This window comes from Cupressus sempervirens, chromosome 7 (assembly GCF_028749045.1).
Source record: "Cupressus sempervirens isolate cs-2001-9-10 chromosome 7, ASM2874904v1, whole genome shotgun sequence".
Taxonomy (NCBI): domain Eukaryota; kingdom Viridiplantae; phylum Streptophyta; class Pinopsida; order Cupressales; family Cupressaceae; genus Cupressus; species Cupressus sempervirens.
The window spans coordinates 811028982-811317339 of record NC_143124.1 but is presented as its reverse complement, the minus strand read 5'-3'; the positions used below and the strand labels follow the sequence as shown (position 1 = coordinate 811317339).

The window sequence follows — 288358 nt, the reverse complement described above, 5'->3', positions numbered from 1 at the left end:
ATAGTTACTGTATTTTTGGCTCGACACTTGTATATAATACACTCAACATATGTACTAGCTCGGCATGAGCTTAGTAAATAGATTAAGTTTGTTGACACTCGATAGTCAAAATTAATCTGAGATCTACAAATTACACATTACAACAAAAAGATATAATGCAAACATTAGAAACTACTTCTAATAAAATAGGTATAACTTCTCTACAACATTGAATCATACTTAGTCCTTTAAACCACATCATCAAGACAAGCTCATGAACATATCTTCCACTGCACATCATCTAAATCTTCCTCAATGACAAATACAATCATGAATGCAACATATCAATACTCTACAATGCTTAGGATACTCCCCCAATGTAGTATCAGCAACATTCATGCTAACACTGTCAACTCTTCAATTTTGAAGGTAGATGCATCTTTACTTTGTTTAATGTCTATGACCACTGGATCAAACTTTGGAGGAAGAGATCTCAAAATCATCTCTACAAATTTTTTCTCTGTGATAGTCTCCCTTTGAGTTTTAAGATGATTGATAATAGTTTGAGCCCTCATAATTAATTCATGAGTGGACTCAGCTTCTCTCATCCTTAAATTCTCATTGAAGGGTTTGAAGTCTCACCAATCTTACCTTGTCAGATCCTTGGTATGTAGTTTGAAGTGCCTCACATGCATTCTTTGACTTTGTCATACCAGCTACACAAGGAGAAAATAGACATATCCAATGCAATTTGAATGATGAAAAGAGCTTGATTATGCTTCTTCTTGTCTTCTTTCAATTAATTTTGTTTAACTTGTGTTAATGCATTTAACACATTCTAGTGTATAGGCTTGCTACATTCTCCTTCTACTAATTCCCAAAGATCTTGAAATTATAGTAGGGTCTTCATCTTGATACTCCAACATATTCGTAGTTGTCTCCAGAAAACAATGGAAGCTAGAATTGAAAGTTGCCACCATTTGCCATTCTAAAAGATCTTGGAGAGAAGTATTTCCCTACCTGCAAAAGAACAAATTCCACAACTTTCTATAATACCAATTGAAGATTTAAAATAAAATATCTTATGCTATATTGTTAATCAAAAAAAATAAAAATAAAGCATAAACAATGAGCAACCAAAATCAGAATAAAATGTTTTTATTGAATGTGTGTTTCTGAAATTTAAGAGTTCGTTATAAAGAAAAACTAGAAGTCTCAACCTTATACTGCATGATGAAAGAAATAAGAATTAACTACAATAAAAATCCTAATCAACAACATGCAAAGAGATTGCTTGATAATGATAGTTTTACATACTATGCAAATTAATTACAAACTAATTAAAAACGATGCCTACGAAACTAATTGCAGCATGCATTTTTAGAATTAATCATTGTGAATGCATTGAAATGCATCATGGTGCATGTGAGCATTGCATACCTTCAGTTTTCATCCTCTTAAAGGATGTTTCTTTCTTTTCATATAAGGGAAGCATCGAGTGACCTTTGGGTAGTGACATAGTCTAACAATATTGACTCTTTACTATGCAGGTCAGAAACATGATCATGCCGATTGAATTATTTTGAGATAACTTGGAGTTTTCCAAGATGGCTCATCCATTGTTCTTGAATAGCTCCTTAAGAATTACAACTCACTCTCATGTGGGTGCGTTGTGGTCAGGCACGATTTGGGAGAAAAGCCCATGATTAAAATCCTTGACCATTGTCGAAATAGTCATAAGATCATTTTGCTAATGTTCCTTTAAATGTCCATCCATATACAATCCAACAAGCCAAATACAATCTATGTATGGAGATTCTAGTTCAAACCATATTCCAAAGTAATGGTCATTAATGAAGATGCTCGACAATGTTGGAGTAGCTCATATTATGGTTTTCCCAATCCATTTCCTATACATTTTTTCATATGCACATGGTTTAGTTCACAATTTTAGAATGATGCCTAATACGAATAAAATATGATAGACACTTATCATCATTGAATTCCATCATTTTTACAATACCCAACCTGGATGACTCAATTCACAGTCCGCTTTGCACTTATTGAGTCACCTTCATATCCTTTGAATTGAACCTCGATCTCTGACTAAACTCATGATTCAAATCATCTCTGATTTTTAAAGGTACAGGCTAATCTCCATCAAAAAAAAGTACCAAAGATAAAACAAAGTCAAACCTTTTTTGTTCAGATTTATGAAAATGTAGTTATTTTTTTCCACTTTTTTGATTGTTTTGGACTACAAACTATGTAGATCATGAAGATCAAATGCTGAAATTTTCAAAAACATTCATAATGTTTTCAATCTTTTGAAAATTGGTCAATTGTACATTTTTTATGGAGTATATCCGGCCCCATTTTTAAATTTGAATCATCTTTGATTTTTAAATTTGAATTTGTACTAACCTGCATTTCTAATCATTAAATCTGAACCTTGAATCTTAGAAGTTGCACTTGGTACTCCTATATTGAACCTATTGTTTTGAACTATACCATACTTCTTAGCCCTTGATTTTGGATTTTGAACTCTCAAACGTTGAATGTCAAACTTGGATTTTGTTCCATACTTCCAAACTTTGTGCACTTTGAACCTTGAGCCTTGAAATTGTCAGTTTGAGGTTCAAGTTTGAAGCTTACCTCAAATCTTTTCTTCACAAAACATAAACTTTAAAGCACATCATTAATATAATTAATATAAGATGTTGAGGAAATTTAGAATATTTCTCTATAAGACCTCAAGTTAAAAATTTTAAAACTTGGGAGTTGAAAGTAATTGGAAAGTATTCATCATGTTTTTGTTTTAAGTATCTTATTTATTTACCCAATTGTCATAATCATAGATCTTCTATTTTATTTGACCCATTTTCTTAATCATTTATCTTCTATGTTGCCAATTCCTAGTTTTTCTCCTATTTTGAAAGTGTGGGTTCTTCAAATTTTTGGTCATTGTAATCCATTTGTTACATGGAACTAATTTTAGATTGTTCACTATATTGATTTGTCAATTTGTTATATGAAACTTTTTTAGTCAAGAAAATGAGATGGTTTGAAATTGATTTTAGTCGAAAAAATAAAATAGTCAATTACAATAGAAAATTTGTCATGCCTTGTTCTTAATATCAATAAGTTTTGATTTACAGATTTGTGTGGTGCATATCAAACAAGCTTGCTTATTTCAACAAATCTCTATAAATCAAAATTTTACTGTACAAACTTGTTTGACATTTCCAACATAAACATATATCAAGTTTGCATCTTATACAAAAATACATTCTAGATGAAGAGAAAGATGCATGGAAATCAATATTGATAACTTAAGCTTTGTAGTACACCTTGCACTTTCCGCATATCGATGTACACATACTTTGAGGGTTCGACCACCTTCCAGCTGAAAACCACAAATTGACTAAGAGGTATTCCTCATCCACTTCAAAATGCAAATTGTGATACAAGTATGCATCATATTACATGAACAAGATTATACATTATGTTGTTAGGCCTTTTTTTAAAGATAGATTTTCTCCAAAAGAAATTCCTATGAGATACTAATGAAGGCTCCAAAACATCCACCAGAGTATAGAAAATTTAAAACATGTATAATATTTTTCTTGTCTCTTTTCTGGTCTAGTCTCGAATGAGCTTTCTTTTCTTCCTATTTATCTTTTTTAAACATCTTGGACCTATACTCAAAAGAAAAATTATCAATTATGAGAGCATACTCAAAATAGAATAGATTTCAAGTAGCCAAAATTAAGCAATAGGTACTTTAACTTGCCTAGACCCTTTGCATTGGATGTCTTCTAATCCTTAGTCTTTTGACAATGTTAAAAAACATCTAGAAAATTATAATAGAGATTCCATGTATTAGAAAATCATTCTTAACCATAAACACTAAACTATTAGCATCCCTTTCAAACATCTTGAGAATATATAGAAAATAAGTCATTAGTTCCTAGAATGTCCTATCCATAGTCATACATGCATAAATGCTACTAAATATAAACAAATATTTATGAAAAATATTATTTGATTTATTTTTGTTTCAAAAGACAATGATAATTTTTTTTTTATGAAACATGGGCAACATCATGAATGAATGGAGAAGCAAATCTAGAGTAAAATTAATTTCACAGTTCACTTTGAGAAGTATTCTACTCATTGGAATAAGTTTTTAGGAGGTTAGAGTTCAATAATTCACAACTTACCTTAATGGCACATCACCAACAAGAATCCAATCTCTTTCCTTATCTTCATAAGCCAATACAAGAACTATCCAAGAAGCTTGGATGATTAGATTTAATGGTCAAATTGTGTGCTTTTTGTATAGGAAAATGACTAGAATTTTAGACTAAAAATGAGAAATTAAAACTAGGATGCACAACAAAACAAAAGCATAAAAAACATAAAAATATTGAAACTACTGAATTCAAATTAAATATAGGTATACTAGATATGAATAAGAATGCACCATTACACTGGAGGGAACCATGCACATTTTGGGTATTCCTAGACAAAAAGCATAGAAATCATTATTCCATACAATCTATAACATGAAAATATGAATCAAGATTAGGGTAAGCGCAAGAAACATAAGTAAAATATATTGAAAACCAGACTAAATGAAATAGACATATACTGAATTTTACCATTTGTAGGTCATTCAAACATGTCCACCAATGCTAAATCAAGACTCTCATAACCATCATGGGCATTGAGATCTACTTTTCTACAAGTGGAGATACCATCCAGGTTAACCTTGACATACAATGAACTCCCCTTGATTGAAATTACCAATAGTCAAGTTTTGAATAAACAAAAGAAAGAGGCTATAATGTCTCATTGAGATGAGAAAATGACAAGCAAGTGGATAGGTCTAGAATTAACCCCCTTTATAGGAACATGTTGAAAACTTCAAAAAGAAAATGAGAGGAATTCCAATGGTAACCACCCAAGGAGGGATGGTTTAAAATTAATTTTGATGGAGATTCAAGAGGTGGTCTAGGTAAAGAATGCATTGGATGTAGTATCCATAACTCAGAAGGCATGGAGATAGTAAATTTACCAAGATACCTAGGAATAGAAACTAATAATTGGAAAAACTTAACGAATTTAGTTGAAGGACTAGGGCTGTGTAAAACTCTTGGTTACAAGAATGTAGAGATTGAAGGAGATTCTACAATTATAATAAATGCTATAAGGAAAAGATCTCTCATTGATTAGAGACTCGACTCAATTTTATCTAGAGTCCTCTCACTATGTCAGATGTTTTATCTATATATATACATACATATACACAAATACATACATATATACATATATGTGTGTGTGTATATATGTATGTGTATATATGTAAACACACATATATATAGCATACGTGTTTCTAATAATATTCATGATGCGTAACATTTTTTACTACTCATTTGAGATTACCTCAAAGAAATGGTTGGATTTCATACTTTTCTTTTCAAGGGACAAAGAAAAAAAAAAATTCTTAGTTATAAGTTTTTGTAGGGTTGTAATATGATTTCATTGTTTATAGTAACTTTTAGCTTGAACTACACAATGTGTTTATTAACTTAGACAAGTTTAGTTGAAAATGTTCTTTCCAAAAAATTGAGGTTATTTGAAAAGAAACGTTGGAAATTTTATAGTCTTTGTCTTCAATAACTAAGGTACCTATACACCAAAAAAAAGAGTCCTTCTAATTTTATGTTGGTCTAGGGTTGTGATAAGATTTCATTCTAAATATGAGGTTCTAGTATAAACTTCAATGTTACATTTTTAGCTTGTAGAAGTTTACATCAAGCGGTTCATAAGATGTACAAAAGGAATGATCGATGTTCACAACCTTATTCTTCAAGTAATAAAGACATGTGAACCCCAAAACAACTGCATTTTTAATTTCTCATTGTTGTAGGATTATGATACACCTTTATTTTAAATAAATTTGATGCAAGAGCATCTTGGGGTGAAAGCAATCTTGCATCAACCAAAAAATATTATGTCCATTTAAAAAAATAATAATTCTATTGATCGTTTCAGAGATCCTTGTTTTATTTGAGTTAGAACTTATGACATTCAAAGTATGATCTAGATATAGTCTAGTTATTATTTGTGGGAGTGTAGCCTATTTGGCTCTCTATTGCTTGAGTTGTGATTTGTACCTTCACAAGTAGTGTGTTCTTGCTAAGTTTCATGATCATTAGTGGATTTCAAACTTGTGATAGAAATATACAATCATGGATATTTGGTGGCACATTATCTATGTTATTAGATCATGTGAGGACCTAAACTTGGAGGTACGAGCTTACAAACATGTTATATCACTCATTCCTTATGATTTTAGAAGGAAGCTATTTGGTGTAATACATTTTCTAAACTAGAAAGTGGTTTGGATCTTGAGGCCAACTTTTGTTTCACAATTCCTATATATTATGCTTTTAGCATCAAGATTAAGTTACCTATATTGGATCTAATGTCTCTTACCAAATATTATAAGTGTTGGTGTAAATAAGTATTTACTATTTACACTTACTTAAGTTTACTTAGGTTAATGCATTATTTTATTATTTTATTTTGTGAGACACTTAGGAGTTTGCGCACCTTTATGAGTTGTCATGTTGACAACATAGGAGTACACAACTCTATTTCAGCACATGGTTTCTACAACACTATTTTACGTGGCATACCCTTGTAGGCTTATCCTCTCATCATTGCAAATACTTTTGTACTTAATGGAGGATGACACATATCTGGTGGACATGTGCCTAGTTGTATGACATATCATGATGCTGATTTCGAGGCATTCTAGATGTATCTCAGAGGCCTTTATATACAAGCACTCCTAGTGTACTTTCACAAGGCATATTGAATGAATATATCATCGTTCTGATCATACTCTCTCTTTCTAGTCTACAGTTGTGCTTGTGTTTGACTTCTTAGTTCCTGGATGAATTTTTCCCTTAGGAAAATTCTTACATGGTATTAGAGATTGGAGATTTTCTCATCACATAGCCATTCGAGATCACCATTGCTTCAACACTTCAACCTGAATCCAGAGTACTACAAAATTGGGAGCATCTAGAGCCAGATCTGACCTGGCCATTGTGTTCGAAATGCTAAATTGGTGAAGATCAACTATAAACTTAGTTATCTTGGCCCAAATTTGACTGTGAGGCAAATTTTTTTTGCAAATCAAAACCCGGAGGCCCCGATTTGCAGTTTGGGTATGGTCATTTTTTGTAGATTTAATTAATTTTTTCAAATTTGCATATTTTTCTCTTCTTTTTTTACTACAAATTTTTGAAATTTTTTTTTCCCTCCGAGCATTCGGCAAAGAATTTTTTTTTAACAAGAACTAGGCTCTACAGTGTGAGTTTATTTTATTTTAATTGCAAGTCTTCAACACAATTTTTCAACACACATATCCATTTATTCAGATCTGCATATTTTTCTCTGCTTTTTTTACTGCAAGTTTTTGAAACTTTTTTTGCCCTCTCAACATTCGGCAAATAATATTTTATTTTAATTGCAAGTCTTCAACACAATTTTTCAACACACATATCCATTTATTCAGATCTGCATATTTTTCTCTGCTTTTTTTACTGCAAGTTTTTGAAACTTTTTTTGCCCTCTCGACATTCGACAAATAATATTTTATTTTAATTGCAAGTCTTCAACACAATTTTTCAACACACATATCCATTTATTCAGATCTGCATATTTTTCTCTGCTTTTTTTACTGCAAGTTTTTGAAACTTTTTTTGCCCTCTCGACATTTGGAAAATAATTTTTTTTAATAGAACTAGGCTCTATAGTGTGGGTTTATTTTATTTTAATCACAGGTCTTCTACACAATTTTTGACACACATATCCACGACCTTACCATCAAATATTTGTAGTGGGCATCACTAAATTTTTGGCAACTAAATTCCCCAATCGACTAGATTACACTATCCACCAGCAGCTACATTTACCCACTGCAGCCAAGTCCCTAACCTGTGGGCTTCACATTTGCTTCAACAATAGGAGCCCTTGTTTATAAAAATTTTGTAAACCCACTTTGGCATCGATGTGGGACAAACAATTTTAAATTCTGGCAACAACTCTCTATTTCCTGGCTGAGTTTTGCACTTTTAGGCGCGTGTACAACAAATGAGTTCTCGACGATCACACTGTTGAAAATTGACGATCACACTATTACAACTAGAAACCATGTTTTGTCTTCTCCAACTAGGCAAGTCTTTTTTTGACATCATTTAATTTTCTTGCCTGCAGTTTGTTGTTTCTAGCGATTGTTTTTCACTCTACGAGCATTCAGTTTCTAGTGAACGATGTTGAGACTCTACAGTACATAGAAAAAGTCTGGCATCATTTTTTTGAAATTGTTTTGGTAATTCTTTGTTACTCCTTCAGCATCATGTTCTAATTCTTAGTGATCCTATGACATTCAAATTTTTTGGCCCCACCCACAACATTTTTTGGCCTTTGCAAGTTGCATTCCCAGTGAGCGATGGTGTTCATAGTGTTTAAAAATCCTCGCATGAGATTTCAAATCTCATAGATAGTGTACAAAATCCCACCACGTCGATGTCCTACACAAGCCATGTGGAGAAATAATATTTTTCCACGAGGATAGTCTTTGTGAGCAACTGTCGACTGCCACATTGGCATCCCTTATTGCCAAGTTAGTGACCCTTGCCACATGTTTTGACACATAGGCAACCACGTGTACCACCACATCATCCATCTATACACTAATGCAGGCATTCTGTATATTCCAACTCAACCTACCGCATGTCTATCCATACAGTATGGTACAACATGTCACCTACCACATCACCCAGCTAGTTTTTTTCTCATGTCAGCTTTTCACTAGGTTAAATTTGGCAGTTGTTTGATTGTCAAACCTACTCATTTTACAACTATAGCGATGACTATTAGACCATCAAATTTGAGATCATAGTTTTCTTGCCAGACCCCTCTCTAGACTGCTTTTTGATTTGGTAGTCTAACTTTTCGAGCCCATAACATGGACATTCAAACTCTGATTTATGTGTAATTTTTTTTGAAATTGGGTAGAATTTCTTGAAGTTTTTAGTGGTGGTGTTGGTTTCTGGTTTTGGTGCATAGATTTTACAAAAATTACATTTTTTTGGCAACTATACCTGCATAATCCTACATTCTGCAACTTCAAATGCTCCATACAGGCACATCTGGTCACTTTCTTAGGTTCTTTTTTTTTGAAAGTGCATATTTTTTTATCTACTTTCTAGATCTAAAGTTAGATTCTAGGGTTGTATGGACCAAAATCTCACTTTCAGAAGTAGGTCTTTTTCTGCATTGTAAAGCTTTGATTCTTTTTCAAAATTGCTGTAAATTTGAGCTACAGTGCTTAGTGATAGATTTGGGCCTTATAAGGTAGTTCTGAAAGAAAAATTAGAAAGTCTACTTTGTTCATTTTGACAAGTGGCCTATTATAAATGCACTTATAAAGTGCAAAAAACATGTTTTTTGGGGGGGTCTTTTGATTGAGCAAAAAGGGGGGGGGGGGGGGGGGTGTACTATGTTTTGTGTCTCTCTATTGTGCTCTTTTCATTTTTTGCATCACGGGTTTTAAATGTTCTCTTCTAACTTCACGCAACTATTCTACATAGAGTAGATTAATGGAAAAATGATATAGTCTTTATGTTGATGATAAAATTCCTAAACCTACTAATGCTAAAGAACTCATATAATGGAAAAGACAAGACCAACAAGCTTTAGGAGCTATTAGGATTTTTTTACATAACAATTTCCTCTTTCACATTACCAATTGTTCAAAATCTAAAGAAGTTCAGGATAAACTTAAACAATTGTATGGTAAGGTGGATGAAGAAAAGGGATTTTAGATTGAGGATCCAAAGAACTTTGACACAATTCAGGATTACATCATCAAAGCTAATGAGTATAGGGAACTTCTAAAAGATTTTGGAAATACCATGAAGGATGAAAATTTGATTCATCACATCCTGAAGAGGCTACCTTCTGAGTATGCTTTATTTGTTTCAAGTTTTAATACTCATAGGTTGACCATGGGATTTTCTTACCAAAATTCTACATTTGATGCATTTGTAGAGATGTTGATTGTTGAGAAATCTCACTTAATGGATTTATGACTTATCAAGTCATCAAAGGCCAAAGCCTTGGTGGCTAGTGATGAGCACCAATCAAGTCAAGGAGGGAAAAAAAACAAGAGGAAGAAGTAGTGGAAGTAGAAAACACAATTTGAGACACAACAATCCTCCTCACAGCAAGGCAATTCTTCTTCCAATAAGAAGGGAAATAATGAAAAGAAGGACAAACTCTTTTGTGCATATTGCAGAAAGCCAAATCATGATGAGCATCATTGCAAGACAAAAATAATTGATGAGTTGGAAAACCTAGTCAGGAAGAACAAGATTCAAGTGCCAGGTACATCCAAGGATTCAACTCCAACCTTTTCGAAGGGTAAAGGGCAAGCACTTATGGAAAACACAAGTTCTTCTTCAGAATGGATACTTGACTCTGATGCCTCTTACCACATGGGTTCTTCAAAGGGAGACTTTTCTTCATTGAAGTAGTAAAAGATACCACACATCTTAATGGGAGATGATACTAAAATGGAAGTTGAAGGGAAAGGACATGTGGAAATGGAAAATTGGGAATTCAAAGATGTTCTCTACGTTCCAAACCTTAGCTCTAATCTCCTATCAGTTTACTAAGTCACTCACCTTGGAGATGGTCACAAAGCTGAGTTCCTTCTAGATTTAGTGATGGTACAAAGTCTAAAAGATGATTCATTGGTTACAGTGGGGAAAGTCAATGATGACAAGAGGCTTTATTCCTTCTCCCACTTTGTGCCTAAGTCTCCTTCTCAAGACTTGTTGACTCACTCTACTTCACACATCAACTTATGGCATGAGCAGTTTGGTCACCTTGAGTTTTGCTCTCTTCAACAACTTTGCTAAAAATATATTGTCAAAGATCTACCTAATATCAACTTTTCTAAGGGAGAATGTTCATCATGTTTAGTGGATATGAATCTCAAGGATAATTATGATAGAAGGAAGTCTTCTAGAGCTCCAGTTGTTCTTAAATTAGTTCACATGGTTTTAGTAGGACCCTTTACAGTGACTTCATTCAGCCAAGGTTGCTACATCCTCACATTTGTTGATGACTTTTCAAGATTCACTTGGGTGTACTTCCTTCATCAAAAGAATGAAGTGATTCATAAGCTTCAAGACTTTAAGCCTCATGTTGAACACAAGTCAAGGAAAGCCATCAAGATTCTAAGGGTGGACAATGAGAACATATGAGTAAATAGAAGACTTAGAGATTTTTGTAGAATTGAGGGGATTGATCTTTAGAACCCACCAGCATTCAGTCCACATAAAAAAAATATTGTAGCTATGAGGATTAGGGCTCTCAAAACCATGGCAAGCTGCATGATAAAATCCAAGTCTCTTGATCCTACACTTGAAGTTGAAGCCATTAGAAATGTTACTCACATACTAAATAGGTCTCCTCATAATGCCTTAGATGGGAAGACTCCTTTTGAGGCATGGTGCAATAGAAAACTAGTTGTGAGTCACCTTAGAGTCTTTGGTTGTCCAACTTGGGCTAACCTATCTTTGACAGATTGCAAGGCACTGACATCTAGGCCTTGTGCTTTCACTGGATATGAAGACAATGCAAAGGCTTATAGACTTATGGATCCAGAGACTCATCAGATCTTTGTGGAGAAGGATGTTCACTTTGAGGAAAGTTCACCTAGCTTATCCTCTACTCCTCTTCACACATCATACACATTGGAAACTGATAGTAACACCAACAATAGTTCTTCAATAGGTTCAGATACATGGGGTTCTACCAATAGTTGCAGTGATAGGTCACATCATCAGCTCTGTCCACATGCTTATATTGCCACAGTTAAAGGTCCAACATAGCAGGGTACATGCCATCTTCTAGCTCCAACTCTAGTTGACTTGGGAGACAAACTTGAGAACTTACATCTTCTCATTGATAATGATGATCCTTTTACAATTGTTTTGAGGGTTCACTCTGACCCTCATGTCCATTCTCTACATGATCAATCTTCATAGGTTGGTGTGATTGTGGATCCTTATGTACAACAATTGGAGGAGGTCTATTTGTCAATTGAGGAGATATATGTTCAGTGGAATAGCTTCAACAAACATCCTTGCCAGATCTACATTCCTTCTATTCAGCATAGTTGGAAGGGGCAAGCATTAGCATCAGCAAAGAAATATTTGAGTAGGTTTCAGGACCACCATACATCTTTGGGATTGTACCTTTTCCTTTGTTTCTTCCAAAGGGGAGGAACATTGTTCAACATTCTTGGACCAACTTCTTCCTTAAAGTGGCTTTCACTACCTAGCATTCTTCTTTGGGGATGGAAGCCTATTTTCTCTCTCTTCCTTCTCTCATTCTTCACTTTTGTATATACGAGATGTATGTCATAATGGAGGGGTGTCTTGATTACTCCATCCATCCACACATCATTTCATCTCTCTTTTTGAGGGAGGGTTTTTCCCATGAGGTTTTCTCTCTTTCTTTGATTTATGAGAGATTGCATCTTCATTATGTAAATGGGTACCTAACATGGCTTAGTAGTTGGTACCCATTATGCATCTTCATCCTAGGTTTCGGTAAGCTTAAGGGTATTCCCCTAAGTTGCACTTAAGGGGAGGTGTTGGTGTAAATAAGTGTTTACTATTTACACTTAATTAAGTTTACTTAGGTTAATGCATTATTTTATTATTTTATTTTGTGAGACACTTAGGAATTTGTGCACCTTTATGAGTTGTCATGTTGACAACATAGGATTACTCAACTCTATTTTAGCACATGGTGTCTACAACACTATTTTTCATGTCACACCCTTGTAGGCTTATCCTCTCATCATCACACATACTTCGTGCTTAATGGAAGATAACCCATATCTGGTGGACATGCACCTAGTTGTATGACATATCATGATGCTAATTTTGGGGCATTCTAGATGTATCTCAAAGGCCTTTATATATAGGCACTCCTAGTGTACTTTCACAAGGCATATTGAATGAATATATCATCATTCTGATCATACTCTCTCTTTCTGGTCTACAATTGTGCTTGTGTTTGAGTTCTTAGTTCTTGGGTGAATTTTACCCTTTGGAAAATTCTTACAATAAGAAAAAAAGACATGTAAAAAGGCCTATAGTTGAACCTTTTGCATCTTATTTTTTATTAATAAATATTGATCTTTCTTGGTTCTCTATGTATACTTATTTTCTCCATTGTATTTACTTTTTCCACGTGGTTAGACTTATTTCTTTAAAGTCTCTCCAATCAAGGACCTTTTTAAGTGGTATTAGAGAAAAGGTTGTACTCCTAGTGAACTTACGTTGAGAATCTAAAGTTGTGAAACCCTAATTGAGTTTAGTTGTAGGATGGAAGTGTTGAGATATGAACTATAATTAGAGACGCTCTCTAGGATGATTCAAGGAAGGAGGGATGCAAATCCAATAGTAATGGATATATTGATGTTGAATGGATATTGGTTAGAATTGAAGTAGTAAAATTACCCAAAGAACATGAAGACCTATTGATGATGTGAATGAGGAGGAAAGTGAAGAAACTATTGGAAGAAATGAACCTACACTATAAAAATGGAATTGGGGATTTCTAAGAGGTCTAACTAGAGTTAATGCAAGACCACATTTAAATTTAGCATGTTATGATGGTGAGAATGATTCAAATAACTTGATGATTGGATTGCTAAGATGGAAATGTATCTTGAATATGAAAGTATGAATATATAAAAAAAGATGAAAGTTGCTAGTACTGAATTGAAGGATATGCATCATTATGGTGGGGACATTTTTCGATTGATAGGAAAAGGAGAGAGAGAAAAAAAGAAAGTCTTGCTTGATAATAAGCTGAATAAGTTGAAGGATATATTCTTACTTGGTGATTATGAAGTTAGTCTATTCAAGAAGATTAAAAATTTAAAGAAAAAAAAGCTTCTTTGAAGGCTTATATAAAAGAATTATATAAGTATTTTGACATATTGATGATGAGGTGGAAACAATTTCAAGGTATCTTTATGACTTGAGAACATCTCTTCAAGATGATCTTACCTTCTTAAAGATGTATCATATTGAGAAATCTTATCAAATTTTCCTAAAGGTTGAGGATTTAAATTAAACAAAAGATAGCAAAATAGACAAAGAGGAAGAGGTGGTATATATCGGTTTGTTCAAAGGTACTTGTTTCAAATATGGAGAATGACATAGAGCCTTTGAGTACACACATTTATTTTCAAGCAAGATCTTTGAATCAATAGGAAGATGAAGAAGCCCTAATTATTTAAAGAGCACTATGTAATAAGGAATTATATTTTTTAAAACTAGATGTAAAGTTTTAGTAAAATATTACAAGGTTATCATTAACAATGAAAGTTAATATAATCAAGCATCAGAGGTACTAGTTATCAAGTTACAATTACAAAGATTTCATAGTGTGAAAGGTAAAATGTGAAGAAATCATAAAAGAGTTCAATTACTCCATATTTCAACTAACCTTGTACATCAAAGGGAAGTTAAGATAATTTCAATTCAATATCTAAGGTAATTAGACCTACAAAGATAAGTACAATCCAAATGGTGAAGGCACACTAATGCGAATAGTGATCTAATGGTTATAGAATTAGAGAAAAAAGGCAAGATACTTAAAACCCTAGTGTAGAAATAAATATGAAGTACAATTAGGATTATTGATAAAGAAAGTAGATGCTCTAAAATAAAGAAACAATTAATGACTTACCTTGAAAATGAGGAGGAATATTGGATCTAATTTTTTGATGTTTGTGCAACTTTGATGAGTGGGAAAATCTAGTTCTAAACCTAAAATAGTGGGACCTCTAAAACCTAGAAATCTTTTAGTTGTCTAGTAGAGTCAACCAAAGGAAGCAAGGTCAACCTAAGGCAACAAGGTTGACTTGACAAGGCCACAATTTATCCCTACTCAATAGTGTTCTATCACAAAATAGTTTCTAGATTTTCAAAGTTCTATGAAAAGGGTATTTGAATTTGTAATCTATTTGTTCCTCTAGGATCTATAACCTATAAGAAAAATGGTCTTGTTTTGTTGACAGGGGGTTTACATTAGTCAAAACCCATTTTAGGAATTAACATTGTAATTGAAATAATTGACATGCTAGAAAGGTAACTTGAAAAAACATGAATTCACCTTACAAAAGCAATATTTCTCAAATTGATGAGATGAGCTCAATTTATCAACTGATTAGATCAAGTAGAAGAAGATTGAATGTAGAACGGATGATGAAGAACCCAAATGAACTCCTTGGAGCTCCTTGAATTCACTTTTATTGTAAGAGATTTACTCTCCAATGGCTTGCAAAAGGATCTCCTTTAATGTACTTGAAAATTTCTTGAATGCTTGAATACTTGAAGACTTGAGTGCTTGAGTGCTAGAGTGTTAGTTTCTAATGATGGAAAGATATGAGATGATGCCCAAACAAATAAAAAATTGATGAGCTTATATAGTAATTAGAATAAAATTTCTCCCATCAACTAATTGGGTATCAAAATTAACACCCTAGATCAACCCCAAAACAAGACCCGAGAAGGGGACCCAAAATGGGGCCCAAGAAGGGACACATTGCATCCCTGATTAGCCATGCAGGGAAGCACTATATCCTTGATTGAGCAAGGACACACTACTTCCCTGCTAACCATGTCTATAAATCCCTAGGAATCCCTCAGGGTCCCAAAATAGGTACTTGATTTTGGAAATCAGGTGTAGATTATTAGAAAACTTAGTTTTAGTGCGAAAAAGAGATTTTGAGTGATAGCATAGAGGAATGGAAAGAGCTGAATGGATAGATCCTACCTTGAGATTTGCATTGTGAAATAGGAATACCAAGGAGGATCATTAAATCCTACCTTGATTCCATCTAGGAGAAATAAAAAGAGATAGGGAGAAAGAGGAAAATCTAAATTCAATGCAAGAATCTCATTAAATAGGTGCTAGATCACTCTGATTAAGAAAAAAAATAGGCAGAATGGAAAATAAATACATTTTTCGTGGAAAAGGTGGCTTAACATCATGTAATGGTAACTATATATAGACTAGTAAAATACATCAAGAGTTAGACACATGTCATTATCACCTTCATTATTTTAGCAAGGAAAAACATTTGATGGTAGCTTGGTCATATCTCCTATTAGTGGTTCTCTTCAATTCTCTCATTCATAGTCCTTGAACATTTTTTTCATAGCTTCATCAAAGGATTGTGGTTACCAAAAAATAAATTCCCTTAACCATCATACTAAACACTTATACAATAAGGTGTTTTGTGGTACAAATTTCAACCCCTTAAAATTTCAAGATAGAATACTTTAACCCATTATGAAATGCTCTAGTAACATGTTTATCATGCCCATGGAACTTCTCCATGAAATTAGGTAGGTTAAATCACATTGCTTTCTCCACCCATATTAACACTAAAATTTAGAAAGAGAGAGGAGATGAAACACTAGAAATAATCAAAATGCCATGACAAACCATTCTATAAATATTGTAGGAAAAGGATTTACCTTTACTCAATATAACAGGGAAAGAAAAACACTTCAAATTCAATTCAAATGACCTTAGACTGAAGAGCCATTATTTTGAAGAATATCATGAAATTAAAATAGTTTTAGTCATCATTGATCAATATTGTTATCTCCATATGGTAATCGCACAAAGATGGGGGACTAAAAAAATTCTAGCCATTATTTTGGTCCCCGAAAAAGCATGTGGTGTGTGCCCTATATGGTATACACCAAATGATTTAGCATGTTGGTCATTATGCTCATGTACACCAAGCCTATATTAAGTGGACCCTATATAGCTCACACCATATGGTTTGGTATGTTACATAACATGATTGAGAACAACAAGCATATATGGCATGTACTAAATTGTGCATTGATAACATGTATTTCCTTTTTATCTTTTTCTTTCACTTTGATCAAGCTCTTCAAACTCAAGTCAAATGCAATATCAAAGAAATAATATACACATGAAATGTAACATAAATGTTTTTTATTTCTTACATTTTAAGTTATATTTCATATATATATTGTCAATATTTTTAAAAATGCTTTTAGATCTATAGGTGTTATTTTACTTTCTCTCTTTATTTCCCCAAACTCTAGAGATATCTACCTCCCTACTCTCTATCCTCTCTAGATCTCTCCAACCCACTCCCCGTCTCTCTTCAAGTATTATTTAAATTTTGTACAAAGGTGGAATAATATTTTTCAAAAAATATGAAAATTCTCCTAGAAATCATTTTTCAATTCATTCTCATGCCAAATAATCAGGATTTATTGATGTCAAAATTTGAGGCATTTAGACCTTGAATATAAAAATACTTCAGTACTAAAAATTGTAGTGCTTGAAGTCTACTTTTTGAATATGTAATTTATTTGTATACCCATAAGATAAATATATTTTTTGGTATGGATATTTAAAAACACTTTTTCAAAATGGTCGATTTAGGACCATACCACACTCGTGTATGAACACCACAATTTGACACTAAAAAATGAATTTTTGTAAACCCTTTTAAAGGAAGTTACCTAACAATCCAAAGATTTGATGATAATATTTTTACTTAATTTTATTAGTGAATAATTATTTTATTATTAATTTTGAATTGGCTATAAAGTTAAATTTTAAAACCTCTCATGTATAGACACCATAATTTGATCAAAATTTCACCTTTTCCAAATTTTTTCAACTTCAAAACAATTGTATGAAGATTGATGAGATAATTTAGTTTAAGAAAAACCATAAAATAAAAAAATTATACAAGTTTTAGTGAACCTCACTATTTTACATCTAGGTATCGTCTTTGATTGAAAATAATGCAAAAATAGTAAATAAAATCATAAAACTATAAAATTTACAATTTTGAAATCAGGATAATGAGAACTCTAATGGGTTTTCATTTGGTCAAAAAATTTGATCGAGAAGGCCCTCTAAAAATTATGGCAAGGCCGAAATTTGTCAGTTCAATGCCTTAGCCAAATCTTGAGAAGTCAAGGCAGAGGCTTGGTCTCATCAAGTCTATCCCAAACCAAAACCCTAGGTAGGAGAAAAAATTCCTACTCCATGTTGTAAGAAATGGATGCCCATTATTTAAAATTCAAAAAATGGGCATTTGTATTTAAAACTCAAATCAAAGTTTAAAAACACCTTTTACATCTAAAATTAAAAAAAAAAAAATTGAAAATGGGCATTTGTTTAAAAAATATAAATCATGGGCATCCATTTTTTAAATATAAAATCAAGCACCAAATTTTTGAAAAATTGGTGCATGTTTTTTATTTTCTAAAAGTGGGTGCCAATTTTACAAAAATTTAAATTTTTTAGTTTTAAAAAAATAGACACCTGTTTATGGAAAATTAAATATGGGCACTTGATTTTTTAAGAAATGGGAAACCATTTTTTGAAATTTGCATCAGGCAACTTAGCCTAGTATGAGTGCTTATTTTTTATAAATGAGCACCCATTTCAAAAAGGGTGTAATCTCAATCCACTAACTTCCATGGTTTTTGAGACCCAACTTGTTTCTAGCCTAAATAGTCCACAAAATTTTAATCCTCGACATAACCTTTTTAGTTCCATGAAACATATAGTAATCCTTAATAGCATAAAGTTAAGAATATGAAAGCACAAAACTCACCAAACACATAGAACACTATATTTTCATGGAAAACCTTGTTAAGGGAAAAACTAGAGAGGAGATTATTCTTAAATATATGAGCACTACCAAAGGACTCAATGTCTAAATTGAGATAACTCATTGTTGGAGAAGAAAGAAAAAATAAAATAAATCCAATAGTGATAAACAACACCAACTCATCTATTCATTTTCACTATAATTATGGATAACACACAAATATCCACACTATACATAAAACCTTTTCTTTGTAGCTCAAACAATCAGGAAGACCAATCCTCTTTCATATGTCATCTATGCATAAGTATGCACTTATACAAAACCTTATCCAAGTACACAAATTCCACTATCTACATTTAAATTCATAATGATTTATCCCTGAAGTATCTCAATGTTAGCCAAACAAAAGACCAAGATCAATTTGAAAATAGCCCAACACTAATCATTTTCATAGTGGGAAGAAATGAGAATTGAACCAAAACACACCATATTAGGGACTATAAATGTTATTATACACATTACATTCCATATTGCGTTAACCAAGACCAATAATAAAGTGTAAATACTCGAGGTTGACAAAACCCAGAGTAGAAAAAATAATGAACTTTGAAAGTGTCTTTGAAATAAAATATCTTGTAATCTTAAATGAATGAAGATAAGGATATTAATAGATTCTCATTTCTAAGAGTGCACCATCAAAGAATCTCATCAAGAGAAATATGAAGTATATTCTTCTTGTAGAACCACTATCAATCATAGTAATATATACAAATAAATGTCAAATCCATTGTATCTCATTCTAAACCACTAAATCTTGAAATAGATATCCCCAAAGGGTAATAAAAAAATGTGCTAAAATATGATCACATATGTTTGAGAATACAGAGTATATAGAACAATACACTTAAGAAAAATTATAGAAAACAATTAAGAATGATAGAAACAAAAAGTTGACATCAATGATGGTCATACCAACATTATCATAGTCTATCCTTAATCCATCATATTTGCCCATTCTACAATACCATTGACTATTTAGTTCATTTATAAAAGTAACAAATTCTACTTTACAAGATCTTCATAAATATAAAGTTGAAGAAATACCATGTCATAAATGACCTATTTAAATGATCCATTGAATTATTTTGGGTTGGAATTTGTTATCATCGATTAGTTTTTAACATAAATTATTGGAATGAGGATCATAGATCTAGATAAACATACCTATAAGTTACTTAAATATTGAAACTAGAGTATACCGATGATACAATCTATTTAGATAGATTTTTTCCATGCAAAATATGACCTTTGGTTCTTTTGCAATGTTTTTAATACCTAAATGTGATTCATGTAAGGAAAATAGAGGGTTTAAAATTATTCTTGCAATTCTATTATTAAAGTATGGATCTTCCTAGTGTTGGAACACTTAGAAAAAGGCATGAAGGGAGTCTATAATGGAATAGAACTCATTCATAAGTAAATTCAATTACATTTTCATTTTTAATGTCATTTTGAGTCAATAGGAACCACTATGTAAGGCTAAAAGATCCTATTGTAATGAGTTGTCCTAATATGATCTTGAATTAGTTATTTGGTGAAATTTGCATAAAATACCTATGAAGGTATAAAATGATGATAAAATAAATTAATATTCCATTCTAATATGTTTAGAATATTCTTTTCAAGTTGTAAAGTAATTTGAGTCAAATATTATAAAAGTTGTAAAATGCAACTTTTCAATTTAAGTTGTAAAAAGAAAAAAGGGGGAAGTTGGTGTTGATCTTAGACTAGTTTCAATAATTGAGTGTCAACACACTTAAGACATTTACTTAGTTCATGTCAAACTTGTAATACATGCTGAGTATAATATGTAAATATTCGACCATGCCAAGTTGCAATGAGTGCCAAGCCACTCATGTGCCGAGTCACTCAAGTGCCGAGTAGATAGACCATGCCGAGTGATTCAAGTGCCAAGTGAATAGTAGATGCTGACCAATTTAGGTGCCAAATTAGGATAGAATTATAGTATATGCCAGGCATTAGTCACTTCATATGCCGAGTGACATAGATTGGACATATTTGTTTCTAATTGCACAAACAAGTATGTAAACTATTTCCAAGCTGACCTAAGGATAGATTGCAATCTTTTGGAGATAAGGAAGAATCTATATGGAGATTCCCTATGAAATTACATCCAGCCAATTAGAAAATGGGAAGGTTTAAGCAGAAATGTGGGTGAATCTCAACCATAGATTCATACCTAACCCTAAGTCTTCTAGTCTTTTAAAAAAAGATAAAAAACCCTAAATTTCATATATGTGTGTGGAAGGATTGAAGGAAGAGAATAAAGAAATTTTCATGCACAAATAGAGCATTCATGGAGACTTAGAAGTTATAGAGAGTGAATTGCAGAATCAGTTTGTGAAGAATAGAGGATAGAGGATACAACATTGGTACATCTAATCGTAAAGGATTAAGAAGAACTTTGTGCAACTTTGATCTATTATCAAAAAAGTTAGTGCCAATTAAAAGATCTATGTTGAGAGATTTTGATAGGTGATTTTAGTTAAATCTCCTAAGCAAAGTACTCCTAATAGGATTTTGTAAATCCTTTAACAAGGTGGCATTCTAAGTGAATGACTAGAAGTCCTTTAACCAGGAACACTTCTAACAGTGTGTTGAAATCCTCTAACAAGGTGGGACTTAATAGTTCTTGTAAGCCTTTAACAGGGTAGGAATTTTATAGTGTAGATTATGATTAATGGTCAAACCATTGTAACTTTAATTGGATACACTTTACATCTGTAGTAGTGAAGATTTTTGGGTGTCATCCCTACCCCAGTTTTACTTTCTCATTGGAGAGTTTTTGGGTAATCATATTTCATGTCAAAGTGTGTGTGTTTAGATGTTTACATGATTTAGATGTATGTTATTTACATGTTATTTAATTTTACCTATTGAATGCATGAGATGGATGTGTGGTGATGGTTTTATGGGTTCATATTTTAACTACTAATTCACACCCCCCCCCCCCCCCCCCCTCTAAAGTTTACTTCTTTCTCACTTGTAATTCCAATAGTTGGATGGTCATAAGAGGAAGTTGAGTAGTTGTAACTTTCACATGAAGGTCTAAAGGCTCTAAAAACCTCTATAATGGTCATTCATAGGCATGGTGTATAGTTGGAGAAGGATTGAAAAGCATTGGAAATATTTTGGTATCATATTTTCATTGTTTCAATCTATTGTTTTGTTATTTTGAAAGTTTGTTCTCTTGTTTTCAGGCCTTGTACACCCATGTACAACTTGGAAAAAAGTGTATTAGTATTATGCTAGTTTAGTACATTGAATAAGCTTTCCATTTCTTTTGGTTTGATATGATTTCATCCAATATTGAGAAAGTTAACAAAGTTTTGGCCCAAAACTCTAATTCATGGCGACCAATTTTGGGAAAATAATCATAACTTTTTATTGCACCATTGGATCTTTCTATAAATTGGAGAAATGATTTATATTTATCCATTCTACAATATAAATGATCTTATTTGCATGGTTACCAATATTTTAAGAGTTATGGATGATTGTTTATGACAATATCTTCATGACCAGAATAAAGTTTATTTCACATTTGGTAATGTCTCTATCATGTTAAAGAAATTGTGTTGATAATTGAACTCTATGGTTGATTTAGGGTTCTTTATTGGATTTAAATTATTCTCTACATCACTTCCTTAACACTAAGTCAACCATGTAGTTTGACTACACAATAATGAGACACGTACAAGTAGTCATGAAAATTTCTTATTTGTTGATAATGTTAAAGATAGTTGAATGCAAATATATTATGTAAGCTGATACTAGCGAAAGTTGTGATACATAGGTACTTATGTGAGATGAACTAATGAATGCCAAATGCTTATTATTGATGTTTCAAACCAATTGATTCCATAATTTTGTGAGAGGATTTGTGCAATTTGACTAGGGTTCAATTATTTTAAATATGTACTCTTAGATTGTCATGTTACAAATTATGGTGTTGATATTAGTGATTAACAATCTCATTATGAACCTTGGAAGGTGGAAATTTAGATTTTATAACTCTACAATGTCATTCAAGGTTATATGTATGCTACATTTCAAGAAGTGCAAGCTATTGAGGATTAAATCAAGTGTTTTTTTGTGATAGGTGGCATAATATCATAGAGTGAGGGAAGAGTTAGAGTTAAAGAGTGTAAACTAAAAACAAATTGTATGCAATAATCATATATATATAAACACCCATACAAAATAACTCAAAATAAGGAGATGAAAAATGGACATATTTCTTTCTTCTATGTTAGATTCTATGGAGTGTAGATTACAAAAAACATTTACAAAAGTCCTTTAATATTAGATGAGAAATGAAAATAATAAAATAGAGATATAAATATTCAAGTACTTAACATATAAACAATAAGAATAAAAAAGATTGATTAAATATTTGTGAATAAAAATCTGTCTCATGATAATTTAAATAAAATTTATTTCATTTAAACTCATTTTTATTTACATATTTAATTCTTAATATCTAATTTCATAAAATATCCTCGAAGTTTTGCTTTTCATTTGCTTCAGATTCTTCATAAATTACTAACACACAATTTCTAAAAACTTGCAATCATAATGCCTCATACAAAGTCATATCACTTAATATACACCTAACTACTAGCTACACACTTAAACTTCATTAATCCAAAGGATATGTTACACACTGAATGGGTCACCCTTAAACATCACACACTAAGGAAGAAATTAAGCTTGGAAAAATTAAGTCAACTTTGACTAATTAGTACTTTTAGTCTAGGAATCAAGCTTAGTGTGTGATGTTTAAGCATCTGCACTTGACATCATGTGACCACCTAGTATAATAGAAGACAAAATGTCTATTTGACTTGACATAATTCAAAGAGACAAAATACGTAGACCCCTCTTAACCCTAAAAGAATAAGTCCTCCCATAAGGGATAGAAACAACAATGGCTTTGAACAATGAACCGTGATAAATTGAGACCATAAAACTTTCTACCACATTTTGCAGTAAGCATTTATGGATTCAGCAACCTCATCAATAGGATCATGCCTAGGCATTTCTATGAATTAGAGAGATCAGATTTCCACAATTAATTAAAATTATTAGTAATTGCTTCCATATTAGATTGTGTTGAAATTTTTACCATGAGCATTTTGAATCACACTATGTGATGCATCATCAAGATGAGAGAGAAAGAGCTCCAAAAAATAAAAGTGATTCAGAACATTGATGGTAAAAATTTCAACACAATCTTATCAAGAAGCAATTACTAACAATTTATGTGGATGTTATCATAGAATTCCAAAGTTGTGCAATCTCATTGTCACTCCCAAGCTTGGTGGTGATGATCTCCTCTCGTCTCAAGATACCCATGTCCCCATTATTGTTAATCAAATCATTCATTAGAATGGCATATCTCGTAATGGGTTTCACTTCATCTTGGGAGAAAATCTTAAGACCAACCAAGTTTCTGAGTATAACTTGTTATCTCTCATTTACTTTGAACTTTTGAAGATATAGTATGAAATCACTCTTTTCAAACTTAATGTGACTAATCCCTAATTTATCACCCTGTAATTACTTGAATCTAATGTTGGAATACTTTAGAATAATTGAGGTGGAGGGTGAATTAGTTATCCAAGTTGTAGATGTATAAATAAAAATGTTCATAGCTTAGTGAACCCATAAAACATTTATCATTATGCATGCATCCATAAGATTATACAATCACTTAAAAGTTGTAGGTTATTGTCAAATTTATTTGCAAAAATGTAAACATGAAACATAAAAGATTCAACAACACACTTGACATAATGATTTATACAAAAACCCAATTTTGAAAAAACCACTAGTAACATGCTACTCTTTTTCACTCTTCTAAAGTGATGCCTTGTGATAGGACAACCCTATTAAAGTTTATAATACACACTGTTAAATGTGACCTAGTTAAAGGATTTCAATCAGCCTGTTAGGAGTGAGCCTTGTTAGAGGACTTTAGACCATTCACTTGGAATGTCATCTGGTTAAAGGATTTACAAATGATTGTTAGGTCAACCTTAATCCAAAGGATTTACCCTAGACTAATACAATTATTAAAGAGTAATACTAAGGCTTGATCTAATAACAACTTACAACTCCATTTGAAGATTACAGATCTTTGTTTGAGCTCTCTATTCTACTTGTCTTTCACACATTTATGCTCTGATAGCTTGTTCAACCTTCAAGCATCCATACCCTTAAGCCTTCTTTCTTAACATGCCAATGCAGACTCTCAATTAGGTCATTGAATGAAGCAATACCCTCGACTTCTTGTCTTCCATAGGTTCTTACACTTGACAACCTTTGCTTATGACCAGCCATTCCTTTAAATAGGAAATTAAGATATTTTTTTATTCATTCTCCATTGTCCAATTTAGGATTAGGACATATTAAGTAGGATTCAATGAATCTACCCCTCATTTCATATCACTTCTAGAAAATTCTCCTTCAATCCTCTTTGAATTCGCCTCAAAATGGTTTACCATGAATTTTGTGCCACCATATCATCAATCTTATCTTGCACCTCATTTACAGAATCCAAGAAAACAAACTTGTCAACTCAAATCCATTGAATTCATGATCTTTCAAATAATGTTAACACTTCGCATTAACTTGCTTCTGATGCTTAGCACATACTGTGTTGCTCGACATCCTCTGTAAAGTCACTCAACACAAACTAAAGTTTACTAGTGCTTGAAATCAACTAAATTTTACTTGACATTCACTATTTTTCTCGACATATACAAAAATAGACTTTTAATCAGCTCCAACTGATTTTCTGCTCAGCTTGCACTGACTTTTCTCAACACCTACTATACACTTAATCAAGCTTTGTAGACAAATTTTTTTTAACTTGTTCTTCTGAACTTGCTAGTGTAACCAACCTTTGAAAACTTAAGTAGATTATCAATGCACTATGATATTATTTTCTTGGACTCCTTTTTATATCATAACTCAACCTTTCCTCTAGGTGCTATTGTTACATCTTTTGATCAAATCCTCTTCAACAATTGAATAAGTGATAGTACTTAAATCATATAAGTAGTTGTTTGACAAGTAAAATAGCAGGTTTGACATCAGTGACAACATAATGATTGAAACACATTTATCATACTTGTATCAATCTGTTCAACAATCTCCTTCAACAATCTCCCTCTTTGGCTTTAATGGCAAACCAAACTGATCAACCAAACTGACTAGGTCAAAATAGGACCAAAAAAATACTGAAAAGAAAATAATTCCTTGTGTTGAAATCTCTCCCTCTATCAACAACTTATATCTTCTAAATATGTTACAAAACTCTATTATGTCATCCTTATGACTCCCTCTAAATTACTTCTTATATCTCCCTTCTACAATATCTTCAAAATTTCTCCCTCATACTATGAGTAAGGATTTCTCCATCTTTTTCAACAATGAAAATCTCTTGTATTTCTCCCTTTAGGATCAACTTAACTTGTATTTCTCCCTCTTTGACAACAATGCCAAAGACTTGTCATCTTAATATGTAGATATGAAATTCTTTAGTTTCTCCCTTTGTCTCCTTGCTTGTGATTGATTTGTAATTCCAACTATGTGATTACTTTAGGTAGCTCCTAAAGTAAGATCCACTGCATCAATTTGTAACATATGCCAATCAACTTTTCTAATGCAGGACACTCCTTTTGTTACTTAGATAGCCTTGGATAGGGGTATCACCCCTAGTTTACCTCTTAGGTACTCATGAGCATCCTTAGGAAATTCTTTTGTGAAGATATCAACAATTTTCTCTTCTATGTTAACACATTCCATCTTCACCTCTTTATCTTGAACTAATTCTCTCAAGTAATGATACTTGATTGTAATGTGCTTAGTCTTTGTGTGCATCAGAGGATTCTTTGATATATTTATAGCACTTGTATTATGATAATAAAGTATCTCTAGTTCACTAATATCTTTCTTCATACCTGTGAGTAGCTGTTTGATCTATACAATATTTGTACAATTTATAGTAGGAGCAACATATTCATCTTCAACAATAGATTGTGAAGTGTAGTTTTGTTTCTTGCTAGTCCATGTAACTAGCCTCTTTCCTAAGAAAAATGCTCCTCCACTAGTTCTTTTTCTATCATCAATGTTTCTAGCCCAATCAATATTTGTATAGACTCTTAATTCAAATATATCATTTTTCTTATAGTATAGACCATATTCCTCTGTTCCTTTCAGATATCTCATTATTCTTCATATAGCCATCAAATGATTCTCTCTGGGATTAGTAGAGAACCTTGCAACTATTCCTATAGATAAATAAATATAAGGTCTACTATGTACTACATATTGTAATTTACTAATCATAGACCTATATAATGTTTGATTCACCTCAGCTGAATCATCATTCTTTGACAATTTATGTCCTATCACCATAGGTGTACTTACTAGTTTGGAATACTCCAATCCAAAAAAATTTAGTATCTCCTTGACATACTTTGACTAACTGATGTATATACCATATTTTATTTGATGTAATTTCAAACCCACAAAGAACTTTATTTCTCCAAACATAGACATGTCAAATTCTTGCTTCATTTCATTTGCAAAAGCCTTACATAAAGAATCTTGACCTCCAAATATGACATCAAAAACACAAATTTTAGATTAAAAATACCTTTTCCTTTCTTGGTCTTCATTTATAGATTATTGTTATCATCATTCCTTTCAAATATAATCTTCACAAGATAATTATGAAGTCTCTCACACCATGCTCTTGGTGCTTGTTTCAAACCATATAAAGCTTTGTGTAATCTACATACCATTTTCTTATTGTTAACATCAATAAATCCTTCTGGTTGTTCTATGTAAACTTCTTGCACTAGTATATCATTCAAAAATGTAGATTGAACATCCATTTGATCAACTTTGAAGCCTTTGTATGCAAAATAAGGAAGTAGAGTTCTCACTCCTTTAAATCTAGCAATAGGAGAAAATGTTTCTCCATAGTCAATTCCTTCTTCTTGGGCATATCCTTTGTAGACTAATCTTTCCTTATTCCTTATGACTTCACCATTTTCATCTATCTTATTTCTATATACCCACTTGGTGCCAATCACATTTTTGTCTTCCAATCTAGGAACTAGATTCCATGTCTTATTTTTCTCAATCTGTTCAATTTCTTCTTCCATGGATTTACTTTGGTCCACATCTTCTAAGGCATATTTCACTATTTTAGGTTCTTTCATGGTCAGAAAGCATGTATCATTTCTCAACCTATTTATTTTCATTGGTCTAGCATCTTTATCTCCAATGATTTGTGTAATAGGATGATGTCTCTTGACATATTTGAACAATCTGGTTCAGCTCTGGTTTCTTCATTTGGTCTATCTACTTCAGAGTCGCTATGTACATCTCTGTCAGGTAGTTCAACATCTCTCTCATGTACACTAATCTTAGAATTAGAATGTGCCTCAACTTCATTTTGTAGCTTGGCATTTGAATGTAGCTCAGTTCTTAAATGCAACTCGACATTCATAGTATGTGACTTGATAGTCACTAAAACTTACTGTTGGTTTGTAGCTTGATTTGCAGCATCTTTCTCAGCAATCATCCCTTCATATAAATATATAAATGATTTGTATTGTTCTGGTTCTTTCATAGGTTTAGCCTCATATATTTTTGTATATTCATCAAATTTTACATTTGCACTTTCCACAACTTTGTTAGTGTGAGTATTTAAACACTTATAACCTTTACTTCTTGTGGAATAACCTAAGAATATACATTCTTCACTTTTTACATTTAGTTTATAGGTAAAAGCACAAACCTATGTCACCCTTTTACAAAGGAAAAGGCTAAGAAAAGTATAATTGTTCACCTTCAATGACATAAAAATGGTATTATTATTTAGAATTTGAAAATGAAGTAAACTAATAAAATGTGTATAAATGGATGAAGTTTAGGATTATAATTCTTAATAATTAATTTGAATAAGAAATGATATATTTTCCTATTTTTTAAAGATAACTTTTTAGTTCCTGAAAAACATTAGAAATTAGGGGTCTAGTTCCCACCACAAAATGACATTGAAATAAACTTATTTTCCTATGATCTTAGATTATGTTATAGATAACATATTGATGTAGGAGCATCTAGAGGTGTAAGGGCAATCCTGTGTCAACCAAAAAAATGTACTTAGACTTAGTTTTTGTTTCATGTGTTTTCATTTCTGGATGCCCATTTGGGTCAAATAAAGGTTCCAACTCTTACAGTTCCACTATCAGTGTTCTAGGATAGAGTATTTGAACACCTTGGGATACGTGTAAATGCAAAAAAAAAGGAGTATGTAATTTAGCCATCATTTTGGTGAACTAGAAGGTGTAAATTGGCTAGATGAATGTAATTGTAATTTAGAGCATTCCAAAAAAAAATCAGGTAAAAAGGCCCCACGGTTTGAAAGTTATTGCAGTTTTTTGATTTTTGGAGACCTCTTAAGAATGCTTCAAAGTCAAGTTAGGGGCATTAAATGACCTCAAATTGGGCTAAAAAATGGGGGATGAGTGAAGCTATTCCATAGGGCTATAGAGCACTTCGAGAGCTTTCTAGAAATGTAAACAGTTTGTCAATTGGAGCTACAGTTCAAAAGTTATGCCTCCCAGAAGTTTGGTTACCATTTTTGGATTCTTCTAGATTTGTACCAACTTCTTACGCGGCTTCTAGAGCCTTCTACTTGGTCAGTGGATGCCTAATAGAATTTTTTAGAATGTATTCCTAATCCTTAACCCTTCGGGGTCTATTTAAGGACATTTCTAGCATTGTAAAAGGCAGTTCGGAGTGGAGTTGAGAGGAGGTATTGAAAGGAGAAATTATCTCTAGATTTATGCTATTGTAAGCCCATAGGGCATGTTTTGAAGTCTATTTTCTTTGTAATGAATGTATTAGCTTATTTACAAAGTTAATAAAATTTTCTTTTCCTGTTGTGTCCATTCTATGCTTGGGTTGTGTCCCCATCAAGTGGTATCAGAGCTGTTTTTCCTGAGTGTGTAGACAGAGTGTCGACTGTGAGGTAGTTCGCACTAGGACTATGTGGATGTGTGTTTAAGTTCAGAAGATGCCTCCATGAAGAGAGCATGGTGGAAGAGCCAGAGCTATTAATCCTAAGGAGGTTAGAGGCCTCTAGAGGCAGGTAGAAGCATTGCAGGAGGAGCTCTGTAGAGGAACAAATGTTACTGCAACTGATGAAAGTGAGGATGACAATGAAGAAGAAGAAATTGGACCAGAAAGGGAATTTTATAGGAAAGTTATGAATCAGCTAGAGGAAAGGCTTTTTAGGGCCATTACTAAGTTTGGGAAAAGACCTACAATTGATGTGGGTGTATTTTCAGGAAATTTGAAATGAGATGAGTTGATCGACTAGATTAATGAACTGGAAGAATACTTTGAGTATAAGTATATCAAGGATCTAGATAGGGTTAAGTTTGCAAAGGCCAAATTGAAAGGCCATGCCAAAATATGGTGGCAAGAGGTTCAATTAGAAGGAAATAGAAGAGGAAATGAGAAGATCATAAGGTGGGATCGTATGGTGGACAAATTGAAGAAGCAGTTCATTCCTGTTGATTATGAGCTTGATTTGTTTAAGAATATGCATGGGTTAAAGCAAGCAGGAAGATCAGTCCAAGAATATATAGAGGAGTTTTACCGACTCTTGATTAGAGAAGGGCATGCAGAAGAAAATAAGGAGAAGGTTGCTCATTATATTAGTGGGTTGCAACCTAGCATCCAGGAGGAATTAAGTCTAGTAAGAATGACCAGTTTTGAAGAGGCATACCAGTTTGCCCTATGAGTTGAAGAGAAGCTAAATAAAAGGTTTGAAGGAAGACAAAGAGGGCATGGTAAAGGAGGAAGGGGTAGTGATAGGTCATTTGGAGGCCGCAATGAAACCCAAAAGAAGAATGGAGATGTGAGTACTAGCAGGAACTAGAGGAATGAGGGTTTCAACCACTCTCGAGATCAAGACTTTAGAAATCAGAGAGGAAGAGGTAGAGGATGTGGACAAGGAAGAGGAGGCTTTCGTTGTACCTATTTCCATTGCAATGAAGAATTTTATCGTGCCTTTGAATGTCCTCAATGATAAGGAAGGACAGATAGGAGAGCTGAGGGTCAAGCTAGGGTTGCTCATGTGGATGAGGATGCACAATCATCAAATTTAGAGGATGTAGAAAGAGGAGAGATTTTAGTAAATGAAAGGGTCCTACTAAGTGGTGAGATTTAACTAGGACAAAGGAGGTGTTTATTCCATACCAGGTGCAAATGTGAGGATAAATGTTGTGATGTGATCATTGATGGTGGTAGCACTAATAACTTGGTATTAGAAGAGATGGTCTCTAAGCTAAATCTCAAGAGGGACAAACACCCCCAGCCCTATCAGATTGCTTGGGTGAAAGATGATCATAAGGTCCTCGTAAGTGAACAATTTTTGGTGAAGTTCAAAATTGGGAGTTACCATGATGAGTTTCTCTGTGATGTTATTCCAATGAATGTTTGCCATCTATTGTTGGGTAGACAATGGCAGTTTGATAGGCATGTAGTACATGATGGTCATGCAAACACATACTCTCTAACAAAGAATGGAGTTCGCCACAAATTGTAGCCCATGAAAAAGGAAAGTTAAAAGGTATGTAGCAGTGCTAGGATTTTTCCTGTTGATGGAAGGAAGTTTTTAGATGGCATGAAACATCAACATATGTTCTATGCTTTGATTCCTAGGAAAGATAAAGAAGGTAGTAGTGAAATACCACTTGAAGTTTTAAATATACTAGGTGAGTTTGGAGATATCATCTCTGATAATGTTTCAGAAGGATTGCCATCAGTAAGGCAAATTAGTCATCAGATAGATTTAATCCCAAGAGCTAGTTTACCTAACAAGGCTGCTCATAGGATGACTCCTACTGAAACTAAGGAGCTAAATAGACAGGTTCAGGAGCTATTGAGGAAGGGCTTGATTTGGGAGAGCCTGAGTTCATGTGCAGTGCCTATAGTACTGGCACCAAATAAGGATGGAGAGTGGAGGATGTGTACAAACTCTCAAGTTTTAAATAGGATAACCATCAAGTATCAGTTTCCTTTGCCAAGAATGGATGATCTTATGGACTGCTTGAGTGGAGCTCAGTACTTCAGAAAGACAGATCTTAAGAGTGGCCATCATCAAATACATATACAAGAAGGAGATGAGCATAAGACAACCTTCAAGACCAAGGAGGGTCTTTATGAGTGGTTAGTCATGCCCTTTGGATTGACGAAAGCCCCAAGCACCTTCATGCGGCTTATGAATGAGGTACTTAAGAAGTTCTTGGGAAAATTTGTTATTGTTTATTTGGATGATATTTTAATTTTCAGCAAGACTTTGGAAGAACATTTATTGTATATTCATAGTGTTCTTGAGAGGTTGAGGGAAGAGAAATTGTTAATTAATCTAAAGAAGTGTATCTTTGTAAAAAGGGAGTTTGTCTACTTGGGGTTTGTTATATCACCTGAAGGTCTCAAAATGGACCAGAGAAGGTAAAAGCCATCCTAGAATGGCCTACTCCAAGGTCTATTACTGAGGTAAGATCATTTCATGGTCTGGTTAGTTTTTACAAGAAATTCATTAAGAATTTTAGTGGCATATGTATACCCTTGACTGACACAATAAGAGGGGATAGAAAAGAGTTCAAATGGACTATGGCAGTTGCGAGAAGTTTTGAAATGCTGAAGAAGAAGGTAACAGAACAACTTATGTTGGCACTTCCAGATTTTAGAAAGGTGTTCCATATGGATTGTGATGCTAGTGGCAGTGCTATTGGGGTTGTATTAAGCCAAGAAGGTAAGCCTATTGCATATTTTAGTGAAAAATTGAATGATGCGAAGAAGAAGTATTCTGTTTATGATCAAGAGTTCTATGCAATAGTTCAGGCCTTAAAGAAATAGAGGCATTATTTATTGCCAAAGGAATTTTTTTCATTATAGTACCTAAATCGCAAAGGTAAATTGAATCAGAGGCATATGAAGTGGGTAGAGTTCTTGCAGAGCTATACATTTGTGTTGAAACATAGAAGTGAAAAATCTAACAAGGTTGTAGATGCATATATAGGATATAGTTGTTGCTAACAGTAATGTAGGTTGAAGTAATTCGGTTTGATTAACTCAAGAATCTATACCCTAAGGATCCTTATTTTGCTGAAGCATGGAAAGCTTTTAAAGAACCTATTGCTATAGATAGAACTAAGTGGTTAGACTATCTGATTCAAGATGGTATGTTATTCAAGGGCAGTGAATTGAGCATTCCAAAGAGTTCCATGAGGGAAAATCTGATTAAGGAGAAACACAGTGGAGGGATGGTAGCACATTTTGGTCAAGATAAGACCATTTCCATTCTTAAATAAAATTATTTTTGGCCTCAAATTTGACAGGATGTGAAGAATTTTGTATAGAGTTGTCAGATTTATCAAGTTGCCAAGGGATTTAGTCACAATACTAGACTATATCAGCCATTGTCTGTTCCATCAAAGCTATGGGAGGACATAAGTATGGACTTTGTTCTTGGATTTCTGAGGACATAAAGGGGTAATGACTCAGTATTTGTGGTGGTTGATAGGTTCTCCAAAATGGCACATTTCATTCCATGCCACAAAACTCATGATGATGTCCATATTGCAGACTTGTTTTTCAGAGAGGTGGTGAGACTACATGGTCTCCCAAGGAGTATAGTTTCTGATAGAGATACTAATTTTTTGGGGCATTTCTGGAGAACATTGTGGAAAAAGTTGAGAACAGACTTGAAATTCAGTTCCACACATCACCCGCAGACTGATGGCCAAACAGAAGTGGTAAAAAAAAGTTTGGGCAATTTGCTGAGATGTTTAGTTGGGGATAAGCCCAAGGGGTGGGATTTGATTCTACCACAAGCCGAGTTTGCTTACAATAACTTTTTAAATAGGAGTATTGGTAGATCTCCATTCCAAATTGTATATGGAAGTAGCCCAAGGACTACACCAGAATTGAGGAAGATAGAAGCAAGCGGAGAGGACAAGTGTTGAAGCTGAAGAATTTACTGAACATATCAAGTGTCTACATGAGGATGTTCAGGCACACATTACCAAGATGAATCAAGAGTATAAAGCTAGGGATGATCAAAGGAGAAGACATAATAAATTCCAAGTAGGGGATCTAGTCATGGTACACTTGCAAAAAGAAAGATTTCCAACCAGTACTTACAACAAGCTGAAAATGAAGAAAGTTGGCCCCTGCAAAATTTTAAAGAAACATGACTCAAGAAATACAAATGAGGTGGAGTTACTAGATGGAATTCACATTTCTCCTATTTTCAACATTGCAGACTTGACAGAGTATCATGATGATGGTGCAGATGAGGAGCTGATGTCAGAGCCATGTCCAATTCCTACTTCTAAGAAGGAGGAGATAGAAGACATTCTAGATCATCATGTGGGTAGGAGTACTAGAAATAGGTAATATGAAGAGTATTTGGTCAAGTGGAAAGGATGGTTGATAGAGGACTCAACTTGGATTTCAGCAGCTGAGGTTTCCCATTTGCGATTTCCTTGACCATTCATAAAGTGACAGGGTCACTTTTCAATCTACCTTGGGTGTCTAATGCAGGAGCAATTAAAGGTGTAATGGCAATCCCGTGTCAACCAAAAAAATGTACTTAGACTTAGTTTCTATTTCATGTGTTTTCATTTCTGGATACCCATTTGGGTCAAATAAAAGTTCCAACTCTCATAGTTCCACTATTAGTGTTCTAGGATAGAGTATTTGAACACCTTGGGATACATGTAAATGCCAAAAAAATAGGAGTATGTAATTGATCCATCATTTTGGTGAACTAGAAGGTGTAAATTGGTTGGATGAATATAATTGTAATTTAGAGCATTCCAGAAAAAGAATCAGGTACAAAAGCCCCACAATTTGAAAGTTATTACAGTTTTTCAATTTTTGGAGACCTCCTAAGAATGCTTCAAAGTTAAATTAGGGGCATTAAATGACCTCAAACAGGACCAAAAAATGGGGTACAAGAAAAGCTAGTCCATAGGGATATAGAACGCTTCGAGAGCTTTCCAGAAATGTAAACGGTTCATCAATCGAAGCTACGATTCAAAAGTTATGCCTCGAGAAAGTTTGGTTACCATTTTTGGATTCTTCTAGATTTGCACCAACTTCTAACGTGGCTTCTAGAGCCTTCTACTTGTTCGGTGGATGCCTACTAGCACTTTCTAGAATGTATTCCTAATCCTTAACGCTCCAGGGTCTATTTAAGGACATTTCTGGCATTGTAAAAGGCAGTTTGGAGTGGAGTTTGAGAGGAGGTACTGAAAGGAGAAATTATCTCCAGATTTATGGTATTGTAAGCACATACGACATGTTTTGAAGTCTATTTTCTCTGTACTGAATGTATTAGCTTATTTACAAAGTTAATAAAATTTCCCTTTCCTATTGTGTACATTCTGTGCTTGGGTTGTGTCCCCATCACATATGTAGCTAGAACAATCAAAAAAAAAATTTGGCTTTAGACATATATTTTCCCGTTTATAATGATTCAAATTTCAACTTATTCAAATCGATGGTTTTTGCCTCCCACCACATTTTTCAAAATAAATCTCTTGCAACCAAAATAAAAATTATAGATTCTAGAAGAGGACTCTTTCCTCTAGAACATGATATAATTTTTATGTTTTTTTGGTATGATTTAATATTTTGTTCTTTCTCAAAATCAACATCTTCTAGAGTGTTAAAATACGTACTTGTAATTTTTTAAAATTACAATATAATATATTTTATTAAAACACTATGAACTTTGTACAAGAATATTCATGACTTTGAGCTCTATAAAATAGTGTTTATATGTTATTAGAAAAATGTCATAAAAAATAGTAAGATTTATTGAAATGACTCTTTTCTAAAATAATTTTATTTCCTTAGTAATTGGATACTAACTAGTATATAACATCCATTTAATAGACCTTTCCAATTGGAAAAGTGTGAGACCATATATGACTTAGCTAGAATAAATTTATCAGGATCATATGTTTGAACAAAATTGATATTTTGTTAGAAATACTCAAATTCTTTCATTCTGATAAGTTAGCTTGAAAGGTGACACAAATTTGTACTTTTACCCTTACCATTCCTAAAGTCTTTGAGAATATAGTATTTCCTTCCAAATACTTTAAAATATTTTACCTTGGGTGAGTATCCATACCAAAGTTCAAAAGGTGTTGAATGAATACCTTTCTTAACTTGTACATGGTTCAAGATATAGACAACTATACTTACAACCTCTCTCTAGTATTTCAAAGAAACATTTTTCTTTACCATGAGTGTCTTAGCATAGTCAATTATAGACCTATTGCTCCTTTAAAAAATTCCATTTTGTGGAGGGGTTCTAGGAGCAGCTGTCTATCTTTTGATTCCTCTATCATTACAGAACATATCAAAGTCATTGGATGTAAATTCTCCTCCTTCATTAGATCTCAAACATTTTAAACTTTTACCTATTTCCTTCTCAACTCTTGCTAAGTACCACTTAAACATTTGGAAAGCATCATATTTCTATTTCAAAAACATAACTGTCATCATTCTAGAATAATCATCAACAAGTAGCATAATGTACTTATCTCTTTTGTAGCTTTGCACTTCAATTGGTTCACATAAGTTAGTATGAACAATCTTTAGTATTCCTATAGAGGTATGAGTTTTACTCTTAAAACTTGAGTTTGTCATTTTGCCTAACTAAAACTATTTGCACATTATATTGTTAGACTTCTTCAACTTAGGAAAACCTCAAACATTTCTCATGTATTGATACTAACCAAGTTATCAAAATTAACATGACATAAAATTTTGTGCCATAGCCACACATCATTAAACTTTACAATTAGACAAGTAGCATCATCTATATCAAGATAGAATATATTACTCCTAGTTTGATCACCCTTTCCAATCAGTTTTCGATCAGTATCATATATCTTAGCAATCCTTTTTTCAAACTCAACCTTACACCCTAAATTATTCAGTTTTGATACACTCAATAGATCGTAGTTAAGTCCTTCAACATAGTATGCATTGTCATATAAAATCTTTTCTGTGAGTTTGATAGAACCTTTTCCATTTATCAAACATTGTGCATCATTACAAAATATTACACTATTTCCATCATAACAATTGAAGGTAGTGGACTTACTTTTATCTCTAGTCATGTGATGTGAACACCTACTGTCAATGATCCATCTATCATTCTTGTTCACATAAGACACAAGTGTAGTTGTCTCATTTTCATCAAATCTATTCTTCATTGCAACATACACCACTTTATCATCATGTTCATCATATTCATCTTTTTTTTCCTCTTCAACAATATAGCAAGACTTATTTCCTTTTGTCTTTGTAATCCTTGCTATCTTCATCTCTTCTACTTTTGTACTTATCACCACCTCTATAGTTCTTCTTCTCTAGACATCTAGCAACAATATGACCAACCTCATTGCAATTGAAATAAATGATAGGTAATTACCTTTAAACTTGCCTTTACCTCTGTGAAATCTTCTTGCTTTTAGTGCTTCAATTTGATCTACATCCTCCTCATTTGTATCATTGTCACTGGATACATACTTTGTCATTTTCCTCTTCTCCTTCTCATTAGGTTCCTTTAATGACAACTTAGCTTTGAAAGAAAATTCAATATTTTTAGGTTTTTAATTATCAAAGTTAGATAGCTCAAAACTAGTGAGCCTACCTACCAAACCTTCAAGAGTTAGATCATTTCCTCGTACACATCTTAGTTCTTGTATTGTAGAAAATCTAATAGCATAGATGGGTAGCAATGTTCTCAAAACTTCTCTTAGTACAATATCATCATCTATTTTACCAATAGCTCCCATTATTGCATTAAAAAAATCTTTTATCCTAGAGTAGTATTAAGCAATATTCTCACCTTCTTACATTCTCATATCATCAAATTTACCTCTGAGACTTTCAGCTTTGGCTCTTAGAACATTCTTGTCTCCTCCATAGATGGTGTGTAGAGCAACCCACATTTTCTTTGCACTACCAAGAATTTTGACATCATCAAATTCAACATAGCTTAGGGTAGAGGCAATCTCTAGCATTGCCTGGTTGTGTTCTTTCTTCTTTTTTAGATCCTCACTAGTTAGTGCTCCAATAGGATCAACATGCTCAGTAGTAATGGTATATTTTTCATGATCTCCAAGTCCTCCAAGATGTAGCTTCAAAAAAAATTCTATGTAGGAAATTTATCTCTATTAACCTTGGGTACTTCTCTTTTTGACATTTTGATCTTTGTGCTTCTAGTACCTGCAAACTAGTCCTCTTCAGTAGATGACTCTGATACCAATTGTTGGAATACTTTAGAATAACTAGAGGGGGGTGGGGGGGGCAGGAGGGGAGGGATGAATGATTTATCCAAGGTCGAGATGTATAAATAAAACTTTTCACAGCTTAGTGAACCCATAAAACATGTATCATTATGCATGCATCCATAAGATTATGCAATCACTTAAAACTTGTAGGTTACTATTAAATCAATTTCCAAAAATGTAAACATGTGTTAGTAAACAGTTTTGTCCTTCCAAAATTAAATACAAAGAATGACTCAAGATGCCCAAATAGAAGAACAATTGCCACTAACAATTGGAAATACTATCATGAGATTGATAGCTTTCCTTTGAATTGAGAGGTATAGCTCCCTCTTAGAAAGATATTCAGAGAATTTAAATAACTGGTTAACATAAAGGTTTTCTAGCATTTACCCATCACTATGGGATAAATACAATTATAAGATTTAAGTTGTACAATGAAGAAAGAAAATGAACAAATAGCCACATGACTACCTATCCAGTTTCTCATATCACAAGGAAAGTACAAAGAAGCATTATTTTATTTTACTGAATATGAATGATAATGCAAAACTACACCTAAAACATGAAAGAAATGACTATAAAATAATTTTCAATCCAAGAAAACCATATTCAAACTTCAGAATCTGATGTATGAAACTCTCTTTTATTTCGGATGCATAACAAAACAATAACAATATTATTTTATCTCTGTCATTACAGTCAAGTTGTAGAAAAATAGAAATAACACTGCTATTCCCCTCCCTATTACAATCACTGCACATAAAAATGTATTCTCCCTCTACTATAGTTGTAGAACTGTTAGTGAAGAGAAGAACCCCTACTACATCTGAATCTTGCAATAAATAACATTTTGGGTTGTCTTTTGGTTTCCATAACCATTTCTTGAAAAATCAGTTTAATCATTCTCATGACTCCTCTTCTTCTTTACCCCCTTGGAATTTTAATAGCTGGGCCACTTTAAAGTTTCATAAATTATAAAAAATCTTTTTACCAAATTAAAAATGAATCCCTTGTGCATTCTTGGACAGATGGCATGTGCTGGTAACAGATTGCAATCATAATCTTATAACTATCATTAATATATTGCTGCACTTAAATATTCATAACTTTTGATCTGTAAAGAATATTTCAAAAAATCTCAAAAATAATTTAGATAATTAGGTTTCCTCAAATATATCTGAAATTCAGCTCAATCCAATGGTCAGATTAAAAGTTGTGGGCCTTGCAATATGACTATTTTTTTGACTGTAGAATATTTGCATTGGCTGGTATGTTGATAGACCTGCATACAGTCCTTTATGACTTTTTACCTTGATCAAATTTTGAAGATCGCTTTGGTGAAGATTTAGAAAACTTGATTTTGGGAAACATATCCAAAATTCAATTAGATCCAACAATGGAGCTAAAAGTTATTCCCCCACATTGTTACTGTTATTTTAGTGCTGTCAGAAATCTGTGGTTTCAGGCTATATTAAAACTTATAATAGTATATACACCAATACCTACACATAAATCACATGTTGGAATTTAATTGTAAGAGCCTGCTAATGCTAAGATGCCCATGCATGACACAACTTCAATTGCATCTTTTATTAGCTGAATAATCTCCAGTGCCACCTCTCTTATTGTCAAGTTTGGAGTGTCTTCAAGCTCATGCAAAGATCTATGACCTCATAGTCACTAGCATATACAGATTCGTGTTAGCCTGCCTATTATGTCTCCACCATAAATTCCCATATTCATTTATGAATTTATCAAGTGCCTACAAAGCCAAAACATATTACTTATAATGAAATAAGGCCCAATTTTGAATTCATATCCTCCATTATCATCAATGCATCTTTCATGGAAAATAATAATGATTTCCTTTTACTTCCATCTCATCTCATTATCCACCATCCTCTTCTGGCCTTGGGTCTTAGACTTGGAACCTTGAAATAGGATCTGAGCTTGATTTTGAATTTGATCCACAAATTCCAACTATTGAATCGGGGCCATTGATTTGTGAACTGCATACATGAAACTTTTCATGAGCTTTGAACTTAAGAATGGTGGATTCTTTTTAGGCTTCACCATTTCAAATACAATTTTGAAGCTACCAATCTTGATTGAATCATAATGATTCTCAAACTTTTGATTGCTAGGGCTGAAACTGAAACTTTGAACTAAACACTGCATTTTGCACTAATTCCAACATGAACTTGAAGTTGAAGTTGAACTGACCTGAAACTTCAACTTCAACATCAACCTTCCCATATGTGAATAGGAATTTTGACAAATAAGAGAATGACTAGCCTGCTTTTAACATTTTGTGCTAATGACAGAAGTTGAAGTTGAACTTGAATTGGCTACAAGATTCGACTTCGACTTCGACACTCGAAAGTATATTATGAAATCACTAAACTTGAAGTTGAAATGACTCGAAGGTTCAACTTCAACTTCAACTTGGGCACTCCCATGACTTAAATGTTTGACTTTAAGGCTGAAGAAAAATATAAGTGTAACAACATGAAACAAAACAAATTCAACAACATAGTTGACACAATGATTTATGTGAAAACCCAATTTGAGAAAAACCACCAGTAGCATGCTACTCTTTTTAACTCTTCTGAAGTGATGCCCTATGAAAGGCCAACCTTGTTAAAGGTTGCAATACAAACTTATTAAATGTGACCTAGTTAAAGGATTTCAATCACCCTCTTAGGAGTAAGCCTTATTAGAGGACTTTAGACCATTCATTTGAAATGCCACTCAATTAAAGGATTTACAAATGACTATTAGGTCAACCTTAATCCAAAGAATCTACCCTAAACAAATACAATTATTAGAGAGTAATAGTAAGGCTTGACTTGATAACAACTTACAACTCCATTTTGAGATTGCAGATCTCTATTTTAGTCCTCCATTATTCTTGGCTTTCACACATTTCAGCTCTGATAGCTTGCTCACCCTTTAAGCATCCATACCCTTAAGCCTTCTTTCTTAACATGCTAATGTAGATTCTCAATTAGGTCATTGAATGAAGCAATACCCTTGACTATTTTCCTTCCTTAGGTTCTCACACATGAAAGTCTTTTCTTTTGAACAACCATTCCTTTAAATAGCAAATTAAGATCTTTTACCAAGTTCATTCTCCATTGTCCAATTTAGGGTTAGGATAGATTAGGTAGGATTCAATGAATCTACCTCTCATTTCATATCACTTCTAGAAACTTCTCCTTCAATCCTCTTTGAATTTTCCTCAAAATAGTTTACCATGAATTTTGTGCCACCAGCTCATCAATCTTATCTTCCACCTAGTTCACACAATCCATGAAAACAAACTTGTTGACTTAGATCCATCAAATTAACGATCTTTCAAATAATGTTGACACTTGACATTAACTTGCTTCTAATGCTTGACATATACCATATTGCTCGACATCAACTAAACTTTACTCAACATCTACTATTTTTCTTGGCATAAACTAAAATACACTTTTACTCAACTCTAGCTAATCTTTTGCTTGACTTGCATTAACTTTTGCAAGAAAATTTTTTTTAACTTGTTCTTTTGAACTTGCTTAGTGTAACCAACCTTTGCAACCTTAAGAAGATTATCAATGCACTATCATATCATTGTCTTAACTGATTCTTGTACTCCTTGTTATATCATAACTCAACCTTTCCACTAGGTGCTATTGTTGCATCTTTTGATCAACTCCTCTTCATCAATCAAATAAGTGGTAGTACTTAAATCATATAAGCAGTTGTCTTACCAAAAAAATAGCGGGTTTGACATCAGTGACAAAACAATGATTGAAACACATTTATCATACTTGTATCAATCTGTTCAACAATCTCCTTCTTCAACATCTAACTCCCATTTTATTTAGTTACTCTACTGTTGGAACATGTTTTTCTATCTCCTTCTCAAAATAAGACCATCAAGGGATTCATTTGATCTCTCTCCCTTGTGTAATTCTTTTCTTCTCTGCCTAGACTCTTAATAATCAACACTTCCTTGCTTTTGGATTTACTTGTTTGTGGAAGATAGTCATGGGCTCGCTAGATTACATATTATCTATCTCTGGTACGGGTGTTCTTTAAAAGAAGATAGACTAAAGCTACAAAATTTCCTGTCTAGAAATGTTGGATGGGATGGTGTCCATGCACTCCAAGTTCAATGGAATGAACCTATACACTACATGGTTGGAAATTTGTATCGATGGCATATCTCACATCAATAAAACAATGTATGTATTTATTTATTAATAAAGTAATGAAATAATAATATACTAAGAGGCAGTCAAATTATTATTTGATTTATAGTATGTCCTCATGTTCAAGGTCTTATTTGCCTTTTTGTTTTAAAAGGGTGTTCAACGTTTCTCATTAGTAGTTCTAGTTATTCTTCACATAAAATGATATCACTTGATAAACATAAAATAACGTAATTTAATATGCTTTTGTATAATTTTTTTGTATCTTTATATCATTGTGGACACTAAATATGAAGATCAAATTAGTAAATTATCCATAAAAATCTATTGTGATATGTAAATATGACTTTTTGTACGATGTATACAAAGTTGGTTTTTTGTAGAGAATAGTCACATCCAACATAAGGTTTCCAACAAAGAATTTTCACCAAGATCTTTAATTTATTTATTATTTGATACTTCAATTTACATATCTCTAAATGAAGAAAAATAGGACCGTGAATGTTTAATGGTGGAAGGGCTTAGTAGCTGGCCATATTCTAATGATTGTTCACTCCTTGCTCTCTCAACCTCCCAATCACTAATTCTAAAGAAATAAAAAAGATCATAACTAAAAGCTTATTAATAAATTTCACATATTCCAATAGCTGCCCCCTTACATACCCTTAGTAGAATTAAAATTTGTAGACATTAATTGGAAGAGTTGAACAATTATATTGGTACACATAGTGGATAAGTATGGCAAGAGTTGTACATAAGTAATGATAAATCTTGAGGTAGTTGTATTGCATAATAATTGTGGAATGTTTAAGTAGATGTCACACACTACTATGAAATGATGACTATTTGATCCTTGAACACATAATGTATTGCACAACATGTAGCATTACTACCCACAACATGAATTTGTGCACTTATTCTTGAGGTGGTTGTATTGCACAATTACTTGGACATATTTAAACAAATATCAAACACCATTTTGAAATGGCCACTTTTTGACCCTTGAATGCATAATGTATCCCACAACATAATTTTTCTAGTTGATCCAAATATTTTTTAGGGTTATTACATGTCTACATATGCATCTATATACTTCAAAGTGTCATCACATATAGCTCTATTTGGTTTTGGAGGATATTGTTAAGAGTTCAGGATGATTTTCATCTATAATATTGTTTCTATAAATTTTTGTTGTTGAGGTTGCCTTTTCTAACAAAATTAATGTCTATAATAGATTTTATTGAGTTAACTAGAGATCCTTGTAGCCTTTAAAGTTTACTTCAACCTCACATTTATTACTAAATGTACCCTCCCATTTATTGTAAGAACCTATAACTACATGCTTAGTTAGGCCCCATTTGAGCATGTATGGGCTCTCAAAATTATTTATGATGCTCCAACATTAATTTTCATTTTCATTTTGATATCCCTTCATAGCTTGAGTCCATTGGGGGGAAACTTATTTAATTATTGGGGGTAGGGAATAGGCTGATGTGGTTAGCCTATTCCTAGGGATAGGTTAACCTAGTCAACATATTCAACAATTTCACCTCTAAAATTTGAACTAGAGGATAGTCTTAATCATTTTTTTAGGAATCAAAATTCTTACTTTCCCTCTTCAAGTTTTTTTCTTCAATTTTTTTTTGAGGGTTATACAAGAAACCTACTTCTTTTGATGATCTATAATTAAGAGGCTCACAAAAATAAATTGTACTTATGCCAAATTATAGTTTTTTCCCAATTACAATAGGGCATGGCTATATTCATTCACCATTGAAATTACAAAGTTAAGCTCAGTAAATCCTTAACACAATTTAGTGACTTTCAATAATGACATAAATGTCATAATTAGAACTCAAAAGGAATAAAATATTAAAAGGAATTAAGGAAAATTATAAGAAAAATAAGGAGAGATGTCACTAGCTTGATAATAAAGTTTAGTCAACATGAGCTATGTCTCTTGGTCCACTTCTCAATGTTAAACCACCCTTTTAATGACACCAATATTTTTGACATAACTTTTTATATCATCTAGTCATCAAACTTGCATTATGATTCCTCTCATAGTCTCTCTCAATACCAAAGACTCTTCTACATTTTCCTTTACATGAATCCAATATACAAGCTTAGCATTCCTTTCAATCCAAATTACACTTAAGGAATTACAAAATAAAAACTCTTTATCCATACATCAACCTCCAAAATTCCTTATTTCGTTAACATACCCAATTTTCGTTCAAAAGAAAATAGAAACTGCCTTTATAAGAAAAAATAATCCCCATTATATATGCTTTTACATTATATATAATGGTTTAATAATAAAATATTCAAGAGTGCCATCTAGGGTTTTGATATGAAGGTATCTTTCTCCCCTTAGTGTGGTGTTTATCATGTTTTTTGGGTCTATGATGTTGGTCCCACTATTTTATTTGTAGCTATTGGGTATGGTTTCCCTCTTCTAGCTATTGTTGGTGCTTTATTTGTAGTGTAAATAGCCACATTACACATTTTTTACGATTTCATAAATATGAGGAGAGAAGTGCGTAAATAATAATTGTTTAAAATATTTTGAAAATTGTAGTGATGGTCATTCAAGAGCTATTTGTTGAACTAATATTTAACATTTTCACTTAAAATTGTTCTGTGAGTCTAATGACTCTATCAAACATTGATAGGGAATGATTCTATAAGTCTAAGAAATGAGATAGGTGTGGTATTGAAGTATATGAAGAGACTATTAGTTTTTTATCTTTTAGTCTAGTCTTTCTCTTTTACCAATTTGGCTCAATTTCTTGTAGATTGTATTGAAAATATAAGCCTTCTTCATTAGAGAGATTGTTTATATTTTCAAAAAGATTTCTATTTATTATTGTTTACTTTAGTAAACAGGTTTTTTGATTCTCAAAATCATAGAAAAAAATATACCAAGTTCTTTTCATTTTTTAAAATTTAATAGTTAAACTTGATAATAGCTATGGTGTAGACTCTCATCTTTTTGGTGAAAGTTCCTATATAAATTTTTTAAAGATTTATTCTATACTATCAACAAAAGAGACCATTCAAAATCTCTTTTGATAGGAGGAAAAATAATTTTGGTCTCACACATGTTGATAATTTTTTTTTCTCATTTGTCACTTTGATAGGTTGAATATATTGAATTCTACAATATTTTTTTTTCTTATCCATGTTTATGCATTTTAAATTTTTATCTTTTAGACTGTTTGAGCTATTCTACTATTAAGTTGAAGTGTGAAATAATTAAATAATTATATTTTATTTTAGCTTCATTTCAATTATGTTGACTTTAAATTGTATATAATGTATGGCTAGTGTATTTATATTTCTAAAATTGATATATCTTTTAGCTTAGTTTAGTCTTATCTTTCTATGTTTATATGGATCTATGATGCGTCACAAAATTCAACTTGGTTCAATTTAACTATGAGAAATTGATCATTGCATTTTTTAAAGTCAAACTATAAATTGGGCTATATTCTTACTTTATATCCAATTGTTATATTTTCAAATGGATTTAAAAGAAAAAAATTCTATTCAAGGATGCTATACAAAATAACAAAGCAATAAATCATTTCAACATCAATATAATAAAAAATCTACTTAGTTCGCATTCTTCTTGTTATAACTTTCAACGATTACTTAAGCATTTAGTATCACATCCATAAATACAAACATAGGCATAGACAAATGTTTTGGATGTTTTTGTGTTCTTGTTAGTTTTTGTTCAAAAGATTAAATCAATCCAATTAAGGGCTCAACCAAGGGGAATAAATTTTACTTGTAAAATCTCAAGCAATGTCTATGTACACTAGTTTCCCTTGAAAATTTAGTTTTAGAAAGCATGAAGAACTAATTTTTCACTATTATAATGTCCCTTAGATAATTTATATTAAACGAATATTTATGTCATGCACTTATGTTAGATTTGTGCTACACTTTTGACATAAAGTATTGTTGAACCACAATTTTAATCTTATTCAAAGAAAAGTTTGATTTATCAACTATTATACTACGATGAAACTAGATTTGATATCATAAAATCATTTTTGATCATATAATAATAATTTGTAGTCTAATCTCATCAAGTCATACATGGATCTAAACAACCTTAACCCATCATTGCGATTTCAAAAAATCATATATACGAACACCCATACAAAATAACTCAAAAAAAAAATTGTATGCAAGAATTATATATACAAACATCCATACAAAATAACTAAAAAATAAGGAGATGAACAATAAATTTATTGCTTTCTTCTATGTTAGATTCTACAACAATAGATTATTAGAACACTTGCACAAGTCATATAGATAATTATATGCAAGAACCATATATACAAACAGCCAACAAAATAACTAAAAAACAAGGAGATGAAAAATAAATGTATTTCTTTCTTCTATGTTAGATTCTACAACTATAGATTAATAAAACTCTTACAAAAGTCCTTTGATATTAGATAAGAAAGGAAAATCCTAAAATAGAGATATAAATATTCAACCACTTAACATATAAACATTAACAATAAAAAATATTGATCGAATATTTGTGAATAAAAAAAGTCTCATAATAATTTAAATAAAAAATATTTAATTTAAAATCATTTTTATTTACATATTTAATTGTTAATATCTAATTTTATAAAATCTCCTTAAAGTTTTGTTTTTTGTTTGATTCAAATTCTACATAAATTACTAACACACGAATAATAAAAACTTGGAGATAATAATACCTCATACAAAGCTAGATGATTGAATATCCACCTACCTCATGCTTCAACTTCATTAATCCAAGGGAAATGTTAAAAGTGTTAATTAGTCAAACTGACTTATTTTTTCAAGCTTAATTTCTTCCTTAATTTTGATGGAGGTGGATGGATAATATCCACAACAATAATCAAATAGAAAATACATATTACAGGCACTTATATAAATTATAAAATCAGTCCATTGCTTGGTCATAAAAAATATTACATTGCACCTCTTTTATAAAGGTCTTTGATTATTTCTCGAAACATCTAAATTATCAAACAAATAGACATTTCTAGAACTATCTAAACTTAAATGACTTCTGGAACTATACCTAGCCCTAGTCGTCAATCTAGGAATTTCTATAATCCTCTATTATGCTTGTACATTTAATTTGAGTGGGAAATTACACAGTCCAACACTCCCCCTCAATTTCAACCTTAGATGTTGCTACATACAAATTCCAATGTGCCATGATTATTATTTATTTTTATTTTCTTATATCTCATGTCCACATCCAAGCTGTAGACATTGAAACCTTTTGCCTATTTGATGCCTTTCTCTAATCTCTTTCCCAATGTTGCCGCATTCATTCTTACACTTGAACATTTGTACCTGAATAAACGTCTGATCATTCCTGCAATTTCTAGATAATTTGATCCATAACTCCATCCACAATCCATTTTTATACATGCCATTGATTCGCTCTTTGATTCTCTATTCCAATTTTTTTTTACATAATTACTCTTCTACAAATACTACATGGATTTAAATCCCAACATCTATCCTTTATATGCCCTTTCCTATTACAGTGTGAACATTGCACAATCTTTATTACTTCAATTAATTTCTTCAACCTTTATTCATCTTTCCATTATCTGTAGCATATCCAAGACCTTCATATTTTGTCCTAACTATAGGCTCAATCAGATTCCTTATTCCTTGCTCATGCTTTCCTAGACCTTTACCTTTGAAACCCATTCTTTTCATAATTTTCAAATCAACACTATTATTATCATAACAAACAAAATCTACAAACTTCTTGTCATTTTCTTTCTTACACTTTTCATCACAAACACTTTTAGCTTCAACAAAATCACATTTCTCATATTGCATAATCACTCAAATCATTTGTGTCACATGATACATCACATACAAATGGTTTCACATTCAAACATTCTTTCTCTTGTTTCAGAGTAGAAAATTCCTTCTTTAACACACTAGTTTCTTCTTCCAATTTCTTCACATTTTCTTCTAAAACTTTGTTTTTTTTCTTAGCATCATCAAACAAATTTAACTTTTCTTCTAATTGTTTAATTTTCTCTCTAAGCTTGCATGTTTCCTTCACCTACAAATTATGTTCTTCTTTCACAAATTTTAACCTATTTTCTAGCTCTTCAATTGCCTCTATATAGACACTAATTTCATTAAAAAGTTTACACTTTTCTTCTCCCATTTCATTTCTTATGTTTTCCAATTCTTTTTGCAAAATATCTTTTTCACACAATAATCTTGCATTTTATTTCTTCACCATCACTAATTCTTCTTCTAACTTATTTGTCTTCTCTTTCTAAGCTCTACCATCTTTTCCCCTTGAAATCAATAATTTAACACACATTACTCTTTCTTTTAGAAAATTCTAAATGTCTTTTTTTCACTATGTTCTTTTTTTTTTTAATGGCAATAGAAAAATTTCCCGAATGTCATTAAATAATTATAAGAATTCACACCATACCTTTTTTTCTTTCCTCTGTCCTTTCTTTCATGCTTTACAAACACTTTGTTCCCTTCATAATCTTCATGAAAAGTCTTCTTTACATTGCTTATGTTATTCTCAATAATGTGCTTTCTTGCCAACTTGTCATCTTTCCCTCTTTAAATAGCTTCTCAACACTTCCTATGTGGTCTTCTTCAAAAAACTATCTTTTTCATAACACAAAACAATCCTCCACAATTTGGTAGCACCAAAATTATGCTTGCTCATTTATCGAAAACAACAATTCTGTCCAATTGGCTCTGATACCACTTGTAGAAACCCATGATAGCTCTAATACAACTTGTGGAAGGTGGATGGACAAAATAAACTAAAACTGAAAAATACTCAATGTTTTGTGGCACTAATATATTTTATTAACCATTTTTTCCATATCAATTACATTATAAGATGCCTCTATTTATAGAGGTCTTTAATTTTTTTAGAAAACATCTAAATTAGCTAACATAGGACAAATAGACTTTTCTAGAACTATCTAAACATTAATGACATCTAGAATGTTACCTAACCCTATTCATCAATCCAAGAATTTCTAGAATTCTCTATTATGCTTTTACATTTCAATTGAGGGGGAAATTACACATTCCAACAAATTTGTGATGTGTAAGGATGACCAAACCTAATAGAATAGAAGACAAAATGTTTATTTCACTTGGCATGATTCAAAGAGGAAAAATACTTGAACACCTATTAGCCCTAAAAGAGCAAGTCCTCCCATAAGGGATAGAAACAACCATGGCTTTGAACAATGAACCATGATAAATTGAGCCCACAGAACTTTCCACCACTTTTTGTGGTAAGCATTTATGGATTCAACAACCTCATCAATAGGATCATACCTAAGCATTTTTTTGGATGTTATCATAGAATTCCAAAGCTGTGCAATCTCATCGCCACTCTAAAGCTTGCTGGTGATGATTTCCTCTCATCTCAAAATACCCACATCCCCACTAGTGTTAATCAAATCATTCATTAGAATGGTGTATCTTGTAATGGGTTTTTCTTCATCTTGAGAGTAGATTTCCAAAGAAACCAGGTTTCTGAGTATAACTTATGATCTCTTAGCTACTTTGAACTTTCATAAATATAGTATGGAATCACTCTTTTCAAACTTAATGTGACTAATTCCTAATTTATCACCATATAATTTCTTGAATCTAAATCCCATTGTTTTTAGCTTCTATATAGTTGGAACATGTTTCCCTATCTCCTTCTCAGAAGGGGATATGTAGATTCTAATACAGTGCCAAATGAAAAACATAACAGACTAAGAACATAAATAATAGGACTATGGCATATAATAGTGTAAATAGCCACATCAGACATTTTTCAGGATTTCATAAACATGAGGATAGAAGCATGTAAATAATAACTTTTCTAACCATTTTCAAAAATGTTGTGATGGTCATCCAATGTCTACCTAGCTATTTATTGGGGCAGGGGATGAGTGGCTTAACAATAATGTAGTCATGAAGCAACTGCAAGATATGAGAATCTCCGTTATAAATCTGATCCCTTCATTTTACCACTTTGATGGGTGATAATTTTTTTAGTATAGACTCAACCTAAACATAATCTTTGATGCTGACTCGAAAAAATCATCATTTGATGGCACAATATCATGTCCGATTTCCTTCAATACCCATATAGGTAGCTGATTTTCCATCTTGAGCATATCTTTCATAATTTCTATCAAAATAAAATGATGTCATTTCCTACTAGGAGTAATATATTTGATGTATGATTGAAATAAGTGGGAAATACAATAGACAAAAAGTATTATATGTACATCTATTCTTGTGAAGAATTGAATTGTATACTTGCATGTTAGGGAAGTGGGCTCTTCTTGCATACATTGTATTTGATCCACCAACTCCTAAGGGTTAAGGCTTCTAACAAGGACTTGAGACACTATATGTACTTCATAGACCCCTAACATGGTCAATATCCTTAATAGGATCCTATTGTTTAATGAATCATCTAGTGGGTATCATCCCCACCTAGGTTTTCCCTTGGCTAGGGTTTCCCTAGTTAACAAATAATGGTGTTATGAGTTCTCTATGTCCATGGTTATATTTACTATTCAATTTTGTTGGTTTAATTTCATATGCAAGTTACAAAGTAATTAACAATATTCAGTTGTGGAAAAAACTTTGTAGAATATTGATTCACTCCCCACTCTCTGTATTATCTATTTAGATAACAATTGGTATTAGATTCTAGTTAATTAGAGGAAGTTTAATAGCTTGAGTAAGATACCTATAGATATGGAATAGTTGAAGAAAAACCATGAAGAAGACCTTGAGTAGATTGACCTTCTTATAGAAGAAAGAGATAACCTAAAAGATGGATATGGAGATGCAAAAGTTTTCATTGGTAAAATAAAAGACAAGATTGATGATTTGAAATATGGCAAGGAATCAATTTTTCATACTAGTGACAATGATGAAGTAGGAAATCTTTAGAAAGAAAATGAGATTTTGAAACATGAACTGAAAATCAATGAACTTAAGTTGAGTCTTAGGAAAAATGGTGGCAAGAATGAACCTCAACTGAAAACTAAGAAGGTAGACCTTAGATCCTAGTTAAGTCAAGTTACATATGAATTAGATACTATCAAGATTGAACATGTAAAATTAGAAAAATAAAATATCATTGTGAAAGGAGAATTGACACAAGCTAAGAAATAGTTAGAGAAACTTTATTCTAGTAGTGAGAAGATAGATCAACAAATATTTCACTAGAGACCTTCTTATGAAAAGACATGACTTGGATATCTAATTGGAGAGAAATCAACCAAGAAATTTGAAATCATAAGAGAGCCAAATCCATTTATTGAATCCCTTAAGGAATCTTATTTGAGTAAGATTGAACCAAGCACATCTATTCAAGTATTAAAGGAAGTAGAATTAATTGATTTATTAGGAAAAAATGATGAACCTAAGAAAATAGAGAAAGTTGATAAACCCAAGCAAGATGAACCACCCAAGGAAGTAAGATGTGAGTTTAGAGGTAGATGTTTTATATGTCATGAAGTTGGACACATGAAAAGAGATTTCATAGGTAAGTCTTTTAAACGCATTACCAATTTCTATTCTTATAATTGTCATGGTTATGGACATAAAGTAGTAGAATGTAAGAAACCTAAGTTTGATGGTACTAATGCAAATAGTATAATGTTTAGGAAAACTAACCTTGCATGTAATGAAAGAGGAAGGTCATAGAACATATACAATGATGGAGAGAAATATAATGGGGAGAAGAACCAGTTCATGTGTTACAAGTGTAACAATCCTAGACACATTGCAAGGAATTGCAGAGCACTTGAGAATCAGAATGGAACTAATTAGAGAAGAAATGCACCTGTATGTTAGTTATGTAATAACTTTAGACACACTAAGAGATATTATAGAAAGGATAGAAGAAAATTTAACAAGAATCCTAATAATAGAAGGAAAAACAACATAAATGACAGAACGAATGATAATGGTAGTGACAATATTCAAAAGGAAGCAATTAAGCAACATGTTGATGAATTGAAAGAAGCATTTGTGATAGCTAAGGATCCAAAAATCTCTTATACGGTTTTGGAGGAATAATATTTCGATGCACTAGATAAGACATTGAAGTCACAGATTGTTTGTGACTCATCCTACCTAAATTAAGCAGTTTTAGAAGAGGCGATGCATCAGATGGCCAAAACTAATGTTAGAGAGAAAGTTGGAACTTGCTCAGTTAACACAAGGTTAAGGACATCAAGAAAAAGCTATGGTCAAGTGCACAAGTCTAGATATGATCCTAATGAGTAGGAATCCAAAAAAAAAGTTTATTGGTAAATAAAGATAGTATTTGAATTTGTGGTAGATACACATTTAACACACAGTGTGATTTGAAATGATTTAAGGATCACGAGCAAGATTGTGTGTACCATTTTTTCATGTGAAGTGTCTTGAACAAATTGAAGAGTGATTCGATGAAGAATTGAAGTGAGAAGAGAAGATTATGAAGCATAAAGTTGCAGTAAATGTGATTTTAAGGTGTTTTACAAAATTAAAGATAAGCTTTTTCAGTGAATATAGTAGAATTGCAATGGCTAGTCAAAATATCTATGATGTAAGTGATAGAACATGATATGTACTCAAGAACCATTCATTTTTATTGCTTTTGGATGACCTATTGGGTGCATTTTTGCAAGTTTTGGAGAATGTGCTTCATATTGATGATATCAAAAGTTATATCCACTATAAGATTGAGAGTATATGAGATGAAGATATTCATAAAGATTTGTGAACCATGTATAATAGTGACCTATCCTTGAAATTTGATTATGTGCACCTAAGCAAGTTGAATCTAGTGAAGTCTATATTTTATATGAAGTTTGATAATCATGATTAGACCTGAATTATTCTGAGTAGAGTACAAAATGATTTGTTATGGCTAGGTGATGCATAGATAGTTATTGATAATGAGCTAATTCATAAGGTCATAGGATTAAGTAATGAGGGATGTAACCCTATAAATGAGAAGAATGTAAGAGAGATGGTTGAGACAAACCCAAATACTAGGTTTGATGGAAGAAACATGAAGGTAGACTTTATTCAATATAAAGGAGTAAAGCTATTAAGCAAGATATTAGGGTAAAAGTTCAACCATAGATCAAGGGTTAACTTAATACCAGCTAGATTTTTACATGTAGCTTATGTGATAATAGTTCAAGGGAGAAAAGTTAATCTATGTGAGATTATCAGACTACAATTGTTGGACAACATTGCCAAATTGAAGAAAAAAAAGAGCATAGTTTTTAGATTTGAGTCCCTACTAACTCATTTGTTTTTTTATGATACAAGGAAGTTTCCTAGAGTAACGAATTAGGATAGAAATGAGTGAGGAATGAAGATGGTGAATCAATGCTACAGATCAAAGTTGGATAATGTTAGAGATGATGAAATTGACAAAACGATGAAATTTTTTTTATCAGAGATTAAATAAAGGTATATCATACCTCCCTCTATGGTAGAGAAATATAAGGATGAGATATGTTTCATGGTGGAGATAGATAACACATGTATGGAAGCTGTGGTACCAAGGGTTAAGTTCATTGAACCCATGGGATTTGGGATGAGCATTGAGCTCATAGAAGGCTATGTGTAGATCATACTTCAGTCTAAGAAGGACATAGAGTGCCCTAGAAGGGGAATCTATGAGGAGAAAATGAGAATAGTTCATCCTGAACTACACAGCAAGGAAAACAAGAAGAAAGTGGAAAAGGTGATAGATAACATCCTGAAGGAATCAGGCATGACCATAGAGGAATTCAATGAGGTCAAAGGCATTGCAATGGAAATGAAAGCAAGAAGACAATCTAAAGTGATTGTAGCAACTCCAATTATTGTAGTAGGACCTTCAAAAGGTGTAATAGTAGTGCAACCATGTGCCCATGCCCCCATTACACCTTATGTAGTAGTTGTTTAAGTGCAACCTATGAGAACAAGAAGTGATCAGCCAAGGAGGCAACAAGATATGGAAGTACCTACAATGAAGAGGAAATCTGAGAGACATTGGTAAAGGTGAAGCAAGAACATGCACCTTCACCAAAGAAAAGGGTCAAGCAAAACACTAGAGTACTAGGAAAGAGAAGAAAAGCAATGCAAGTTAATGAATTTGATAGTTTTAAGGATGAAGCTAGAGATAGACCAGTAGTGCAAGATGCATAGGAAGACAATATAGTAGATGGAAAGAAGACATGGAAACAAAAGGTAGAGAACCTAAACATGAAAGTCATTAATGATGACAATTTTTTATATTTAAATAAGAATTATAATCTATATAGTAATTGGATAGAAGATAGCTATAAAATGCCATTGTAAGAAACATGATTTTAAGGAATAATAAGTTTGAGTTCACATTCAAAATAAGATACCTAAAGACCTATTTAATAGGCTAATTAACAAGAAGAAGAGAGTATTAGAAGAAGATATGAATTTGAGGATCACTATGATAAATAAACTCTATGAAGTTGACTCTAAGGATGACTTAATTTTTTTTTGGAAGGGTATTGAGCCCTTGCAGAGGAATAAAAGAAGAACAATTCTTTTGATGCAAGGCAATTATGAGGATATTAGGAAGGAGACAAAAGAGACAATTGTCAAATTCATGACTATAGTGAGCGCATAGTCAAAGCCTGATAGTCGAGCATATGTGGAGGCATACACACCATCCAATGATGAGGGAGAAGAAGCAGAAAAAAACATCTACCCTCACCACCACATATTGTTATGGGTACTAAATCCATGCAAGTGGACAATACACACATAACTATAGATATAAAGAAGAATCCTTTTGTAGGATATGGAACAAATATTGTTGGAAATATCAACAATATAATAGCTTACTCTAGCTCTAATGAAGATGAAGAAGACAAGATGAAAGAAATACAGAGGTTACCAAAGGTAAAGAGGCTAAAAATAGATGATAAGAAAAAGAAAGAGGAGAGGAAAAAGAAAGCTAAAGAAGATGCAAGAAAATAAGTGGTAAGATTGGTAGAAGAGAAGAAGAAAATCGAGGAAGAAAAGAAGGTAGAACTAAAAGTGGGCACACCTATTCCTACATTAACTCCAATCATAGCAAAAAAAGAAGAAATATCAGTGCCATTAGATGATGATGATGATCATAAAGGTTCAATGAGCTCACTAACCAAGTTGTTTGAAAAGAACAAATCCATAAAGTCTTTAGAGAAGACACTGACTGAATTCTTAGATAAAAAGCATAAGATAGTTACTACAACTATAGCCAATCCAAACTTTTAGGTAATGGCCAAGGAGTTGGTAAAGTTCTTTGATGAAGATTTCACAACTCTAGCAAAAGTAGCTTCAATGCAAGCACAGGCGAAGCATGATGCATCATTGTTTGATACGGTATGCACCAATGTGACAAATGACTTGAAGGCACTTGATTGAAGCATCAAGGAACACCAAAAACACATTAATTAAAGGAAGAGATTGTATGGAAAGGGTGATCTCACAATAGTGGGTGCCACTTTTGTGGCATGAAGAAATTCGCTAAATATTGCAAAAAATGCAATTATCAAATTCCCTATGTTTACTTGAACAAATTTAGTATGTTTGCGTGAACATATATGATAGATATGTTCATGTGAACATATCTCAACAAAAAAGGTTGTGTTGGCATGATCATAACCTTAATATATGTTTGTGTGAACGTATGTTGATGGTGATTTATGATTTATATTCCCCATTTTCCATTTTTACTGTTCATTTTTATGATGTGGACGTATTTGACTACTGAGCAAGTTGTGTCATGTTCCTTCAAATTTTGGTCATTGTGCTATTTCGAGTATGTTTATATGTGATTATTTGAATGCTTTTATGTTTTTAATGTTTTCAAAGAATATTTTGTTGTTAATTTAATGTTTTTATTGCTTATTAATGTTTGTTAATTATATATTAGTGTTATTAGAAAATATTAGAAAAATGTTATAAGAAACATTAGAAAAACATTACAAAATATTAAAAATTATTAAAAAAACATTAGTCTTGAATATTTGCAAAATATTAATTTAACATTAGTAAACAAATTTAGAGAAAAATTAGTGTTAAATTAGATAGATATTAAAAAATACATTATAAAACATTAGAAAACATTAAAAAAAATAGAAAAACATTAGAAAATATTTAAAAACATTAATCTAGAATATTAGAAAAATATTAGAAAATATTTAAAAATCATTAATCTAGAATATTATAAAAATATTAGTATGACATTACGAAACAAATTTAGAACAAAACATTAGTCTTATTAGAAAAATATTAGAAAAAACATTACAAAATACTAGAAAAACATTACAAAATATTAGAAAATATTAGAAAATTGAATAAAAATTATTATAGAATATTAGAAAATTGAATAAACATTATTATAGAATATTAGAAAATATTAAAAAAAATTAATCACCAATATTAGAAAAATATTAGTAAAAAATTATGAAAAACAATTATAAAAATATTAGTGTTATTAGAAAAATATTAGAAAAAATACTAGAAAAAAAAATAGAAAATATTTTAAAAATATTAGTCTAGAATATTAAAAAATATTAATTTAACATTAGGAAACAAATTTAGGAAAAAACTAGTATTTAACATTAGAAAACACAAAATAATAAGTTAAAAGGTCTAACCCTAACTCTAGCTTAAACCCACTCCAACTTGAACCCTAATTATAACTCTAATTACATAACATTAACCCTAAGTTTCCAACCAAAACTTTAACTATACACCTATTGTTAACTGTGGAACTCTAATTCTAATTCTTAACCCTAACCCTAAGCCAAACTCTAACTCTAACTAGCTCTAACTCAAACTCAAACCTTAATCTAACCCTAGCCCTAATCCTAATCCTAACTCTATCTCTAACCCTAACCCTAACTCTAATCCCACCCCTAACCCTAACCCTAACAGGCTATATATAACCCTAGTTTTGTAACCCTAACTATAATCTTAATTTTATAACTCTAGCTATAAATAGATAGCTTGAACCCTAACTAGCTCTAACTCTAACTCAAACCCTAATTATATAACTCTAATTGTAACCCTAACTATGTGCTAACCCAAAATTTAACTATACCCGTATTGTTAAACCTAGAATTATAATTATAATTCTTAACCCTAACCCTAACCCAAAACCTCACTCTAACTCTACCTCTAGAACTCTAACTCTAACTCTAACTCAAACCCTAATGTAAACCTAACCCTAACCCTAATCCTAAATCTATCTCCAACCCTAACCCTCACTCTAATCCTAATCCTAACCCTGACCCTAATGGGCTATATATAACCCTAGTTCGGTAACCCTAATTATAATCCTTATTTTATAACTCTAACTCTGACTAGATAGCTTGAACCCTAACTAGTTGTAGATCTAACTCGAACCCTAATTATATAACTCTAATTGTAACCCTAACTATAATGTTAACCCAAATTTTAACTATACCCTTATTGTTAACCCTAGAACTATAATTCTAATTCTTAACCCTAATCCTAAGACAAACCCTAACTCTAACTCTAGTTTTAAAACTCAAACTCAAACCCTAACTCTAACCCTCATCTAATTCTAACCCTAATCCTAATCCTAACTTTATCTCTAACCCTAACCCTAACTTTAATTCTATCCCTAACCCTTATCCTAACGGGCTATATATAACCCTAGTTTTGTAACCCTAACTCTAATCTTAATTTTATAACTCTAACTTTAACTAGGTAGCTTGAACCCTAACTAGCTCTAACTCTAACTCTAACCCTAATTATGTAACTCTAACTATAACCCTAACTATAATGCTAACCCAAAGTTTAACTATAGGTACCCTTATTGTTAACCCTAGAACTCTAACTCTAATTTTTAACCGTAAACTTGAGCCAAACCCTAACTCTAACTCTAGCTCTAGCTCTAGAACTCAAACTCAAACCCTAATCCAACCCTAACCCGAACTCCAATCCTAACTCTATCTCTAACCCTAATCCCAACTCTAATTTCACCCTTAACCCTAACCCTAATGGGCTATATATAGCCCTAGTTCTATAACACTAACTATAATCTCAATTTTATAACTCTAACTAGATAGTTGAACCCTAACTAGCTCTAACTCTAACTTGAAACCTAGTTATATAACTCTAATTATAACCCTAGCTGTAATGCTAACCCAACCTATAAGTATACCACTATTGTTAATCCTAGAACTATAATTCAAATGCTTAACCCTAACCCTAAGCCAATCCCTAACTCTAACTCTAGCTCTGGAACTCAAACTCAAACCCTAAATCTAACCTTAATCTAATCCTAACCTTAACCCTAACTCTAATTCCACCCATAACCCTAACCCTAATAGGCTATATACAACCCTTGTTTTGTAACCCTTACTATAATCTTAATTTTATAACTCTAACTCTAACTAGATAGCTTGAACCCTAACTAGCTCTAACTTTAACTCAAACCCTAATTATATAACTATAATTGTAACCCTAACTATAATGCTAACCCAAACTTTAACTATATGCCTATTGTTAACCCTAGAACTATAATTCTAATTAGATTGACCCTAACTCTAAGCCAAACCCTAACTCTAACTCTAGCTCTAGAACTCAAACTCAAACCCTAACTCTATCTCTAACTCTAACCCTAACTCTAGCTCTAATTCTAACTTGAACCCTAACTCTAACTTGAAACCTAACTCTCTCTCTATCTCTAACCCTAACTCTAACCCTAACTCTAATCATAACCCTAATCATAATCCTATCTCTAATTCCACCCCTAACTCTAGCCCTAACTCTAACTCTAGCTCTAGAACTCAAAATCAAACCCTAACTCTAACCCTAACTCTAACCCTAATCTAATGGTAACTCAAACTCAAACTCAAACCCTAACCCTAACAAGCTTTCTTTCTCATTTATGACATATTGATGTGTAGATTAGATGATGTACAATTTGTATATTTTAAATATAAATTTTTGTATTAGACTACATGTATGTAAATGTGTATTTATAAGATATATTAGCTGGATCATTGTAGATATGACTTAACATGATCAGCTTGGTCATCAACCTAAGGGTGATGAGGCTCATGTCGTGAATCCTACCAGTGTGGCTCCTATTGTGGCTATGGCTTGTGGTGCAGTTCATGGTGCTACTCATGGTGGAGCTTGTAGTGGGGCTCATGCTATGGCTCCTGGTCTAGCTCCTAATGCAGCTCCTAGTGTAGGTCCTAGTGTCAATCCTCATGCAAGTCCTGGTGTGGTTCCTACTACGACACCTCCACACATTGATATTGATGCACTATTTTCATTTGTAGAGTAGGAGGTTATTAGATTAGAGTATTCTATACTCTCTTCCAATGATGGTGTATATAGAGACATCTGTGCGACCATATGTAGGAGCTTATAAGATCTTAATACTAGATTAAGAGCACATCATTCTTTTACCCCTAATTTATTAGCTGATATATTTAGGGAGTTTAGAGCTAAGATTTTTGGAGATGCATCTTTTGATAACATTAATAGGGTGGCCCCAAAAGATGTCATCAAATGATATTTGTTTCCATCATATGACGGTACCTAGGTTCGGGTGAGGGATAATCAAGTGACACATTGCATAGATCTTGTTGTTGCTAGTATGATTTATCCTCATTTCTTAGCCATGCATGGTCATTATCCTACGTTGAGTTCTATGTAGGGCTCAACATCAACTACTTAGATATTCCAAATTATTGTAGACATGGGTGTGGTCAGATCACTAATCATGACCAATCCAAAGATATGATTATAATAATTAGAAATCACTAGAATATCATCAAAATTTTCACATTTATCAAATGTATTGGTAACATCAAGTGGTACCAAAGTCCATGCACCTATATATCCACGTGTTTGATTGATGAATTCTCTTGTCTTCAATGTCCAATTGTGATTATCTATACTCACGATTGAATGTAAGGAGTGTGTCTTTTCTATCCTCTTGCAACTATGCATTTTTTTTATTAAAGCCTAAAAGTTCATTACAAAATTATGAACAAATTAAATTTAAACTTCAATGAATCTAGATAAAAATTAAAAATGAAATTCTAAAACTTAATTGCATAACAATTAAACAAATGTACACATCCATACCTATTATCTCCTAAAAGACTCTATATGGTACCTGCCGACTTGTTCTTGATGATGTCCCAACCTTGTTTGATGCAAAATGTGTCTTACACCATTCAACAAAATCATGTGCATTATTTATATGAACTCCTTATAATTCATTTGATGCTTTCATAGAGCACATTTCATGCAAGCTCCAACACCATCATGTTCACCTTTTCCATGCCCACTCTATAAGAAACTCCATATGTGTTTTATATTCTCATTACGATGATATCTATACAATGCATAAAATGGTCTAGATGATTTGAACTATGTGGCACATCCATCATAACAAATATAATATTTAACAAGATTTATGTATTTCTTTCAAATAAGAAAAAAACATACTGAAGCAATGTCCTACATAGTGAATGTCATGTTCTTTATCACCACTTATATAAAAGTGATATTCCTTTTTAATGACAAGTGCTTCAAGTGTACTCTGAACACCATCCAAATCTAAGTGTGCATGTCTATAATAAACACGTACCATAATAGTGACTTGCTTAGAAAAAAAATAATTTGATTGAATTTCTTTCTGATGAACAAAGGAATAGTTCTCTGCAAAATCAACGACTGATACAATCATTCCAAGCAGGAAATTATCTCTCAAAGTTTGAAACTATTGTGCTTGCCACTTTCCAAAAAATGCATAACAAATATAATGTTGAATCAAATTCTTAAATCTATCCATAAATGTTACTATAGACACCCAAAAATAGGCAAAGACCTAACACAACATAATTTCAATCAAACAATGCAAAATTAATGAAAAAATTGGAGGAAAACAATAGACTTTAAATCAATGGTAACATTAGGTCATTAATCAATCAAATCACCTATCAAATTAAAAAGGACCTAAGTCAAAAAATACTTCACAAAATCATAAAATGAAATAAAAAAGGAAAAAGTAAAAGATAAAAATTGAAAATAAATGGAACATTTATTAAATCAATAAAGCCATTTATCCTCACAAAAGTGAATATCCTCCTTTTCACATTTAAAGAATTGGAAAATCCTTTTTTATGCTCACAAAATAAGTCTGTTGGACTTTTTCTCTTGGTGCCTTATGAATATTTATAATTTCAGGATTACCCTCTAGTCAAAAGTTAAATCCTAAACATTACCCCAACCCATTCTGAAATCCTATAAATAGGAGAGCAATTAAAGGACAAATAGACCCAAGTTTTAGGCATCTACACTATAGGCACATTTAGAGTTATCATATTAACATATTAGCATTGTTATTATAGCAAATTCATGTCTTTCTAGTATCTTTTTAGCATTGTTATATTGTTCATTTGATATCATTTAGCACTTGCTTAGCCTATTGCATGCATATATAATAGCATTCTAGGGTTATTATACTCAAATAATCTAGATTCTCACATAGATCTTGCATATACATTTGTAGATCTACATTCATAACATTCTCCCATTCTAGAACTATCACTAAGATGTTGGTCTAAGAGAAATCTTAGTGGTTGTAGTTAGGGAAACATGGGATGTTCGTAGAGTTTCTACTTGACAATGATTTCTTGGGTCTAAATTAGTTCATTGACATTTTATTTGCACTCTTCTCTAATGTCTCATGAATAAAAAAATCCATTGTGAACAAATAGGTGCCCACTATGAGGCTTCATCTTAAAGCCTCATTGTTCTTTAAGTTTTCTTGATAATCTTCCATTTTTATTATAGATCTGCATTTTTCTTTGGTTTCTTGTGTAGATCTAGCTGGTTGGAAGTTTTACAACATTTGGGAAGCTTCATAGTAGGAAAAAAAACTTTTAAAGACATTCCTTAGCTCATGAAGACCAGATCTATGATTTTCCTGATCCTGCAGCACTTTTAAACATTGTTTTAATGCTTCTGCACAGTCTTTTAGTGAATTTGAAGTGTTTTGTAATGCATATGAAGTTTTTAGTTGCACATTTGATATATTATTTAGTGCATTTGCTAGATTCTGTAGTGCATTTGCATTCTTAAATAGCACATTTGACTAATCTTGTAGTGCATTTGCACTTTTTTGTAATGCATATGTTGTTTTTTATAGAAGGGTATGTGTAGGATCATGGTCAACAGAACTATGGGCTTACGTGGAAATGAAAAAGCAACAAAGCAGGGTTATGTCAACTTGACATGTAATTTTAAAGTAGTTCTAGACTTTATATCAAAAATGTGTAAGAAAAGAATCTATAGGAAATTGAATATAGTTTCCAAACTACTAGGTCTTATCTAGAGAAAAAATTATTTGATTGGTCAAAATTTTGGATTTTAATGCAATACTACAAAATTTTTAGGGCAAAAATAAAAAGTAGGTGTATGTCTAACCACCTTAATCAAAATCAAATGATAATATCTTTTGATATAATTATAGATATAAAAAGTAGATTCATGCCTAGATGTGATGCATATTTTTGGGTATTTTTATTCCAAATAACTAATTAATTATGATTTTTTTACTATACTATTCTTAGAATTGAAAAACTCCCATGTCTGACCACCTTAACTAATTCAAGAAAAATTAAAATTAGATTTATTTTTCCTTATAGTAGTTGAAGCATAGAACATGATGCATCTTTTGGATTTCAAAAATCTTATACGGTTTGAAAGTTATAGCTTTTTTCCAATCAATATGTCAATCAACATTTTGTAGCTAACTTCATTAGAAAATAAGTAATAATTACTTACTAAACTCATACTTTGGTAGACATTATATTAATGGAAAGATGAGAACATTCTCAAGAAACCATTTTCATTTCATCAAATTTGGATGAAAGAAAGGTTGTTAGCTACATTGTTGAAGTCAAAAACACACAACAGTGGGCCAAAAATACATTTTTGGTGTTGACCATGGAGGGTTAGCATCCAAATCAAAACCAAGCCGATTCAAGTATTCAATAATATTGGGTACCTGTTCTCAAATCAGATACCCATTCTCAAATTGGATACCCCTTTTTAGGATCCTTAATATGATTTTAAAAGGCTTTAGGGCCCTTAACCATACATATAATGGCTCTAAAGGTCAAAAGGGGTCATAGGGTACCCTTTGACACTCTTTGACCAATTCAATCACAATATATGTTCTTATGGATCTTAGGACCTGTAACCACATAAATGATGTGATCTAATGGCTAAAAATAGGCCTTAGAATACCCTACGATCCCTTTTGACCCATTCAATGACATTAAGTGTGCTTAGGTGTCATACGATTCTCTATTAACCTTTTGACTCATTTAATGTATCAAAAGGTGTCATAGGATACTAGATCAATTCAGACACATTTTATATGTCACTAGGGGTCCTAGTACCCCTAGGAATATATGTTGACATATAATGCATCAAAATGGGACATAGGGTATTCTATGACACCTTTCAACTCATTTAAACACATTATATATGTTAGGTGTTCTAAGAGCCCTTAGAATGTATGATATCATTTAATGGGTCAAAAGGGGTCATATAGCACCCTATGACCACATTAAACCCATTCAAAGACATGATGTATCTCCTTAGGGGTCCTAGGATCCCATAGAGAATATGTTCTCATATAATGGGTTGAAAGAGGTCACAATGCACCCTATGACCCATTTTTATCCATTCAAACACATGATTTATGTCCTTAAAGGTTTAGCACATATAGGAACATACGTTGTTATATAATGGATCGAAAGGGATCATAGGGTACCTTACAACCCCTTTGAATCCATTCAAACACATGATGTATGTCCCTAGGGGTCCTAGTACACCTATGAACATATTTTGTCATATAAAAGATTGAAAGGGGTCCTAGGTTAACCTATGGCTCCTTTTGACCAATTCAAACTAATCAAATAGGTCCATTGGGGTACTAAGACCCCTAGGGACATTTGTTATCATTAAATATGTTGAAAGGGGTCATAGGTTAACCTATGACACTTTTTGACCCATTCAAATAAACAAAATAGGCCCCTAGAGGTCCTAGGACTCCCACAAATATATATTATCATAAAATGCATTGAAAGGGGTCATAGGTTAAGCTATGATCTGTTTTGACCATTCAAAAAAATGAAATAGGTCCCTAGGGGTCCTAGGACCCCTAGGGACATATGTTGTCATGAAATACATCAAAAGGTGTCATAGGTTATTGTACGATCCCTTTCGACCCATTCAAACAAATCAAATAGGTCCCTAGGGGTCCTAGGGGCCCTAGAGACATGTTGTCATGAAATGCATCGAAAGGCGTCATAGGTTAACCTATGAAACCTTTTGATCCATTCAAACAAATCAAATAGGTCCCTAGAGGTCCTAAGACACCTAGGGACATATATTATCATGAAATATGTAAAAAAACCCACTCGAACAAATCAAATAGGTCCCTAGGGATCCTCGAACCCCCAGGTACATATGTTATTATGAAATGCATCAAAAGGGGTCATAGGTTAACCTATGACCCCTTTCGACACATTCAAACAAATGAAATAGGTCCCTAGGGGTCCTAAGATCCCCAAGGACATATGTTGTGATGAAATCCATCTAAAGGGGTCATAGGTTAAACTATGACCCCTTTCAAACTATTTGAACAAATGAAATAGCTCCCTAGAGCTCCTAGGACACCTTGGGATAGATGTTTTGATGAAATACATCAAAAGGGATCATAGGTCATCCTATGACCCCTTTCCACCCATTCAAACAAGTAAAATAGGTCCCAACGGGTACTAGGACCCCTAGGGACCTATCAAATAGGTTCCTAAGGTTTCAAGGACCTGTAGGGACATATGTTGTGATGAAATGCATCAAAAGGAGTCATAGGTTATACTATAACCCCTTTCAACCCATTCAAACAAATCAAATAGTCCTTGGGGTCTTAGGACCCCTAGACACATATGTTGTCATGAAATGCATCAAAAGGGGTCAAAGGTTACCTTATGACACCTTTCTATCTATTCAAACAAATCAAATAGGTTCCTAGAGGTCCTAGGACACCTAAAGACATATGTTATCATGAAATATGTCAAAAAACCCACTTGAACAAATCAAATAGGTCCCTAGGGGTCCTTAGACCCCCATGGACATATGTTATTATGAAATACATCAAAAGGGGTCATAGGTTAACCTATGACCCCTTTCGACACATTTGAACAAATGAAATAGGTCCTAGGACCCCCAGGGACATATGTTGTGATGAAATCTATCTAAAGGGGTCATAGGTTAATCTATGACCCCTTTAAAACTATTTGAACAAATTAAATGGGTCCCTTGAGCTCCTAGGACACCTAAGAACATATGTTGTGACGAAATATATTGAAAGGGGTCATAAGTTATCCTATGACCCCTTTTGACCCATTCAAACAAATGAAAGAGGTCCCAAGGGTTCCTAGGATCCCTAAGGACCTATCAAATAGGTCCTTAAGGGTTCAAGGACCCCTAGGGGCATATGTTGTGGTGAAATGAGATGAAATGGGTTATAGATTATGCTTTGACCCCTTTCAACCCATTCAAACAAATCAAATAGATCCCTACAGGTCTTGGAACCCTTAAGGACATACGTTGTCATGAGATGCATTGAAATGGGTCATAGGTTAACCTATGACCCCTTTCGACCTATTTGAACAAATGAAATAGGTCCCTAGGGGTCCTAGGACCCCAAGGGATATATGCTCCAATGAAATGCATCTGAAGGGGTAATAGGGTAAACTATGACCCCTTTTGACCCATCTGAACAAACAAAATAGGTCTGTAAAGGTCCTACGACCCCTAGGGACATATGTTGTGATGAAATGCATCGAAAGGGGTCATAGGTTTTCCTATGACCCCTTTTAACCCATTCAAAAAATTCAAATAGGTCTCTAGGGGTCCTAAGACTTATAGGGACATATTTTGTCATGAAATAGGTCAAAAGGGGTCATAGGTTATTTTATAACCCATTTTGACCTATTTGAACAATCAAATAGGTCCTTAGGGGTTCCAGGATCTCTAGGAACATATGTTGTGATAAAATGTGTCAAAAAGGGTCATAAGTTAGCCTATGACCCCTTTCGACCCATTCAAACAAAAAAAACAAGTCCCTCAAGGTCGAAGGACCCCCAAGGGCATATGTTGTCATGAAATGCATCAAAAGGGGTTGTAGGTTATCCTATGCCCCTTTCCACTCTTTCAAACAAATCAAATATGTCCCTAGGGATACTAAGACCCTTAGGGATCCTATGACCCCTAGGAACATATGTTGTCATGAAATGTATCGAAATGGGTCATGGGTTAGCTGATGGCCCCTTTTGACCCATTCAAACAAATAAAATACGTCTTTAGAAATTCTAGGACCCTTAGGGACATATGTTGTCAAAATGGGTAATAGGTTATCCTATTACCTCTTTCAACCCATTCAAACAAATCAAATCGGTCCCTACGGGGTCTAGGACCCCTAAGGACATATATTATCATGAAATACATGAAAAGGGATCATAGGTTATCCTATGACCCCTTTCGACCCATTTGAACAAATCAAATAGGTCCCTAGGATACTTAGGGAGATATGTTGTCATGAAATATGTCAAAAAGGGTCCTAGGTTATCCTATGACCCCTTTTGACCCTTTAAAACAAATAAAATAGGTTACTAGGGGACCTAGGACCCCTAGGGACATATGTTGTCATGAAATGCATTGAAAGGGATCATAGGTTATCCTATGACACCTTTCGACCTATTTGAAAAAATCAAAGAGGTCCCTAACGAACCTAGGACCCCTAGGGACATATGTTGTCATGAAATATGTTAAAAGGTGTCATAGGTTATCCTATGAAACCTTTTGACCCATTTAAACAAACCAAATAGGTCCCTAGGGGTCCAAGGAACCCTAATGCATTAAAAGGGGTCATAGGTTAACCTATGACCCCTTTCAACACATTAGACCAAATGAAATAGGTCCCTATGGGTCCTATGGTTTCTAGGGACATATTTTGTCATGAAATATGTCAAAAGGGGTCATAGGTTACCTTATGACCTCTTTTGACCCATTTGAATAAATCAAATATGTTCTAGGGGTCCTAGACCCCTACGGACATATGTTGCAATGAAATGTGTCGAAAGGGGTCATAGGTTATCCTATGACCCCTTTCAACCCCTTCAAACAAATTAATTAGGTCCTTTAGGATCATAGGACCCCCAGGGACATATGTTGTCATGAAATACGTTCTTATGACCCATTTCAACCCATTCAAATAAATCAAATAGGTCCCTAGGGGGCCTATGACCCCTATGGACATATGTTGTCATGAAATGTGTCGAAAAGTGTCATAGGTTAACCTATGACCCTTTTTGACCCATTTGGAGAAATAAAATTGGCCCCTAGCAGTCCTAGGACCCCGAGAGACATATGTTTTCATGAAATGTGTCGAAAGGGGTTATAGGTTATCTTATGACTTCGTTTGATGCATTCAAACAAATGAATTAAGTCCCTAGTGGTCCCAGGTCCCATAAGAACATATGTTATCATGAAATATGTCAAAAGCAACCATAGGTTATCCTATGATCCCTTTCGATCCATTTGAACAAATTTAATAGGTCCTTAGGGGACCTAGGACCTCTAGGGACATATTTTAGAATGAAATGCAACAAAAGCGGTTATATGTTATCCAATGATCTCTCTCAATGCATTCAAACAAATGGAATATGTCATTGAGATTCCTAGCCTCCCTAAGGACATATATTGCCATGAAATGAGTTGAAAGGGGTCATAGATTATCCTATGATCCCTTTCGACACATTCAAACAAATAAAATAGGCCCCTAGGGGTCCTAGAATCCTAAAAGACATATGGTGTCATGAAATATGTCAAAAAGGGTGATAGGGTAGTCTATGAAACCTTTTGACTCATTCAAATACATGATATATGTTCCTAGTGGTCCTAGGACCCTTAGGAACATATATTATCATGTAATGGGTCAAAATAGGTCATAGGTTACCCTATGGTCCCTTTTAACCAATTTAAACACATAATTTATGTCCCTAGATGTCCTAGGACCCCTAAGAACATGTATTATGATATAATGTATTGAAAGGGGTCATGGGGTAATCTATGACCCCTTTTAACTCATTTGAACACATGCTATATTTTTCTAGGGGTTTTGGGACCCCTATGAACATATGTTATTGTTTAATAGGTCAAAAAGGGTCATAGAAAACCCTACAACCCCTTTCGGCCCATTCAAACACATGATGTATGTTCCTAGGGGACCTAGGACCCCTAGGGACATAGATGATCTATTGTAATGGGTTAAAAGTGGTCATAGGGCATGCCATGACACATTTCAAACTATTACATGATAAAATGCATTCATAGGGTTTGTAGAACCCCTAGGGACATAGATGTTGTGTTCCAATGGGTCGAATGAGGTTAAAGGATATCCTATGACCCCTTTCAAACCATTACATGATAAAATATGTTCTTGTGGGTCTTAGGACCCTTAAGGACAAACATGTTGTGTTTAAATGGGTTGAAAGGGGTCATAGGAAAACCTATGACACATTTCAATCAAACACATGACAACTTATGTTCCTAGGGATCCTAGGTCCCCTATGGACATATATGTTGTGTTCCAATGGATAGAAATGGGTCATAGGGCATATTATGACCCCTAGGGACATACCTCTTATATTCCAATGGGTAGAAAGTGGTCATACGGTATTCTATGACCCCTTTTGAAACATTACACAGGAACATATATTCCTAGGGGTCCTGGGACCCTTATCATCATGTCTTTTGTGCTCCAATGGATCGAATTTCAACCCATTACATGTTAACATATGTTCCTAGGGATCTTAAGACACTAGGGCCATACATGTTGTGTTCCAATGTGTCAAAAGGGGTCATTAGAGACCCTATGACCCCTTTCGGCCCATTTCATGACAACATATGTTAGGAATGTATGTTGTCATGTAATGGGTCGAAAGGGTCATCGGGTATCCTATGACCCCTTTTGACCCATTGGAACATATGTTATCATGTAATAGGTTAAAAGGGGTCATAAGACTCTCTATAACCCCTTTCTACCCATTGAAACACAATACGTATGTCCCTAAGCACCCTTTGACCCTTAGGAAGATATGTCGTCATAGAATGGGTCAAAAGGGGACATAGGTTATCCCATGACCCATTTGGACTCATTGGAACACATGTATGTCCCTAGGTGGACCCCTAGGAACATACATCATCATATAGTTTATTAACTTAGGTTACTAATATATATATATATATATATATATATATATATATATATATAATTATATAATAATATATAATAAGTAATAACTATATATAAAATAATTATATAATAAATATTAATAATAATTTAATACTATATAATAAATTTTAGTAACTATATATAATAATTATCCCCCCCCCCCTCCTCCCCACCCTCACCACAATTATGCTATAACTATATTATAATAGAACTTGATATAACTTAAAAATTGGTCCCCCCTTTGAGTCTAGCAAATAAAAATGAATACTTATCTAAATAATTGGTCCCGACTCCCTTTAAACTTGAATTTAGTGCCATGATTTGGGAACATAGATTGGGTACATGTTGTCAAATCAAATACATGTTCTCAAATCGGATACCCATTCTCAAATCGGATATTCATTCTCAAATCGGATACCCAATCAGGAAAGGTATTACTTTTTTGGTTTGGAATTATGATGGGTGGGAAAAAAGTCAAAGTGCATTTTGAAATTCTTTTAGACATTTCAAAACTACATATTTTTCACATCATGACTTTTTGGCACACCATGATCCTGCACATACCCATGACATCTGATCTATGTTATCAATCATCACATCTAACTTGCAAATCTAATTGACGATTGTTTACAGATCCCTCCTAGACTGACAAGAACTCTCAAGCTACTAAAATCAAAAGGTAGGAATGAAGTCCCTCAAAAATGCGCCTAGCCTTTACTAGTGTCGAATTAGGTAAGTAGACCTAGACCCTCATCAATTAGATTGTAGCATTTCTAAATCCATAATCTAGTTTAAGTAGGAGGTTTGATCTTGCTAATCTGATTGGAAGTAGGCCCATGCTCTCAACTCACAAGAGTTGATAAGAATGCCAAACCTACTGTAAACTTTAGTAACAATCAAATAGGGAAAGAACAAATATGTAGCTTACTTAGGAGCCTCTTTGTCTTCTATAGTTAAGGGCTCAAAATTGAACAATCCTTGTTTATCATGTTTGGGAGAACGAAGTAGTAGGGATATGCTCTTAGTCTCTTTGAGTGATCAAAATCCCAAACCTTCTTTCAATTTCTACCTTTCCTTCTTTTTACTTATTCAGCCGTAGAAGGGCCACCTCCTGAGATTTTACTTAGTAGAGCCAATGAGAGGGAATGTCTTCCAAATCTTGCATTCTTAATTGAATGCAAGCAAAATGTGTTTGAAATATAGCCTTCCTCTAGTAGTCTCCCAAGAGATTGTGCGAAACCTCCCTGGCATTGGTGGGAAGCTATCTATCATAGAGCGGTAAATTTGAACATCGTTGGTCAAACACTAAAACTTGGTAGTCACTAGCTTTTGACAACCTTGTAGCGAAGCCATTTCTTTCATTTTCTAGGTGTGTGTGGGTTTATTTCTTTTTTATTTCTACTTAATTGTGTTTGGATATGTCTACTTTAAATATGCAATAATCACAATCCTACCAAGAAGATGTAATGCAATTGTAAACCAATACAAGATAGATCTCAAAAATTATTGAATAACCTAAATAAATGCATCCAGTCCTTAAACAATGCATGTGACCATTTATGTAATGCATCTGCATCCTAAAACCATGCATATGACTGAAACAACAATGCATTTGAATAATTAAATAACACTTATGCCATGCAAAACAACATCTAGTGAACTATGAAATAGTACATATAATCATTGGAATAGCCAATTCAAGACTTTCTATAGTGTATTTGAGGAAAATCCTAAAACAAAGGCTACCTATGTACAATTTTCACAAAAAAACAATAGATTTTGATACCTTTTTCCTTGTCAACATTTGGCAAAAATTGAGAGACGCTGAAATTGACTGTCACCATTTTCTTAAAACAAGTAATGTTCTAACTCCAATAGAGATTCTTGTTACTTTAGTGCTACATATCAAGTCAAAAATGAATTGGAAACACACATCTATTCCCTACCTAACTTCACGAGATTGAATTTTATTGTTATCGACATTGTCAAACATCCTTTTCAAACATAATGTGTTTCTTAACCAACTATGTTCTAAAAGAAGCCCTCATATTGTCAAAATGAAAAAGAACTAAAGGAATCCCATCTTCATCTCTTGCCACTACATAAAACTAGTGTAGTTGCAAAACCAAAACAATCACCTATGAGGGTAAGTGCACAAATAGCCAAGAAAACCATTAAATACACACAATCTTTGAACCTTAGTGAGCTTTTTACACCTACCAACTATTCACCAAATACAACTACCCATGAATCACCCTTGTTCAACTAGAACTCATAACCATTTTTGAAAATGGGTTCATCCAACATGTGGGATGAGAAGAGTATTGAAACCAAAATTGAAGATTTTCAGAAAAATCTTGAGCTTGTTGATATCATGGACAAGATACTTGAATGACACAAAGAATGATACTTACTATCATTAGCACAAAATTTTTTGAAACTTCCATCGAAATGAAGAAGAATCACCATTGGATGTTGTTACACAAAAATTACAAGACTTACAACTAGAAATGGAAAGGATGAAAAGAGGGAAGATCCAACCTACAGAATTCAGCCTCAAGAAGGTGTGTCCTCTCCCATTCAAGAAAAGTACCACCTTCACACTTTTCCCATACAACATGCAACTATTAAAATATGATAAGTATTTTGGTACATCCGATCCTAAAGATCACCTTAGACAATTCTATACTCTAAGTATGGAATTCGTTCATGACAAAACTTACCTAATGTGGTTGTTTCCTAGAAGCCTAGGAGGGCAAGCCATGTAGTGGTTCTCCAAGATAACCTCCAACATTAAGTCCTTTGATCAACTAACCTCAGTCTTCATAACACAATATTAATATAATATCAAAAGGGAAGTTACCATGATTGATCTGTGCAATACCAAAAAACTCCCTAGAGAGTCATTCAAAGTCTTCTTGCAAAGGCGGAGACATAATTTTGCTAGGTACCATAGAGTCGTCCTAGACAAGGATAATACAAACATCTTCATCAATAGTCTTTTGAAACCAATATATTACTTGGATGCAAATTCAAGGACCTAAGGACATTAAAACTACATTAGAAAATTCAGCCAAAGTAGAAGAGACCCTGATAAACAACATTATCATCAAGCTATCAAAAGATGGTGAGGGTTTCTCAAACAAATCCTCACAAACTTACAATACATCTAATTGGTCTACCAATAAAAAAAATTGTGGTGGAGAAATAAAAACAAAAACATAGTCAATGAGGTGGTGGTTGAAGCTAATCATGTTAAACCACAAACTCAAAGTCATCCGAACCAGTAGTATCCTATCATCAATAATACCAATGTGAATATTGGACAAAACCCACCCAGACAAGATAATGTTCATCCATTTTACAAATGCAAGATGACTAATCCTTCAATGTCCAATCAAAAAGCAGCCTATAATCAAGCTCCTCCCTAGAGAGGATACCAATATTCTGATATACCTATTGGGGTGTCTTACAAGAGTACATTACAAACACTCTTAGCTAATGAACTCTTTATACTCCCTAAGACCAAGTCCTATGAACCATAAGTTAAACCAAAGTGGTGGAGTGACAAGAACTTTTGTGCCTACCACCGAAATGGGGGGCACTTAACCAATAAGTATTACTCCCTTAAAGGGGCTATACAAAAATTGATCAGCAATGGAACTATTGAAGTGAATAACCTTCACAACAACGAAGATCGCACTACCTTCAAAAACCCCTTCATGAGTCATGAGAAGGGTGAATCCTCCAAAGAAAACACAAAAGCTTCTTACCATGATAAAGTTAATTATGCCCATCACTATGATAACACTATTAATATGATATTTAGATTTCACGATGTCATAAATGTCATCATAATTAAATACAAACACAAGATATAATCGTCAAATGTTGTTACTCAAGGTCAAGCCTCTAAAGTCATTCTACCAAGGTTTGTAACTGATTTTGATCATGGAAGCAAAAGTTTTGTTGCACCCAAATACAACCTAGTTAACCAATTATTGAAAACTTCCACCCACATTTCCATATTCAAACTGCTAAAAATATTGCCTGAATGTAAGGAGATCCTTACTAAATCCTTAGTGCCAAATGACCTAGATGTTAATAGACTCCAAAACATGGAATGTAACCTTGTCTCCCCCCATTGTGTATCATTTTTAGCCCAAGATGACATGTCTGTCATTCATTCATAAAATTCTTTATTGCACATTGAAGTCTTTATTCATAGAAATAGAGTCAAAAGAGCCTTGTTTGATGGTGGGGTAGGCCTAAATATTTACATGTTGAATTTGGTAAGAGCCTTAGGATATACAAAAGATGTGGTTGATCCAAAGAAGAAAATCACTATAAAGGCTTATGACGATGAGGAGAGATCGTCCAAGGACATTGTCATTTTGCCAATCAGGGTAGGCCTAGTTGTAAAAGAAACTATTTGTCAAGTATTGGACTTCAAATTAACTTACAATATCCTATTAGGAAGGCTATGGATATATGATATGAAAATTGTTCCTTCCACTTACCATCAATGTCTCAAATTTCCATACATGGGTCAAGAGGTGACCATACCTGGGGATCAAAACCTTACCCAATATTGTAACTCCCATGTTGCTCATGAAAAGGAAGAAACATACATCTCAACAAATGACATCAATCATTCCACATTAATAGATAGTTCATGTTCCACCAACCGAGATAAAAACCACTTATCTACAATGACTAAGGGAAAAGAGAAAGTAGGTTGTTTCAGTTCTTCCATTCCTTCACCATCATCATCAAAATACCCCAAACAATCACATTATAAGGAAATGGACCACTTAATGAAATAATTTGATTAGAAGTGAAAATTTCAATGCAAAGGGGTAAGAGAGTATTCAGTCTCATTATTTGATCCCCCACTATCTTTGAGATCTCATGGAAAACCATCTTCAACTGCTATGCCTTACCATGCACATTTTGTGAAAGAAAGTGGTGTACCTTCAAGTTCCATAGAGGAAATAAGTGAAAAAATAAAAAATATTGACATTTCCCCTCACCTCTATGGAAAAAGTTTTGATTTTAATGAAAAATATGGGATACATAGGCAATGGCCCTTTAGGGAAAGGAAGAGGCATCTTTGAACCCCTAGCAGCACAATTCAGGTCTAATAGATCAAAAATAGGGGTATAGTACTTTGAACAAGACAATGCACAGACCACTTCTAGGTTCCATTCCAAGCACAATGATTCCTTCTCTTCCACCTTGGTATGGGTACCCAAAGAAAGATATGTCAACAACCATAAAACAATTGATACCAAGAAAGAAAAATCTGTCCTTCCCAAATTTAGGTCATATAAGATAATCGTTCATGGACATCCCTAATAATGAAGACGATAATGATTCCACCAAGTGGGAATTCAAATTTTTATCTTCAGAGTCCATTAATGATATTTATGTAAAAAAATTTACATTCCAGCATCCAAAGCACAAGGATCCACCTCTCGTTCAAGCTTTACTACACCTAGAGTCAACACATGCCATAACAACTTAGAAGAGGACACTAAGATGAAATGTGATATCACATCACAAGAGGATGGCGAAACTAATGATAGGTTCTAGTTTCAGACTTTGTTTCCAAAGTTCTTTCTAGAAGAAATTGAAGATGAATATTACAAGCGACTCAAAGGCTCTACTTTACCTGACACTTTAGAAGAGGCACATGTTATATACCTAACTAATACAACATATGAACCATCAAAAAAATTCATGTCTTTAAATCCTGTTGAATCCCATCCATATTATGAATAACCCTTCTTAGTCCATCTTGAGCTTATCAGCTGTGATTCAATTGAACCTCACAACTTCCCACAATTTGACAATGACCAAGATATTTTTGTATACCTTAATGTAGTCGAACCATCTCGTTCACAAAGAATAGGAGAAATGTTTGCTGATGGATCTAATATTAGTCATCTCAGTCATATGAGAGCACATCCAAGAACCAATGACCAAAACCACATTGTGCCTGGTCTTGATAAAAAGAACTGAAACAAATAGAAGTGAGGCATCTAATGGTAAAAACCCAACTCTGGCACCCATAGATGAGATGATTGATACCTTACCCAAAAATTTAGAGGAAAGGTTGTTTATTTTGATTGAGCCTATAGAAAAGGTCAACATTTTAACAAAGCAAGAACCCAAGATAATTCATATACCATAGTCCTTAACTATGGAGGAAAGAAGTAAATTCATTGACTTCTTCAAGGAAAGAAAAATAAATTTTACATGGTCTTATGCTAACATGTTAGATCTAGATCCAAATCTAATCCTCCATCACCTCAAGATTTCTCCAGATGCCAAGCTAATTAAACAAAAACTAAGGAAAATGCATCCCAACATAGTGTTACTCGTCAAAAAAAATTGGAGAAATTTCTTAGTACCAACTTCATCTGACCATTAACCTATGCATCATGGATATCAAATATTGTACCTATCTCAAAGAAAGATTGCATCATATGGATTGTTGGCCAAATTCGCCTTCCCACCAAAATTTCAATAGTTGAATTCAAATGTAGTAACGTTCACATAATTGAAATTAAAATAAATGGAGCATGAAATACTTTATATTAAACCCTTATGTTATATTGTTTCGCTGCATTTTTTAATCTTATGGGCTCATATTCTATCCATCGTTAGCTCAAAGATGATATATGATGGGCACTCTCCCATAATATGGAGATGAACAAATTTTATTGAATGTGGGGAAGTGACCTTCCATGCGTCCTAGGTGGGGCTTCACTTCTTTTTTGTGGGTTGTCTTTTTGACCAGTGGACATGTCAAGCATATTGTACATATGGATGTATTTTGATTGGCCCACACCTTATCGCATTCCAATTTTTTTATGCTTTCCCACATTCCATATTTTTTTAGAGTTTTTAAAAATGTGTGGAAGTGACATCATTTCATGTGGATTACTGGAGTGAGTTTTTATTGTGTGGGCCACCAAGGTTGAATTGGAAGTGCTAGATAACTTCCAAATAAGTGCTAAGGTGGATACTAAGTGGTCTGTGGGCCTGAAAGATAAAAGGATACGTGCAATAATAGTGCAGATTTTCATTGATCATCAATCTTCTATAGATCAACAATCAGCACTTTCCTGCATCATGGAATTGTTAGAAATTTAGACATTGCAGGGAAGTGCCCAATCATGACATGTCCTCATGGACTTAGTTTGAAAGAAAGGTAGTCACAGTTAAGGCTAATTGTTATGTGACATCATGATTAAGTTGGACGTTGGCACAGTTAGTAGGTTACATGGTCAAATGCATGAAGACCTCATGAGGTGGTAGAAAGATAAAATAATATTGGTCCACATGGTGTTTTCTAGTTGTAGAACTCGGTTGGCCTACTAACCTTGCTGACACATGAGCTAGAAAACTAGGGGAAGAAATGTTTTCTTGCACGATCTGATCTTCATGATTGATTCAAACCACTTTCCAATGAATGCCATGCTTGGTAAACAATGGAAACATTCCAGCATCTCTAGTTTTATCCATCTACTTGGTCAGAGTGATTTAATGGTGTCATTCTATCTTCTCAAGTCTCTATTTTGGAAAATTGCTAGATTTCTTTGTATTTGAATATGTGCCAAGATCAAATTTTCTCCATATCTATATGATTTTCTTTGCAATCTTAAATGGTAGTGGTTGAGTTTGGTTTAGGATAGAAAATATCTCAGTTAAGCATGAGCTATAAAGGAAATTTTTGAAAATTTTATTAGGGTTGACTCCTCTCTATTTTCTTGATATTACTCTACAAATTCACTATAAATTCCCTTTGCCTTTGAAACTATATGACATTCTACTTTATCTCCTTTAGACATTGATGTATTGTGTAAGACCTATTTTCCTCTCATTATTGTATTGTGGATATCTACAATCTTGCATGATTGTATCTCCTTTTGGCATATGAATGATATATAAGTGAATCCTCTTCTTCCTTGTGTCATTTAGTTGGGTTTTTTGATTGGCATGTGATTGTTAGATTAAAATAAGTCTAGATGTGTATATTTTTTGGTGAAATGATGGTTCAAGTGTGCATGTATGGGTGGAGATTGGTTTGAACACTCTATTTTGGTGCATCACCCCCTTAGGTTAGAGTGGGTATATTTTCTTCATGCATTCCTTCTCCATTTTTCTCTCTAAGAGAAGTTAGGTGCACCCTGATAGCAAAGGAAGTTGGCCTTCTCTAGAGACTTAACCTCATAGTTCAAGTCCTATAGCTTTGAGGTTTTTTCTATGTTTCACAAGGTTGTCCTTAGGTAAAAAATTTGGACGAGGGTGCAAACTTTTGTGAGAATAGTTTTTGGCGCACCCAGTGGGACAATATTCTAGAAGATTCTAAGTCTAATAGTGTCAAAAGAGAAAAAATTTCAAGTTGATGATAAGGAAATAGTGCTACTCTCATATTCCAGGTCTTCAAGAGGCTCATTTCTACAAAGCACTTAGTGACTCTACACCCTTAATATCTAGTTTCTAGACCAAAGTTGTAGTGATTCATGCCCAAAGATGAAACAAGGGCATCTTCTAGAGGTAAATTTAGTACCAAGAGCTATCATTTTCAAATCCTAGAAGGAAGAAGACTAGATTGTCTTTATCACCAGTTAGGGGTATAGAGGAAACACATACCCCTGCAAGATCCATTTTTATTCCTCCTATTATTAGATCCCAATCTAGAATACCATCAACTCATATCAATTAATCACTTGCTTATATGGCATATCTTAGAGCTCATGCTTTTTCCACCTTTAATGGTCGGAGCCCTCTTTTATTGGCCCAAAGACATGGCGTACCAGTAGCTAGACTTAAAATTATACCTAAATTTATTGGTGAAACTTATATCTCTCTCTCTTAGAACACATTCGAGAGATTGAAAATGTCTGCAATATCCATGGTGTTACAGAAGATGATGAGGCCATTAGAATCCTAGCTCCATATTTTAAAGGTAAAGCCTTAAAATGGTATAGGGGTCTATCACATGGTTCTATAATAGATTGGGATGGGTTAGGAGCAGGACTATGTAAACATGTTAAGGACAAAAGTGACTATTTGTCACTCTTGGAATAGCTAACTAGCATAAAAAGAGCCCCCCATGAATGTATGACTAATTTCAACTATAGATTTCAAAAGACATGGGATAGAATACCCACTTCATTGAAGCCTACCCCTGCTAATGCCTTCTTGTACTACCTTAGAACTTTTAATAGTGACATTGCCACTACAATTCAAACTACGAGAGGAGATACCATACTTGATGGTTATGAGATAGCAATAAAGGCATAAAACATATTGACACAAGGAGGAAAGTTTGTTTCAAGGCCTCCTATGCCTTTCTTCTCTAATACTCCAAATCATCAACCAATGATAGCCCCTATTTCCACAACTTCCATACCACAACCCCTTTATTTAGCCCCTCAAGCTTCTACATCATCTAGTGAGCTAGGAGAGTTGAAGGTATTAATGCAAGTTATTGGATAGAAGTTGCGAATTCAAAAGAAGAAATTGGAAGATAGCCTCTCCATGATGTAGAAGGTGGGCAAAAAAGTGGTGACTTTGGAAAGGCAACAAGCTCAGGGTAATAAGGCTCATCAATTGCAATATCAAACTTTAAATAATGGTAGACATCCAAATCATAATTATGGGAATAATTCTTTTGATCAGATTAGACAGAATAGTCATACTTCTACCTCAAATGCAAATCAAAGTAGTGTTATAGTCCCTCAGAACAATATTGCTTAGGATCAAGATTTTTCCCCACTTGCAACTACTCCTATGCCTATTGTATGTGTCAAAAGGTTGAATCTTATTTGGCCTTGACCACTCAAGAGCCTACAGTAGGACAATCATATAATGAAAGCCAACCCAAGGATTCCTTGGATGTGCAAAGAGGTGACTATTCCTTCATGAATCATCAACTAGAGGAACATTGTAATGTAAACCATGACTTTTTTGCTCACAACACTAGGAGAAAAATGAGAGATATTGAGGATGCTACCCCTCCTCCTCCTCAAACTTAAACATAAAATATAGTGCCTCATATATAAGCAGAAAGTGCTTAACCCAATGCCCCTCAGCAAGAAAGATAGAATAATAGTAGAGGAGATGTGAATTACCCCCAAGTTATTCCAACTCAACCTCCTACACATGTAGCTCCCAAGGCTTCTACTAGAGAACCTAACACCTCATTCAGTGTGGTAGAGCAGATGAAGGAGATAAATGTGAATATTTCCATGTGGGATTTTGTTGCCACTATACCCATGAAAAAGAGGTCCTTGCAGCAAGAATTGGAAACTATTGAACCAAAGGATTAGCTGGCCCTGACCACCATTTTTCATGACATGATGCACACTTTTATGAGGGATCATATTGATGACCTCCTTGCTAAATGCCATACCTGAGAAAATCATCTTCCTATCTTGGACAAGATATCCACATGCTTATAAACATTCAAATTTAGGCTAAAACCTAAGAAATTCACTTTTGGCGTGAACTCCAAAAAAATCCTAAGGTATATTGTCCTTGCTAAAGGAATTGAGGTTGATCCCGAAAAGGCACAAGCCATTATCAACATGCAACCTCCAAAGAACTTGAGTTAGTTACATTCTCTCCAAGAAAGATCTCAATCTATTTGTGGCTTCATATCTCAATTAGTAGAAAAGTGTGTGCCTTTCACTCATCTCCTCCATAAGGACATAGTTTTCAAATGGGATAGTCAGTGTCAAATGGCCTTCGATCTTCTCAAAAACTACTTGATGAATCCACCTATGTTGGTAACTTTGACAACACACAAACCATTTTTTCTCTATATGTCCCTAATACATAAATCAATTGGAGCCCTCTTGGCACAAGAAAATGATCAAGGCAAACAAAGAGCTATTTATTATATCAGTCACATCTTGGTCAATTATGAGCTAAATTACACTTTTATTGAGAAGGCATGCTTAGCTATAGTTTTTTCTTCACAAAAACTATGTCACTATCTTTTGACACAAAAAGTTAACCTCATCTCAAAAATTGACCTTGTTAAATATCTACTCAGAAAGACATCATTAACGGGCATATTGGCCAAATGGGTAATGATCCTAAGTGAGTTAGACATTGAGAACATTGATATGAATGCTATAAAAGGACAAGCCATTGCTGATCAATTGATAGATGCACCCATAGAGAGCTCAAATCCTATCCTATTTGACTTTCTCAACATGTATATCCATAAGACTAAACCTATAACATGAAAGTGTTTACTTTGATGATTCCTACACCCACCATGGTTTAGGTGCTGATATTTTGTTCATCACGCCCCTAGATGTCACTATTCCCTAGTCTTACAAACAACTCTTCCCATGTACAAAAAATATGGTAGAATATGAAGCATTAGTTTTGGGTTTCAAGCTGGCCTTAGAATGAAAATTAACACCCGTTGAAGTCTATTGGGATTCTCAGTTGATCATCAATCATGTCATAGACACGTATCAAACTAAAGATGAGAAATTGTTAATATGGTTGATAGACTTAAGAAATGTCAACACCTTTCTTTGTGATAACATCATTCCCTCTGACCTCTCATGAAACTAAAAGTGTAACTTCATCCAACAGACCTCGTGCTACACTTTGGTGGCTGATACGCTATATAGGAAAGGTCTCGACGGTACTTTATTTAGATCTCTTAAAAAGGATGAGTCTAGGGTCACTCTATAAGAAGTCTATGCAGGCATCTATGGGTCACATTTTAGTGGGTTTACATTAGAAAAGATCATTCGTAGAATGGGATATTTCTAGCCAAGCATGGAAAAGGATTCTATCAACTACATAAAAACTTGTAAAAAAATGCCAAATCCATGGAAACCTAATTTATGCACTAGCACAAGAACTCAACCCCTTGGTCACACCATGGCCTTTTTATTAGTGGGTCTTTGATTTGATTGGAGCCATCCACCCACCTTCTTCTGATAGACATAAATGGATCATCCCCACAACTGAATATTTCACCAAGTGGGTCGAAGTAGTAGCACTTGTAGAATCTACTGGAAAAAAAATATCTACATTCACACTAAACCATATCATTTTTCAGTTTGGCATACCTCATGTCATCCTTATAGATAATGTCTTATATTTTAAAAATGCTCTTTTATTCTCACAAATTAAGTCTGATGGACTTTTCCTCTTGGTGCCTCATGAGATATTTATAGTTTCACCATCACCCTCCAATCAAAAGTTAAATCCTGATCTTTACCCCAACCCCTTACAAAATCTTATAAATAGAAGGGAAATTCAAGGGAAAAAGGACCCAAGGTTTAGGTATCTGTACTATAGGCACATATAGAGTTATCATATTAGCATGTTAGCATTTTTACTACAGAAAATTCATGTCTTTCTAGTATCTTTTTAGCATTGTTAAGTTGTTCATTTGATATCATTTAGCACTTTTTTATCTTATTGCATGCATATATCATAGCATTCTATGGTTATTATACTCAAATAATCTACATTCTCACATAGATATTTCATAGACATTTTAAGATCTACATTCATAGCATTCTCCCATTCTAGAACTGTCACTAAGATGCTGGTTTGAGATGATGTTATTGAGAAGGCATGCTTAGCCATAGTTTTTGCTTCACAAAAACTTTTTCACTATCTTCTAACACACAAAGTTAAACTCATCTCAAGACTTGACCCTCTCAAATATCTACTCACCAACACAACATTAATAGGAAAATTTTCCAAATGGGTAATGATTTTGAGTGAGTTTGACATTAAGTACATTGATAAGAAGGCTATAAAAGGACAAGCTATTGTTGATCAATTAGAAGATGCACCCATAGAGAGATCCTATCCTATCCTACTTGACTTTCCTAACATGCATATCCTCTAGATTTAACAGTCACATGTAAGTTTTAATTTGAAGATTCCTACACCCACCTGTTGAAAATATTCAAGATATAACAAGTTATTGAGAGGGGAGGGGTGAATCAGTAACAATACAACTTTTAAGTTAATTCAGTATAAACTGGAAAATCATTCATTCACCTACTCTGATGCATGCAAGAGACAAATAAATATTCCTAACACATATGCACAGAGATTTGGTGACCCAGAAACCTTCCAAAATAGAAAGTAAAACTGGGGTGGGGATGGAACCCACAAAGCTTCTTTTTTGCAATAGGAAGTTAGCCAGTTAAGGCATACAATGATCACTTCTGGTGATCTACCTTGTTAGGAGCAAAGAGGATTGCTAGATCCACCTTGTTAAAGGATTTAAAACATACATTTCAAGTATGCACTTTTTTAGGAGATTTATACAAAGACTGTTAAGTCTACCTTGTTAGAGGATTTTAGATGATTCACCTATTAGGATGAACCAATCAGATCTACATATACCTTGATTAGATCTTTTGCAATAATCACCTCTTGTGATTGATGAAATCTTTACAGCACCTTATGAAACTTGCTAATATACTGCTCTGTTGTTGAATTTGCATCTGTCTCTTGTATCACAATATGTATACATTCATACATGTCACTTATCCATTACAACAATTACAACTCTGTATTATATACCATTTTAGTAATTATAGATGCAAGGTCGGCTGAACACAAGTAAACAAAATATAACTGAGTCAGCCAAATAGTAAAATAAACTCAGGTTCTTCAAACAGACTTGATGACCTTCTGATACACGACATCCACTACTTTACACGGCATCATCATGCACTTGGTAGAGGTAGGGACTCGGTTCATACTAGTCATACAACATTTCCTGGAACTTGGTAACCATTGGTGACTCGGTAGATATAGTGTCACTCGGTAAAAACTAATTTCTTTGTTAACTGACTGAGCTTAGTTAACACTGAGTCCTTCTTCACTCGGTCAATACTGAGTCCATCTTTACTCGGTTAACACTAAGTACATCTACACTCAGTTAACACTACATCCATCTTTACTCAGTTAATACTGCTTCTATCTTTACTCGGTTACCACTAAGTGCAACTTTACTCGATTTGAACTGTGTCTTTGATGCTCATTTTGAACTGTGTCTTTGACGCTCGGTTTGAACTGTGTCTTCGATGCTTGGTTTGAACTGTGTCTTTGATGCTCGGTTTGAACTGTGTATTTGACGCTCGGTTTGAACTGTGTAATGAGTGTTGTCACTAATGGAAAATACCTTTATGCCAACAATCTCCCCCTTTGGCATTAGTGACGAAAAAAATTATGAATCAAAGTTTATGTGCAAAATAAAACTGATTTACAGTTCAAAATTGATCTTTTTGCAAATCTTGCAACATATATCCCTTTATTTACATATATCTCCCCTACACAATATGTACAGTTAGCTCTTGAAGTCTATCTCCCCCTTTTTGACAATAATGCCAAACAGTATATATTTACACGAAGATTCCAAAATGAGAGAGAAATTCTGAATGTACCTTGAGAATAAGAGCCAAAGACTTATCCCAATTTTCTTGCAAAATTTTGCTGGTGGAGAGTGCAATTTGAACTTCTGCAGAGAGTTTAATCATGTGATCTGCAATAGAGAAGTTGTTGTCATGGATCAATGTTTTAGAGTGAGTAATATGCTTCTGCATTGTGTCCATGACAGGAAGGATCATATTCTGGATGTCAATCAGAGTAGACTTGATCCTTGCTTCCTCTCTTAGTAATTTTGCATGTTTCTATGATAAAAACCTTATTCTCAGATGATGGGATGAACTTGCACTGTGGTCAGATTGCAGCATTTGAGCTCTGACCTTCATATCTGCATCAATTTTATTCAACTTTTCTTGTATTTCCTCAGTAAACTTAGTAACATCATAGAGTTTTCCAAAAAAGTGAAGTTACATTATTAAAAGAATGTTCAAAATTACTCAAACTTGTAGACAATTCTACCTGTTTTACTGCAATATGCTGAGCAATGTGCTCAAGCACCTTATTGTCAAATTTCTTCTCTGCCTTTTCAACCAATTTCTCTTGGCTGGAGCTATCCTCATTAAATTTATATACAATCTCTTCTAACTGAATCAAAATGTGTTGAGTAGAATCTACTTCAACACCTATAGCATCTGTTATGATATTCTTAGCATTCTCAATGATGCTATATTCCTGGTCTCTCTCATGCCCCAGCTATTTTTGCCTAGCTTTCTGCTCTATTAGCTGACTGATCATTCTCATTTCATCAACTGATGCAGTATCTAGATCTATCTTAGGAATGACAATGTCCTTATCCAGATCTATTTCCTCATCCACTGCCTTACTAGAAAATATGTATCCTTTTGGTTTTTCTATAGTGATTGCATCTTTGCCCTTTGAAATTGAAACAATAGTTGATGATGCTAGACTAGCTAACAAAATTGGAATAGGACTAACTAGAGAAAGACTGAGAGAAGTGCTAATAGTATCAAAAATTAATGAGGATGGAGTGGGAGAACTAACAGTTGCCAAAATTGGAGCAAGAGAAGTCAAAATTGTAGTACCTGTAGGTACACTTACTGTACACTCTGCAGTTGATATACTTGAAAAACTTGCTGTTGTGACTAAGGATACCTCAGTCAAAGAAGGTGGCTGTAGCTTGGTTAATGAAGTGGTAGACTCTTGCATAGATGGTACCCGGAGCTGAGAGGAGACAGGTGAAGATTGATCAATTGATAAGGCTATTGAGCTCACAATTTCACCAGTAGAAGTTATCTCCACAGTTGATGTTCCTGTTTTAGGTGAAGAGTGAGGAAGAGATGCAATGACTTTGGCTGCAATTATTAGTGGATCTTCTTCCTCCTTAGCTTGTTCTGCTTCTTCCTACATTTCTCTTTCAGCTTCTTCATCAACTTCTAACATTAATGATTGCAGGTCTTCTGGAATGTCTTCAATGGCATCACCATCATCATCATCATCACTATCATCACTGTTGTCACTGTCTTTGATTTCAATAGTATCATCACTAGGTTTGTGTAGATGATAGATATTTTTCCACATGTTTTTTGCATCATTTAATGCATGCTTAATGTCTTTGACAAGTATCAAAAAGGTGTGGAATCTAATCATCATGTTACCTTCGTGGTCTTTCAGTGATTTCTTCACTTCAGCATTAGTGAGACTCGGCAGGAGATTCCTCAGGGTCTTCTCATAAATGTCTTTGATAGTCTTGGTTGCAGCTTCACATCTTGTTGCAACCTCTCCAATAGCTCTTTGGAGATCTGAGAGGCTATCTAGTTTGGGGAGTATTTCCATTTATCCATTTTGTTTAGTACCAGTTCCTCAATCTACATTTTCTCCTATTCTGTTCTAGTTTCAAACTTCAATGCTTTGAAGTTTGTGAAGCTAGCTCCTGCATCTAATTGCTTCAGTCTTGCCTCAAGGGTGAGTGGAGGCTTAACAAGTATAGGTTCCTTCTTTCCCTGTCTTGTTCTCCTGGAGAACACTACAGTAGTTTGCTTTGTAGGTTTGGTGATAGTCACCTTACCTTTCTTTCGTTGAGGCTTTTCTTCTTTTTTAGACTCAGTTTCCTCCTCTTTTTCATCTTCTCATCTCCCTTCTGTTATCATGAGAGGGCGAACATCTATTTTCAGTTTGGCTATGCTCCTCTTTCCTTTGCTAATGGCCTGAGGGATTTTAACTTGAAGCTCAATTCTAGCCTTAGCTTCATCATATGTTCCAAAAATTGGTTGCCTTGGGTCTACAGGTTCATTTACCAGTGCTTCTATGATGTCCCTGGTTTCATCAATATTTACCTCACAAGGAAGAGGTTTCACCCATGCTACCCGAGGCCTGACTGCCTGTATGTATACCTTGTCACAGTCTACCATGAAACATACATCTTCCTTGTACTCTTCAACAAGTCTTAGAGGAATTCAAAACCTATTGTTCATTCTTTCCTTAAATTCTTCAAAATAACTATCCAAAACACTATCAAAATTTTCACCTAATTCGGCGATGAATTCATTAATTTGATAAAGAATTGGGATATCCTTTTTCCATACTATTGATCCTTTAGATGGAAAGGACTTTAGAATATAGAAAAACAAACAAATCAAAAGTGAACCAAATTTACAGGAGTTGTTCTTGGAAGTCCTTATGCTTTCCATATTTTTATTGAATTGGGACAAAAGCAATTCCGATAAATCAAACTCTACATTCTTCTTTACTATTTTATATGCCAAATCCATAGCTTCACAGGATACACTGTTTGGATGGCTTGAATTGTAGATTTTATGAGCAATGACGTGAATGCCAAATCTCAATTCAACAACAGTTACTGTACTGAGCTTAAGTCCTCTGCCATCCCATTCTGCTTGAGTTAGTCTCTGCAATTCTTCCCGACCTAGGGTTTTGGTAGTCTTGGCTTTGCTCAACATGGGGAGTCCAGTAATTTTGCTAATCATTTTCTTAGTGATAAGTACTGGTTTCTCTAACCACAATTGGCCATTGTGAACCTAAGTGAGTACATACCTAACCCATTTTACTTGAAATTTCCTTGGCAAATGTGAAATATGGGTTAACCCTTTTGTTTGAAGATGTTTATGTTCAGGTTTCAAGGTTCCATCTACACTCATTTCACCTAGGGCATTATCAATTTCTAGGTTTCAAAGTTCTTGAATGGAACACTTGAAATGAGAGTGAATGTCATTAATAAGAAGTACCTTTGGAGGGATTTGTGACTGAGCACCGTTAGGGTCCAATGATTCTGTAATTTCCGGTGCCAATTTGAAGTTCAGGGTCTTCCATTCCTCTCCTCTAACCAGAATTGCTGAGCCTTTCTTTGTCTTGGAGCTGCCACTTCCAGATGCCATTGCTACATGGTAGGTATAGAAAAATTCTGAACAGGTTCTTTGTCCTTTTGAAAAAAAAAAAATTGCTCGAAAAAGCTTTAAGCTTGCTCTGGAATCACAGAAGATAACTTAGCTCTTTGTTTGCAGTGAAAAATGAGATCAATTTTTGCCCCTTTTGACAAAAAATTTTCCATAAATGTTTTGGTACGATGGTAGATCAAATGATAGGTTGTCATCCACTAGCTCAGTAGATATTATCAACTCGATGATCAAATGAAAACATTGAAGTATCGACCTAACACGATTAGGTCATGAACCGACCTTCCTCGGTTGACAGAACTCGATCAATGAAAATTTTGTTGTGCCCGACCGAACTTGGTAAAGTCTCTTACCAACCTAACTCGGTAACTGCTACTCAGTTAATGAAGCTTTGCTGCACCTGACTGAACTCGGTAAAGTCTTGAACCATCCTAAAGTCAAAGTGTATCCGAAATATTGATTTGATCATCCTTCTTCCTTTGGAGCTACTTAGGATAAATCTTGGAGGATGCAGTTCCAATCTTTCTTTTATGAATATTAATTGGAAATGGTGGAATCACTCATTACTTGAGTGACATTTCTATTATTTGATTTATTTTGCTCGGTAGATTTTGGAATCCACTATTGCTTCATTTTCTTCTGAATGTTGTCTACTTTGATTTTCTTCTCATCTTCAATTCTTTTGATAGTCATGCAATTTTTAGCTATATGACCAAGTTTTGTACATGTATAGCATCTTACTGTAGTTTCCTTTTTCCTTAGGTGATGTCTAGCACAATTTATGCCAGAATGTCCATATTCTCCACAATAGTGACATCTGCACCAGGTGTTGTAGTCCCATCCAAATATGGCTTTGAAAATTTGTTTAGTTGGATTGAATGATTTATTTTTGCATTGGAATGCTTTGTGACCATGCTTTTTGCATTTGTAACAGTTGCCCTCAAATTTTGGTTTTTCTTTACACTAATTTGCCTTATGACCATGCTGATTGCAATTGAAGCATTTGCCACTAAATTTTACTTTCCCATTGCTCCAGCATTTGTTTGATGTATATCCTAACCTGCCACAATGATTACAAGTGGGTCTTTTATTCCTTTGTTCACCTTGTTTGGAGGATTCACCTTCTTCCTTGTATCCAAGACCAGCTTTACCCTTTTGTCTATGAAGGTTTTTCTCATTTTGTTGATTTAATTGATTTATATCTTTTTGGGATTTCATCATTCTTTCATTGACTTTCCTTTTAGAGATTAGGTCATTTTCCAAGCTTTCATTGATTTTTCTCTCAGTTCTTAAGTCACTCTGTAGACTTTCATTGATTTTCTTTTTAGTGTTTAAATCATTCCTTATTCTTTCATTTTGTGCTCTGAGAATCCTGATTTCTTCATTTGCATTAGAGAGTTGGTTTATAAGATCTTCATGCTGATGGGATTGATTATGAATTTCATGACTTCTATCTTCCAATTCTTCTTGTGCTTTGTTTCTTTGTTCCAAAACTTCACATGGCCTGATTGACTGTATTTCTTGCTCTCTTTTAAGGTTTCTTACCTCTTCTTGCAGAGATCCATTCTTTTCTAGAAGTTCTTTGATTGCTTTGTCAACTTCTTCTGAATTACTTGATGGTAAAAAATCTTAAATCCTTTCTTCAACATAAAATGATCATTCATTTTTCTTGCAAGTTCATTTTCTTCTTTTAAGGGATTGAGAAAGATGTTCCTTTGCTTCTTTGAGTTGAACCATGGCCATTTCTAGATCTAACTTTTCATTTTCTATAACTTTCTCCAGTCTGAATATCTCCATTGACTTTGATCTTTGCTCAAGCTGTCAAGCTTTGTCCTAAGAACCAAATAGCTCTGATACCAATTGTTGAAAATATTCAAGATATAACAAGTTACTGAGAGGGGAGGGGTGAATCAGTAACAATAAAACTTTTAAGTTAATTCAGTATAAATTGGAAAATCATTCATTCACCTAATCTGATGCATGCAAGAGACAAATAAATATTCATAACACATATGCACAGAGATTTGGTGACCCAGAAACCTTCCAAAATAGAAAGTAAAACTGGGGTGGGGATGGAACCCACAAAGCTTCTTTTTTGCAATAGGAAGTTAGCCGGTTAAGGCATACAATGATCACTTCTGGTGATCTGCCCTGTTAGGAGCAAAGAGGATTGCTAGATCCACCTTGTTAAAGGATTTAAAACATACATTTCAAGTATGCACTTTTTTAGGAGATTTATACAAAGACTGTTAAGTCTACCTTGTTAGAGGATTTTAGATGATTCACCTGTTAGGATGAACCAATCAGATCTACATATACCTTGATTAGATCTTTTGCAATAATCACCTCTTGTGATTGATGAAATCTTTACAACACCTTGTGAACCTTGCTAATATACTTCTCTGTTGTTGAATTCGCATCTGTCTCTTGTATCACAATATGTATACATTCATACATGTCACTTATCCATTACAACAATTACAACTCTGTATTATATACCATTTCAGTAATTATAGATGTAAGGTCAGCTAAACACAAGTAAAAAAAATATAACTGAGTTAGCCAAATAGTAAAATAAACTCAGGTTCTTCAAACACACTTGATGACCTTCTGATACACGGCATCCACTACTTTACACGGCATCATCATGCACTCGGTAGAGGTAGGGGCTCGATTCATACTAGTCATACAACATTGCCTGGAACTCAGTAACCATTGGTGACTCGGTAGATATAGTTTCACTCAGTAAAAACTAATTTCTTTGTTTACCAACTGAGCTCAATTAACATTGAGTCCTTCTTCACTCAGTCAATACTGAGTCCATCTTTACTCGGTTAACACTAAGTGCAACTTTACTCGGTTTGAACTGTGTCTTTGACGCTCGATTTGAACTGTGTCTTCGACGCTCGGTTTGAACTGTGTCTTCAACACTTAGTTTGAACTGTGTCTTCGACGCTCGGTTTGAACTGTGTAATGAGTTTTGTCACTAATGAAAAATACCTTTATGCCAACACCACCATGGTTCAGGTGTTGGTATTTTTTTCATCACACTCCTAGGCATCATTATTCCCATGTCTTAGAAATTTCTCTTCCCATGTTAAAACAATATGGAGGAATATGAAGCATTATTTTTGGGTCTTAAGATCGCATTAGAATGGAAATTAATAGCCCTTGAATTCTACGAGGATTCTTAGTTAATGATCAATGAAGTCATAGGCATGTATCAAACAAAAGATGAGAAATTGTTACCTTACAAGCATATGGTTGATACAGTTGAGGCATGTTTTGTTCACATTAATTTTGGAAAAATTGCTAGAGACAAGAATAGGGAATCAAATTCCATGGCCACCCTAGCCTCCTTGCTTTAGTTACCAAATCAACATGAGTGATATGAGTTCTTATTGGAAGAGGTGGTTCAACCTGCGTTTACTCAACCTGAATCCCTCATTATTTTCCACCTTGACAACCCTGATTCCCATTGGTATGGATCCATCATCACATTTCTCTATGATAACACCATTCCCTCTAACCTCTCATCAAACAAAAAACATAACTTCATCCAATAGACCTTGTGCTACACTTTCATGGTTGATACGATGTATAGGAAAGGTCTCGATGATACTTTATTTAGATGTCACAAAAAGGATGAGTCTAGGGTCACACTGCAAGAAGTCCATGCAAGCATCTATGGGTCACATTCCAGTGGGTTTACATTAGCAAAGAAAATTCTTAGAATGCACTATTTCTAGACAACCATGGAAAAGGATTCTATCGACTACATAAAAACTTGTAAAAGGTGCCCAATCCATAGCAACCTTATTGATGCACCAGCACAAGAACTCAATCCTCTAGCCACACCATGGCCTTTTTATCAGTGGGGCTTTGATTTGATTGGAGTCATTCACCCACCTTCCTTCAATGGACATAAATGGATCATCACCACAACTGAATATTTCACTAAGTGGGTCGAAGTGGCACCACTTGCAAACTCTACTAGAAAAAAAATATCTTCATTCATACTAAACCATATCATTTTTCAGTTTGGCATACCTCATCCCATCCTTACGGATTATGCCTTATATTTTAAAAATTAAATAGCTGACGAGTTATGTGAGAAATTTCACATTCTACACCATTCATCACTAATCTATTATCCCCAAGGCAATGGCCAATTAGAGGCAACCAACAAGAAAATTATCAACATTCTTAAAAGAACCATCAATGATATTGGTAGGGATTGGTATTTACAACTGAACCCTACCCTTTGGGTCTATAGGACTAGTGTTTGAATGCCTATAGGTGCCACACCCTTCTCCTTGGTTTATGTTTGTGAAGCCATTCTTTTGTTAGAGGTTGAGATCCCATCTTTGAGAGTTACCCTTCGTGATATCCTATTACATGAATATTATAGAGTAGCCCATCTAGAGAAACTAGAGCTATTAGAAGAACATCAACATACAATTCATGAGAATCTCAAAGTGTATATGAATAGATTGTCTAGACACTACAACAAAAAAGGTCAAACCTCATTTTTTCAAATTGGAGACCTAGTTCTTTGGGAAAACCCTAAGAATTAGGTAATGAGAGAGAAGAAAGGAAAATTGGAGGCCAATTGGATTGGCCCTTACATTATCATAGAATCCTTCGACACTAGTACTTACTGACTATTAGATTATGATGGAGAGGAACTAGTAGAGCCCATCAACAACATCCATCTCAAAAGTTTTTATGTTTAAAGCTTTGAGGAAGCACCTCATCACTGAAAATACCAAAAAAAAAACACTAGAAAACATTCAAAAAAAAAATCTAGTACAAAAGAAATGAGAATTATCACATTTTGTTTAAAAGAAATAAGAGATAATACCTTTGGACTTCCCTAAATAACATGAGTCCTTCAATGTGATAGAACAACAAGACATGGCCCAAACAACCCTCTCTGAGACAAATTTTGTTTGTTTGTGGCATTTTCACTTCATATTACCACCTTGGTCTAACATAGTTGAGTTAGTTTCACACATACCTAATTGAGAAACACTTTTGGGTTACAATTTAGTGGTTTTTCGGCATCAAACACAGTTCATAGCAGTGGAGACAACCAAAAAAACAACAACAAATGAAAGTCGGGCAACTCAGAGGCAACATGGAGTCTGATTATGTTCTAAGATATCATAGACATGAATTACAAGAAAATTAGTGCACACCCCAAATATCTATCACAACCAATAGTTCCCAACATTCATTTTACCCTTCATAAAATCCATTTGAAGTCCCTAAAATCCTTTTTTGTCTCTGTTGTCCCAAAAGTAGCTCTCCAAGTTCATATTTAGCCATTTTAGCCCACTTTTGGCCTCTTTGACTCTTTATGTGTTCTAACAGGTCCCGATTATCTACATATTCCAACAAATCTCCCTTACATCGTCCTTCCACTCCCACCAATTCCAAAAATTGTCAAAAATATTCAAAAATTGATAAAAATGACCAAAAACATTAAAAAATAGTAAAAAACATTGAAAAATTGTTAAGAATTGCCAAAAACATTAAAAAATTATCGAAAATAGTAAAAATAAATAAATAATAAATCTCAAAAATATCACAAACACCCCAAAACTCAAGTCAAACAACAACAAACTCATCTCAAACAGGCTATTTAATTTTGCATAAATTATTTTGTATTTTTCAAAGTAATGATCCATTGATTTCATGTCAAGCTTGTGTCCATCTATAATTGCTGCTCATCTAGGATACGCTTGTGTACTTGACTAGTTTTATATGAAATCAATGGTGAGGCCCACTATTTGAAAAATATTTAAATATTTTATGTCATAATTTATTACCCTATTACCTTTGAAAAAAACAATAAACAAGAGAATCAATTGTCTTGAAACATCTCATTGGGCTTTGGAAAATATGGCACAACACAAATAGAAGAAAGAGGTTCCATAAAATTCCCTTTTCTTTCCTCCTATCAAGAACAACAACTCCTGACAAATTGCCAAGTTTTATTTATGTTGGAGAGACCACAAGTAATCCAACAACCTTTCAACAAATATACAAATGCTATCTCGAAAAGCCTAGATTTGTACTCTTTCACCATCAGCTAACAAGGGCTCATAATAAGTAAGTGTATGTTTGAGAGATTGCAAGACCCTCAAATGAATTTTCCAAACCCTAGCACCTTTCCAAGCCCCCATAAAACCCTTTTAGGCCTCACCACCTTTTTAAGTCCCCATTAGCACCTTTTAAGGCCCCCAATAGACCTTTTTAGGCTCAAACGCCATTTTCAAGGCCCCATAGCACCCTTTTAGGTCCAAACACCTTTTTAAGGCATCGTTAGCACCCTTTTAGGAACCAACGCCTTTTTTAAGGCCATGTTCTAACTTTTCAAGCCCAAACACCTTTTTCCTTTCCCTATCTCACCTTTTTAGGCCCAAATGCCTTTTCACGGGCACCATGAGCATCCATCTCAGCATGCACCTAGAGAAAATTTGAACTTTGGCTTTTAGCTTGTCTACAAAGGCTATTGATATAAAAAAAAATTGCGCCTTGCAATTTATGGTTTAGTACTTCCTACTTTTTCCACCTTGGGTACTGCAACTCTCAAAATATCACACAAGTTTATACTCATCATTTATTGAGAGCCCACATCAACATTCGGTTCCCACACATAAGTGAATGTAAATCTTCCTCTAATTATCCCATTGTTCTCACTTTTATGAAGATTGGCAATCTTCCAAATATTTGCAAACAACTTCAAAGACATTCAAATATTCCCAATAATTTCAAAAAAATCCACATATTCCAAAAAAGGCCAAAAGCACCCAAAATATACTGACAAAATATTAAAAAAATAGAATGACAAGGCTTATCTAACATTTTCAATTTTAACAGGAGTCATAGTTACCCCTTTTTTCTTGTAGAAAAAAAAAATACACTTTTTTATTCTATTACGATGACAATGACTATATTACATTCAAATAACATCTAATAGATCATTTATTCTGGCTTCCCTTATGGAGGTGGCAGGACAAAGTGTCTAATCAGGGGGATTTCTATAGACCCAGCTCTAGAGGATGAGGCCCTTGGAGTCAATCCTCCTTGCACCCAGACAACATTCATGAGAATTGGAAATCTCCCACCATGCATTTGGGTAAATTCCCTATCGAAAAATTGAGTCTCTTGTCACTTCTCATTGGGGAGAGACTAGTGATAAAGCCCCATATAATAGGTAGCTTCTCATTGCAGCTTCACATTTTGTTCCATATCCAAAAACACATTCTCCACTAGCTTTTTTATCCTTGGTACAATGATCACTCATTGGGCCACATCCCACTCCTATTGTATCTAGTTAGTTGCCATCCTCCAACACTCCCCATTCACTTTTGCTTCACTTAATTACTACTATAACTACCTCATGTTTGACTCACTCAACACTAATTTCTCCTATAACTACAATGATATGGTGTTTGATTTTGTAATTGCCTCCCTAAAATACTGAGACTGCACTTGCAATAACACCAGTTCATTATGCACACTTTCCAAACTCACTTGTGTCATTCTTAGTGACTCCTATAGTCTTTGCACTCAAGATCACTCTGCCCACAAGCCCACATCATTTTCCTTTGATCATGACTACTCCACTCATATATCTACTTCCAAGATGGATTTTACCTTCTCTGGATCCATTTTGAGACCTTCAGGTAATATAACAAACCCCAAGTAGACTAATTCCTTTTTAGTATAGGTACACTTCTTTAGATTAATTAATAGTTTCTCTTCCCTTAACCTTTCAAGGACACTATGAATATGCAATAAATGTTCTTCCAAAGTCTTGCTGAAAATTAAAATATGATCCAAATTAATAATAGCAAATTTTCCCAAGAACTTCTTAAGTACCTCATTCATAAGCCACATGAAGGTGCTTGGGGTGTTCATCAATCCAAAGGGCAAGACTAACCACTCATAAAGACCCTCCTTGGTCTTGAAGGCAATTTTAACTCATCTCCTTCTCGTATCCCTATCTGGTGACAGCCACTCTTGAGATCTATCTTTGTGACATACTGAGCTCCACTCAAGTAGTCCATAAGATCATCCATTCTTGGCAAAGGAAACTGATACTTGATGGTTATCCTATTTATAGCTCAAGATTTTGTACACATCCTCCACTCTCCATCCTTCTTTGGTGCTAGTACTGTAGGTACTACACATGGACTCAGGCTCTCCTAGATCAACCCCTTCCTTAGTAGCTCCTAAACCTATCTATTTAGCTCATCAGTTTCAGTAGGAGTCATCCTGTGTGTAGCCTTGTTAGGAAAACTAGCTCCTAGGATTAAATCTATCTGATGACTAATTTGCCTTGCTAGTGGCAATCCTTCTAGAACATTATCAGAGATGATATCTCAAAAATCACCTAGTAAATCTAAAACTTCAAGTGGTATTTCACTACTACCTTCTTTATCTTTCCTAGGAATCAAAGCATAGCACATGCGTTGATGTTTCATGCCATCTAAAAAATTCCTTCCATCAACAAGAAAAATCCTAGCACTGCTACATACCTTTTTGCCTTCCTTTTTCAAGGGCTTCAGTTTGTGGTGAACTCCATCCTTTTTTAAAGAGTATGTGTTTGCATGACCATCATGTACTACATGCCTATCAAACTACCATAGTCTACCCAACAATAGATGACAAACATCCATTGGAATAACATTACAAAGAAATTCATCATGGTAACTCTGAATTTTGAACTTCACTAAACATTGTTCACTTACTAGGACCTTATGATCATCTTTCACCCAAGCAATCTGATAGGGCTGGGGGTGTTTCTCCCTTCTTAGCTTTAGCTTAGAGACCATCTCCTCTGATACCAAGTTATCAGTGCTACCACCATCAATGATCACATCACAAAATATATCCTCACACTTGCACCTAGTATAGAATAAAATCCTCCTTTGTCCTGGTTCAATCTCACCACTTAGTAGGACCCTTTCATTTATTAAAGTTTCTCCTCTTTTTGCATCCCCTAAATGTGATGATTGTGCATCCTCATCCACATGAGCAACCCTTGCTTGACCCTTAGCTCTCCTATTTGTCCTTCCTTGTCATTGAGGGTATTCAAAGGCACAATGAACTTCTTCATTACAATGAAAATAGGTACCATGAAAGCCTCCTCTTCGTTGTTCTCATAATCTACCTCTTCCTCTTTGATTTCCAAAGTCTTGATCACAGAAGTGGTTGAAACCCTCGTTCATCTAGTTCCTGCTAGTACCCACATCTTCATTTTTCTTTTGCATTTAATTTTGGCCTCTAGATGACTTTCCACTACCCCTTCCTCCTTGAACATGCACTCTTTGTCTCCCTTCAAACCTTTTATTTAGCTTCTCTTCAACTCGTAGGGCAAATTGGTATGCCTCCTCAACGCTGGTCATTCTTACCAGACTTAATTCTTCCTGGATGCTAGGTCACAACCCACTGATATAACGAGCAACCTTCTCCTTATTTTCCTCTGCATGCCCTACTCTAATCAGAAGTTGATAAAACTCCCCTATATATTCCTAGACTAATTTTCTTGTTTTCTTTAACCTATGCATCTTCTTAAACAAATCAAGCTCGTAGTCAACAGGAATGAACTGCTTCTTTAGTTTGTCCACCGTATGATCCCACCTTGTGATCTTCTCCTTTCCTCTTCTATTTCTTTCCAATTGAACCTCTTGCCACTAGATTTTGGCATGTCCTTTCAGTTTGGCCTTTGCAAAGTTAACCCTATCTGGATTGTTGATATTCTCATACTCAAAGTACTCTTATAGTTCATTGATCTAGTCGATCAACTCATCTGGTTTTACATTTCCTTAAAATACACCCACATCAATTGTAGGTCTTTTTCTAAACTTAGTAATGTCCCTAAAAAGCCTCTCCTATGCCTGATTCAGAACTTCCTTGTCAACTTCCCCTTCTAGTCCAATTTCTTCTTCTTTATTTTTGTCTTCACTTTCGACACCTATAGTAACATTTGTTCCTTTACAAGGCTCCTCCTGCAACGCTTGTACCTGCCTTTGGAGGGCTCTAACCTCCTCAAGATTAATAGCTCTAGCCCTTCCACCATGCTCTCTTCATGGAGGCATCTTCTTAATTCAAATCCTTAACCACACAGTCCTGGTGCAAATTGCCTCATAGTCAGTGCTCTATCTACACACTCAAGAAAACCCTCGCTCTGATACCACTTGATGGGGACACAACCTAAGCACAGAATGGACACAACAAGAAAGGGGAAAATTTTATTAACTATGTAAATATGCTAATACATTCAGTATAGAGAAAATAGGCTTCAAAACATGCCCTAAGGGCTTACAATAGTATAAATCTGGAGATAATTTCTCTTTATAGTACCTCCTCTCAAACTGCACTCCGAACTGCCTTTTACAATGCTAGAAATGTTCTTAAATAGACCCCAAAGGGTTAAGGATTAGGAATACATTTGAAAAAGTGCTAGTTGGCATCCACTAACCAAATAGAAGGCTCTTGAATTCACATTAGAAGTCGGCACAAAATTAGAAGAATCCAGAAACGGTAATTGAACTTTCGGGAGGCATAACTTTTGAACCGTAGCTCTGATTGACGAACCATTTACATTTTCAGAAAGCTCTCAAAGTGCTCTATAGCCCTATGGAAAATCTTTTCTATCCCCCATTTTTTGCCCCTATTAAGGGTCATTTAATACTCCTAACTTGACTTTGAAGCATTCTCAGGATGTCTCCAAAAATTGAAAAACTGTAATAACTTTCAAACTGTGCGGCCTTTTGACCTAATTCTTTTTCTAGAATGCTCTAAATTAAAATGAAAATCATCCAAAAAATTTACCCCTTCTAGTTCACCAAAATGATGGCTCAATTACATACTCCTATTTTTTTGACATTTACACCTATCCCAAGGTGATTAAAAACTGTAACCCAGAACACTAATAATGGAATTGTGAGAGTTGGAACCTTTATTTGACTCAAATGGGTATCCAAAAATGAAAACACATGAAATAGAAACTAAGTCTAAGTACATTTTTTTGGGTGACATAGGATTGCCCTTATACCTCTAGATGCTCCTGCATCAGACACCCAGGGTAGATTGAAAAGTGACCCTATCACTTTATGAGTGGTAGAGGAAATCCCAAATGGGAAACCTCAGCTGCTAATATCCAAGTTGAGTCCTCTATCAGTCATCCTTTCCACTTGACCAAATACTCTTCATACTACCTTTTTCTTGTACTCCTACCCACAAGACTATTTAAAATCTCTTTTATCTCCTCCTTAGAAGTAGGAATTGGAATGGCTCTAACATCAGCTCCTCATCTACACCATCATCATGATACTCTATTAAGTCTACAATGTTTAAAATAGGAGAAATGTGAATTCCATCTAGCAACTCTACTTCATATGCATTTCTTGAGTCATGTTTCTTCAAAATTTTGCAGGGGCCAAATTTCTTCATCTTTAGCTTTTTGTAAGTATCGACTGGAAATCTTTCTTTTCTTAAGTGTACCATGACTAGATCCCCTACTCGAAACTCCTTATGTCTTCTCCTTTGATCAGTCCTAGCTTTATACTATTGGTTCATCTTGGTAATGTGTGCTTGGATCTCCTCATGTAGATGCTTGATATGTTTAGCGAATTCCTCAGCTTCAGCACTTGTTCTCTCCCCTTGTTCTATCTTCCTTTATTCCAGTGTAGTCCTTGAGCTACTTCCATATACAATTTGGAATGGTGATCTACCAGTACTCTTGTTTATAGAGTTATTGTAAGCTAACTCTGCTTGTGGTAGAATCAAAGCCCACCCCTTGGGCTTATCCCTAACTAAAGATCTCAGTAAATTTTCCATACTTCTATTTACCACTTCAGTCTATCCATCAGTCTGCGGGTGATGTGTAGAACTAAACTTCAAGTCTATTCTCAACTTCTTCCACAATGTTCTCCAAAAATACCCCACAAATTTAGTATCTTTGTCAAAAACTATACTCATTGGGAGACCATGTAGTCTTACCATCTCTCTAGAAAACAAGTCTGTAATATGGACAACATCATGAGTTTTGTGGGATGAAATGAAATGTGCCATTTTGGAGAACCTATCAACCATCACAAATACTGAGTCATTACCCCTTCATGTCCTTGGCAATGCAAGAAAAAAATCCATACTTATGTCCTCCCATGGCTTTGATGGAATAGGAAATGGCTGATATAGTCTAGTATTGTGACTAAATCCCTTGGCCACTTGACAAACCTGAAAATTCTGTACAAACTTCTTCACATCCCATGACATTTGAGGCCAAAAAAAATATTCTTTGAGAATGGAAATGGTCTTATCTCAACAAAAATCCTACCATCCCTCCATTGTGTTTCTCCTTAATCAAATTTTCCCTCATGGAACTCCTTGGAATGCACAATTGACTGCCCTTGAACAACATAACATCCTAAATCAAATAGTCTAGCCACTTGGTTCTATCTATAGAAACAGGCTCTTTACAAGCTTTCCATGCTTTAGCAAAATTAGGATCCTTAGGGTATAGATTGTTAAGTTCATCAAACCCAACTACTTCAACCTGAATTACTATAAGCAACAACTGTCTCCTACTTAGTGCATCTGCAACCCTAATAGATTTTCCACTTCTATACTTCAACAAAAATGTATAGCTCTGCAAGAACTCTACCCACTTCATATGCCTCTGATTCAATTTACCTTGGCTATTTAGGTACTATAATGCCTGATGATTAGTATACAAAACAAATTTCTTTGGCAATAAATAATGCCTCCATTTCTTTAAGGCCTGAACTATTGCATAGAACTCTTGATCATAAAAAGAATACTTCTTCTTTGCATCATTCAATTTTTCATTGAAATATGCAATCGGCTTACCTTCTTGGCTCAACACAACTCCAATAGCACTACCACTAGCACCACAATCCACCTAGAACACCTTTCTAAAATCTAGAAGTGCCAACACAGGTTGTTCTGTCACCTTCTTCTTCAGCAATTCAAAACTTCTCGCAGCTACCACAGTCGATTTGAATTCTTTTCAATCCTCTCTTATTGTGTCAGTTAGGGGTGCACATATGCCACTAAAATTCTTAATGAACATCCTATAAAAACTAACCAGACCATGAAATGATCTTACCTCAGTAGAAAACCTTGGAGTAGGCCATTCCAAGATGGCTTTTACCTTCTCTAAATCCATTTTGAGACCTTCAGGTGATATAACAAACCCCAAGTAGATTAATTCCTTTGTAGCAAAGGTACACTTCTTCAGATTAATTAACAATTTCTCTTCTCTTAACCTTTCAAGGACACTATGAATATGCAATAAATGTTTTTCCAAAGTCTTTCTAAAAATTAAAATATCATCCAAATAAACAATAACAAGTTTTCCCAAGAACTTCTTAAGTACCTCATGTATATGAGCAATGTTAGTATGCTAATATAAACCAAATTTAAATAAAGCTTCTACAAACTAAACAAAACTCATAAACTTCAAGGTAGACTAAGATGAGCTCTCAATTGAGAATGAGCCATTAATGGGATCTCTTCAATGAGAAGCTATCTTGTTGAGTAGCTTTGTCTAAATAGATATGATGTATGCTCAAGCTTATGCTTCAAAAAGGGCTTCAAATGGAGTTGGAATTTGGGTGTGAGTGTATGATTTTGATGTAAAATGGCTTCTTAACATGGTATTATGACTTTACTTCATGGATTGTGCTTCCTTACAGCCAATCAAGGAGTGACACATGTCACATGGTGAGAGGATGGAGAAAAGGGGAAGGATGAGTCAACAAAGGAGGCTCAAGGGATAAAATCTTCATAAAGAACCTCATAATGGCTTGTAAGAGAAATAAAAGGGCTTGGAAGAGTCATTTATGCCCTAGTGAGCTTCATAAAGTTTTATGGTTGAGATATTTTGAGGGAGATGAGAGCAATTTTGACTTGGGCTTGATTAGGAGGGTTTTAAGCTTTCTTAGGATTGTGCAAATGATTAGAGGATGGATTAGGATGGTTTAGGATTAGCTTAGGGATAGGCAAGTGGATGGCATTTAATGAGGGTGGGTGAAGGATGAGATATTTGTTAACTTTGGCTTGGGTTAGTAAGTCTTAACCCATGTTTAGAGAATGTGACAAGGTTAGGAGGGGATTAGGATTAGGTTTAAAGACATCTTCTAAAAGAGTCTAGACTTTGGATGAGGATAAAGACTTTCTAGAATAGTCTAGAATTTCCTAGGATGAGGATGAAGACTTTCTAGAAGAGTCTAGAACTTCTTAGGATGAGGATAAATTAGATTTTTAGGAAATAAATAAAGTTTTATTTATTTCAAGGGTTTGGTTTGAGGAGATATTTATTAAAACTTTTTTAATAAACATGAGGATTAAAATTTAATCTTAATTAAATATTTTGAGTTGGGATTAGGGGTAGGAAATGATGGGATTAGCCTTTTAAAGAAGGATTACAAGATTTTGGAAGAGGTTTGTGGTCTTAAGGAAATTGGCCAAGTTTTGGGCAAAAAATAAATTTTTTATTTATTTTGAATTTTTTGGTCAATTTACTAATTAAATAATTAATAAATAAGGAAATAATGTTTAAATAAGATTTAAACATTTTTTGAAGGGATTCCTTAATTAAATATTTTTAATTAAGATAAAGGGATTTAATGGCATAAAAATAAATAAATTAATTAAATAAATAATTAATTAATAAATGATGATGTCATCAGGAATTTTTCAAAAAATAAAAATACTTTATTTTCTAAAGGTTTTTAGGTGTCTACATTTTGCCCCTCTTTGATGTGATGTCGCAAGTGGCATGGCATCAAAGATAAGAAAATAAGATGCCCAAGGCTAGAGCAAAAGAGGAGAGAATGGACTGCAAGATGCCCCCTCAAGAAGGTGGCGGGGAGAGAAAGCGAGGCTCGACGACTTCTTGAAAAGTACAAGAATCTGAGATGAGCAAGAAGACTCAGATTGGCTTAAGAGAAGAGGTTTAGTTAGCTCAAACTCTCACTATGGAAGAATGATAAAGGGAGAATCAGAGGTAGAAGAGGAAGCAAGCTTAAGATCTCAGGGATTACAGAGGACGAAGGAGCAGAGCGCTATGAAAGGAATCTAGGATGGGGAGATGGATGAGGGGATTAAAAAGCTGATGCAATAGGATTTCAAAGAGTCAGATTGGCGAAAGATGGGTTTTGGAGATCCCTAGGACTAGAATTGTGGATCTCGAAAGATGAGACTTGGTGGATTGATTTGGATTAGTGGATCCGTAAGACTAGGATTGTGGATCCCTAAAGCTAAAGGTGAGGAGCGATTCAAAGAGATACTGATGCATAAGCTGGGGTTGGAGAGACAGATGCTGGATATGGATGGGGGATAATGGAGATGAAGGGAAACCATTGAAGCTTTTTTGAGCAGGGGGATACTTCAAAGAGAAGAAACACCATGTAGTTGAGCACTAGATTTGCTATAGGACTATTGGTTAATTGCTAAGGTTACCGAGAACATCAAGGCCATGTCACCAACCATCCAGAGGACTGACAAACTGACTCGAAACAAACACACAAGGATTTCCCTAGCATCACACATGAAACCCAGAGGAAACAGTGTGGAACCGACACTGGGTAACCCACAAGCAAAAAAGAAACAAATGAAAGACTTGATCAAAACCATACGCTCAGAGTGCCCCATTTGTAGCATACCATGATATGGAAGATCGTGGCAACCTTGAGGAGGGAACAAAAAGATTGCATGGAAAAGATACTTCAAGACCCAAAAGGGAAGATTCCAAATCAAAAGAAAGTGAAAATCCAAAAGAGAACCATTTTCCAATGAGATGGGTAGGATGAGGTACTAACAGACCAAGATTAGATATGAGGAATGCTATATCGTACAAGGATTTATCGCAGATCACCTAAGCCGATGGATCTGGGTGAGTGATGCGTCTGGCAAGCTGAACTAAGAAGGATAACACTTTGGTGTCATGAGATCCAGCTAAAGGATGCAATTGAATAGCTAACCAAGATGTGTGATGTGTGCAAGATGCTGATCAAGGAGGAACTGACACAAAAGCTGGATAGATACAATGGTACTAAGCTAAAGAGGATGTACAAGCTGATGGACCAAGATATTTACAAGCTGAAGCTGACCAAGATAGTTACAAGAAGGCAAAAGCTTAGGATGATAGGATAGTGGGATGGTTCGATTTTGTGCAAGATGTGAAAGCTAAGGGTGGGGTGATAGCGAAAGATATGGATTTGGCAGGATGCATCCAATGATGATGAGAGATTTTGTGACCAAGGATAGCTAGAGGAGCAAGATGCGATGGTTGGATAGGATGGTAGATAGCTAGGATTATGATGGATATAAAGAGATGACATTGGGTTTGCATGAGGATAGCCTAGAGCTAGATACCAATGACAAGGGAGGATGGACAGGACAAGATCTCCAAGGAATATAGTGCCCCTAATCAGAAGATAATATGCGGAAGGAGGTCTTATGATGGATGTGATAGGATTGAAGCTAGGATGGAAAAGTTGAAGGTGCTAGGGAGATGGATGACAGCTAGGATGATGGGGTGAGGTTGTAGAAGATAAGTGGATAGTGATAGATAAAAGCTAGAGGATGAAAGATAGGTGGATAAATAGGAAGATGGAGCTAGATGGCAAGATGTGACCAAAATCATGAGGATGATAGGCTAAGTTAGGGATGGCTGGATTACACATGACGCTTGTTTGCCAAGTTTTCATCATGGTACTTGTCCAAGGCACTTGAATTGCCAAGTTTTCACCAATGGATGCTTTATTTTTCTTTTTTGACTTTTTGACTTTGGACTTAGCTAGAATGATTTGGCTTTCTTCAGCTATTTTTTTGGCTTTTTTAGGATTTTTCACTGGCTGTTGGAATGTTCAATTTTGTTGTTAGCTATTGGTACACCAGATGTGTGATTTATGCAATAGATCGGATTAGATGGGATTGATGGTAGGAGATGGAGGGATGAAAAGGCTGGAAAGGAGCATGAGATGGGGATGCTTGCAGGATCAACATTGGCACATGTTGGGATGGGTGTGAAAAGAGCATATGGGGGATAGATGGTAGATGCGGGCTTGATGAAGGATTTGTGGAAGTGCACTTGGGAATATAGGCACCCAACATGGACTTAGGAGATGGGGGACACGAGTCACTAGATGGGGGATTAGCAATGGGGGATGCAATTATGCATTGGGTTTCAACTTTTTTCTTTGGGATCCACATGGTTTTGGATTTTCTTTTCATAGGCTTTTGCATTGTTTGGCATTCTTTGATTGGATTTTTCCTTTTTGGAGTATGTCTTTTAGAATAGACATATGATTGCCTAGGATGTGGATTTTTAACTTTATGCATTTTGAAGTTGGCATTCACATTATTGTGGTAAGCTTTGGGAAGATGGTTAGGAGAAGCTTTGTGAGATGGAGAGGATATGGAAGAGCATGTATGGGGATGATGGATGATGTGCCCTGATACGTGCCTTTTTTGATCTTGCATAGGAATGGATGGAATAGGATTTTTATGATGGCTGATAGGAGGATGGAGGATGGTAGATTTTGGGACATAGGGAGCCAAAATGGATTTAGCGGATGAAGGGGGGATATGGTAGGTTGTTTTGGGTTGCAAAGATGGTGAAGGGGGGATAACATAAGATTTCTTGAAAGAGTGGTGGGAGGCTGGGATGGTGGGCTTAGAGATAGGCTTGGTTTGGGGGTGTGGTGTACCAACACCTTTAGATGGTGAGCCTTTGGATACATATCCAAGACCATGAAATCCTAGATTTTTTTGTGCAATAATAGGCTTTCTGATTCCTTGCTCTTATGGTCCTAAACCTTGACCTTGATAATGCCATCGATTGAGCATTTGAACGAGCTAAGGGAACTTTTTGCTTGCAAAAAATGGTAGAAGTTCTTCATTAGGTGTATTGCAATGGGGAGATACTGTTCTTAATTCTTCTTCTGAGAGGGGGCCACCATGGATGAATGTAAGTGAACCAAGAGGGTAGATTATAAATGGTGGAATTGCTTGGATAGGTGGTAAGATGGAAGCATGGAGCAGAGGAGATGGTAGGATAGGATCTTGATTTAGCTGATGGGATGAAAAGATATCCTGCAGTGGAGGAGGTATGGCTTGAGGTTTTGGAGATGGAGGGGATAGTGACTGCGCTATGGATGGAAGACATGGTATGATGATATCTTTTTTTATGCTTTGGGGGATGTCAACATGCTTTTGGGTAGGATCTTGATAGGATTGGTTTGGAGTGGATGGTGCGATAGGAGGTGAAGGGATGGACTCTTCAAAGGCAGTAGATGGATAGATGGGAGATTTAGTAGTGGAGATGGGTGAGTAGAAGATGGATGCATAAGAGTCATTATGAGAGATTTGGGAAATTCTTGGAGGTGATGTGGATAGGATTTGGAGGGTTTTGACAGATGGTGGGATTTTGATGCTTGCAAGAAGTGGAAGGATTTTAAGCAATTTGATGGATGGTATGGGGATGATAGCTATGGGAGATGGAGGTGATATTATAGATGGGGAAGCTTCATTACTGACTACTTCACATGGATCGATTAGATGACATGGCTTATCGACTGCTGGAGGTGACTTTTCTTGTATTTCCTCTAGGAGATTCCCTGGAGACTCATGTGTCAGAGGTAGAGGTGGATTGATAGGAATAGCTAGTGTGATGGAGGTGGAAGATTGGAAGCTTGGTTGATTGGGTGATGGAGGAGAAGCTGGGATATCAGATGGAATGACTAGATAGTTTGGAAGAATGCATGGATTTTGTGGGATGCTTGGGGGAATGTTTCTAAGGCTTTCAATATACTCGTCATAGTCAACAAGATTTTCATCATCATTGGAATAGGAGGTGGTGGCAGCAAGGACAATATGACTGAACACATCATGATAGGTTTGGGATTTCATGTTTTGATGATCAGTCGGATGGGGATGGGGTCTTTCATATGGATGAACACAAAAGCTCATGGTTGGATTTGGATTAAGCGAATATTTTGGATTAGCTGATGAAAGATTTCCTAGGGAGAGTCAAAGCTGTATGACAGACCTAAGGAGGATTGGCTTGAGATTTTTGGCTTTCCTGTGGATGGAAAACTTCAAGGGCATGCTATCAAAAAGTGAGAGTTTTGCTTTCCTATGCACTAGATTGGTGGAGATTGTGTCAAATTAAGGATAGACTAATGATCCTATGGGCATGACACGAGATTGACCACTTGTGGATCCCTACCTTTAGCTCAAGGTGATGAGGGATAAAAAGTGACAAAGCTAGATTACCCTAGACAAAGCTCTATCAAAGGGATAACCTTGGTGAGGCTGGTGGATTGGTCAGATTGATTGGATAGCAAATTCTAGCAGAATGACAACAACTCTCTAAAGGCTTGGGTGTGATTTTGGATTGGGTTGCTAGCTGGCTAGGGGGGATGATTTGGAGAGACTTTGGATTTGGGATTGTTCTAAAGCAAGTAACTAGATAGATTCAGTTGTAGCGGGGGAGCTTGGATGATTTTCTGATGAGGCAGTGACTACGCTAAGTATGCCTTGAGCTGGGAGATTTCTGCTTTTTTGGGATTTTGACCAAAGTTGGCAAACATTCATTCAAAAGCTATGAACAAAAAAGCAGACAAAATTTTTGAGCAATCACGTCAAACACACCAACATCATAGGAAGCTTTCTACAAGGATGAAATTTTTTATAGCTAGGGAGTCCTCAATATACACAAGGTACGTGAGGCCCAAATCTATAGATGAAACCAAAAAGATGTCACACAATCGAGAGGAGCGTTAACCCACTTCTCCTCTTTCACTTCTCAAGGGTATAAAGTTCTTTGAGGCTTAGCCTGAGTGAAAAAATCTTGATCCCAAGAGAGGTGTCTTTGGATTCACCTCCCGATTTTTATACTCCGTCGGAACGCTAGAGTTGAGGTCATCCCAAGGGGTGATGAAATCCCCAAGCAGGCCTCCTAAAAAGTGTAAAACAAGACCACATACATGATCTTGGGCTTTAAAAGACACACATTTATTCCAATTGATGATTTAGATTTTGTAAGCTATGATTGAAGACACTTGTGATTATGGCACACAATGTTCATTCCAATTTGACAGCATCATCAGCATAATGAAAGTTGAGAGATCGTCAACATAAGAAATTAGAGCGTTATTGAAAATGCATCCAAACCATGCAATGTTCATTGATTGTTAGGCATTCAAGATTGAGTGTGAGTTTGTTTTAAGCCCAAAACAAAGATGTGTGAAACTCGATTGCCAAGCACGCGCCCAGAGGCCCTCCACATCAAGATTTGTCCAAATTTTATGCCCAAATGAAGTGTGAGCGAGATTAATGCACATTCAAGGAATTTTCTAACTTAGAAAAATCACTAAAGACCCAAGTGAGTGGAGTTTGATCTTTGTGGAGCACTTAACACCCTTTTAGGTAGACCCATCCCCATAGATGGCGCTGAGATTGTAACCAATGGTTAAATTGATGGGTGATTAAAGAGGGTGAGTCCAACTACAAACTTACTCAAAGCGTCTTTATTAGTTTTTATAACTTAGAAGATTTCAAAAATGTGGATTCTTTTTATGCCCCAAAAGATGATTATTTAATCTATGGCATTCAAGATTGGATTTTTTGTTTTAATCATGCATTCATAAAAAAATAAAACTTGATTTTAATCCATGGCACTCAAGAGTGATTTTAGCAACATGCATTCAAAGACAAGTGATTAAACATTCAAGTTTTTTCCTTTGAGAATTCAAGATTGAGATTTTGTGTGTTGTTTTAAGAACTTTGAAGTGCTTTGTTTTAACCTTAGATCATTCAAGATTGTTTTAGACTCAAAAGTGAAAATGACTCTTTGGACTTTGGTTTTCATTCAAGATTTTGTGTTCTAGTTTGCATATTTTAAGCCCAAAAATGATATTCCTAGATTGTTTTGATGCATGAAAAATCTAAGAAACATTCAAGATTTTGCAACAAGACATTTGTTTGGAACAAATAACAAAGCTTTTAGAAAAATTTTTGGCAACCATTTAGGACTCTTAGTTTTCATGAGATTTTTAAAAAAACTTTAAAATATTTGCAAATGAGGTTCATTTTATCCTTGATTGATGCTTTGAGTTTGATTTAGATTTTAGTGTGCACTTAGTGTTGATTTTGAACCTTTTGAAATGGAAACTTGAAGTTCTTTTTAAATTTCCAAAAATGTAGTGTTCCTAACTTTGCATGAATGCATCTAAAACCTTGATTTTGCAAGGATGCAAATGATTGGATTGGTTTAGTTTCACTTGTTAAAAGATTTTTTCTTTTTTGCAAATTTTTAATTTTTTAATTGATTTAAGTATGATTTGGGGGTTCATTTTAAGCACTAAAAAGAAGTGTGTATGATTTTGCTTCCTTAAAAAAAATGGCCAAGATCTCCCACAAGAAGAAGAAGAAGAAGTAGATGGAATAAGAAGAATATAGACAAGAAGAGGAAGAAGAATTCCAAGTGCTTTGTCCACCTATAAGCTTGAAAAATCTGCAAATACTATGAAATAGACTATGAGTTCCTTTGTCTTCTTCATGCTCATGTGGACCTACAAAACCAATTTATACAATCCTACCAATCACAAAAATAAGCAAAATTAGCCAAAATTAGCAAATGACATACAAAACTTGACTAAAAAAGCTAATGAAGATGACCCATGCGGGGTCCCACTGGGCATGCCAAAATGTATATGAGCAATGTTAGTATGCAAATAGAAACCAAATTTAAATAAATCTTCTACAAACTAAACAAAATTCATAATTAACTTCAAGATAGACTAAGATGAGCTCTCAATTGAGAATATGATCCATTAATGGGATCTCTTTAATGAGAAGCTCTCTTGTTGAGTAGCTTTGTCTAAATAGATAGGATGTATGCTCAAGCTTATGCTTCAAAAAGGGCTTCAAATGCAGTTGAAATTTGGGTGTGAGTGTATGGTTTTGATGTAAAATGGATTCTTAAAATGGCATTATGACTTTACTTCATGAATTGTGTTAAAATGGCTTGGGAGAGGATCAAATTTATAGGTAAGAGGCTTGAGGGATTGAGGGCTAAGATGCAAGGATGGGAAAAAGCTCATGGAGGGCGCAGATTGCATGAGAGGAGAGCACATGGATTGTGCTTCCTTATAGCCAATCAAGGAGTGACACATGTCACATGGTGAGAGGATAGAGGAAAGGGGAAGGATGAGTCAAAAAAGGAGGCTCAAGGGATAAAATATTCATAAAGACCCTCATAATGACTTGTAAGAGCAATAAAAGGGCTTGGAAGAGTCATTTATGGCCTAGTGGGCTTCATAAAGTTTTATGGTTGAGTTATTTTGAGGGAGATGAGAGCAATTTCAACTTGGGCTTTATTAGGAGGGTTTTAAGCTTGCTTAGGATTGTGCAAATGATTAGAGGATGGATTAGGATGGTTTAGGATTAGCTTAGGGATAGGCAAGTGGATGATATTTAATGAGGGTGGGTGAAGGATGAGATATTTGTTAACTTTGGCTTGGGTTAGTAAGTCTTAACCCATGTTTAGAGAATGTGACAAGGTTAGGAGGGGATTAGGATTAGGTTTAAAGACATCTTCTAAAAGAGTCTAGACTTTGGATGAGGATAAAGACTTTCTAGAATAGTCTAGAATTTCCTAGGATGAGGATGAAGACTTTCTAGAAGAGTCTAGAACTTCTTAGGATGAGGATAAATTAGATTTTTAGAAAATAAATAAAGTTTTATTTATTTCAACGGTTTGGGTTGAGGAGATATTTATTAAAACTTTTTTAATAAACATGAGGATTAATATTTAATCTTAATTAAATATTTTGAGTTGGGATTAGGGGTAGGAAATGATGGGATTAGACTTTAATCAAAATTAAAGAGGATTAGAAGATTTTGGAAGAGATTAGTGGTCTTAAGGAAATTGGCCAAGTTTTGGGCAAAAAATAAATTTTTTATTTATTTTGAGTTTTTTGGTCAATTTATTAATTAAATAATTAATAAATAAGGAAATAATGTTTAAATAAGATTTAAACATTTTTGGGAGGGATTCCTTAATTGAATATTTTTAATTAAGATAAAGGGATTTAATGGTATAAAAATAAATAAATTAATTAAGTAATTAATTAATTAATAAATGATGATGTCATCAGGAATTTTTTAGAAAATAAAAATACTTTATTTTCTAAAGGTTTTTAGGTGTCTACACCTCATTCATAAGCCGCATGAAGGTGCTTGGGGCGTTCATCAATCCAAAGGGCATGACTAACCACTCATAAAGACTCTCCTTAGTCTTGAAGGCAATTTTCCACTCATCTCCTTCTCTTATCCATATCTGGTGACAGCCACTCTTGAGATCTATCTTTGTGAAGTACTGAGCTCCACTCAAGCAATCCATAAGATCATCCATTCTTGGAAAAGGAAACTAATACTTGATGGTTATCCTATTTATAGCTCAAGAGTCTGTACACATCCTCCACTCTCCATCCTTCTTCGGTGCCAGTACTGCAGGTACTACACATGGACTCAGGCTCTCTCGGATCAACCCCTTCCTCAATAGCTCCCGAACCTATCTATTTAGCTCCTCAATTTCAGTAGGATTCATGTTGTGAGTAGCCTTGTTAGGAAAACTAGCTTCTGGGATTAAATCTATCTGATGACTGATTTGCCTTACCAGTGTTAATCCTTCTGGAACATTATCAAAGATGATATCTCCAAACTCACCTAATAAATTTGAAACTTAAATTAGTATATCACTACTACCTTCTTTATCTTTCCTAAGAATCAAAGCATAGCACATACATTGATGTTTCATGCCATCTAAAAACTTCCTTTCATCAACAAGACAAATCCTAGTGTTGCTACATACCTTTTCACCTTCCTTTTTCATGGGCTTCAGTTTGTGGCAAACTCCATCCTTTGTTAAAGAGTATGTGTTTGCATGATCATCATGTACTACGTGCCTATCAAATTTACATGGTCTACCCAAAAATAGATGGAAAACATCCATTGGAATAACATCACAGAGAACTTCATCATGGTAACTCCCAATTTTGAACTTCACTAAACATTGTTCACTTACCAGGACCTTATGATCATTTTTCACCCAAGCAATCTGATAGGGCTGGGGGTGTTTCTCCCTCTTGAGCTTCAACTTAGAAACCATCTCCTCTGATACCAAGTTATCAGTGCTACCACCATCAATGATCACATCACAACATTTATCCTCACACTTGCACCTAGTATGGAATAAACTCCTCCTTTGTCCTAGTTCAATCTCACCACTTAGTAGGACCCTTTCATTTACTAAATTCTCTCCTCTTTCTACATAATTTGAATGTGATGATTATGCATCCTCATCCACATGAGCAACCCTAGCTTGACCCTCAACTCTCCTATTTGTCCTTTCTTTTCGTTGAGGGTATTCAAAGGCATGATGACCTTCTTCATTGCAATGGAAATAGGTACCATGGAAACCTCCTCTTCCTTGTCCGTGTCCTCTACCTCTTCCTCTCTAATTTCCAAAGTCTTGATCATGGGAGCAGTTGAAACCCTTGTTCCTCTAGTTTCTGCTAGTACCCAGATCTTCATTTTTCTTTAGGGTTTCATTTTAGCCTCTAGATGACCTTCCACTACCCCTTCCTCCTTGACCATGTCCTCTTTCTCTCCCTTCAAACCTTTTATTTAGCTTCTCTTCAACTTGTAGGGAAAACTGGTATGCCTCCTTAACGATGGTCATTCTTACCAGACTTAATTCTTCCTGGATGCTAGGTCGTAACCCACTGATATAACAAGAAACCTTGTCCTTATTTTCCTCTGAATGCCCTACTCTAATCAAAAGTCGATAAAACTCTTTTGTATATTCCTAGACTGATTTTCCTATTTTCTTTAACCTATGCATCTTCTTAAACAAATCAAGCTCATAGTCAACAAGAATGAACTACTTCTTTAGTTTTTCCACCATATGATCCCACCTTGTGATATTCTTCTTTCCTCTTCTATTTCTTTCCAATTGAACCAATCGAGATCCTTGATATCCTCATACTCAAAGTACTCTTCTAGTTCATTGATCCAGTCGATCAACTCATCTAGTTTCAGATTTGATAAAAATACACCAACATCAATTGTAGGTCTTTTCCCAAACTTAGTAATGGCCCTAAAAGGCTTCTCCTCTACCTGATTTAGAACTTCCCTATCAACGTCCCCTTCTAGTCCAATTTCTTATTGTTCATTGTCATCCTCACTTTCATCACCTGCAGTAACATTTGTTTCTCTACGAAGCTCCTCCTGCAATGCTGGTACCTACCTTTGGAGGGTTCTAACCTCCTCAGGATTAATAGCTCTAACCCTTCCACCACGCTCTCTTCATGAAGGCATCTTCTTAATTCAAACCCACAACCACATAGTCCTAGTGCAAACTACCTCACAGTCGGTGCTCTATCTACACACTCAAGAAAACCCTCGCTCTGATACCACTTGATGGGGGCACAACCCAAGCACATAATGGACACAAAAAGAAAGGAAAAAATATTATTAACTGTGTAAATATGCTAATACATTCAATACAGAGAAAATAGGCTTCAAAACATGCCCTAAGGGCTTACAATAGTATAAATCTAGAGATAATTTCTCTTTTTAGTACCTCCTCTCAAACTACACTCCGAAGTGCCTTTTATAATGCCAGAAATGTTCTTAAATAGACCTCAAAGGCTTAAGAATTAGGAATACATTCTAGAAAGTGCTAGTTGGCATCCACTGACCAAATAGAAGGCTCCAGATGTTGCATTAGATGTTGGCACAAAATTAGAAGAATCCAGAAATGGTAACCAAACTTTCGGGAGGCATAACTTTTGAACCGTAGCTCCAATTGATGAACCATTAAATTTTTGGAAAGCTCTCAAAACACTCTATAGCCCTATGGATAGGCTTCATTGTCTCCCATTTTTTGGCATTGTTCAAGGTCATTTAATGCCCTTAACCTGACTTTGAAGCATTCTTAGGATGTCTCTAGAAACTAAAAAATTGTGATAACTTTCAAACCATGCGGCCTTTTGACCCGATTCTTTTTCTAGAATGCTCTAAATTACAATGAAAATCATCCAACCAATTTACACCTTCTAGTTCACCAAAATGATGGCTCAATTACACTCCTATTTTTTTGACATCTACACATATCTCAAGGTGATTAAAAACTCTAACCTAGAACACTAATAGTGGAACTATGAGAGTTGGAACCTATATTTGACCCAAATGGGTATCCAAAAATGAAAACGCATGAAATAGAAACTAAGTCTAAGTACATTTTTTTTGGGTGACACAGGATTGCCCTTATACCTCTGGATGCTCCTACATCATTATCACATTTCATTTCATCACATTTCATTTTACCACATTACATTTTTATAACATTTCATTTCATTTCATCACATTTCATCTTATCACATTTCATTTAATCACATTTCATTTGATCCATTACATATCAATCACATTACATCCCATTTCATCCATTACATTTCATCTTATCACATTTCATTTCATCCCTTACATATCAATCACATTACATCCCATTTTATCCATTACATTTCATCACATTACATTTCTTTTTATCAACTTTCATGTTATTACATTTCATTTCATTTTTTCATTTCATGTCATCACATTTCATTTAATCACATCACACCACATTTAATCACATTACATCTCATTTCATCATGTTATACCACATTCCCTAACATTCTATTTCATTTCCTTACATTTCATTTACCTATATTTCATTACACCCATGCCATTACATTATATTACATTTTTGTTCATCACATTTCATTTCATTTATACATCTCATTACCTAACATTTCATTCACACATCTCATTAGCACATTTCATTCATACATGTCATTTAACTACTTCATTCACTATCCACATATCATGTTATTATTTTAAGCACCTATATACTACATTAATCATCCATAATACATCAACATCTACGACTATCATATCAATAAAATCACAACATCACATGCATACAGGGTAAGTGCACCAAGTTGTGGATCCAAAAGGGGGGTCTAAGTGGACACTTTTTTCCTAAAATCAACAATTTCTAAACTTCAACAAGAATTTGAAGATAGTTACACTAAAAATTTTAAGATATGACAAAAAAAAAAGTCACAGTCCTTTGAATCTAGTTTCTAAACTACTATTTTTTTTTCAAAATGGTTTAGTTTTAGGTCCTCAAAAAAGGGGGCCACAGAAAGTGGTATTGTTTATTCCAAAAAATATATAACATAGTACAAAGTGTGGCCCCCCTAAAACTTCAACCTTTTTTTTCAAATTCTTTAATCACTCTAGTCAAAAGTTACTTAACACTATGTAGTTTATCCTAGATTTTTTGGGTAATTTTATAATGTGTATTTTTTTTAATGAATTTTTTAAATAGACACATCCCAAAAACATGAAATATATGTGTGCTCCCACTATAACTAATTGAAAACTAATATAAAATCAAAACTTTTTTTTTTCAAAGTGTGTAGAATGGAATCTAGTTTCTAAAAACCTAAGTTGTTGCAAAATTTGATGAACAAGCTAAAATCTATAGCCCAATTAGTACATGGTGGTTTTTGACAAAAAATGGACATACATTCAAAAGAAATTATAGATGAAAGGCTTGAAATAGTTCAAATTAAAAATAAATTGTATGCTTATATAGCTAACAAAGAGACCTACAATGTCATGTAACCTGATCTTATCGATGCCGAACCACGAGGAATCTTGAAGGAGAGCACATAAGAAAAATCAATCAGTTTTTGTATGTTTGCAACAAAACACATCTCAGACCTATTTATAATCCAAATCTTTGGGTTGGATCTCCAAGGAAAAACCAAGCCTTAGGCTTGGTTTTAATGCAAAGCTTTGAATAGCGCATACACCCTATAGCGCGTGTGCACTATTTAAAGCTTCTAAATTTGGGTCTCAATAGTGCATGCATGCTATAGTGCCCATGCACTATTGAGACCTAAATATGCATAGAGAAGGAATAAGAGATGCAAATAAAGAGCAAGAGAGAGGGGTGGGGATGGCTATGTGTGTGTGATAGAGGGAGAGATAGAGAGAAAGTAGGGAATGTGAGAGACGAGAGAGAATAGGGAATGGGAGAGAGAGGAAGTGAGAGAGAGTAGGGGTGATAGAGAGATTATGGGATAGGAGAGAGAGGAATTGTGAGAGAGAGAGTAGAGGTGGAAAAGAGAGAGTATGGGATGGGGGAGAGAGATTGAGAGTAGGGGATGGGAGAGAGAGGAAGTGTGAGAAAGTGAGTAGGGGTGACAGAGAGAGTACAGGATGGGAGAGAGAGATTGAGAGTAGGGGATGGCAGAGAGAGATTAGGTAGTGGGAGAGGAAGTGAGAGAGGGAGATAGATAGGAGGATGGGAGTGTGTGTGTGTGTGTGTGTGTGTGTGTGTGTGTGAGAGAGAGAGAGAGAGAGAGAGAGAGAGAGAGAAGCGCATGGGAGAGAGTGTGAGAGAGAGTAGGGGTGGCAGAGAGAGAAAGTAGTGGATGGGAGAGGGGAGAGAGAGAGAATAGGGGATAAGGGACAGAGAGTAGGGAGGGAGAGAGTGAGAGAGAGATAGTAGGTATTGGAAGACTGAGTGGGAGAGGGAGAGAGAGGGGGGATGGGAGTGTGTGGTGTGTGTGAAAGAGAGAGAGTAGGAGATGGGAGAAGGGGGAGAGAGAGAGTAGGGGATGGGAGAGAGAGAGTTGGTGGTGGGAGAGGGAGTGGGAGAGGGAGAGAGAGAGAGAGGAATGGGAATGTGTGTAAGAGAGAGAGAGAGAGTGGGGGATGGGAGAGAGAGGAAGTGTGAGAGAGAGTAGGGGTGGCATAGAGAGAGTATAGGATGGGAGAGAGAGATTCAAAGTAGGGGATGGGGGAGAGAGAGAGTAGATGGTGGGAGACAGAGTGGGAAAGGGAGAATGAGAGAGAGGAGGATGGGAGTGCATGTGTTTGAAAGAGAGAGAGAGAGTAGGGAATGGGAAAGGGGGGAGAGAGAGTAGGTGGTGGGAGAGGGATTGGGAGAGGGAGAGAGAGGGGAGATGGAAATGTGTGTTGTGTGTGTGTGAGAGAGAGAGAGTAGGGGATGGGAGAGAGTGCAAAAATGTGAGAGAGAAAAAGAGAGTAGGGGGTGGCAGAGAGAGTAGAGAGGGGGAGAGAGAGAGAGAGAGAGAGAGAGAGAGAGAGAGAGAGAGAGAGAGAGAATAGGTGGTGGGAGAGGTAGTGGGAGAGGGAGAGTGAGTGAGAGATAGAGTAGGGGATGGAAGAGGAGAGAGAGGGGGTAGGTGTGTGTGTGTAAAAGAGAGAGAGTAGGGAATTTGAGACATGAGAGAGAGATAGAGAGAGAGTAGGGGATGGGAGAGAAAGAGAGTAGGAAGTGGGAGAGGGAGTGGGAGAGGGAGAGCAAGGGGGGATGGGAGTGTGTGTAACAAAGAGATTAGGGGATGAGAGAGAGTGTGAGAGAGAGTAGGGGTGGCAAAGAGAGAAAGAGAGAATAGGGGATGGGAGAGAGAGAGTAGAGAGAGAGAGAGAGAGAGAGAGAGAGAGAGAGAGAGAATAGGTAGTGGGAGAGGGAGTGGGAGGGAGAGAGGGGGAATGGGAGTGTGTGTAAGAGAGACAAAGTAGGGGATGGGAGAGAGTAGGCGATGGGAGAGGGAGTGGGATAGAGAGAGAGGGGGAATGGAAATGTGTGTATGAGAGACAGAGTAGGGGATGGGAGAGAGTGTGAGAATGTGAGAGAGAGTAGGGGGGTGGCAGAGAGAGCTTGTATGGGATGGGAGGGAGAGAGAGAGAGAGAGAGAGAGAGAGAGAGAGAGAGAGAGAGAGAGAGAGAGAGAGAGAGAGAGTAGGGGATGGGAGAGAGTGTGTGGTGTAGGAGCACCCACATAAAGTATTTAGGTCAAAGTTTTATAAAAAGTATTTAGGTCAAGTTTTATGCATGAGCTGACTTGAGAAATTCATCTTGATTTCATCAATTAGATAAGATAATTTTCTTGGGATATGTACAAATCATTGTGGGGTAATTCTTCCCCATTCTATACTGATCTAAAATTTTCTATAAGGTGTTTTTCCTATTTTGTAATAATCTAGAAGGTTTTGTAGATTATCTTAGCAAGTATAAATAGAGTTTTAGGCTTAGGTTTAGGTCAAGCTTGAGAGAAAAGTTTCTGGATACAATGTTACAAAGAGAAAAAATATATAGGAAGAGCTAATGTATGTACTATTCATTTGATAAATTAAATAGAAGAATTTTATAATCTATCTCTTGCTGGTGCTAGTTCCTATTTCTATTGTGTTTGCTTTCGTTGTGTTTTACCTCTGCATAATTTTTGGTAAAACACAAAGGTTATTCGGATGTAGATGCTATGTGGATGACTGAACAAGATATCAAGAAGCAAGTTACCACTCTACAAGAGCTCATCTCAAGTGGGCTTGAGATAAAATTTCCTGGGGAGTATGGTGCAGCAGCAACCACATAAAGTATTTAGGTCAAGTTTTATGCATGAGTTAACTTGAGAAATTTATCTTGATTTTGTCATTAGGATAAGATAATTTTCTTGGGATTTTTATAGATCATCATGGGGTCATTCTTCCCCATTCTATACTGATCTAGAATTTGCTATAAGTTATTTTTCCTATTTTGTAATAATCTAGAAGGTTTCGTAGATTATCTTAGCAAGTATAAATATAGTTTTAGGCTGGTTCCTATTTCTATTGTGTTTTCTTCCATTTTGTTTTACCTCTACGTCATTTTTGGTAAAACAAAAAGGTTATTTAGATGTAGATGTTGTGTGGATGACTGAACAAGATATCAAGAAGAAAGGTACCACTCTACAAGAGCTCATCTCAAGTGGGCTTGAGATAAAATTTCCTGGGGAGTATGCTACATGAGCACCTATATAAAGTATTTAGGTCAAAGTTTTATATAAAGTATTTAGGTCAAGTTTTATGTATTTAGGTCAATTTTTATGCAAGAGCCGACTTGAGAAATTTATCTTGATTTCGTCATTAGGATAAGATAATTTTCTTGGGATTTGTACAGATCATTGTGGGCTCATTCTTCCCCATTCTATATTGATCTAGAATTTTCTATAAGTTATTTTTCCTATTTTGTAATAATCTAGAAGGTTTCGTAGATTATCTTAGCAAGTATAAATAGAGTTTTAGGCTTAGGTTTAGGTCAAGCTTGAGAGCAAAGTTTCTAGATACAAAATTACGAAGAGAAGAAATTTGTAGGAAGAGCTAATGTATGTATTGTTCATTTGATAAATTAAATAGAAGAATTTTATAATCTATCTCTTGCTGGTGCCGATTCCTATTTCTATTTTGTTTTCTTCCATTGTGTTTTACCTCTGCATCAGTATGAGAGTAGGGGATGGGAGAGAGAAAGTAGAGAGGGAGAGAGAGTACTTGAGAGAGGGAGATAGTAGGCGATGTGAGAGGGAGTGGGAGAGGGAGAGAGAGGGGGGGATGGGAGTGTGTGTGAAAAATCTAGAGAGGAGAGAGAGTGGGGATGTGAGTGTGTTTATTTGTGAAAGAGAGAGAGTACGAGATGGGAGAGGGGAGAGAGAGAGGGAATGAGAATGTGTGTAAGAGAGAGAGAGAGTAGGGGATGGGAGATAGTGTGAGAGAGAGTAGACAATGGCAAAGAGAGCTCGTATAGGATGGTAGAGAGAGTGAGAGTGAGAGAGAGAATAGGGGATGGGAGAGAGAGAGTGAGAGAGAGAATAGGGAATGGGAGAGGAGATAGAGATTGAGAGAGAGTAGGGGATGGGAGAGGAGAGAGATTATAGGGAGAGAGAGAGAGAGTAGGGTTGGGGGATGGTGGGATAGGGAGATATGTTTTTTGACATAGTGCATATGTACTATAGTGCGTACACACTTTATAGGGCATTGATGCTTTAGTGCATACACACTATGTCAAATCACCCAAAAATGGTCAAAAAGAAAGTTTGGGTCCCATTTCATCCATTCTCTGCTTTTGGTCTATTGTGCATTTTGTTGTTCTGATATAAAACATGGGTTTCAACATAGCAAAAACTATTTGAAGATATTTTGAAGCTAGCAAACACGAAATTCAATCATTGGATACACGATTTGAAGACTTTTGAATATTCTTTGTATAGAAAAGGTTAGTGCAATCCTTTTTAAATATTGTTTACTGATATATAGATACAAATTTGATTATAATTTGACATGTTGTTTAATATATAGTGAATTCACTAAAAAAATTATGTTTGAATGAAATGTTATTTTGAAATGGTTAGAAATTTGACAAGTTGTTTGATATATATTGTGTATCCATTCAAATAATTGTAATTTTTATATGTATTTGAATGATTTTTAATTTACACATTGTAATTAATTTAGATGTTTGAATAATTTGACATGTAGAAATCATCATCATGCTAAGGAAGAAACCAAAAAATCAAACAAATGAAGATAGAGAGAGAGATTTGGCAATTAAAAGAGATAAAATGAAACTACTACATGAACAAAGAAAATTGCAAAGCAATAAGGAAGAATTGACTTTCGAAGAGGATCAAGAACCACCGATACAAAGAAACAAAGAGGAAGAATTGAAAAGACAAAGAGAACGAATGAGACTGTTATGCTCAAGAAGACAATTGAATTGTGAAGCTACACCATCTTCCAATGTTGGAGTCATATCATCCTCTCATATTGAAGAGACACTAATTTTTAGATCTGATGATGTACACACTCCATCATGTAATGTTGAAAACACAACATCAACACATCAAGTAGGTGACATTCCATCTTTTGCATCTTATTGCTAAGGCACATCATCTTTGGTTCAAGGTACACAATACACTCAACCTTATATTGTTGTTCAAAATGTTGAGGGAATCGAAGAGATTATAACAACATCTAGAATTCATTTTAGAAGACCAAAATATTTGATTGATATTGAGTACTAACTTTTTGAAATCAATGCCTGACAAGATTAGCAAGCGTACTTGTCAAAGAAAAGTTAATCGTATGTGGAGATTTTTTTTGAAGAATTAAATATTACAGGTCAATGCTAATTATATGTTGAAATGATGAGGAATTTGAAATTTAGGCCTATCGTAAAGATTCTTGAGCTAAGAACGATGGATGATTCAAATGAAAAAAGTAGAATCTAATGAGTGCTTATGAAAAAGTGGTTCTAAATCATGCACCAGAGATAGTAATATCACAAGACGAGTACTTACATAGACACTAGTAAGTAGCCAAATGAAGAAATCTCAACTCATGAGAAAGACAAGAAAAACATTAAAAATTGGTAGAGGTACTCTAAGGAGAGTCATTCTAAGGCATGAGAGATTGGAAGATCCAACAAAAAATGAGTTATGGACATTTAGCAGTAGACTAACATGAAAGGATAAAAAAATTAGTGAAGCTTTGAAATCATTGATCAAAGTTTTTGGGAAAGAAAACACGTGTTTCCCCTAATCAAAGAGATGTTGTAAGAAGGAGGATTGGTAGCCAAAATTGTGACACACATGCGAAACATTTTTTGGACTCAACTTAGACGCAATTTTTTGCAAAATTTATTGGTATGTATCCTCAAATTCAAATAATTCAAAGATTTCTTGACATGGATAAACCTTTTTATGTGAAGATAAATCACACAAAACTTGTTGTTGTAGGATACATATTGAATTTTCTAACCATTTTGATATTTTTAGGCATATATCTGTGTTTTTGCATTCTAAGTTTGTTTTGTAGGATTGTGACATGAATGAGCCACCAAGATCTTCAAGGGAATTCATATCCAACATTTTATGTGAAATAGGAGATGGACAACAATTTTACAAGACATTATACTTGGATGGTACATGATTATTTTGTGGTTCTTTGCAACTTTTATCAACTTTTTAACATATGGATAATACATATGTAATTGGAAATGAAATAGTAGATTATGAAAAATTTAAGATATAGACATATGCTCTAAAAGATTCCAGTGTATGAGTTCGTGAAGATTTTTCGTGAAAATATTATTTACGTGTATGCAAGACATACACATAGAGCTCGATGGCTAGATTTGCAATTTGCAAGGACACATTTCCATTGGATACCATTGTTTTGGTTGTAGATTTTGCAAAGAACTACACACTACAACCACAAAATGAGGTGCAAGCAAAGTATTATACTTCTCAATAGATTTCCATATTTGTTCACATAAAATTCATGCATTCACCTACAAATACATAGGATGACAGGAAGATTTTGAGGGAGTACCATTTTTACATCAGCGATGATCGATCACATTCTATGGAGTTCGTACATGGTTGTTTTCAACTATTTTATGGAGATTTGGCTAACAAGGGCATAACATATGGTTAGCACATTATTTGGTCAGATAATTGCACATTTCAATTCAAGAATGCATGGATGTTCTATTGGTTGAGCAGGATGCATAGGTTGTGTAGAATTAAATATCTATGGAATTTCATAGAGGCTGGTCATGGAAATGGAGAGCACGATGGTGCAGGCACATGCATCAAAAGAGCCTTAGCTCATGAAGAACTAAAGTATAAATATGGAGCAATATTGATGGATGCAAAACCCATCATTTAGTGGTGTAACACTACAATGGGTCCAGGTAAGGAAGGTGAGCCTATGGTTCATAGATTTTTTTGGTTCATAGATAATACTAACATTGCACCATATATGGATTGTTGCACACTAATAGGATCTAGTGAGTTCCACTCTTTTAGAAGCTCTAATGTAGGTTCATGGAGTATCAACACATGAAAAATGGCATGCTATTATCCATCATGTGAAGAGGAAAATTGGGATGACTGTGAGTCAACTGAATGGGTCGACAAATGGGATATACAGGTTTTGGGCCCCATTCGCCACCTATCATCCCCCACAAGCACTAGAAATGGTAGAGATGGATTCATCTATTGACTTTGACCACTTGTCTGATCTAGTGCAACCTAGTAATATATACATATACATACATATATATATATATATATATATATATATATATATATATTTGTAACTTCAATATGTAACTTTATAACTTTTACCTAAGTATGTTTTGAATTAATGACTACATTTTGTACATTTGTCACTGTAGGCCATGTTTTTGCTATTAGTGCACCTAAAGACAATGAAGAAGGGATAGATTATTAGTTGTGTCATTGTGTCCAAGGTAAACAAAAATTGGATCACTCAATTATAGATGGTGAAGGTTTAGAGTACCATGTTGGTGTAGTGGTTGTAACCAACACATGGCTTAGACGATATTCTATGAAGAACCCTAACTTGTGGTTATTCGAAGATTGGAAAATAGGGAGGAGGATTCCTCATTATTCAAACCTTGTTGTCACATCAAATGTCCACTTGATAAAATATGGTGGAAAACCATATAATAAGATTCTTTAGAAAGTTCGCAAGTTAGACCATGAGGCAATACTTGAGACATTAAAATGTAGAGTAGATCTAGTTGGCTCATTAGATTGAACAGGGAGAGAGGGAGACAGAGAAAGAGTAGTCAATTGAATCAAAATACAATGTTGCAACCTCTCCCCCAAGACTGTCCACATGACAAGGTGGGTATTGTTATTATGTGTAAGTGATGAGATAAGTTTAAATCACAGATTTTATGTTTTGATTTGTTTAGAATCTAGATATATTTTTTACTATGCTAATTCTTCATTTGCAGATCACCAAACAAGAGAGCTGATAAAGTCAAAGCACCAGTGATAAAGGGTGAGATGCCAAAATCATCTACGAAACGGTATTATCAATTCACATCCTCAATATTGATTAGTTCTTTTTGTTGAAGTATCATTGTGTATTAATCATCTTATGCCTGAGATTGAAGAGGATCACAATCATCGAAAAGTAAGAAGGAAAAGAGGTCTTGATATGATGATAATGGGGTAGTTACAGATATAGTTCTCTCTAAAGATAATGTTGATTAGTCAATGTATAAGTTGAGAGAACCAAAATACTATTTAGGTCTACTGAAAATAAATGAAACTTTTGATATTTTAGGATATAAAATGTTTATTGATGGATTTGACAAGAATTAAAAGTATATAGACAATAAATTTACTCTTCCATAAAATGGTTCCTATGTTAACAACTTTTACTATATTTCTTGATTTTGTTCCAGCATTTAATGTGATTGTAATATTGGTTTGTAACTGAAGGAGGACTAAGAAAAAAGAGTAAACAAGTTACATCTGTGAACACACTTACAAATGGAAGTGGAAGAAAGTCTAAGGGAGCTAAGGAAGTGAAAACTATAATGGATTAGGACCAAATATGGATATCATCAGATACAGGTGCAAGGAGTTCAAATGACAAAGCTTTGGTATGTAAACTCCAAAATACCATTTTTGGTTTTAAATTAAACTTGAGTATGCATTTGACTTATTTTTCCTAAAAAATGCAAATTGCATGGAGATCACGTGCACACACTAATTAGTAGATTTTGAAAGTCAAGCTTCACTTCAAAAATATATGAAGAACATGCATAGGTATTGGAAAATTCTCAGATGGAGGTTATAATGTTTTAGAATGTTAGGACTAGTTTCAAGTTGATATCAACCCATTTCTAAAGGTTTGAGACTCATTGGTGTTTCTATAAACCTTGAGTCCTTTAGACCTATAGGGCATTTAATATCTAGGGAAATAGGTAGAAATACCTTAAATAAGGATAATTTAGGTCCTACAGTGACCCTTAGGATGTTATTTTAAATAAGAAATGTTAAAGCAACAAAAAGTTGCATACAATATATTTCCTTTGCACATCCTCTGGATACTTAACATACTCTCAATTATAGAAATGTTATCTCATTTGTACATGTTACAAAGATTAAACATAAACAAGGTTGGATAATTCCTATTACAATAAAATATATAAATATTATGTTTAATCAGTAACCCAAAGCATTAAATTGTCAAATTTGTAATACATTGTCAAGAATGGGCAAACTTAGGCCAAAATGACACAAGTTGGTGCAGAGGAACCTAGAGCACATAAGGAGTTCAATATACCTTTAGACATCAAAAAGGCATGAGTGAACATGAAGATGTCCAATGACATCAATTGGAGTATTTTGGAGCCTATAATGACCTATAAGGTTAATCTATGTAATAACTTTGCAATAAGTACAAAAAGACCTAACAAGCCTTAGGACTAAAATTGGAGTCTAGGATAGAACCAAGTGTTAAAAGTTTTAAATAGTATAAAATAGTCTTTTTAATAGGTTAATAAGTCTATTTAAATGATTTGGTAAAGTTTCATCACTTAGCAATTTCAAAAATTCAAAAGTTACAAAGTTATAAATTTGAATTTTCAAATTATAATGGTCATGCACATTTAGGAGGGAATTAGTTTCTTTATTGTTTTAAGCAAAATTAAACCATCCAGCCAATTTGGATCGGTTGGGGTAGTTGATAGGAGTTTATTAAATGTTTCACAAATACATTGTATGGGAAGAAAATCCATGGTACGGACTGCTACAACAAATTGAATAAAAAATCTGATTTCTTGCAAAGTTAAAGGGTTTTTTTTGGTATGATTCAAAGTTCTAATTGATTGGATTGCCTTGTACAATGTTTTGATCATTCATATTTCATCTCTTTGAATTATTTCATGTTCCAAAAAACCTACTATAGTCACTATTAATCATTTTGGCACTGTTCAATCTTTGGAAAATCTGATTTTAAGATAGTTTTGTGTAGATTTCACACTATGAATGTAGCACTCTAATTCTCATATAATGGAATCTTATTGACATACATAATATCAATTTAACATGTATAGTATATTACTAATCTTGAAAATGCAAGTTTGATTAATCTATGTGGTGATCACCATAAAGAAGACTAAGAAAATAAGTGAATTTGGAGGATAGGCTAAAGGTCAGAGAGTTTTGGCCAAAAAAGGGCACTATTTTATGATGAAATGTGTATAGACATGTTGTATACAAGGTTTTCCAACCTTTATTTGTTGTAGGAAACTTTGAAAAGTGTGACATTGAGGAAGCCTTAAATTTAAGGGTTTTGAGGGCACAATTTGGGGCTTTGGTACCTAGAAACCTCTTGGAGTAAAATTGACTTCATATTACTTTGATTTGAACTTATTTATGAAACTATGAAAAGATTTGGAGCCTGGGAGTTTGAATGGTTAGCACTTCCTTTGTAAATGCATGAGAATTATACCTTAAAAATTTGAGAAATAGTGAAAGAAATCATATACCTTCCAAAGAAACCTACCTTATCCTTTTGGTATGTTAAGGTACTCCATAAAGGGTACTCAAATATATAATTTATTTTCCTAGTGTTTTGAAAAAAATTGATGAAAAATCCTTGTGAGTGTTGCTGCAGGGCTACAAGGCATGCTATTAGGCCTAGTTTGAGGAATATAGAAGTTTTGGTGTGCAAACCATTGAAGAAAGTCTCAAACCTATTAAAGTACCTTGTATTGCACATTTTAGGGCTATTAGATCACATCATAAGACTTGTTGGTGGATAATTTACCATTTCACTTATTGAAGGCACCTTTAGTCACTAGATTCAATTGTGCATTTGATTGAGTTTGTATTTGGACCTTGGATCCACCATATTCCCTTGCCACTGCTGCATCAAAAGTGAGGTTTAATAGGGTAATTTGATGCAGAGATGACACAATGGAAGCAGGAATCAAGGCCAACCACTACACAACCTTCAATGTGCTCATAAGGATTCAATAAAAGATTTTGGTCTACTTCCTCAAGTGCATACTCCTAAAAAATGCTAAAAAGGGTTTCTAGACTCACCTGTCACAAGTAAGACTCAAAAAAATATGCACTCAACTCAAGCAAATATGAGAACCTCCTTTGAAATGAGCAAAATGAGGATTTTTCTGTTCTAGGCTTTTCCACCAGTAGCAAGGGCTTGGGACAACTTAGTCTCAACACAAATAACACAAACCAACCACTCGTTGCACTCCCAACAACCCACAACTCAACTTGTAATTTTAGACCTAGTAGCCTATTAGGTCTCCTAAAACTGATTTTTACCAATAACTCTAAAAATCATCAAAGGACCTAGGCAATAAAATGCTGATTCAAGTACCCTTTTCCAAGCTCTAACAAACTCCAAAGTTCTAGAGACCAACTCCAATCTAGCATATCCCAACCAACACCAAGTACTCAAGCCTAGTTAGCCACTTTAGGCTTGGTTTTCAAGGCAAATGGTCAAGAATGCGTGCATGAAATTGTTGCATTTTGTGCGCCCCCCCACCAAATACTTGAATTTTAAATGCTTACCCACCAACAGTCACTACCCGATTTTAATGTTATTTTAAACATCCAAAGGAATATTGAAAAAATACTTTAGGCTAACCTTGTAATATTCCTTTCCCTATGCATTTAAGGGTTTCTTCAGGTCCGCAAGTTCCTCTTCATTGGATCAGTCTATATCAAGGGTGGGCGTTATGCCGCTATGAAAAGTTGCATGATCCTTTGCCATAGCAACATAGTGCCTTTTCGCCACGTATCCAGTGGGTCCTCCCTTTCCCCGATTGTTTTTTGACATTGGGTTTTGTTCCATCCACGGTGGGTGCTATGACACTATCAGAAAGTCCATGCTTCTCGCCATTAGTGACCGTGCCTAGATGGAAAGTGATCCTACAGTGAAGTTTGGAAATATGGTGGGTCCCAAGTATGCTATGTTGGATACCAGGGATGAATTTGTCAAACATGTTGGTAGTGATCAATTGTTTCATTGGCTGAGGTATGATTGTGTAGAATGTGGGCCCTGTGAGGACTTGTTAGATAGTTTGGCACATGGCTAGTTCTCATTGGTTAGTGCACTGGTAGATCGGACCCATCTTGCCCGCCATCAGATCTCAGGAGATCAACAGTAGGAACTATCTTGCTATGGAAAGTTGTGAGAATTTTAACCATAGCAACATAGTGCCTAGGTAACATGTGGCATGGATGATGTAATGGGCCCACCCTTCTCTAAAGTAATATTATGGCTCATCCTCGGTGGCAATTGTCAAGTGGGTCATAGTACAGTGGTGATGTTTCATTGGTCCATTCAACCAGCTTGATGCATAGTTGTACAATTTTGTTGACGACTGTCAGATCTAAGGAAATCCACAGTAGGCACTATCTCGCTATGGAAAGCTATGAGAATTTTAACCATAGCGACATAGTGCTCTTTCACCATGTGGATTAGTGGGGCCAGGTTCGCCAAGATAAGGATGCTAGGTTGTGCCAGGTGTTGTCAAGTGGATTCATCGATCAAAAACCTTATGGAGGCAAGTACAGATATTCCACCATTGTTGATCTCATGGAGATCAATGATGGGTGCTATCTCGCTATGGAAAGCTGCGAGAATTTTAACCATAGAAACATAGCACCTTAGAAACACATAGCAGGGTGGGGCCAAGTGTTATGAAAGTACAGGGATGGTACAAGTTCAGGCCAAGTTAGATGCCAGGTGTGCTAAGTTATTTCATGGTGCAAGATGTTCTAAAGGGATAGCGTAGTATTATGATGAGTCTTCACAATTGTCAAATCAGTTCAAATCCACGGTGGGCCCTATCTTGCTATGGGAAAGTGCCCAGAGGATATGCATAGTGACATAGCACCTAGATGACACATGTCTTTGCAGGTGCAGCCAAGATTGACAGTTAAGGGCTGGTAGTTATGTTGTAGCCATCATGATCAGGGTTTTAAGAGTTGGCGTAGTTAGTGATGAAAGACATGGTCAACTCAGGGAGACTTTGCAAGGTGGCAAAAAGATAAAAGGCTATTGGTCCACGTGGCTTGTCTTGCTTGTAGAGTTTAGTTGACTCATTGACTCTACTAATTCATGTACCAAGAATGATAAGAAATCAAGGGTTTTGTGTGGATCTGATCTCCATGATCGATTCTAACGACCATAAGTGAATGTGAGACAAGGAAGAACACTCTACCCCTCGATCCAATCCATCTACTTGGTCAAAGCACAGTTATGGCACCACCTCTGTCTTCTCAAGGCCATGTTTAAGTTAAAAATTAGATTTCATGGTACCAAAAGGCTATACTTAGATCAGATTTCTTGAGATCCCCATGATTATTCTTGGCAGAGCCTTGATGGTGGTGGTTGCAGGATAGTTTTGGAGCGAAAATCTCAAGTTATGCCTAAACTATAAAGGTAATTTTTGTGAATTTTGTAAAGGTCGGTCATTCTCTATTGTTCTGCAATTCCAGTGTAAAATTCCCTTTGCCTCTGAACTGTATGATTTTTGCCTTATCTCCTTCAGCCATTGGTGTGAAGTGTAAGAACTCTTTGCCTCCACTAGTGTTTTTTAGAGATCTATGATCTACATGACTATATCTTCCTGGCCTATGAGTAATAATATAAGGGAATCTCTCTTTCCTTTTGTCATTCATCTTGGCCTTCTGATCTGCATGTGATTATTAGATTAAAGCAAGTCTGAATGTGTGTATCCTTAGTTTCATTCAAGTTCAATAGTACATATATGGGCAAAGATTGGTCTGAACACTCTATTTTGGTGCATCACCTCTTTAGATTAAATTAGGTAGATTTTCTTTCACGCTCTCCTTCTCCCTTTTTCTCTCCAAGAGTAGTTAGGTGCATCTTGATAGTAAGAGGAAGCCAACCTTCTCTAGAGACTCAACCTCACAGTTCAAGTCCCACAGTTTGGAGGTTGTTTCCATGTTGCACTAGGTTGTCCTTGTTCATAGGCTTTGGGCAAGGGTGCAAACCTAAGTGACAATAGTTTTTGGCATGCCTAGTGGGAAAACTTTTCAAAAAAATTCAAGCCTACTAGTGTCAAAAGGGAAGATTTCAAGATCAATACCGAGGAGATAGTATTGGCTTCGATGTTTAAGCCTTCAAGAGGCCGATTCTTCAAGTACTTGGTGACTCTAAACTTCAAATACATATCTGATTCCAGACCAAAGTTGCAGTGATTCATGCCCAGAGCTAAAACAAGGGCATCATCTAGAGGTAATTTTTAGTATCAAGAGCTTTCATTTTCAAACCCTAGAAGAAGGAAGACTAGGGTATCTTTATCACCAGTTAGGAGTGCAATAGTAAAAAATACACCTACAAGATCTATTTCTACTCCTCCTGCTATTAGATCTCAGCCTAGACTGTCATCAATACATATCAATAAATCACTTGTCTATATGGCATTGCCTAGAGCTCATACTTTTGCAACCTTTAATGGTGGGAGCCCTCTCTTATTAGCCCAAAGACATGACATACCAGTAGCTGCCCTCGAAAGTATACTAGAGTTTACTAGTGAAACTTCTATCTCCCCCTCAGAACAAATTCAAGAGGTTGCAAATGTCTATAATATCCATGGTATTATAGAGGATAATGTTGAAGTTAGGCTCCTAGCCTCATCCTTGAAAGGAAAAGTGCTACAATGGTATAGAGTTTTAGCTCATGGTTCTATAACAGATTGGGATGGATTAGGAGCAGGATTGTGCAAACATTTTGAGGATAAAAGTGACTATTTGTCACTTTTAGAGTAGTTGACTACTATAAAAAGGGCCCCCCATGAATGTATGACTGATTTTAATTATAGATTTCAAAAGAAATGGGATAGAATACCTACTTCATTGAGGCCTACCCCTAGTAATGCCTTCTTGCACTACCTTAGAGCTTTTAACAACGATATTGCCACTACAATCCAAACTATGGGAGGAGATACCTTGCCTAATGCTTATGATATAGCAATAAAATTAGAGAAAATCCTAATACAAGGAGGTAAGCTAGCTCCAAGGCCTCCTATTCCTTTCTTCCCTGATGTTCTAAATCATCAACTAGCAATGGCTCCTCTTCCCACAACTTCTACATCACAATCCCTTACTCCAGTCCCTCAAGCTTCCACATCTTCAAATGGGATGGATGAAATCAAAGAGATGATGCAATCTCTAATTTAGAACATGGATAAAAGAGAAAAGAACCTTGATAAAAGATTGCAATATCAAGGGAAGAAGTTAGAAGATCAAGGAAAGAGGCTGGAGGATAATTTCTCTATGATGCAGAAAGTGAACAACAAGGTGGTGACTTTAGAAAGACAACAAGCTCAAGGTAGTAAGCCTCATCAATTGCAATATCAAACTCCAAGTAGTGGTAGGGCTCCAAACCCTAATCATTGGAACAATTATTTTGACCAGAGTAGGCAAGGTGGCCTTGCTTAAACCTCAAATGTAAACCAAAGTAGGGCCATAGTCCCTCAAAACAATATGGCTCACGATCAAGATTTTTGTCCCTCCTATAACTACTCCTATTCCTATTGTATACGTCAGAAGGTTGAATATTTTATGGCTTTGACAATCCAAGAACCTATAGAAAAAAAATCATCCAAGGAGGACCAATTTAAAGATGCCTTAGATATACAAAGACAGGGTGATTGCTCTTTTATGAATCATCAAATGGAAGAGCATTGTAATGTAAACTAGGATTCCATTGCTCATAACACTAGAAGCAAAAGAAGATCTATGGAAGATGTTGTCCCTCCTCCTCCCAATTAGGCCTCAACTTCAAATGCAATATCTCATGAGCAAGCAACAAATGATCAATCAAGTACCTTTCAGGAGCAAAAGCAAAATCATGGTAGGAAAGATACAAGTGATCCTTAGGTTATTCCATCTCAACCTCATGCAATTGTAGCTCCCAAAGCTTCTACCAAAACACTTGCTATGCCATTTAGTGTGGTAGAGAAAATGAAGAAGAAAAATGTGAATATCTCCATGTGGGATGATGTTGCTATGATACCCATGCAAAAGAGGTTGCTGCAGCAAGAATTGGAAAGAATTGAACTAAAGGATCAGCCACTCAGCATGGAAAGTGCCACAAACCTAGTACAACCATCAAGGGAGGTAGAAATAAGTAAAAAGGTTAGACCTCCTCCATTCTATGTTTCCCTAATTATAGGGGGAAAACTAGTCCATAATTGCATGATTGATTTAGGGGCTAGCAGTTTAATGATGCCTAGGTGTGTTGCTGATGCTTTGGGAATGAAATATGAGCCCATTGTTAGGGATGTACTACAGTTGGATGGTAGTACTGTCAAGACTATAGGAATCCTTAGGAATGTGGAGATGGCCTTACATGCATTCCCTGGTTGTACTATAACCCAAGATATCTCTGTTGCTGAGGTCAAGCCATATTTTGCCATCTCTCTGTCAAGAGACTATACTGCCCAAATAGGTGGTTACATATCTTCTGACTAGTCATATATGTTTTTTAGAACAAGATATGGAGCTAAAGCTTCAATTAGAGTAGAGCCTCAAGCCCTCCATCATACCAAACCCTACACCCCTAATTCTATCAACATGAGTTGTTCTATCCTAGAGATGGATGAGAATGACATAGTGAATGAGTCCACCACTTCCCTAGCAGAGATACCTAATTTTTTCTTAGATTAATGGGTTGATACATATCAATTTGATCCTACATTAGAAATCCTTGAAACAGGTCTAAGTACATATTGTATATTGGAAAGAGATGCTCTAGTTCCCAATCTTGTGGAGACTGAAGAAGATGTAAGTGGGATATGGAGTATGTACTTTGATGAATCAAGGAATAAGAATGGATCAGGGGCTGGTGTGATGTTGATTTCTTCTACACAAGTAAGATACTACTTCTCCTTTAGGTTCCAATTCAGTTGCACTAATAATGTAGCTGAGCATGAATCCTTGATTCAAGGTCTCCTATTTGCTCAAAAAAGAGGAATTCAATCATTAAGGGTGTATGGAGACAGTGAGTTGGTGGTTAACCAAGTGAGAAACCAGAATACCACCAAAAATGGTTTGCTCAAGTCTTATAAAAATAGGGTATGGGATTTTCTTGAAGGTTTTAATGCATTTAATATTCAAAGCATCCCTAGAAAAGAAAACAAGCATGCTGATAGACTTGCAGCAATAGGTGCATCTTATGATGTGCCAGGGAATCTTGAGGAGGAGAAGAAGCAACAAATCAAAGTGATAGTAAGGCTTGCCATCCCTGATAAGAACATCTATTGGAAAGTGTTTGAGTCTGATGAGAAAAATGTGAGCTTCTTGCTGAATGAGGCAGAATTTTTAGGCAGAAACCAGTTGAGACTACAGGATCAGTATGGTGACCAAATCATTAACCTTAGCTCCAACAAACTACCTAAGGGTCTCATTACCTTAGAGAGTGTTTTTAATCTTGATGACTAGGAAAGAGGCAGGGCCATGAACCTAGCTGCTGATGAAGGTGACTACACCACGGTCATGGTTGTTGATGGAAAGTCCTTAAACATTGGTATGGTATGTTCTGAAATTGAACAAGAAAATTTTATTCATCTATGTCAAGAATTTAATGATGTATTTGCTTGGACATATGATGACTTAAAGGGCTTTGACCCAAGGTTGTTTTAGCATACCATAGATTTAATTAATGATGTAAAACCAGTAAGATAAAAATAGAGGCCAATGAATCCTTAAATTTAACCCTTAATGACAAAGGAGCTATCCAAGTTGATTGAGGCCAATATAATGTTTCCCATCAAACACTCATCATGGGTAGCAAACCTTGTCCCTGTTAGGAAGAAGAATAGAGAAATTAGATTGTGTGTGGAATTTAGGGAGCTTAACTAAGCTTCCCTTAAAGATCACCATCCTCTCCCTTCTATGGAGCAGATTTTGTCCAAGATCAATGGTTCAAAGATGTTTTCATTTCTTGATGATTTTTTGGCTACAATTAAGTGCTGGTTAAAGAGTTTGATAGATACAAGACTACATTTACCACTAAATGGGGTACCTATGCTTATTGTAAGATGTCATTTGGGCTAACTAATGTAGGTGCTATATTTTAGAAGGCAACGGAGATGGCCTTCAAAAGATTGATTGACAAGTTTGTCTTAGTTTAACTTGATGATATTACAATGTATTCTAAGGATGCAAAAGATCATTTCGATCCTCTAAGACAGGTATTCCTAAGATGCAGAGAGTTTGGGGTTTCCCTTAACCCAAGAAAGTGTGTCTTTGCTACTAACCAAGGAAAATTATTAGGATGTGTTGTATCTAAGGATGGTTTAACCATTGATCTAGAGAGAACGAAAGCAATACTTTCCCTTCCTCTTCCTAAACACAAGAAAGGGCTACAAAATTTCTTAGGCAAGATAAATTTTGTAAGGAGATTTATCCCTAATCTTGCTACCATGGTGAAACCTCTTACAGCTATGCTCAAGAAAGGTATGGTCTTTGCATGGGCCAAGGAAGGGAAGGAAATTTTTGAAGAGATCAAGACAGTCATAGCCTCAACCCCTAATCTCATGAATCCAAATTTTGAGAAGGATTTCATTATTTATACCTTAGGTGGTGAGTCAAGTATCTCTGCTGTCTTCACTCAAACAAATGACAAGGATGAGGAGCAACCCATAGCTTTCTTTAGTGAAGGGCTTAAGAAATATGAAGATAAATACAACTATGTAGAGAAACAAGCCCTTGTAGTCATCAGAGCTTTAAAGAGATTTAGACACCTCCTGCCTCATAATAAGATTCATTTGTTAGTACCCCATGCCATTGTGAAGGATTTCCTTTTGAACAAAGATGTTAGTGAGAAAACAGCTAGTTGGATTACAAAGGTAATGGAATATGATGTTGACATTCAGATTACCAAGCTAGTAAGAGGGAGGGGGTTGTGTAAATAGATGTTATCATCTCAAGAGCCTAATGAGGAAGTTGCTATGATACTGACAAAGCAACAAGAAGTAAGAAATGGTGACCCAAGGAGTTGGATGGATGACATGAAAAATTTCTTGTTAGGCAATGGATACCCTCAAGGGTTAGATAGAATTAAAAGGAGATAGTGTAGATTGTAGTCAATCCCTTATGTCATAGTTGATGGTATCCTTTTTAAAAAATATTTTAATGGAGCCCTATTAAGATGCCTTGATACAGACCAGGTTGAAAGAATGATCAAAGAACTTCATGATGGTCCTAATGGTGGTCACTTCTCAACTAGAACAACTGCAATAAAGATAATGAGGGTTGGTTATTACTAGCCATCTTTGTTTCATGATTTTCATAAGTATGTAAGGAAGTGTGAAAAATGTGCCTTCTTCTCTAGCAAAAAAAACTTGTAGCTCTTCCCCTTCATCCTATCCAGGTGGACCAGCCTTTTGCTCAGTGGGGATTGGATTTTATAGGCCCTATAAATCCTCCTTCTAGTTCTGGTCACAAATGGATTTTAGCTACTATAGATTATTTCATCAGATGGACAAAGGTAGTTGCATTGAAGGATGCCACTGAATCTTTAGTTGTTAGGTTCCTTGATGGAATTGTGACCAGGTTTGGTGCCCCTTCAACCATCATTTTAGATAATGCAAAGTCTTTTGTTGGAGCTCAGATTTATGCATGGCCAGTGGACCATAATATTTATTTGAGCACATCCTCAAATTACTATCCTTAGGGTAATTGTTTGGCTGATTCCTCCAACAGGAACCTAATCAGAATCATGAAAAGGACAATAGAAGATAACTAGAGGTGTTGGCATAAAAAAATAAAGACTGCACTGTGGGATGACAGAATAATTCCTAAAAGGTCAATAGGGAATTCACCATTTGTGTTAGTTTATGGTAGAGAAGCGAGGCTTCAAATTTTCTTGGAGTTCCTAGCCCTAGAGCTAGCTCATCAACTGGAGTTGATTGAAGATGATGCCATGACAATAAGAATGGTAGAGCTGATGGAGCTGGAAGAGAAGAGAAATAAAGCTATGTAGGCCCTAGAGACACACCAGCAGCAAGTAAAAAAGAGTCTTGATAGGAAGGCTAAGGTCAGAACCTTCAGAGAGGGGGACTTAGTTTTAAAATGGGATGCAGATAGGGATAAACTAGGAAGACACTCAAAGTTTGATGCATTGTGGAGTGGCCCCTATCTGATTGTCAGTTGTAAGCAAGCCAATGCTTTCCAATTAAGCAAGCCTGGTGTTGAAATTCTATCTATCCCAGTCAATAGAATCTATCTTAAGCCATGTTTCTAAGGGTTTGAGATCCCATATACATAGTTAGCTTAGTTTCGTTCCAGTTTGTTTCTTATTTTTTAAAGAAGTGCATGAGCACAAGTTTTGTCTCCGTGAGACAACAAGTTTTGAGATTTTGAAGGGCACAGAGGAGGTTTCATCTCTAGTTCCAATTGCAGAGACAGGGGTTTCAGGGTTTTCTTCTCAAAGGTGGAGTTAGAGTATCACAGTGCTCAGAATCTACATAATTTTTATGACTCTGTAACCCAATGGATGCTTCAGGCCATTGGTCTATGCATAGTAGGCTAGCATCCCCTGTCAAGTTGCCATAAATGTTGCATTTTGTACCCCCCCTCCAAAATTTTAAATGCTTACCCGCCAACGATCACTACCCAATTTTAATGCTATTTTAAACATCCAAAGGAATATCGAAAACATACTTTAGGCTAACCTTATAATATTCCTTTCCCTATGCATTTAAGTGTTTATGTGGGCCCGCAAGTTCCTCATCGTTGGATCAGTCTATATCAAGGGTGGGCGATATGTCGCTATGAAAAGTTGCACGATCCTTTGCCATAGCAACATAGTGCCTTTTCACCACATATCCGATGGGTCCTCCCTTTCCCCAATTGTTTTTTGGTGCTGGGTTTTGTTCCATCCATGGTGGGTGCTATGGTGCTATCAAAAAATCCATGATTTTCACCATTAGCGACATAGTGCCCAGATGGAAAGCAATCCTGCGGTGAAGTTTGGAAATACGGTGGGTCCCAAGTATGCTCTGTTGGATACCAAGGATGAATTTGTCAGACACGTCAGTAGTGGTCAATTGTTTCATTGGCTGAGGTATGATTGTGTAGAATGTGGGCTCTACGAGGACTTGTTAGATAGTTTGGCATGTGGCCAATTCTCATTGGTTAGTACACTAGTAGATCAGACCCATCTTGCCTGCCATTAGATGTTATGAGATCAATGGTGGGTGTTATCTCGCTATGGAAAGTTGTGAGAATTTTAACCATAGTGACATAGTGCCTAGATGACATGTGGCATGAATGATGTAATGGGCCCACCCTTCTCCAAAGCAATATTTCAACTCATCCTCAGTGGCAGTTGTCAGGTGGGTCATAGTATGGTGGAAATATTTCATTGGTCCATTCAGCCAGTTTGATGCGTAGTTGTACAATTTTGTTAACGACCATTAGATCTAAGGAAATCTACAACAGATGCTATCTTGCTATGGAAAGTTGCGAGAATTTCAACCATAGTGACATAGCACCCTTTTTCCATGTGGATCAGTGGGGCAAGGTCTCACCAAGATAAGGATGCCAAGTTGTGCTAGGTGTTGTCAAGTGGATTCATGGATCAAAAACCTTATGGAGGCAAGTGCAAATCTTCCACCATCGTTGATCTCATGGAGATCAACGGTGAGCGCTATCTTGCTATGGAAATCTATGAGAATTTTAACTATAGTGACATAGCACCTTAGTGACATGTAGCAGGGTGGGGCCGAGTGTTATGAAACTAGAGGGAGGTACCAGTTTGGGTCGAGTTAGATGCTAGGTGTGCTAAGTTGTTTCATGAGCCTAGAGGTTCTAAGGGGATAGCGTAGTATTATGGCGAGTCTTCACAATTGTTAGATTAGTTCAAATCCATAGTGGGCACTATCTCGCTATGGGAAAGTGCCTGGAGGATATGCATAGTGACATAGCACCTAGATGACATGTGTCTTCACGAGCCCAGCCAAGATTGATAGTTAAGGGCTGGCAGTTATATTGTAGTCATCGCGGTCATGGTCAACTTGGGGAGACTTTGCAAGGTGGAAAAAAGATAAAAGGCTGTTGGTCCACATGGCTCGTCCTACTTGCAGAGTTTAGTTGACTCACTGACTCTACTGATTCATGCACCAAGAATGATAAGAAATCAAGGGTTTTGTGCAGATCTAATCTCCATGATCGATTCCAACCACCAAAAGTGAATGCAAGAGAAGGAAGAACAATCTACCCCCTGATCCAATCCATCTACTTGGTCAAAGCACATTTATGGCACCGCCTCTATCTTCACAAGGCCCTATTTTAGTTAAAAATCAGATTTCATGGTACCAAAAGGCTATACTTAGATCAGATTTCTTGAGATCCCCATGATTATTCTTGGCAGAGCCTTGATGGCCGTGGTTGTAGGATAGTTTTGGAGGGAAAATCTCAAGTGATGCTTGAACTATAAAGGCAATTTTTGTGAATTTTGTAAAGGTCGATCATTCTCTATTGTTCTCTATCATTGCTCTGCAATTCCAGTGTAAAATTCCCTTTGCCTCTGAACTGTCTGATTTCTACCTTATCTCCTTCAACCATTGGTGTGAAGTGCAAGAACTCTTTTCCTCCATTAGTGTTTTGTAGAGATCTATGATCTGCATGACTATATCTCCCTAGCCTATGAGTAATAATATAAGCGAATCTCTCTTTCCTTGTGTCATTCATCTTGGCCTTATGATCTACATGTGATTATTACATTAAAGCAAGTTTGAATGTGTATATCCTTAGTTTCATTCTGGTTCAATAGTGCATATATGGGCAGAGATTGGTTTGAACACTCTATTTTAGTGCATCACCTCTTTAGATTAAATTAGGTAGATTTTCTTTCACGCTCTCCTTCTCCCTTTTTCTCTCCAAGAGTAGTTAGGTGCATCCTAATAGTAAGAGGAAGTTGGCCTTCTTTGGAGACTCAATCTCACAGTTCAAGTCCCATAGCTTGGAGGTTGTTTCCATGTTTCACAAGGTTGTCCTCATGCATAGGCTTTGGACAAGGGTGCAAACCTAAGTGATAACAAAAATCAAATCTCCACTTCCAAGCTATTCTTTAGGTTCAAATAAGGGTACTTTGTTTTGACATCAAGTCCTCAAACTCTTTCCATCATTCTATCCACTCTAATCTCTCTAAAAGAAGGTCAAATACATGTAGATATGTGACCTAGGGCTTGCTTCCAAAATTTACCAACTTGTCCGTATGCTCCAAAACTGCAAAAATAAAATAATATAAAACCCTAACTTGCTCCATACCAGAGAAGAGAGAAATCCACTAGAGGAATCTCAAGTTAGGGGCATTTTATTGTCCAAACCCTTAAAACAAGGGTTTCATAGACCAACAAGGAACAAAATTTGATTAACTTTTTCCAAACAAAAGATAAATTCTTCAAATCAAAGCCAAAACATTCTAAATAGGTAACTCCAACTTTTTAGTGCAAAGATTCATCCCCTAAGTAGTGGATTTTGTACAACACGTGAGAAATTAGAGAAAAGTGCTGGAACAATAGGAATTTTATTGATTCTTGAAAGAAAATACAACTGAAACCTCTATATATCTCCCTCTTTTAATGCTTGGATTCTATATAGGCTATTTACAACTGATTTAACTAACCCTTGGTTAGTTTTAGCCTTTGGAAGTTGTATTTTAAAAAGTTGTCAAGAAAATTGTAAAAGTTGCTAAGCAACTTTTTTGCAATTTTGCAATTTTTGTGCTAAGACAACTTTTATTGCAAATATGTTTGCAAATGGACTCTAAAAACTCTTATGGGCCTTATTAATGTTTTAAACACCCAGAAATGCCTAGAAAACATAGAAATAACAAAAAATTCACTTATTGGACCAATTGATGCCCAAGGCTTATAGTTGCACCATGGGGTCTTGTGCCCATTACAAAGGTGGATGGTCATAGGGAGATCATTAAATCTATCCCTAGACCTTATTACATCAAGAAAATAAAGAAGATTAGGTGCTTTGCACCAAATTTTTTCTAAAACCCTTGATTTCTAGCCCAAGAAATGAGGGTTTGGTGGAAGTGTGCATAGATATGCATGGATGCTTAAAAAAACTTAAAAATCCTTGTATTTAATGCATTTAATAAGACTATTTTTGGTTTTGGAGTCATATAAGTAAAGGGATACAAAATTTCATTCTTTGAGCAAGGGCTAATTAGGCCTAATTGAAGGGTAGGTTGTGAAGGAAGTCTTGACCAGTCTAAAGGTTAGAAATTGAGACTAATATGAATTTAATATCTTTGAAAAGGGTATTCAAAAGTATGAAAAAATTCATAGGTTGTTTGAGAATCTTGGGAATGAAATGCTGATTTCAGTGTTGGCAGGCTACTAGATAAGCCTAGAAGGCCATAGTTGAAGAATGGTGAAAGATGAGTTGATAGGAATGAATGGGGAGTTGTAACATGACAAATATATTATGCTAAGATGGTCTAAGGTGTTAGGATCAAGGGATGAGGTCGGAATTGAGTTTTGGTGTGTTGGAGGCACTAGGTACACTAGGTGGCCTATGATGGAGTTGGTGAAATGAGAGATTGGAATAAGGAAGTGGGAAGGTGAACGTGATTGGTATGGTTGTGGAAGTGATTTACAAAGTTAGAGAATTCTATTTGACCTTTGAGTAGGACTGATTCCTTGAGTTTATAACAAGTTTCTTGTTGAATCCTCAAGTTGAGTTAGCCTACTTAAGGTGAAAATGGAGGGCTCTACATCATAGGTCCTAGTGTACCTTGTAGTTTCGTGTGTCCACTTCATGCCCCTAAAAAAAAAAACAACAAAAAGCATGAATATCATTTAGAGCCTTCATATCATCATTAACTCAAATCTCAAATCATTTTCAAAACTAATCAACAAGAACACTAAAATATTGAACTCAATCATAACAAAAGATAGATTATTATATTCAAACTCATGAAAAACACTAGCTAACAAAAGATAGATTATTATACTTGAACATTAGGCTCCTTCCTCATTTCTTCCATTTATGATGATGTAAAAAGAGAAAAAATGCATAAAATGTTGTCCTCTTACATTTTTCTCCATATTTTTCCATAATATCAAGAAAATAAATTGAAGATTAGGATACCCATTTCGCTCCTCTATAACATACCAAAAGATGAGGTATGGTTGTTTTAGACCAGTCTCTGTTGTTACACTATGGGCCACTTTTTAAGTATAAAATGAACAATATAGGTAATTTTCAAGGAAAAAAATATTTTTATGTTTCTTACAAGGTTATAAAGGTCCTTAGGGTCATTAGGTTAAGTTTTAGGCATCTAGGAGTTAAGATGTCAAAAATTGCAAAATGGCTAACAACTTTGCAGGAGTTTGGGAATTGGTGAAGGGTTGAGCATTTGGAAATAATTTATTTTTCTATTTCCAAACCTTTTCCAATTTTTAGAATTGGAATCAAGTGAAAAATGTAAAAATTGCACTTTTTGTGCAAAGTTGCATTGTTGAAAGTTGTAAAAGTTGCTTGAAGTTGCAACTTAGTAGAAAAAGGGTCGTGGGATTGAAATGTCTATTTTTTAGCTCCAGATGTGTGGGTAAATCATATCTCCAACTTTTTCCTATCTCGTTCACTGCTCGAACGTTCTCAGGCATGTCAAACCCAAACGTTCCTAAGGGTCACTAAATGCCATAGGGCTACGATCTTTGACGGGGCATATCTTGGAGCTCGTGCAAGGTATGGATGCTATTCCAATTTCTATAGGACCATGTTGTGGAGACCTATAATAAGATCTATAAATTTTTAGATACCATACTCTATTTTTGATTTTGCAATGCCATCTTGAGTGATGCTAAAACTTGTAGTGTTGGCCAGTCCAAAGTTTCCAACTGCCAAATCTTTATCACCTTTCATCATGGGATCAAACTATCTACTCCATTAGCTTTAGGTGGCCAGGTAAACCCTATCCCCAACCTCATCCCATCCCATTCAATGCTCGAAAATTCTTGGGCATGCCAAACTGGAATGTCCCTAAGGGTTACTAAATGCCATAGGGCTACGATCTTTGACATGGCATATCTCGGATCTTGTACAAGGTATGGATGTGATTCTAGTTTCTATAAGACCATGTTGTGGAGACCTACAATAACCTCTCTTTCTTTTTAGATATCATACTCCATTTTGATTTTGTGATGCCATCTCAGGTGATGCTAAAACTTGTAGTGTTGGCCAGTATAAAGTTGCTAACTACCAAATCTCTCTCACCTTTCATTGTGGGATCAAACTGTCTACTTCATTAGCTCTGAGTGGGTAGTTAAACCCTATCCCTAGCCTCATCCCATCTCATTTAGTGATCAAATGTTCTTGGGCACGTTGAATTGAAACATCCCTAAGGGTCACTAAATGCCATAGGACTGTGATCTTTGGTGAGGCATATCTTAGAGCTCGTGTGAGGTATGGATGTGATTCTAGTTCCTAGAGGACTATGTTGTGGAGGCCTATAATAACCTTTCTTTCTTTTTGGAGATCATACTCCATTTTTATTTTGTGATGCCATCTTGGGTGATGCTGAAACTTGTAGTGTTGGCCAGTACAAAGTTTCCAACTACCAAACCTCTCTCACCTTTCATCGTGGGATCAAACTATCTACTCCATTAGCTTTAGGTGGCTAGGTAAATCCTATCACCAAGCTTGTCTCATCCTATTCAGCACTCGAATGTTCTCAATCATGCTGAATCAAAACATTCCTAAGGGTCACTAAATGCCACAGGGCATCAATCTTTGACATAGTATATCTTAGAGCTCGTACAAGGTATGGATGTGATTCTAGTTCCTATAGGACCATGTTACGGAGACCTACAATAACCTCTCTCACTTTTTGGAGATCTTACTCCATTTTGATTTTGTGATGCCATCTCAAGTGATGTTGAAACTTGCAGTGTTGGCTAGTACAAAGTTGCCAACTACAAAATCTCTCTCACCTTTCCCCTTGGGATCAAAATGCCTATTCTATTAGCTCTAGGTGGCTAGGTAAACACTAGCCCCAACCTCTTCCCATCCTATTGAGCACTCAAATGTTCTCGGGCATGCTGAACTGAAACATCCCTAACAAAGATAATGACACATTAAGAGGCTTACAAGAGTTCATAAGTTTCTATTTATGACCCCCACATTGAAAATATCATGGAGAAAACATGGTGTGATTTCTAGAAGGATAATATTATAAAGGGATTATAACTTCTCCTCCTTGTCATAACTCATGATCTTAATGGTTTATTAGAGGTACACTTAATATGGCACATATTCTAATGTGTCATAGGTTTATAAGATTATGTCAAAACTATCAAAGAAATGATAGAGATCACGATTTTGCATCATTATGAGGATTTATGAAGGAATAATCAATGCATCACTATTTTGCATCACTATAGAGACAATGTTAATGATAATCAATGCATAAGGTAAGGGCATTACAAAGGAATGAGATCAAAGGAAAATATTCAAGGCAACAATAGTGAGTGTGATGAACAACTTTTTAAACCTTTGTAGGAGTTAGATCTTTGCTTCATTAATTTTTCATTAAATCTTGAGAATCCTAATACATACACCCTATTTTTCAAAGTGCTAGGATCAACACAAGTGTAGCACTAAAAATATTCATCCAATTTGGGGTTGAAGTTGGGGGTGGGAGCATGTTTGTCCAATTCTCATAAAAAATGTGATGTCATCTTTTCCACTCACATTAGGGCTAAAGGTGAGTTGTATTTAGCATAGGTGAAACACCAAGATAGGTGAGTTGTATTTACCATAAAAGTATTCCTCTTCAAATTTCTTCTCCTCCTTAATTGCAACAAGTCTGAGTCCATAAGTTGCTATGGGATGGATCATATTGTTGTTTCAGGGATAATATTTTGATATTCCCAAACATAATGAATGAATGATAATAACTCTTTGCATTTAGATAAGGAATTAGAAGTTAAATCTTTATCTTTCCTTTAAGTAGTTCAAAAGTGATTTCATTTGTTTCTATTGATTTTGTAGCACATTTCAATTGTGGTTAACTTTTTCAAAGGTAATTCTACCATTTGGCAACACATATAAATACTTTAAAATTCTTTAAAAAATGATGAAAAATTATTGATGATTAGACCTACCATATAAATTTTATATATTATTTTGTTAACAACAAGGAATTATTTTCTTTAATGTTTCATCCTAAGAAGTTGTTTTAGAAATCACATATTGTTGAATTGATTGCTTTATTATTTGTTTCATTGGAAATAATGTACAAAAAGTTAGTATCAATACTAAATAGAATAAAACTAAAACAAATACTTGTGTGTAATTTTAATCATTTTATAATCATAAGAAAGTGTTATATATATTTAGTTGGTCAAATTCATTTGGATTGGTTAATGGATTCATGTTGAGCTTCCAATTATTGATCAATAGCCATTCAATGAGGCCAAGCTAGTTAAACGTTTGTTGGGGATACTTTTGGAGGACTTTATGAAATTATTGACACTCCCATCCCCAACTCATTTATAAGGAAAAATATGGAAAAGATGACATGATCTTGGGTTGAAGTAAAATCTCAAGAAGTGATGCACTTAATGAGCCATAAGAAACCTATGTGTACATTCCCCAACTTATAATGAATGGTTGGATATAAAGGCTTCATGCACTGGCCCAAAAATAGAAGCCAAGGATGTAACCATGCATGTATTGGCATAGTCTCCCTACGAGGATCCCAAATATCTACTGTTGTTATTAATTTGGTCATCACTATATGATCCAAAATGTTATGAAGTACTAAAGCATGTAGTAACTTCTCCTATGTCTCTAGAAAATGTAGCATAGTTTCAGGGTCCCTTTTCTCACAAGAATTTGTAGCAGCTATTCTTAGTACTATAAGATTAACTTTAATGAAGAGTTGAGTGTAAGGAGTTGAAGAAGCAAGTTCTACTTCTGTTTAAATGCCAAAATCATGAGGCTCATTCCCTTGCATAAGCCTTTGCCACAATGAAATTACCTCTAAACCATGCAAAGGATGTTGAAGTGGTTCCCAACCTTGAAACACTCTTATAAAAAATGCCAGTGCTAAATATTATGCATAATAGAGAATATCTTATCTAGTGTAGTACAAGATTGAGTAATTCTACCTATAAAATTCTATCTTTTATAAGGTACAACATTGACCAACTATGCATCTAAGGAAATATATGCATTGGAATACATGTGAGTACCCATTACAATTGATATTCTATGATGGCAGATCTAACATATGGAATTAATGAAACCTTGAGAATCCTATTAGGCTCTACATCATAACTAAACCTTAGAATTAATGTAATGTATTATTTTTAGGTTTAGATTTGTTATATGTTTGTAATAATAACTTATGATAAATGTTTAGATGCATAACATAGAAGGTAGGCTTTAAACATGAACAAGAAGATCATAAATCAATATGACAATGACATAAATTGAAAATGATAAATTTTTGGCTTTAACATTGATAAAGTTTATTGCTGATCAATATTGTATCAAAAATTCAAACTGATTAGGTATTGAATTAAGCTTGATAAAGAAATGATAGAGAAGGAAAACTTTAAACATGAACAAGATCATAAATCATATGATGATGACATATTCAAAATGATAAACTTATACTTAAATGTGATAAAGTTTATTGTTAATCAATATTATATCAAAGTCTTGAACTAATTAGGTATTGAATTTAATGTCATACATGAACATATCTAATTTAATGTCATACACAAACATATCTAATTTAATGTCATACATGAAAAAAATTATAATATAAAATGATAACCAATAATGTCATGTACATTAACAAATACATAATATATTATGATAACCAATAATGGCATACATGGAAAAACATATCATATATTAACCAATAATGTTATAAGTCTAATAATGCCATGCATCAAATAAATGTCATACATCAAATATAAAATGTCATATATACATCAAATATATCTCGAATATGTCCATTTACATAAAATCCAACATATATGTTCGCTGATGCCTACACATGTACATGTATATCAACTATATCTTCTCCTTCCCATGAGAGGAAGGAAACAAATCTCTAGAGGCCTTTGGTTCTTGTGTGGAGGGAGACAGTGGCGATGATGAGGTCTTCCTCACACACTCACTTGTCCTCTTGTTGAGGCTCTTCTTTAACTCAAGCTGATACAAACAAAGTAGATATGAATCAATAATTATTATACATTGAAATCAAATATATGTACACACAAAATTAATTATTTTCTTACCGCCATCATATAGTCGCTCTACAAGTCCAGCTTGAAGGATCGTGGATGATCAGGTGCGACAAGACCCTACAATAATTGAATCAATATAATCACTTATAAATAAAATTAGAAATTTTGATACTAACTATTATAAACAACAGCTAAAACCAAGAAAATTATTTCATACCTCAATCAATGGCTGTGAACTAGCCATAGCTATAGCCACTCCATGATTGATGGACTGGCAAAGATGAGGAGGAGTCTTCGATGTCAGGAGTTGTATGTCATAAAATACACATTAAATGTAACATGAAACATGAAAAAAATATAATCAAATGAATTAAATTAACATGAAAAAAATGTACCTCTATGAAGGTCATGTTGCATCTAGGCTCAGAGTCTGTAGTGAATGTTGACGGTCCTATAGAGAACTGCTTCACATGCATAATTTTTTTTCATAATACTTCATATGATTACTTAATAAATATATGTATTCATTTAAATGATTAAATTGATACATACATTTGGACTCATCAAGGGGGCAAAAAATAGGGCTAGGGGAATGCTACTAGGGCTGCCAACACTCTAACCATGAATTTTGAACAATGTCAATACATGCTAATTAATTAGTCATTCACTATACATATGAAATGTGATCAAATTAGTTTATTATAATTGTAATTTACCTATGTGTCAATGCCAAATGTCTCATTTAGGAACTGATCAATCACTAGCCCATCATATGCACCATCTTTAGCATGACTGCCAAATGTGTATAAGGATCTACATGATGTGCACATGTGGCCATGACGTACAAAAGGCTCCTCCTCAACTAATGGACTCGTGCAATGAATGAGGGTCTACATCAACACTCTAATAGTCCCTAGAGTGCTAGCCTCTACATGTTCCTTCACAACTAAAGGAATAGTCACATTCTCACCCTATGGCTTGCCCACAGGTGCCCTAACTACATTAGGGTCATGACATGCCCCCAACCTCTCAAATGATGACCCCCCACCTCTACCCTGAGAGTCTAATATATCAAAATAATTGAGGATCTCCCCAAGGAAAAACTCACAATACAATTTCCTTTAGAAATACATGGGGACCTCATGATTATTGAAAGGTAGGGCATCAAAAACCATCCACCATCTATCCAAAAAATTATTTCTAATAGCATCGTGTATGCACCAAAGGATGGGGAACCATTTAGTACCCTCTCTAACAATATCTTGTTCACCAGGTTTTCTAAATAATGCATATATTCTACCTTTTAGTATATCTTTTTTTTTTAAATCTTGATATGATAATTATTTGCATAATATCTTTTTTGTTCATCCCTCTTAACCCACCAAACATCTAACTAACCACTAACAGAAGCTATGTGGGTCTTAATGGATTTGAGGCATGATGCCAATTGAGCTCTCATTGGATTGGTTTGTCCACATTCTTTCAACTACCTAATGAGTCCTTCTAATTTAGTTTTTCCTCTTTCTATTTCATTTATTATATTTTCTTGTGTGCTAGGAGGAGGTCTTGCAATTGGTTTAGGTTGCAAAATTTGTTGTTCTTCTTGTGGAGGGTTTTGGTTTTGATCTTCTTGAGATTTTTCATCTTGATCTTGTTGAGGGTTTTGGTTTTGACCTTCTTGGGGATTTTAAAAAAAACCTACAAAACAATATTAAAAACATATCAAACAATGCAAAAAGAAAGTTAGATAACATACAACATGCTCGTGATCTCAAACTTCGATAGCGAGGAGGCATATTGGCAAGGCAGGTGGTGAAAATGTCGTATTCTCTCAATCCATGTATGCACTATGAGGAGGGCAGATTGGAAAATAGGAAAGAAATGAATGGGCTATGGGTATATATCCTATTTATAATATTTTGGCTTTTTACAAAGCACATAAGTGCTATAGCGTGTATGTGCTATGACTTGGGTTACCCAAACCATAGCGTGTGTGCGCTATAGTGCATATGCACTATTGAAAATTGAAAAAAAAACAAATGTGTCACCTTTTTGGCACCAGAACTTAGTACACTTACCATACACGAGTCCATGATACAACAAGTGCAACATCAGAATATCTCAAAGATCGCATCAACATGAACATCAAAAGGTCCCAACATATAGAAACATGACCATCGAAAGGTCCCAACATATATCAATATGAACATCAAAAGGTCCCAAGATAGATCAATATGAACATCAAAAGGTCCTAACATATGTCAACATGAACATCAAATGGTCACAACATATATCAACATGAGCATGAAAAGGACAGAAAGTATATCAACATGGACATCAATAGGTCCTCATCAATGATATACAAGATAAGTCAATAAAAGTGTGATGCAAAAGGATATACAAATCAACCCTGTGTCTCACCATCTACATCATCTATTGATGTTTTCTCTAGAGATTAATGATCACTGGGGGCACTCCTCAAATCTCAAGGAGCTTACTCTATCACACCTGTCATCGGTGTAATAGGTATGGCTTTGGTCATCTGATTGGTTGTAGCTCCATCTATCCTCGATGGTGGTGGTGTGGGTGGTGGCATTGGTGTCATCACAACTATAAAATCTTGTATAGTAGTCATCAACTCATTCATTCGTGCCTCCATGGAATTCATCCAAGTCTCTATATCTGATGACCCAACTGGTCCCTTTGGTGGTAGATTCCCCTAGGTGACACCTCCTACTACCCCTATGGTTGTAAACGCTGTGCACCTAGAGTCATAACCTGTATCTGTGACCTTTATCACTGAGTAAACTACACATCATTGAGTGACCTAGCTCTAACCTACTCTATATTACTTTGACTCACATCATCTTCTCGCTCACTAGACCCTACACCACTACCTATAACTCCCCTCATCCTCACCCCACCTTGGCCATAGATTCCTCTCTGTCTCTCTACCATCCTCTACACTAGGTCTAGTACAATGATCCTTGCTTGTGGTAACACTACTACTTAGCCTCGCCCTCCATATCTCTCCCATATCCTTTCTCTACCCCTAGCTCTTCCTTTGGCTCAACACTAACCCCTACCTCTCTCTTGTCCACCCTCATCATACCCATCATCTCCTCTGCTCGATTGGTTTGAAATCGTAGGTATCGACTCTGCAAGATTTTTCACTAATACATTTGGCATCAATTTGCAATGGCTATGTGTCACAATTATGACGGCTATGTCATGTCACTATGACAGTAATAGACATCGCTATTATTTAGTTGCAAAATACGATGTCTATCCTCTACTGTCGCAATTGCGATGCCTATCCGTCGCTATGAAGTCACCTTATTGTGGCATCAACCCATCACAATTCCTTTGAATTCCATCACAATTGTGATGGGTACACTGATCGGGTTGTCATCGCATCTATAGAAATCCCATCACATTGCTTGGGGTAGGTGTCACAATTGCAATAGAATCTCGAGCAATTGCAATGGGGTTTCTGTAGATGCGATGGCAACCCCGTCGGTGGGTCTGTAGCAATTGCGATGGTAAACAAAGTAAAACAAAAAAAAAATTTCTTGGTTCATTTGTTATTGGGAACTCTGCAACAAACCCCCAAAATGCCGAAAGTTTTCAATAAATGCTTTACAAACAATGATGTGTGCAAATACTGGCAGCAATTTATGATGATAACAATTTTTTTAAAAGTATGGCACTCAATATCTAACAATGAAATGATTTTGATCAACAACTATTACTTTATAAATAAAAAACAAAGCTATCCAAATCTTGAATATAATATTCCCTTGCAAATCTAGTTGCTCTATATCTGAAACTTAAGATAACTAGTCAAATCTGCTCCAATGCAATGCTCATGCAGAGATGTCCTAGATAGAGATGATGACATTTGTTTGCAATTCTAGTAATGGAACTCCAAGAGAGCTTTTATCATTTAATATCTTTAAAATCCCAAGGTTTTTTTGTCACTGGATGTGAAAATTGAACAGGAAGCTTAAATGTTTCTTATGAATGGTCACCAATTTAGGGCCACAAATTGAAAATTTCTCCAAAATTATTAACCAAATACAAAGAAAATTGCTACCTCAAGTAAGAATAGCCTGAGCCATGAAAATAAATTTAAAAAGTAGCAAAAGAAAAAGGTGAAAAATTAAACCAATGTTAACTAAAAATGGTTTAAAATAAGATCCTTGAACTAGGATATGCAGTACAATCAAACCATAAACACAACCAACTCCTGATCTCCTTGAGCATATCTTGCCATAGGTTCTTCAAACTAATACAAACAAGCCCATATTCATTCATAAACCTCCAAAAATGGTTAATTGTTCTACCTCCATTCAATTTTCTGTGATGGGAGCTATTGAACCTCCCCACACCTTAATCCTATCTCCAACTTCTGATGCCTAAAAGTAAACACAAATGGCAATAAGTGGTTTAGTGATATTCAAGTGAAAGAAATAAAAAACAATTTTATTTAAAATTAGATCACTAATATGAATATGGTAATACCTCTCTGTTCCAATCTATCCTCCATGTGATGATCAAAAGAATTATTATTTGTAAGAGTCATGCATGTATTCATGGATATTGTAATGGTAGAAAATTGATGTATATGTATGTTGTTATACTCAAGTGATTTGGCCTTGACAATCATGTTATTGGATCCTAACTGAAGAGGATGTTATGTATTCAGCCATATGTTGGAGTTAGCATAGTCTTGGATGAATATTAACTCAGCTTGTAGGAAAGTTTTCTAGATTAATGTCTCCACCAATATTTCAACACATACATTAATCAGTGCCTCCAACTAGTAATTGGCACCTTCATCCCTACCGGTCTAATAACAGGCCATTTGTGTTAGGCAAAACAATGGAATGTGAGAATTTCATTACAATTGTTTAGTAGAGTGTCAAGTGACCCTTGGAAGTGTGTCAAGACTTCTACTTGTGGACAAGCACAAAGTGATAGTGATTTTTTGTTCATTTTTGTTCATGTTGTTAGCATTATTGTCCTAATTTAAGTGTGCAATGATGCAATTGCTTTAACAAAATCCCCTACATGTTTTATGCTTACTTCCAAGGGTTCCTTGGTGGGGCACTACATAGCCAATACAACCAAAATACTTTCAAATAGAAACTATTTAGTAACCAGGACAGAAAATTCTTCTAATAGAGACCACTACATAGAACCAGATCTAAGACACTATCATTCATAGAACTGAATGTTATGGTTGTGACCTTCTTTTCAAATCTATGCAGCACAAAACATTATACTTATGTGTATAGATGCACTTCTTGTATGTGATCCAAAGCTCGTATGTTATCAAGTGTGTCCAATGATGGGGAGAGACCTCTGTGCAATCAAAAGATTTGCAATGAAGCAAAAGAAAAGAAAATTTTCTTATAGTAAGAACAAGTTTGTTGTACTGTACAGGGTACCAACAAAATAGTGTATAATATCTTTTTCTTTACCTGGCTTTCAATAAGGGCTGTCAGTGGCAAATAATCAAAGAAATCTATAAAATACTTCCATACATTTGCATTTCCATATTTTCTTAGACATTCATCGTAAAATCCATACCTGAAATTGCAAGAAAACAAAATAATTCTTGAACACAGTCGAAAAATTAAGAGAAATTACGTAGTCATGAAAAAGCAGAATGTTAATTTGCTTCAATGTTGTCTAAATTAATAGAGCCTTGCATGGACTTTCTTCAGATGCACAACTGACCTTGATTTTATTATTTTCATGGGTTGGCTATTGGTTCAAAGATATAGTTTAGGAGGGAATATTTTACCAGTCTTTTGCTCACTTTAAATATGCACTTTCATTCTCGAGTATCAGAAGAACCTGCACAAATGATGTTGGCTTTCCCTCAAAAGGTTGGGTAAAGTTATCAGTATGAAAATTCCAAATTGATTTGCATCACACTTACACATTTCTTCTGGGAATCCAAACAATCATTGGCAAAGTGATGTGGGTTTAAATTTTATTCTAATCTATGTGCTGCACAAATTATTACGCTTACATATAGCTTAGCTTAGTGTCAAACATACATGCATTGAATGTCAAGATGCTATGTAAAGTTAACAAAACTAAGCTTTGTCAAAGTCTTGACTCTTTACAAATTATTTCACTGTTCTAATCGAATTAGAGATATAGGTTTGAAATTTACAATAAATATAATATGATCTCTTTTGAACTTTCGCCTTCTAGACTATTTTTATGCAAAAAATGCTTATTTAACTTTAGAATTATCCTTCTAAGCATCCCAATATTCAAAAATATTCCTTGTTAATACAATGTGTTTTGAGTTTTCCATTCTGACCTATTTTGCATTTTTTTTTGTTTTTGTATTTACTTATTTTCAAAAATTCATTCAAGAATAAATTTTGAGTTTCTAGGATTGTGTTTGTGGATTAAAAGCAATAGGTAGGATTTTGCTACTACCTTGCATAAGTTTTTAGCATGATATAGCTTTAAAAAAACTACCAACAATTTTATTTTGTAGTTTTGGTGGTGCTATGTTTATGCGGCCTGCTTTGGGTTGCTTCTTTATTCATGTTTAGAAGCATGTTAATTGATGTGCACCTATCATCAATATTTCCAACAATGTTGTGTTTAAGTTCAAACACTTGTATTATATTATACAATAGGCTAATCACTAAGTAATGCACTAAGGTGATCATTGAAGGTTTTAAAAGCTACAAGGAGCAGGTGGTGACTGAGCCATTTAGTCCCAAGCATAATTGTGTAGGTAATGTTACTTTTTAGCTTGTTGTGTCTCTTAAATAAAATTATTTTCCCTTGTTTAGAACTTCTATATATCTTAAATCTCTTTTAGAAAAGTCTAAACTATAACATATATGCTTTATTTGTATAGAATCTTTATCTTTAAAAGGTTGTTTGAACTTCATGCTATATTATTATTGTCAATAAAATGACAGTGTGGAGGAAACTTTACAAGGTTGATGAGGTGCAAGGGTGAATGCTTTGAATCAATAAAATAGGTACCATACTAGGTCACATGTAGAACATACTTGTAAGTTTGAGATAGATAGTTAGACTTTTAACTATAATCGTACTCATATTCCCTCTTCTTTGTAGGAACCCATGGACAAGAATCCATGTGTATTTGATCAAACAAAACCATGAAAAGTTGTCTCAGATTGTATAAAATAGAGATATGATAAATCAGTCATGATTTTGCTCACATAGGGAATTTATTGAAAAAAAATGCCAAATACACATTACAACTATGGATGATTGGTGGGGTCTCTTTTTTACTGGTGACAATTTGGTTATGGGAACCAAGTTTAATCCTGTTTTGAAGGGTTGGGGAGTCTTCTTAAACCCTAGAGTTTCAGATCACTTTCTAATGATCATTTCTATGAGGTATGTGATTTTTAAAAGACTTGGGAATCCTATCAAAATAATTGTGCAATCCAATTCAAAATTTGGGAGCATTCCAAAACCCCAAAGTTTTAGTTGGATTTTTGATGGTTGATCTTCCAAGTTTGTGGGTGATGATGTTTTTGAGAGCCATGTTAAAACCCATAGTAGTGGCTATGGGAGACAAGTCAAAACCCAATGATGAGGTTCAGGGAGCCTTTCTAAACCCCATGGGTCTCCTTGATAGATAGAATCATTATGTTATGCGTGGCTTTAGCCTTGTGCTAACTTTTGGGCAAGTGGATCTTTGTTTAACTTTATTTTAGTTGTCAATTTTTTTCTTGTTTTGGGTTGTTGTCTTGTAATACCTTTTCTATTGTAGCTATTTATTTTAGTGGGGATCTAGCTTGAAGATGTGGCTCAACTAGGTGACATAATTTCCACCCTTGAAATAAATAATCTACTCATTCGTGTTAAGAAAGAAATTAGCCTCCATATTTGACTCATAGCTCTGGTATTATGATGAAGACTTGGTCTCTATGAAATGAGATTTAAATCCTTTAGATTGTCATCATATATGTATGTATGTATGTATATTTTTGTCATGGTGGTCTTCTCAATTTTTATAAGAATTCTAAATGATAAATGAGTTCTATAACAAAGATAAGGAAAAATAAATTGAAAAATTATTTCTAAAAAAAGGTTCACACATACCCACCCACACACACTACCTCCCCTATGTGACCAGTAGCTCACTGTGAGTGGAGGGGGACCAAAGCTTTCTTAGGGGCTAGTTCATCAAAACTAGTCTCATTTACTGTGCACCTAAACCACTATCTACCAAATGACCAATATTTATCAACATACAAAATTGTCTATAGCTATGTACTTATATTAGATTTTCTTCATAGAACTGTGTTTTTTTCTCATCATACCACATTTTCTTATTTCTATAATTTTTTCCTGAAAATATTGAAACTCACATAAACTATATTATTTTAAATTAACTTAAGATTTATAGAAAAGAAAAGAATGAAAGAAAATAAAAAGAAAAAATGTATGAATAGATATTGTGGAGCAAACGAGAGTAGCCGATGGAGAAGCAGCGAGTTGTTCCCATCCGAGGAGCTGGCTGTTTTGTGCAATATTTGTAGAACCCTATATGAAAAGGGAAACTTTTGCAGAGTTTTCCATACAAGGGAAGATGGCTAGAAAGAATGTGGATTCTAAAAAACACCCATTCATTATGGGTGCATTGCTTCTAGATAGTAACTTGACAATGGTCCCCCTAGCTGCAGAAACTAAGCACAATGACAGTGGTGTTTGTACTTAGATCTCAGAGAAATTAGATGATGATGGTGATGTAGAGGCAGTAGAGGAGGAAACAAAATTTTTTTTAAAAAAAACTCTCTAAAGTGAATTCAGTATTTGATTTGAAAGATTCAGGAAGAATTTTGTGAATAATCTCCCTCCATCATCTAGCATTTTTGCAAACTGAATTGAGGAATAAATTTGGAGGATTCATGAAGAATTCTATGAGGAATCTATCTCCATTATTGAGAATTTATAGAGGGTGTTGAAGAGAGTATGATTTGCTGGAGAAACCCTTTGGGGGACCACTGCCCTAGACTGCAAAAAAAAAAAGCAACTAGTCAAAAATCAGTGTACCTACCATACACTCTGTCAAGATGAAGCATTACCAATGAAGTTCATCCAACCAATCATCTCCTTGGAACACTCCCTTTAATTGCATTGATTGCATTCATTCGAATACTCTTCTAAGGTAGATAAGCTGTGCTCAGGGGTGGATAAGCTGTGCTTAGAGGTAGATAAGCTACGTTCGACTGATCATTGATCTGGCCTTAAGGGATTTTTTTGCTCAGCTAGGAGATCTAGTTCATTGGGTGCTTTCTCTTAAACATTGTGAGAAATGCACCTTTTTTTTGGTCTTATAACCCGATGATGTCGCAATTGCGATGTTATAAAAAAATAACATCATAATTGCAACATTGTTGGGTTATAAGACAAAAAAATACCAAATACACATTGACATCACAAAACACTACCAAATGTATTAGTGTGTATATCTCAGGAATGGATGCTTGTTGAACTATTGTACATAATCTCCCTCCATCCCTACATCTGCCTCCCCATCTCTCAATGACCATACCTACAGTGTTTCTATCATATACAAAAATGCCTCCCAACAGGCCTCATACTCCACAATTGGCCCCAACACTAGCCTCCCTGATTGAACTCATGCATAATGTGCTAATCTTTGTGCCATACCCTACTGCTGACCAAACTGTCTCACTACCCTCCTAAAGAAAAATATCTCGATCACTACAGGAATATAACCAAATAAAAATATGGGACAAAAGAAGTATACCAACTCATCATCATCCTTGGCCCATGCCTCAGTAATCCTATCTGGCCTCCATACTACCACATCCATATCATCCAACATCCACTGCCAATACTCTATCTTGCCCAGATGGATCTACATGATCACACCTAAATAAGTATATATGTATGGCATATCCTATGGCCATTGATGCACACATATTGACCAAGTAATGGGAATGTGCTCCCATGTCCATATTTGTAATAAGACTACCCCTACTCATAGTGATGAGGCATTAGAATATATAACCTAATGCAAATCATGATATAAATGGGCCAATATGTAGTTGCCCCATGAAAACCTCCATGGTTGGTCAATCATGTCCTGGATAAGTTGATCGCATCCCACTAGACATCCTTGTCCTTGCCTATTTGGTAGCAAAAAACCACCTATCAATTCAGCCAACATAGCAGGCAATGGCTCATACTGTAGCATCTAAAACCAAGAAACACTATCATCCTCGATACTATCATCACCAAATACATCTCTGACTCGTGCCCCATCTATAGTCTGATCATACTACACAAGATCTTCCACTATAGGAATCTTAAGAATTAGATATACATCCTCTAGAGATATCATCATCTCCACCTAGTAGCAAGTGGAATGTGTTGTGGTTCGAATGTCACTGGTCAACCACAACTATTAATAATCCTCTGTTCACCTGGAACTAAGGCATCTATAGCAAATAGGTGAATCAACATTTGTAAATCACCTATCGATTTGGCATGGACAATCTACCAATCATCTCCAATGACCATGGGTACAATCCTTGTACCATGCGCATGTGCCCATTTACCTATTTCATTAAACAATCAACCAACAATGTCAATTATTTTTACAAGTGATCGTCTTACATCCATCAAATATCAACATCTAGCTATTCAGCTAATGGTTCTATCTTGAACCAATTCATTTGTCCTTCTCTATATCCTGAGATGGACATGTTAGTTTTTCCCTACTCTATATCCTAAGAGGAACATTATTTTCTACCTATCCAATATCAATTGATTGATCCTACACATCATTCTATGACTAAACAATCCCTATTGTTTGACTTGTTATGAACAATCACTATTAGATAGACCCATACTCTCTGTTTTTGCATTATCTTATGCTCAATAAATGTCACACAAACTATTTATGCTATTTAAATAATCATATGCACTACTACAATAGTCAATAGTGCTACAAGATAATTTGTGCTATTTCCCAAAGCATATGCGTTATTCAATCTACCATTTGTGCTATGAAAATTATATGCACTATTCAACTTATCAAGAGTGTTATTTCATTCACCAGATGTGCTATGAGTTATAAATGCACTACTACGTTATATATATGTGCTACCAGGAAACACAAAAAAACTATAACATGTAGAAGCACTCAAAAACTAGGCATATGCACTATAACACATCATTCAACAAGACATTTCTCATCCATGAGACTAAATAAATCCTAAAAATTCATATGCCCTACTTCATGCTTCATATGCACTAACCAATTGTTCATATGCACTAAAAAATTAATATGTGCTATACAAAACTAATATGCACTATTATTTTTGTGTATGTGTTAATTCATTGCCGAACTAGGGTTTCATATGTGCTACTTTACTATGTAGATATGCTATTCTATTGGGCATATGTGCCACAAGAATTTAAATGCACTAAAAAAAATTAAATTCACTAAAATGTCTAAGATAACACATTCATGAAAGAAATCCATGCAAAAATAGAAAAATACATGCATAAATTCAAAAATCTTAAACAATTAAAGATCTATATGACTCACCAAGGCACCATAGTCTATTAGATGCTCATATTGATGATCCTTATCGAATTTGTGCTCTCATAATGGGACAACCATCCCCGCTAACTTAAAGCTCCAAATCACCAAAATTCAAAAGGGAGTGTGACAAAGATAAGGGTAAAAGGTCTTTTGACCTATCTAACCCTCCTTTGGCGCATTTATACAACATTTTTAACCATACTCACCCAACTAAGGCTTTTTCACTCATTTTCTCAAATTGGGTATTATTTTAAAACAACTTGGTAACCTCCATCTATCCCATTTTACTATCATATATTTTTATCCACATTTTCATAAATAAAATTGGAATATCCATATTTTTACAAATCATTTTTTTTCCAATTTCATTTCTGAGGAGGCAATATTCCAAGGCATCGAAAAAAGAATTTCCAAATATAAAAAATGTTCTACCCTAGCCAAAATTCCAATATCAAATCAAATAGGGGCATGCAATCAAGTTATCCTAAATGGAGAATTTTAAAAACATCAACATTGAATCAAACATCAAAATTAGACATCAAATCATCAACCATCAGACGACAAATTATCAACAATTAGCCATCATATCAACCTTGAGTCAATCAAATATCATCAATCAAACACTCAATCATCAGAATTTGACCTAAAGATAGAAAATCAAGACAATATTTGAACTAATATGCTTTGCATATTAGCTCAAATAGGGGCATTTGTAGACACCCAAAAATTGGTAAAAACCTAAAACAACACAATTTTGATCAAACAACACAAAATTAAGGATAAAATTGGAGTAAAACAATAGACTTTAAATCAATGGTAACATTAGGTCATTAATCAATAAAATCACCTATCAAATAAAAAAGGACCTAAATCAACTTTAAAAAGAGGAAAACAATAATTCAAAAAATTATTAAAAATGAAATAAAAAAGGAAAAAGGAAAAGACAAAAGTTGAAAATAAATGGAACATTTATTAAATCAATAAAGCCATTTATCCTCACAAAAGTGAAAATCCTCCTTTTTACATTTAAAAGAATTGGAAAATCCTCTTTTATCCTCACAAACTAAGTTTGTTGGACTTTTCCTCTTGGTGCCTTATGAGATATTTACAGTTTTACCATTACCCTCTAGTCAAAAGTTAAATCTTGATCTTTACCCCAACCCCTTCCAAAATCCTATAAATAGGAGGAAAACTCAAGGGCAAAGGGACCCAAGTTTTAGGCATCTACACTATAGGCACATTTAGAGTTATAATATTAGCATGTTAGCATTGTTATTATAGAAAACACATATCTTTCTGGTATCTTTTCAGCATTGTTATGTTGTTCATTTGATATCATTTAGCACTTGTTTATCCTATTGCATGCATGTATCATAGCATTCTAAGGTTATTATACTCAAATAATTTACATTCTCACATAGATCTTGCATAGACATTTGTAGATCCACATTTATAGCATTCTCCCATTCTAGAACTGTCACTAAGATGCTAGTCTGATAGCAATCTTAGCAGTTGTAGTTAGGGAAATAAGGAAATGATTTCTTGGGTCTAGATTAGTTCGTCATCATTCTATTTGCACTCTACTCTAAGGTCTCATGAATATGAGAATCCATCATGTACAGTTACAATAGGTAACTCCTCTTCAACATATTCCAACCTTTTTGTCTCTTTCCCCAACTTTGTTTCATTCTTCACATACTTATAACTTTTGCAATTCACCTTTTTTGTTACATTGATATTTTCAATTTATAAAGGAAATAGAGCCAATTCACCACATGTTTCATATATTCCTTGGATGCAATTTATTTGACCAACTAGATCATCTATTTGGTCACATAAAATGGATGATATAAACTTACTTTGCCTACTAGGAGTAGCATGAAAACCATATGTGTCTTCTACAAACCTTCAAAATACCTGATAGTGGAGATCAAACTCAATATGATGATGACAAAAACATGTTTCAAAAACTTTGTTTGAACTCACAAAGTATGGCTTCAATCTTTTAAACAATGTTTACCCAATGTTTACATTAGGATGTTCACTACAAAATGACACATATAACTCATGTTGTGTTGTGTCTAACTAATGTTTTGTATGATGTTCATATTGACTAGATGCAATCCTTTTCTTGATAACATCTCTAATGCTCGATGAAGGATGAGTTTTATTAATAAAAAATGATATGACTAAATTTTTGAATCCCTTATCAATCCTATTAGAATGAGCTTCTTTGTACACATTATTGTCCAATTGTCTTTAATAGTACTGTCATCGAGAATTAATCTTCTCTTAACATATTCTCTCATTGTTTTCCTATTAAAACCCATTTTAGATGAAATTGAAGATATTTTTCTATTTTGGGTCATATTCTTATTGACAACAGACATCAGCATCACTTTTCTTGCCTTGGACTTACCTTTAGTTTTGCTTTCCTATGTTTCTCAAACCTTGTTTAACATTTTCAATCACATCAGTTTGCATGTTAGAAAATATTCTCTTCTTTGATGTTGTTTCTACATGATGTAGTGCAAGGCAAGAGAATCCACACAGGAGATGTCCTAACCCCCAGAAAATAACCATACAGTGGAAAATAAACAATAATGCAAGATGTAATACCAATTCACAACTCTTTATTCATAAAACAATTGATTATAGTTAATGTGTTAGGTTGTAAGTCCTTCCCAGTTATGGCAAAATACAAAGAAATTAAAATATTTCTCCAAGATCCCTCAAGATCCAACTAAAATCATAGCTATCCTAGATCTATAACACAAAAACAATCTAGTAGAAACCTCCAAGATCTCAACTTGTTCTTAGAAGCCACCAAGCAACCTCCTTGTTTCTAAACCACAGGCACTAGCTCTTCTCCAAATTCAGATTCTAGATTCCAACTCAAATATTTTCTCTATAGCTCCCACACTAAACTAAATTTCTTTCTCTTATTATTTCTTATGACACTACCCAAGCCCTCCTTAAGTAGCCAGCTAAGCCAAAAGTTGGCTAGTCAAACATTTAATTACAATATAGGTCGACCTTGGAAGAGTAAACCAAAACCATCACAAATATGGATGAAACCTAATACCAAGTAATATTTAGGTCCACACATGATCCAAGAACATGGACCTATCTTAGCAAGATCCCATTTCATCATAAAAAATCATGCAAGATGAAAACTCCATACACATTTCATGCAGAAACTACCCAAACCTGAGGAAAACGACGATATCTCCTATGGGGTATACTTTAAGAAACCCCTCCTTTAGAAAAGGTGTAAAAAATTGGCGAAAGGTGTAAAAAACCTGACAAAAAAATTTATTTTTTGTGGTGAAAAAAATAGTTTACAAAGAAAAAATAATAATCTCCATTGGCGAATCATTCATAGTCTCTCAAACAATGTGTAAAATCTGGGCAAATCGTGTTATTTTAAAACCACAAAAAAATTATACATTGGGGAACAAAAAATAATAATCACAGTAAAATTTTAAGTTTTTGGGCGAATCATTTCATTATATTCAAGGTTAACAAAAACATATGCAAAGTTGATGGCATCGGAGGTTCGCAAAGGGTTTCATTAGTTTGAACTTTTATGTTATGAAGTCTCAAAAAGGAGATCGCATCATCAGAGGTTTTATTTAGGCAGTTAGTCTATTGGTTGTGAGATCGTGAAATGTTAATTCAGGCATTTTTTGCATGTTTGCAGCGGTTAAAGGGAAAGGACTTTCGACAGTCGCAAAAAGGGAGATCGCATCATCAGAGGTTTTATGCAAGCAATTAGTCTGTTGGTTGCAAGACTACAAAATGTTAATTTAGGTAGTTTTCGCATGTTTGCAGTGGTGAAAGGGGAAAGATATGTCATCTTGCGAAGTCGCCAAAGGTTAAGATGAAGCAGTGTTCGCCATTTCACATTGGTTAGAAGGAAATGGGTTTTCACAACTGCGACAACACGATGTGAAACATTTAAGTTTTGAAGTTGCAACAGAAAGGGAATCTCATTAGAAGAGGATATAAGGCTTATCACAGGGTTGCAAGGATAAAGAAAATATTTGATTTAACGGTTACGATCGCTCAAGAAAAGAAAAAGAAGGATTTTGCAGTTTCGCGAAAAGATTTCAAGGTTAAGTTGAACTGATTGTGATAGAGTGTAGAACGAAGGGTTTCACAACTCATAAGATTGTACAATGATAATGTATTTTTAAAGCTTGAAACTTTGAAAGTACAAAAGAATAGGTTTTCAAATCTATTATCTGGTTTTGAACAGCTAATGAGTTGACATTCTAAGGCAAATGAAATATAGGTAGTAGATACTGTTGGTAGTGATCGATAACAGATATCCATGCACGTGAAAGCTTTTAAACTTTAAAGCCATTAAAATTGAATAATTTAATATCATGGCCCATCATGAAGTTGCAAAAAACTAGAATTCTCAGGTATCTACAGCTAACAGAGCAAAAAGATTCAAGAATTTGCAGTAAGATCAGAATGGCAGAAGCAAGATCATCAGTAAAGAAGGGCATTGGAGAGGGCAGCAAGGTTTCATTGTTTGCCAAATTTTTAGAAGAATGGTTGAAGATTCTCCCTAAATCTTCCAATACTCAAAGTGCTAATGTCCATGCATTTAGAGACGCTTACAGCTTCTGTAGAGAATCTCAAGTACCGTACACCAATGGAACTGAATTGTTCTGGTACTTTTACAAGAATAGGGTGCAGAAGGTTCCTGTCTCAAATCCATGGATGAGGAACCTGGGAAAGTTGATAATGTCGGAGGTATACATGGATGTTGACCTTATCAAGGCATTGGTAAATGCATATAATCCAACCACTCGGTCCTTTCATAGAAAGGATATGAGCGTTCTCTGTACGTTAAGTAAGGATACTTTTGTTGAAGCATTTGATTTGCAGGGTCCCATGTCAGTTCCTATTAACTTGGAAAAATTGGAAGCAACATTTGAGAAATAGAGAGACTTCTATACAACACATGCAGTGTTGTGACATATCCCAGGGGAAAATCAAAACAAGATGAAAGGAGAATTCCTGAAAATGGTTACTAATTTTATACCCTTGTCATATTTGTGTGCATACTTTCAAAAAATAGTTTTCGGATTGAACAAACTATTGGGAGTAGATGGATCCATGGATGCCTCCCCAACATTGTATGTGATAGCTCTAGACATTCAGGACCTACATACTAATGTGGGGTATGATTTGGAACATTCATTGCTGATAGTATTCATCAGCAGATGGTGACAGCTCAACAAGGTGATCTTGGCAATTTCAAATTTCTACATTACTCGGTGCTTATGCATCTCATCCTCTTCTACAACGTGGGCCATGTGGATTCCAATTTCATTGAAGGTTTGGAAAATTTTGGAGAGGCATTTCCTATTCAAAGATGGACAAGATTATGGCAGAGGTTCTACTCTTTTTCTAATTCTCTCTCTTTTTAAAATGATTTTGTTGCAACTATTCATAGGATGTTAGGTTCAAAATTGGAAAGATTACCTAGGTTAATCAAGAAGATTGTTAGACCAACTTTGTGTTTTGATGATGAGGGACCAATGGATCATGATTGGGGCAATGCCTTTTTGTTAGCAAACTGTACAGTAATTAGAATTTTTGGTTGTTCCCAACCCCCTCATTTCTTGCCAATATATGTACCAGAGCTAGTTGGTGTAGTAGAAATTTTTTGGCAGTTGTTATCCATGAATAGAGAATATCTAGGGCCAACCATTAAAAAGGGGTCTTTTCTGTGTAGAAATTTCAAAGTAGGGGATTTTGAAATTGGTAAAGAGTTCATTGAGGAAATTGATGCCTTCCTAAGAGAGTTAAATTTCCCCACTGCCTCCACTATGGTTTATGACCCATATAACATTATTACAAGTTCTCTTAAACAAATGAGGGGTTATAATGTCATCATTGGAAGGAAAATTTGAGAAGAGGATGTCATTAGGGATGTATTGTATGCAGATGTCTATGCTGATAGGATGCGGAAGTGGAGATAAATCCTCTCAGTAGAGGAGGAAATGAAGAAAGTAGATCCTAATTTCCAGGGCTTCTATTTTGATTTACCCTATTTTAAACAAATTGATAAGTGTATTGAGGAGTTTGATAACATTATGGCTCAAGTTTTTCAAAATGCTAGAGATAGGGTAAACCCTTCTTCTCTAGAGACAGTTGTTGTATTGGAAATTAGTGACGAAGAAGATCAGCTTGGCCCTTTAGACTGGGATAAAGGGGGCAAGAAGAAACAAAAATTGATCAAGGTTTCAAAAAAGGCTAGAGAGAAAGCCTTACAAGTGCTTCCAAAAGGAACTAGGTATTTTGATGATGCCAAAAAAAAGTTCTTAATTGATCAAGCTACTGAAGAGGAGAGGAGACCCAATAGTTTAGAACTGCAGTCCATGATGCTGGATGATAGAATTTTACAGGCTCAAGAATTCATGAAGGATGATGATTTTATCAAGAGTGAAGAATTCAAAAGTTTTCTGTATAAACTCAAACATAATGAACTTTCTTTGCATGTAAAACCTGGAGACACAAATGAAAAAGTGACTAAAATGGTGCAGAAGCTCCAAGCCTATGATCCTAACAGTGAAAGCCTCACCGTAGAGGAGGCTAGGGAATTGGTACAAAGGAGTGGTATGATAGTTTTCCTACGATGGGATATTAGTTCATCATTCCTACTTGATCAAATGAGGAGACAAGAAAAATCAATCTCTTATGAGGAGATTAATCCATTTGGTGAATTGCAGGGGGTAGGATTTAATATAGATACTAAGACAATGGCTATTTGAAGTGTAGCTCCAGAATCACAGAAGCCTACCCTGATGGAAATTAAAGAGACACCAATAGGTAATGCAATTTTCTAGAATGCACATTCAACTTCTTCAGATCAAATTTACAACCTCCAAAACACTGCTACTATGCTAGGCAAGAACAAGATTGATATTCTTCAAGAACAACTAGTGCAGACATATGAAAAGTACCTTGATGCCAGGAAGAAGTATAAAGAGGAAATTAGAAAAACATATGTTCTGCAATACACTTTGGAGGAATCAAAAAAGGAGAATGAAGATTTGAAAAGAGAAGAAAGGTCACTAAGAGTAAGGGAGGTACAAGACCAGAATATTCAAACTGACTAGATAGGAAGAACCACATCCAGTAACACATATGGATGTGGATGAGTTTGAGATTAGCAATGATGCAAAGATCAGGACAATGAAATAGTTTTTGATTCATAGAATCACTACTTTAAAGAGAGCCTCTGTAAATGTACATAGTATGTACATTACTCTGCAGAGTAATGAATACCAATGCTCTGAGGCTTTATCACTATTATCTCCATTGTTTGCCTAGTGGGGGCCATACATTCAATTCTTTGATAGGTTAGTTCCTTTACTCACATAGAAAAAGGAACTACTTAAGGAGATCATTGTTCCTATAAGGAAAATGATACATCAAGTTAAAGAATTGAATTCATTCTTCATTGGTATGATCGAAGCAGTAAGGGGAAAATTGAAAAGAATAGCATTGGGTACCCCAGATTTCATTCCAACAATTTTGAACAATGAAGGGTATGTCAAATCTTGGCAAGAGTGGTCTAAATATTTTGATCTAATATTAGACCATCCAAGATTTATAGCATTTTCAAGAGGTGAATCAAGTGATCAAGTTGTATATGATATGATTGATATGACATACAAAATTGAAGCATATATGAACAAAATTACTGGAGAGGGTAAAGCCATCACAGATGCAAAATGGACTAAAACATCAGTGAATTAGAGGCAGTTAGAAATACAGCATGGCCTGTTGTGGATACAGATATTGCCATCTAGGAGGTTATAGCAGATATCAAAGCAATCCCTTCAGTAGAAGATGATTAGCACAAAAGATGGTGGCCCAGGGGAATCAATTGGAGGACAAGTGTTGCAGAAGAATATCAAAGAGAAGTTGTTCATCATAATAGATTACCTTACCTTTGCGGTACATTCGTTGTGGGTAATATTGTAGTTAGAACTGGAAGATAGGCTTAATGATCACTTGCAACTTGTCACATTTTGTAATTGTTTCCCCTTTTTCTGTTAAAATATGTCACAAAAGGTTTCAACATTATAGCAAATATCAAAGCAATCCCTTCAGTAGAAGATGATTAGCACAAAAGATGGTGGCCCCAGGGAATCAATTGGAGGACAAGTGTTGCAGTAGAATATCAAAGAGAAGTTTTTCATCATAACAGATTACCTTACCTTTGTGATACATCCGCTATGGGTAATGTTGCAGTTAGAGCTAGAAGACAGGCTTAATGATCACTTGCCACTTGTCACATTTTGTAATTGTTTCCCCTTTTTCTGTTAAAATATGTCACAAAAGGTTTCAACAAATTGTAATGATTATCTTAATTGTTGTTATCTTTTGTCTTTTGTAATGAATCATTATGTAACCTTTGTAAGCCTGAAGCTTGTTGCAACTCAAGTGATATAAATATGAGTTTCCAAGGCTTAGAAATGGCCCGATCTGTTGTTATTTTTCAGATTAAGACTTAAGTATAATTTTCTTTAAGAGAAAATATTGTTCTAACTCTATGTATTTCAATTTTCCATTATGTTTTGTAGTCAGTAGTTCTCTATGATGTTATGGGCTTTGCACACATCTCTATTATCTCTTTTTTTATTATCAAACAACTAAATCAAGAGAAAGATACAAAAATAATATTGTGTCAACAATATGAATAGAGTAAGAAGTAACAAAAATCTTGAACTCAAATCAAGACAAAGGTACAAAAATAACATTATTTCAACAATAGAGTAACAAAAATCTTGAACTCAATTTTTGTAAATTATAATTGCAATATGACTAAATAATGAATATGGAAGAACTGAAGTAGACCTATAAATTCCTTGGAACTGAATGCTACATTACTAAATCAGAATTCACTTCATTGACTCAATCTCAAATGTGAAACTGAAGTCTGACTAGTAGTAATAGGTTCCTCTTCATTCTGAATCGGGTATTCAAAATTCGTAAAATCTTCATCTTCATTTTGACTTTGAGACCTAAATTCATCATTTATGTTGGAGTCAGTAGTAGAAGTAGAACCACCATCTTTTAAAGTGTTGCAAAGGCCTTGTCTTTCACGTGTTGAATTCCAAATGGCCAATGATCTATCATAAGGAAAATCTCTAACATTGTATTGAGTAACAAACAACCTCAAACAAGTTTCCAAATTTTTGTCTAGTTTGTTTCTAACATTTGATTTCAAAAACCCAAATGCACTGAAAACTCTCTCATCTTCCACCGACCCTAATATCATTGTTTGACATAAATCAACAAGTTTGAAATATTCTGATATTGAAGTACATAATACTTCACTCTGACTTATCCTTTTCCAGAGCCTTATTATTGTACTAGGATCGAATGGATTCTCAAAGTTTTCCATCTTGTTTTTCATAGACAATGCAAAAAGTTTACATTGATTTTTAAGATTATTTGAATCTAAGATTCCTTGTATTAGTTGTCCATTGCAATCTATATGCTTTGAAAACTGTGTTATCAATTTGTCAAGTTTATTATGAAACAACTTTGCATCAATTGGATTATGTCCAAAGTGTTTCCAAAATTGAGGAAACACACAACTCATGGCTTCGAGAATTTCTTCTCAAGGGAATCTTTAATGAATCTCACTTGAAAGTTGGTAGGGAATAGACTTCACATTTTCACTAACAGATTTAACAATCTTGTCAAAATCATCCTTTCTAACTGGTAGTACTCTGCCTATTTGAAATCCTTTCACAAACGCACATAGCTCATTTTTCTCATTGAATTGTAAAAAATTCTCAGCATGATTCAAATCTATAATTATCTCCCACCTTGAAAAAATTGGGCTATGACCTGAGAGATCTGAATACAAAGAATCCAGAGCCATGCATGTCATTTTACGTAAATCAGAATACTCATGAATATACATAGTTCTGTCTTGGGCTTTCTTAACAAGTTTGTTCATTAAATCCAGCATGGGGAGAAGACTGGCTAAAGTTAATAGGTTCTTTATATCACTTAACTTATTTAAAAAATTAGGAGCTTTGTCCACTATAAGGCATTGCTCATATAGAACTCCAATCAAGGATTGATATTCTGCTAGAACTCGTTCTTCTGGTCCATGCAAAGATATCAATCTGGTCTCAACATCCTTGAGAATCTTATTTCCTATTATTACTCCCTCAGAAAAAATCTTAAATTTTGCAAAGCATTTAGGACTTCTGCAAAAGTACGAGTGGAGGTCACAGATTAGATCTTCAACTTTTGACACTGTAGGAAATGTACTTACAATCTTATATGCTAAATTCATTTGGTGGTCCATGCAGTGTATGCCAAGCATATAAGGTGCAATACTAGTTTGTAATCTTGCACAAAGACCAGTCCTTTGCCCTTGCATTACTGCAGCTCCATCAGCTCTGACACACACTAACTTCTTTGCAATTGTCAAGTCATCCATACCAGCAATTTCATTCAAAGCTTTCTTAACTTCTAAATATAAATTTTCTGTAGTTGAATTGGCCCTCATTTTATGAACACAAAGTAGATTAGCTTGATGGACATGATCTTTTACAGTATATACATGCATATAGACCCAAGCAGTGTTATCTACCGTAGTGACTTCATCTAAGGATAATGAAATGAAATTGGATTCTTTTACTCTCTCCTATACATTTTTCTTTTCCACCTCAGCAAGACAGCTTGCCATTTCCCATCCAACGTATATTGACCAATGTGACATAGGATAGTGAGGAACTCTCAAAAAATATAATAAATTAGCATATTTTGAAAAGTCTCTCATAGAACACCCTCTAGATAGAATATGAAAAATAACACTCATCTGAATGGTCTTTGCCAAGCTTACATCATTGGCTGCATGTTGAAGCCCATCCTTGATTGGATTGCCACTACTGCCACTACCAATTACTGCTATTCTCTTGAAATGCTCTTCATATTCTATGGAATACTTAACATGAAGGCATTCTTCCTTTGATTTCCATCTCACTGCCGCTACTTCCTTTCCATCTATGATTTGTTTTTCATAAACCTTGCCAATATGTTTTTCTATAGTGTCGAGCTTTAACTACAACTTTTTCTCTCTTTTAGTTTTCTAGGTACAAATCTTACAATTGCATTCTGTTGGTGGTTCATCATTGTTTGTGACTGGTTCAATAAACCAATACTTTGCTACCCAATCAACCTGGAAATTCCTTTTCATTTCCCACTCCCGCCCCATTTTTACATTCCTTTTTCTTTTCTTCCTACCAACATCAATATTATCTTCTGTTACAACATCTTCTGTTGTTCGAACATTGTTATCCTCATTTGATGCATTTTTATTTAATTGAATAACAACCTGCTCTTCTAGTTGTGGTGAGGCATTGTGATTTCCTTCTGCACTTGTACTTGCCAAAGTTGGTGGTGTAGACACCTAAATCTGATTACATTGCTTCGGTAATCCTATTTAGCTATCTCTAAAGGCATCATTAATTAAATTTTTATTTAATTAATCCTTTGCCATCCCCTAGTTGATTAATTTAATTAATCATCTATAGTCCTAATTGATAAATCAAATAACCTATTATTTATCAATTAATCATATTCTCCTATCTAATTCCAAAACCCTCATTTATTAAATAAGTCTATTTGGTAAATAAAGCCCTCAAATCTAATAGCCCCTAACCTATCTTTAATCCTCCATTTAGCCTAATCCACCCCATCCACCCATACTAACTAAGCTTAGCCACTAACTCACCCACCCTCATTAAATGCTATCCACTTGCATATCTCTAACAAGCCTAATCTAATCCTAAATCACCTCTAATCCCCCCCCCCCCCCCCCCCCCCCTAACCTTGTCACATTCCCTAAGTAAGCTTAAGACTTTCCTAAGCCAAGCAAAGTCAACAATCTCAACTCCCTCCAACATATCCCAACCACTAAGCCTTCAATGCTCTTACAAAGCCATAAAGACTCTTACAAGCCCATTCATTGCTCTTACAAGCCATTTATGAAGATATTATTCCTTGAGCCTCCTTTTTTGACTCATCCATCCCATTTCCTCCATCCACTCACCCTGTGAGTGCATCCTAGCCCTCCTTAAGCTTTCATCTCTCATTGCATCTTAGCCCTCAAACCCTCAAGCCTTTAGCCTATAAATTGAATCCCCTCCCAAGCCATATAATCACAACCTTTGAGCCAAAGTTATAATGCTAGTTTGAGAAACAAATCCTTTAAACCATACCCTTATAATGCCAAATTAAGAGCTCACAAAGCTACCAATTTGCCATTACCCATCCCCACCATTGAAGCTAGTTTGAGAAGCTTGATCATACATCCCAAATCCTATAAAATAGACTCATCCCTAAATCAAGTGACCATCCTCATTGGGAGAGCCATTCTATGGCTCATATTCTCATTTGAGGGTTTCACTTTGTCGCTCATATATGTTATGATTTTTATGCTAGTTAATGCTTTGTTCTCTTGATAGATTAGTGTTTCTTGCTAACATATTTCTCATATACAGGTGGACTAGAAACATTGTCAATTCCAAAGAAAACCTTTATGGTAGTATCTCTAAGTTTTCGGCATTTTGATGTAAGATTAATCCCTTCACTGCCCTTGGGGGTCTTACCCTTGTCACTTCCCTAAGACTGAGCAATATTAGTTACAGACTCACCCTCCCCTAACATTTAAATCCACTGATAATCTGTTTAAACTTTACTTCCCTGAGAATAAGTAGTATTACTTTCAGTATCCATTAAAACCACAAAATATTTATACATTGGCGAACAAAAAATAATAATCATAGTAAAATTTTAATTTTTTGGGCGAATCATTTCATTGTATTCAAGGTTAAAAAAACATACCATGGAAGGGCTAGGGAATTGGTACAAAGGAGTGGTATGATAGTTTTATCAGTTTGAAGTTAGCAACTTGGTAGTTGCAAAACTATGAGAAAGGCTTTAACAAGTCTATCGTAATGTCGCTATCAAAGTGAAAGTTAATAGTTTGTGTGTTACAAAATTGTGAGGAGGGTAGAGATTGCATCATCACCAGTTGAAAAGATAAAGGAGATTGTGTTTCGAAACTATGAGGAGGATAGAGATTGCATCATCGCTAGTTTAAATGATGGTGAACTTTTATGTCGCGAAGTCACGAAAAAGGGAGATCACACCATCGAATGTTTGCACTTCGTAGCAGTTAAAGGGAAAAGACTTCCAAAAGCTGTGAGATCGCGATGGCAATGATTTCGCATGTTCGCAGTAGTTAAAGGGAAAAGACTTCCAGCAGTTGCGAGACCGTGATGGCAAAGATTTTGCATGTTCGCAGCGGTTAAAGGGAAAGACTTCTAGCAGTCGCAAGACCACAATGGCAAGGATTTCACATGTTTACAACATTTTAAAGGAAAGACTTCCAGCAGCCATGAGACCACAGTGGCAAGGATTTTGCATGTTCATAGCGGTTAAAGGGAAAAGACTTCTAGTAGCTGTAAGACCATGATGGCAAGGATTTTGCATGTTCGTAGCAGTTAAAGGGAAAAGGCTTTGAGGGAATCTTTCATGAATCTCGCTTGAAAGTTGGTAGGAAATAGACTTCACATTTTCACAAATCCATGCATGCAAGCTTTAAAAACCATTAACGTCACCAGCAACTTTCAGCATTGCGTCCACTTTTTGAAAAATTTCTAATGAAAATGAGATAAGAAAGGAAACTGTAGATAAGCTTCTGATTAAATTAAACTACATAAGCTCAAGGAGAGTATTTTATAGCACAGCTGCACATACCAGTGTACCACCACTTGTGGAAGCTATCTTTGGAGTCCGAGTCATGCTCGCGATGTGTCCTGCGCTACCAAAAATTTGATGGAGTGCCAACAGTATTTAGTGAATGTCTCATTGCTTGGGCAAATTTGGATTTATACATATTAAAAATCAATACAATTACCAATTTACCATGCCAAATGAGCTGACTCCTCCATGACAAAATGAAAGAGTGTTGGCGAAACGAGATGACTCCTCAACTTCCCATAACATGAAATGAGTCGACTCCTCCACGGTAAAATGAAACTAGGATGGTGAATTCTCCCATACTGCATGAAACAAAAAATTGAAACCCAGCAAACATTCAATGATAAGCGTTACCTGGTCAGCTGCGTGAAAGGCGATATCGCTAGGGAAAAACTCAAACGTAACATTTACCTTGGCGATTACAATGCTAGGCAACCAGGTAAACCCAACAAAGCTTGGTGACCAAGAAACCATGAAAGGGCTCAAAAATCGCCAAAAATAACATTGGTAAAATGTCAAATTTGCTAAAATACAAAAATTTGCCACTATATTATACCCTGATCTCCTAGCTCTGATTGAATTGAAAGACTTGTGCTTTGAACTAAATGTATTAATTTAGGTCCTTTACAACCCCAATGTGTCTCCAACACATCCTTAAGCATGAAAATCATAACTCCACCAAAATCCAAGCTCGATGCACTTGCATTAGACTCCCTAGGTAAATAGAAAAGTATGTCCCATACTTTCATGCCCAAAGTAAGATCTGCAACCAACTTCATCTTTACCAAGGGATTCCCCTCCATCAAAGTCAATAGAAAAAATATGAAAATCAACCATCTATGCTTCATCTAGTAAAACATCTGAATCAAATAAATCTTAGCAACCCAATCAATATGCTCACTCCCAAGAACAAACTAAACATAATGCTTCACCAAGAATCTCTGAAATTAATCACAACCAACAAAAACAATATCATCAAACATGTACTCCATCTTGGAAACATCATGTAACTCCAAAACCAGGTCAAAAACATGTAACTTCAAAACCCCAATAAGAATAACATGTAAATCATCAACCATGTCAACCATAGGCAAATCAAGGACATACAAATCCTCAATCGAATCAGCAACAACATATGAATTCAGATCCATATCAACAACAATATGAAAGTCATCATAATCAACAATCTCATTTCTCACAACAAGATGTTCTGCAACATAGAAGTCACCACCAATAACAACCTGATTATCCGTTTCCAAGTGCTCTATAATCATTATGTTAGACTCAACCAACTAATCATGAAAACAATTCTCTATCCCAACATCAACAAGGTTAGAAATATCCTTAGCAATAGCCTCAAGTTGCTCTGCATGTTTCACATTAGAATCCACAAACTGATCAATAATACCAACTTCTTCCTGCTTGACATTCCCATGCCATCTTCTCTCTCGAACAACTATTCTAACCAACCAGAAAACTTTCTTCTAGATTAGTAGATTCCAACTCTAGTAGCATACAATTTCCTTCTTCTTAGGTTCTTCAACTCTTTTAGTTAAAGTAGCATCCGCAATAGCATCCACCCAAGCTATTGTCTCTTTAATCCTTCTCTCCACTATATTAAAGATATTCACAATCATCTTAGGGTCCAATCCTCTTGGACCCATCTCCCAACATTTTTGCAAACCCTTAGCAACAAATCCTTCCCACGCTCCTTGTGACAACCTCACTTTGTTTGCAAGTTAGATCACAACCTACCACCTTGCATGAACAATCAAGACCCAAATCACAAGTCTAGGAACATGAATCTACAATCCTTAAACTCTCTATGATCATGCCTCAACAAGATCAACCTTCCATCTTTGCATCCATCACTCCATTTGCAAGTCCTCTATAATTGCAAGTCAGAACCATGATCTACCACCTCACAACCTAGGACTCCAAAAATAAAATTCCACCACAAGATCAAATTCTTCTCGAACAACTTCTCTCACCACAAGGTCTTGGTGTAAACTACCACAGCTTTGGCAATCTATCTACACAATCAAGAACAACCTTTGCTCTAGTAAGATAAACCAACTAGATCAATCCTCATTATGATAAGTTAAAAAAAAAGATCCCTCAATATCCAACTCAATTCCTAGTTAGCCCAAATCTATAACACAAAAACAATCTGGTAGAAACCTTCAAGATCTCAACTTGTGCTCACAAGCAACCAAACAACCTCCTTTTTTCTAAACTCCAGCCACTAGCTCTTCTCCAAATTCACATTCTAGATTCAAACTCAAATCTTTTCTCTCCAACTCCCACACTAAACTAAATTTCCTTCTTCTCTTATTATTTCTTATGACACTACCCAAACCCTCTTTAAATAGCCAGCTAAGCCACAAGTCAGTTAGTCAAGAATTTAATTACAATATAGGTCCAGCTTGGAAGAGTAAACCAAAACCATAAAAAATATGAATGAAAATTAATACCAAGTCAGATTTAGGTCCACGCATGATCGAAGAACATAGCCCTATCTTAACAAGATCCAATTTCATCAAACAAAATTGCGCAAGATGAAAACTCCACATGTTTCACGTAGAAACTATCTAAAAATTGGTACTTGAGGAAAATGATGATATCTCCTACCTCTGATTGAATCAAGACTTGTGCTTTGAGTCGAAGGTTGTAATTTAGGTCCTCTACAACCCCAATGTGTCTCCAACATATCCTTAACCATGAAAAGCATAACTCCACCAAAATTGAAGCTTGATGCTCCTACATCACTACACCTAACAATTTCAATGCCTCTTGCAACTTCTTTTATGTAAGAAAAAGTGAAAGAAACTAAGCTTGTTCAAGTATTTTAATGTTATAAAAATTAGTCATTATTTCTCTCATCATCTTATTCATTGACCATTTCTTAGATAGAAAAAAGGGTTGAATGGTAGTTGCAAGTGTTCTCAATTTATCCACATCCATTTTAAGTAAAAGATCTAAATTTTATGAGAAATTCCATTCGTTATAGATTGATAAATATTTTTGAGTTTTTCCACACCAATTCTTGCACTTGATCTCGACCCTTCTCTAAATTTTTTTAATTGAATTTCTACAGGGAGCAATCTCGAACCTTCTCCAACATTCATTGTTTGAGATTCTACATGGAAAGATTATGAACCTTCTTTGACTTCTGTAGGGAGTGATCTTAAACCTTCTTCAACATTCATTGTTTGAGATTCTATAGGTGGTGATGTTGACCCTTTCTCCCATATGCACTTCTTCTACTTCTATTGAGCCTCCTTCAATATTTTCTTCACCTTCACCTTGTTGATTGTCTACACAATGTTTATAAATGAATTAAATTAGATTAAAAAAAAAGATTTATACATAATTAAATTCAAGACCATGAAAATAAATAAATTTAGTATATATATAATTACGTACCTTATTTATTTTGATGATAACATGCCAAAGTTTTCTGAAGATTTCTTTATTCTGCTTCATGAGATCTCTTCCTTGCATTTTTTTTTTGGCTTAATTTCTTGTTTCCCATCAAAAAATCAAAAAATTAAAAAATTAAAAAAAAATATCATTGCCTTCAAAAATTTACATTTACTTTATAAAATTTGGCTTCACTTTCAAATATTTTTCCTCAATACATAGGTGACATCATCACATGTTTTTAAAACATGTTCGCTCAAACATAAGCTTTTTTTTCATGTTCACACGAACACATTGTTGACACAAAAGCTTGCACCCTAGCCTAAGGGAATGCATCTTAGGCATCCTTGTGTAACATGAAAAAAACCTCCAAGCTATGGGACTTGAACTATGAGGTTGAGTCTTAGGAGAAGACTGGCTTCTTTTAATATCAAGGTGCACCTAACAACACTTGGAGAGGAAAAGGGAGAAGCAATGCATGAAAGAAAATCTACCTATTCTAACCTAAGGGGTGATGCACCAAAATAGAGTGTTCAATCCTATCTCTACCTTTACATGTGTAGTTCAACTATGATGACATCCAAACATATATAGATTTAGACTTTTTTGAATCAATCAATCACATGTAGATCAAATAACCAAACACATGACATAAGGAAGAAGATTCACTTCATATCATTCATAGGTCAAAAGATATAGTCATGCCAACTACAGATAACCACAATCTATTGGTGAAGGGAAAATAGATCTTGCATAGTACATCGATGATTGAAAAGGATAAAAATAGAATGTCCTTAAGTTCAAAGGAAAAGGTAATTTACAATGTGCATGCAAAAGCAATGCCAACGAATACAAAGAAGGATCAATCATAAGAAAGATTACAAAATTGGCCTTTATAGTTCAGGCATAACTTAGATAGTTTCTACCCTAAGGCAAAACACAACTACCACCATTAAGATTACAGAGAACAATCATACAGATCTGGAGAAAATCTAATCTTGGCACACATTTAGATGCAATAAAACCAATATTTTGCACAAAAAAGAGCCCTAAGAAGATAGAAATGGCACCATTAATTACTCTAACCAAGTAGATGGATAAAACTAGGGGTGGTGGAGTATTTTCTTTGTTTACCAGACATGGCATTCATTCAAGAGTGGTTGGAATTGATCAAGAAGATCAGATCGCACAGAAAAGATCTACTTCTCCCATTTTTTGGTTCATGAATCAGAAAAGTTAGTAGGTCAACTGAGTCCTGCAACCAACATGAGCCATGTAGACCAATAGCTTTATTTCCTTCCACCACCCTACAAAGTCTTTGTGAGTTTGACCATCTTATTACCATACTTAACTGCCATCTTTTAAAACCCTAACTGTGATTGCCTTATGAAACTACCAACTTAATTACCATCATTGTAAAAGTTACCACCACCTACCATCTAGGCCTACAAGGACACATGTTCACAAGGCACTTCCCTACATTGCTTAAAGATCGAGCAATTCCATAATGTGGAAAAACATCAATTGTTGATCACCAAATGATCAACAGTCATGAAGCACTTGAGTTATTACTGGGCTTGCCTTTAATGAATTTGGGCCCATTGAACATTCAACATCCATCTCATCAGACACGTCAACTTCCTAGTGAATCAACAAGAACTAACTGAAACATATTCCACCTTAGCACTACATAGCATCCTATCTGACATTCTTTTAACCTTGGTGACCCACAAGGAAAACTGGACCCATAAGTACACATGGCACAATGTCACTTCCCTACATTGTCTAAACATCTTGCAACTTCATCAAGAATGGAAGCAACCATCGTAGATCTTTCTCCATCCAATGGTGAAAACCACCATTTTCATGGTCAACGTCTTTACTTGGTCTAGTCATCAACTTCATCTAATAAAAAAATGCTAAACTTCCATCATGCCCTGACATGTCCATGTTGTTTTGATAAGTCTTACTTTTGTAGCCCACCAAGGGGAATGAAATCATGAAGTCCATGTGTCACAATGTCACTTTTTCGCATTCCATAAATACCTTGCAACTTCATAAAGTGACAAAGTGACAAGTATAGATCCTCTTTGATCTGACAGTGAAGGTAGAAACTAGGAACATGCGGCCCACCCAACTGACCATGTCAGTACTTCAACCAATAGAAATGCTATCATACACCAACTCAACTAACAGCCTACCTGACACATTTACTTTGTTTACTGCCCACAAGGAAATAGGTCCCATATTCCACATGTCAGCAAGGCACTTTCCTGCATTCCTTAAAGTTCATTCATTTTGAGAAAGTGAAAAAGTGTCCGCCATGGATTTGTGCAAGATCTGACGGTCTAAAAAGTTGCGGGGTTGGGAAATAAACTTAGGCTTAAATGTAAATACAATAAGGTTTTTATTTTGTTTATTTTTGTATTTCTATTGGGATTTGAATATTTAAACATGGAAGTGACCATTGGGTGGGTTTTATCATTTAAATTCAATTTTTTAGTAGGAGGGCCTTTCTTGTTAACTATACCCCCCTTTTGGCACCACATCTTGGTGCACTTACCCACTCTTCTATTCATTTCTTTCAATAGACTTGTCTTTATCTTTTCTATTTTATTTCTAGGTTGGCTATTTCAATTCGAAGTGTTGGAGATTATGTGTTGCATAGACTACATAGTTCAGGGCATTATGCAATATTGGGCCTCTCAAAAAAACATTGAACCTAATCAAAGATAGAATAATAAGAATTTTGTTATGGACAAAAAATAATTTATAACAATCTAGTTATTTTCATGATGGCTTGCTAGAAATTAGAATAAAACATTGAGCCTATTTCAGGATAGAATAAGTGGAAATTATGTTTACATTCCAAAATAAGAGGAATTATAATTTATCAAAAATACTTTTTAGGTCTATTTGACCAACACTGATTAAATGGATTTATATGGGCTTTCAATTTGCAAAATATTATTCTAACTCATGTTAGCTCAGGTGGTATGAAAATAATTTAGTTTATCAATTTATCTAGAGGTGATTGCCATCCAACTCACACCTCATTTGAGCTTTCAATCTACAAAAGAATAATTTTACCAACTTTTCAAGCCAATACTATGTCCTTAAGGGATCTTGAACTAGAAGATGTAGATGATGATCAAGAATTACCAAGGAGTTGGTAAAAAATTTACTAATAGAGGAAATAATTTTTTTCAATATTGTACGATTTTGCTCATTCAAATCAATTTCCAAAATTGTATAAATCTTCAATATTTATCAAACTGCAAATTATGCACTTCACACATTTAGAATAGATATAGACCAAAATATTCAAATTAAGTTCATTGAACACAAGCATATCAAATTTAGAATATAGTATTTAGGAGTTCAATACAACCTTATTACTCTTGGTTGTGGGCACATATCAATGTTTATTCCTACTAGATGATATTCCAACTTTATTCTCTAAAATTTCTATATGTTCTCTATTCAAGTTAATTATTAGAGTTCTACTGACAAGTTGTTTGGACCTAAGGTTTTCATAGTAAACTTGCAACTTGCCAGTGCCAAGGTTTTTCTAAGTTACAGCTAAGTACCAATTGATCTTGTGGGAAATAATTGATCCATGTAAAACACCATGTTTGGATTGACACTCAAGATATTCATGGTTTTTCACTTTTGACACCCCTAAACAACCAAGACAAAGATGAAACTAGCATTTTGGCATTTTTCATAAAAATTGAAGTTAAAGTATATCATTTTTTTCCTTGTTAAAAGCTATGAAAATGATGTGCACAATTAGGAAGATGCATTTCTAGATTGCATCATCATGATTGATTATGTGCTTAGGGATAATCATTGTTCACATTCTTAGAAACTCATATAGATTTAGGTGGACATTGGGCATTGATTACACATTTTGAGCACTTATGAGCAGGTGCATGATATGTATATGTTCTTTAAAGTGCAAAGGGAATTTTTTTGATTGGGCTCAAAGTAATTTACTTGTAAAATTTGTTATATAAAGTTTTAGTACATTGTTAGGATTTCAAATTTCTTGCTAGAGCCACAAGTTTATACCTGAGATATATTTGTCATTAGAATTGACCAATATACAACACTCTACTCTAGGCCAATCATTGCATCTAAAGATGATCTTCAGTAATAAATCAATGAGGTTCATAGCAAAGCCTAGGATTCTAATCTGGAAGATATGTACAAGTATAAAATTGTGTAACAAAATACATCCAATTGTGTCCAAGTTGTGATGTGTAAATAAAAATTTAAATCTAATTATAAGTCACAATAGTGTATATGGGTGAGATCAAGTGATAAATAAATGAGTTTCATGGGGCAAAACCAAGTTCAAACCTCGAAGATAGTTTGGTGTGTATAATTGAGTAAAAAGAGCATCCAATCCTATCTGACTTGTTAGTTTCCATGGACTAGCTAGGACTCTAACTTAGAAAGCTTCTTGTTCACATTTGACATGCTCTATTACTGTTCGTAAACAGATTTGTCTTTGAATAAAAATCCTAAAATGACCCTGATTTTCCCAAACATGAAGACACAAAAAGTCACCAACATTTGGGTTGCTTTGCCATTGAATTGTGCAAGAACCCTTTGAATTTTATAAGGTATAGCTCATCAATTAGATATGAAAAGAATGAGATTTAAGAAGTGCTTTTTAACCTAAATGGGAAAGCTATCCTCACTATTCTTGGATAGGGGGAAAATAACTATAACCAAAGTAAGAAGAAAAGACTTCCACGTATGGAAATGGGGACACTCAATTCTTCCACTTGCACATGCACTTAGAAAGATTGAGGAAAGATTAAATGAACATGAACAATATCTCAACAATTGAATTCAGTAATAAAATATGATTCCACAACTTAGCCCTAATCCACTCCTACCACAAAAAAAAAGATCAATTCAAAGCACATCATCTTAAAAACAATGAAACTTCCATTCAACCAAAAATTATACAATTTCTGATTATTACCATCAATCAAAAACATTTGCAAAAAAATTGAAAAAGAAAACTAAACTAAAGTGTACATTTCTGATTACAATAAAAACTGTCCCTTACTACACTTCCCCGTATATGCAGAACGCCGTTTATAGGAAAGTGGAACCCCTGTATTGACTACCTTTAGCATATTTAAGTTGATCAATCTCGTCGCCTTTCGGTTGCAAAACTGATTCCTGGCAAGGTCTTCATTTTCTTTCCTTTTTAACTTTTCACTCTTTACTGGTGGTTATGTCCTTAGACTTTTATCAACTTTTAAAAACATAGTTTATAATGTCACATTCTCCTTTTACAACATTATAGACATAACCGGCAATAGCATGCTAAAAACATTCTCATGACCTGTTTTTTCAAATGTAGGCACATGACATCTTTGTAATACAACTGCATAACACCAGCCACAGTAGTCACCATATGTTTCTCCAACACATACTTGAAACACTCGCATGATAGACACTGTTACACATAAGAATCATAGCACATTCCCAGAAAAGCCTCCACAATACAACTCATGAAAATAATTATAAGCACCAATGCGAGTGACTGGACAATATAGGTGGAATGTGTTGCATTTGAAAGGTAATCATGCACTTGAAAAGTGTCATCTGAAGAAAAAGAGAGTTGCATCTTCTGGACTCCTGCACATAGGTGTCATCTTTTTAAGATGTTGAAGAAGTTGGGTGTACTCAGGCTTGTGTGAATGTTTCCCAATGTGAACAAAATGAACATCAAGCATCTCCCAACTATTACAGTTGGGTCACTCCAATGTGCCTTTGATGTCATGATTACACAATGTTCACCTTTTCACATCTAAGTCATATTGACCATTTGTCCAATAATTCACAGATCTCTCCATATCCGCAACTTTTAATTATGGAAAAGTTGTTTGGGTATTCTATTAAACACTTAGTGGCCATTCTCTATACTATGGTTTCGGTTTATGCATCATGCTACAGATGTATATTTTCAAGCCTGAGCATAAAATAAAGCATACACCCCATCTCGTACTGATTCCTCTGTCTCATAATATAGGGTCTATGCTTTGTCAGACAGTCGATGTGCTTTCCATGCATAATTCTACATTATTCGTTTTGATAAAGTTCATGTTGAATAAGGAATGAAACTTGATGGGGACTATTTCCATTTCATGTCATCTTCTCCTTACTTGTCTCGGTTTCCCTGCATCGAGTTCCATTTGCAAGAGTCTCAAAGTGCTTCTAATCCAATTTTGAGCTCGTGCTTTTCTGATTTCACATTTACCTTTAATGGATTGTATAGGCGGGACCGTGAGGTAGATTCTTTTGCAGATTCTTCACTGTCCCTAAGTGAAACTTGGCTATGCAGAGTTGGGATCCATATTATGGCTTACTGAAGGCACTTCATTCTTCATATTTCAATGGGTGAATGACTTTTGAACAACTTCCAATGTCACTATTTTATCGGCAATCTATCAGCCTCACCACATTTATATGCTGTGATTTGCTTTTGAGCATTGAGGCTCAAGCTAAAACTTGTATGGCACGTGCAACTAAAGTTGTCTGTTCTATTTTCTAGATTGACGGGCCTAGCTGGAGGTGATGGATCATCCAACACATATTTGTGATGATTCCCATGCTTTTTAAATCAGATCCCTCCAACATAGGGGCATTCTGTCAAATAGTTGACACACGTGTCCACACACCACCATTATATGCATTCCTAGCTGATACATGACATTTCTTTAGAAGTGTCTCATGCATGCTTAAACCTCCTGAGCATAGTTACTTTTGAATTATCTCTTCCCCATGTCACTAGGACGAGCACAGTTTTGGGATTGAGATACTCCAATTACAATATGACAGACTCGAAGCATATTGTGGAAGAGCTTTTGATGGTGAGAATAGATACTCTGCGACTACGCATCTCAGTTTGTTCGGTGATGAACCTTAGTGTAGAGTCAAAACCATTGGCCACGAAAATGTGAGCTGGTGTCTCTTGAGCTTCCCTTGCAGTCTTAAATGGGTGGGCTGAATGTCTTTGATCCATTCTTTATGTAGCCGCGGGGGCTTTTGTGTTCCTCCTCAATTATTAAAATGCTCAGGTTCCTGTATTATGGAGGCCATGAACATCAAATACTCATAATCTACTGCCTTGAAATGAGGTCCTTCAAAATATTTGGATCTTCAGACTCAAACTTGAACCTGTCCTTGGACTTAGGATAATTGAAACTCGAACTTCACTTGGATTCACAATTTGGAAATCTTGAATCATTGCATTTTCCCTTGAATTAAAAATCATCAAGGTCATATGAACTGAAAAGCAATATCTGAATCACTTTGAACCAGCTTTATTTTATAAAGATTTGGCATGCTTAAACCAAATCATCAAACTATATCATCAAATGACTGGTTGATTGTAGCTTCATTTCTTGAGTTTGCATTTTTGTGATCATCACATCTGCACTTTGCACTAAGCTTTGAACTTCAAAACATGATACTTGAATAGACCTGCAAATCTGAACCATGCATACTAAACTCTGAACCTCAATGCCAAGCTTCTAAACTAGTGAATTTTTATCTGAATTCACATTCCAAGCTTGATAATGATGCACATCTGAAATTGAAGCTTGAACTTGGGCTCTATAAACTCGAACTCTGAACCTAAGACTTTATCTCTGAACTATGAATCTTATGGAATCAGTCTGAACCTATTGAACCTTTTAAAGCTCTGAACCATTGAACCTTGTTCAATTGGTTCCAAATTTACAAAGGAAAGCCTTGAACTTGTGTGCTTGAGTATTTTTTCTCATCGTCATGAAACTTCATCTGAAACCTGCTTTATAGAACATTTTCAACACAAACTATAAGAGAAATCAAGAAAATTAAAGAAAAGATCATCAGGAGGATGAGATTTTCAAGTTTAAAATTGGGGTCAAAATGCCAACTAACATTGGCTTTGATTGGGGAGTATGTGCATGAAAGGTGCATAAAGAATCCATTGTCTCTGATCAAAAGGCCAATGCCTAGTTCATTGTGTAGCAGAGTCAAAGTGCATGACAAGAAAAATAAGGGGCTGCTTGCGGGGAGATAAGGGAAATGACCGAAACAAAAGAAAAGAAAAATAAATCTAGAAAACACCTAAACCAAGACACAAACCAGCAACAAACTAAAACAAGGAAAGCTAAACTAGGCATAACAAAAACTTTATTTACACAAGACAGGGCTAAAAGCCCATACCTTCAGAGAATCATCAAGCTGCTCATGTGAAACCATCAATTGGTTGTGACAAGTGACTTCCAATGCAGAAAAGAGATTGGTACTTGAGATGTAACATTCTAAACCAACATCTAGCAAATGCCACAAAAAGGTATCCAACTACCATATGCCGAAATGCTTTTAAAGATATTTTTGATCCAAATAGCCAATTCTCATCATAAATCTCAGGCCGGAATTTCTTGGCATCATTTTGAGTGAAGAAATGTGTATTACAGATAGTCATGTCCTTCTCTTGAAAAAAAAAAAAAAATCATGGATGAGGGAGGCATTGGGGAAGAACCTCGTAGAAGAATTTGAATCAAATTATGGATCTAAGGATGCTGAAAGTCTACCTTCCATAAGCCCATCAGTAACTTCATTCTTAAAATAGAATACCTCCAACATTTGAGGTTGAGACCACTTCTTTTGAGTTGGAGTCAGATCAAACAAGAAAGCTTTATATTAAATCTTCTCATCAAAGGTGCAAACTTTAAATTTTGGTTTATCAATTATCATGTTATGAACAACATTGGACTTAACAAAGAAAGCATCAAGGTCTTTGTATTTAGAGACCAAAGGAAGTAAGCTTAGGATATAATTTACCTCAATTGTAAATAGGTAGTCCTTTCCATGCACCTCGATGACCTTTTGGACATCACCCACTATGTCATCTTTAGCTATCTCAAGAAGCCATGGATTATTCATTGACAGATCTTCTACTTGGCTATCATGCTTTGGACTGGCTGTAGTTTTCTTGCTTTCCTAATGTATCTGCATATTGCTGAAAATTCCATTATGATCTTCTTCATCATTGCTATCACATAAATCACAGGGGATGAAGAGAGGATTATCCCTAATTTCAAAGTCCTCAATATGTTCAACAGGAGAGTATAATGCATTCATGTTGCTCCAAATAATGTCATCATTGAGATTCTTTGATTGATTCTCTACTATTGTTATATTAGCCACATTTTTGCTTTGACATGCAAAAGAAAAATCAGAATTCACAGTTTCATCATGCATGTTACAAACTAAACTATCTTCAGGACATATAGTTAAAAGCAATGGTTTTTCAAAACTGCTTTCAATGACTCCAGGACTAAGCTTCAGAGGAGAAACTTCCTTGTTTGAGATATAATAAAAAAATTCATTTGGTGAAAATACAGTCTGAAAATCACAAGTACTCATTTCTTTATCATCACTTACCAACCATCTCTCCATAACATGAGGTTCTTTTTACACATGCAACTTTTCTTGATGAGTGGGTTGTTGAATTTCCTTTTGTTGCTGATTGGGATTACAAATCATGGATGATTCTACAACTGAAACATTTTGTAGGAATTCCTCTGACTCGAGAGATGATAAAAATTTGGACATAATTTCTTCCTCTTCCAAAGGAAAGGTATTATTCAACATCTATACTTTGGTTGATATAGGCTAAGCGTTTATTTTATAATTTCTTTTCTTAAAAAGAAAAATTTGCATGCAAAGAAACTTGATCAGGAGATGTTATCCATTTGCAAGATTCATTCCCAAAATAAAAAGATTCCTCCATGGGCTAGTTATGAATATTTATGTCTTGAGAATCCTTTTTATTTACCTTTACAACATAGGCCAAACTTTTGAGCTTCCAATTGAATGTTGTTCTACCATTCTTTGCCATTAAAATGCTCCAAAGTGAAACAACTATCATCTTTTCTTGAATTTTCAATATCAAAAGATAATAAGCTTTTAGGCAAACTTTTGTCCAAAGCTTCTTGGGGGTGGTTTGATCATCAAAGACCGAGTAGATATGAGAGATGGTTATGACTGGGGTTTTTTATGATCATCAACCATCAACTCTCTTTTTAGCTTTGCTACCTTTTTTACACATTCTTGCAAATCTTTTAATTTTTGAAATCTCACACAAAGACTTTTCCACAATAGCCACGATGTGGAATCCCCTTCCACGCTTATGTGTTGAAAATATAAGAGGAATAACTAAGAGGGGAGGGGTGAATTAGCTACCATATCCCTTAAATGTTAATACAAATTAAAACATAAACTTTGATATTATGTTGTTACTCGGCAAACACATAGCCACTCGGTTAACACTAGCAAATACTGCAACTTAGCAAGCACTGACAATCAGATGTAGCTTGGTAATAACTAGATATACTAATCTTAATGTGATTCACTGTGATAAATCTTAAACTTAGTTGCATACACATAAAAGAAATAGCATAAACACAAATGACACCAAGATCTAATGTAGAAACCCAATTTGGAAAAAACAATCAATTGCAACTAGTTACTAATTTCACTCTTTGTAAGTGAGCCTTGTTAGGAGCCAACTCTATTAAAGGTTACAAAATACACTATTAGGTGTGACCCTATTAGAGGATTTAATCAACCTGTTAGGAGTGGTCTTGTTAGAAGTCTTCAAACACTTCAATCTACAAATGTTGCCTTCTTCGAGGATTTACAAATAGTTATTAAGCCAACTATGCTAAGAGATTTAGACCATTGCTACAATGGTTAGAAAGTAACAATGAGATAACCTAATTTATGATGCAATTGAATTGCTGATTATAGATCTCAATTCTGACTTGTATACTTGATCCTTTCTGATCGAATGAATCTTTGCAGCTCCATAATGATATTCTACTTATCCTTCTAATTTGCTTCGTCTAAGCATCTTCAAATCTTCTATTCACTTGCACACATTAAATCCTTAACTTTACCTTATATTTATATCTTATACATTGTCAAGTCAAATTGAATACAACTTAGAATACTTAATATTCATCTCCTCAGTCAGATAGAACCACCAAACAAATCTATTGAGCTCAATATGCCAAAACAAGAAAATCCTTCATTAGCCGACCCTGCTTGGTAGACACTAACCAAAATAGATTTTCCTTTGTTAACCAAGTGAGCTCTGTTAACACTAGTTTTCATTCCAACATTCTTTGTCACCCTAGTGAACATGGTAGACACCGCCTTCTGTGAATTCTCTTTGGTAATCAAGTGAGTTTGGTTAACACTCGTTATCTTCCAACTTTCCTTTGTCCCTCGAATAAACACCATAGACACTGACTTCTAAACTTGGTATACACATGAATTCTTCGTAGATAGAGGAAACTATCTTCATCATCTAAGTGATCTTAGCATACACTGATTAGTAATGATATGAAATTTTGTGTAACATCAAAGACAATATACAATTGATCAATTGTTTTCAATAATCTCTCTCTTTGGCATTGATGGAAATATAACATATCATAATACAATGAAATTTTTAGAGAAAGAATAAAGTAAGGAAAATATCCTTAGTTTCATTCTAATTCTCATCCATGAGAACTCCCTCTATCAGTGTGAACTCCCTCTATCAGCAAAACCATGTTTTCAACATCTTCTTCTGATAAAAAACTCTTCCTTTTTGATATCAAACCAAGTTCATCTTCTTTCTACTCTCCCTCTTTATAATTTTTTTTGTTATGACAGCAACAAACTCTCCCTCTTTGACATCTCATGCCTTACTATATTTAGAGAATATTAGTTTACCTTATATACTGATTCATATGCAATGTGCCCCTTTTAATATTGTATCAACTGACTAATCTTCAACATGCTTTGGTTGATGCATCACTAAACTTTATTTAGTGAGCTTTAGATAGGGGAATAACCCCTAACTTACCTCAAAGATAGAAAGATCCATCCTGAGGTAATGGCTTGGTAAATATGTCTACAAGTTGATCTTTGGTATTCACATATTCCAACCTTACTTTTTTGTCTTGTACCAATTGTCTCAGACAATGATATTTTATAGAAATGTGCTTAGTTTTGGTATGCATCACTAGATTCCTTGATATGTTGATTGTGCTAGTGTTATCACATAATATAATGACTAGATCCTTGATTTCTATCTTCGTACATACCAATAGTTGGTTGAACCAAATAACATTGTAACAATTAACTATTGCTACTACATATTCTGCCTTTGATGCAGACTAAGAAATATAATTCTTGTTTTTTCTTGTCCAAGACACTAGCCTTTTACCAAGAAATAATGCCACAAGACTGGTGCTCTTTCTTTCATGAATGCTTCCCTCCTAATCAACATCAGTGAAGGCTTGTAACTCTAAGTTTCCTCCTTTCACATGCCATAAGCCATAATCTTCAGTACCCTTTAGATACCTCATGATTTTCTTGATTTCTATCATATGATTTTATTTAGGATTTTTTAGGAATCTTGCCACCATACCAACTGCAAGAAAAATATCAGGCCTAGTACACACAACATACTATAATTTTTGAATCATTAATCTATATGTGATCTGATCTACCTCATTGGAATCATCATTTTCAAAAGCTTATGTCCAGTAGACATAGGTGTTCCAACTGGTCTTTAATATTCCATTCTAAATTTTTTTAGTATCTTCTTGATATATTTAGATTGAGTAATGTAGATACCATCTTTCTTCTACTGAATTTGCAATCCAACAAAGAATTTTATCTCTCCAAAATTGGACATCTCAAATTTTGTACTCATCTCTACTAAAAATACTTTGCAAAAGTCATCATTTCTAGTAAACAATGTGTCATCCACAAAGATTTATGCCAATACAATTTTCTTGTTTGGTCCTTCTTTAATGTACAGGTTGTTGTTATCATTTTTTCTTTGAAAACTAATCTTTATCAAGTAGTTATGAAGTCTTTCATACAAATTTCTGGGAGCTTACTTCAGATCATACAATGTTTTTTGTAATTTATAGACCATATCCTTTTTGCTAGGATCCATAAATCCTTCAGATTTTTCTATGTAAACTTTCTCTTCAAGAATTCCATTCAAGAATGCAGATTTCACATCCATTTGATAAACTCTGAAACTTTTACGTGATGAATATGCTAGTAAACTCCTAACCTCTTCTAATCTTGCAACAAGAGAAATTTTTTTGCCATAACCAATACCTTCTTCTTGAGAATAACTTTTACAAACTAACTTTGCCTTGTTTCTTGAAAATTTTCCATCTTCATTCATCTTAATTCTAAAAACCCACTTTGTGTCAATCACATTTTTATCCTTAGGTATAGGAACAAGAGTCTAGGTCTTATTCCTTTCTATCTATTTTATTTCTTCCTTCATTGCTTCAATCCAACTATCATTACCCAAATCATCTTTAAAATTTCTAGGTTCAAATTTAGCAAGTAAACATATACCTTTCAATTTGTTTCTTGTCATTGTTCCATCTTATTTGTCTCTAATGATTGGATTAGGTGCATGGTGCATTTTGACATATCTTGCTAACACATGTACTTTGGATTTGGAATTAGTTTCACATAGCTCGGCATGATCTCCAAGTTTGGGTCCCATTGTCTGTGACTCAGGTCCATTAGACTTGATTTTCTCTAGCAATAGCTCAATAGCTTTTGACTATAACTCAGGTCCTTTAGATTGTGACTTGGGTTGCACTATTTGCAATTCGGTAGCTTTTGGAGATTTTGGGGACTCAAGCAGTGAAGCTTCCTATCTTTGTGTTAGATTTGGCAATGTATTAGGTTTATAATACACAAATCTTCTATAATCCTCAAGTTCTTTGTTGCTTTCTTCTTCACTCTTTTATGCAAACTCATCAATTCTCACATGTGCACTTTCTATGATTTTATGAGTAGTTAGATTCAGAAACTTGTATGTTTTACTTCTACAGGTGTATCCTAAGAATATTTCTTCATCACCTTTGACATCAAATTTAGCTTTCCTAGATTCCTTCAAAATATAACATTTGCTACCAAATGTTTTCAAGTAACACAAATTAGGTTTATAGTCATACCATAGCTCATAAGGAGTTTGATTTGAGTCTTTCTTCAATTGTACTATGTTCAAGATATGCACTACAGTACTAATTGCTTCCTTCTAGTATTTGATTGCAACACTCTTTTCTATCATTAAGGTTCTTGCACAATCCATGATGGATCTATTCCTTCTTTTTTCTATACCATTCTGTTGAGGTGTACTAGGGCCTGATATTTGTCTCTTAATTCCTCTTTCAATGTATAATTCATTGAACTCATTGGAAATGAATTCACCACCTTTTTGTAATCTCAAACACTTTAGCTTTTTTCTAGTTTCTTTCTCTACTCTTGCTAGATACCACTTAAATTTTTGAAATGCTTTAAATTTTTCTTTTAGATACATTGCAGTCATCATTCTACAATAATCATCAACAAATAAAATAAAATACTTATCTCCACTATATCTCTTTATTCAAATAGGTCCACATAAGTCTATATGAACTAGCTCCAAGACTTCTTCAAAATGATAGTCCCTACTTTTGAAACTTATCTTTCCCATCTCACCAATTTGACAATTTTTGCATAGACCCATATCAGGTTTCATTAGATTAGGAATTTTGCTTACTATTTTATTCTTTCTTATCTTGATTAGATTATCAAAATCCACATGACACAACCTTTTATGCCATAACCAACTTTCTTCTACTTGAGCAATAAAACATGAACTTTCACTAAGATCTAGGTAGAATAGGTTACCTTTTGTTTGTTTACAAGACCCAACCAGATTTTCTTTTCCATCCAGTAGCTTGGCCTTCCCATTCATGAATTATACCTTGAATCCAATGTTATTTAATTGTGCTGCACTCAGTAGATTATGCTTTAGTCCTTCCACCTATTAGGCATTGCCACATCTGAGTTCATTTGTTAGTAAAATACAACCTTTTCCATTTATGCAACAGGGTTCATTATTTCCAATTCTAGCACTTCCACCATCATAATGTTTCATATGTTCAAACTTTGTTTTATCACCATTCATATGATGTGAGCAGCCACTATCAATAATCCATGTATCATTTTTTCTATGTGATGAACCTCCTTATAGCAATATCGTGAGAATGCTCGAAATAACAGAATACAAAGTGATAGCAGAACTCAGAATGAATCTACTGATCGCAGGCCACTTCGAGGGGGTAACCTCCTTTGACCAAGCTCAATACAATAAATTCGTCTGTACCCATCAAGGGCCTCAACCTATTCTTATATACTAGGTACGATCTAGAAAAGTAATACTACCTATGCATGTGGGATAATAAAATATACTCACGGGACGACTTACAAAGCATATGCGTCCAACAACACTACTCTAACAAAATAAACCGAAGGAACACACAGGTTCCTAACATCCCCTCTCCCTTAGAAAAAGCTTTGTCCTCAAAGCTTAAGGTGTGGAAATTGTTGTTGAATCTGAAGAAGGGGTTCCCAGGTAGCATCCTCTGGTTGCATGCCATGCCACTGAATCAAGACCTCAGAGATGGAGCGAGAGCGAAGCTGGTGAGTGCGCTGGTCAATGATTGCCACCGGCTCCAGGATAATGGATCCTTCCGTATCCATTTCAGGGAGAGTAGTTTGTGCTTTGACAGTGGTACCCAGAACTTTCTTTAGACAAGAAACATGAAAGACTGGATGAATGCGGGAAGAAGGAGGAAGTTCCAGTTTATAAGCAACTGAACCAATCTTCTGCAGAACCTTATAAGGCCCATAAAATTTTGGGGCCAGCTTATGACGCCCTTTCAGCTTTAGGGAGGATTGTTTGTATGGCTGTAGACGAAGAAAAACCATATCCCCAACTTGAAATGAGCGCTCAGAACGGTGTTGATCTGCTTGCTGTTTCATCCAATTACGGTCCATGTGAAGATTATCCTGTAAGGTACGAAGAATCTGATCCCTGCTGCGGAGAACTATGTCAACTGCCTGGACTGGTGAGCTGTTGGGAGTGTAGGGAAGGAGCACTGGAGGTGCCTGACCATAGACTGCTTCATATGGAGTCATTTTAGAGGCAGTGTAGTAAGAGGTATTGTACCACCATTCAGCTAAAGGGAGCCACTTGGCCCACTGATGTTGCTGTTCGGAAGTGAAGCAACGAAGATAAGTTGCCAAGCATTTATTGACAATTTCAGTTTGACCATCAGTTTGTGGGTGATAGCCCGAACTCATCTTCAGTTTGGTGCCAATTTTCTGAAACAGTTCAGTCCAAAAATGACTGGTAAAAGTTGCATCATGATCAGAGACAATGGAAGAAGGGAGTCCATGAAGATGAAATATCTGGTCCATGAAGATTTGTGCAACAGAGGAGGCAGTATAGGGGTGGCTGAGGGCACAAAAATGACTATATTTCGAGAGACGATCAACCACAACCAAGATCACTGTCTTGCCACCAGATTTAGGAAGCCCTTCAATGAAATCCATAGAAATATCAGTCCAAATCCGTGTAGGGATGGGCAATGGTTCGAGCAAGCCAGGAAGGAGGGTCGTTTCACCCTTGTGGCGTTGGCAAGTATCACATTCAGCCACCATCTGTTGAATCGTCTGTTTCATCCCTTTCCAAAAGAAGTTTCTCCTTGCTCGCTCATAAGTTTTGAGGAAGCCTGAGTGCCCTGCTGAAGGAGAAGCATGGAGTTCATAAAAAATAGCCTGATGTAGAGCTGGGTTCTGAGGAAGCACTAACCGACCCTTGTATTGAAGAGAAGCACCATCCCAAGAGTAATGTGGTATAGCAGAAGGATTATTGGCTAGCTGGTGAATGATTTGAGATAAAGAAGAGTCACTGTCATAGCCCTGCTGAACAGACACTAACCAATTGGGAATGGGCATAGAAATAGAAGAAAGGGAAGCTTGATTATCAAATGTGCGAGAAAGAGCATCTGCCACAATATTCTCCTTACCCTTCTTGTAGGTGATCTCATAATCATACCCCATGAGTTTGCTGACCCATTTCTGTTGTGTAGGAGAGGATACCCGTTGTTCCAGGAAGTATTTCAGACTTTGGTGATCGGTTCTGATGCAAAAATGACTCCCTAAGAGGTATGGCCGCCACTTCTGTACAACATGCAAAATAGCCATCATTTCTTTTTCATAAGTAGAGAGGGCTAGATTCTTACCAGAGAGGGCTTTGCTAGTGAACGCAATAGGATGGTCATCTTGCAGGAGAACAGCACCCAATCCATTGCCGCAAGCATCACTCTCAATAGTGAAGGGTTTGGAAAAATCTGGCATCGCGAGAATAGGTGTACTGCACATAGCCTGTTTCAGTTGTTCAAATGCAGTCTCAGCAACAAGGGTCCAGGAGAAGGCATCCTTTTTTAACAGAGCTGTCAATGGTGCTGCAATTTTCCCGTAATCTTTGACAAACTTGCGGTAGTAGCCAGTCAACCCCAAAAAAACCCCGAAGGCTCTTGAGAGTTTTAGGTTGCGGCCAAGTTTTCATGGCATCTATTTTTGTAGGATCCACCCGCACTCCATGGTGTGCAACAATATGCCCGAGATACTCCACTTCCTCCTGGCCAAACACACATTTAGATAGTTTTGCACAGAGTTGATGATCAGAGAGAAGTTGCAAGACAAGCTCCAGATGATGGAGATGCTCAGCCCAAGTTTTGCTATATATGAGGATATCATCAAAGAAGACCAGAATGAATTTCCGGAGGTATGGTCGAAATATGTTATTCATCACTGCCTGAAATGTTGAAGGAGCATTCGTGAGGCCAAAGGGCATGACTAAAAATTCATAGTGACCATCATGTGTGCGGAAGGCAGTTTTAGGTATATCCTCCTCATTAACCCGAATTTGATGATACCCAGAACGAAGATCTAACTTGGAGAAAAAATGAGCCCCATGAAGTTCATCAAGAAGTTCATCAACAACTGGAATGGGAAACTTGTCCTTTATAGTGAGATGATTAAGTGCTCGGAAATCAATGCAGAGTCTCCATGACCCATCTTTTTTGCGAACAAGCAGAACTAGAGAAGAAAAGGAACTGGTACTAGGGTGAATAATACCTTGCTTCAGTAAGTCACGGACAAGTATCTCGATTTCGGTCTTCTGATGAAATGGGTAGCGGTAGGGCCTGATGTTGGGCGGAACACTGCCAGGAAGGAGCTGAATACGGTGGTCCTCTGGACGAGAAGGAGGTAATCCCACAGGTTCAGTAAATATACCAGAATACTTGTCCAAAATGTGTTGGAGATCGGCAGGAGTGCTAGAGACTGCTGATGGCTGCATCTGAATGGAATGGAGCTGAGCGATGACACCATGTGAATTCTTCTTAAGAAGTTTTTCTATACGGTGTGAACTGATGATGCTGAGAGACCCTGGTTGTAAGCCTTTCAAAGTGTGTTGGTGCCCCTCGGCTGAAAACTGCATCCAAAGTTCAGCAAAATCCCAGAGAATGGGGCCAAGAGTGCATAACCATTGGGCACCCAAAACCACATCACAGCCACCTAAGGGTAAGGCAAACATGTCAGAGCGCATGTTATAATCTCCAATAGAGGGACGCACATTGCGACATTTCCCTTTACAAGGTAAAGTGCCCCCATTGGCAATCATGACTTCAAAGCTAGAGCAGGGATGGATAAAGCAATCAGCCTGTTTGGCTATTCGTGGATCAATGAAGTTATGAGTGCTACCAGAATCAATGAGTATAGTAAGAGGGATCTTCTTGAAGAAACCCTGGACCCGCATGGTTTGTGGAGTAGTGACTCCTGCCAAAGCATGGACAGATATCTCTGGTGGAGCTTCTGGTGAAGGAGGTTCAGGCTGGTGAGGCTCAACCTCATCATCCACTGTTTCCTGAGCATCTACATATTCTTCCAGTTCCGGTGGAGAATCCACATCCAAGAGATAGAGCTTTTGCTGAACACATCTATGGCCCCGAGACCATTTCTCATCACAATTATAACAAAGCCCTTTGTCTCGCCTGACTCGCATCTCTGTTTCAGACAAGTGCTTGATCGGAGTAGTTCTGGGAGCTGGTATGACTGGAGGGTTGTGAGAACCTGTATTTCTGAATGGAACAAAATTAGATCTGGAGCGTTGTAGAGCACTAATCTTGTCTTCCGCTAACTTAGCCAACCCAAGGGCTTCCATCATTGTAGTAGGTCGAAACATTTTGACTTCTGAGCGAAGTGCATCCTTCAGACCACTGACAAAACAACTACGGAAGAATTCATCAGACAAGCCCTCTGTGTAATTAGCTAATTTTTCAAACTCTGTCTGGTATTCTCTTACAGTGCCTGTTTGACGCAGTTTAGTGAGTGCTCCTGTGAAATCATCAAAGGAACTAGGGCCAAAGCGCTCCAAAATGAGGGTGCACAATTCTCTCCACGTTGGGCCTACATTAGCCTTGATGTACCAACGGAACCATTGAAGAGCTTCATGTTCCAAATGAAAAGATGCAAGGGGGACTTTGTGGTTATCCAAAGTATTATGCAAGCTGAGATACTGCTCTGCCCTATAGATCCATCCAGTCGGATCAGAACCATCGAAGCGTGGAAAATCAAGCTTTGGTCCACGGAAATTGCCAGAAGAGGACCCAGTATCTCCTGAATGGTTTCGGCTCATGGCTGACTGCTGAAAGTTAAGACCCAGAATTTTGTCATCCAGATCTTGAAGTTTGGTTTTGAGGGATGCAATTTCCTCTTCCATGATTTTTGCTCCTGTACGCGTAACAACCATAAAACAAGGTTTTTTTTTTTTTTTTTTTTTTTTTTTGAACAGTCGACTTAGAAAAATTCACTCACAGACAGAACAACTGAAAAGAGTTATTGCAATAACAAGAGATATTAGAAGTGAGAGGAACCTGAAGGCCACGACAGAAAAAAAAAAATTTGATGTAATTTCCACCCAGCGAGCCCAAGAGAGTGCTCTGATACCAGATGTGATGAACCTCCTTATAGCAATATCGTGAGAATGCTTGAAATAACAGAATACAAAGTGATAGCAGAACTCAGAATGAATCTACTGATCGCAGGCCACTTCGAGGGGGTAACCTCCTTTGAGCAAGCTCAATACAATAAATTCGTCCGTACCCATCAAGGGCCTCAACCTATTCTTATATACTGGGTACGATCTAGAAAAGTAATACTACCTATGCATGTGGGATAATAAAATATACTCACGGGACGACTTACAAAGCATATGCGTCCAACAACACTACTCTAACAAAATAAACCGAAGGAACACACAGGTTCCTAACATTCTAACATGAGAGTAAAGTTTAATTTTATCTCCATCATCAAATTCATCTTTTATAGCAATATAAACCATTTCATCATCTTCACTACTATTTGAATCTTTAGCCATAAAATAAGATTTCTTATGTTTGTTCTTGTATTTCTTGAAGTTCTTAAAATACTTCTTGTCTTTGTACTTGATGTTCTTCTTTTCATCTTTGTCTTCTCTATTTGGGCATCTTGTAGCAATTTGTCCAACTTCTTCACAAGAGAAATAGATTAGAGGGATTTGAACTTTATACTTTCTTTTTCCTTTGGGATACCTTTTTGCAAGCAATACTTCAATGGGTTCAAGATCATTGTGAGAACTTTCTTCCTCTTCACTTTCAGATTGTTTGTTTTTAGACCTTTTAGCTTTCTTCTTGAGTGATACCTTTGCTTCAAATGTAGACTCAAGATTGCTAGAACTAGGAGTATGATGATCATAGTTATCTAGTTCAAATGCAGTCAATCTTCCAACTAGAGCATCCAAAGTTATATTGTTATTTGGATTACATCTCATCTCTTAAATAGCAGATACTCAAATTGCATAGATAGGAAGAAGGGTTCTAAGTACCTTTCTTACCACTATTAAATCTTCAATTGTTCCTCTAGAGGCTTTGATAACACTAACACTGGCTTGGATTCTCTCAACATATTTTGCAATGTTGTCATCTTCTCTCATTTTCATCTAATCAAACTATCCTCTAAGACTTTCTCCTTTGGCTCTCCTTATATTTTCATCTCCTCCATAGATGGCTTTTAGCTTGATCCACATTTCATGAGCAGTTCCACAATCTTTGACCTCATAAATTTGACATAGTTGAGAGATGAAGCAATATCAATCATAATAATATTATGACTCTTCTTCTCTACACTTTCTTCAATATTCATAGTTCAAGTAGGAGCCTTGTATTTGGCGTCTCGATACTTTAGCTCTAATTCTCCAATGGTTTCCAAGTGTAACCTCATGAGTTCTTGTCATGTCTTGAAATTATCTCTATTCAACTTTGGGATCTCACTTCTATAAGACATCCTAATTTTTAGCTTAGATCCTTGAAACTTTCCTTTGCAAGCACCAAAATTTCTGATACCAATTGTTGGAAATATAAGAGGAGTAACTAAGAGGGGAGGAAAGAACAAATTACCACAAAATAAATTCCAGTTCGCTTTGATGCCAATACAAATGAAAACATAAACTATGATTAAATTGTATTATGTTTTTACTCAGCAAACATGCAAGCACTCAGTTAACACTAAAAAATACTGCAACTCGGAAAGCATCGAGAATCAATTGTAACTTGGTAATAACTGAATATATTGATCTTAATGTGATTCACTATGATTAATCTTGAATTTAGTTGCATACACATAAAAGAAATAGCATGAACACAAGTGACACCAAGATTTAACGTTAAAACCCAATTTAGAAAAAACCACCAATTGCAACTTGTTACCAATTTTACTCTTTTGAAGTGAGCCCTGTTAGGAGCCAACCCTATTAAAAGTTACAAAACACACTATTAGGTGTGACCCTATTAGAGGATTTAATCACCCTGTTAGGAGTAGCCTTATTAGAAGTCTTCAAACACTTCAATCTAGAAATGCCACCTTGTTAGAGGATTTACAAATAGCTGTTAAGCCAACTCTATTAAGAGATTTAGATCACTGCTACAATGGTTAGAAAGTAACAATGAGATGACCTAATTTTTGATGCAATTAAATTGCTGATTATAGATCTCAATTCTAGCTTGTATACTTGATCCTTTCTAACCGAACAAATCTTTGCAGCTCCACAAGGATATTTTGTTTATCCTTCTAATTCACTTCCTTTAAGCATCTTCAAATCTTCTATTCAGTTGCACACATCCAATCATCAACTTGAGTTTATATTTATATCTTACACATTGTCAAGTCAACTTGAATACAACTTAGAATACTTAATATTCATCTCCTCAGTCGACTAGAACCAACAAACAAATCAATGAAGTCAAGGTACATCTCGCCGATTTGATATGCAAAGAATGAGATTTAAGAAATGCTTTTGACTTGAAAGTGAAGACTTCCCTTACTATTTTTGGATAGGGGGAAAATAACTATAACCAAAATAAGAAGAAAAGACTTCCACATACGGCAATGGGGACACACTTCTTCCACCCGCACATGTAGTTAGAAAGATTGAGGAAAGATTAAACAAACATGAACAATCTCTACAACAAATGAATTCAGTAATAGAATATGATTCTACAACTCAGGCCTAATCCACTCCTAGATCAAGAAAAAGATCAATTCGAAGAACACCATCTTCGAAGCAATGAAACTTTCATTCAACCAAAAATTATTTAATTTCTGAATATTACCATCAATCCAAAACATTTGAAGAAAACTGGAAAAGAAAACTAAACTAAATTGGACATTTCTGATTATAATAGAGAACCACCCCTCATATGCAGAATGCCGCTTACAGGAAAGTGGAACCCGCGTATTGACTGCCTTTAACATATTTAACTTGATCAATCCCATTGCCTTTCGGTTGCAAAGCTGATTCTTGGCAAGGTCTTCATTTTCTTTCCTTTTAAGTTTTCACTCTTTACCAGTCAACTTTTAAAAACATAGTTTATAATGTTGCATTCTCCTTTTATAACATTATAGACATAATCGGCAATGGCATGGGCAAAACATTCTCATGACATCTTTTCTTAAATGCAAGCACGTGGCATCTTGGTAATACAACTGCAAGACACCAGCCACAGTAGTCACCATATGTTTCTCCAACACATACTTGAAACACTCGCATGATATACATCGTTACACATAAGAATCATAGCACATTCCCGGAAAAGCCTCTAGAATACAACCCATTAAAATATTTATAAGCACCAATGTGGGTGACTGGACAACATAGGTGGAATGTGTTGCATTTGAAAGTCAATCATGTACTTCACAAGTGGCATCTGAAGAAAAATATAGTTACATCATCTTACGGACTCCTACACATAGGTGTCATCTTTTTAAGATGTTAAAGAAGTTGGGTGTACTCGGGCCTGTGTGGCTGTTTCTCGATGTGAACAAAGCCAACGTCAAACATCTCCCAAATATTACATTCGGGTCACTCCAACGTGCCTTTGATGTCATGATTACACAATGTTCACCTTTCCATATCTGAGTCATATTGACCATTTGTCAAATAATTCGAAAAGCTCTGCATATCAACAACTTTTAATGATGAAAAACTTGTTTGGGTATTCTGCTAAACACTTAGCGGTTATTCTCTATATTATGGTTTCGGTTTATGCATCATGTTATAGATGTATATTTTTAAGCCTGAGGATAAAATAAAGCATACACCCCATCTAACGGGGATTCCTCTGTCTCATAATTGAGGGCCTCCATTTTGTCAGACAATCGATGTGTTTTCCATGCATAATTTAACATTATTCATTTTCAGGATAAAGCTCACGTTGAATAAGGCACAAAACCTGATGCAGACTCTTTACAGTTTGTGTCATCTTCTCCTTACTTGTCCCGGTCTCCCTCTATCAAGTTCACTTTGTAGGGGTCTCGAAGTGCTTCTAATCCAATTCTGAGCTTGTGCTTTTTTGATTTCACATTTAACTTTAATGGATTGTATAGGCGGGATCCTGAGGTAGATTCTTTCGCAGATTCTTCACTGTCCCTAAGAGAAACTTGGCTATGCAGAGTTGGGATCCGTATTATGGCTTACTAAAGGAGCTTCGTTCTTGGTATTTCAATGGGTGAATGACTCTTCAACGACCTCCAATATCATTGTTTCATCAGCAATCTATTAGCCTCTACACATTTATATGTCATGATTTTCTTTTGAACATTGAGGCTCAAGCTACAACTTGTATGCCACGTGCAACTAAAGTCGTGGGTTCTATATTCTTGATTGATGGGCCCAGCCGGAGGTGATGGATCATCCAACACATATCTGTGATGATTCCCATGCTCTTTAAATCGGATCCCTCCAACATCAGGGCATTCTGTCAAACAGTTGAAACACGTGCCCGGACACCACCATTATATGCATTCCTAGCCGATACACGACATTTCATTAGAAGTGTCTCATGCATCCTTAAACCTCCTGAGCATAATTACTTTTGAATTATCTCTTCTCCATGTCACTAGGATGAGCACAGTTTTGGGATTGAGAGACTCCAATTACAATATTGTGAGAAATATTAAAACACAAAATTAAACTCACAACCTTAAAATTTACTCAGCACAAACTATTATCGAGTACCCAAAAAATTGCTCGGCACTTAATAAACCAAGTGGCAGGAGAGTTTACTGAGTGAGCTCGGTAGATGAAGAACACACACAACTCGGTAACCAAAGAAGGGTGCGATTACTGAGTGAACTTGGTAGGCAAAGTGATTATCGAGTGAACTCAGTAGAAGAGTGATTACCGAGTGAACTCGGTAACCACAGGAAGGTGGAGCTCGGTAGAAGAGCAACTCGGTAGCCATAGGAGCTCGGTAGAAAAAGGCACTGAGAGTACTTGATAGCCACTGTAGAGAATGACTTCTACCCAAGACAATACCGAGTGCAGACCTATGATGTGAATATTTCCACCATTAAAACCAGAGACTGAAAACTTGAAATACTCAACAATAAACTTCACAAATGCAATGAACAAGGAAAGAGAAATAGATTCAAGTATGCCTGCTTGCATTCTATTTAACTTGTATTCAAACCATTACAACATCTGGGAGCATTCAGCTTCAACCAGAAAACCCTAAAATAACCCTAAACTTTAAACTGATAAAACTTCAAACTTCAAACTTCAAACTTGCAGCTCTAATGGCTGCATACTACAATGCCTGGAGCAATCACTACTTCAACAGGTCGAATCAAAACAACAAACTATGAACTTATAGGATGACAGGTAGAACCATGTGAACCTGTACGCACAACAATGATTCCTTCTATCTCTGCAACGACTGATCTGCTGATTACTTTTTTCTCTCTGTCTTCTCTGCTCTGCAACTTCTGAGCTCTTCAACTTCTTCTGTCTACTGGGTCAAATGAATGATAAAACATTCCTTTTGTCTTCAGCAAAATTATTTTCCCTCTCATTTTTGAATTTGAAAAAAATCACCCACCGCATTTATGTATTCTGTTTGTTCTGCTGGTCGTCAGGTGGTAGGTGGGCGTTTGGCTTCAGGGAGAAACAACAACTGCATTAAATAATCCAACACTCCCCCTTTGTCCCGAGCCAAACAAAAAAAGATCACTGCTGATCCAAATCAACTACACCAAGACTCTCTCTTAGGTGTATAAAACTTCCAATGCCTAATGGCTTGGTAAAAATGTCTGCTAGCTACTGCTTAGACTTACAAAATTTCATTTTGATATCCCTATTCTCCACCAACTCTCTAATGAAGTGATATCTGATCTCAATATGTTTACTTCTCCCATTGAAGACTGGATTCTTGGATAATGCAATAGATGAGATGTTGTCACAATACATTGTGGTTCCATCCCCTTGCCTTTCATTCGAATCTATTAAGATCCTCCTTACCCAAATAGCCTGACATGTTGTTGCATTTGCTGCTATGTATTCAGCCTCTGCTGTAGATTGAGCAACAATGGGTTGCTTCTTGGATGCCCATGAAATTGCACCTGATCCCATATGAAACATATATCTGGAAGTGCTCTTCCTATCATCTAAACTTCCAGCCCAATCACTATCAGTGTAACCAACCAACTTGAAATCATCATTTACAATATACAAAATTCCAAATCCCTTGGTACCTTTCACATACCTTAGGATCCTCTTTTTCGCTTGCCAATGGGAATCCTTTGGTGTTTTCATAAATCTGGAAATCAAACTTACAGCATACATTAGGTTTGGCCGAGTTGCAGTCAAATACATTAAACTTCCAACCATACTCTTGTATAGTGTTGGATCCACTTGCTTGCTAGAGTCTTCCTTGCTCAACTTCAGACCTACTATTGTTGGTGTGGGGGCTGCCTTACTGTTCTGCATTTTGAATCTCTCCAAGATCTGCCTTGCATATTTTTCTTGAGAGATGAAGATGCCATCATGCATTTGTTTTACTTCTATGCTTAGAAATTATTTCAAGAGACCTAAGTTTGTCATTTCAAATTCACTTTTCATAGCCTCTTTAAACTCACCAATTAGAGCCTTGTCATTTCTAGTAAAAATTAAGTCATCTACATACAAGACAACAATCAAAACATTTCCATTTGATGCCTTGATGTAGAAAGTAGGCTCACTATTGCTTTTGCTAAAGCCATTGCTCATCAAATATGAGTCAATCCTACTATACCATGCCTATGGAGCTTGCTTGAGCCCATAAAGAGCTCTCTTCAATCTATATACTTTATTCTCTTCACCTGCAACTTCATAACTAGGTGGCTGCTCCACATACACTTCTTCCTTCAATACACCATTTAGGAAAGCAAACTTCACATCCATTTGAAATATCTTCCATTTGTGTTGAGCTGCAATTGCTATGACAGCACGCATGATTTCCATTCTTGCAAGCGAGACATAGGTCTCATCATAATCTCTGTCATACTGCTGTTTGTAGCCCTTGACTACGAGCCTTGCCTTATGCCTATCAATCTTGCCTTCAACATTGCATTTGGTCTTGTAGACCCATTTCACTCCAATCACTTGCTTCTTGGGATGCAATTCAGTTAGCTCCCATGTCTCATTCCTTTCTATAGCATCTATCTCCTCATCCATGGCCTTACACCATTTCTTCTCTCTAATTGCTTCTTCAAAATATATTGGATCACTATGAGAAAATAATGCAAAATTAACACTCTCATCATGATCTTCATACCTTTCATCTTGGTATATCTCCCTAAGACTCTTGGTCTTTTGTGGTAACAGGGAGGAGAGTATGGGATTAGAATCTTCGTTGCTACTGCTTGGCACTGACACTCGGTCCTGCCTAGAGGAGCTTGGTAATGACTGAGGTTGCTTGCCTCTTCTTCTATCTACTCCTTCTCCCTGATGTTCATCAGAATCCTCTTCATTTATAATTGGCACTTTACTTGAAGTGCTCGGTGACTCATCTGTTTGACCATACCAAGACTGATTTTCAAAAAATTCCACATCTCTTAAAAGCATCATCTTGTTGTTTAATGGGTCATACAACCTATATGCCTTTGATTCTAGGTTGTACCTTGTGAAAATGCATTTCACGCCTTTGTCATCAAATTTTTTCCTTTGTTCTCTAGGCACATGTGCATATGCAACACATCCAAACACCCTTAGGTGTTCAACTATCCATCTTATTCGTGACCAAGCTTCCATTGGAATTCTATCACAGAATGCCTTTGTAGGACACTTATTAATTAGGTAAACTTCTGTTTCCATAGCCTCTCCCCAAAATTCAATTGGGAGACCTTTCTCTTTCATCATGCTCCTTGCCATTTCAACAATTGTCGTATTCTTTCTTTCAGCCACTCCATTTTGCTGTGGTGTGTAGCTGGCTATGAGCTCTTTCTTAATGCCATGTTTCCTGCAAAAATTTACAAAAGAATTGGAGGTATACTCCCCTCCTCTATCTGATCTAAGGACCTTAATATAGTGTCCACATTCTCTTTCAGCCTAGGCTTTAAATTCTATAAATTTATCAAATGCTTCAGATTTGTTCTTTAAAAAATACACCCATGTTCTATGATTGAAATCATCAATGAGTGTCATGAAATATGTACTCCCCCCAATGGAAATAATTTGCATAGGATAGAAAAGGTCAGTATGCACTAACTCTAATGGATATCTAGCCCTCCTAGAATTTCCAGAATTAAAGGGAAGCCTATGTTGCTTACCCAAAATACAAGCCTCACACTTGTCACATAAATTTCTTATACGTGGAAAACCTTCTACCATTCTTTTATTTGACAATAAATTTAAACCAGCATAGCCAAGATGACCATACCTAAGGTGCCATAGCTATGAGGGGTCTTCAATCACACTCCTTAGAGCTGATTGTGTAGGAGGTGCAGTAGTAACTTGAGATGAGAAACATGTCTCAATCCTCAAGGGAAACATTCTGTTCTTTGTCATTTGAATTTCTGCAAGTAATTTCTTTCTACCATCCTTTTCTTGAATGACACACATGTCATTCTCCATCAGCACTTTGTATCCATTTTGAATGAGCTGACCAATGCTCATCAAATTGTGCTTCATACCAAGGGTGAAATACACATTTTGTATTTCCCTTTTCTCATCTTTCTTGGTGTGGACCATAATAGATCCTTTTCCCACAACTGGTAGGGTTCCATTGTTACCCATCTTAATTTTTGATTTGAAACTCTTGCCAACGAATGAAAAAAAGGTTTCATTACCACTCATGTGGTTGCTACATCCACTATCGAGGTACCAAACCTCAGGGCTTCCTTCTTCATCAACATTACACATGATGAAGGCAGCAACATTAGGTCCACTTCTCATATTCACATCAGCCACATTTGCTTGTCCTGACTAATCATTCTGCTTCTTCCAGCATTCACTTGCATAATGCCCATATTTATGATAGTAATAGCATTCTACATTACTCTTATTTGAGTTATAGTTTTTATTACCTCCTCTTGAAGTATTTTGTGAGCTACTTGCTCCATCTACTCTTCTTAAGCTTTCTTCTGCAACATTTCTTTGTCCTCCATTTCCTCGGCCTCTACCTCTGGAGTTCCTACTTGAGCCATTTCTTCCTCTCCCCCTTCTTCTTGGATTTGACTGAGCCTTGAATGCTTGCTGTTGGGAAGATGAAGAAATGGATCTCTTGATCCTATGCTCATGGGTTTGAAGAGAACCCATCAACTCATCCATTGTCAAAATAGTGAGGTCTTTTGCCTCTTCTATTGTCATGACCAAATGATCATATTTATGAGGTAAACTCCTCAATATCTTTTCCACTATCCTTTGCTCTTGATAGTCTTCTCCATTTGACTTCAATTGATTAATCACATTGGAGGTTTTTGAAGTGAAGTCTCCAATTGATTCATTTTCCTTCATCTGAAAGTTCTCAAACTCCCTCCTTATATTTTGTAGCTTTACAGTATGAACTTTATTAGTCCCCTTGAAGTTTGTCTGAAGGATATCCCATGCTTCCTTTGCATAATTTGTTGCTGCAATATTTGGGAATACTGTCTCTGTCATTGCTGCTTCAATAAGACTTAATGCCTTAGCATCCTTCCTTCTTGACTCTTTCAAATGAGTCTTTTGTGCATTTGTGAGAGCAGCATATTGAGTTGGTTCTATCACATCATTGAATCCATTAACCACAAACTCCCACAAATCATTTACAACCATAATGGTTCTCATTTTCTTTTCCCATGTATCATAATTCTGTCCATTGAATGATGGTGGTTGCTGCCATATCTTTCTTGCATCTCCTGCCATGATAAATATCCCAAGGAAAAACTTTCCCTTAACTCACTTTGGATCTGGAGACTCAAGGCTCTGATACCATGTGAGAAATATTAAAACAAAATATTAAACTCACAACCCTAAAATTTGCTCGGCACAAACTATTACCGAGTACACAAAAAATTGCTTGGCACTTAATAAACTGAGTGGCAGGAGAGTTTATTGAGTGAGCTCGGTAAATGAAGAACACACACAACTCGATAACCAAAGAAGGGTGTGATTACTGAGTGAACTTGGTAGGCAAAGTTATTATCAATTGAACTCGGTAGAAGAGTGATTACTGAGTGAACTCGATAACCACAAGAAGGTGGAGCTTGATAGAAGAGCAACTCGGTAGCTATAGGAGCTCGATAGAAGAAGGTACTGAGTGTACTCAGTAGCCACTATAGAGAATGACTTCTACCAAAGACAATACCGAGTGCAAACCTATGACGTGAATATTTTCACCATTAAAACTAGAGACTCAAAACTTGAAATACTAAACAATAAACTTCACAAATGCAATGAACAAGGAAAGAGAAATAGATTCAAGTATGCCTACTTGCATTATATTTAACTTGGATTCAAACCATTACAAAATCTGGGAGCATTCAGCTTCAATCAGAAAACTCTAAAATAACCCTAAACTTTAAACTGATAAAACTTCAAACTTTAAACTTCAAACTTGTAGCTCTAATGGCTGCATACTACAATGCCTGGAGCAATCACTTCTTCAACAGGTCGAATCAAAACAACAAACTATGAACTTACAGGATGACAGGTAGAACCATGTGCAACTATAGGCATGACAACGATTCCTTCTATCTCTACAACGACTGATCTGCTGATCACTTTTTTCTCTCTGTCTTCTCTTCTCTACAACTTCTGAGCTCTTCAACTTCTTCTGTCTACTCAGTCGAATGAATGATAAAACATTCCTTTTGTCTTCAGCAAAATTATTTTCCCTCTCATTTCTGAATTTGAAAAAAATCACCCACCACATTTATGTATTCTGTTTGTTCTGCTGGTCGTCAAGTGGTAGGTGGGTGTTTGGCTCCAGGGAGAAACAACAACTGCATTAAATATTCCAACAAATATGATAGACTTGAAGCATATTGTGGAAGAGCTTTTGATGGTGAGAATAGATGCTCTGTGACTACGCATCTCACTCTGTTCGGCGATGAACCTTATTGTAGAGTCAAAACCATTGGCCACGAACATGTGAGATGGTTTCTCTCAAGCTTCCCTTGCAATCTTAAATGGGTAGGTTAATTTTCTTTGATCCATTCTTTATGTAGCTGCGGGGGCCTTTGCGTTCCTCCTCAATTATTACAATGCTTAGATTCTTGTATTATAGAGGCCATAAACATCACACTCTCATAATCTACTGCCTCGAAATGAGGTCCTTCAAAATATTTGGATCTTCAGAATCAAACTTGAACCTGTCCTTGGACTTAGGATAGTTGAAACTCAAACTTCACTTGGATTCACAATTTGAAAATCTTGAATCATTGCATTTTCCCTTGAATTAAAAATCATCAAGGTCATATGAACTGAAAAGCAATATCTGAATCACTTTGAACCAGCTATATCGTGTAAAGACTTATCATACTGAAACCAAACTATATCATCAAAATGGTTAGCTGATTGCAGCTTTGTTTCTTGGGTTTTCATTTTTATGATCATCACATCTACACTTTATACTAAGCTTTGAACTCAAAACATGATACTTGAAGAGACTTGCAAATCTAAACCATGCACATTGAACCTTGAACCTCAACACCAAGCTTCTGAAATGGTGAATTTTCATCTGAATTCAGATTCCAAACTTGACAATGGTGCTATATGAAATTGAAGCTTGAACTTGGGTTCTATAAACTTGAACTCCGAACGTTAGACTGTATCTCTGAACTATGAATTTTATGGAATCAATCTGAACCTGTTGAACCTTTTGAAATTCTAAACCATTGAACCTTGTTTAATTAGTTCCAAATTTACAAAGGAAATCTTTTAACTTTGTTTTCTTGAGTATTTTTGTTCATCCTCATGAAACTTCATTTGAAACCTACTTTACAAAACATTTTCAACATAGACCAGAAGAGAAATCAAGAGAACCAAGGAAATGATCATAAGGAGGATGAGATTTTCAAGTTTAAAATTTGGGGTCAAAATGAAAACTAACAATTACTAAACTTATAACCCTCATTGTGATCTTTTCTTGCCTAAGATCCTTGTGATAATTTTCTAATAGCAGGCCACCTTTGGTAAAAAGGTTGAAATAAGATCAAAAGTGGGGAAAAGGGTCAAAAGTTCTTAGACTTAACAATATTGGTAATAAACTTTGGAGATCAACAAAGTAAAGTTAATTTCTAAGGGAAGTTGGGAGTTGTGTGTGTTGGCAGAAGTTGAAATAAATGTATACATGTTGTAAAAATGTGGTCAAGAGGGGAATAAATCAATGTAATAAGTCTACTAACAATATAAAGTTGGTATTTTTCTTACTTCTTCCTTTTCTATTCAATTTATAGTCTTTTACAACAAATTTCACTGTGATTATCTTGGTGTTTTGTTCAAACTCCTATTGGAGAAGATAAAAGGGGTATTCCTCTATAAATTACTCTTTTGATTCTTCAATTTTCATTGAGAAATGATAAAGAAATCCCAATTTTTTTAGGGGTTGTCTAAACCCACATCTAGGGTATCAATCACCTTAGAAATATAGATTTTTTCTCACTATAAAACTTGGCTAGAGATTGGCAAGGTAGGTAGGTGATACATGTATTATGGATGTACATGGTGTGTGGCTCAAGGTCAATGCCATGGAATGGGGATGTGGCTTGGGGTCAATGCCATGGAATGGGCATGTTTTATAGATGGGTCAGGGGGTTGTATTTATGTTGCAACTTAGTGCTGACAGAAATTCATCCTAAAAATATTAGTGCCACAAATTGTGATGCTCAAATGCAAAAATGGTTATAGTTTTCTTAGGGTGTAATTGATGTTGTTTTTGCACAAATTTGTGTGGTTTCAAGGGCAAAGTTTTACCATCTCATCTTTTTTGGTTCCCCTATAACCCCTTACTGAGATGCTCTTAATCATTTTAAAACTACTTGTGCTATTACACCATTGTCCTCCTAGTGTCCCTATCACACCTTTAATAAGGTTACTCCAACCTATCCCCAAGTTTCAAGATGTATTCACAATGCGAAAAAATCCCTCTTGGAATTTTCCAAGGCATTTAATCCACTAATTTGGTTTATTTTTGTCCACTATCCAAACTGTGTTGATTGGTCTAGTCTTCGAGTAGCCTTGTCTAGACACCCTTTTCAACTTTGTCTTTGATACCCCTTTAAAGATATAATGATATATAAAAACAAAAATGAAAAATCTCGGACGTAGATCTCCCAATACTATCTTTATTAGAGAATGCTGCCACAAAAGCTTTTTGCACACAATCCAAGAAAGTACACAATAGATGTTGCTTAAAGTGTATTTTTTTCTAGAAAAAAACTTACATAATTGTGGAGATATATAAGACCTTGAAAAGCAACTCTAAAGTATATTCTCATAGTATCTTCTCCTAATCCACCATCAGGTCCAGAGCCATCAATAATCCACCAATTTTATGACAAATTAAGAAAACCTCAAAACTCAGCTTATATGGATAACATCTCATGCTATAACCTTATAATGCAAATGAATAGTAATTGCAAGGTAGGATAGGGTACAAGATTTTTATTTTTTTTAAAATTGCAATAAGAACAAATAAGGTTTATGATTTGATTATATATATATATATATATATATATATGTTCCATATTATTTACCAATCCCTTTGAAAATATTGGTTATTATGATTCATGAAGTATGTACATTGTAAGATGATACATTTCTATAAACCTTTAAACAATATAGCATTGTACTCCATAGGTTAAAGTAAAATCTATCTTTTTAGTACTTGCAAGGCTGTTGCAATCTCCAGTACCACCTTAGGAATGACAAATTGCTTCTTTTTTAAGGAATTGGGAACATCGTTCAAATCTTGTCATCCAAATCTGAGAACAATAGAATTGAAATGAATTAATTGTGAACAAAAAAGGTCAAGTCTTGATCACATTAAAATATAAAATGGTATATAATATATATCTAAGAAAACTTGTAGAAATTTGAAATGGACAACATTAAAAATCAAGGAGAGTTAAAGGATAATCTTGAGGAAGAGTTGTCTAAGATGGCTAGCAATGGTAGTAAAAGGATTTTAGAAATAGAGGAACCTATGTCAAAAGAGTGCAAAATCTCTCAAACCTAAACCTAAAATTAGTTTATTCATGAAAATCTCTATACATTCAAGAATTAAATTCTAGACTCTAGACTCTTTGGTGGACTGTGGTCCAGCTCAAGTAGTTATCATATCCATTTTTGTAGTGCTTGGTTTGGTTTATGTTTTAAATTCATGGACAAACTTGTCAATCTGATAAAGCACATTTATCTAGTAAAGAATATAGGTCATGCAATGTCAAACATAAGCTAGAGAAAAAAACTTCATTTGATTACATGAAATCACATATTATATTAAATTTGAGATGCTTACCAACTATAGAAAACCTTCATCATTTTCCAAATTTGGATGTTAACTATAAGCGAATAGCATACACACATATTCTCCATGATCTGCTTCACATTTCAAGAAAGGTTCTTGCATGGAAGTGCTCCAAAACTTTGGTTCTAACCAAAGCATGTGCATGCATGCATACTATATAAATTTTATCTTTACTAAGACTAAAGATATGTCAATACAAAAACAAACTCATTGACCCTACCCGATACATTCATAATTAATTCTAATATTTATACAAAACTTGGTAGAGTTATTTTAAAGGATGATTAATACATTATAGAGTAGCACTCAAAAGATTGTAAGAGTCCTACCTTCAAAATTTTGGTAATGAGTTTTTAGATTTAAAAAGTAATGAGGTAACAACTATAAAAAAAAAAAGATAGAATATGATTCTAGTCTAAATTCCAAAGGTCATTTCCATAAAAAAATTCTTTACTAAGAGTAAAGATATGTCAATACAAAAACAAACTCATTGACCCTACCCTATACATTCATAATTAATTCTAATATTAATAAAAAATTTGGCAGAGTTATTTTAAAGGATGATTAATACATTATAGAGTAGCACTCAAAAGATTGTAAGAGTCCTGCCTTCAAAATTTTGGTATTAAGTTTTTAGATTTAAAATGTAATGAGGTAACAACTATTTTGGAAAAAGAGGGGTAAAAATTTATTAAGACAGAAAGGAATACAACAAGGAGAGCTCAAGAAGGAGCTCGATCCTAAGCAACAAGATCATCAAATTCTTGCACCATCTCAAAGGACAGTTACCTCCTATCCCTAATATTCCAACTCAAATAATGACTAGAAGCCCATTTGGCTAAACAATCAACAGCTCTGTTCTATTCATGAGGAATATATGTGAACCTGATGAACTGAAAAGAGGTAGAGAAGAGAATAATCTACTTAACAATAGTGGCCAGCTGCCAACTAACATCCTCAAGCTCCTGCAAAGAAAGCATGTTCACCACTAGCTGGGAATTAGACTCATAGATAATCTTATTCCATCCCCACAAGCAACACTGTTCCACAGCATATAAAATAGCTTGAGCTTCCATGAGATTTTTCGTATAATCACCCTTATGAACTGAGAAGAAAAAATTAACATCCCCAGAACTACAACGAGCCACTCCCCCAATACTAGTAGGGCCAGGATTCCCATGGGAAGAACCATCAGTGTTAATTTGCAGAACTCCACAAGGAGGAGGAGTCCAATGCCCATCCCGAGTTAACCCAACCCTTCCTCTGATGGTGAAGCTGCTTGGACATAGAAGGAAACCTATGAGCTGTAGCCCCATCCTGAAGATGAAAATTGAGGCAATTACAGATAGCAAGATCAACCGGATCCATACCTCCATCAAGCTCACACTTCACATGAATAATTTGCTGAAGAGAATGTGATATTTTCCACCAAAGATGCAAAACACCAAGCTAAACATCTTGGAATATGCGACGATTCCTCTCCAACTAGATATGCCAAAGCATGAAAGATGGGCCAGAAATCCAAGCAGCATGGAGAGAAGAATACTTGGAGGGAGCACTACCCAAGCGGGCCCAGAACTCAAGCAAAGAGGAAGCATTTCAACAAGAGAAACCCCAAGTGCTCCACCAAAGGTGCCAGATCTGAGTAGAATAGGAGCAATGGAAGAACGGATGGGAGACAGACTCCTCTCCATTACCACATAAAACACAATAAGAGGGGCCCTGAAATTCACGTTTACAAAGATTATCCCAGGTAAGACAACGGTTGTGAGTCACTAGCCACATGAAAAAATTGCACTTGGACCAAGAAACTTTATTCCAAACTTGCTTCCACCAAGGGACCTCAGCATCCCCAAATAATTGTCTAGTTATCTCCTGATACCCAGTAGAGACATGATATTTACCAGACAAGGTACTGCCCCAAGCCAAAACATCTAGACCAAGCAAAGAGGAACACTCTCTAGAGGTTAGAATTTGAGAAAGCTCATGATGATCCATGTCTATACCTCTAGGAGGCCAATCAAAAGAATGCTTCCATCTGTAACCAACAACAGGTCCCAATTGATAAGGAGTCTTGTAATGAGCCACTTTATCCCATCCAACAGCAAGAAAAGAGTCACAAAGAGGCTGAAGATGAGGGTACATGGATAAAATGGAAGAGAATCCATCCCAAGCATCAAACCAAAACAAATCTTGAGAACCTCCTTTACATATCCAGAACAAACCCCTCTTCACCAACATCGCACCTGTCTTCAAAGTATTCCAAACCATTGAGCCCTGACCTTCAAGAGGAAGTGCAAAAATAGAGCAAGGATCAGCACCATGAAAATATTTATGAGTGATAATATGAGCCCAAAGTTGATGTTGTCCAGAGCACCAGCGCCAATAAAGTTTAGTAGCCAAAGCTTGACTACTCAAGAGAGAAGATTGAAGACCAAGACCACCCTCCTTTTTAGGCCTACAAACAGTTTCCCAATTAACTAAGCTCCATTTATTACTACGCAAATTACCACTCCAAAGGAATTGTCAGGAAAGAGCATCAAACTCCTTGAGAAAGTAAATAGGTGTAGCCTGAACCATGCTTCTATAAGTAGGAAGAGCTTGGATAACAGTTTGAAGAAGAGGAACCCGAATAGCAATAGAAAGCCATCTATGAGTCCAATGATTTACCTTATCCTAAAGCTTGGTAATCAAATTTTTCCAGAAGAGATGTGGCTTCCTAGAAACAGCAATAGGGATGCCAAGATAAGTCAAAGGAAGTGACCCAATCTGAAACCGTAGGATACCAACAATCCTGTGCTGAATAGAATCAGGAGTGTTAAAAGAGTAAATGGAGGATTTGTGCTCATTAACTTTCTGGCCTGAAGCTGCCAAATAAATGTCCAAAGCATGTCGAAAGTCTTTAGCTTCCTTGATCCTAGCAAGACCGGCAAGAGCAGAATCATCAACAAATTGAAGATGGGAAAGAGAAGGTAAGCCATTACCCCACTGCCAGCCTTGAATAGAATTCTGGGACAGCTGATGCTTAATGAATCTACCCAAGCCTTTAGCCATGATGATGAATAGATATGGGGAGAGAGCGTCACCTTGGCGGAGGCCTCTAGAAGCACCAAATAGTTGAGAAGGTTGACCATTAATAAGAACAGAAAAAGAGGCAGAAGTAACACAACTCATAGTCCAACTCACCCAGTCAGAGCTAAATCCAAAAGAAAGAAGAATACTCCTTAGGAAGCTCCATTTAACTTTGTCATAGGCCTTAGTCATATCTAGCTTAACAAGCATTGCTCTCTCCCTTGAAATAGCCATAGAGTGAATAGCCTCAGTAGCAATAACCACCCCATCCAAAATTTGTCTACTAGCAACAAAACCACCTTGTTCTTCTGAGATAATAATGGGAAGCCACCTTTTCATTCTCTCAGCAATCAACTTAGTAATAACTTTGTAAACCACATTACATAAGGCAATTGGTCTAAAAAACTCCAATTGATTAGCACCCTCTCTCTTAGGAATAAGAGTCAAGAATGTAGAGTTCAAAGCTCAAAGCATCTGCTTGCTAGCATAAGATTTCTTAACCACCTCCAACAAATCATGATTAATGATGTCCCAAAATTCCTGAAAGAATTCAACTGGAAAGCCATCAAGACCAGGAGCCTTCCCCTTAGGCATGCCAAAGACCACCTCCTCCAACTCTTCCAAAGAGATTGGACACATGAGATAATCATTCATTCCCTGAGTGATAAGGGAAGGAATACAAGACAAAATAATATTTTCTTCATTATCAACAAGAGGAGAGTCCTCAGAGAAGAGGGTAGAGAAGTACCAAACAGCCTCCTGGAACAAAGTTGGCAAGGAATTCGGTTGGATACCTTGAGAATTAACCAAAGAAGAGATAGTGCTCTGATTCCAATGAGATTGCACTATTTTATGGAAAAAGGCAGTGTTTCGATCACCTTCCTAGAGCCAATCAACTCTAGCCTTTTGCTTCCAAAAAATTTCCTCTCGAAGTTCCCATTCTTCTAGAGCTCTAGAAGCAAGGGATTCAGCCTTGCCAAGATCCTCTGAGAAACCTCGATCTCTAATCTCCCTTGTGATGACATCAAGATCTTCTTGAGCAAGCCTCTTCATAAAGTGAAGGTTCCCAAAGCATTGCCTATTCCATATCCTGAGCTGCCTTTTAACATATTGAAGCCTTTTAGAAAATGAGAACATTGCAGTACCATATGCAGGAGCACCATCTTTCCACCAACAGAAAACAAAATCATGAAGAGAGGAGTCACGAAGCCACATCAACTGGAACTTAAAAGGAGGATGCTTCGGAACACAAGCCCCTATAGAAAAAAATTTGATTGGCCAATGATCTGAACCCCTCCAGTCAAGGATTTTCGAAGAGCTAGTAAGGATGCCACTAACCCAGAAGCAAGAAACAAGAAATCTGTCCAGATGTTCTGAGATAGCAGCAACACTAGTCCTGCGATTATTCCAAGTATAGAGACCATTAGAAAGCTTAACATTAGAGAGATGCAAAAGAGATATGTGTTGCTGAAGAAGAGTAGAAGAAGGCCCCAATCTAGCCAAACCACCATGCTTCTCCTCTAGACTTAAAACTGAATTGAAGTCCCCTGCTAACACCCAAGGATGAGGTAACAACTATAAAAAAACAAAGATAGAATATGATTCTAGTCTAAATTCCAAAGGTCATTTCCATTAAAAAAAAATCTTTACTAAGAGTAAAGATATGTCAATACAAAAAAAAACTCATTGACCCTACCCTATACATTCATAATTAATTCTAATATTAATATAAAATTTGGCAGAGTAATTTTAAAGGATGATTAATACATTAATACATTATAGAGTAGCGCTCAAAAGATTGTAAGAGTCCTTCCTTCAAAATTTTGGTAATCAGTTTTTAGATTTAAAAAATAATGAGGTAACAACTATACAAAAAAAAAGATAGAATATGATTCTAGTCTAAATTCCAAACTTCATTTCCATAAATTTAATCTTTACCCTACAAAAACAAACTCATTGACCCTACCCTATACATTCATAATTAATTCTAATATTAATGCAAAATTTGGCAGAGTTATTTTAAAGGATGATTAATACATTATAGAGTAGTGCTCCAAAGATTGTAAGAATCCTGCCTTCAAAATTTTGGTAATCAGTTTTTAGATTTAAAATTAATGATGTAACAACTATAGAAAAAAAAAGATAGAATATGATTCTAGTCTGAATTCCAAAGGTCATTTCCAATTCAAATGCCAACCCATCTGCATTCCAAAGCTAAAAAATTTACAATATGACTTAGGGTGCACTTAAAAATAAAATGAGTCCTCTACATCCATCAATCAGGGTGCAATTATTTCTTCAACACCTTTCTCATAGGTGTTTATTGAAGGCTGAAATATAAGAGGTGGAAGTCCTAGTCCATATGAATTTGACAATTGTTTCAATCACATATAGTGCTCTTGATCAAAATAGTTGTGCAATACAAAAGATCAATTAAAATGCATTGTTTCCTTTTAATTAGTCCATCAAATAACTCTTAGATATTATTATTAATATCAAGGAACCATAATAATTATATATATATAAGAGGTAACCTCAAAGCTATCATAAGTCGTGCATACTAGAAAGTAGAATCCACATGCTCTGATGAAGTCTGCACTCTGAATGTAGAATTGTATGTGACTTGTGGTGGTAATGAACACTACAAATGAAATAACCATATTTTAGCGAAGACATGATCATTATAGAGAAGAAGAATGATTTCCATCAAACTGTTAGATTAGGTGAAAAACTAATCTCCCAAGAACACCTGCATGCATAACCCTGTCACATGGATGAAGCAAAGAACAGAGGCAAGGAAAAATCAAGGAGGCCAAAAAGCCAGATCCATCTTATGGACATGCCAAGAGCAATATCTCATATAATCCAATAAGTGAATGTTTAAAATACAAAGAGGTGAATCCTTATAAAGGAATCACGAAACCCGAAAAGGGAAACTAAATCCTAAAAAAGCTAGGGTTGCACAATATAATTAATAAAATATTAATTATATGCACCTACAAGATAGCTTAAGAAAACTAGAGTAATAGAAAAATTAATTAATTAAATCAAAGTGATTTAATTAATAAGTTAGAACAAATAATTACTCTAACACCCCCCCTTAAGCGAAGCTTGGGAGGAAGCTAACCTAGCACAGCTATGAAAGAGAATTGGGTCCCAGCAACAAGGCCAGATCAGGTACCCAATCACAACAAAATCTCTATAAAGAGGAGAAATAGAGAAAACCACATGGGAAAAACCCTACTCCAAAAAGAGATAGCAAAGAATGTTCCAGAAGAAGGAACAAAGAGATCAGAAGAGAATCATTGAAGCATGAAGAACCGCAAAACTCTGTCAAAATGCTGATCTGTAGAACCTCCATGGAAATAGAAGGCACAAACCATCAACCAAAGGAACCTCCATGGAAATAGAAGGCATGAACCATCAACCAAAGGAACCTCCATGGAAATAGAAGGCATGAACCATCAACCAAAGAAGCATAGAACAGAAATATAACCTCCCCTTAAGGCAGGTGAGGTGATAGGCAGCTGAAAAGATGGGCCAAGAATCTCCTACAACACAGGAGCCAAACATATGGAGAGTGAGGTACAAAACACCAATAAAGGCATGTGTCATCAACACTTCATGAGGAATTAGAGAAAGAGGGCCTATAAGCAGAAAATAACTATCCCCCCCATGGCACTTTATATAATAGTGCGAGTACAACGAATCACAATGATGAAAAGGATCCTGAAACGCAAGAGTGGCACTTCATCTCAGTGCGTTGCATAAAAATGCTTATAATGAATATAAAAAATGATCAGAAAAGACATAAGGCTAAAACAACAGAAGGTAGAGCCCAAAATGAAGGAATTGAAGTAACAAAATCGATCTCTGGACCTGAAACAACAGAAGGTAGAGCCCAAAACGAAGCAACTGAAGCAACAAAATCGATCTCTGGACCTGAAACAATCAGGATATCCACCAGAATGCTAAAATGCAAAAGACTGAATAGGATGTGCCTGGAACAAAATCTAAAACAACAACTAGCATCACTAGAAAGAGAACAGAAAGAGCTTTCCAGCAATATAAAGAAGTCCAAAATCGAAGATCGAAAGCTCAAGATACGTCTCCTGGAGTGCAAAATAAAACATCCAGCTTTGACTGCCAAAATAGGCAACCAAACTACATCAAAATCCAAAAAAACCTATACCAGCATCTCCGTCTTAGAACCAGCTTTCCGGCACATTTTTTGGATCGAAAAAATACGTCTGTATGCTCAAGTTACGGAGAAAAAAAACAATAGGGCCTCTGAAAATGCATAAAAATTATTATTATTATTTTTTTTAAATAATAAAAAACAAAAATCTTTTAAAAAAACCCTCCACTGCCGGCAGAGCGGCGGCCGGGCGGTGGGAGGTTGGAGGGCCGCCGCGGGGCGGAGCAGCGACGGTGGCCGCCGGCGGAGCCGCAGGCAGACCGTCAGCGGTGACCGCTAGCGGCTCCGCTGCAGTTAAATAACCGCCTGTGGCTAAGACAGCCAAAAAAAGATCTTTTTTCTTTGCAACTTTTTTTATTTTTGATGCCTCGTACTGCGTGCAAGGGGCCGTACAGCCCTGTCGGACAAAAAAAATTTGCCACCCAGACCAATGGTGTCCAAAATGGACAAATTTTATATGGATTTTGACTGCAAACGCCCTTCCGGATCCAATGGAAGTGTCCGTTTGAGCTCAAAGTGCCCCAAATTTTTTTTTTAAAAGTTATCTGTATAGCCTCCCACTGCTCCGAAAAACACAGCTTCTGAAACGCTTCAACAAAGCATGAACAACGAGCAGCAAGCTAGCTCTGATACCATGTTAGATTAGGTGAAAAACTAATCTCCCAAGAACACCTGCATGCATAACCCTATCACATGGATGAAGCAAAGAATAGAGGCAAGGAAAAATCAAGGAGGCCAAAAAGCCAAATCCATCTTATGGACATGCCAAGAGCAATATCTCATATAATCCAATAAGTGAATGTTTAAAATACAAAGAGGTGAATCCTTATAAAGGAATCACGAAACTCGAAAAGGAAAACTAAAGCCTAAAAAAGCTAAGGTTGCATAATATAATTAATAAAATATTAATTATATGCACCTACAAGATAGCGTAAGAAAACTAGAGTAATAGGCAACTTAATTAATTAAATCAAAGTGATTTAATTAATAAGTTAGAAAAAATAATTACTCTAACACCCCCACTTAAGCGAAGCTTGGGAGGAAGCTAACCTAGCACAATTATGAAAGAGAATTGGGTCCCGACAACAAGGCCAGATCAGGTACCCAATCACAACAAAATCTCTATAAAGAGGAGAAATAGAGAAAACCACATGGGAAAAACCCTACTCCAAAAAGAGATAACAAAGAATGTTCCAGAAGAAGGAACAAAGAGATTAGAAGAGAATCATTGAAGCATGAAGAACCGCAAAACTCTATCAAAATGCTGATCTGTAGAACCTCCATGGAAATAGAAGGCACGAACCATCAACCAAAGAAGCATAGAATATAAATATAACCTCCCCTTAAGGCAGGTGAGGTGATAGGCAGCTGAAAAGATGGGCCAAGAATCTCCTACAACACAGGAGCCAAACATATCGAGAGTGAGGTACAAAACACCAATAAAGGCATGTGTCATCGACACTTCATGAGGAATTAGAGAAAGAGGGCCTATAAGCGGCAAACAACTATCCCCCCCATGACACTTTATATAATAGTGCGAGTACAACGAATCACAATGATGAAAAGGATCCCGAAACGCAAGAGTGGCACTTTATCTCAGTGCATTGCATAAAAATGCTTACAATGAATATAAAAAATGATCAGAAAAGACATAAGGCTGAAACAACAAAAGGTAGAGCCCAAAACGAAGCAACTGAAGCAACAAAATCGATCTCTGGACCTGAAACAATCAGGATATCCACCAGAATGCTAAAATACAAAAGACTAAATAGGATTTTCTTGGAATAGAATCTAGAAAAAAAATCAGCATCACTGGAAAGAGCACAGAAAGAGCTTTCCAGCAATATAAAGAAGTCCAAAATCGGAGATCGGAAGCTCAAGATACGCCTCCCGGAGTGCAAAATAGAACATCCAGCTTTGACTGCCAAAATAGGCAACCAAACTGCATCAAAATCTTAAAAAACCTATACCTTTATCTCCGTCTTGGAACCAGCTTTCCGGCGCATTTTTTGGATCGAAAAAATACGTCCATATGCTCAAGTTATGGAGAAAAAAAACAACAGGGCCTCTGAAAATGCATAAAAATTATTATTATTTTTTAAAAAAAAATAATAAAAAAAAAAAATCTTTTAAAAAAACCCTCCAACGCCGGTGGAGCAGCGGCCGGGTGGTGGGAGGTTGGAGGGCCGCCGTGGGGCGGAGCAGCGGCGGTGGCCGCTGGCGGAGCCGCTGCAGGCTGCTGGCGGACCGCCAGCGGTGGCCGTCAGCAGTGACCGCAGAGGTGACCGCTAGCGGCTCCGCTGCGATTAAATGACCACCTGCGGCTAAAAAAGCCAAAAAAAGATTTTTTTTTTTGCAATTTTTTTTATTTTTGACGCCTCGTACTGCATGTAAGGGATCGTACGGCCCTGTTGAATAAAAAAAAATTTGCCTCTCAGACCAACGGTGTCCAAAATGGACAAATTTTATATGGATTTTGACTGCAAACAGCCTTTCGGATCCAATGAAAGTATCCGTTTGAGCTCAAAGTGCTCCAAATTTTTTTTTTTTAAAGTTGTCCATACAGCCTCCCACTACTCCGAAAAGCACGGCTTCTGAAACACTTCAACAAACCACGAACAGCGAGCAACAAGCTAGCTCTGATACCATGTTAGATTAGTTGAAAAACTAATCTCCCAAGAACACCTGCATGCATAACCCTGTCACATGGATGAAGCAAAGAACCGAGGCAAGGAAAAATCAAGGAGGCCAAAAAGCCAGATCCATCTTATGGACATGCCAAGAGCAATATCTCATATAATCCAATAAATGAATGTTTAAAATACAAAGAGGTGAATCTTTATAAAGGAATCACGAAACTCGAAAAGGGAAACTAAAGCCTAAAAAATCTAGGGTTGCACAATATAATTAATAAAATATTAATTATATGCACCTACAAGATAGCTTAAGAAAACTAGAGTAATAGGCAACTTAATTAATTAAATCAAAGTGATTTAATTAATAACTTAGAACAAATAATTACTCTAACACAAACAATACAAAGACCACATTATAGATTATAGTCACACCAAGAACAGAATAAAATTTTGTAGCAGAATATTAGGAATATTCAGTAGTTCACCTTGTTTATTTAGAAACATTATAGTGAGATTCTATTCAGATTTGGTAGCTATCCAAAGTAGATCAACAAACTTTCAATTGTGCACAAAATTGGCTGATAAAAATAATCAATCTACTTGACTCCCTTTCTGTAATTTAGAATCAAGTCTGGGCTGATCTGAGCGTTTGTGTGAGTTAGTATGCCACGATACTGATATTGGGAAAAAACTGAGCTCCCAATCTCACCAAATACAAACTCTAACCAACTCTTTAGTCGATCTGTCTATTCTAAAATTTCATATTTTGGAAAAGAAATCTATAAAAGAATTTGTATTTCCATTATATGGAATTATCATTATAGCTCAAAGTACTAGCAATAGCTTCTAGACATAACTCAACTATATGGGTTGCCAAAAGATTTGGGAATTCCTTCGTATTTCTTGTTCCCAATATTGGTGTAAGTTATGCAATACTTTTTCATCTGATGCACAAATTTCACCTACCATAGATGGGCATTGAGATGTGACTCTATAAATTGGGTGACAACTCTAGAAACGTATGACGTGTAGCAAGCCCTTGCATAGCCAACACACTAAAAATAGTAATAAGTGGCCCTTGTGGAGCTATATATCTATCTACCATCTGTAACCCCAGTTAGGCACTGACAAAAAATTGTATTAAGATTTACTTTAAGAAATATGCAGGTTATAAATAATATAGTTTTGAAAAATAAACTCATTAAATAAATTGTGGCCCTTTGATTGGCTGAATGAAAGAATTATTAATCACTGTTTAATCTTATTGCCTCCCCTATAGATAAAAATTGATTGGTTAAATGTAAAAAATTTAAGAATTGTTTCTTACGTCTGTAAAAACAGTAATCCCAGCATGCGCCTCTACCAAACAAATACCAACTGCCTAGTCCTTCTGTAAAAATGACGACTCCAATACTTCAGTTTTGATATTCGCTCCTTCTCTATTATAGAAATCCGTGAGGCCTTCAAGCTGGCCAATAGAAATATGCCAACATTAATTTTGGATAGTGAAATGGTAAAATTCAATCATCTTTTGTTATCAAAGATTAGAAATGATGTAGTAGAAAGAGTAAAAAAAAAATCTTATTCGTTGTAAATAAAAATTTTAATCACCATTTAAGCTCCAGCCCTTGGCAATAGTTTTTGTCCATGGCAGGAACGAATAAAGACATTTTATGATGGCACGAGAGAGATAATATGTATTGTGGTAGTATATGGCCATATCAAGTTTTGGGGTGTAAATGAAAACTGAATTCTATACATATGGATTTCTCGATGCCAACTTTGGATTTTGAATGTCTTACCCTATTTTTTGAGCCAGGCTTTCATGTTCTTGTTTCAATTTGTATTAACTTGATAGCATGGCATCGATAGTTTTCGGTTACTAAATTGGAACGCAATTTATATTCAAGATTTAAAAAGAAAGTAAAGTAGAGCATCTTACATAGTATCAGGTTCTCTTAGTTTTATAAAATGCATGCATTATGTTTATATCAGAAAAATTGGGTTGCATGTTATCAATTTGACTTCGAGCATTAAAGTAATTATTCGGTTGCTGAAAATACAGATTTCGTTATGATTTATTTGCATATCCAATCGGTTTCATAGTGCAGATTTGCATTGGTAAATAGAAATCTGAAAAATATATCTTTGTATCAGGCTGCAAATTACCAAATGGCCTTCAAAGTTCTTGGTCAAGAAAAAGCATTGTTTCAATGCAAAATTCACTTGAACAAAATCTTTAATATTCCTTACAATTTGGTTATCCTGGTTAGTAAATTCTCATTGTATTAATATTGTTTTCTGCACAAAAAGAAGGTTACATGGATTATATTTTTTAAGTGGGTGTGAACCATCCTCAATTCTTCCATTTTAATATTTATTTGGTGCTAATTGGAACCAATTCAATAATTGGCTATTTTGGTGGCAATCTCATTGTGAGAATTGTAGGAATCAATGCCAATATAAGTTGGCTGCAACATGTTTTAGATAGTGGTTTTATTTCAAGGATTATATCATGGTTTAGGTATCAGTTTTATGCCATGCAATAGTAACCCATAAGAATCCGCAATAACCAATTATGTGGTAGTATATCGAGCTCCTTATTATCCAGTGAAACCTGATTTCATAGTCTTCCATGAAATCAAGCTTTTGCATAAGCAACTAATTCAGAAAATTGATTTGAATATCAATTGTATGTTTGGTGTGTGACTATTGTATGATCTTAAGGGCAATATTGCTGGCTTTTCTTTTATGAGAAACCAATTCACATTTGATTATAGTTGGAAAGAATTAGTTTTTCTTATAACTTGGGTTGCATGTAGTTGACACTAGGCTTCCATGCTTTGGGAAGAGTGAAGGCTCATTTGAGAAAAATATAAAGATATTCTTGTAATGTGATGAAGATTTGTGTTCTAGAATATGTAACGAATATCTCATTAAATAGAATATTTTGTAAACATTCTACATTCTCAATACTTGATATATGGTTAAATGGTTTTCAGGTTCTAATCTAAAATATAATCTAAGAATTTTTATCATGGATGTTAGTTTTTTTAGTATCTTAATCATAATAGAAATCTGCTAACTAAGAGACACACAGGTTCCTCTCCATCACTATTGATGTAAAACAAGGTGATTTCTAATAATTCTAGCTAATTTGTAAAACTAAAATGGTCTAATAGTAAGCCATGTGATTTTTACCTTTAGAGTAATTTAATACTAATAAGTTTATGTTGAAAACAGATTGACATAAGTATGAGAATGTGTTTCAATCATTGTTTTATCATTGATGTCAAACTTGCTACTTGCTGGTAAGACAACCACCTAGTTGATTTGAGTACTATCATTTGTTTGACTGATGAGGAGGTTTTGATTAAATGAAATAATAAAAGAACCTAGAGGAAAGGTTGAGTTATGGTAAGAAAAAGGATTAAAAGGATTAGTTAAGATAGTGATGTTATAGTGTATTGATTATCTACTTAAGGTTGCAAAGGTTGGATACATTGACTAAGTCTAGAAGAACAAGTAAGAAGAATTGAGTCTGCCAAGCTTGACCGAGTGGATAGTAGGTGCAGAGAAAAGTTAGTGCAAGCCACGAAAAAAATCAATTGGAGCTGAGAAAAGTGAATGTTCAGTGTATGCTGAGTGATACAGTGTAAGCCGAGTAAAATTTAGTTGATGTCGAGCACTAGTAAACTAAAGCGTTTGCCAAGTGATCTAGTTGAAGATGAGTGTAAGAATAGTATGGAATCTGAGTGACAACATATTGATATTGAATTCTAGTGCTGACTAAATTGTTTATTTGAATTTTGTGAAGTATGTGGAAGATAACTATGATGAGTTGGTGGCATAGAATTCATGGTAAATTGTCTTGAGGCGAATTCAAAGAGAATTGAAGAAGAAGCTTCTGGAAGGGAATCAAATGAAAATATGGGTAGATTCATCAAATCCCACCTAATCCTACCTAACCTTAAAATGGACAATAGAGGTTGAACAACAGAAGATCTTAATTTTCTATTTATAGAGATGGCTGGTTAGAAGTATGGTTGGTCATGTTTGAAAACCTAAATTATGCAAGAGGCCTAAAGTATTGCTTCATTCAGTGACTGAACAGAGGAGACTGTTATTGGCAAGCAAAGTAAGAAGGCTTAAGAGTATGAATGCTTAAGTGGTGAACAAGCTATCAAAGCTAAAGTGTTTGAAAGCCAAGTAGAATCAAGGACTAAAACATAAATTTATAATATGCAAGTGAGTTGTAATTTGTGATCAGATCAAACCTTACTATTACTTTCTAATTAATATACTAGTCTATGATAAATTCTTTGGATTAAGGTTGACCTAATAGTCATTTGTAAATCCTTTAACCGGGTTACATTCCAAGTGAATGATCTAAAGTCCTCTAACAAATCTCACTTCTAACAGGGTGATTGAAATCCTCTAACCAAGTCACATTTAACAGTGTGCTTTGTAACCTTTAACAAGCTTGGCCTTTCACAAGGCATTACTTCAAAAGAGTGAGAATGAGTAGCATGTTATTGTTGGTTTTTCCCAAATTGGATTTCCATGTAAAATACTTTTGTCAAATGTGTTATTGAATCTATTATGTTTCATGTTTAAATTTCTACAAAGTTGTTTTGAACTAGGACAATAATCTACAAGTTTAAGTAATTGTATGACCTAATGGATGCATGTATGAATATGGTTTATAGATATGGGTTCACTAAAATGTGAATAGTTTTATTTTTAGATTTGGACCTTGGATAACCGATTCAAACCCCCCCTCTTAGTTATTCTAAAGAATTTCAACAATTGGTATTAGAGCCATCTACTTAAGAGGATTAGTTTTAAGGCACTAGAAGCAAAAGATTGAGATGTCAAAAAGAGAGGTACCCAAGCTTAACAAGGATAACTTCCCTACATGGGAGAGTTTGATGAAGCTACACCTAGGAAGTCTTGGAGATCATGCAAAATCTACCATTGCCACTAAGCATGTTGATCTTATTGGATCCCTAACTACTGAAGATATGAAAAAGAAGAACAAACACAATTAGGCAACATTGGAGATTTCCTCTTCCCTAATTTATACTGAGTTTGATGACATCAAGGGTTGTGATAGTGCAAATAAGATGTGAGATGCTCTTCACACTATCTATGGAGGAGATACAAATATTTTGAGAGACAAATTTGAAATTCTTAGAGGTAAGTTCGATGATATGAGGATGCAAGAAGATGAGAATGTTGCTCAATATTGCTCTAGAATAAAAGATGTTGTCAATTCTATAAGAGGAGCTACTAGTAAGATACATGACAATACTATATTGAGTAAAGTACTGAGAACACTACTTCTAATCTATGCTATTAGATTTTCTACAATACAAGAACTGAGATGTATACTAGTTTCTAATCTAACTCTTGAAGGTCTAGTAGGTAGCCTCACTACTTTTGAGCTATCTAATTTTGAGAACTTCAAATCTAACAATGTTGAATTTTCTTTCAAAGCTAAGCTATCATTAAAGGAATCTAATGGGAAGAAGAAGAAAAAGATAAAATATGTTTCTAATGATAGTGATTCAGATGAGGAGGATGTAGACTAGCTTGAAGCACTACTAGCAAGGAGATTTCACAGAGGTAAAGGAAAATTCAAAGGTAAGTTACCTATCATGTGTTGTAATTGCAATGAGGTTGGTCATATTGCTGCTAGATGTCTAGAAAAGAAGAACAATAGAAGTGGTGGCAAATATAGAAGTAGAAGAGATGAGGAAAAGAAAGATTACAAAGACAAAGGCAAGAAGTCTTGCAACATTGCAAAAGAGGAAACTAAAGATGGATCTGGTGATCATGATGATGAAGTGGTGTATGTTGCAATGAAGGATGATTCTAATGAGGATGAAGAAACTGCACTAGTGTCTTGTGTGAAAAAGAATGATAGGTGGATCATTGATAGTGGGTGTTCACATCACGTGACTAAAGATTTAAAAGTAAGTTCATTACCTTGAATTATTATGATGGAAATAGTATAAGGTTTGGTTGATGCACCCTATTTGATAAAAGGAAAAGGACCTATCAAACTCACAAAAAAGATTTTATGGGATAATTTTTATTATGTTGAAGAACTTAACTATAATTTTTTGAGTGTGTCACAACTAAATAGTTCAGGTTGCAAGGTTGAGTTTGAGAACAAGATAGCTAAGATATATGATACTGATGGAAAACTAATTGGAAAAGTTGATCAAACTAGAGGTATTCTATTCTACCTTGATATTGTTGTGGTTTCAAAATGTATGCCCCATTTCTAAGCAAAATGAGGACCCCCTACTTTATTTTTTGGCTTTCTGGAACCCTAGTCTAGAGTCCAAGTCTTTTAGGGTTTTATCTATTATTTTTTGACCCAATCCAGATCTCGATTTGAAAATCAAATTCTAAAATCATCTAAGAGGAGTAATTCTATTTTGTAAAGAAAATGGTGCACCATCACACCCCCCTAGGTGTGCTAGTGCACTAAATCACTTAGGAAAAAGCATCACTCTTGGTGATGTGTAGTAGCATAGCTGCACAACACCAAGGGTGCACTGGGTCCCCGGGTCTATAAAACTTGGGAACCCCCTATTCTTCTTACTTATTATTTCTCTCCATGCTCTTGCACCACAACACCCCACCTCCCAAGGTACACATCACACCTCCATCTCTGCTCTTCACCTATACATTAAAAATAAATAAAAATTAAAACACTTATCAAGGTGTGTAGATGCACGCCTTTTATTTTTGCAACAACTTAAAAACATAAAAAACTTTACACAACACTATTTAAAGGTTTGTAGTAGTGCACCTAATTAGGTGTGCTACTACGCACCTTTAAACTCACAAAGCATCCCTTAGAAGGAAAAAAATTGCACATTTAGCACACCTTTTTTGTGAGAAGTGTACATTAGGGTGCACATCAGCGCACCCCATGAGGTGCGTTGTTGTGTACCTTGTGTATTAAAAGTTTACTTAAGTATAAAAGGTGCACTAGGCACACCTATTAGGTGTGGTTGGTGCACCCTTTTGTGCATTCTAGGGATACAAATCAAGTTTTTTAGGTGTTTTTGTTTGTTATGTTTTTAGGGTTTTGTTTGTGGGTGAACCCACAATAATGGGTTCCACTTTAGCCAGACGAACAAAAATGAAAAAAATTTCAAAATGAGAAATTGAGTTTACCATATGTTCGCGCGAACACATTTCGTATGTTCGCATGAACATATGTGATATATATGTTCAAGCAAACATGATTTTCATGTTCACGCAAACATAGGTTCACGCTAACATGGTAAACGTGTTTGCACGAACGCCATGTTCGCACGAACATGCAAAATCACAAAAATTTTAACCTTTTTTTGTTTTTTTCTTTTTTTTTGCTCTTTTGACTGCCATAATTGTAGGAGAATGATCTCCTACTGTAAAATAAAAAATGTCAAAATGTGCTTCTCGGAGCAAGCTTTCCAACGACTATAATTTTATTACATAATTTAATCATTAAGACTTTCATATATGAGTTTAACTCATTATAGGTTCATTACCGATTGAACATCAACCGACTTTGACACCTCGGGAAAATTAGTAAATCAGGTCAAATTTTTTTTCAAAAATATGGAGGTACTGGCTTATTGAGATACCTTTCTATTCAAAAAAATAAAATGGTTTATGATAAATTGACTTCAAATTATCTGTGTCAAAAGGAACGTATGTCTGAATTACGGTTCATGTCACTTCAAAACTTCATAAACTATACAATATTCAACAAAAATAAATCAAACCAAATGCAGACACTAGATATTGATGCTACAAAATCCAACGCAGAAAGAATTACTTCATTATCATTTCTAGAAAAAAAGTTATGTGTGTCAAACAGACTGTCACTTTTTAAAATATTGAATTTTATTATGTACCACTTTTTGGAGGAGATAAGAAAAATTGACTTAAATAATTTTATTTTTTTAGATTAAAAAATATGGTTACAAAGTAGGAACAAAGTACTCAAAATCACTAGTTTATGCCATCTTGAAATTATTTATAGTTTTGGAGATATAGTCACTTGAACATGACATTTGTTGCAAAAATATTGATTTTAGAGTCAAAATTGGTCAAAAAGTGGAACCCATTATTGTGGGATCACCCTTGTGTTAGTTTTAGGCTTTGATTTAATCATTTTTTACTTCAACTTTAGACTAATGGACATGGTTTTTGTGTAGATTCAATGACTTGTTCATCGTCTTCCCTTGTAGTAAAGATGGTCCCAAAGCCCATAGTGTTCAAATTTCAAGGTGTTTCGACCAAATCAAGATTTCAGGATGATTATTTAGAGATCAGGGATACTGAACTAGGTCACACAGATTTGGGTGCATTCTTGGCACTATGCAACAAACTAATAGAAAGGTCTTTGATGGTATCCACTTTGATCCAGTCAAGACTTGTCAGTGTAGCATCACACCTAGTATCAGTGCAATCCTCATAGTTAACTATGACACTCACAAATAACTAAGTTCTTGAAGAAAGGGTAGTCAAGAGCATAACTGGAGAGATTGTCTTGGATCTTCAAGCCAATAACATAGAGAGGGTGTTTCATCTCCTGAGGGTGGATCAATTTATCTGGTTGACCTATCACCAAGAAGAGAGATGGTATGGGGAACATGTAGATGAAGCTTCTGAAATCATCCAGTCCTCATACCTTATTGAGAAGAATCCTCTAAGGCAAAAAGAAAGAAAAGTCGATATGATGAGAGGCAATATGAAAGAAGATATTGGATATTCTATCATACTCTTGAGTAGAGTCATGGGATTTCCAATGTTAGGACATTTGAACATCTAGATGGTGCATTTTATTGAGATGATCAAAACAATTGAGATGCCACTTGATTGGTCTTCTATTCTTAGTGAGAACTTGGGTGAGCAACTGGTGGCAATTAAGAATAACCAAAAGTTTTATATGACATCATATCTCGTATATTTATTAGCTACAAGAGTGACAAATTATCTAGGACTCTACAAAAGGGGTAGTATGCAAGATGCAAATGTGTGGCCATATATAATATATTCTCAATTGGTTAAGAAGAAGCTTCAAGAGCATAGAAAGGAATACAGGATCATAAATGATGCATTTATATTTGAAATAATCCAGTTCATCAAAGGTGATTATGCTATTAGGATGTCAGAAGAGGCAGCTACTAAGATTTCAGAGGTTGGAGCCTATTACATCCAATATCGAACATTCACATGTTTGAGGGTAGTAGGTAGAATGATCAATCCAAAGAATCTCCCTATATACCCAAGTGATAGACTAATACTATTGGAGATTGCTGAACAATTCTTGTCTACATACAATAGAGTACGAAGGAAGCACAAAGTAAAAAGGGTATGGCCCATTATGATAGGACCATTCAGTGTGGATCGGAGACACTTGATATTCCATCTTTTGAGTCTGAATGGGATCAATATCTTTTGGATGAGTATAATTCTCCTTGGCCTTATTTTGAGAACCTCGGAAGAGTGCAATACTTGGACGGTAAAAGATTTCAGCATGAAGATGCAGTTGAAGATCACTAGATGAATGCAATAGATGACTATGATATCCATATAAGAGATTATTGTAGGATGACTCTTTATCTGGTAGGGAATTCTTTGAAGATAGAGGTTCCTTTGAAGATCATGCAACAAGATACTAAAGATGTCCTTGATCTATTGTTCAATAGGGACAAGAATGTTGATAGACCTATCATCAATGCTAAGGTTGATAAAGAAGAAAACTCAGACATTAATCACAGGGTGAAGCATGCCATCAAATTAACAAAGGATTGGATCAAAAAGCCTTTCAAACTTGATCCAATTCCTCAAGCTATAGTCTATCATGCTCAAGCCCACCCAACAAAAGGTCGATGAGCTAAGGTCACAATACCTACATTTACAGCTTAATCCCCTGTGAGGCTAGACATAGTACACCAATTTTATAGATAAGTTGGATATTATAGGGCTTGAAAAGGTAAAGGTAAAGGAAAGAGGAAGAGGACTTATCCTCAACAAGTCAAGCTAGAAGAGGAAGCAACTCAAGCATCTCCATAGATAGGAGAAGAAAATGTACAAGGGCCAAAGAATGTGGATGTTATACAAGCCCAAGACAATCCTCAAGTGTCGCTAGCTTAACAAGGCCAAGGAGAAGCTCAAACTAAAGTGCAAAAGGTGTCTCCACCTACACAAGAGGTACAAGCCTCCCCTTCCACTCCTATGTGAAGAAAGATTAAGAATCCAATCAAGAGGAGACAATAGTTCATCAGGAGAGTGATTCTTTTCCCATCAGTCCTTGAACCTATCTTGGAAGAAGTGGAAGAAGAGGATGATGAGGATGAAGAGGATAATCTAGCTTTGAACCAAACTCATCATCTTGCAAGAGCCATGGAATCAGAATGGAGAAGAAGCTCCACAATCATACCACCACCCATCCCTAAGTAGTCTATTCAGACTACAACTTCCAAGGATGAAATGCAGCAATGGATAGAAGAGTAGGATGTTGAGGGGATTGATGTCTTTAACATGTCATATTTTAGTTTCATATGAGTTGGTACTAAATTGGTGGGAGACAAAATCAGAGATAGTCCAACCAATCAACCTCAATAGGAGAATTGGAGTCAATTAACACTTGTGCCACAAGGACCCAATGTAGCTCCATTATCCCCAATGCAAGTCACATTTTGTGTGGATAAAGATTTTGTTGCTACTCTGCCTCCAAACAATGAAGAAGAACCAATCTGAGTAGAGCAAGATGAAGAGTCACAACAAGTACCTATTGATGAAGTGTCTGACAAAGGGAAAATATGTAAGTATCCTTAACAAGTTTCCCAAGACACGTAGGCAAGGACTATGGATTCCACTGATATAGAGACTCATAGAATAGATCTCTTACAAAAGGAGAGGACTCCATAGAGGGGAGATAAGGGTAAAAACATTGCTGAGAAAACTCCATCATCATCAAAAGACAAATATCCAATGGATCATATCCCAAGATGGCTGAGAAAGGAAGTGATAAGAAACAAGAGGTAGCAATTCACTATAGAAGAGGAGGATAGGATGGAATTAATTGAAGTGCTAAGGAAACTAGAGTCACCGCCAAAGGATGCACAGGCATTAGCCTTCATCATGAGTGATCAAAAATAGGACATATTTGCTCTTGTGGCTATCCCTCCTCCACATACAGAAGTCAAAGAATTGACTCTAAGGGATTATCATATCAGGGAGGTCATTCTTGGGAAACCTACCTTGGATACTATTAAACTGATGGTCACAATGGGAATTAAGGAAGTGTTTAGGAGCTTAGAACAGGAGGGGGTAGAATTGATAACACTTCAAAGAAAAAATGAGATCCTAAAGGGATATCTAAACGAAGTTGTTGGTCCCTTAGATCCTAAACATCTTGAGGAAACCTTGAACACAACAATGGAGAGAAGGGATAAGGGTGCAGTATAGTTAGACCCATTTTTGAGAGCTTGTCAAAAGTGGAGAGAGATTTTTGAGGAAAAGGGTGTATAGATCATTCAATGAAATCTAAAGCTATTGCACATTATGTAGGATAATGTAGATAGGCTAGTAGCCATTTCGAATCAATATTTTGGTTTGATGTATGAAGTACATACTTGGGGCAAAGACTTGCAAGCACTTCAGTCGATTAAAAGACAAAGGTATCGAATGTTGATGGAAGTATATACAACTGAGGAGTTAGATAAGATCAATTATTAGATAGAAAAGATTGGAGATGACAATAAACTAATGGAGACATTACACACAAACATTCATGAGCTCAAGGATCAGACCCAAGAGAAAATTTTGGAAGCTGAGAAATATTATAATGATGTGTGTTTAGATATTTTTGAAGATGATGCAAGGGAGAAATTGATAGTTGTAGAGGTAGTAGTTGAGAAATTCTAGAAATTTTTTGAGGTAGTTTTTAATGATGATGATATTAGGTAGGCATTTAGAACAAAAGAAGCATTGTTAGACTTAGATATAAAACTCAGAGATTTTGTGGAGACTTGTATTGAGGTGGGAAACAACAAGAAGAAAGTAAAAGACAAATATAAAGCCTTGAATTTTCCAGATGCAGCTCAAATCATTGAGAACATTAAAAAATTCAAGGGCAAATATCCAAACATAGCTTTGGTATAAAGGGGAACAAAACCCAGAAGCCATAATTTCAATTTTGACACTTAGTGAAATTTTGCATTTTTTGGAACTTGCTTCAAAGGTGCGCAAGTGCACCAGGTGTGTAGGTGCACTTTTTCAATGGTGTTCTAGAATATTTTTAAGAATTTAGAGGTGCACCAATAGTTAATTTCTAGCTCTAAAATTAGAGTTTTTCATGCATTGGTAATGCATTCTGACAACAATTTAACTCCTATAGACGACTAGTGAAGAAGGAGCTTCTATTTTTGTCACTTCCAAAGACTTCTACATCAACTTATGGCTTTCTCCTTCTTATTTTCTCATATTTTCTTTGTTTTATGACATGTGAAGGCTCCGGCATCTAATTAATGATATAAATATGGATGGAGTCCTACTAAGCACTAGTTAGAGAGTTAGTTTTTACATAAATAGATTTGTTTTATTAGTTTCAAAGCATATGATTGCATAAAGATATCTCTCACTCTCAACACAAATTAAGGAGAAGTTTTCTTATAAAATAAGGAATGTAATATGAATTCCAAGCCTTCATTATTTTGATGTAATAATATATGTTTTTGCTACTCGCATTTGGAGTGTAGTGATTCTTGCCTAAATGTGTTATATTTTGTGAACATGTATGTTCATTAAGTGTCACTCAGGCAACAATTTTATTGCATTATTTTAATTGTGCGATATTTTAATTGTGGTGTTTGCTATGGGTCTACAAATTTTGTTAATGTACTTAGTTCGACAAGAGATCACCCATCTTTTTCCTGCATAGCTTTTGTCTTGCATGAGCGCACTTTTTGTGGCCCTGTGATCTGATGAAAAGAAAAACATCTTATGGTTGTTGAATTCCCCATCAATGATTGTATTAGTGGAATTAAGGAAGCGTTGCTCCTACTTTTATTGGTTACCTACTGATCTTTTCGATAGCTTAACTCACAGATGCATTGTGTCCATAGTTTATGTCCATTACAAATTTACTTTCACGTTATTTGCTTAAATTTCTTGTTACCCTATCTTCATTATTTTATTTTACAAACACTTGGTTAATTTAGGAATTCATATAGTTTCATTATTAGAATACATTCATAAAAAAGAAAAAAGAAAAATAGAAAAATATAATTTTTTTTGTGTGTTTTAATCTTTTGAAGCAGCAAGTAGATTCTACAACTTATCTGAATTGTTCGAACTAGAAAAGGCTTCCTCGTGAACACTCAGATTTATTTTCTACTAAGCGGATTTCAATAGGTCACAAGATCACCCAGAACCTTGGAGTTGATCCTTAGATTAAATTTTCAAGAGAGGAGTTCGAAAGGATTCCTGTCATTAAGCATCGTGCAAAATGATAGCTCAACAAATATGAGTGATGCTACTTTTTCAGTTGTAGAATTTGATGATGTGTGGTTATGGCACAAGAGGTTATGTCATGTTAATTTTGATAATTTGGTCGGTATTAGTAACATGAAAAGAGTCAGAGGTTTTTCTAAGGTGAAGAAACTTAACAATATAATTTGCAAACAATGTTAGTTAGGCAAAATGACAAAGTCTAGTTTTAAGAGTAAGACTCACACCTCTAAAGGAATTTTGGAGATTGTAGGTGATAAGTACATTATGCTATTTGTTGATGATTATTCTAGGATGATGACAGTTATGTTTCTGAAATAGAAATCTTATGCTTTCCCAATGTTAAGTGGTACTTAGCAAGAGTTGAAAAGGAAATAGGTAAAAGCCTAAAATGTCTGAAATCTAACAAAGGAGGAGAATTTACATCAAATGAGTTTGAGAAGTTTCATAATGACATAGGAATCAAAAGATAGACATCTTCCCCTAGGACCCCTCCATAAAATGGAATTGGTAAAAGGAGGAACAGGTCTATAATGGATTGTGCTAGGACACTCATGATGGAGAAGAATGTTTCTTTGAAATACTAGAGAGAGGATGTAAGTATAATTGTATATACCTTGAACCGTGTACAAGTCAAGAAAGGTACTCATTCAACACCTTTTAGACTATGGTATGGATACTCACCTAACATAAAATATTTTAAGTTATTTGGAAGCAAGTTTTATATTCTCAAATATTTCAAGAATGGTAAATTAGATGTAAAAAGTGAAGAAGGTATATTCCTTGGTTATTCCACAAGAAGTAAAGGTTATAAATGTTTAAATACTAACACTCAAAAAGTTGTGGAAAGTATAAATGTAAAATTTGATGAATATACAGAGGCACATGAGGCTAAATCTATAAAGGTTCTAGAGTAATACAAATATTTTGTATACTTTTATGAATGTATGCTTGATGATGAAGATGTTGTAAATCAAGTTGCAAATCAACAATAAGTTTCAGTGACTGTCGAGTCACATACAATGAATGACAAGTTGTAGAGTAAAGATGAGGCACATTCTGATTCTAAGATTAGTGTACATGAAAGAGATGTTGAATTACCTGATAGAGAATTACATAGTGATTCAGATATTGATAGACCTAATGAAGAAAATAGAGTAGAACCAAGATTGTCAAAGTATGTCAAAAGACATCACCCTAGTGTACAAATTATTGGAGATAAAGATACAAGACCAATGACAAGAAACAATATGAGAAGTGATACATGTTTTCTTAACATGCATGAACCTGAAATAGTGAAAAATGCCTTAGAAGATGAGGACTAGAGTAAAGCCATGAAAGAAGAGATTGAACAGATTGAGAAGAACAAGACATGGACTATAGTTCCTAGACTAGAAGATAAGAAAGTGGTTGGCACCAAGAGTGTGTACAGAAACAAGTTAGATGAAAGTGATGATGATGCATGAGCATCCTGGGTTGCACTGTTATCCTGCATGTTTCAGTTTTTGAGTCATTTTTACTTTGTTGTTGGAATTGTGTTTTCTAGTTTCTAGATGCCTATTGCAGACCGTGTAACTAATTTTTCAAAATGAATGAGAAGATTCAAATTTCATAGATTTAAGAGGGCCTAGATTAATATCTATGGTCCAAGGCTCAAAACCTAATTTGTTATAAGTTGGGAGATATGGCAATTATCCTAGAGTATCAATTTTTGGCAGTTTTTCGCAATAGTTTTTTGTGCTTAATTTTTAGGATGGATGTGTACTTTTCCTTGGTGAATAAGCCTTTTTGAATTTAAGTTTTTGTAGAGTACCTAAATTAATACCTTAATTTTGAAGCACAAGTTCTAATTCAATTAGAACTAGGAGATATCATGATTTTTCTCAAACATCATTTTTTGGATATTTAATTGTTGTTGGAGGCTGACTTGTGGCTCTTTAGGTATTTAATTTTAGTTTTGAGAATTTTGGGCCAACTTGTGGATTAGATTAGCATAAGTATAGATCTTGGGTAGAGTCTTAATAATTAGTTTGGTAGAGGAGTCTTAGGAGGAGCAGCTTTGAGGTAGAAATTCACGTGTCTGAAAATCTAAATTTGAATGTATTTTGTATCTAGCCATAACCTAGAAGGCCTTACAGGTGGGCATGTATGATAATATTTTCACAAATCAATAAAGAATTTTGTTCTCTCTCTATTGTGTTATTCCTTTTTGTGTTTTCTTCAATTGTGTTAACTCTTGCAAGGTGGTTTGGTTAGGTAAGTGTGTCAATAAGCCTTAGTTCCTCACAACCTCCCTGGGTCAGGTGAAGTCACAAGGAATAAGGAAAGATTAGTTTTCAAATGGTATCCACAACAAGAAGGGATATATTATGGAGAAAAACTCACCCCTATTTCAAGATTGGAAGGAGGAAGAACTCTTCTTGCTTACTTTGCATACAAAGGTTTCAAAGCTTATCAAATGGATGTTAAATTTGTATTTCTGAATGGCATATTGGAAGAAGAGGTCTATATAGAATAACTTGAAGGATTTGTTGATGCAAACAACAAAAAAATTCTATGTAGACTACACAAAGCTTTATATGGTTTAAAGAAAGTACAAAGAGTATGGTATGAAAGGCTTCACAATTATCTTGGGAAGATTGGATTTGAGAGGGTTGATGATAACAACAATATGTACTTGAAGACTAAAAAAGACAAAGGTGATCTACTATCTAAAATTTTGGTTGATATCATATTTGGAGCTCAGGTTACTTCAGGTAAAGGCTTTGCAAATGAAATTAAGAAAGAATTTGATATGTCTATGTTTGGAGAGATTAAGTTCATTGTGGGTTTGCAAGTACATTAGATGAAATATGTTAAATACATCATTTAGTCTAAGTATATAAAGGAGATATTGATTTTTTTTGGATTGTAATATTCCAAGCTAGTAAGCACACCTATGGTGATAGGACACAAGTTGGCAAAGAATTATGATATAGCTGAGGTGAATCAAACATTGTACAGGTCTATGATTGGAAAATTGTAATATGTAGTGCATAGCATACATGATATTGCATTATCTATTGCGATAGTTGTAAGATTCTCTGATAATCCTAGGGAGAATCATTTGATAGTTGTTAAGAGAATAATGAGATATCTAAAAGGAATAGAAGAATATGGTCTATACTACAAGAAAAATGAAAAGTTTGAGTTGAGAGCCTACACTAATGTTTATTAGGCTGGAAACATTGATGATAGAAAGAGCACTAGTGGAGGAGCATTTTTCTTAGGAAAAAGGTTAGTTATATGGACTATCAAGAAAAATAATTGCATATCTCAATGTACTCCTAAAATTGAATATGTTGTTGCTACATTAAATTGTACAAACACTGTTTGGATCAAACAACTACTATAAGGTATAAAGGAGGAAATCATTGAACCTGTGATACTTTATTGTAATAATACATGTGGTATAAATATATCAAAGAACCCTATGATGCACACAAAGACTAAGCACATTGAAATCAAGTATCATTACTTGAGAGTGTTAGTTCAAGTCAAAGAGGTGAAGATGGAATATGTGAATACAAAATAGCAAATAGTTGATGTCTTCACAAAAACATTACCTAAGGATATTCATGAGTATCTAAGAGGTAAAATGGGGGTGATACCCCTATCCAATGCTATTTAAGAAGCATGAGTAGAGTGTTGCATCAACTAAGATGATTGACATTGTTACATGTTGATGTAGTGGATCTTACTTGACGAGCTCCCTAAAGTAATCAAAGAGCTAGAGCTGTAGATCAGCCACAAGATAAGTGATAAAGGGAGAAACTAAAAAATGTTCATATCTACATATTAAGATCACAAGTCTTTGGCATTGTTGTGAAAGAGAGAGAAATAGAGAAAGGGAGAAATATAGATACCAAACATAGTGAGAACAAGAGAGAAAGATCAAACATCTACTCAGAGGAAAATAGTGTGCCTAATGATTACTATAGAGGGAGAAATGACATATATCTACCTAGTAAGAGGGAGTCAGTTGATCAGAAAAAAAAACTTTGTATCCTATACAAAAGATGAAATTTTTTGATAGAGGGAGAGATTTCAATATGAGGAATTATTTTCCTTTTGGTATAGTTGTAGGTATGGTTTTCCATTAATGCTAAAGAGAGAGATTTTTGAAAATAGATTGACATAAGTATGAGAATATGTTTCAATCATTGTTTTGTCACTAATGCAAAACCTGCTACTTGCTAGTAAGACAACTACCTAGTTGATTTGAGTACTATCATTTGTTTGATTGATGAGGAGGTTTTGATAAAATGAGATAACAAAAGTACCTAGAGGAAAGGTTGAGTTATTGTAAGAAAAAGGAGTAGAAAGATCAGTTAAGACAGTGATGTTATAATGTATTAATTATCTACATAAGGCTACAAATATTGGATACACTGACTAAGTCTAGAAGAACAAGTAAGAAGAATTAAGTTTGTCATGCTTTAGGTTCTAAGAAATTTAGTGCAAGCCAAGTAGAAAAGAAGTTAGAGCTAAAAAAATTGAATGTTCAATATATGTTGAGTGATATAGTGTAAGCCGAGTAAAGTCTAGTTGATGTCGAGCACTAGTAAAATTTAGTATTTACTAAGTGATCTAGTTGAAGACAAGTGGAAGAATATTATGGAAGCCAAGTGAAAACATATAATGTTGAGTGTCAGTATTCATGTTAAATCATAGATTTGAAAAATTTGAGTTGACTATTTTGTTTTCTTGAATTTTTTGAAGCATGTGGAAGATAACAATGATGAGTTGGTGGCTTAAAATTCATGGTAAACTATTTTAAGGTGAATTCAAAGAGGATTGAACAAGAATTTTCTAGAAAGGACTCAAATGAAAAGATGTGTAGATTCATTTAACCCTACCTAATCCTACCTAACCCTAAAATGGATGATAGAGGTTGAATGACAAAAGATAATAATTTTCTATTTATAGAGATGGCTAGTCAGAAGCAAGGTTGGTCATGTTTGAGAACCTAAGTTAGACAATAGGTCTAAGGTATTGCTTCATTCAATAACTGAATAGAAGTGACTGCTATTGGCAAGAAAATCAAGTAGACTTAAGAGTATGAATACTTGAGGGGTGAACAAGCTATCATAGCTAAAGTTTGTGAAAGCCAAGTAGAATGGAGGACTGAAATAGATATCCATAATCTGCAAGTGAGTTGTAACTTATTATCATATCAAGCCTTACTATTACTTTCTAATCATTGTACCAGTCTAGGGTAAATCTTTTACATTATAGTTGACCAAATAGTCATTTGTAAATCCTTTAAGTAGGTGACATTCCAAGTGAATTATTTAAAGTCCTCTAACAAGGATCACTTCTAATAGGGTGATTGAAATCCTCTAATTAGGCCATATTTAACAATGTGTATTGTAACCTTTAACAAGGTTGGTCTTTCACAAGGCATCACTTCATAATAGTGAAAATGAGTAGCACGTTACTGGTGGTTTTTCCCAAATTGGTTTTTCACATAAAATCCTTGTGTCAAATGTGTTATTGAATCTATTATGTTTCACATTTACATTTCTATAAAGTTGTTTTGACCTAGGACAACAATCTAGAAGTTTAAGTGATTGTATGATCTAATGGATGCATGCATGAATATGTTTCATGGATATGGATTCACTAAGATGTGAAAAGTTTTATGTGTATACATCTGGACCTTGGATAACTGATTCACCCCGCTCTTAGTTATTCTAAATAATTCCAAGATTTTAAAGTTATCTTTTCACAATATTGGTTACTTTGTATAAATATAGTAGACAAAGCTTACACACTAAGATATTAGAAGCTTAAAAGAAATAAGGTTTCTATTATGTTGACTCTTCTATTTCCATCATAAGTTAAGTTAGTAAACATTAATGATCTCCTAACTTCAAATGACAATCATACCCCTTGCACTTTATGGTAGATCACAACTTCCATAAAAAAAAATTGAATAATGAACTAATGAAAATTCCAAGGTCCAACTTGTAAAATACCCTTTGCAATGAGATATATGAAATAACACTAGGGCCAACTAAAATTTAAAGAGTGGAAATTACATAAGGGAAAAATTAATTTAGGGTGAAAAGGATACTACTGATCAAGTACTTTCTTTTGAGAAAGGTTGTTAGGATATTAGAAAATCTTAAAGATAAAAAACTACTATATATCATTCATTATAGTTTTTTTCTCCACAACTTTGTGCTGATAAAAAATAAGGAATTTGAAGTGATGTTGGTACTAAATCTTACAAGAAAGAATTTGAAATCAGCATCAGTAGAGTTTGGTACTGCAAAACCTCTTAGAATTCATGTAATAGAAATTCCATGAACTCCCAAAATGACAAAGAAATTGAAATCTATGTTATTAGAGTTTTATGTTCCAAAATTTCTTAGTATTGCCTATGATAGAAGTTCAATTAGGTCCAATGCCCTAAGGGAATATAAATATTATAATTTTCTCAGTGTGTTGTTCTATTGGAGCCTCTAAGAATAATGATCATGGTTATGTAGTTCCCCTTAGAGTGGGATCCCTTACTCAGATACTTCAAGACTAAACAAACATCCACAACAACCTTGTGGGGTGTCGAGCTTGTAAATCTTTGAGACAAATTCCTTTGATTAAATAGAATGTGAATGTATTTTTTCGTACCCACCATGCTACCTTTGAATTCACATTCTAGTACACCTAAGCTCTACACTAGCCATCTCTACTAGATATCCATACTTCAGAGTAATTAAGAGTCATGTATGGCTTCTAGGTGTTCTCTAAGAACCCTCCTGGAGAGATCTTTCTAAAACTCATACCCACCATTTTCAAAACAAATGGGAATGACATATTGTCAAACCCAAACCAATGACCAACTCATGCTTCAAGTAATCCCCTTTCAAAATCACTCTTACAATTTTGTTTATGAGTATGCATGTATCTTAAATGAAGCAGTTTGAGTTGCAAGTTGTGAAAGGTTGCCTTGTTATTCACTTCATTATTGGGTTCAATTTGTAGCTATAAAGTAGTTTCTTATTATCTAATAAGAACATAATTTTAAATTTTTTGGTCTTTTGATATTGAGTGCATCTACAATAATTGATGGTTGATCAATGTGGTATACCTCGATGCTAGACAATTCTATGTATCTAACTATTAGTGCAAATTTCCATAAATATATGGCTAATACAAAGGAGAATATGGTTGTCATAGGTAATCATTTTATGATTGTTAGAAAGTGATTAAAGATGTGCAAGGAGAAGAAGAGATGTATTGAAGATAGAGAGTGATATGAGCTTAGAAGCTCAAATCCATGATATATGATGTGAAAGAAATATTTTATATCTCAATATAGTAACCTATAAGGAATCATTGTATTAATTCCTTGAGGAAGAGAAAATAAACTTAGAAATAAAAGTGAACTAGAAACTTTCAGGCTATAATGAATGGAAAAAGAGAAGGTACTAGTGACTTCCTTAAATAGAAGAGAAGCGTGTAAAAAAAATTGATTCATTCATCAGATTAAGTCCAAGGAAGAAGACATTGATGTGAAAAGTAGTGAAAAAACCACATAGAGAGCAGTAGCTATCATAAAGGATAATGACTGGAAAGTAATCATAGAGTTGAATAAGTATTATTCCACAAATGGTCAAATCTTGATGCATGTGAGTAGTGATAGCCCTTTGTATCACAAGTTTGTGATTTCATAAAAATAACAGTAAATGGTGCACTATCCTTACCTTTAGAACATTAGCCCACTTGCCAAAATTCTACATGAATATCTGAAAGAAAAATATAAGGGGAATCATTTTTCAGATCTAGCATAAAAAAGAAAGTGGCTGAAAACATTCCTAGGATAATAAATATGTATTAAAATAAATATAAATAATCTCTACAATCTAGTTGCATACTTTAGTATTTCTCTACATACTACTTCCCCTTTATTTTGGTGTCTGTGCTTGTGCATGTGTGTGTGTGTGTGCATGCACGCACGCACACGCATGTGCGCATGAAACACATGAATTTCTCATGCTTAATTCCCAAACCTAACCTTTCTATTATTTCTCATGCTTAAATATATAAAAATTAAGTATATTTATGTAAGAAGTAAAAAAATTTCTTTTTTTTTAGCATATAATTCTTACCAGTGCAACTACAATTGAAGATAATGTTCCTTTACACTTGACCAATATTGTGTGTGTGTGTGTGCGCATGCATGTGCGCTCATGTGCATACATGCAACACATACATTTCACATGCTTAATTCCCAAAACTAACCTTTCTATTATTTCTCATGCTTAAATATTTCAACTTTAAGTATATTTATGTAAGAAGTTAAAAAATTACCTTTTTTTAGCATACGGTTCTTACCACTCCAACTGCAATTGAAGATAATGTTCCTTTACACTTAACTAGTACTTTGATTGAATTTCAAGGACTTCAAGAAGTGTCTTTAGACCAGACTTGATGGTTTGATATCCCATGAGGAGGTGGATATGGTTTATCACCAAGAAGCAACTATTATTCATTTATAGGTTATGGATTTTGTTAGCAGGTGTATTAAACAATAACAAGTCAAGCATTGACTTTCTATAATTTTATATAGTAACATATCAAATAATTTACTTTTAAAATAAAGAAAATTACATGTTTTTGTTGATAATTAGATAATGAAGATATGTAGTTGTTGTCTATTATGGAAAGACATGATGTACATACTTGTGGGAAACCTTGGAAATAAAGATACTTAGCTTTTGGTACTTAGAAAATTGTCTAAGTATGAATTTGGTTTACAATAGTGTATTATTTTGTATGTAACTTGTTATTGACGTCATATTATGACTAGTGAAGTTAGAGGGAGATATTATACATGTTAATGATGACATAGATAATTTTAGAAGTTAGTATGGACTATACAGAAAAGATTTATTCATATTTTACTAGTGAAACATGACAATAGAATTAAATGGAAAGAATTATTTTTCTTACAAAATAATTACTTGACCAATTAGGGCTAATATCCTAGATGTTTACTCTAAGTTGAAAAGTATATTATGGCCTTAGCCAACCTAGAAGCAATTTTTGTAAAGGCATGGTATTTATGCAAAGGAAATCTTGCAAATTCAAGTGTCCATGTGTAAGTTGTGCAAGCAAGTGATATATTGTGATATGTGAACTTTTTGTGAAAGAAATATATGTGAAGTTTTGAAAAGCTATTTTGTGATTCAAGATCAAGCTGAAGATTAGAGATTGGTCAAGAAAGAAGTTCTAGCACTTTAGAGCAACATTCTTTTCCATCATTAATGTTCTAGCACAGTCTATCATTGATCTGCTTCTTCTCTCAGCAATTCCATTTTGTGGGGGAGTTCTAGGTGTTGATGTTTGTCTCTTAATTACTTTGTAATTGTAAAATGTCTCAAACTCATTTGATGTGAACTCTCCTCCTTTGTTTGATCTCAAACACTTCAGACTCTTCCTAGTTTCTTTCTCAACCCTAGCCACATACCACTTAAACATTTTAAATGAATCATATTTTTTCTTTAAGAACATGACAATCATCATCCTAGAGTAATCATCAAAAAACAAGATTATATATCTATCTCCTTTGTAGCTTTGCACTTCTATTGGGCCACATAAATTAGTATGGACTAACTCTAGTACTTCTTTGGAAGTATAGGTTTTTCTTTTGAAACTTGACTTGGTCATCTTTCCTAGCTAAAATTGTTTCTACATTGTATTGTTAGGCTTCTTTAGTTTGGGTAAACCTCTGACTTTCTTCATTTTGCTAATGTTAATCAGATTATCAAAGTTGATATGACTTAGCCTTTTATTCCATAGTCACACATCATCAAATCTTACAATAAAATAGGTAACATCTTTCATATCTAGGTAAAATAGATTACTTCTAGTTTGGTCTCCTTTTCGTATTAGATTTCCATCAATGTCATAGATTTTGGCAGTTTTATTTCCAAATTCCACTTTGCATCCTACATTGCCTAACTCTAACACACTTAGCAAATTGTAGTTCAATCGTTCAACATAATATGAATTATCACATGAAATTTTCTCTATAAGCTTAATGGAACCTTTTGCTTTGATTTGACATGGAGCATCATTTCCAAATCTAACACTATTTCCATCATACTAAGTAAAAGTAACAAACTTACTCTTGTCTCCTATCATGTGATGTGAGCACCCACTATTTATGATCCACCTATCATTCTTGTTTACACAAGTTACTAGTGTTTTTGGCTCATCTTCATCTGACCGATCCTTCATGGCTACATAGACTACCTCATCATTATTTTTATCAGAATCCTCTTCTTCAACAATGTAGCACTTTTTGCCTTTGTCTTTGTAATCTCTGTTATCATCTTCTCTTCTGCTCTTATGCTTGTTTCCTTCTCTGTAGTTCTTTTTCTATGTGAACCTTGCAGTAATATGTCCTACTTCATTTCAATTAAAATAAATGATAGGCAACTTACCTTTGAATTTACCTTTGCCTCTATGAAATCTTCTAGCCAACAATGCTTCCAATTGTTCCACATCTTCATTTGTGTTGTTGTCACTAGATGCATATTTGCCTTTCTTCACTTCTTTGAATTTCACTTCTTTAGTATCTTTCAACAATAGCTTGGCCTTGGAAGCAGATTCAATATTCTCAAGTTTGTAGTTATCAAAGTTGGATAACTCAAATGTAGTAAGTCTTCCCACTATACCTTCAAAATTTAGATTGTTTCCTAGTACACATCTTAACTCTTGGATGACTGATACTCTAATAGCATAGATGGGGAGAAAAGTTCTTAAGAATTTGCTATTAATAGTATCATCATCTAATTGACCACTCAAACTTCTTATTGAACTTACTACTTCCTTTATTCTAGAGGCATATTGAGCAATATTCTCTCCTTCCTCCATTCTCATGTCGTTAAATTTTCCTCTTAGGGTTTCTCTTTTTTCTCTTTGGACATTTTGATCTCCTCCATAAATATCTAACAAGGCTTTCCAAATTGTTAATGTAGAGTTACATCCCTTGATGTCATCAAATTCAACATAGTTGAGGGCAGAGGCAATCTCCAGCATTGCCTAATTGTGTTCCTTCTTTTTCTTCGTATTTTCAGTAGTAGGGGCACCAGATGGATCAACATGTTCCACTTCAATTGAGGTTTGTGCAAGATCACTTATTGATCCAAGATCCACCTTCATTAAACTTTGCCATACAAAAAAGTTATCTCTATTGAGCTTGGGAACTTCTCTCTTGGGCATCTTGATATTTTTGCTTCTAGTACCTTTAAACCAAATCAGCAGCTCGGTCTGATACCAATTGTTAGAAATGCTTTAGAATAACTAAGAGGGGTTGTGAATCAGTTATACAAGGTCCAATTGCCCAAATAAAACCTTTTCACTAAGTATAGTGAGCCCAATAAAATAACCATGCATTCAAGCTAAACATTCATCTTAGAAAATTACTATAAAATCAACATGCATGAATAAGACATGAAAGATGAACACATAACACAGTGATTTACGTGGAAACCCAATTTGGAAAAAACCACCAGTAACATGCTACTCATTTTTTACTCTTCTAAAGTGATGCACTGTGAAAGGTCTGCCCTGTTAAAGGCTACAAAACACATTGTTAAATGTGACCTGATTAAGGGATTTCAACCACCCTATTAGAAGTGAGCCTAGTTAAAGGACTTTAGAATATTCACTTGGAATGTCACCCTGTTAAAGGATTTACAACATGGCTATTAAACCAGCCTAAGTCCATAGGATTTTTCCCTAATTGATACAATTTCTAGAGAGTAACAATAAGGGCTTTTGACCTAATACAACTGACAACATAACTTGCAGATTTTAGATCACAATTTAGTTCACAAACTTGCTTGGCTTTTAGTCTCTCTAGCTTTGATAGCTTGTCCTCCTTTCAAGCTTTGTCTCCTTGAGTCTCCATGCTCATTGTGCCAATGTAATCACCTCTATGGTCACCTATTGAAGTAGAGTCTCTGTACTCTCTTCCTTCTCAATGCCTTCTCCTCAAAATCACATACTCTCTCTGACCAACCACTCTTGCTTCTTGACCTATAACTCCTTAAATAGAAGTCTAGAATCTTTTTCTCACTCTATTCTTCTCGCTCTTATTTTAGGGTTCGAATGGATTAGGTAGGATATGATGTATCTACCACTTATCTTATTTCTTCTAGAACCATCATGTAGAATCATTCTATATTCACCTAAAAATAGTTCACCTAGAATTATGTGCCACCAACTCAGCATCCTTATCTTCCATCTGGTTCAAAAACTTCAAGGTAACAAACTTTTCGACTCAGATCTAGTGAATCTTTGACTTTTCAAATAATGCAGTAGCTCAACACTAGTGACTTTCTGATGCTCAACACATACTATGTTACTCAACACCTACTACGGATTCACTTGGCATCAACTAAGTTTTGCTAATGCTTGACACCTACTACATTTCTATCTAGCTTATCACCTAAACTTGCTTGACACCTTTTGTTTCACTTAGGTCCTTTTTTTTTCACTTGGCACACACTATATTTTTCATTTTCTTTGCACTTACTAATAATCTACTTGGCATGAACTAACTTGCTCAGCACTCACTAATGATTTTAGTCAAGCTTTGCAGACAACTTTGTTACAACTTATTCTTCTAAAGTTTCTAAGTGTGGCACACCTCTTCATCTTCAAGTATATTGTCAATACATCATTTTACCATTGTCTTAACTAATCTTTTTACTTCATTGTAAAACCATAACTCAACCTTTCCCTTAGGTGATTTTGTTACATCTTATTGATTAAATCCTCTTCATCAATCAACTAAGTGATAGTACTTGGATTTTATAAGCAATTGTCATTCCAGCAAATAGCGGGTTTGACATTGGTGACAAAACAATGATTCAAAACATTCTTTATCAACAATCTCCCTTCTTCACTTCTTCAATAATGATCTTTTCAACCAGATTTCAACAAATTACATCATTAGGTAAACAATGTGACTAACAGTTAGATATATGAATCAAGTTGCAATGATGGAAATGGACTAAAATTTAAGAATTCATATAATAAATAAATTTAGAAGAGGCAACGAGACATAGTGTCAATCAAAAAATAAATATAAATAAAAAAGATCCTACTAGCAATAAAAAAACTTGTCATCAGCTCTCCTCCCTCCCCAAGAAAATGAGAAAATTTGGTTTATCAAAAAATTAAATACCAATGTCCTAAACTTGTAATTTTGCATTCAAAACATAATAGGTGAAATATTCTTTCAAATTTATCTTATATGAGTAGAGGATGAATTTAGACAAAAAGAGGAGACTTCAAGAATAGGGTAAGTAGTTACATAGAGGGAAGAAATAGAATGGGGTGGGATTCAATATGGCAAATGGGAAAATTCAAAATCTTATCAAGAATTTCTAGGCTTATAGTTTGTTTTAGCTTCTGAATAATGGATTTTTGTCAGAAGGAAGTCAACTTCAAAATTAAAGGATATTTGTAGGTTGATTGGAATATTGGAAAATATGCTAGAAATAGACTCAGGGGTTAATTATTTATTTGACACCGAATTTGGGATGAAACATATGAATTTGATGTTGAAATCTTTTACATAAAGAAACAATGAAATATCTTGTTGAGTTAAATATATAAAACGTTACTTGAGGGCTTACAATTTGTTTTAGCTTGTGAAGAATGAAATTACAAAAAATTAAAAACCCTAGAGAGTTTGAGTAGAAAGAACACAAGTTCCTAATCACTAACTCATAAATTTTCCTTGATACATTATTCTAATTAAGGCCACACAAAATTTCATTAAATGGCACACAATGTTGATATCATAAGAAAATAGAGGCGTGTTCAGAGAGATGGATATCATCTCATAAAAGGTTCCATATGCCTCCCAAAATGAATATAGAGAGCTTCATATTTTAGTTCTCAAATGCATAAGGAAACATGGAGAAAAATAAAGAGTATTATTTAGAAGCTGCAAATATTCATATATTATCAAAATTATGCCTGACAAAAAAGGAAATGATGCCCACCAGTAAAATCTAGGTTTGTAATAGATTTCCATTGTGTCAATATGCAAAATTTTATTGTAGTGAACTAAGAGCTTCAAATTGGGGATTTATTACTGTCCTGCACCAGTACCTCACTAATGCCATGTGGGTGTTATTTCATTTTTTTTTATTCACTAATACATCACGGGTGTTATTTCATATTTTTTCAATTCAAAATGGGAATTAATTTGGTAAGTAATTTTTATCATTCACTTAAATAAAAATTTAAATGTTATTAAAAATATATTATGGAAGGAAAAAATATGATGGGTGAGTTCTTTTTCTTCTAATGATTGTATTGGTTGATTGTATTAGTACATATAATTAATTTATATAGAAGTCATGATGTAAATATAATAGTGGTTAAATAATGTAATTATTTCAAATACCTTGCATAATATTCTATTATCAAAGTGTACTCTTTTCTAATCAATATCTTCATCAAAAAATATATCATCACCACTAATAATTATTTTATTTTATTTTTTACATTATTTTATATCTAAATATTTTAACAAACACCTAATAAGTTTATTTTATTTCCATTCATCATATTTGACTCCCTTCACCTAGCATTTAAAATATTGTGCAATATAAAAGAGCATGCATTTTTCTTCTTCTTATAAGTATATTAACAAGTTAATTTTGATAATCAATTAAATGTCTTGCATGACATAGAATTAATTTTTATTTCATTAATAAAATCTTGAAAAGTTTCCCTAATCATGTGCATTAGCCTATGGAGCACCCCAAGATAGACTAACGAATGCTAAAAACAAAAACTTTGAGAGGACCAAGGAGTGATAATAACTAATTTAGTCATTTATTTAGTTATTTTTATTTAGGTGACTAACTATTAGTGACTGATTATTCAATCATCAATTTATTCATTCATTTGGTAGTTTATTTAGTAATTTTTATTTTATTGATCATGTAATTATACCTGATGACTAATTTAGTCACTTATTTAGTCTCGTATAGTTACAAACCATAATAAAATTGTAGAATGTGATCAGTTTTAGTCACATGAGTAAAAAATTGAGTAGTGTGACGAACATTTTTGGTCATGTGGTCACATATTTGCCAAAATGTACTAGTGGACCAAAATGCATAACCAACCATTCATACAATCCCTCATTAGTCTTAAAATAAGTTTTACATTCATCTCCTTCTCTAATTTTGATATGATGATAGCTAATATTCAAATAAATCTTGGTAAAATACTTTGCTCCACTTAAATTGTCCATTATGTCATCCATCCTAGGAAAATGAAATCTATATTTTTCTTTTATCTTGTTTATAGCTCTAGAATCAATACACATTCTCCATCCTTCATTCTTTTTAGGTGGTAACACAATAGGTACTACACGAGGAAACAAACTTTCTCTAATCAAACCCTTCTCAAGGAACTCCTACAATTTTCTATTCAATTCAACATTTTTATTAGGTGTCAATCTATGTGGTGCTTTATTAGGAAAACTAGATCTAGGTATCAAATTTGTACAATAACTTATTTTTTTCATAGGTGGTAAACCATTTGGTACATTATTAGAAATAATGTCTTGGAACTTCTCTAACAAGGATTCAATCTTAGGTTCATGTTCTAACTCATCTTGTTTCTTAGTCTTTATGGGAATCAAAGAAAAACAAACATTATGTTCTTTCATATCTCTAGAAAATTGATTACCTTCAACCAAACATACTCTAACTGTGGTACAATAACTCTCTTCAAGTTTTTATAGCAAAGGCAACAATATGTTTTTCTTTCCATCTACCCAAATAATATATCAAGTCAATCTTCCATTATTTAAAGCTTGTCAATCATACTGCCAATGTCTACCCAAAATAATATGACAATAATCCATAGGCATAATATCACACATGACTTCATCATGATAATTCCTAATTTTGAATTTAACAAGGAATTTCTCACTTACAAGTAATGTATGCTTTTTCTAGATCCAAGCAACATGATAAGGCTTAGGATGTCTCAATCTCTCTAACTTCAACTTGTTAATTAACCAACTCTTTAAATGCCAAATTATCAGAACTTCCACTATCAATAATTACCTTGCAATTTTTTCCAACTATCTTACATTTGATTTTGAACAAACTTCTTCTCAAAATAGCTTCTCCATAAACTTCTTCATTCCACAATATCCTTCTTAGCATCAGTTTCTCACCCTTTTTGGGTTCATTAGGTATTTCAATAATTTCTTCACAAGCCAAAGTGCTTCTACTATTACCTCTAGTCTTATTTCCAGAGTTAGTATATTCAAAGGCTCTATGTCCTTCACCACATTTGTAACAAGTACCCTTAAACCAAGATCTTTATTCTCACCCTTTTTGGGTTCATTAGGTATTTCAATAATTTCTTCACAAGCCAAAGTGCTTCTACTATTACCTCTAGTCTTATTTCTAGAGTTAGTATATTCAAAGGCTCTATGTCCTTCACCACATTTGTAACAAGTACCCTTAAACCAAGATCTTTATTCTCTTTTTCCACTATTATTATTCCTAGAATAACTAGTGTAGCTACCTCTACTATAATTACCTCTTTTACTATCAGGTCTTCATTCCATTCTGAGTTTGCTTTATCTTGTATTGTGCTATTATATGTGCTACTGTCTCCATACATTCTTCCTCTGCTTCTCTAAAATTTTCCACCTCTTCCTCTTTGTCTCTGATCATGTCTCTTTCCCAATCTCTCTTCAATATTCAAAGCATACTGATATGCTTCTTCTACACTATCCATCTTAAAATAGTTGATCACATCTTGAATTGATGTCCTCAAACCATTCTAGTATCTAGCCACTTTCTCAATTCATCATCCACATATCTAGATCTGTTATCCAATATGTAGATTTTCTTAGTATATTCCTTCACACTCATGTCCTTTTGCCTCAAATTTTACATTTTCCTCAACAAATTAACTTGGTGATCTGTAGGAAGAAATTTATTTTTCATCATTCCAATCATCTTCATCCATGTCTTGACCTTTTCCTTTCCCTTTGTCTATCTCTCCATTTGCAAATTATCCCACCAAAGTGAAGCATGATTCTTAAAATTTGTGACTGCTATCTTAACCTTCTTATTATCAAGAGTAACTTCATACTCAAAGTATTTATCCATCTTAGTCATCCAATCTAATACAACACTAGTCTTAAGTCTTACATCATAACAACCAACTTCAACAAAAAGTCTAGCATTCACCCTAGACAAAAATTGTAGGAGTCTTTCCTCATCTTTGTCAACCTTAGGTTCAAGATTAGGATTTAGTGTCGCCTCTTCATCATCACTAACATCTTCAAAATGTACACCTTGTCTTTGTGTTTTCTTCATAGCTTGAAGTCTTGTTGCAATCAACCTCAACATGTCCATAATAGAGTTATTAGCATTTTCTCTACCACGAACCATCTTGACAATAGTTCCTTCAAGACTATAACCTTCTGCAAGTTATATGTGAGATTTCAAATCTGCCATCCTACAACCAAATTCAACAAAGTTCTCCATGGTCCAAGCCTTAAGAAAGAACTTGCTCTAATGCCACCTGATGCAAGATAACAACAAAACTCATGAAAAAATGCAAAAAAATTTAGAATAAACTCAACTAAAACATTCCAACACTCCCATGCTCATAGATGCACATGAATTCTATACATAACTTAATGAACCATAGAGAACACAAGGCTAGATGCAACATAGTTGTAGGTGTAATTATTTTACTTCACATAAAACAAAACCATGACATGCCTGAATCTAAGGCCTTCTAGGTTGCATCCTTATACAAAATAATAATTTACAATTTCAGAGCCTCATCTCACATCCTCTAAGAATCATCTTTCCTGCATCTAACAAAGCTTCTTTTATGGCTAGTTAAGCCAAAAGTTAGCTAGTCAACAATTTAATTACAATATTGGTCTAGACTTGGAAGAGTAAATCAAAATCCACACAAAGAACAATATAAAATTATGCAAACTAAAAGGTAGGTCCACACATGTGTTAGGAGTTGACTCCTAACTATGCAAGATGCCACATAATGAGAGGAAACCATGCCTATCAGAATAACATGCTTTTCTAGATGAAAACATAAGGAAATGAGGAACACAAAAAATAGCATAGAAGTCAAGAAATAAGGAACATTAAAATAGGAGAGGTCCTTTAGATAATGAAAATTGCACACAACATGAAAACAAAATCAGCAATGACTACTTCATGAACATTAGATGACACAGAAAACATGAAATATTTTTAGTTGATGCAAGGTTTCTTAAAGACCCAAGATGCTCAAGCATAAACTATTTAGATGAATCTTATCTTCAATGATCTCCTTCTATTTGATGATGTTCCCAAATGAGGACTTGTACCATCCAATGAGCTTTCTTCTAACACTTTCAAGTTTCTTTTCCAATCTAAACATTGTCATACCTTCCACCTTAATATCCCACCAATACCACATATAGTTACTAAAGTCTAGGTCAAAATGCCACATTATCTCGTAGAAAAAAGTTCATGGCCTCTTCTAGGGTCTATCCTTCCAATCTAGGAGGATTGGGGTGTGGTCATAAGCATCACAAGGAAGAGCATGAAGAGTTGAGGAGGAAGTTATATCCCAAATAACCAAGAAGGGCATCATGTCAAGCCTAACTTGAATAAGCCTAATAGAGATGGTCTAAATGAGCCAATGCCTAAATTTTTTTGGTATCATTTCACCCTCTAAAATTGATTCTACTTCAACAACCCACGAGTCCTCATCAAAACTTTCCTTCATGTCGCCAGGCCATCTTGCAAGTATATCTTTAATCATTCTTGTTGGAAATGTCCTTTCAAGACTCTTAACAATAAACGAATGCTTGTTTTATGATTTCCTAATCCTAAAATGATGCTCATAAATGTGGAACCTTGATGCCCAAAATGAATTCTTTCTTAGTATTACTTACTGAAACAAGATGCTTGTGAGGATAGGATTTTGTACAAATGCACATTAAAGACAAAATGAATGCTTGGTATTTTCATAGCAAAACAAGATGCTCATGGGGAGAGAATTTTACACAAATTCTCATTAAAGAAGATAGTCTAAAACTACAACAAAACTTATTAAATTTGAAGCTTGGGGCTAGTTCACATGCTACCAAGCTACATGTCGGTGGTCACTAAAGAAAATAGATTGAATTTACTACCAGATTCTTCTTTGAAAATAGCTCGGGGTGGTGTATACGCACTCCAAGCTTTATGGCTACAATGTGCACCTTACACTTATGTAAATTTGCAGCTGGGACATTTTACATCAAATATTGTACAATGTGATTTGAATAGTGGAATTTTAGTTGGTGTTTTATATCACTCTTTTTCTTATTAATATTTGATTGATTTTGGTAGCATTCGTGAAAGATCTCTTGATCTCTATGTTCTAATTAATTTTCATTTCATATTCATCATTTAAAAAAATTCAAATGAGAGGATGTACTTGCATCATATTCATCTTATAATGTTTTGTTTTGTATTGAAATTAAAATTGTTGTAAATTGTTGTAAGAATCTTAAAATCTTGGTATATTTAAATCAAAAGTTAGAATTTTTAAATAATTTTCTTAGGAACAATATAGTAAATATTTTCATAGATAGTAATAAGAAATTTTTAACTTTGAATCATTTATATTTAATTATTAGTACATAAAGTATTTATCTCAATAAATAAACAAAAAAATTTAATTCCTTTTAATTAGTAAAATATATAACATATTTCCTAGTTAAATAATATTGTAATAATTATTATTTATGTGTCTCAAAAAAACTAGATATGTATAATAATAGTTTTTTAAAACATACAATATTTAAAATTAAAAATAATCTTCATATATAATAATTTCTAGTCAAGAATGATCAGAGGTCAGATGATGATGTAGAATCGTGGTATCAATGCTAGCGTAGATGATGTTAATGACACTTTACTAGTAATAATTGGCTATCAATAAGAAAATGTCGACACACATGGCTAATCAAAGACACTAGCATGGTAAAAAAAAAGGTTAAACTTAACCAACACACTCGAAGCTTTGACCACTTAGAGTGGCGGGTGGGACCCACTCAAATTACTGTGTCCTCCATTTTAGTCATCACTACTTCCATTCAATTCAACATAACTCTCCCTAAAGTTTAATTTTGAAAATGATTTCTTTTTTTTCTGAGATTTGTTCGCATGAATACATCTGACTAGATAATTTTTATTCATCTAAAAATTCCCATCTTGTGTAAAATGTGATGAAACGATAGAGGCATGAATCAAAGAAAAATATTCTTTTAGATATCACATTAAGAAATTCTCTATAAAAATATATGCAAAATTATGGTATCATAGACAAGGCATGTCTATTTCATACAATCCATCAAAGAAATGTATGCTAACATAATGCTATTATTGTAGGATATGAACAAAATGTATTTTCATTTATTTTAAAGGATTTATAATATTTCATTAGGTAATATGATTGGAAAGCATACACCAAGATAGAGTCTACATCCTCACAACCTATGCAAAAGTGGAAGCTATGTAAGAGGGTATGGACACAAATAATCATAAGGTGTATCAATGGAAATTAAAAAGTTATTTATTGAATAGATCATTACTAAATGTTTTCTATTAAGGCTAAAATAGGTTTTTAACAGGGTACCCAAAACCCCATAAGTTTTACATACGATAAAAAAGTATTAAGTCCTTAAGCAAAACAATATTAAGACTAGTAGACACAACCACTACCATTTCTAGCTACACTTGGCTTAAGCCAACACCAAAAATAACAACAAAAAACAAACAAACAAAAAGCCTACCAAGAGAACCAAGACCAAAAAAGAACACCACAAGGAAAGACAACCTAAGCCAAATCTTGAACTTCTTTCTTCAGCTCACACTAGGAATATCTTTTACCTACTCCATAACCTTCAAGATGTGAAGTGGATCAATCTGAGCATCCCACTAATGTAGATACGCTCTAATACCACTAATGAAGGTACACTCTAATACCACTTGATGAAGTACTTCTCTGATACCACTAATGAAGGGCCACACCACCCTTACCAACTCACAACCAAGAATGCAACACTCTAGTCCAGATCCAGATCCACCACTGATAGAGTATGGCTTTGATACCACTGAAGATGGTACGACTCTGATATTACTGACAAAGGGCCACACCACCCTTACCAGCTCATGACAAAGAATGCAACAAGATCTCTCAAGATCCAATCCAAACCTAAGCTAGCCCAGATCCACACTCTGGTAGAAACCTTTGAGATCTCAACTTGTGCTTGCAAATCACCAAGCAACCTCCTTGTTTCTAAATCGCAGTCACTAGCTCTTCTCCAACTTTATCCAAGATCCAAGTGTAAACTACCTCACATTCGATGCTCTGTCTACACTCACAACTCCATCACAATCCTACTGTAAACTGCCTCACATTCGGTGTTCTGTCCACAGTCTCAGGAAAACTCACTCTTCACTTTCTCCTCGTTCTCTTTCACACCTTCCAACTTTCACACATTCAAGCTTTTCCTTCCAAAGCTTCTACTTCCCAAGCTTCTACTTCTCAAGCTTCTCCTTCTCAAGCTACTCCTTGAGCTTCTACTCCTTGAGCTTCTCCTTGAGCTTGATTTAGAAATGCTCATATGCCTTGCTTAAATAGGCACTTACCACCCCATGCATGACTTATCCACAACCTTCTAGAATTCCTCCACAACCTTCTACAACTTCCAAAACTTTCTACAATATTCATAACTTTCTAGAATTCTACCCACTCGCCTCGATAAATGGAATGACAACCATTTATTTTTTTATTTTTTTCTATTATGCCACCTATGCACCTCGAAAATAGAAATCACCTTTTCCTTTTTTTTCTCCTTTTTACCTTTTTTTATTTTTTTATAATTTCTCCTCTAATTTTCATCATTTTCTCTCTCCTCCACAATTTTTTTTTATTGTTCCACTTTTTTTTTATTTTTTTCAAATTTTTTTTTTTCCATGCAAGATGCTCCTGCATCAGACTCCCCCGGTAGATAGAAAAGTGTGTCCCACACTTTGACTCCACAAAAGAAAGATCTACCACCATCTTCATCTTCACCAAAGGCTTCCACCTCAATAGGGACAACAAAACCACCATGCAAATCTTCCACATCTGCATTACTCTATCAAACACCAGAATCTCAACCATCCAATTAGCATGCTCACTCCCAGGAACAAACTAAACATAATTCTTCATTGCTGAACTCCCATTCACATCAACAACTAGTGCATCCATACCAGCAATAACAAACTCCACATCAGCATCCACATGTACATTTCCATCAACACATGCCAAACTCTCAACACCAGCAACCTCATTGCTCACAACAAGATGCTATGCAATACATAACTCACCTCCAACAACTAGATCATCCATGACCAAGTGCTCTATAGTCTCCATGTCAGACTCAACCAATTGATCATGAAAACCAATCTCCATCCCAACATCAATAACATTAGGAATATCTTTAGCAACAACCTTTAGTTGCTCTGTAGGTTCTGCATCAGACTCCACAAATTGATCAGCAAAACCAACCTCTTCCATCTCAACCTTGCGATGCCATCTTCTCTCATGAACTTCCTTAAATTGATCAGCCAATCTATCATCCAACAGAGAAATCATCTTAGAAAAATTCCTCTCCACTATATCATGGATTTTCGCAATCATCTTAGGGTCCAATCCTATTGGAGCCATCTTCCAAGATCTTCGTAAACCCTCTGCAACAAATCCTTCCTACACTCCTTGTGACAACCAAATTGTTTGCAAGTCAGATCACAACTTGGCACCTCGCACAAACAATCAGGAACCACATCACAAGTCTAGGACCATGGATTTGCAATCCACAAGCTCTCTACGATCATGCCTCAACAAGTTCAGTCTTCCATCTCTGCATCCATCAATCCATCTGCATGTCCTCCCAAGGTCCTGGTGCAAACTGCCTCAGCTTCGGCGATCTTTCTACACGCTCAGGAACTCCCACTTTGATAAACTTCACCCAACCAAGGTCCTGGTACAAACTGCCTCACACTTTAGTGATCTTCTTGTACACTCAGGATCTCCTGCTCTGATACCACTGATGAAGGGCCACACCACCCTTACCAACTCATGACAAAGAATGCAACAAGATCTCTTAAGATCCAATCCAAACCCAAGCTAGCCCAGATCCACACTCTGGTAGAAACCTCTGAGATCTCAACTTGTGCTCGCAAACCACCAAGCAACCTCCTTGTTTCTAAATTGCAGTCACTAGCTCTTCTCCAACTTTATCCAAGATCCAAGTGTAAACTGCCTCACATTCGGCGCTCTGTCTACACTCACAACTCCATCAAAATCCTACTGTAAACTGCCTCACATTCGGCGCTCTGTCCACAGTGTTAGGAAAACTCACTCTTCACTTTCTCCTCGTTCTCTTTCACACCTTCTAACTTTCACACATTCAAGTTTTTCCTTCCAAAGCTTCTACTTCTCAAGCTTCTCCTTCTCAAGCTACTCCTTGAGCTTCTACTCCTCGAGCTTCCCCTTGAGCTTGATTTAGAAATGCTCATATGCCTTGCTTAAATAGGCACTTACCACCCCATGCATGACTTATCCACAACCTTCTAGAATTCCTCCACAACCTTCTACAACTTCCAAAACTTTCTACAATATTCATAACTTTCTACAATTCTACCCACTCACCTCGATAAATGGAATGACAACCATTTATTTATTTATTTTTTTCTATTATGCCACCTATGCACCTCGAAAATAGAAATCACCTTTTCCTTTTTTTTCTCCTTTTTCCCTTTTTTTGTTTTTTTATAATTTCTCTAATTTTCGTCACTTTTTCTCTTCTCCACAAATTTTTTTTTTTTTTTTTTTTCCAATTTTTTTTTTTTCAATTTTTTTTTTTTTTTTTTCCATGCAAGATGCTCCTGCATCACCCACTTTTGTTTCTTTTTTTGTATTGGAGCGAGCACATTTTTGTGGTCCTACTTCTTCCTCATCCTTATCTAGTTCCTCTAGATCTAACAATAGTTTGACCTCCTTGCCCTGATTAGTTATGTTCAAGACCTTTTTTAGGTAGTCCATTGAAGAGTCTAGCAATCCATGGAATTTAGAGAGTACTTCCTTAGTGCAATTTTCCATTTTGTCAATTTTCTTTTTGAACTCTTCATTAACCTCCTCATTCCTGTAATATCCTCCCCTGATTTGAACTTTGACTTGCAAAAATTTAACTTAAGGAATATTGTCAAACACTTTGTATGCAAACTCATAAAGCTGATTTCCTCAATAAATTGCTTTCCAATGAGTAGATTTACGAACAACTATGAAGTGATATTAAAATGCATAATACACATCATAACATTTTCACAAACACTTGGCATACATTCAATAATATATGAAAAATCTGGAAACTCTTTCAATCTGCCAATAAAGGGTGATTTTTAAATGTAGATGTGCACTTACAGCTGCCTTAAAGGCTGCAACAACTATTCAGACTTGTATTCAACAATTATTATGCAAAATATCAAAATTTGATAGAAGAACCCTGGAATTAGTTGCTGTAGTATTTTGCAGATGTAGTCGGCCAGCCCTCCAAACTTCTAATCAGCCAAAAAAACAAGTAAACTTGATACCAACACTGTTCACGCCGTACTGTAGCAAAATACTGTTCATGCCAACTGTAGCAAAATACTGTTCATGCGGCACTATAGCAATAACTACCTTCATATCTTCACCTCAAACCCTTGTAAATTTCTTTATGCAAATGCCCCAAATGAAACCCAGTGTGTTTCCTGAAGTGAAAACACCCTTGATCCTCCTGACTGTGTCTTCCAACAGCAAAGAGAATGCTAGCAAAGAGGGATTCCATCCTCCAAGCCCGATAATCAGATATCCAGCAACATAACATTAATCTTCATCCAAGCATACAAAAAAAAAGCTCTTCCATTTCTTTTATAGTGTTCTCACAAGAGCTCAATCCTTCGTTTTCTCAATGTGGCATAAAACATAACTCCCTTTATGTACCTTATGTCTCCAATGTGTAATAAAAATAAAGGGAACTCTTTTAATTTAAATATTTCCCACAAACTATAGTCTATACATTAATAAAGTTAAATATTTAAATTTAACTTTATAAAATGGCTTTATCAATGCATAACAAATCTTATCAATGATAAATAAGTCTTCCTATCGATTTTAAACAATTACCATCGACATACCATTGTGACTGAATGTCCGGCCATGTCCAAGATGACTTACTATAAATAGTAAGTATGCCCAAAGTTGCCTCAGAACCCCTCAGAAAGACCTGCAATTGAAACTGTCTAGGCCAAATGGCCTCTAAGCCCCTTTAATGTCCTAGTTAGCCTACGGGACTGTGGGGAAATAGGCTAACGACAACATCATGCTATGAATGCTGGAAAGGGGACATTACAGTCGGGCCTTCCCAAAATTCCTTGTCCTCAAGCAATTTCAGCTCTGGATGCTGCAATATCTACTCGTTTTCCCAAGTAGCATACTCAACAGGTAGGTTCCTCCACTTCACTAGATACTCCCTGATAGTCCTCCTACAAAGCACCCTCTCCTTGGAGTCAAGTATGGCCTCGAGAACCAAGATAAGCTTTCCCTCATCATCAAGAGGTGGCAATACTACTAAAGGCACCACATTGTGACCCAATGCCTTCTTAAGGCGTGACACATGGAACACATTATGCACTTTACTGTCTACAGGCAACTCCAACTCATAAGCTACTTCGCCCACTCTCCTGGTTACTTTGAATGGTCCATAGTAGTGTGGTTTCAATTTCTCTGCTCCACTCTTCTTGAGAGAGGACTATCTATACGGCTGTAACATGAGGTACACCATATCTCCCACCTCAAAAGACCTCTCAACCCTGTGCTAATTTTGTGCCTTTTGCAAATTTTCCTTCAAGGATCACATAATGTCCTAACGCTCCTGCAAAGTATCCTTGGCCTTAGGCACCCTGTTATCCCCAAATAACAAATCCAAAAAATTAGGAGCATCATACCTGTACAGTACCATAAAAGGGGACATTTGAATAGACATATGGAAAGAGGTATTATAGCAGTACTCCCCTAGATGTAGCCACTTCACCCAAGCCATATGCTCTCCTGCAATGTAGTTTCGAAGGTACCCCTCAACCCATTTGTTCACTATCTCTGTCTGCCCATCAATTTGGGGGTGGTAGCTGGTACTCGGAGTGAGCTCTGTTCCACATAACTTGAACAACTCCTGCCAAAAGTGGCTCATAAATCTGTTGTCTCTGTCATTGACTATGCTCCATGGTATCCCATGTAGTCTAAATACCTCTCGAAAAAATAGTTCTGCTGTTTGTGCTGCTGAATATGTAGACGAAATTGTAAAGAAATGTGCAAATTTTGTCAATCTGTCTACCACAAAAAAGATACAATCTCGACCCTGTGCCTTGGGGAGGCCTATGATAAAATCCATGGAAATGCTATCCCACTTCTTCTCTGGTATGGGTAGGGGCTGTAGTAAACCACCCAGAAAAGAATGTTCTTATTTGTTCTCCTGACACATAGGGCATTCCCTAACAAACTAAAGCACCTCTGATTTGAGTCCTTTCCAAGTGAAGTGCTCTCTCACCTGCCGATATGTCTTAAAGAATTTGGGATGTCCTGCCATTGGTGAATCATGAAATGCCCTCAAAATCTTCTACTTCATAGCAGACCTGGGTACTAAATAAATCCTTTCCTTGTAGATGATCAGATCATTTACGACAGTGTATCGACTATCTTGAATAGCTCCCTCAATAATGCTGGATGCCCAACTATCCTTAGCATATTCTGCCAAGATTATCTTTCTCCAATCATCCATGACTATCCCAATAGCAAGCAAATGAGGCCTTCTAGATAAATCATCTGCAACAATATTTTTCTTCCCTTTGACATAGGCTATGTCAAAATCATAGGCCTATAATTTACTCACCCATTTCTGTTGCCTGTCATTAAGGTCCTTCTGTCCAAGAAAATTTTTCAAGCTATTATGATCTGTTTTTACTGTGAATCAGCTTCCCACTAAGTACTGCCTGAACTTAGCTAGCGCGTGCATGATTGCTAGCATCTCTTTGTTGTAGATGCTATAGGTTCTCTCCACACCTCGTAATTTTCTACTCTCATATGCGATGGGATGTTTGTCTTGCATGAGAACAACTCCTATGCCCTCTCCCGAGGCATCACACTGCAGCTCAAAAGGCCTGGTGAAATCTGGAATGGCTAAAACAGGACATGTACTCATCAGCTCCTTAAACCTGTCAAAACAATCCTGAGCCCTCTCTGACCACTTGAAACTATCTTTCCGTGTCAAATCTGTAAGTGGTGCTGCTATCTGTGAAAATCCCTTCACAAATCTGCAGTATAACAAGCCCGAGAAATCCCTTGAGTTGTGAAGTGTTCCTCAGTGGTGGCCAATCCAGAATGGCCTTGATCTTGTCTGGGTCAACTCGAACACTTCCTGCACTAATAATATGCCCTAGATAGAGCAACTCTGTCATCCCAAACTCACATTTACTCATCTTGGCATATAATGACTCCCTCTCTAGAATACTGAGCACTATATCAATATGCTTCAAATGTTCCTCCCAAGTACGGTTGTATATCAGTATATCATCAAAAAATATCAACACAAACTTCCTCAACTGATCTGTGAACACTCTATTCATATAGGACTGGAAAGTGGCAGGGGCATTTGTCAACCCAAAGGGCATGACTAAGAACTAAAAATGTCCATAGTGGCATCTAAAAGTTGTCTTCTCCACATCCTCCTCTCTAACCCGTATTTGATGGTAGCCGGATCTCAAATCAATCTTGGAGAAGTAGCATGCACCATGCAATTCATCAATAAGCTCATCGATACACGGGATAGGGCATCGGTTCTTGATTGTCTTCTTGTTTAGTTCCCTATAATCAATGCACATCCTCATTGTACCATCCTTCTTCTTCACCAATACTACTGAAGAAGCGAAAGGACTTTTTCTTGGCCGTATGTGCCCCATGTCAATCAACTCCTTAATTGCCTTTTCTATTTCATCCTTACATCTCTTCGAATGGTGGTAAGGTGTGATGATAACTGGCTTAGCCCCTTCCTCTAATTCAATAACATGCTCGATTCCCCTATCCAAGGGTATCCCTAGAGGTATCTCACAAAACACCTTAGTATGTTTGGTTATTTTTTTTGTACATCAGGTGGATACTCTTGTTTATGGTGCTCTGTCATCTCAGGCATTACTCTAAACTCTGCTGCCCACTACACCTGATCATGTCTAAAGAAACTCTGCATCCGCTTGAGTGACCACTCGAAGTCTCCCATCTAACAAACCTCTGAGCACTATCTTCTTACCATTTGCCTCAAACCTCATTTCCATTTTCTCAAGGTTAAATGTAAACTCTACCAGAGACTTCATCCAGTTCATCCCAAGCACCATATCCTGATCACCAATGTTGACCACAAAGAAATCTCCTGTCATGTCATAATCTTCCAAACAAAGCTACAAGTTGGAGATTTTCTTGGTACATTCAATTTTGAAGCCATCGGCAACCATCACCTTAAATCCCCTATGCTCCTCTGTATGTAGCCCTCTGTGTGTCACAAACTTCTCATCAATGAAGTTATGTGTCGCTCCTGTATCAATGAGTGCCACAACTCTATGTCCATCCAAGGTTCCCCTAACTCTAAAAGTGATGGCCTCCTGTATACTTGACAACTAAGCTATCATTCTATCACCGCGTGCTTCCTCCTGTGAAGAACTATCATCATCTCCATCTGATTCAGATGACTGCTCTGAATCTCCATCTACTGACTCTTCGGCTGAAAAGTACTCCATCTGCTTAGCTTTTGCTTTCAATGGACACTTATGTGACAAATCCCAAGGCTCCCTGCAATGAAAACAAAGCTTCTTCTTCCTAAGATCATTAAGTGTCTTATTGTCCAACCTCTTACTTTCCTCCTTAGTTGGCTGAACCTCTTTATGAAAAGGTTTCCTGTCCTTATCTTTCCTTGAAGGGAAACTCTGTGCCTAGAATTTATTTTTTGAAGATGAAGAGGAATCCATGTCACGAGCTTTCTTAATGGCTTCCTGCAAAGTGGGAGGGTTGAGAGCTTTAATCCACCCTCTCAACGGATCAGCTAACCCATCCATAAATAGAACTAGTATCCTCTATTCAGATACATCTGTTACTAACACTGCAAGTTTCTGAAACTCTGAAATGTATGTTTCCAATGATCCCCATTGTTTAAGCTAAGCTAACTCCTTGAAATGGAGTTCTGGATCCTTCCTATCAAAACATTCAATCAGCCTCTCTGTAAACTCCACATATGAGGTAATGTGTGCATGTCCCATAGTGACCATACCATGATGCCACCACTCGTGTGCTAACCCATCCAGATGAATTTTTGCATACTTAATAGCTTCTTCCTCGGGCATAGGGTTCAATTAAAAGTATGTGTCAAGCTTTTGAACCCAAGCTCTTGCTGTAGATTTTCTTGAGCCATCATAATATGGTAACTCAAGTCTCCCTACTTTCTTTCGTAGCTCAGAGCTCTAGTTCCTGTCATGTCCACGTGGCATATGTTTCATCCGCACATCCATATACTCCCTAAAGGTAATTGCAGTAGTAAAATCTGACCCTCCAGCTTCCCAATCTCTCCTCAACTGGTCTTGTATATCAGTAATCTGGGGCTTTGGTACGAGATGCTCTGGAGCTCTAGGAGGAAATGTAGGAATCATGGGCCTTCAACTCACTGTCCTAGCTCGCTGGGGTGCATGACCGAAATTGTTCCCAACTTGTTCATCTCCATTATGTGTCTCATCCTGATCATTTCCATTCTGATTGTTACCATTCTAATTATTTCCTCCACCCATGTTAGCATTCAACCCCATTTGATGAGCCATCATTTGCATCATAAGATCCAATCTCTGATTCTGTTCCTGTGCCCTTTGTTCTGCTACTCGCTAACCTTGTACCAAGGTCTCTAATAACTGTAAGAATCTTTCCTCTCCAGGCTCTGGACCGGCAATCCTGCCTCCACCTAATCTTGTATTCATGTCATCTCGGTCACCCATATTGCTATCTTGATCAAAGAATACCTCTGTTGTGTCTGTATGACTGGATTCTATACCCCCCTGTACGGATGAACTAGACTGTTTGCTTTGCAGGTCTGAACTCCTACTTTGTCTTGCTCTGGTATTGTGAAAATTATAAGGCCCCTGTCGCATGCTCAAACATAAATGCTCTAATTTTAGTGTTTTGACATTTCATCAAACACTTTCCCCTCTATCTGCCAGTTCCAAATTTCCTATAAGAACTCCACAGGATGGCAGGACTTATAGCTCTGATACCACTGTAATATCCTCCCCTGATTTGAACTTTGACTTGCAGAAATTTAACTTAAGGAATATTGTCAAACACTTTGTATGCAAACTCATAAAGCTGATTTCCTCAATAAATTGCTTTCCAATGAGTAGATTTACGAACAACTATGAAGTGACATTAAAATGCATAATACACATCATAACATTTTCACAAACACTTGGCACACATTCAATAGTATATGAAAAAATTGGAAACTCTTTCAATCTGCCAATAAAGGGTGATTGTTAAATGTAGATGTGCACTTACAGCTGCCTTAAAGGCTACAACAACTATTCAGACTTGTATTCAACAATTATTATGCAAAATATCAAAATTTGACAGAAGAAACCTGGAATTAGTTGCCATAGTATTTTGCAGATGTAGTCGGCCAGCCCTCCAAACTTCTAATCAGCCGGAAAAACAAGTAAACTTGATACCAACACTGTTCACGCCGTACTGTAGCAAAATAATGTTCATGCCGATTGTAGAAAAATACTATTCATGCGGCACTATAGCAATAACTAACTTCAGATCTGCACCTCAAACCCTTGTAAATTTCTTTATGCAAACGCCCCAAATGAAACCCAGTGTGTTTCCTGAAGTGAAAACACCCTTGATCCTCCTGACTGTGTCTTCCAACAGCGAAGAAAATGCTAGCAAAGAGGGATTCCGTCCTCCAAGCCCGATAATTAGATATCCAGCAACATAACATTAATCTTCATCCAAGCATACAAAAAAAAAGCTCTTCCATTTCTTTTATAGTGTTCTCACAAGAGCTCAATCCTTCGTTTTCTCAATGTGGGATAAAACATAACTCCCTTTATGTATCTTATGTCTCCAATGTGTTATAAAAATAAAGGGAACTCTTTTAATTTAAATATTTCCCACAAACTATAGTCTATGCATTAATAAAGTTAAATATTTAAATTTAACTTTATAAAATGGCTTTATCAATGCATAACAAATCTTATCAATGATAAATAAGTCTTCCTATCGATTTTAAACAATTACCATCGACATACCACTATGACTGAATGTCCGGCCATGTCCAAGATGACTTACTATAAATAGTAAGTATGCCCAAAGTTGCTTCAGAACCCCTCAAAAAGACCTGCAACTGAAACTGTCTAGGCCAAATGGCCTCTAAGCCCCTTCAATGTCCTAGTTAGCCTACGGGACTGTGGGGAAATAGGCTAACGACAACATCATGCTATGAATGCTAGAAAGGGGACATTACAATTCCCCTACTTCGTAACACTTTCCTTCTACCTTGTCTCGAACTCCATTTCATCAATTCTCCCCTCAAAAGCCTTGCACTTTAAGTTTACTACTTTGATAGAATGGAAGGTCTATTTTTCCATCCTAAGCGAATACAATGATATGGCTTGGGCAATTTCCAACACCCTGTGAAGAGGATCAATAGCTAGGCCTCTGATGTCATCTTTAGTTTTACATTGAGCTCATTATCATCCACAATTTTGAGCATCGAGATTCTCGCCTTTCTCATTTCTTTCTTTTCCTAGAATTCTTTATCCCTTTTCTCTGAAAGGCTTTTGACACCCTTTCTTTCAACATGAAAAAGAGAAATGTACACACCATGGTCAAGGGATTCATCATAATTGACCAACCTAACATCTTGAACTCTTAGCTCTTCCTCATCCTCATTGGTCTTCTAAGACTCTTTTTCATTTTTCTTGTGGGTAGGGGTAGTTGGTGTACTCATAATTTCTTGGTAGTTTTGGTTTTCTTTACTATTGTTGGTAGAGGAAACAATTTAATTCTTTATAGAAATTAACAAAGACGAAGGATTCATGCCACCACCAAACAAACTTTCAATAGATTCATAATTTTCTTCCTTGGAGCATATTTCTAGGACAATCAAATTTTTGAGTATCACCTCTAATCTATCATCTAGTTTGAACTCAGGTAAATATAATGTGGAATTTCTCTTCTCAAATTTAATGTGACTAATTCCAAACTTTACTTTCTTGAATTTCATTCCTCCCCTTCTTAGCTCCCCTATAGATGGAACATATTCTTCTATCCACTCATCTCTACGAGATAGGCAGTTGGTAAGAAAGTATAGTGTGTCAAATATGCGCTTCCTAATGATATAGTGCAAAATGAAAAAAATGATCGCCAATATGAAAAGAAATGAACTAAAAGAGATAAAAGGAGGATAAATACCCATTTTGTACAAGTTCTTCTAGACACAGTTGTGTGAAAGACTAATTCTTTAATTTTCCAAACAATATTTTCTAGTCTAGTTGTGTGCATGATCAATTATTTAATCTTGTAAAGAATATTCACAAACCAATAGAAAGATATGTTATTCTCTGACTAGATATTGTCGAGGGTGGGGACTTGCCTATCAACAATGTAGTCATGAAGCAATTGCAACATGTGAGAATCTTTCACATATTCGTGATTCTTCCCTTCTACTAATTTGATCAGGGATAAGCTTTTTATGATGGACATTTGACACAAACCACAAATCATCATTTGACCCCCTAATTTTCTTCAAAACCCAATGTGGTAATTGATTTTCCATCTTGAACATATCTTTCATAATTTTTGTCCACAGAGGATGATGACATTTCCTGTTAATAATACTATCAATGAAAATGGAGACTCCTTTCTTATTACCTTCATCTTCTCTAAAGATGTTGAGGATTTCTAGAATCATGGCTACAATCTGCACGTTACACTTTTCGTAAATATGTACCAAGGACATATTTCATCGAATCATGTCTAACATTCACTAATGTGACCCAAATAGTGGAATTCTAGTTGATATTTTACATCAAACCTTTTCTTATTGATATTTGATTGTTTTTGGTATCATTCTCTATGTTCTAATTACTTTTCATTTCATATTCATCTTAATTTTTTTTATAAGAGAAGTACTTGTATGGTATTCATGTCATTTTTTTATTATTGAAGTTAAAACAATTATAAATAGTAATAAGTATCACATACTGGCTTAGTACTTTCCTTTAGTTTTTAGTTTTATTTTAATAAAATTATTATAAAATATAAAATATTTTAACTAACTAAAACATCATGTATTTATAGTTTTCCATTTTTATAATTGTTGTAATAAAGTATTTTTTGTCATATTTATATAGATAATTATTAATTTTTAATTATGAAGTATAATTAATCTAATTTTTATTTTTATTTTAGTGATAAATATAATAATTGATATATTATTTGTATTGGATATATATCATATTACACTAGTATATTGTAAATAAATTATAATACTAAAATAATGATATTTCAATAATAATAATATATAATAATATTTCTTAAAAGATTGTATAATATAAGTATATAACGACAAATTAAAAATCTGAAGTTACCAAAAAATCTGAGATCACTGAAGGGAAATAATGATAGAAAGGTCAACAAATGAGGGAAATAAACACATAGAAAAGAGTCGAAAAGAACTGACTGAAAAACATAAATAAAATAATAAAAAAGTAATAGCTAACAATTTTGACAAAAAATTGTAAAATTTAGAAACAAAAGCTCCAATCTATAAACCTATCAACTTAATTATCTTACATCCACTTACAATCATATTAAAAAAATCTAACTATGGAATATGCCATTTTAAATTATTAGCCGCTAGGCTTTCACCTGGGCGATAGCCACCGGATTTTCCTCACGTTGGCGCTTGTGCCTAAAAAAATTACAGCTACTTGTGCCAAAAAAATAAGATGCGTCACCGATAAAACTCAATTGGAATGAGCTTCCACACACCGCCTACATGATATCTGTTATATATCAGCCAACTAGCAATGTCATGGGCCACATAACTACTTGCCACAAATCTGGTTGCCGCTTTAAAAGTGGACTATATAGGAGGATAACTCCCGCATCAGACCTTGCAGAGGAGGAGGGTGTAATCATCGGCTTTTTAAAATAAAATCAGATAGATTCGCCATTAGAGCGGCGATCAGAACTCAATTATGGTGGACTGTCATCAATAAAAGATGTCAAAAGCCTCATTTACCATGAAGAACAGATGAAATGGAAATCTGGAACAATTGATGGTTGTTCCTATGGTGGCAAAGGTAAAGACCAATTATTTACTTGAAGAATCCGAGCATTTAAATGTGAATTCCACCATTCCTGACAAGAAAGCTGTGGTCTTGCCGAATCGAAGTGAAACAGAAGTAGAAAATGAGTTATAAAACATTTTCCTCAAAAAACTTGACTTGATATAACATTTGTACTGTAACTGTGTTTTATTATTATTAATATTTTTATTTCAATTTCTGAGCCAATACTGAATTTTATAGGGAATAATTTCAATTCCATGAAATTGTGCATATCTTTTAGGTTAATACAATTGCATTCCAATAAAATATGATGTATTAGTAATGCAACAAATAGATTTAAAAGGTTCAAACGCACAGTAAATTATTTGTTTAAAATTTGTGGCAAACATCATTTACTCAGTTTGAATTGAGATTACAAATGATAGGATTTCATCAGCATTTAGAAGGTTCCAAATAATGATTAGAATATTTTGTAATCAATTAATAGTTATGGTAAATGGAGCATTCTAGATGTTGCAACAACTCAATGGTGCCCGGAATAGCTCCTGTCAAACTGTTCATTGAAAGGTCTAATATTTGAAGATGTGGCATTTTGGTAATATCACCTCATTCCACATTGTGAGCCCACACTTCCCTTATAAAAACATTCCCTTTTGCCACCATTGTCATCTTCACAATCTTCTTCACAAGTAACTCACAACTCTTCACACAGTGTTTGCCGAAAGCTGGATACATTCATTCCACAGATGTTGAACTTGAAAATTTTGGGAATGAATGTGAAATATATATACTAATTCCCTCTTGTTTTTTTCCTTCTTTCTAATTTCTATTTTAAGACCCTCGGCTGACGCTCGCCTTTTCATTTTAAGCTTCAAAGAATGGTTTATTTTTATTCTATTTTAAGACGGATCGTTCAATTTATTTTTAGTTTTGGTGTGCCTAAGTTTTTAAAATTTTAAAATAGTATTATATTTAGGAAATAAATTGTTTATATTTAATATTAAAGATTTATTATATTGGTGTATTTTTAGTTCCCTGTTATTATTAAGAATATAGTTTATTTTTAGTTTTAGTTGTGAGACAATTTTAAATTTCTAAATATCATCTTTAAATTTGATATTATGTGCTTTTTATATAGTATACTTTTAGTTGAGCATTATGAAATAGAAATTATTATTTTTATATGATTTATTAACTATTAATTTAATAATTTTTCTAATATAATGATAGAGGAAGGCTTTGAATCTATTGAATTTAGTTCCCATTGCTTGAGTAAGATCAAATATGGGCTCATTAAAGGATCTTTATATCAGGTTTGTTTGCACCAAGGCACCAGTATGATAATTTGTAGAATTCATAAAAAATAAACATAAATATAATATATTTGAATAGGAGATAGCTGATAGACTAGCATCACGAGATGACTGCTACTAGACGTCATTTTACGCCCCACTAGTGGCCACGCACGGAGCGAACAGTTTTGTTTTAATTTGTTCAAACCATGAATTTCATTTTAATTGTGGAATCCCAACGTTTCGCGGTGAATGAACTATGAACAGATCTCTTGTTCAATCACATTTCTGGCCTTCATTTTGTTTTATTCCAGAAGTTGCAAAATGCAACAAATGCAAAATATGTAATGTGATTGAATTTCTTATATGATTGTTGAAAACGAAAAAACTATGAATGTTAAGATATTAAGTTTTTATTAAAAATTACATAATTCTATTAATGTTTTATATAATTAAGTCAAGAGGCATTCTACAGTAATATAATTAAGTCAAGAGGCATTCTACAGTGAGAACATTTGTCAATGTAAATATTTAAACATTTAAAAAAAATTTGACGTTCATCTGATTGTTTTATGATGAATTCAGATGAATTGTGAATGACAGATTAAATTCGAATAACTTTGACTCTACATAACCAAACAACCCCCCGAAATGGAAGACGAAACATAGGAAAGAACTTGAAATGGCAGCATTACTCATTCAAAGACGTTAAGAAATTATATGTCAAATATGTGTTGGCTGAACGAACAAAGTATTATACTAAATAGTCAAAACCAATGCAGCATGGTCCCTCGCAGGAGCGGCTTAATTGTATTTACAGAGACCATTTAAACATTTTAATTAGTGACAGAAAGTAAATTAGTAACCTTCAAATCAAATGATCGGTACGTGTGCATAGGTTCAAAGCAAACAATTTATAATTACATAATTTAGTATAGTTTCAATTAGAAGACTCCAACTTCACAAAAAAAACTAATATAAACTTAACATTTTTCTTATTATTTTTTGTTACATTCTATGTTTTGAAAATATTTTTTCCCGCTAATATGAATAATATAAAGTGTATTTACTATTAACAATTATATTTATGTTATGATTTTAACTAGTAAAGTTTTCTATTGTTTTAACTGTGCAAAAAGGTATAAGACATGGATGTGCATATAGGGATGTAGGTTGAAGTCTCTTCTAATGAGAATGGTTTTGAGGGTGCTTGGTTTGAAATAGTTGTCATAGGACGTGTTCATAAAACTAAAAATATCAAGTATTATGTTAGATATGAGCATTTCATAACTGATGAAGTGGTTCCAGAGCCCCTTGTGGAAGAGGTCTTTCCTGAATATATGTGTCGAATTCCACCTCAACTACCATTGCCTTCAATTATAGAAGTTGACCTTCATGTCGAAGTAGTAGAAAATGACTGTTGGTGGAGGGGAGTGATTGTTGATACATTTGAGTCACCTCTTAGCATGAAAGAGTTATATGAAGTATATTTCCCTAATAGTCATACTCTACTACCATTTTTACACTCCCAATTACAACCAACACAAGAATGGGTTGGAGGTCGATGGATTCCAGCACAATCATATTGAACAACTCACAATATTTTTGTATCGAGATTAACTACCTGATTGATAATTTCGAGTTCTTTCCGTCTTTGAACTGAAAACTACTATTTGAAGTATTCTTGAATCCCTCACTATTTCCTTTTCTATTCAAATCAAGTATGTTTAAAATCCATTCAACTACTTGTTAAATACTATACTTGACTTCAATTTTGTTCTCTATATTTAATTAGTAATCAATTTCTTTATATTGGACATTTAATTTGATTCTTCTATCGAGTATTGAAATTATATTTGTAAGTTTTTTATTTCTATTTATATTAATTTCCATATGTATAAATTAAATAAATAAAAAGTAATTAAATTTCTATCTAAGTTGACTATTACTATTTTTTGCTAAAATTTTCGATGTGTTTCATAATTTTAGACATATGAGAAATAATAAAATGGATGTTGACCAAAATGAATTTGAAATAACTATTGGTAGCCCACTACTTCAAGATGATTCTATTGAATCAAATGGAAATGATGAAACGTATTTGGATAGATTGGGAAGAGCCATTTCAGAGTGTTGCAAAATAATGGTAAATGAAATGCATGGTGCAAGCCTAAATGTTCCAGATGTGCAATATCTTCAAATGCTACAAATGGAAGACTATACAAAGGGGATTCATGAGGCATGGAGGAAAGGAGTCCAATTTTGTGAATATATGAAAGACGTGTTACGCTGAGGAATATAAGGAAGGAGAAAATTCTAATTTCCTAGCTAAAAAATTCCAAGTGTCTCTACACCACTATAACGAAATCTTGCTCTAATGAAATAATGAACCACTCTACTATTTTTGCATTAATAATTTTACGAAATATTTTTTTCTATACAATCCATATTTGATGGGTATGGATCCTTACGAAAATTGAAGATATGTATCTAGATAAAAGGGTTTTTAGTATTTCATATATCTGTGCATGTAGTTCTCTTATGGAGAAAATTTTGATTTCATCACTAAAGAACTCTACATGTTTCTACACCACTGCAATAAATTCTTGCTCTTTTGAAATAGTGAACCAGTCTAATATTTTGGAATTATAGTGTTTAAGGAAATTTTGTTTCTACATAGTTCATTTTTAAAGGGTATGGATTCTTAGATAAATTAAATATATGTTTCTACATAAATGAGAATTTAGTATTTTATATATTTATGTATGCATTTCTCCTATGGAGTAAATATCTTTCTCCTCTATCTATTTCCAATTTGTTCAATTATTTTAAGAAATATGTATCTTAATTACAACACAATGGCCCCAACTATTTTCCAACTTTATAAACAATGTTTATGAAACTTTAATTTCTTCTTATATTACTTTTACAATTCATTGATATTTGGTAATGAAATAAATATCACCATATTTCTTATCCGTGATGTTTGTTGTCAACATAAATTGCAAGAGATTTCTCACTATTTAAAGATTTTATTCACTTTATAGCTATGAGTCTATCAACACCAAATTTTCAATCTAATGAGGAAAGGATACAATATCAAAAAGAGCAATGAAGAGTGTATCAGAGAGAAAAGCAAAGGGAATATCAATGACGTTGGAGAGAACAAATGATAGATGATGAAAGACAAGATGAAAGAAGGAGGAGTAATGAACTCGAAAGATAAAATTATGCTAGACAAGGGACACAACTATTAGTGCAAGAATTGGAATATGAATATAGAGATCAAAAAAATAGTAACAGAAGTTGTCGTCAAAGCACATGTGAAGGAGTATTGCATTCTGAGATACAAGGAAGACATCAAGTGGATTTATGGTTTAGTGAGAGGTATAATCAAACCTTGACTACAAATATGGAATTGGATCTTCAAAATGAAGTTTCAAGGACAACTAAATGTGTTCCTGAAACACCCTATCATACAATTCAAGTTGGGATAAATTTAGCTAGACAAGGCAATTTAGAAAATGCACAAAACCTAAATGAAAATCTTCATGATAATTTGTCTAGATTCCAAATGCAATTTTGCCAAAAATTGGATAGCTTAAGAATGCCAAACATGTGTTATAGTTGTCAAGAATGTTATCTAGGAATGGAAGTGTCACATAGCTCAAAAGGTCCCATGTGTAGTAGATGCTAACAAGAGAGAGGAAATAACGGATTCTCAGCTTCAAATAATATGGATCCAGGACCTCAACCTGAGGAGGTTGCAAACTTGACACAAGTTGAGGAAATGTTAATTGCACGTGTGAAACCCATACTACAAGTGACACATGCAACTGGTGGCCAATTTAAGTATAGAGGACACACAACAAGTTTCCCACAAAACATAGATCATGTTTCAAACATATTGCTACATACATTAGATAAGTTGCCAATTATTATTGTTTAGAGGAGAGAACAACATGGAACACAAGATAACTATACTGTGAATAGAGATCATGTATACAATGCACTCAAATACAAAGTAGAGCATGATAAATTTTACTCTAATGTTCAAATTAATGAAAATTCTCTTAATGATCTACGTAGAAATAGAGATGAAAATGTTTTTCATAGATTGAAGACTATGAATATGGAGTTTGATATAGATGAAAATGATAATGTTTTTTTGGGTCTTGTTATGGAGACAAATGAAGGGAATGTAATTGAACACACAAAATCAATGGCTTTAAGGCCTCCTAATGCACAAAAGGAAATGGAACTTATCTGTGCATGGGTTAATAATCTTGATGCAAACCCAGCATCATTTAGTGATTGGACAACTATTGGTGTGTCACTAACTAATGAGTATGTCACATTAGGATTATTAGATATTGAATTCCCAACACTATTTCCTAATGGTACCTATGATTGGTTAGAACCATGATTGGGACATTTATGTCTTCACGAATTTGTAAAGCATCTTGTGTGATATAGCGATCATCATTTTGGAAAACATCGCAGATTTAGATATTTCACAAATAACATGATCATGAGACATCGTGCATAGAATTCATCCTCTATGTTTTTAAAGAGAAACTTTAAAGACATGCCAATCACCATCAATGAGTTGTAATAACATATGGAAACTACACCTCACTCTAGATAGGCAGATAAATTGATGTAGTTCGGTACAACACTAAGGGGAACGAGGTCATATTGAGCAAAATCTCATGCAGAATTGACAGATTTGCTTCATCAAATTGGTTGTCCTATAATATTTTTCACATTGATCACAAAAATATGTATTGGCCTGATTTACATGCACTAATGCTAGGGAAAATTCCAACTAATCCACGCGAAGCTCAAAATTGGTGTAGGCAAAATATAATTGATTATCCTCACATTGTGGCACACTATATGCACTTGAGACACTCTATGTTTAGAAAAGAGATTCTAGAAAATAGAATGAATGTCAAGGATTTTTGGTGTAGATATGAATGGAAATGTAGGGGGTCCCCACATGTGCATGGATTCATATGGATCGAAGGGGCACCTAATATAGACAACATTGACTGGTCAAATGAGGATGAATGCAAAAGTGTTGAATGATATTTTCATTCTATTGTTCATTCATGGAACCCTACATAAGATCCTCACCAGTGAAATATATAGGTATGTTTATAAATATGTATTCTATGGTATAATTTGATATGACCTAATTTACTCATTCAACTTATTTTGAACTGTAGCCTTTCATGAATTTTCAACAACACCCATGTCTCAAAAACACAAGACAACTTGCAGAGGTCAATCTAGATCATGACTATGAGGAGATCATAGATTGTGTAGAAAGACACATAATTTGTAAGGAGGGTGCATGTTTGTGAAAAAAAAAGGGGCATATGGTTTGCAAGTACTCATTTCATTACAGTGTGATATTTAAACAAAAATTACAAATTGGTCACTAGCGTCACATGACTAACTACACATCTCTCTTATGTTTATTATAAGTATAATGCACCTTGGCCATTAAACCTAGAGGGATCAAAATTATATGAAGAGAGAGAAAAAAGTGAAAAGAAATTTGAACCAGCCAAAAATGATGAAAGACTCAATTCACATAATCGCCATGTACTACAACTATGGAGAGAAAATATAGATTGGAAACCTATTCTTTCCAAACATGCTATGATCAAATACATTGCTAAATATGCACAAAAGTAGAGAAAAGCTCAAAAACATACCACCAAATGTTGATGCACCTCTCCAACATGGAAAACCTAGATGATTTAGTTGCATGTGCATATAAGAAAATTCTAACTAAGATAGTTATAGAAAGAGACATTGGTGTTCAAGAAACATGTCATATGTTATTAGAGCTTCCATTGGTAGAGTGTAGTAGAAGTATGTTAATCTAAATGTCTCACATGAGGTCTCCAAATCTATAACTGTAAATAATGAAAATGGAAATGATGAAGAGAATACTCAAGAAAAAAAAAAATCTTTCATTGATGGGTACCAAAAAAGCCACTATGTATGGAAGTTGTCACATTAATTGATGCAGCAAGATCATGGATATATAATCCTCAAAGAAGAAGAGAGAATAAATGGGAGCCAAGGGACAAAGCAGTAATAGTCAAAGTTTTTCCTAGATTTTTATCTTTGCCTTCACACAAATCAGCTAAATGGGTTAACTTTTGTTTATTAGAATTATTGCTCTACAAGCTAGTTCATGATATAGAACAAGATATTGGTCATAATGATGACACCATCATACAAAATTGGGAGACATTTAGTTACATTTCTTGGCATGTTCAATGTACTATGGTGATAGACAATGATGAAAACCCAAGTGATTTTGACACTGAAGATAATGACAATGTTCAAAGAAGTACAATAGAACATGAATAGGAAATTATATCTAGGTTGCATCGTGATCAAAACATAGAGTGCTTAGAAATAGACATGCTGGGGAGAAGAGACATTGACAAACATACAAATTGGTTTATTGATTATAAGGGAGAAGAGTACACTAATGCAACAATCAACTTTATAGGTAATATGAAGAATCATGGTTGTCTAATATATGATGACATTCCCCAATGCATCAACTACATGACCCTTGATTACAAACAAAAAAAGGTAGTTAACATTATTATGACACACTATGATAGAAATTAGAATGCAGAGCCATTGCTCATGATAATTCAAGGAACAATAGGCACTAGAAAGCCATATCTAATTGGTGCCATTAGTCAATCTCTTCAAAATGCAACAATGTCCTCTATATCTCCCCTTCTATTACTTGCACCAACAGGAGTTGCAATATTCAACATAGGAGCTTCTATAGTTCATTCAAAATTAAACATACCAATACAAGATTTTTCTCAATTAGAAGGAGCAAGACTCACTAGTTCTCAAGAAGAAATGGAACATATCAAGTATATTTTGATTGATGAAATGAGCTTCATTGGTCAAAACATGTTGGAGAACATAGACTCTCAACTTCGACAAGCATTCCCACAAAATGTAGATATAAGCTTTGGAGGTAAAAGACTTCACTATTCCTCATTAACAAGTGCACCATGTACACAATATAGACTAATACGCTACTAAAATATATTTACAAATTATTCATTCTAACATAAATATTTTTATTCTTAGATTTCAGGTGTATCTATTATTTTCCTAGGAGAATTGGGATAGCTTCCTCCAGTTAGTGATAGACCAACCTATGACAGTAATAGAAATGAAAAGTTGCTATGGCAGGTTTTCAAGATTGTTGTTACTTTGGATAAGATATTCAAGTAAGATGGGGAAAATGACAATCAACAAAGATTTCGTCGAATTTTGATGAATGTAAGAGATGCAAACCCATAGATTGATGATTGGAGGTTGCTAATGATAAGAACCCCCATCAACATAGATCTTGCAAAAAAATTACAGTTTGAAATTTTTTTCCATCTATTGTCAACAAATGAAAATGTCCATAGTCATAATAAAAAAATATTGCATTCATTGAAGTATCTTGTTGCACGTAGTATTGTGAAAAAATCAGGACATGGTAATGCATTGGAAGATTATTCAAATGATGAGCTTGATTTGGAGTTGCTACTTTGTAAGGAGGCAAGGGTCATGCTAACTTCAAATCTATGGGTACAAGTAGGTCTTGTAAATGGATCTTTGGGGTACATTCAAAATATAGTCTACAAACAAGGCAGTGCTCCACCTGAATCTCCAACATATGTGATGGTTGAGTTTGATAACTATTCTAGACTACCATTTGAAGACCATCATCCAAAAACAATTCCAATAACACCAATACAGAAGGGTAGAACACTTTAATTACCTTTAAGATTGGCATGGGCACTATACATAAATCTTAGGGTTTGGCTCTTCCAAAAGCGAAAATTGATATAGGACCAAGAGAAAGAATAGGATTGACATTTGTGGCGTTTTCTCATCTTAAATATTTATAATGTCTAAAAATAATGCCTCCAGCCGTGTATGATCACTATGAAAAAATGAAAAAGGGTAGACAAGTCACCAAGGGCAAGGATGAAGAAAATAGACTTAAATTGTTAGAAGAAAATTGATGTAATATTTTTTTTTCAATACTTTGTCCAGTGCAAGTACAATTTTAATTTTCCACTTTAATATTTTGTAATTTTTATTATAGTTACTATACTATTGTACAATTGTAATATTTAAATAAAGTTTGCATTTACTTGTATACTACTATGTAATGTTTTAAATACATGTTTTCACATCCATAATATATAAATAGACTTTTAATATACCCTTGTAAATTCTTTTTAGTATCCTTACATTAAAGAAAATGACCACTTATTCTCTTATGCCCTTATAAGTTTGTAATGCACTATGTCAAATAATTTTTTTTAAGAAAAAAATTACCAACGTTTAAAAACTGTGTGTCAAGATGTCAATTTGATCAAATATATTTTATGTATATTTCATGTAAAATACCTTATTTAATGATTATGGTTACTATCCTTGATGCAACATTTCTTTCCTTTTTGAAAAAGTCATATTCTTTGCCATGTTTTAATGATATAATTTATTTTCATAGTTTCCATGTAGCTTACAATGATGTCAAACAAATTATGTTTGGAATGGGTTTATTGGTGGTTGCGAGACTTTCATCATTGACTTCGACAAAATTTCATCCTTCGTATAGAGGAGTTGAGTGCTTGGTATTGAATAAGGGATAGAATGACCAGTCAAATTATAAGTAATGGACCAAGGAACAATCAATTAAAATTTTATAACTATGCTTTGTACTTCAACTTCCATTATGCCACAAAAGTGAAGATGAACTTAGATGCCAATTTTCATCACCTTCAGATCGAGGTTGTAGACTTTTGCGGATGGCCAGATGCTTTGTACCATGAGATTTGTGATCTTTATCTTGCAGGATGCATTTATAAAATTATCATTACCCGAATAGTAAATGTCAGGAAGCAAACTCTCTCTGATGAGCTTAGGATAAAGTTTATAAATTTTCTTAAATAAAATTTTAATATTAGCTATCACAAGGGTCCACTTGAAGAGTGGTTGATAGCTACTCTTAATTTTGGTTACACAATCACGTTCACAATACACCAAGTCATTCCATCTTTTAGGTTGTTGCAGGCAAATTATGACATAACTACATTATTTCACGTAAAGTCTACTTTGTCAATTAAAGTACAAAAAATTCTTCATAGAAATGTAGAATTATTACTAGTCCATCCATGGTTGAAAAAGTAAAAATATTCTAGATATTATTTATCAATGTATTGTCAACATTTTGAACAATACTATTTTTTATTATACCCAATTTTGGAATAACTATTAACTATTACACTATTAAGTTTTGCAATGGACTATGTCATCATTTCTTTCAATGATTATTAAGTATTTCTTTATTACACATGTTTGTATAAAAATTTCTATATTGCCTCAATGTGCTCGAATTGTTTAGCAATAGAATGTATAACATTTCTTCAATTTTTATAATATTAAATAGTTATCTATATGATTTTAAAATGTCTTTTTAAATTACTATTTTTATTTTATTTTTATGCAAATTTTTAAAATTAATATATAAAACGTATACTAAATCATAATAATATTAAATATTCATTTATTAAAAAATTTCATAATATATTAACTATAACGAATTATAATTTAAAAAATAATGTCTTTCGTTTTGCAGTGCGAGTGCTACTAGCTTATATATATTTTACATATATAAAATAAGTCGAGAGATATCCTTCTCAAGGTGCGTATTTTCATAATCTCGCTTAGTGCAATAGGTGCCTCGAGAAGTATATCTCTCAGCTTATTATATATATATATATATATATATATATATATATATACATATGTATACATATATATACATATATATACATATATATATATACATATATATACATATATATATATACATATATATATATATATATACATATATATATATACATACATATATACATATATATATATATACATATGTATATATATATGTATACATATGTATACATATGTATACATATATATATATATGTATATATATGTATATATATGTATACATATGTATATATGTATATATATATACATATGTATACATATGTATACATATGTATATATACATATGTATACATATGTATATATACATATGTATACATATATATACATATACATATGTATATATGTATACATATATATACATATGTATATGTATATATATGTATACATATGTATATATACATATGTATACATATGTATATATACATATGTATATATATATATATGTATACATATGTATATATATATACATATATATACATATGTATACATATATATACATATATATACATATATATATATATGTATACATATGTATACATATGTATACATATATATACATATGTATACATATATATACATATGTATATATATATATATACATATGTATATATACATATGTATACATATGTATATATACATATGTATACATATGTATATATACATATGTATATATATGTATACATATGTATATATATATATATATATATATATATATATATATGTATGTATATATATATATATATATATATAAGCTAGTTAAGCCATGATAGATTAAAATTCGGAAAACTTTGACTCTACATAACCAAACAACCTAAAACATAAGACGAAACATAGGAAAGAACTTGAAATGACAACATTACTCATTCAAACACATTAAGAAATTATATGCCAAATATATGTTGGCTGAATGAACAAAGTATTATATCCAATAATGAAAACCAACATAGCATGGTCCCACGTAGGAGAGGCTTAATTGTATTTATAGAGACCTTTTAAACATTTAATTAGTGATAGAAAGTAAATTAGTAACCTTCAAATCAAATGATTAGGATATGTTCATAAGTCCAAAGAAAAAAAATAAAACTATTACACATCATTAATAATCACTTTATCTTTGAATAAGATGAAACGCTTCTTTTTAGCTCTCAGAAATGCAAAGTTTAGAGTTCAGACTGTTTGTTTGTAATAAAAATAAAGATACATCCATCATATTTTCAATTAGCAGTGTTTCAATTTGGCACATAATTTTATCTGACACTAATTTTGGAAGCTAAAATATTGTTTCAACTTTTCCATTTATGGAATGACCCTCCACAAGATAGCAACTACTATGCAACTAGGAACACCGATAACCATACCAAGAAAAAAGACATTGTTTATTTTCTACAAGTTGTAAAATCTTATATAAAGAAAACATATCCCCCCACAAGACACCAAATTTAGCATAAATAAATAGTCATTGATTAACTATATTGAAAAGATTCAACTTTAAGGATGGTCAAAAAGGCATCAACGAAACTATCAAAATGCAGATCTCCAATCCGTTTACTAATGGAGTGCCACAGAATTAATTTATAGCGACGTTCTATAAACTGCTACATTTTTAAACATTGAAGAAAATATTGATTAAATTAAATTAAATTGATTGAAATGGAAGAAAATAGTTTTTAATTGATCAAATTCATTGAAATGGAAGAAAATAGTTTTTAATTGATCGATTAGCAGACTAGGGAGAACAATCTTATATATACTATCTTGTATAAGCGATCTTCTACATTTGTATTTTTCTTCTATAGGTAATCATATCTGAATTGACTTTGGCAAAAGTAAAAAGAAAAAAGATTGAAGTGAAAGTAGTTTCTTGGGAAGAGGCCAAAAGTGCGCAAGTCGACAACAGGTACTCACTATTTATTTTTTACTTATGTTTCTTTCCCAAGTATAGATTTAATATTCTACACTCAATTTAGATAAATAGAAAACCTATTGTCCCACATTTAACATAGGGCACAGTTTGCAAGAAATAGATGTTTACAAATATATTTTTGTATATTAGATATTAGAAATATTACTATAGCATTATTTTAAAGCTCAAATTCAAAGACTAATTGATGAAGTATCAAAAGCTAATTAGAAGTTATCAGCAGTACTAGTCATTCCTAATCACACTCATGATTTGAAAAACATACATATATACAAAGATGTATCAACTTCTAGAGCATAAAAAGAAATAGGTATTAGATAATAGGAATTACATAGGATTTTTTACTTTTAAATGGAAATCATCTCTTCATCTACTCATATTTATTGTTAGTTTACTATTTCAAATAATAAAGGAAATTTAGTCATCTAAATCTACAAAGATTCCTTTTAATGAAAATTCTTTCTTCATTTTATAATATTTATCATTATTTTACCGATTTCAAAGAAAATAAAATGGAACTTGATGAAATCAGTGAGTGGAAAGTATTTCAATGTTTTGTATGCTACTACTTTCAGAAATGATGGTAGGTTGAACAATGAACCATGGAAAGCCTCTGTCCATAATAAAATTTATTACTAATAGACATCAGCCAAATGTTTTCGTCATTCATTAGATTTCAAATCTATGTATACTACTAGCTGTAAATTGAACTTCCTCTTGTGTGAATGTTGAAATCTCATGTTTTTGGTGGTTTAGTCCCTCAAATTTTATAGAAACTTCAAACTTACATTTCCATACCAAGAGATTTTTCTTTAATCCCTCCATTGAACAATCCGTAACCTTGTTTCCCATTTGATTTTGTGCTATTATTTTTAGTGGTAAATGTTTTATTGCCTAGAAGAATAAAGTCTCGAAATCTATGTTACTGCTTCAGTGCATATCTTTCCTTTTCATCTAGCACATCACTAAAGGTATGAAAGTAGTGTGCTTATTAGATGTCTTCTTTATAGACTAGCATTGCTCCCTCCAACAGAAAAATCATAAATATGCTCTTTGATATCTCCAAGACAACAAAAATCTACAAAATAATATAAGATATGAATTTTATATAAAATCTAGTAAGGTCTCTTTTGGATCCCTGGAATGTTTACAAATATTTAGTTAACATTTCTTAAAGAATATTGAAAGAATTTTTTAATATTCCATTAAATAAACCAGTTATAAAATAGTTATGTATTAATGATATCTTTAAATATGTAATGAACATAATTTATTTTTTATTTTTTATTAAACAAGAAGATTAATAAATTTTGAAGATAGAAAGAAGACTTAACTTTATCTTTTGGATATGGTCACCATTAAACTCTATTGTGATCAGATTACATCACTTTTAGGCCAACTATTTTATCCATAATTTAAAAAATATTATGTTGAATATTAAAAAAATTATCATGTAATTGTTGAATATATAATATGTTAATATTAAGTCTATTAGAAAAACTATATTTTATAAAAGAAAAAAATGAAAAAGACAACTATAAATAATCAAGTTATTAAAAAGGGTTTAGAATCCCCTTTTTTCAAGATATTGGATTCAAGGAATAATTTTATGTTCTCATACATGGTTGCCACTTAAGGGTAGTGCTCCTAAAAGGAATTATCACATCTTTATCAATTGTAAAAGATTATATTCTTCAAATTTTTAAAGCTTTAAAAAACTAATAAAATTAGTTACATTTACTTGTAATATTTTTGCTCAAGTGTGCATGTAGATGTGAAATTTTTTTAATAGTTCAAATCTATTGAATAGATATAATATTAAAGCATCCACAATTAGAGAAATGGTATCATAGTTTCAAGAGCATAAAATAATTATTTTTCAAGCTATAGGTATAAATTGATCTAGAGTCTATAATTTTACGTGTCATTATTTGCATTTCATTCAAAACATATTAGTGTTTTATTTAGTTTTTTTTATAGAAATATTAGATTTAGTTCAAATTTTAATAGTTTGTCTTATAAGTTAAATTTAATTATTTATTTCCCTTATAATTTTTTTTGAATAATTTAGAAACATTATTTAGATGATTTTTTTTTATGCCATTTGTATGAGGTAGTATCCTATTTTGAACCAAATGAGACCATTTTTCTATTTTTTATTCCATTTTTAAAATCCTATTTGTAATTGCATAATTTAGTATAGTTTCAATTAGAAGACTCCAACTTCACAAAAAATATTGATATAAACTTAATATTTTTCCTATTAATTTTTGTTACGTTCTATATTTTAAAAATACTTTTTCCCAGTCATATGAATAATATAAAGTGTATGTACTATTAAGAATTATATTTATGTTATGATTTTAACAAGTAAAGTTTTCTACTGTTTTAACTATGCAAAAAGGAATAAGACATGTATGTGCATATAGGGATGTAGGTTGAAGTCTCTTCTAATGAGAATGGTTTTGAGGGTGCTTGGTTTGAAACAACTGTCATAGGACGTGTTCATAATACTACAAAATTCAAGTATTATGTTAGATATGAGCATTTTATAATTGATGAAGTGGTTCCAGTGCCCCTTGTTGAAGAGGTCTTTCCTAAATATATGTGTCCAATTCTACCTCAACTAGCATTGCCTCCAATTATTGAAGCTAATCTTCATGTCGAAGTACTAGAAAATGACTATTGGTGGAGAGGAGTGATTGTTGATACATTTGAGTCACCTCTTAGCATGAAAGAGTTATATGAAGTATATTTCCCTAATAGTCATACTCTACTACCATTTTTACACTCCGAACTACAATGAATACAAGAATGGGTTGGAGGTCAATGGATTCCAGTACAATCATAGTGAACAACTCACAATATTTTTGTATTGAGATTAACTACGTGATAGATAATTTGGAGTTCTTTTTGTCTTTGAATTGAAAACTACCATTTGAAGTATTCTTGGATCCCTCGCTATTTCCTTTTCTATTCAAATTGAGTACATTTGAAATCCATTCAACTACTTGTTAAATACTGTACTTGACTTCAATTTTGTTCTCTATATTTAATTTGATTCTTCTATCGATTATTAAAATTATATTTGTAAGTTTTTTTATTTCTATTTATATTCATTTCCATATGTATAAATTAAATTAAAAAAATAGAATTTAATTTCTATGTAAGTTGACTATTATTATTTTTAGCTAAAATTTCTAATGTGTTTCATAATTTTATACATATGAGAAATAATAAAATGGATGTTGACCAAAGTGAATCTGAAATAACTATTGGTAGCCCACTACTTCAAGATGATTCTATTGAATCAGATGGAAATGATTAAACCTATTTGGATAGATTGGTTAGAGTCATTGCAGAGTGTTGCAAAATAATGGTCAATGAAATGCATGGCACAAGCCTAAATGTTAGAGATGTGCAAGATCTTCAAATCCTACAAATGGAAGACTATACAAAGGGGATTCATGAGGCATGAAGGAAAGGAATCTGATTTTGTGAATATATGAAAGACATGCATTACGATGAGGAATATAAGGAAGGAGAAAATTCTAATTTCGTCACTGAAGAATTCCAAGTTTCTCTACACCACTATAATGGAATCTTTCTCTAATGAAATAATGAACCACTCTACTATTTTTGCATTAATAATTTTACGGAATATTTTTTCTATACAATCCATGTTTGATGGGTATGCATTCTTAGGAAAATTGAAGATATGTATCTAGATAAAAGGGTTTTTAGTATTTCATATATCAATGTATCTAGTTCTCTTAAGGAGAAAATTTTGATTTGATCACCGAAGAACTCTAAGTGTTTGTACACCACTGTGATAAATTGTTGCTCTTTTTAAATAGTGAACCAATCTAATATTTTGGAATTATAATGTTCAAGGAAATTTTGTTTCCATACAGTTAATCTTTAAAGGGTATGGATTCTTAGATAAATTAAATATATGTTTCTATATAAATGGGAGTTTAGTATTTCATATCTTTATGTATGCATTTCTGCTATGGAAAAAATATCTTTTTCCTTTATCTATTTCCAGTTTGTTCAATTATTTTAAGAAATGGATATCTTAATTAGATCACAATGGCCCCAACTACTTTCCAATTTTGTAAACAATCTTTATGAAACTTTAATTTCTTCTTATATTACTTTTATAATTCCTTGATATTTGGTAATAAAATAAATATCACCATATTTTTTATCCGTGATGTTTGTTGTCAACATAAATTGCAAGATATTTCTCAATATTTGAAGATTTTATTCACTTTATAGCTATGAGTCTATCAACACCAAATTTTCAATCTAATGAGGAAAGGAGACAATATCAAATAGAGCAACGAAGAGCATATCAGAGAGAATATCAAAGGGAATATCAAAGATGTTGGGGAGAAAAAATGATAGAAGATCAAAGAGAAGATGAAAGAAGGAGTAATGAGCTCCAAAGACAAAATCATGCTAGACAAAGGGCACAACTATCAGTACAAGAATTGGAATATGAAAATAGAGATCAACAAAATAGTAAGAAAAGTTGTCGTCAAAGAACATCTAATGGAGTATCGCATTCTGAGATACAAGGAAGACATCAAGTGGATTTACAATTCAGTGAGAGGTATAATCAATGGTTGACTACAAATATGGAATTGGATCTTCAAAATGAAGTTTTAAGGACAACTAAACGTGTTCCTGAAACACCCCATCATACAACTCAAGTTGGAATAAATTTAGGTAGACAAGGCAATATAGAAAATGCATAAAACCCAGATGGAAATCTTCATGATAATTTCTATGGATTCCAAATGTAGTTTTTCTAAAAATTAGATATCTTAAGAATGCCAAACATGTGTTATATTTTCAAGAATGTTATCTAGGAATGAAAGTGTCACACAACTCAGAAGGTCCAATGCGTAATAGATGCCGACAAGAGAGAGGAAATAATAGATTCTTAGCTTCAAATAATATGGATCAAAGACCCCAACCTAAGGAGCTTACAAACTTTACACAAGTTGAGGAAATGTTAATTGCACATGTGAGTCCCATACTGCAAGTGACACATGCAATTGGTGGCCAATTTAAGTATAGAGGACACACAATAAGTTTCCCAGAAAACATAGATCATGTTTCAGACATATTGCCACATACATTAGATAAGTTTCCAATTATTATTGTTTGAAGGAGAGATCAACATGGAACATAGTATAACTTTACTGTGAATAGAGATCATGTATACAAAGGACTCAAATACAAAGTAGAGCATGCTAAATTTTACTCTAATGTTCGAATTATGGAAAATAGTCTTAATCATCTGCCCAAAGATAAAGATGAAAATGTTTTTCATAGATTGAAGAAGGTGAATATGGAGTTTTATACAGATGCAAATGATATTGTTTTTCTGGGTCTAGTTATGGAGATAGATGAAGGGAATGTAATTGAACACACAACACCAATAGCTTCAAGACCTCTTAATGCACAAAAGGAAATGGAAGCTATCTATGCAAGTTAATAATCCTGATGTAAACCCAACATCATTGATAGATTGGCCAAGTATTGGTCTGTCACCTATTAATGAGTATGTCACATCCAGATTATAAGATATGGCGTTCCAAACACTATTTCCTAATGGTACCTATGATTGGTTAGAACCACGGTTGCAACATGTATATCTTCATGAATTTATAAAGCATCTTGTGCGATATAGGAATCATCATTTTGGCAAACGTCTTAGATTTAGATATTTCATGCATAACATTATCATGAGACATCGTGCACAAAATTCATCCTCTATGTTTGTAAAGAGAAACTTTAATGACATGCAAATCACCACCAATTAGTTGTGATAACATATGGAAACTACACTTCACTCTAGATTGGCTGATAATTTGATGTGGTTTGGTACAACGCTAAGGGGAAGAAGGTCATGTTGGGAAAAATTTCATGCAAAATTGACATATTTGCTTCATCAAATTGTTTGTCCTACAATATTTTTCACATTGAGCGCAACAGATATGTATTGGCCTGATTTGCATATGCTAATGCTAGGAACACTACCAACTAATCCACACAAAGCTCAAAATTGGCATAGGCAAAATATTATTGATTATCCTCACATTGTGGCACACCATATGCACTTGAGACACTCTATGTTTAGAAAAGAGATTCTAGAAAATGGAATGAATGTCAAGGATTTTTGGTGTAGATATGAATTACAACATAGGTTCTCCCCACATGTGCATGGATTCATATGGATCAAAGGGGCACCTAACATGGAAAAAATTGACTAGTCAAATGAGGATGAACTCAAAAGTGTTGAAAGATATTTTCATTCTATTGTTCATGCATGGAACCTTAGAGAAGATCCTCACCAATGAAATATACAGGTATGTTTATAAATATATATTCTATGGTATAATTTGATATGACTTGATATACTCATTCAACTTATTTTGAATTGTATCTTTTCAGGAATTTTCAACAACATCCATGTCTCAAAAACATGACACAACTTGTAGAGGTCAACCGAGATCATGACTATGAGAAGATCCTAAACTATGTAGAAAGACACAATTTGTAAGGAGGGTGCATGTTTGCAAAAAAAAAGGGGGCATATGGTTTCTAGGTAATCCTTTCATTACTGTGTGATATTTAAACCAAAATTAAAAATTGGTCACTAGTGTCACATGACTAACCACATATCTCTCTTATATTTATTATAGTTATAATGCACCTTGGCCATTAAACCTAGACGGATCAAAATTATGTGAAGAGAGAGATATAGGTGAAAAGAAATTTGAACCAGCCAGAAATGACGAAAGAGTCAATTCACATAATCGCCATGTACTACAACTATGGAGAGAAAATATAGATTGGCAACCTGTTCTTCCCAAATATGTTTTGGTCAAACACATTATTAAATATGTGGTAAAAGCAGAGAAAAGCTCATAAACATACCACCATATGCTGATGCACCTCTCCAACATGGAAAACAAAGATGATTTAGTTGCACGTGTATATAGGAAACTTCTGACTGAGAAAATCATAGGAAAAGACATTGGTGCTCAAGAAACATGTCATATGCTATTAGAGCTTCCATTGGTAGAGTGTAGTAGAAGAATTGTTAATCCAAATGTCTCATGTGAGGTCTTCACATGAATTAGCTAAATGGGTTGACTTTTGTTTATCAGAATTATTGCTCTACAAGCCTTTCTGTGATATAGAACAAGATATTGGTCATAATGATGACACCATCATAAAAACTTATGAGACATTTAATTACATTCCTTGACATGTTCAATGTACTGTGGTGAGAAGTAATGATGAAAACCCAAGTGATTCTGACACTGAAGACAATGACAATGTTCAAAGAAATACAATAAAACACGAATGGGAAATTATATCTAGGTTGCATCATGGTCAAAAAATAGAATACTCAAAAACATACATGTTGGCGAGAAGAGACATTGACAAACATACAAATTGGTCTATTGATTATAAGGGAGAAGAGCACACTACTGCAGAAATCAATTTTATAGGTAATATGAAGAATCATGGTTGTTTGATATATGATGGCATTCCCCAATGCATCAACTACATGACCCTTGGTGACAAACAAAAAAAGGTAGTTGACACTATTATGACACACTATCATAGAAATGAGAATGTGGAGCCATTGCTCATGATAATTCAAGGAACAATAGGCATTGGAAAGTCATAATTAATGAAGCAATGCCCTCTATATCTCCCCTTCTATTACTTGCACCAATAGGAGTTGCAACATTCAACATAGGAGCTTCTATAGTTCATTCAAAATTAAAAATACCAATACAAATTTTTTCTCAATTAGAAGGAACAAGACTCACCAGTTTTCAAGAAGAAATGGCACATGTCAAGTATATTTTGATTGATGAAATGAGCTTCATTGGTCAGAACATGTTGGAGAACATAGCCTCTTGACTTCAACAAGAATTCCCACAAAATGCAAATATAAGCTTTGGAGGTAAAAAACTACATTATTCCTCATTAACAAGTGCACCATGTACAAAATATAGACTAGTATGTTACTAAAATATAATTACAAATTATTCATTCTGAGATAAATATTTTTATTCTTATATTTCAGGTGTATCTATTATTTTGGTAGGAGATTTGGGCTAGCTTCCTCTGGTTAGTGACAGACCAACATATGACAGTAATAGAAGGGAAAAGTTACTATGGCATGAATTCAAGATTGTTATTAC

The 288358-nt window shown here is 34.7% G+C and overlaps 1 pseudogene; it reads right to left on the bottom strand.

The window, feature by feature from the left end:
• Positions 1–49669: 49669 nt before the first annotated feature.
• On the bottom strand, positions 49670–265168 carry LOC149549872 (putative UPF0481 protein At3g02645; annotated as a pseudogene).
• Positions 265169–288358: the final 23190 nt, after the last annotated feature.